Below are 288,358 nucleotides of genomic sequence, written 5' to 3'. Positions count from 1 at the left end.
CTCCTCCCTTCTTTCATTTCATTTCCTGTAGGATGACAAGCAACTTCCAGCTGCTCTCTGTTCTGCTGGCCTTTTTTATGTTGCTACAAATGGTCCCTTATTTTTCTTTTCCCCCTAACTTGTGTGCAAAAGCATAACACTGCTCAAACAAAGATTTGTATTTCAGATGTGAAAATACAAATAATCGCACTTCCAGTTTGTTGGTTTTTTAAAATGAAACCTATTGTAGCTAGTAGAACAAACTGAGCATGCTTGGTTGCCAAGTAACCAGAGGGAGTGGAAATGTTAAATTAGAGGGCATAGTCATTGGGAAGTTGAGCGATTGATCCTTCCCTTCAGTGTGAACAGAAAACACTGGGCATACCCACACAGGAGCATTGCTTTGTACTAAAGATGCTGTTTTTACCTCCATTTTCTATTTGCACTGTCCATAGTAAGGGCTCAATGCCAGCTGGAAACACGGTATTTTCACTGGTACAATACAGCTGAAATACAAATCTTTGTTTGAGCAGTGTTATGCTTGGTGTGATCGAACAAGACACTTCTTACTGGCTTATGCAGAGGTTAAGCACATTCACCACTCTCCTGCCCCCAAAGGTACTGAAAATATTATCTCCCTTGGCAGCAGAATGGAGAATCTGTGGCCTGCCAGATGTTATTGGACTGTAACTCCCATCAGCCCCAACAAGCATGGCCAATGGTCAGTGATGATGGGAGTTGTAGTTGAGCAACATCTGGAGGGCCACAGGTTCCCCATCCCTGCTTTATAGATTTCCTACTATTCCCCTCCTTTAATTTCCTTCTCTAGTGCCTTCCCGAAAACTCTCCCAAACATTAATTTCCCTCTTCATAGAATCATAGAGTTGGGAGGAGCCTATAAAGCCATCAAGTCCAACCCTCTGCTTCCTCCCCACCCCAATTTGTTCCCAATTTTCCAAATTACTTAATAATCAGTAATTATTCTCAGATGCTTCCCGCTGTCCTTAGATTCTCTTAAGAAGCCTGAAACATGGAATTATACTGTTGTCATGACTGTAAGCATTTTTATTGCTGTTGTTTTGAAAAGCCAGATAGCAGGGAGATAAATGGTAGAGGCCAGAGGCTCACAATTTCTAATCAGTTCTGTCAGATACAATTATTCTGATCATAAGTATGTTGTTTTCTCTGGGCCCAGCTAGCTTTTTGAGGGGAAGGGGTGGGTGCAAACATGACTTGGAGAAAAGCGTAAAGAGATACAGAAATCAGCCAGGGAGGATGTTGTGTATGTTGTCTGTCTGAAAATTTATGCAGTGTCTAAAGAGCAGTCTGACTGAATTGACAAGGCAGATAAGCGAGCTCCATATAGTGCCTATAGCCACAAGACAAAGTACTGTATTTCTTCCAGGGGGAATTAGGGGGCAAGGGTGCTATACTTGGCAGCTGTGCTTAAAGGAGTAGCATTCTGGGCTCTACAGGAGCAGGAATCTGGGGGTAATCCAACTGAACATAGGAAACTGCCTTTTGCTCAGTCAGACCATTGGTCCATCTAGCTTAGTATTGTCTGCACTGACTGGCAGCAGCTGTCAAGCATTTCAGGCAGGGGCCTCTCCCAATCCGACCTGGAAATGCCTGGAACTGAACTTGGGATGTTTCACTTGCAAAGCAGATGCTCTGCCACAGAGCTAGAGCAAGTAGATGTGTTCTCCACAAAATTCAGTGTGAGTTGTAGAGGCCCAAAGGCCTACTTAGGCCATATTCACACCATACATTTATCCTATTATTATTCCACTTTAAACAGGCATGGCTTCCCCCAAGGAATCCTGGGAAGAGTAATTTGGTAATGGTGCTGGGAGTTGTTAGGAGATCCCTATTCCCTTCACAGAGCTACAGTTCTCATAATGGTTTCATGGTCAGTCCCTCTTCCTGGAGAACTCTAGGAATTGTAGCTCTAACTAAGAGGGGAATTGGGGTCTCCTCTCACAAACTTCCCAGGATTCTTTGGGAAAGAAAGGCCTGTTTAAAGTGGAATAATGGAATAAATGTATGGTGTGAAATGTGGCCCCAATCCCCCATTTTAAGCCATCTAAATTGGTGGCCAATTATCAGCAAAATGTATGCTAGCATTTTTCTGTTAATGTCAGGGCAAGAACCTTGATGTATGTTCTCTCCATCAACTGCATGTTCTTTTCTAGTGTTTCTGTTTTCAAATTCAAACAGTGGAGCAGCACAAACATATTACGTGAGCATCTGGATTGTGGCAAATCTTGGGGTGGTGGATCCTCTTTTTATTTAAGGGTTCACACACAAATTACTACAGGGTGCCACAGACAGGGTGAACCTCTATGCTCTACGTAGGGCTGCCTTTGAAGACAGTCCGGAAGCTACAGCTAGTGCAAAACACGGCGGCCAGATTGATAATGTGGACCAAGCGGTCTGAACACATAACACCTGTTCTGGCTGGTCTGCACTGGCTACCAATACGCTTCCGGGCCAGATTCAAAGTGTTGGTTTTAACCTATAAAGCCTTATATGGCGCGGGACCACAATACCTGTTGGATCGCCTCTCCCGATATGAATCTGCCCGTACACTGCGCTCTACATCGAAGGCCCTCCTTCGAGTTCCGACTCATAGAGAGGCTCGGAGGTGGTAACAAGAACTAGGGCCTTCTCAGTGGTGGCCCCCGAACTGTGGAATAGTCTCCCCGATGAGGTGCGCTTGGCGCCGACATTGCTATCCTTTCGGCGCCAAGTTAAAACCTTCCTCTTTTCTATGGCATTTTAATCTAACTTTAAATTTGTTTTTAGTTTGCTGTAATTGATTTTAGTTTCCTTATTTTTATATGTTTTTGTTATATTATACTATGGAGTTTTATTGTATATATTTGTATTTTTGTTGTACACCGCCCAGAGAGCTATGCTAGTGGGGCGGTATAAAAATCTAACAAATAAATAAAATAAATAAACCTCCTGATGCACCCTAGGTCAGCTTTCCCCAACCTAGTGGCCTCTAGCTATTTTGGACTGCAATTGGTGGGAGTTGTAATCTGAAATATCTGGAGAGCATTACATTGGGGAAGGCTGTTCAGCTGCTTGGGAAGCTTCTGAGCTAAACTGACAGAGACTTCTCCCTTCATCCCAGCTCTTCAGAAAGCAGCTTTGGATTTTATTTCCCCCCCATGCCCACAGAACTTGCAAAATCTTGTGAAATATCCTTAGAACACAATAGGTAGTTTTAACAATAACTTTGTAACTATAGGAATTGGTGCCTGTGTGACACTGAAGTCTACTTAAATATAGATATTGCTTGGCTTGGGAATTGTAGCATCCCTCTGACAGTTAATTTGCTTGTGTGATAATCTGCTGACAAGTTAATTTACTTGTGTGTGTGTAAAGAGAAATGCTAATTTGCTGACTGGTATTGTTTGTATAAAGCTGTGTTTGCAAAATAGCTATAGCTGGGAAAATCAGGTCTTGTTGCAATATGCAGCTGTGTTTGTAGAAAAAGGTATCAGATATAAGTGAAACATCCAAGGTTGAAATGAGCAAAACAAGTTGTGAATAACAACTCCAAATATGGAACTAGGAAGAGAGGGGAAGGTACCAGTGGGCATGGTTAAAGTGATGTATGGAAAATGAAAGTGATGTAGTTATGTTGATATGATGCTAATGTAATTAACATAACAAAACTGATAAAAAGGCCAGCAATGCATAGCTTTGCCAGAACTGGCCTGGCCTCTTCTCCACGTGCACGTGTTAGCAATAAAGATACTCCTTCTCCATCATTGTTTCGTTCGTTTCTGAACTCTATTGGGTGAGTACTGGGAGCGAGCTCAAGCCATTAGGACCCCTAAAAGGGGCTAAGGCATTTTGTTTGTAACAATTTGGCGACATTCCGCCAGGACTCATCTTGCTGGCATTCCTCTTTGCCTCGGGCGTGGTCCACAGGGGGTTGGGAAAAGTGCACACCAGGCTATTTTCAGCCTGCCCAGGCCTGTGAGAGCGGATCGAGGAGAAGAGGCATTGCCATAATGACTCCCTTTTAAAATTGAAATGAATCATACTACATCCCATATCAAATTAATAAATCTATGTTTAACAAAGAAGCACTTCCGGCATTAAAAGGCCATTATTGGATTTGTGGATCTATAGCCTACTCAATTTTACCAATTAATTGGACAGGCATATGTTATATTGGGATTATACAACCCCAATATGCAATAAAAGGTGGAGGTTTGAATCCCTTAATCCCAGTGTTTGATGAAGAACAGTCTGAAAGAAAGAAAAGGGCACTTGATCTTTCTCTGACAAAGGGCCAAGGGAATGATTGGGAAGATGCTTGGCCTCCAGAACGTATCATTGCAACTTATGATCCTGCCTCATGGGCACATGATGGCACAGCGGGATACCGTGGCCCAATATATATTTTGAATCGCCTCATTAGACTTCAGGTGGTATTGGAGATAATAACCAATCAAACAGCTAAAGCCTTAACATTGCTTGCTGATCAATCAACACAAATGAGAGAGGCTATACTCCAAAACAGACTGGCCTTGGATTATTTATTAGCCAAAGAACGAGGGGTCTGCGGACTCCTAAATTTGACAGAGTGTTGTTTGAAAATTGATGACAATGGCGAAGTAGTAAAAGACATTGCTAACAAGATCAAAAAGCTTGCTTATACCCCAGTGCAAACCTGGAAAGGAATAAATCTTGGAAACTGGGGAAGTTGGTTCAACTGGTTTGGAGGAATGAAGACAATGATTGTATTGGTTGTTCTGATTTTATTGGGATGTATGCTTTTACCTTGCTTATTACCGATCATTATGAAAGGTATTCGCAGTATAGCAGATAATGCAGCAGCTAAAAGTAGTATGCAAATGTATGGCAGAATTATGTATCAACAAGTTATTCAGAATGAAGAAGCTATATGATATAAATATCAGAAAGCTTCTAAGGGGGGAATTGTGACACTGAAGTCTACTTAAATATAGATATTGCTTGGTTTGGGAATTGTAGCATCCCTCTGACAGTTAATTTGCTTGTGTGATAATCTGCTGACAAGTTAATTTACTTGTGTGTGTGTAAAGAGAAATGCTAATTTGCTGACTGGTATTGTTTGTATAAAGCTGCGTTTGCAAAATAGCTATAGCTGGGAAAATCAGGTCTTGTTGCAATATGCAGCTGTGTTTGTAGAAAAAGGTATCAGATATAAGTGAAACATCCAAGGTTAAAATGAGCAAAACAAGTTGTGAATAACAACTCCAAATATGGAACTAGGAAGAGAGGGGAAGGTACCAGTGGGCATGGTTAAAGTGATGTATGGAAAATGAAAGTGATGTAGTTATGATGATAATGATGCTAATGTAATTAACATAACAAAACTGATAAAAAGGCCAGCAATGCATAGTTTTGCCAGAACTGGCCTGGCCTCTTCTCCACGTGCACGTGTTAGCAATAAAGATACTCCTTCTCCATCATTGTTTCGTTCGTTTCTGAACTCTATTGGGTGAGTACTGGGCGTGAGCTCAAGCCATTAGGACCCCTAAAAGGGGCTAAGGCGTTTTGTTTGTAACACCTGGGTTTGCTTCTTTCCTTCTTCCCTCCTCATCCCTTTTTCCTTTTGTGCTGTGCATTTTAGAAGGTAAGCCTGCAGGTGGGGACTATCTGTCTTATTTATTACTGAGCTTGTGTAAGCTGTTCTGGAAGCCTTTTTGACTGAAGAGTGGGCTAAAAAAGCCCTTAAAATAAATTAAAACATAGAATAGTTTGACTACTCACTCGCACATACATTCAACAAGTGCGTGAACCAGCCCACAGAGGAGTGGTTTACTAAATATTCAGTCTAGATAATCTTATAACAAATAGTTCTTATTTATTAAATTTATATCCTGTTCTTCCTCTCGGAAAGAACCTCAAGCGCAAACAAAAAACATATTAAAACAAACATGCTTAAAAGCATCTTTTTAAAAAGTCTTTTGAAACATCTTAGCAAGCAATTAACAGATGCAGACTGGGATAATGTCTCTACTTAAAAGGAAAATAGATGGAAAATATGTCCAAAAATCTGGTTGTAGAATTTAAACCTGCTGGAGGAGTTTCATAAAAGCTCTATTTCTTGAGTGGTGGCTTTTCAATGAAATATATTTACCAGTGCAAATTTTGTCAGGTTGACTTTAAACGTATAAAGGCTTTGGGTATTTTCATGGTTGCATTTTGTTCGCAACCACCCTGCATAATGGGTTTTCTAGATTTAAGGCTGTGTAAATTATCAATCTCACACATATACCTCTCAGTTATGAGTATTTTGGTGCTATAGGGTTAAAGTATCCAAGTAATCCACATAGCCTGGTCCCTGCTAGCAGTTATTTTGCTCATTAAAAAAGATTGAACACAGTTCAGAATGAAATAAAATATTATTAGAATGCAAATATTGTGAGAGTATATAATACTAGCTCATGTGAGTATGATTATTTTAGCAAAGACATGGTAGATTAGGCATAGCTAGCAGAATTTTCAGATCACAGTTGACAGCATTGCCATATTATATCTAAATTCCATGTGTTTGTGTTTTGTAAAAAAAGATGGCGGTGGCATGTCTGCTATCAATCAGCCTTTACAAAAATTAGGCCAACCTCCCCTAACTTGGTGCCTTCCAGATGTTTGGATTTGTGCTAGCTAGAGCTGATGGGAGTTGCAGTCCAAAAAATCTGGAAGCCACCAGGTTAGGCCCACAGACAATGTCTGGCAAGCTCTTCCGACATGATAGCTTGGAATGGTGATAAAAGAGGCTTTTGCACAGCAGTGGATGGAGAATAGCAACTATTGGTGGGATTGTCCTCATTCGGGTCCCTGTCACGTCATTTTGAAGGAAACATCTCCCTGTACGCTATCTGATACTGCATCAGAGTCCCAGTTTTTAAACGCAGCATTCTTTGTCTTTTTTGCTGACTAATAAAATTTCCCCCACTCTGCTCCACAGTTGTTCCAATGAACACATGTCTGGATTGCAGCATGCCAAGGTAACTTTTATAAAGCAAGCCACCAAGGAAAACCACCACATCCTTTATGCGCTGGGATTTCTTGACTTAGTGCTGAAGTATGCAGTAATGATACTTTATTATGAAGAGCCTGCAAACTGAGACGAGTTTGTGGCATGGCAATTTAATGCATTTTCCCACAAGTAGGAAAACATTTAGGTTTCAAAAATTGTGAATGAATTATGTTGGGTGACGAGAATAAAGCAATTGGGTAGGGGTGAGGACTCTTGCGCCTGGGGCTGAATGTGGCCCTCCAGGTCTCTCTATTTGGCCCTCAGAACTCTGTCCAGGCCGCAGACCTCTCTCCCAATACCCGCACCCCTCCTTGGCCCTGTTGTGTATCCTGGGGGTTGTTGCCTGCCTGGAAGATGTCTGTGAACTCTGATCATGCCGCTTGCTTGTGTGGCTGCAGGACAGAGAGGCTGTGTGAGTATATGAAGAAACTAGACTAGGTAACATTCACCCAGAGTTGCTTTTGGCCCTGCCCACCAATGGCATGTGGCCCTTGGAAGGTGGTCCAGAAGGGGATGTGGTCCTCAGGCTGAAAAATGTGCCTCACCCCTGCAACTGAGGAAGAGCAGGAGAGGCGTCATTCCAGTTGGTGCTATCGTTGGTTGGTCCTTTTTTAAAAAACGTACTACTCACTCATTTTACTAAAATAATGTAATGCATGCCCCACTTCTCCGAGTGGCAAGAAGTTTCAGGACACAGTGCATACCTAATTTTGGTTCCCATTGGAAGGAGGTTGCTGCAGGCTTATTGGCATTTCCTAATATTTGCATTTGTTTCCAAACATACAGGTTGAGCATAGGTGGAGGCACAGATTAAACAAAGTCCAAAATCCACTGCTCCTACATCAGAGCTCCAGGAAGAAAGACAGCACCTTAAAATATTGTTAGCTCACAAAAACTCAGCTCTCTATGTCTCTTTCTCTCTCTGCCTTTTGGTCTGAGTCAAAACTAAAGGGGTAGAGAAATCTGGACAAGTTGCCTCTTCTACCATCAATGAGTATTCCTAGGCTATCTTAGCTCCGTGGAGAAACATCTCCTGAATATTTGAACATGGTCCAGAAACTCAAGCAAGAATTCTGTCTGGGATAAGGCATTATGACCATGTGACCCAGGGATGGAGAGCCCATGGTCCCACTGATGTTGTTGGACTTCCAACTCCTGACAGCCCATAGGTTTTGACCTATAAAGTCTTGCAAAGCCTGGTACCTTGGTATGTAAAAGATCACTTCTCATACGTATTTGTTCATACTCTAATCAATGCCCCCCCTCTCTCTAATGTTTAGAAGGTGGTTGTAAGGGAGAGGGACTTCTTTGTTGTGGCTCCTCACTTATGGAATGATCTCCCCCAGGAAATTTGCCTGGCACTTACGTTGATTTTTTTGTTTGTTAAGCAAATATTGTTCTGTTTGCCCAGCCTTTTAAAGCAGGTTAGGGATGTAGTTGCCTGGAGTCTCAGGGGTCCTAGACCCCTTACTGTTTGGGGAGCAGGGTCCCAGCAAGGTCCCTGTGTCTCCAGCATCCTACTTGTCAATCAGCACAAAAGGGGAGTGTCTTAGCCACCTAGAAGATCTTCTAACATGCTTCCTTGTCCATTCCTGCTGATTGGAGCCAATCAAAGAAAAAGGAGGTGTCAGCCACTGAGAAGATTGTTCTAGTAGCTAACACTCTCCCCTTTCATGCTTATTGGCTCTTGGGGACTTATGTTATTGTAGGAGAAGGCATTAAGGAGGATCTCATTCCAAACCCAGCAGCAAAAAAGGGAGGAGGGTCATGAATGTGACCCTGCATTTGTGAATTTGTCACTACACTACTGATCCTGGGACATTTTGTTGCTGGGGGTGAAGGACAAGATGGCAACTTCCCCTCCCCCAGTTCCATGTACAAAAGCTAATCAGATTGGCAGTTGAATCTTACTTCAACACTGATGATGGGATAGTGTCCTTTACTGCACCTGAGAGCTAGAAGGGAAGGTCAGATGGCACACGCAACTCTGTCTGCTCTGTGTCTCCCACCATCCTCCATCTAAGACAATAACCTCACTCTGTCTAATGGTAGGGCCAGCCCCATTTTAAAGGGTTTATTGCTTTCACTGGTGTAATATTATAAATTTAGTATCAAAAGAATTTTAGATCACATCCACACCATCCATTTAAAGCACATGGCTTCCCCCAAAGAATCCTGGAAACTGCTTTGTTAAGAGTGTAGCTCTGTGAGGGGTAAACTGTAGTTCCTAGAATGCGTTAGGGAAAAGCCGTGACTGTTAAAGTGGCAAAAATGTGCATTAAATGAATGGTGTGGATGTGACATTAGTCTCTGTCGGACAAATGTGTGCTTCAGTGTGATGAGATTGCTTAGAGCTGTTTTATACTGCGTCGGTTACTGCTTTTCAGTGTTCATTTGTTTGTATTTTATTATTTTGTTAAGCTGATTTTATTTAATATAATGTCATATATAATGTGATATGCTATTGTGCAGGAATTCACTCAGAGGCTTTTATAACTGAAACAGATTTCAAGTTTATTTATGTAGGGCTGGAGAGCTAAGCAGAAAACTGTAGCTGACTCTGACTCTCTAAATGTAAAGATTTTTAGCTGGTCCGCCCTTGCTGGGGGGGCCGGAAAAAAAATTCATCGGGGCCTGAACCCGCTCTTGGCAGCCCTGTCTCCAAGTAAGCCTGGGAATGTTCCCCACCCAAAACCCTGGAGAGCCACTGCCAGTCAGTGCAGACAACACTGAGCTAGGTGGACCAATGGTATAACTCATCATAAGGTGGCTTCCTATGTTCCTACGACCATTGGCTGCAGTGGCTCATGCAGCTGTAGTCGACATTTGGAAGTCACTTGGTTGGGGAAAGCTAGCTAGTTCTTCCTTTCTCTGCGCCTTTCCCTGAAACCAGTTTTTAAATTGAACTTCTCACAATTTGAAATGCTGTAATGTTGTGGTAGTTATTTATTTATTTATTTATTTATTTATTATACTTGTATACCGCCCCATAGCCGAAGCTCTCTGGGCAGTTTACAGTAACTAAAAACATTAAAACAAATACAATTTAAAATACATCTTTTAAAAAACCATTTAAAACAATATAAAACACATGCTAAAATGCCTGGGAGAAGAGGAAAGTCTTGACCCGGCGCCAAAAAGATAACAGTGTTGCTGCCAGGCACACCTCATCAAGATGATCATTCCATAATTTGGGGGCCACCACTTAGAAGGTCCTCTTGCTTGTTGCCATTCTCCGGGCTTCCCTTGGTGTAGGCACCTGGAGGAGGGCCTTTGATCTTGAATGTAGTGTACGGGTGGGTTTGTATTGGGAGAGGCATTCCATCAGGTATTGTGGTCCCAAGACGTGTAAGGCTTTATAGGTCAAAACCAGCCCCTTGAATCAAGCTCTGAAACATAAAGGCAGCCAGTGCAAGCGGGCCAGAATCAGTTTTATATGTTCGGACCATCTGGTCCCTGTTACCAATCTGGCCGCTGCATTTTGCACAAGGTGCAGTTTCTGAACCGTCTTCAAAGGCAGCCCCACGTAGAGTGCATTGCAGTAATCTAATTTAGAGGTTACCAGAGCATGGACAACTGAAGCCAGGTTATCCCTGTCCAGATAGGGACGTACTTGGGCCACCAACCAAAGTTGGTAGAAGGCACTCCGTGCCACTGAGGCTACCTGAGCCTCAAGTGACAGAGATGATTCTAGGAGAACCCCTAAGCTATGAACCTGCTCCTTCAGTGGGAGTACAGTCCCATCCAGGACAGGTTGGACATCCACCATCCGGTCAGAAGAACCACCCACTAGCAGCATCTCAGTCTTGTCTGGATTGAGCCTCAGTTGATTAGCCCTCATCCAGTCCATTGTCGCAGCCAGGCACCGGTTCAGCACATTGACAGCCTCACCTGAAGAAGATGAAAAGGAGAAATAGAGCTGCGTGTCATCAGCATACTGATGGCAACGTACTCCAAAGCTCCGTATGACCTCACCCAAAGGTTTCATGTATATGTTGAACAGCATGGGGGACAGAACTGACCCCTGCGGAACCCCATACTGGAGAGTCCAGGGTGCCAAGCAATGTTCCCCAAGCACCACCTTCTGGAGGTGACCTGCCAAGTAGGAGCGGAACCACTGCAATGCAGTACCTCCCACTCCCAACTCAGCCAGTCTCCCCAGAAGGATACCATGGTCGATGGTATCAAAAGCCGCTGAGAGATCAAGGAGAATCAACAGAGTCACACTCCCCCTGTCTCTCTCCCGACAAACGTTATCATACAGGGCAACCAAGGCTGTTTCTGTGCCAAAACCAGGCCTGAAACCCGACTGAAATGGATCCAGATAATCAGTCTCATCCAAGAGTGTCTGGAGCTGGCCCACAACCACTCGTTCAAGGACCTTGCCCAGGAATGGAACATTTGCTACCGGCCTATAGTTGTTAAGATTTTCTGGGTCCAGGGAGGGTTTCTTCAGGAGTGGTCTCACTACCACCTCTTTCAGGCAGCCAGGGACCACCCCCTCTCACAGAGAGGCATTAATCACCTCCCTGGCCCAGCCGGCTGTTCCATCCCTGCTAGCTTTTATTAGCCAAGAAGGTCAAGGATCCAGCACAGAAGTGGTTGCACGAACCTGTCCAAGCACCTTGTCAACGTCCTCAAGCTGCACCAACTGAAACTCATCCAAGAAATCGGGACAAGGCTGTGCTCTGGATACCTCTCTTGATTCACCTGCTATAACACTGGAGTCTAAGTCCTGGAGGATGCTAAAGATTTTATCCTGGAAGTGCCTAGCAAATTCATTACAGGGGGCCTCAGATGGTTCTACCATGACCCTGGGGCCAGAGTGTAATAGCCCCTGGACAATTCTGAAGAGCTCCGCTGAGCAGCAGATTGATGATTTGATAGTGGCAGCAAAATATTGTTTTTTCCTGCCCTTACTGCCCCTAAATACAGCTTACCATAGGCACTTACCAGTGTGTAATTGCATCCACTAGGAGTTCGTCTCCATCTGCACTCAAGCCGTAGTAGAGCCTTTTAGCCCTAAGAGGCTATTAGTAAGCAAGAGATCTTCCACAGAGAGGGGAGATTGTCACAACAATCCCATCAGGGTGCAAATCCTCTTCTGTGGGAATTTGAGCTCCTGTCGGCTCATGTCCAGACTGAAAACAAAGATATTCCAAACTTGGCAGCATCAATGCAAGGAGGACACTGACAGGAGACAGAGCTTTGCTTTCCAGACCTGACAACTCTTATCACCTTTCTGCAGCACTTAAATGCACACACAAAATAAATAAAATAGGGGCAGATTGGAGAAAATACCTCCTTTGCTGACTGCCATGGCCCTGGTGTGGCAACAAGCAGAGTGATGTCATAGTTTTCCTTCATAAATCAAAGGGATATATTTAATTTATTTAGACTTTCATCTCATTCCAAAAGTGGCTAAATGTCCCAAAGACTTTAGATAACGACAAAGGTCAAGAGCATCCTGTTGGAATAGGCAAATGTTGCATGTTCCCTTTAAGGGATATTTGGGGAAATATCCCATGTACCTGTTTTACCATGATGTAACTTCCTAATGGGTGGGGTTACTTACCTGATTTCCTCCTCCTTTGTCCTGGGGGATTTCTTGCATATTCTCCTTTGCTGATCTATCCACCATTGAGAGAGGCCGCATGGCACAGATGCTCTCTCTGAGAGCATCAATACTAAACCACTAAAATGAACTGAGACTCCTATTTTCTTTCTTCTAAGCTAGAGCCTATGTTCCTAACATATGAGGTCGTAAGTAAACATTATTTTCTTTCACCTAAAAGATTGTGTCTGTTGTTGTTTATATAGAGAAAGGTGGGGCTGGTTTATTCTCATTCTGCTGCTTGTATTTTTATATCTCTGCTAAGAAATAGGACCAACCAAATTAGTTCCTATTTCTCTCTGGTAGTTTTATAATACCGAATGCATCCAACTCATGTATACAGCAACCTGTGGAGAAAAAAAATCTAGAAAGGTTCCACCCTCTCACACCAGGCCTTGCTTAGCTCAGGGCTAGGCCCAGTGTGGTTGATGATGTCACCAACCCTTGTTGGTTCTGGATTTCAGACAAAGTCTGTCAAGGGCAGGGGAAATGGTCTCAGCTAGTTTAGAAATCTCCTTTGCTTACAACATTATTTCCAGACAGACACATAGGCAATTATTTCTGGACTGTAACAGCAGGAACTGCAGTACGTTCATGCTATAGTATTGTTTTGTTTTTTAATGTGTAGGTCAGGAGTGGCCAGGAGCCCATTTGGAATTTTAGGAGAGGGCAGTGGGTGCCAGTTACGAAATGGCTGCTGTGGGTACATGGCATGACACAAAATGGCTACCACATCAATGTGTGTGGTGGGGGCAGCACCTATATTAGCTACTGCCATGCTGGCTCAGGGAGAGAAAGCCTGTGCATATCTGGTAGCCAATGAAATTAGAGCCAGTGTGGTGTAGTGATTAGAGTGTTGGACCAGGACCCGAGTAGACCAGGGTTCAAATCCCCACTCAGCCATGAAGCTCACTGGGTGACACTGCCTTTCAGCCTAACCTACCTCACAGGGTTGTTGTGGGGATTAAATGAGGAAGGGAAGACTTATGTGCACCACCTTGAGCTCCTTGGAGAAAAAGGTGGCATATAAATGCAATAAATCAGTCAATCAATGGATGTATGTTTATGGGAATGTGCTCAATGTAGGAGACGGTTTGTGGAATTCTGAGGGGATATTTACTGAAACCTTTCATGAGCACAATAGGAGGTAGTGATAGGCACACTGGCAACTACAGAAGCCGCATTGGTGATCCCTGCTGTAATCAGTGGAGGCTGGTGGCCCAATGTCAGTGGGGCAGTGAATCATCTCCAGATTTTAGTTTGGACTAAAACTCAGAGTGGATTAACTGTCCCACTGACAGCTGAAGCACCTTGGAAAGCTCCTTGAAAGTTTGGACTAAAACCTGGAGCAGATTCACTGCCTCACTGACAGATTCACTGCCTCTCCATTGACTGTAACTGATTGGACTTCTTTTACTTCATATTTTGAATACAGTAATACCTCAGTTAAGGAATCTTTAAGGAACCAAGCTCCTTTTAACCAAGGCCTTTTTTAAGGTGAAACTGATGAGCTTTGCTTTGCTATGGACAAACTTTCAAGCCTTTCCCTTTCCTTTAAGGTGAAACTGACCGGCCTGTGTCTTTGATTTGCTATCAGTAAATTGACAGGCCTGTGCCTTTGCTTTGCTAGGGTGAAACTGACACGCCTGTGTGTTTGCTTTGCATTAAAGATATCTCTTGCTTTCTCCTAGGGCTGGGGAGGGAAGGATCCAATACGATTCAGAGGAGGAGGAGGAGGAGTGGGTGGGTGGGTGCCAGGTAGCCACCCTTTAAAGTCCCTGTTGAAGCTGCCCCCACTATCTATGAGCAGGTGTAGGAACCTATGCCTATTCTTTCCATGTTATTCCTACCTCTGGTATCAAAGTTTCTGTTAAAGAAGTAATATCCAGGAACACATCTACTTTGTTAACTGGGGTATTACTGTACTGCTGCCCCATGTTCCCGATTCTCCCTGTTGCAGCCCCTTTCTCTGCTGCGTAGAACATTGCCTTCTGCTGCTGAGGCCACTCATCCAGCCCCATCCCAACCCAAAGTACATCTGCCTTGATCCTTAATCTGCTGCTGCTTCCTCATGACATACCTTGGTAAAGTGGTGGCAAAGTGTTCAAGTGGTACAATGGCTCATCATCACCATGAGGATTAGGCAATTTGGTCTCTCAGCTGCACCAGTGACCATTGGTCCATCTAGCTCAGTATTGTCTACACGGACTGGCAGCAGCTCTCCAGGTTTCAGACTGGAGGGTCTCTCTTAGTCGTACTTAGAGATGTTGGAGATTAAGCCTAGGACCTTTTGCATACAAAGGAGATATTCTGTCACTGAGCTCCGGTTTTCCCCCTTCCTTAAGACCGTATCTCGGGATCTGGGAATAATCACACCAGCCCCAAAGAAAGACACGTTAATTCTATGGATGGATATTCTCCTTGATAAAATGTTTGGAAACCACTACTACAGAGACTGTAGCTGGTATTTACGTATATCTGCCTGAAATTGAGCTTCCCTGATGTTGTAATGTGGCTATGAGAAAGATTAGAATTCTTCCTCTTCTATAACCACTCTAGTCTTTCCTGTCTGGCTTTTAAAAATGTGGCACAGATAGCCCAGAGGCAAAAATGTTACTTTGCACATGTTCATTTGGCATGCGTAATATCTGATTTGTGGAACAGCTGTATGAAAGCCATTGGCCCTTTCTTATTCTCAGAATGACATTGATTTTTGAACAGCCCTGCAGATTTTTAAAGCTTGCATTTTCTTTCTTCAACAGAAATGAGTTCAACAGAGACCATCAACTCATCTGCTTTCTGCATTTATTTTTATTGTTTTCTTTAAAAAATTATGAACCTTCCCAGTCAATCAGCCAGTGTAGTGTAGTGGTTAGAGTGTTGGAGTCTGACAGAGGAGACCCACTCAGCCATGAAGCTCACTGACCTTGGGCAGCTACCCACCTTTCAACCTAATCTACCTCATAGAATTGTTGTGAGGAAGATCAAATGGATTGACTGACAGAGCTCCAGTGGCCGGAGTAGTTTAACAGTCAGCCCCTCTTCTTGTTATTGTAGCTTGTGAGGACAATAGGGTAGCTCCTAACAACTCTCAGCATCCTTCCAAACTACACTTCTCAGGATTCTTTGGGGGAAGCCATGACAGTCTAAAATAAAATAAAGGTCTGGTGTGGATGTGGCCAGGAACAGCTTTGGTTTAAATTTGGGTGGGAGACTGCAAGTGTCTGCAAGGGTGGGGAAACCCTGAAAAACACCGATACTGTTCACAGTGTTTTCCATTCACCATATGCTCAGAGGCACATGTTACTAAATTCCTCCAAGCGACACAGGAAGTGGATTGGACTGTGAAACATCAACCCAAATTGTCTTTGCATTTTTACAACTTTGTAGGGCAGTACAATATCTCAGAGAGGAGGTCAGGTCTCCTGCTCCCCTGGTGCATTCACTATAGGTGCACAATTTCCCTGCTTTTTAAAGTTTGATAGAAAGATCTGTTGGCTACAGGTACATTCTTAAATGCAAGGGTTTTTTTTGCCAATTAGTGAATAACAATACTGCCCTCATTTAAGTACTTGGGTACCAAGCTGTTTAGGACTTTGTACATGAGTATTAACACCTTGAATTGAGCCAGATACTGTGCAGCACTGTCAGGACCAGTGACATATGGTCCCATAAGGCTGCCCCACTCATCAAACTAGCTGCTGCATACTACACTAGCTGCAGCCTCCAAACCATCTTCAAGGGGAGTTTTATGCAGGATACTTTGCAGTAGTCCAGGCAGGAGGTCACTTAAAGGGCTGTTCAGTGGTGGTAACCAGAAGGTGGAATGTGGTGAGAAACATCCACTTGGTGATTGTAGTGAAGCTAACAAGAAGGAGGGTTTGATTCAGCTGATTTGTGTCCCTCACTTCCCTCTCATGTTGCAAATTAGAGCAGGTGAAATTACAGCGGGCAATATCACTGAGCTCTGTAGCCCATCCCTACTTACATGTTTTAAATTGTTTATTAAATGCCTGGTATGATGTGGGGTTATTTTTTAAAAATACCTGTACTGTGTGCATTGTCAACTTTTGATTTTTACCAAGGAGAGAGATGGCAAAGAATGCAGGTTCCGCTTCTGAGCGCAAGGATCTGATCACAGATTATATTATAGCCAAGTAAGAAACAAGCTGCCACCTGCCCAGGATCAAGACATCAGTGGCATTTAGTGAAATGCAAGAGATGCTATCACAGATTGTTGACAGGTCGGAATACAAGAAGAGCCCTCTGGGATTAGGCCAGTGGCCCATCATCTCACAGTGGCCAACCAAATACCTATGCAACGCCTGAAAGTAAGAATTGAGGGCAACAGCATTCTCCCAACTTGTGATTCCCAGCAACTGGTATTCAGAGGCAGACTGTGCTTCATCACTGAGCCCATCTCTCAAAGACAATTGTGGCTGAGAGAAGCTCATTTCTCAATACAGAGGAAGACTGGAATTCTCAAACTTTGTCGCTGATCTCCTTATCCTATGACAAAGAAAACGTCTCCCAAGTGTGGTCAAATTATGTCTCTGTTGGTGGTGTAGCAGATGTGAAATGCAGGGTGCAATCCTAACCACACTTCCTGGGGACTAAATCCCACTGAACCATGCAAGGCTTACTTCTGTGTAAACATAATTAGGAAAAAAATGCATTTACAGTTGATTTATTACATTCAGCAATAAATTCTGAAGTAGAGGTGTTCTTCAAGACAACTGCCACAGGCAACACCCTACTGAGATGACGGACAAGGAGAGATTAGGTTCAGCTCACATTTCAAGGCAAACTTACTTCATTTGCCCCTCCTGAAACAATATGCAAATAGAAACGCAGCTACCTTTCGAAATTCACACTTCTCCACAATTTGCTGTGCAGTTCTCCAGCCAGGTAATGCATATAAAAATGCATCTGGGTAAAATTTAAATAAGAATGCACATATTGGTGAAAATAGCATGCGAAAAAGCTTTAGAACAGGGAAAATAGCTTGCAAAAATGTGTATTAAAAATTAGAAGAAATTCACCCTAAAAGGCTGATGAATTTTCAAGAGGACTTTAAATAAATAAATAAATAAATAAATTGCACACTGATGAAGAAATGTGAATTGCAACTTAGGACTGGAAAGATGAGAGACCGAAATTGAAAGATTCGTCCTTCCATATATAGCAAAAATGAAACTTTTCCAGAGCTTGGAAAAGTTACTTTTTTAAACTACAACTCCCATCAGCCCCAGCCAGCATGGCCACTGGATTGGGCTGATGGGAGCTGTAGTTCAAAAAAGTAACTTTTCCAAGCTCTGCAGTTTTGACCAATACACATGTGGCTACCGTTCCCTGGGAAGACGGACTGATTGTTAAACCATGCTGGGAATTGTAGCTCTGTGAGGGGAGTAGGTGTCTCCCAATAACTTTCAGCATCTTTTACAAGCTACAGTTCCCAGACTTCTTCAGGGGGAAACCATGACTGTTTAAAGTGGTTTTTTGTTATGTGCCTCCAAGTTGACTACGACTTATGGCGACCCTACATTTCTTCTAGCATGGAACTCAAGTCTCAATCCCCAGCATCTCCACATAGGATTTAGGAGAGACCCCTGCCCGAAATCCTGTATAGACACTGCCAGTCAGTGTAGTCCCCAGGCAGCCTCTCAGCCAGACCCAGGCTGGCTTAGCTTCATGTTTATTTATACAAAAATTTATACCCTGCTACTTTACTTTATAAAATAAACTCAAAGAGGCTTATAAAAACTAAATTTTAAAATACAATAAGAATCATTAAATTACAGTAAGAAACAGTTCAAATATTGAAATAAAATTCACAGTAAAATCAATAGCATGGTTAAAACCATTCAACATAAAAACAGAGAAACAGACCTTTAAACCATACTGCAAGGTTCGGGGAAATAAAAATGACTTAAGTTGCCTGAAGCTTAAGGAAGATGGGGAGCCAACCAACTGTTGGTATACAGATTTTTTGTTCTCATGCAAATAATATTTAATCTTAGCCAACGCCACAAGGAAGAAGACTTCATGAGATGAAGATATAGACTATCCTGATTGTAGCTAAATGATGTATAAGCAAATTAATTGGCTGCTGTTCACAATATATGTCCTAAAAAAAGAGTTAACAACAAACACTGTCTTTTAAAATGCACACTTTTATTTGTAAATATGTCATTAATCTGCAGCAAACCTCCTTATGCCTTCATGTCATGCCTTAGGACAAGGAGATAACTGATGACCTCTGAAGACAGACAAACCAGTTTCTGCTTTGTTAAGCCTGTTTCAGACCTTTTATGGTTTTTCAGCCAAGGAAATCTGGAAATTTTAGTTGTCTGAAGGTGTTGCTGTCCGAAAACCTTTTCTTTTTTTTAAAGGATTTGTGGGAGCAGGTTAATTATGCATTTTTCTGTTGTTTCTGCAGCTGTGTTGAATTGGCTTTTAATTTTGTTGTATATCATCTTAAATACTTACGTTTTGTTTTTGTATGTCTGTATATGCATTTCATTTATATCCTGCCTCTATACTGAGCCTTTGGCCTGATTCAACAGGGCTCTTATGCCTTTCCTCCAAGGAGCTCAAGGCAGCATACATGGTTCTCCTCAATCCATTTAAACATGACTATCTGGAGTGGGTTAGCCAAGCCAAACCACTGTGGGTCTGGCTTTTAGAACACTGGCAGTTGGTTCTTACTGAGCATGCCTGCGCTATCATAGGCAGCAATGTTAAATTTCTTAAATTAATTAAAGATCAGCCATGCATTTTTTTTACCTTTAAACTGCAGAAGATGAAGGTCAGAGTATGGGGCAAGGTCTGTAATAGGATTACAGGTACTCTGTGAACATGGCTGATTTTCAATTAATTCCAACAAATTATGAGATCACTGACAGAAAAAAGTCCAACAGGGGTCTGGAGTTTTTGGTCTTGTTTTACACTTTGAACTCTCAATTCTCTCTGAGTGTTCTGTGTATTGCCCTGACAACTTAGGGGGTTGTTAAGCAAGTGTTTCTGAATTCAGGACTAGTTTTGTAAGATTTTGTTTTGGAATGAGTTTATGGGAAACAGCGGAATGCCATGAGGGTTATTTTCAATTTAACATGGCAGAATGTGAAAAATCTATGCTGGCTATAGTATACAGCCATTCTCATGGCTGTATAATACCCACTTTGCTGAAGTGACAAGGGAGATAGCGCAAGACAACAAATGTAATCCAGTTTGTTAACCTGGCACTTGGAGTTTTTGTGGGAGATGAATACAGTGAGGAGGGGGCTGACAAGTTTATTGCACCCAGAATGCTACTAATTAAAGGCTGGAGAACATAAGAAGAGCCCTGCTGAATCAGGCCAGTGGCCCATCTAGTCCAGTATCCTGCTCTTGCAGTGGCCAACCAGATGCCTATTGGAAGCCGGCAACCAGGATCTGAGCACAACCCCACTCTCCCCACTTGCAGTTCCCAGCAACTGGCATTCAGAGACATACTGCCTCCAACAGTGGAGGCAGAACATGGCCATCATGGCTAGTCGGAAGAGATGAAGGGAACCAGAGAAAGAACTACGGGTTTCAGTGGTGAGTGGAAAGATGCTGTCTAGATGCCAGGTCCACCCTTGGATGAACAGCAGGTCTAACCGTTGAGAACTAATGGAGGGGTAGATCTGGAATACAAATTTCTCAAATGCTAGGTATTGCTCAAGACACTAACTCTACCAGAAATGGTAACCTGTTCTCTGATGTTAGCTATGTATGATTAGTTATACATTTGGAGTATCTGCTGCGCCCAGCCCAAGGAAACATTTCTGCAGACACCCATGGCACGCACCCAAGCTAGCCTGCTGTCCTCAGGTAGGTAGAGGACTTTGTGCCATCACCAGTGTCAAAGTAAGCCAGCTGGTCAGCTTTTTCACATGGAATGGGAGGTGCCATCTTGTCCTTTGCCTGAAGCAGCAAAACATCTTTGTTTTTCTTATTACAGTCTATAATTAGCTATCTTGAAGGTGGAACATAAATCTAAACAAACCAACAGCTGGGGCAGATTCTTTCTTCCAAAACCTGGCACTCTATTTTTGCCACTGGAAATACATTTTAAAAAAATAACCAACCTCTAATGCAACCCAGATAATCCTACCAAGCAAATACAAGATCATTTGGAATATGCTGGGATCATTTGGTCCAGGCTATGGTCTGAAGGCACATGAGGTCAGTGCCTGGATGGGAGACTGCCTGGGAACCATATGTAAGCCGCCTTGGGTTTCTATCATGAAAAGGTGGGGTATAAATGTAATAAATAATAAATATGCTTCATGACATCTAAACAATGGTAGCTGGGCCCATTGAGACTGGTAGGGCTGAAGGCAGGGAGAGCCAACGGCAGGCAGAGCCACTCCCTTACTAGTGGTAAGAAAGAAGCCAGGCAGGTCAGGCATCTATCTGATGACACTGAGTTTATTGGGGCAATACTCCCATCAGTTTTAATGGACCAGCCTCCACTGGATGTGGCTGTGGCCCCACAGTTGTTCCCAGGTGGTAGGATGGAGATACAGGCAGTGAGGGCAATGGTCTGCTCTCTCCCCATGAAGGGCTTGCCAAGATCTGGTGTACGTGTCACCCCAAAAGTGTCTGGAACCTGTCTGAAGAGAGGCCAGCTGCAGAGTTACACGATCTTTGCAAGAGCTGCTGCAGCATATTTTCCACAGAGATATTTTGCAACCTCTCCCCTTATCTGAACTCAGTTGTCTGGGCTGGTGATTCCCGATATGAAGCCCGATACACATTCAGTGTGTATAATCTGCTGCTTTTGAGCATCCCTGCCCCTCTCCATAGTGGGATCAATTGGTTTTGTCTGCAGATACAGGCTAGACTGAAGGCCATCGGAGCAGATTTAGTGTTGGAGTAAAATTTTAACATTGTGTTGGAAGTCTGGTTACCAGAAAATATGAACATCCAACCCAAGTTCTGTTAAAATTCAAATTTCAGACCAGTCTGCAGCTACAGATTCTCAAACAAGATTCTGTGATTTGTCGCAAGCAAAAAGCACCGCAAGGCCTGACCTCTGAACCCCTCAATAAATGGGAGCATGATGATGTCACTGCTTTCAAAAGGAGGGGGCCCTTTTAACCGGATCAGAACCCCAGCACTTGCATAGGAAAGCAAGAATCTGCCTTATAGCAGGTCATACAATTTGTCCACCTAGCCCAGTATTGTCTGCTCTGGCTAGCAGCAGCTCTGCGGGGTCTCAAAGAGAGCTGTTTCACATCGCCTGCTATCTGATCCTTTTTACTAAAGCTGCCGGGGATTGAACCTGGAGCCTTCTGCATGCAAAACACAAGCGTTGACATTGAGCAGGCCTCTCCCCTCTGCTCCACTGCCTGACTACTAGCATAGCCCACATGACTTGAACCAGAGCTTGGAAAAGTTACTTTTTTGAACTACAGCTCCCATCAGCCTAATCCAGTGGCCATGTTGCCTAGGGCTGATGGGAGTTGTAGTTCAAAAAAGTAACTTTTCCAAGCTCTGAAGTCTTGAACCACCAAGGCGATACGATTACAAAGAAGCTGGCACGCAGCAGCACAGAGATTTGGGGAAGGGCCGTAGCTCAGGGGCAGAGCATCTACCTTGCATGCAGAAGTTCCCAGTTTCAGTTCCCCAAGCAGGGATGGGACAGCAAGATGGACCAATGGTCTGATGTGTTCCTATCTCATATTGCTGGACTTTGACTCAAGCACTTAAATCTAAATTATCCTAATAGCATGACTTCTGGGATAATATAGCATTTATGTTGCCTGAGCCAATGCATGCATACTCAGAAGTAAGTCTCATTTTGTTCCATGGCGCTTACTCAGATACCCCCGTACAGAACTGCAGCCTTTATGTTGACAGTACTTAATAACTTTCATCTTGGGGTTGCTCCAAACATTTTCCCCCTAGACATGAATAACACTGCCATGAATGTATTTCCTGTGGGTTTCTACCTACCAAAAAAAAAAAGGACAGGGACAGCTACCCACATGTCCTAGTTTATAGAGGGGTCTAGCAGAATGGCTGCTACAGGACACTTCTCTATTTGAAAAACTGGTCCAAGCTTCGTTTAAAGATAAAGAACCCGAAGCAGGGAGTTGCCCATCAGCTGTGATCACCTGGACAGCAGACAGTTCCCGTCACAGGCTTCCCCACTATGATGAGATCCATGCACTTCTATTTAAGTTATAGTAAATATTTCTAAGATGTTCACCTGTACATATAAATTAGTACATGCCAATTTGTGCAAATCTGTGTCCTCTTTTTTTTGGCAATGCATTTCTTCTTTTGAGGCAATGCACAAGCAGCTACTACCCTGAACAGCAGGCCTCCTTTTTGAGGAAACAAGGGATTGGCACTCGGACTTCACTGGTCCAAAACAGGCATGCTTCCTTAGTAAGAGAGGAAAGCGGAAAGAATTAATCCAGCCCCAGCATTATCAGCAAACAGATGGAGCGAAATGAAGGAGAGATCAGATGGCCGCCACAAATGAGCATGAGCTGCTGTGTTACTAGATGAAGCATCTATTTGTGTCGCTCTCCAGCACGTGCAAAGCCATTCTGCCAGCTTCTGCCCTTGGCAGCCTGGATGCCCCTGGAGAAATGTTGAATTTATGCTTGCTTGGGGGCGGGAGGACCTGCATTGGCTCTCGCTCTGCATATTAAACTCAGAGATTCAGGAAGCCATTCTGTAAAATTACACTAAAAATGACAAACTTTATAATAATAGCTCATAAAATCCAGACTCTCTGAGATTTTCTCCAGGCACCTGGACAAGGCAGCGAAGTAAAACACATCCGCATTTAAATGAAATGAAGAGTCACTCCTTTCACTTATGTCTGTCTCTGGACATTTGTTTCCTGGCAGAAGTGAAACTGTAGGTTACATTCAGGGCTGCTGTGTTTATTCTGCAATCAGCCATTGGTACAGAATGCAGAACTGAGTCATCCTCTTAACCCAAGCCATCTCTAAAAACAAAACCCACAAGTTTCTAGGCCTTTCTGTTGTGCAGCTCTAAAGTTGCTTATAAATTGTGCTATTATGTTGATTTTGCTGCTGCTGCTGTCATTATTGTTGCCATCAGAGCAGCTGGGAAGACAACCCTGGGAACGATCTATCATCCCCCTGATCAAAATGCTCAGGGAGACCTTGAGACCTAGAATTAGGAGTGAGCAGTGAAGTGGCCAAGTTTGCTGATGACACTAAATTGTTCAGGGTTGTTAAAACAAAAAGGGATTGCGAAGAGCTTCAAAAAGACCTCTCCAAACTGAGTGAATGGGCAGAAAAATGTCAAATGCAATTCAATATAAACAAGTGTAAAATTATGCATATTGGAGCAAAAAATCTGAATTTCACATATACGCTCATGGGGTCTGAACTGGCGGTGACCGACCAGGAGAGAGACCTCGGGGTTGTAGTGGACAGCACGATGAAACTGTCGACCCAGTGTGCGGCAGCTGTGAAAAAGGCAAATTCCATGCTAGCGATAATTAGGAAAGGTATTGAAAATAAAACAGCCGATATCATAATGCCGTTGTATAAATCGATGGTGCGGCCGCATTTGGAATACTGTGTACAGTTCTGGTCGCCTCATCTCAAAAAGGATATTCTAGAGTTGGAAAAGGTTCAGAAGAGGGCAACCAGAATGATCAAGGGGATGGAGCGACTCCCTTACGAGGAAAGGTTGCAGCATTTGGGGCTTTTTAGTTTAGAGAAAAGGCGGGTCAGAGGAGACATGATAGAAGTGTATAAAATTATGCATGGCATTGAGAAAGTGGATAGAGAAAAGTTCTTCTCCCTCTCTCATAATACTAGAACTCGTGGACATTCAAAGAAGCTGAATGTTGGAAGATTCAGGACAGACAAAAGGAAGTACTTCTTTACTCAGCACATAGTTAAACTATGGAATTTGCTTCCACAAGATGCAGTAATGGCCACCAGCTTGGATGGCTTTAAAAGAAGATTAGACAAATTCATGGAGGACAGGGCTATCAATGGCTACTAGCCGTGATGGCTGTGCTGTGCCACCCTAGTCAGAGGCAGCATGCTTCTGAAAACCAGTTGCCGGAAGCCTCAGGAGGGGAGAGTGTTCTTGCACTCGGGTCCTGCTTGCGGGCTTCCCCCAGGCACCTGGTTGGCCACTGTGAGAACAGGATGCTGGACTAGATGGGCCACTGGCCTGATCCAGCAGGCTCTTCTTATGTTCTTAACCCTGCATCTTCTATTCCGACTGTGAACCACCTTGGAAGACCTTGTAGGGCAACATGCAGATTGACCAATAAAATAAAAAGATAGGATTGAGAAGTGTGAGCAAAGCCTGGCAATGTTCCAAAGCGGGGTTCTCAGTGATTTGGGGACAAACTTTTGGCGACCTACATGGCTCTTTGCACAAGTAGCAAAACAACCAATGTGGTGCTACTCAAGCAATTGGAAAAAAAATATTACAAAATATCTCATCTTTCTTCTATTGAGTTCAAGGTGGCACACTTCGATGTGGGTTACGCCACAACAACCCTGTGTAGTTAGTTAGGCTGAGTGAGAGATTGATTAGGGAAAGATCACCTAGTGAGCTTCTCGATTCAACAGGTATTAGAACTCCGATTTGCCCAAATTCCAACACTTTTCACTACTGCAGCCACATTGCCTCTGAACGGCACACAGTGATTCCAAACTCACACTAAGGTTCAGTGGAGTTCCCGCTTCCTTTCTATTTCTGCTTCAGAATGAATGATGGGGGCAAAATCCATGTTGGGAGTGTGGCAAACCCCAGTTCAGATATTTGAGCTGCAGTAAAGTCCTTTCAGGGTAGCAAGTTGGGAGTGGGCTACTACAGCACATGTTAGATGGCATCTTGAGTGAGCCAGGCAAATTGTGTAGAGATCTGCTCAACCTGTACGATCCTTTTGCAAAGAATTGACCGGAGCTGTGACAATCACTATGGTCTAGCAGCTAGAACTTCAATCTAGGGCCTGGGAGATCAGAATTCAAATCCCAATTCAAGCATCAATTCAAGCAATTCAAGCACTATTTCTGTGTCTAACCTACCTCACAGTGTTGTTGCGAGGATAAAGTGAAAAGGAGAGAGCCATATATACTGCCTTGAGCTTCCTGGAGGAAAGGGGGGATATAAGTGTAATCATAAATAAAATATACCAAACGCACTGTCAAGCTCACACAAGATCTCTCTCTCTCTCTCATAAGGCTGGAAACCCATCATCTCAAGACCCACTGCTGCCCCTGAACAAATATGAAGGATGGCCCTACCCTCTGGATGTCTAGTTACTCAGTCTCCCTGCACTAAGTTCAATCAGGTGAGCCCAGGACCCTCCAGATGTTGGATTCCAGCGCCCATCAGCCCCAACCAGCATGGCCAATGGTCAGAGATGATGGGAGCTGTAGTCCAGCAACATCTCAAGGGCCACCCTCCCCTGATTTTACTTGTCTGGGCACAAAGCCTTCCTTGCAATACTGTACAGAGACTCAGGGGCACAGGCCTTTGTTTGTATTTTAGAATGAAAAAGTCCACCTTTTGATCCAGTTTCATAACATCCTCCAAGTGATTCACAGCAGACACCAAAGAGTAAGGCAAAAAGGTCAAAGCCAGAAAACTTATTAGCCTAGTCTGTTTCCCCAACGAGAAACGCAAACACTAAGAAAACTGTAGCAGAGGGCATAGCAAATACATACAGGCGTTGTACATGACACTTAGTTTGCACACTCTATGACTATATTGCCACGCGCCCACAGCTATTGTTGGTGCAGCCTGATCCTGTTGGTATTTACTCTAAAGTAAGTTCCACAGAGTCCAATGGAAGTAAGGGCCGAACTACACTAATCCCTTAATCCTGCACAAATCCCTCTCTGTCATTTTTAAAGGTTTTGCCCACTGGCATGCCTTCAAAGTTCTACAGAACTGTTGTTATAACTGTAAATTTAAGAACCTGTGCTTGACCTTGGTCTTCCCCCTCTTCCCTCCTCCTCCTCTTTTCCTCCCATGTCATGCCTTTTCAGATTTTCAGCCTGAGGGCAGAGACCCTCCTGCTACCGATTTTAGTAAACTGCTCTGGGAGCCTTGTTGGCTGAAGGATGAAATATAAATGCCTTAAACAAATAAGTAAGAATAAGTGAAACCTGCCTGGGGAAAACTCAGCTTTTAGAGAGAAGTGACAGGAGGCATGGAGGGGATAGGTACCTATATGCACCTACAAGGCCATTTCCCTGAAAGCTGGATTCTCTCGACAGATGTAGGTTTCAAAACGTGCAGTTCTACCCTGGCTCCCGTAAAAGCGTTCAGTCTTAAAACTTTGGGTGATTTAAAATAGCTTCTTTTTAAAAATACCTGACTTCAAACTCCACAGCGGCTTATTTGGTGCAATTGCCTCAAGACCGTCTGGAATGAAGCAGACGGCACCTGCACAAACAAAGCCAGTCAGGCACTTCATGTAGCAATAGGCTGCCTGCTTTTCCATGCAATGCTAGTAACAGGACGCTCACTCTTCTACAGTCTCTTTGCCTGCGCAGGAAAAGGAAAAAACTGCCTGCCACGAGTGTTTGCTGGGAAAGTATTTCTTTCACCCCAAAAGAGAATGAGTAAATGGAACAGCACTGAGCAGCAAATGGACAAACGAGGTTACAGCTGCATATATGAACGTAAGAAGGTACCCTATGCTGAGGCCGGCTGTTAGTCCATCTAGCTCAGTATTGTCTACACTGACTGGCAGCAGCTCTCCAGGGTTGCAGGCAGGAGCCTCTCCCAGCCCTATCTGTTGGGGATTGAACTTGGGGCAGGTGCTCTACCACTGAGCTACGGCCCTTCCCCAAATCCTGGGGGTGGGGTGTCTTGCATAAGGAGTGTCCAGTTACTGGATTAGGCCAATGGCCCACCTAGTCCAGCATCCTGTTCTCACAGTGGCCAACCAGATGCCTATGGGAAGCCTGTAAGTGGGACATGAGCAAAAAGCACTCTCCCCACTCGAGACTCCCAGTAATTGTTATCCAGAGGCAGACTGCCTCCCGCAGTGGAGGTGATATACGGCTATCAAGAGCAGCACCCATTGCTAGCCATATCCACCAGGCATTTGTCTAACCATCTTACAGAGCCATCCAAACTAGTGGCCATCGCCACATCTTGCAGGAGCAAATTGCATCATTTAACTATGCACTGTGTAAAGTAGTACATAGAAAGATGATTTATATTAAGGAAGGCTAGTGGTGACTTAGCATGTTATAGGGGGTCCATGCCCAGTTTTTGTTCTTGTGATTTTTCTGTTTTCTACTTCTTTGTTACATAAATAAAATATTAAACTGAAGAAAAAAAGCCAGAACCGGGGTTCATGGTTAAGCTCTCTCGTCAACCACTTGCTGTAACCAAGGTTTGTTCAACAGGATTGTTGGCACAAAAGCATCCAGTATTTCAAAGCCACCATTTTACACTGCAAAAACACAACTCACCCAAAGCTGTTCTTTCAACTGGGGTCCAGAGACCGTCAGTCAATTCCTAACATTTTGGCAACACTGATATAAACAATAAGCCTAACGTAGACAGAAGGATACAGAAATACATTAAGGAGCAAAACATAATAAAATAAATTTATTAACAAGCTTTTTAAAAAGTAGCAAAATATGTTTAAGCTTTTGCTGATCAGTTTTTAGCTTTCAGTTTTGAGAGAGGTGGTGGGGAGATGAATTTCACTGACCCTATTGATATTTGAAATAACACACTCCTCCTCCAAAAAAAAACAAGTTTGTTGTTTGTCTTAAATTTAAAACTCCTCTGCAAGGAGGTGATCATAGCTTAAAAAATTCCCAATCAGTCTGCCTCTTACACAAGTTTCGGAAGGCAACTAATTAATTGCGCCTAGCAAGTTGCAGGGCAAATGACATCCCAGTCATTTCTATAAGAGTTTGTTGTTTGTCTTAAGTTTAAAACTCCTCTGCAAGGAGATGATCCCAGCTTAATTAAAGATTCCCCAATCTATCTGCCTCTCACACAAGTTTTGGAAGGCAACTAATTAATTGTGCCTAGCAAGTTGCAGGGCAAATGACATCCCAGTCATTTCTACCCCAGGCCATTTCCACCCCAAACGGCATCTTGAATACTGTTATTGTTTCAGTGATGATTCCATTTACCAAACAACTAAATATACAAACTCTCCTCCATACAGAAATCTCCATTCTGGGATAGAGTGGGGAAGTTAAAAATGGGGTTGGGATTCTCTACCATTTGTCCTTTTGTTTACCCTTCAATACAAACACTCATAAGAGGCCGGAGTTGCCCTTATCAGCACCAGATAGGGCAAACAAATGGATTCTCCCAAGCCTGATCCTGAAGATCACTTGCTAATAAGGAAATAATGTAGTTTCCCAGTGATGGAACCCAAAGAGCTAAACTGGAATGAGTGGATGCATAAAGATCTCCCCATGAATTGAGCAATCTTCATGACCATTATAGAAGCATCTGTGTAGGATTTTTTTTTAAGATTAATTAAAATAAATAAAGTTGGGGACAACCCCTGCTCAACATGAATAAAGTGCACTCTCTCCCTCCTCCCCCAGTCCCACATTCAACTTGGAGACATGGCCCTTGGGAACCTCTTGCCTGCCTGTGACCCCATCACGGCAGCCCTTAGTCACTGTATTCTTCCTGTAACGGTGGGTACTTGTTTGCCATTTTCCATTTAATGTGCTGAGGCTTCAAGTATGCCGCCAAGGAAGATTTCCTGCTGATTTTCCTAGCCAGCTCTAGGCTTTTGCCTTTCCTGCCCAGAGAGGGGGAGCTTCTGCTTATAGGACAGGCCGGGAAGATGGTTTTGCCCCGAGGTGCCCCCAAAAGCTGCCACACTTCTCCCGAGGTGGCGCTGCTCAGGTATTGCCACGGCCTCTTCCCACTGCTGTCCCTCATCTGGATGCTGCAGTGCAGCTTCTGCACCAGCAGCTTGATGACCAGCTGGTGCCCGTGCATGGCAGCCAGGTGCAGCGGCGTGTAACCACAGCCCGACCTGACATTCACATCGAGGGCCATCCCAGCTTTCTTGGCGCCGGTGACAAAGTCCTGCAACACCTGCGCATTCCCATGCTTGGCCAGCCAGTGGAGCACTGTGTAGCCGAAGATGAAGTCCTTGCGGGTGGCCAGGTGCGGGTCTTCAAGGAACAGCGCCCGGGCCTGCATCCATGAGCCTGTGGCCACTTTAACCAGCCAGGCATGCTCCCGGGGATCCAGAGGCACCAAGGAAGACCTGTGCTCGCTTGACTCCTCTGCATCCAGGCCCAGACCTTCCACATCAGGAGTGCTGGCAGAGCGCCCTTGCCTCGGGACCAGCCGCGGACTTAAGGGGGCTTCCAGGTTTGAGGGAGACAGCCTGGCCACTTTCCTAGGGTTGAGCGATTCCCTGCTTGGCCTCTTGGAGTCTTTGTCCGATGGCTTGCCCAAGGCGGCAGCTCTGCCAACGACCTGGCTGAGCAAGGCAAGGTGCTCTGGGATCGGGCCATCCTCTTGGGCTGCATTCTCCTTGGCAGGGGGCCCCACCACCAGCAGCCCATTTTGGTGGGGTTTGTGGTTGAGCCCCGTCCAGGCTCTCTCTGCTAAGTGACCATTCTGCCTTCCAGGCAGGGGATAAGGGATGCCAGTTCCTCCTTCCCGCCGACAGGAGTCGCTGCCTCCGCTGACGCTGCTGCCATCTTCACTCGCCGAGCTCGCCTTCTCGATAAAATCCTCCAGATCCTGCAGGGAAAGCTGGCAACGGATACTCCGGAAGACGGGCACGTGGTCCCGCCGCGCATCCAACGCCAGTGGCTGTCCAAACTGGGAATCCTGGGGTGGAGAAGGGCAGGCGTTCCGTACTGTGCTTGGGGGCGAGTGCCGGGTTGGCCAGGACCCTTCTTCGCGCTGGTCGGAGATGGAGGAATGGTGGGTGACAGCGTGCGCCCTCTCCACCCACTCTAGAATCCTTTGCTGGGGATTGCCGACACTTGGAGGCGCTCCCAATTCCTCGACGGGTAAACACGGACCATTAGACTGCGGTGCCCCTCCGAGGAGGAGCAGCGGGTCCCCGGGGGGAGTCTGCCCGGGCTCCTCCACTCCAAGCGGGGCGCATCCTTCCGAGGGGCGCCCCTGGCAGCCTAGATCAGGGCTGGAAGGAAGCTGGGCCCCCGATCGCCCTCTGCGATCCCCGGGTGGGCACCTGCTGGACCCTGGGCAAGCCCTTAGTTCGTGGGCCGAGTCTCTGCAGGCACGCTCCTCTTCCACCTGGCGCCGGGGAGGTTCCCCGCGGCAACCACCGCCGTGCGCCCTGGGCGCGCGCTCCGATTCGGCCTGGCCTTGCAGCGCCCCCCGGGCGTCTTGAACTTCGAGAGGCGGCGACGGCTTGGCGGTTTGGATCTCGCCGGTTTCGGGGGCGGCGGCAGGTGGCTTCGGTTCTTCTCCCACCAGCTCTCGATACCGCTTCCTGAGCACCACGTACTTGGCCGCGCCCGGCCCCTCCTGCCTCACCGTAGCGACGGAGTTGACGAAGCCCTTGAAGAGCTCCCGCCGGCGCTGCAGCTCAGCCGGAGAGGCTTCGGGGTCCCGCAAGAAGCGCTTAAAGTGGCCCAGCAAGACGGCGTTAGCGACTCGCCCCCCAGCCTGACAGAGGAAGTCCAAGACCTCGGCTTGGCTCAGCTCCTGGGCCATGACCCCGGCCGGAGACCCCTCCAACTCCCGCGGCCCGAGCGCACCGATCACCTCCGCTGGCCCAGAGCACGCGCCTCCCTCTTCTTTTCCCTCCAAACAGCCGTGCTGCACCTGGCCAAGTTTATCCCTTCCCCGGCACGGCCCCGCGCTTCAGGCATTCCGGGACAGAAACCGCGCACAGGCGCCCGGGAGCCCGGCCGAGGCTCCGAGAATGAAAGTTCTGCGGGAGCCAGTTTCACCTGCCCTCCGTAGCTCCGCCCACGTTCCCACCTCATAGCGCCGCTCCTCCCCTGCCTTGACTCCTCCTCCTCGCTCTCCCAGTCATTGACAACTAAGCTCTTTCCCTTCTCTCTTGCCTTTTCTTTTTAATTAAATCAACCTGACCTGTTTTTCAAATATTTCCAAGCTGAGGTCAGTGACAGTGTGCCTGTGTGGGTGAGGCCCGGGAAGAGTTCAAAGAGAGAAATGTTAGTATCTTGCCTTCAGGCAGATAGAAGATTACCTTAAATATATATGTTTTGGGACTCCTCCCTCTTTGGCTGGGGATGTAAAAGGTTGTGTGTGTGCATGTGTGTGTGCATGTAAATGAAGTGTATGGTAAAGAGAGAGAGAGAAAGAACTACATGGTCTTAGAGAAGTGAATTTAAGAAAAAGGACTACTTAAATGCTGATCATCCCCTCCCAGTCTTTAAAGTTATCATGCAAGGTGAGTATGTTAGCCACTGAGAAGAGGCCTTGTCCTTTCATACTCATTGGAGCCAAAGTGAAAGGAGATGAGAGCCACTGAGATGACTCTTCTCAGTAGCTAACACAGAGGCTTCCCTTTCATCCTGATTGTATTCTAGGGACATCTGACATACCGGCATGTGGACTCCCAGACTACACAGAGAGCAATGAGAGAAAGTGGAAAGGGAGAGTGGCTGTGAGTGGGTGTGGCTTTGACTATGACTATCATGAAGGGACCCTGCTCTTCTGAATTTGCCACTATGCTACTGGGTAGTGGCAAAGTATTAGAGGACAGGTGTTTTTCTTATCTACTAGCCACGATGGCTATGTTATCCCCGCCCCCTGACGAAGGCAGTATGTCTCTGAGTACAGTTGCTGGGAAGAGCATTGTTGCACTCAGGTCCTTCTTGCGGGTCTCCATAGGCACCTGGTTGGCCACTGTGAGAACAGGATGTTGGATCAGATGGGCCTTTGGCCTGACCCAACAACCAGGCTCTTCTGTTTTTATGACAGAGCTGTGGGTGCTACACGGCGGTGCCATCAGGACAGAACTATTTTATTTCTTCTTGTTGTTATGTGCCTTCAAGTCGACCATGACTTATGGCAACCCTTTGAATCAGCGACCTCCAACAGCATCTGTCATGAACCACCCTGCTCAGATCTTGTAAGTTCAGGTCTGCGGCTTCCTTTATGGAATCAATTCATCTCTTGTTTAGCCTTCCTCTTTTTCTACTCCCTTCTGTTTTTCCCAGCATGATTGTCTTTTCCAGTGAATCAGGTCTTCTCATGATGTGTCCAAAGTATTTTATTTATAAATATATTTATATCATACTGCCAACTCATGTAAAATATCAAGGCGGTATACAACAATGTATACAACAAAACATAAAACAGCATAAAAACAATGCAAGATAATCATTAAAATGACTGGCTGACCCAATAAAGCTTTAAACGGCTGCGTAGGCCTCTCGGCATAAAAAAGGTCTTCAAGGGACACCGAAAAGTCAAAAGCAAGGATGCTTGCCGAATCTCTGCTGGAAGAGTGTCCCACAGCATGGGACTGACGATACTAAGTAAATGCCCAGCTTCTGCTTGAAGCCAGTCAGGCCTCTGTAACAGAGAGGACAACTTTTGGGCAGAACTCCAGGGCTCTGCTCAGCAGAATGACAGGAGAGCCCCCTAAGTTCAGCAGAGTGGGCTTGCTACATTTTGCAGTAAGTGACGTAATATACATGACCACCTAAAGAGCCGGCGGGGCCCTTCAGACCATTCAGTCTAAAATTACCTCCCTGACTGTATCGCTGGTGCAACACAGCTTGCCTTGTGTCCCCTGAGCTAGCCTGTTGCTGTCTGGAGTGGTGGAAACCACTGTCCCATCACCCATGTCGAAGTAAGGTTCAGCTGCCGGTCCAATTGCCTTCTGCACATGGAATGGGAATGCTGGTATCACCTTGCCCTTTGCCTCAGGCACAAAATACCTTGGGCCAACCCTGAGAACAGGAGAACTTAATTTCTTGCCTGGATCCCACTGAATGGTCTTTGAAGACCCTCTGCAGGTGTGTTCCTAGTCAGTGCTTAGATGGGAAGAGCTCCATGGAAGCTGCCACATATCCCAGTGTTTACCATGTCAGTGGCCTGCCCGTTCCTGGAGGAACTCGAGGTGACATCCATGGGGTTATCCTGTTTTATCCTAGCCTATCTCTCTGTCCACTGGACTTTGCTTTCTTGGCCACCTCTGTCTCGGAATGCCTGTATGCTGACTTTTAGATGTTTCAAGTGACAGCAAGACTGTCACGCACAACCAGGGCCATGTGCTAGGCAAAACTTTTGGCCTGCACATGACTCAAAGAGTCAAGCTGTGCATCCATTCTTGAGAAGAAGCCCCATTGGGACTAGCTTCTGTGTAAGCATGGTTAAGATTAGGCTGCGGGCATGATCCAGGCTGTGGACGTGGCCTCTGGTCTGCCAAGCCTTGCCCCAGTGCATGGTGGCAGATGCCATGACTGCTTTGCAGGAGGATTGCTAGGCAGGCCTACCTGCTCTGGTGGCGGAAGTAAAAAAAAGTAGGCCATAATGTTCCGGTGAACCATCTAGAGTTGAGATTTTTGCAAAACGTACAGAACTAGGAGCACATTTACTTTTTCTATAAAATGTTTCTTACGTTCTTAAGCACAAGTGCACACCCAGGAACACTTAAGCCAGGAGTGGCTAACCTGTGGACTTCCAGATGTCGTTAGGCTCTAACTCCCCATCAGCTCCGGCCAGCAGCACTAACGGTCAGAGATTATGGAAGTTGTAGTCCAACAACATCTAGGTGGCCACAGGTTCCCCATCCCTGCAATAAAGCGTGGGTTTTTCCTGAGATGGCTGTGTAAACAAATGCCTGCAAGAATGTCAGCATGATCTTACGCATGTCTAATCAGAAGTAAGCCCAACTGAACACAAGGGGACTTACTCAACTAGTCAACACGGATAGGGTTCTGCTGTTAGCCAGTATTTTACTACTGTCCAACTTTTGGAGCCCAGGGGTTTTTCAGGCTTAAAACGGGAGGCACGCCTCAAATCGGAAAGATACAGCAGTGGTGGCTGGTGCCCATTGTGGCTGGTGGGGCAGAAGGCAGAGAACCTGACAGCAGGAGGAGCTGGAGCCAATGGCAAGAAGAGCCAACTCATTCTGCTTTTGCCCCCATCCTCCCTGCTGAGTTCTACAAGGGCAACACTGAAACTAAAGAGGAGGAACCAATTACCTAGAGAGGTAGTGGGCTCTCCGACACTGGAGGCATTCAAGAGGCAGCTGGACAGCCACCTGTCAGGGATGCTTTGATTTAGATTTCTGCATTGAGCAGAGGGTTGGACTGGATGGCCTTATAGGCCCCTTCCAACTGTACTATTCTATGATTCTATGAAGTTGCCACGGGCAGTGTCACCCCCCCCACTGGTTTTAAATAAGGAGGAAGGCAACTGGAGGCTGGCTGAGAGCACTGAGGTTGGTGGAGCAGTGCCCCAGTAGCCTGAATGGACCATCCTCCACTGAGATGCATACCAACTTGATCAACTTCCAGAACTATGCCGTGTAGCCTGGCTCTTTGTGGGGAAAGGAGCTAAGCCCTGTGAGGAGAGACTGAAAGAACTGGGCATGTTTAGCCTGGAGAAGAGAAGACTGAGGGGATTGATAGCACTCTTCAAGTGCATGAGAGGTTGTCACATAGAGGAGGGCCGGGGTCTTTTCTCGATCGGTCCAGAGTGCAGGACACGGAATAATGGGCTCAAGTTGCAGGAAGCCATATTTCGACTGAACACATCAGGAAAAACTTCCTAACTGTTAGAGCCATACGACAATGGAACCAATGACCTAGAAAGGTAGTGGGCTCTCTGACACTGGAGGCCTTCAAGAGGCAGCTGGACAGCCACCTGTCAGGGATGCTTTGATCTGGATTCCTGCATTGAGCAGGGGTTGAACGTGATGGCCTTATAGGCCCCTTCCAACTCTACTATTCTATGACTAGATTAGACAGCTCTTGGCAAGCTTTAACGCCTGAGGATTGGGTTGGATTTTATTCGTTCCTTCTCCTCTTCCTTATCTCGTTCCTCCTTCCTTTTAAATTGAAAGCCATTCTGCCAAGAGTCCTGCCTATTTTATTTTCTTTACTTTTCTACTGAAAAGGTAAGCACTGAATAAATACCGATTGTTTGTTGTTATATGCCTTCAAGTCGATTACGACTTATGGTGACCCTATTAATATTTTTTTGGATATATTCATAGGGTTTTCATGATGAGGTATTCAGAGGTGGTTTACCATTGCCTTCCTCTAAGCCGATGGCACCCGCTATTCTCAGGCAGTCTCCCATCCAAGTACTAACCAGGCCTGACCTTGCTTAGCTGACGAGATCGGGCGTGTTAAGGGTAGTATAGCGGTAAGCATAAATACTGCTCATTCTCAATAAATATCCCTCACAATTGTAATACACGCTCACCATAGGTACTAAAGCTCCTACCGTCTGCAAGCCCCTGAAGCCAGTGTCCTTCGATTTAATGTCCAAATGCAGCAGCTGAAGTGGCATGTGGAGAAAGACCAGTGGCAGCAGCACATGCACAAACCCCAACACAGTCAAATGAAATACCTGGCATGCCTCCTTGGAAATGCTGCTTAATTCAGAAAGGCTGACTGTTGTCTAGTTTTCAAATCCTGCAATCGATGATGTGCTGTGGACAGCCTGCTCAGCTTTTGCAAAGGCACAGGAAGCAATTGATGCTCATCAGAAATGCAGTAAGGCGGCCAGGTAGGATGAACTGCAGGAGTGGGATGCAGAAGAGCGTTGCAAGCAAACAAAACCCACCGTCCTTTGGTGGAGACTGTTTGGGGCAGGGCCCCAGCTCTGTGACAAAGCCTCTGTTTGCATGCGGAAGGTCTGAGGCTTGGTTCCCAGCATCTCCAAGCAGGGATGTGAAAGCCTCTGGAGAGCCTTTGCCAGTCAGTGTAGACCAGCCTTTCCCAACCAGTGTGCCTCCAGATGTTGCTGGACCACAACTCCCATCAGCCTCAGCCAGCATTGCCAATGGTCAGGAAAGATGGGAACTGTGGTCCAACAATATCTGGAGGCACACTGGTTGGGAAATGCTGGTGTAGACAATACTGAGCTAGTTGGACTAATGGTCTGACTCGGCATAAGGCAGCTTCCTCTGTATGCCCTTGTTTCCAACAATGTTTCACCCCTGTTTGCTGCTGGAATTCCGACTGTGGGTTTCCTACCCCACCATCCACCTTGATAATTAAGGCAGCACACTCCGTCCTCTGCCATCAGCCGGGGGAGCTAGGGTCACTGGGAGGCTGCTTTCCTTGCCTCCCCAGAAGGGGGAGTTACAGGCCCAGCCTAAGATGGAGCAGTTGCAGGCAGCTTGCTTCTCCCTTTCTGTATTAAAGAATACTTGCAAGAACTTTGTAACTAAGAACTACTGTCTCAGTTCGCTTTTTTCCTCATCCTTCCCAAGCTCCTTTCCTTTTGTGTCATGTCCTTTAGATTATATGGCTAAAGGCAGAGACCATCTTGGTACTGACTGTGGTAAACTGAAGAGCAGGGTAAAAATACTTGCAAATAAACACACCTTTATACCCTGCCCCGCTGAACTCAATGGGATTGCTGGATAAACATGCAGTGGATTGCATGGCACACTTGACTTACACATTGTTTGGAAGTAAGTCCTGGTGGTTTCAGGGGAACTTATTTCTAAGTAATGTTGACTGCTGATGAAAGTTAAAGAGGAAGGCACAAAAGCAGGACTATAGCTGAACGTCAAGAAGACTAAAGTAATGACAACAGAAGATTTATGTAACTTTAAAGTTGACAACAAGGACACTGAATTTGTCAAGGATTATCAATACCTTGGCACAGTCATTAACCAAAATGGAGACAATAGTCAAGAAATTAGAAGAAGGCGAGGACTGGGGAAGGCAACTATGAGAGTACTAGAAAAGGTCCTCAAATGCAAAGATGTATCACTGAACACTAAAGTCAGAATCATTCAGACCATGGTATTCCCAATCTCTATGTATGGATTGGAAAGTTGGACCATGAATAAAGTGGATAAGAGAAAAATCAACTCATTGGAAATGTGATGTTGGAGGAGAGCTTTGAGCATACCATGGACTGCATAAAGACAAATAATTGGGTGTTAGAACAAATTAAACCAGAACTATCGTTAGAAGCGAAAATGATGAAACTGAGGTTATCATACTTTGGACACATCATGAGAAGACATGATTCACTAGAAAAGACAATAATGGTGGGAAAAACAGAAAAGAGTAGAAAAAGAGGAAGGCCAAACGAGAGATGGATTGATTCCATAAAGGAAGCCACAGAGCTGAACTTACAAGATCTGAACCGGGTGGTTTATAACAGATGCTCTTGGAGGTCACTGATTCATAGGGTCGCCATAAGTCAAAATAGACTTGAAGGCACATAACAACAACAAAATATTGACATTGTTGATTCAAAGCGGCAGTGGATCCAATAAGCTGGCAAATCCAGCTGAGAAAGGAAAGGACGTGACGTGTGAGTAATCAACCACCATCTTGCTTTACAACAGAAGTAGGCAGACTTTAGGCTCATTAGATCTACTTTAGGGTGTTTTACTACAAACTCAAGATCTACCAACCTAAGCCAGGTGCACAAAGACATAGATGAAAGATCAGGGTACTTAGTACATTCTGAGCCCAGGAATGTGTTGTCAGTACCAGGGCTGAACTGAGCTCACACAAAAGTCCACTTCTGAATACCCCAAGTTTTCTTTCTCTAGTAGGCCTCATTTAAAGAGGAAAATATGCCTTTTTGTTGTAAAATGTAAAACAATGGACAGTCAGAAACCCTTACTGATCTACAAACCACCTTCTGCCCACCCCTGCTTGAAGGCTGCACGCACACCAAAGTGTATGGTTTCCCTCAAGGAATCCTGGAAACTGTAGTTTACCCCTCTCAGAGCTATAGTTCCCAGCACCCTTAACAATCTACAGCACCCAGGATTCTTCAGGGAACATTATGTGCTCTAAATTTGTATTTGCAAAGATCCTCATTTCCACACAAACACACCTACATAGCCAAAACGTCCACCCTCCGCACTAGTTTTATTATCTTTTAATGTCAGGCCCCATCTGCACTATACATTTAAAGCAATATTAGGCCACTTTAAATGGTCATGGCATCCCCCACAGAATCTTGGAAACTATAGTTTGTTAAGGGTGTTTTATAGTGGTATAATACTGCTTTGAATGTACACTGCAAGTGAGGCCTCAGAACCAGCCTTTCCTAACCGGTGTGCCTCCAGATGTTGTTGGACCACAACTCCGATCAGCCTCAGCCATTGGCAATGCTGGCTAAGGCTGATGGGAGTTGTGGTCCAACATCATCTGGAGGCACACTGGTTGGGAAAGGCTGCCTCAGGCTGTTGTTCAACGAGCCCAAAATGGATCAAACACACACCTGTGAAGCATTATCTGGCAATCTATCTATTATTTGTTCATGTTATTTACTTGAAAACATTTATATACTACTTTATATTACAAATATTCAAAGAGCTTTAGTGCTAAAACCATATTGCAACTAATAATAATACAAAAAATCTGGAATAATGTCCATCGCGCTGATGTCATGAGCCAGACAAGTCTCACCTGGACAAAAATGTATGCCTATATAATATGAAACATATTAGGCTATATAATTCAAAATATAATTTTAAAGACTATTTCTGAAAGCAATAAAACCTACATGGAAGGCTATATAAGTTATACACGCCTAATATTTCCAAGTGGTATCAGTAAAGTCCCAAAAGGATTGGTGTTCCTCTAGTGTTGAGTGATAAAGTGCAGATTCTAAAACCACTCAGCTGAATCAGAGTCAATGCTGCTCATACTGAAACTCTTTGCAGCTGGCGCTGATCCTTGGCTCTCTTGAAATCAATGCTGCAAGGTGTCATTGATGTGAGCAGAAAATTTGAAATGACCACAAAGAAAAAACAAAGGAAAATATATTCTATTATCTCCTACTACAATAGCAAAAACTCTCAAGGGGAAGTTGGTCTAGTAGTATCCATTTTTAATAATGCTTTCATAATAGGGCCTTATCTGCATTATACATTTAAAGCATTGTTAGACCACCTTAACAGTAAAAGAATCCTGGGAACTGTAGTTTGTTAAGGGCGCTGAGAGCTGTTGGGAGATCCATATTCCCTTCACAGAGCTGCAGAGTTCCCTGGGAAGAGGGATTGACTGTTAAATCACTCTGAGAACTGTAGCTCTGTGAAGGGAACAGATATCACCTAAGAACTGTCAGCGTCCTTAACAAAGGATTATTTGGGAAACGCCATGACTGTTAAAGTAGTGTGGCACTGTTTTAAATGTCCAGTGCAGATGAGTCTTGAGTTAAAGTAGGAACATGAGAAGATGTCTTTACTGAGTCAGACCACTGGTCCATCTTGTTCAATATTGTGTACACTGACTGGCAGCACCTCCCCAGGGCTTCAGACAGTAGACATTCCCAGCCTTACCTGGAGATGCTGGGGATTGAACCTGGGACCTTCTACCTGCAAGGCAGATGCTCTACCAATGAGCTACAGCCCTTCCCAGTAAGTATGGATGCTGGAGCCCTAAAACAAGGATGGGAATCTGTTCCACAAGTAGCTTTACAAAGCTCCAAATGCCATTCTTTACACTAGCTTCCCCCCCCTTTCTGCTGGTGCTTCTGTGCCTTTAATAGCTATGTGCTAGGCAGATATTCAATTGGTGTAGCCTTCCCCATCAATGTACTTTGTTGGTGGACAGAGCTAGAATAGTTGAATATCTGCCTGGCCCACAGCTGTTGGTACAGGAACCTGCCAGGAGAAAAGGGGGAGGGTCAGGGTTGCCACCTTTTTTATTGGCCCCATTACTGTTCTTTAATGGCAGACAGGCAGAGACAAATGTAGGAGGTAAAGTTTTGCCTAGAGCTGAAATTAAGGGGAATGCTTCAGTGATCAATTTCTGTGTATCAAGCTGTTGTTGATAGCATAGGAGCAGGGCCAATAAAAAAATGTGGCACACCTACTTCTGGTCCTACCCACCTTGTTATAACAACATATAGAGTTGCCAAATGTTATCATCCTGGAAACTGTTATTATGAGTTTTTTTTACAGGTTGCTGATGTTGCTTAACTTTGTATTGTATCTGTATTTTGTTCTTTTATGTAGTGACTGTAACTGAACCTTTCATGTTTTCATCTTGTTCTGTTTGACCATAATATTAAACTGAGCTAAAGTTGGCAATTTTTCAACTGGCCTATGCTCCTGTGCTTTTAACAGATGCCTGAGCTGCATTATATTAGCAAGTGATGATGCTTATCTCAGTGCCCTATAAAACTTGAGTGCTGATTTTTTGCAGGCTATACCATTGTAAAAGGCACAGGCCAGGTCAATTTTTTCTGGTCATTTGCCAATCTTACAACACAGGTCTTTTCTGATGATCATGTTGTTAGATATTTCCACCTACAGCCAATAGTTTTTCATGTTTTTTCTTTCAATAAGCAACTCTGTGGCTTTGAATTATGTGACCAAGTTAATTCTGTCCCTCTCCTCCACTCAGTGCTGCTTTGCAGAGAAAAACTAAAGGCTCTAGGGTTAGGAAGTGCACTCTGGCCACATAAAGTGTTCTTCTGGCCAGTATGATAGGCCTGCATAGATTAAGTGGAGTACAGTACATTGTTCTTCGCAGGATGGTTGGGGCTGTGTGGTCTCTCTGCAGAGATGCAAACTTGCAGACTCATTCCGCCGCAGCCTCTTTGGAAAGGCACAGACTGTGGCAGGTACATCAAGGCACCTCAAAATAAGCTTGTGTTAATGGTGTCGAAGTTTGGCTTTTAAATAATATAAACTAGGTTTCAGTGCTCATATTATGGGGTGTGGGCAGGAAAGCCTATATGGCCCCTTAATAAAACCCACAAGCTTTACCCTCCTAATTCCCCCCAATTTTTGCAAATCATGCCACCCTTGTGGAAAAGGAAAGCATCACAACAGACACAGAGGATCTGGTCTCTTCTGACTCACTGCCTCTCTTTAATCTGAGCAGTCTTTGGTTTGACTGTTGGTGGATTTCCACAAATATTGTCTGCTGCATCAGTCATCAGGCTTTTGGGGTATGTGTTTCCAGTTTTTTATTTGCGTGGGGGGGGAATGAGAATCCAGAATTATTCTTCTGTTATCAAAAGGAGGAAATGGTCAGACAGACCCTGGGGTAGATTGTTCTAGTCTGGCTAAGAGCAGACTGAAAGGGCAAGCACGAATGGGTTTTACAGCAGGCTGAAGGTTATCTTCATAGCTGGGAGAGATAATTGCTTTGGTTTAACAATTAAAAAAAAACACAGCAAGAGATTCAGAGGGCCTTTCCCACCATGTTGCATTTTGCTGTTGCAAGGCCTTTTGTTCACATTTGTTTTTAGGATGCCATCCATTTGCTCTAGTTTTCATTTTACGCTTAAGGTCGCCAACTTTTCAGCCAGCTAGCATATTTATGACTTTAACAGCAGCTTGATGTGCAGCTGTTAGGTGGTGTAATGCTAATCTCTTCTTGTAAGAAAAGCTTCATTTGCTGTGAAAGGAGCAGGAACCACCCAGGCTGTTTTTTTTGGAGACTTGGCAATCCTGTTTATATGCCATTGTTTCCAGTGAACGTATGAAAATCACAGAATGTGTTGTTTGCTGTCATATGCCTCTGTCTGTAAAATCACCTTCCAAGGAGCCTTCTTCAGGGGTCTGAGTGTGGTTCAGTGGATATAATGTTGCCAACTTTTTTTTAAAAAAAAACTGCCTCTGCACCTGTATCTTCAACTGCAGCCTCATGCGCAGAAATTAAACAATTATGGTTTTCCTGGAGGGAAAATATTAACTTACTTAAGCTTCTGAATGTCATGCTGCTGTTAAAAGTATAGGGGCATGAACAACAGAAATGGTAATAACTGAGTATGCCAACTTACTAGGAAAAAACAGCCTAAGTGGCTCCTGAGCCTTTAGCAGCTTTAAAAAGTGAAGGTTTTGATGGCATGGAGATAAACATGATTACCCAAAGTCTGCAGATCAAAGTATTCTTAAAGAGGCAGAAGTAGGTTCTAGTAAGGAAATGGGCAAACCCTACATTCATCAGAGCCACAGAGCCTAGCACCTTTTAGTTCAGGCTCAGTCCTGCAATACAATTGCATATTTCAGTCAGACAAAAGCAAAAAGCTTGCAACTGATGCCAGTGTTTGTGCAAGCATCTCTCTCAACTGTCATGGTAGGTGATTCTGTCTTGCCGCAGTGGCCAGTTTGCATTGTGCTAAATATTTTATTTGCTGACCCAGCGAGTGTAACCAAGGAGCTATTAAACGCTAGTTTACCTTGAGACTTAGTTCAGCCGCATTGCCCTAATTTTTTTATTTATCCTGTGTTGTAAGGAAAGAAATACCAGAGTGGTTCATGCAACAGTAATATGTAACAATATTCAAATATTAAAAATAATCATCAGTAGAATCATCACATTGACCAAGGACATCATGAGCCAGTATTAATAATATTAATATTAAGGGAAAGCCTGGCAAAATGGGTAGGTCTTCAATAGCCACTAGCTTGCACTGAAGAAGATGATTTACAGCAGGGATGGGGAATCTCCTGCCCAGAGGTCAAATGTGGCCCTACAGGTCTGTCTGTCTGGCCCTCAGGACTCTCCAGGCCACACCCCTTCTTCCCAGGCCACACCCCACACTGGCCTTTCTCTGCATTCTCCTTAAGTGTTTTTGCCTGGCTAGAAAGTGTTCTTGAACGCTCTTGATGCTTGCCTGGATGGAGGATAGAGAGGGATGTTTGAGTATGTGTGGAAATGAGGCTGCTGTATGGAGGTAAAATTTATATTTATTGCTCCAACCACTTTTGCCTTTGGCTCCACCCACCACTGGCATGTGACCCCCAGATGGTTGCCCAGGAGAGAATGTGGCTCTTGAACTGAAAAAGCTTCCCCACCCGACTTACGGGCTGATTTCTGCAAAACAAAAAGCACAAAAGAACAGATGCAACTCTGTAAAGCAGACTATTTCAATGGCAACGTACTATTATGAATCTCTCTTGTTTTGTGTTTTCTTGTTGTTCTTATTTTCTGTCTCAGAAATCCAATATATATATATATATATATATATATATATATATATATATATATATATATATATGAACGTAATTGTGATTAACCAAACAGAGGTTTTTTATTGTATTAACAAAACGTTTCAGCTTCTGCCTTCATCAGCTGCTAACATACAAATGCTGTTACCAAGGTATATATATATATTAATATATATATATTAAAAAAGGGATTAGACAAATTAATGAAGGATGTCTTTTAACCAGGGTAGCTAAATGGAGCATCCAGATTCTGAAGCAGTATACCTCTGAATTCCAGATGCGGGGTCACATGACAGGGGATGTCCATTAATCACATGCCCTGCCTGTGAGCTTCTGGTGCCATGTAGCTGATCAGAGCTGGAAATGCAGTATTGGGAATGATTAGGAAAGGGACTGAACGTAAAACTGTCAATATCCCAGTGACTTTAATGTTAATCTATAGGGCAGCTGCATTTGGAATATTGGCCACTGTTCTGGGTGCCCCATCATCACACACGGAAAGGATAAAATATAGGAATAAGCAGCCAAAATGATCAGGGGCTAGAGTATGTTCCCCAGCAGGAAAGGCAGAATTGTTTGTGGCTTTGGAATTTAGGAAAAAGCTGAGTGAGGAGGCACAGAAAAGAAGTTTGCATGAACAGTATGGAAAAATGGATACAGAACGATTTTTCTCCCTGTCTCCTAATGCTAGAACTTATGAGTCACCCCATGAAACTGACTAGCAGGAGATTCAGAACAGATAAAAGGAAGCGACATTTCCTGATTCAAAACACATTGTTAACTTATGGAGCTCATTGCTGTAGGATGTTGTCATAGCTGTTCGCTTCGGTACCTTTTTAAAAGCATTAGGCAAAGCTGTCTATGGCTTTTTGCAATGACAGTGGAGCAGAAGAGGCAATATATCTCTGAATACCAATGCTGCAGATAGGACCTCTCCCCACCCCCGGCATTTTAATTGTAAACTTGATTTTGGATTTTTAGTTTTTATGCTGCTTTGCCATCGGTCATTTTTAAATGTCATAGTTAGTTTATTGTCTGGTTTTCTATATCTTATATTATTGTAGTTTTACTACACTGGGATCTTTTTCTTTACAGGTGGGGTATATGAATAGCTAAAACAAATCAGTGCAATGTAGCACAAAACAGTGCAACACACAGGGCTGTTGGCTTCCTGCCTGCATATTGGCTTTCCAGAGGCATCTGGCTGTCAGTTGTTAGTAGGAGGATGTTGAAATAGATCAGGGGTGAGAAACCTTTTCAGACCAAGGGCCAAATAATAATAATGTGAAGGTATACACACCTAAACATGTCTCCAGACGATCCCATTTCTATGAATAGTTTGATTATATAAAAACTGAAAAGAACCTGACAGTAACTTCTTGCATACCTCTCCATAATCTATTAGTACTGTAAATCAAATTTATATACCACTCTTTTCCATAAGTCACTGCTCAAAGCGTTGGCTCAAAAATCAAGATCTGAGTAACTCAGTGCTGTATATTGCGATCACACTAAAGTCGAGCTCCTTCAGAAGTAAGTCCTTTTGAATTCAGTGGGGCTTACTTCCAGGTACATGGGGTTAGAATTGTCACCTCAATGTATGATTCCCTGTTCCCTTAAGGAAGCTTATTTTTCTTAAAGTAGAATATCCATTAACTTGCCACTTTACACCACAATACTAAAGAAAATGTTGCTCTTCTCTTTCTAATCTACAACAACCATTGTAGCAATTGAAGTCCACCACTTTCAGAGTGGCTCAGAGAGAACACCACAAAGGCAACAGCGGTAGTTACATTTATTTTAAGTATCTCTCAACAGTGGCTGCATCCAGACTCAACAGCAATTGGCTGTCCCGTCGTTGATTTATTTCACAGGCATTGGCTTAAATCCTTCATGGATCCCAAAGTGATTCACATAACTTGTAAAGCAAGATGCCTCAGCAGCTTGGCAGTTTCAGGGCATGGTACACCTGGCCACATAGCAAAGTGGTCATCTGACTGGGCCATCGAAGGCCAGATCAGTTTGCAGCATGCAGGGAAGGTGACATTTTGCTTTGCACCTTTTCACAACTGATCTGACTGCAGAGGCCAGCAATCTGATAACAGCTTTGCCATGTGTGGGGATCAAAGGAGCACTGAACATCTGATATGGCCAGGGTTGGTTTTCATTTGTTTGTTTACTTTTAAAATATATACTCTGCATTCCTAGAACACAGACAGAGCATTGCTAGGCACTTAAAAGACTCAGTGCACAGGCCCGTGGCACAAAATTTGTATAAAAGTTGAATATAATAATTTTTGTGTATAGATGCAAATTTAGGCTGACTTTCAGAGGGGGTGGGAACAAACCCTGGCTGTCAGGGCTTTACTCTGAGCTATGGGATGCCAGCAGGATCTCCTGGGTGACCTTGGGCCAGTCACAGTCTCTTAGCCTAACCTACCTTAGAGGGTTGTTGTGAGAATAAAATATGGAGGGGGAGAACCATGTATAACACTTCGAGCTCCTTGGAGAAAGAGCAGCTGCTTATGTACATATTAAAACTAAAACAAGTGCCTCTGAGCATGTTAAGATAGCGGGTGGCTGGGGTTTCACCAGTACTGTGCCTTCAAGTGCACCCAATCACCCTGTAAAAAAGCAAGCAAATATATTTTAAATTTAAATAAAGGGACAGGAGATCTGGTGCTGCAGCATAAATGATGGGGGGGGGGCTCAGGTCCCCTGGTCACCCCTTAACAATGCCCCTACCCACAAAGCTATCAACAGTGATGGCCGGTGCCCATTGGGATAGAGAGTTGACCTATGACCTGGGAGACCTGGGTTCAAATCCCCACGAAGGTCACTGGGTGACTTTGGGCTAGTCACTGTCTCTAAGCCTAACCTACCTCACAGGGCTGATGTAAGGATAAAACAGGGAGAGAAGAACCATGTACAGCACTTGAGCTCCTGGGAGGAGCAGGTGGTATATACATTTAAGAAATAAAGAAGATAATAAAAAAATAGGGCAGAAGGCAGGGAGACTGAGAGCAGGTGAAGCCAGGGCTAGTGACAGGCAGAGCCACCCCCTGGCTGGCTGTATGGCTGTAAGTTAAAAAGCAGAGAGGTGAGGGTTGGCTGAGGGCAGGATGGGGTTGGTGCCACAGTGCCCCATACAGCCCTACAACACTGGCTGTATATTGTTGTTGTTGTTATTGATTTCTTACCTGCCCTTCACCATAAGGTCCCAGGGCAGGTTACAACATCAATATACATAAAAAAGATTTTAAAAAAATTTTTTAATTGTGAAAACAATTTACAGTCAGAAAGTGGGTCCTAAAATATGTATCTCAGTGCCAAAGGCCAGGGTAAAAAGATGCATCTTCAGCATATGACACAATCTATACAATGAAGATGCCAGGGTCAACTCTGTTGGGAGGGAATTGCACAGCTTAGAGAGACTACCACAGAGAATGCCCTTTCCTGGGCTACCACCCCCCAAAATTCTGAGGGTGGTGGAACCAGGAGTGTAATTGTCCGGGTTCGCAAGGAATCATAGATCTGGTACTTTTTTGAAGAGCAGGGTCTCAAACAGGTCCCTACATACGAGCCAATCAGCATGAAAAGGGAGTGTGTTATCCACTGAGAAGAGTGCTTGTCCTTTCGTGCTGACTGGAGCCAATTGGAGGTGAATCAGTCACTGTGAAGAGTCTTCTCTGTAGCTAACACACAGCCTTCTCTTTCATGCTGACTGCTCCTAGGGACATTTGTTCTAGTGGAGTGTGGGCTCGCAAGATGACAGGGAGAGCAAGGGAGATGAGGGAAAGTGGGAAAGGGGGTGTGGCTGTGAGGGGGTGTGGCATGACTATCATGAAGGGACTCTCCACTTCTGAATTTGCCGCTACGCTACTGGGTGGAAGTACGAGGTGCGCCTGGCACCAACACTATCATCTTTTCAGCGCCAGGTCAAGACTTTCCTCTTCTCCCAGGCATTTTAGCATGTGTTTTTAAATTGTTTTTATATTGTTTTGAATTTTAAAATTGTGTTTTAAGTTGCTTTTAAAATATGTGTTTTAAATTGTATATTTGTTTTAATGTTTTTGATTGCTGTAAACCGCCCAGAGAGCTTCGGCTATGGGGCGGTATACAAGTGCAATAAATAAATAAATACGAAGAGAGCTGCCTCCCCAGCTGATCTTAGCAGCCAACAGTGCCTGTAGGAAAGGAGGTGCTCTTTCTGTTATGTGTCTCTGCATCTCCCAGGCCCCAAACCAAAAGGGCTTCCAATTTTATCTGAATTCAGTTTAGGGCCAGCCAGAAATCCTTATGTGTGCATATAACTCTGACAGCTGGTGAGAACAAGCCCATCCTCTTGATGAGGCACAGTACCTGTTACTCTGCTACGTCACGTTACGTAGCTCCAATAATAGTTAGTAGTCATTGGGTGGCTCTGGCTTTGGAGTCATAATCCTGTATTTATAACATATGCGAGTTGCTATGGATGTTGCTGAGACGAAGTGAAGAGAGCATGTAATTACTTAACTGGAGGATCAAAGAGGAGATGACAAAACATGATGATAAATACAATATTTAGGTTAAATAGGAGAGTACAAGTGGCCACATTATTTCAGGTGTTAGCTGAATGGGTTTAGGGTTGAGCAGGATATATGTGTGTCAATAAGTGTTTTTAAAAAAAGGTAATGAACAAAGGAGATGCACACGTTGGTATACACATGTAGACACAAGCTGTTCACGTTGTTGTTGTTATATGCCTTCAAGTCAATTACGACTTATGGCGACCCTATGAATCTTTTTTGGATGTATTCATAGGGTTTTCAACAGCTGGTATAGCACAGTGGGGAGGAGAGCCTGGCTGGGAGTCCAGAGTCTGTGAGTTCAAATCCCCGCTTGCGTCTCCTGGGTGTCAAGGGCCAGCTAAAGATCACCCCCACAGGGAGTGGCTCAGGGGTTACGTGCCCTGCCAGCTGTGCAGCCATGGGCAAGCTGCATAGTCCCAAGGAGCCCAATTGCCCCCCAGGTGTCAGTTGTGGACAAGGAAGGGGCTGGCTTGTGCAGCTGTGGCAAGCTGAGCAGGCCCTAGCCAGGTGGGGAGGACTAGCCTCAGAGGGAGGCAATGGTAAAAACCCCTATTCATAGGGTTGCCATAAGTCAGGACTTGAAGGCAGTCCGTTTCCATTTTCATAGGGTTTTGATGGTAAGAGTTATTCAGAGGTGGCTTACCATTGCCTTCCTCTAAGCCTACTGCACCTGGTATTCCCAGGCAGTCTCCCATCCAAGTACTAATCAGGCCTGACCCTGCTTAGCTTCCGAAATCAGACGAGATTGGGTGTGTTCAGGGTAGCATGGCCGTAGCCTGATCTGTTCATTACCTTTTTTAAAAAAGACAACTATACAATTCATTGCCTTTTGGAATGGACTTTGCAAAGGGACTTTTTAAGAGAGAGCAGGGAAATCTCTCTGTCTGGCTTGCAGAAATGATTGAAGGAAGGTCCATCGTTCAGTGGCAGGGCACCTGCTTGGCATGCCAGAAGGTCCCAGGTTCAAACCATGGCATCTCTAGGTAGGGCTGGAATGCTCCCTGTCTGAAACCCTGGAGAGCCACTGCCAGTCAGAGTAGACAACACTGAGTTAGGGGGGAAATAATGGTCTGATTCCGTATATGGCACAGTGGAGGCTCCCATGTCAGTGAATTTGCTCCGAGTTTTAGTTCAAATTTTCAAGGCTCCTGTATCTTTCTTATACAGATCCCATCAGTTGTAGTTCAAAATGTTTGGAGGGCACCAGGTTGGCAAAGCTCCACCTGCTAAATATCTACCTGCCATAGAGCTCATAGACACATGAGCCCAGTGGCCACTGGAGATAGATCAGTTCCCTGTGGGAAGGAAATCTGAGAAGTTGGTTGGACTCTGAGAGAGATACAACGTGGACTTGAAAACAGGGTTGCTACCTTTTCTTCTGACAGGGCTCATGTGTCTATGAGCACTATGGCAGGTAGATATTTAGCAGGTGGAGCTTTTCCTAGCAGGAGATGTAATGCTGGTGAATCTTCTCCTGTTGCATTTCTGCCTGGTGTGCAGATATTGGATGTACAGGAGACCTGTCTGGAAAATGCAGGGGGGGGGGAATCCTAGTGGAAAGAAAAAGCATAGCAGCCTCAAGATTATAAACTGGGCTGCTCCAGACAACCTGCTTCTTGCACATTCATCTTGATTTGCTTACAAAAAGCTGAGCAGGAGTTTGGACTGTATTTGGTTTTTATTGAACATGTGTCTTGATTTCTTTGTGGGGGGGATATGACAATGAGCACTCATCCTGCCCAGTGCACCTTATATATATGTCTTCCCATTAATCTTTTGTTCACCACACACTTTTGAGTGCACCTCCCCTCATCACTTTCCTAACTGCAAAAAGTCCATGTTTTGAAAAAGTGGATTTGTAGTACCAGGACAACAGAGTGCTCTAATCCAATGTAATGGTGCATTCTGGTATGCACTTGAATAGGCATGGGGGGGAATTTTGATTCAGTTCGCACTTAAAGTTGAATCTACCAAATTTGCACTTTCTGAAACAATATGTGAACCAAAACACAGCTATGCTTTGGAATTCGTCCATATCTGAATTTTGCGATGCAGTTTTCCTGCCCATGTTTGCAAAAATTCACATAATCAGGGAAATGGGGCATAAAAATGAATATATTAGTGAAAATAACATGAACAAATGTGTTAGGGAGAATTGCTTACAAAAATGTGTATTTTGTATCAAAAATACAGTTTGCTCTAAAATGCTGATAAATTTTCATGAGGGTTTTTTTTTAAAGCCAATTGCTGTAGAAATGTTGAGAACCAAATTTAAGATTGGAAAAGTGAGAAGAGGAGAGAACTGAACCTGACTTGCCCTTCCATCCCTGCCCTTTAATCTGTTCTGCAGAATTCTGACAGCCTGGAGGTGCCCTTTGTCCACTCCTTCTTGAGCGTTTGTTCTGATTTATCCTGGAGGTGACTGCTGTCGTTGCTAGCAAATGTGGGAGAGCTGAGTGAGAACAGTTTGTTTGAATGGAGTTCAGACCCAATTACAGAATATTTTTGGAAACTGTACAGACAGGGTTGGCCCTGCTGAGACCTGGAAGCAACATGCAAACACAAAGCATTCAGAGGCATAACTATTTTGCAGGCTTAAATCCTGAGATAATAAATGTTTTTTGGCAGGGCTGCAATTAGTATTCTTTCCCCACATGTGCAATTTAAAAAATGTGATTTACTGTCCTGAAACCATTTCTGCATTCCAGTCAGAAATAGCAGTTTAACCTGTTCTGCCTTAAAATTTTGCTGAAGACGCTTAATGCACATAAGGTATTCTGTAAGCCATTTTTGTGAATGCATAATCAGGGTACCAAAAGCATTGTTCTCTCTCCCAACCCCCCTTCTCTTAATGTATGTGTTGTGTTTTTGTGGTGAATGAAATCTATATTAAAGATTTTTTGTTTGTTATGTGCCTTCAAGTCGATTACGACTTATGGCGACCCTATGAATCAGTGACCTCCAAGAGCATCTGTCATGAATCACCCTCTTCAGATCTTGTAAGTTCAGGTCTGTGGCTTCCTTTAGGGAATCAATCCATCTCTTGTTCAGCCTTCCTCTTTTTCTACTCGCTTCTGTTTTTCCCAGCATTATTGTATTTTCTAGTGAATCATGTCTTCTCATTATGAGTCCAAAATATGATAACCTCAGTTTCATCATTTTAGCTTCTAGTGACAGTTCTGGATTAATTTGTTCTAACACCCAATTATTTGTCTTTTTTGCAGTCCATGCTATGCGCAAAGCTCTCCTCCAACACCACATTTCAAATGAGTTTATTTTTCTCCTATCTGCTTTTTTCACTGTCCAACTTTCACGTTCATACATAGAGATTGGGAATACCACGGTCTGAATGATCCTGACTTTGGTGTTCAGTGATACATCTTGGCATTTGAGGACCTTTTCTAGTTCTCTCATAGCTGCCCTCACCAGTCCTAGCCTTCTTCTATTGTCTGCATTTTGGTTAATGATTGTGCCGAGGTATTGATAATCCTTGAGAAGTTCAATGTCCTCATTGTCATCTTTAAAGTTACATAAATCTTCTGTTGTGATTACTTTTGTATTTTTGACATTCAGCTGTAGTCCTGCTTTTGTGCTTTCCTCTTTAACTTTCATCAGCATTCTTTTCAAGTCATTACTGGTTTCTGCTAATAGTATGGTGTCGTCTGCATATCTTAAATTATTGATATTTCTCCCTCTAATTTTCACACCTCCTTCATCTTGGTCTAATCCCACTTTCTGTATGATATGTTCTGCATACAGATTAAACAAATAGGGTGATAAAATACAACCCTGTCTCACACCCTTTTCTATTGGGAACCAATCGGTTTCTCCATATTCTGTCCTTACAGTAGCCTCTTGTCCAGAGTATAGGTTGTGCATCAGGACAATCAGATGCTGTGGCACCCCCATTTCTTTTAAACATTCCATAGTTTTTCATGATCTACACAGTCAACAGCTTTGCTGTAATCTATAAAGCACAGGGTGATTTTCTTCTGAAATTCCGTGCTCCATTCCATTATCCAACGTATGTTTGCGATATGATCTCTGGTGCCTCTTCCCTTTCTAAATCCAGCTTGGACGTCTGGCACTTCTCGCTCCATATATGGGAAGAGCCTTTGTTGTAGAATCTTGAGCATTACTTTACTTGCATGGGATATTAAGGCAATAGTTTGATAATTACTGCATTCCCTGGGATCCCCTTTCTTTGGAATTGGGATATATATTGAATGCTTCCAGTCTGATTAAATTAAATTTTAAATTTTAAATTGAATTAAAGATTATGAACATAGATTTGGGGATCTGGTATTAGCTAATCCAGATGGGAAAAGTGTGATCTTTTGTTGGTCTGCTCCACATCAAGCAGCTTCATAAGAACATCATAAGAGCCTGCTGGATCAGGCCAGTGGCCCATCTAGTCCAGCATCCTGTTCACACAGGGATCAGCCAGATGCTTGTGGGAAGCCCACAAGCAGGACCTGAGTGCAAGAGCACTCTCCCCTCCTGTGGTTTCCAGCAACTGGTATTTGAAAGCATACCCCCACCAATTATGGAGGCAGAGCGTTGCCATTGTGGCTAGTAACCTTTGATAGCCTTATCCTCCATTAATTTAACTCTCTTTTAAAGCCATCCAAGTTAGTGGCCATCACAGGACTTATCCACATGGGAGCATAACTTTGTGCTAAAGACGCTGTTTTTTCCTCCATTTTCTGTTTGCTCCATCCACAGTAAGGGCTCAATGCCAGATGCAAACATAGTGTTTTCTATTCACACTGAGGGGAAGGATCCATCATGTAGTTTTCTAATGACCATGCCCTCTAATTTAATATTTCCACTCCCTCTGGTTACTTGGCAACTGAGCATGCTCGGTTTGTTCTACCAGTACGTTTCATTTTTAAAAACAACAACCCGGAAGTGTGATTATTTGTATTTTCACTGGTACAATACAGCTGAAATACAAATATTTGTTTGAGCTTGTGTTTGTGTTGAGTTTGTGTTATGCTTTTGTGCACAAGTTAGGGGAAAAATAAAAATAAGGCAGCATTTGTAGTGACATAAAAACATCTAGCAGAAATGGGGACAGCAGCTGGAAGTTGCTTTTCAGCCTATAAGAAATCGAATGAACAGAGGAAGGAGTGGGCGTGGAGAGGGGAATGATTGACACACCCACCTAAAAGCATTGGAGCAAAGTGTCTGCAAGCAGTAGAGATACAGAGTGAAGACTTTTTCCCTTTCCTTTTCGTATTATCAGAGGACTGGGTTAGTGTGGATTTACAGGGGGAAGACTGTATGATAGTTTGTGTTTGCCAGTAATGCCATGTGAACCATGCAAATTTAAAGGAGATGTGAGTAGCACCAAACATACACTAAACCACCATGTAGATGAGCCCACTGCCTCTTCTGGAAGCAAATTCCATAGTTTAATCTTCCAGCATTCAGCTTCATTGGATGTCCACGACTTCTAGTGTTATGAGAGAGGGAGAAGAACTTTTCTCTATCCACTTTCTCCATGCCATGCATAATTTTACACACTTCTATCATGTCGCCTCTGACTTTCCTTTTCTCTAAACCAAAAAGCCCCAAATGCTGCAAACTTTCCTAATAGGGGAGTTGCTCCATCCCCTTGATCATTCTGGTTGCCCTTGTCTAAACCTTTCCCAGTTCTACAGTATCCTTTTTGAGGTGAAGCGACCAGAACTGTATACAGTATTCCAAATGCGGCTGCACCACAGATCTGCACAATGGCATTATGATATCGGCAGTTTTATTTTCAATACCTTTCCTAATGATCCCTAGCAAGGAATTTGCCTTTTTCACAGCTGCCGCACACTGTGAAACTGCAAAAAGCATTTTGGGGCTTATTTATTGACATGATAGAAGTGTCTAAAATTATGCATGGAGAGAGTGGCTGGGGAGGCGCTTCTTATGTTCTTAGGCTGCAGCCTTTCCTCGTAGGGGAATCGCTCCATCCCCTTGATCATTTTGGTTGCCCTTTTCTGAACCTTTTCCAGAAATACACTATCCTGAGGTGAGGTGACCAGAACTGTGCACAGTATTTGACATGCGGCCGCACCATAGATTTGTATAATGGCATCATATAAAAAATTGTTGCCTTTATTTTCCTTGGCAGCATGTATATGAGGGAAAGCACTGGATGCTTTGCCATTTCTTCGGATGGATCATTTGAAAATCCGTATTTGCTTCAAAATACAGCAGGGACCATTGTTAGTTCCATCTTACAGGGGGAGATGGGACTGAGATTTAGTAGCATAGGAAGCGACGCTGACTTATACGACAGTCAGATGACTGGTCCACACAGCTCTGCATGGTCTGTGGCAGGGGAGGGAGAACCTTAGTCAATGTGGCCTTTCAGGTCTCTCTGTCTGATCCTCAGAACTCTCCCCAGGCTGCACACCCTCTCCCCAGGTCACACCCCTCACAGGCTGTCAAGCCCCAGGTGACCCAGTGGGGCCTGGATCAGGAGGTGGGGGACCCCCAGGGCCCCTTCCCAGTGCAGAGTGACTCTGAAAGTTCCATACTTTCTGCAAAAACAAGACCAGGAGCAGACTGCAGTACAGATTAACAGGTAATATTGAAAACCAGAGTAAAGCTAAAGAAGAACAATAAAGCAATCATAATGCCAAAATACAATTTAAATAACATCCCAGAAGAATATAAAGATCAAATAAGGAACAGATTTGAGGCTTTAAACTTAGCTGATAGAGAACCAGAAGAACTATGGATTGAAGTCAAAGCCATTATCAGAGAAGAATGCAAAAAGACAATACCTCTAGTTAAAGAGAGAAAGACCTCAATGGATGACTGACAAAACTCTTAAAATGGTTAAAGAGAGAAATAAAGCAAAAGCAAAAGGAGATAGCAAAAAAGATAGGACAAGAGCCTTATTTCAAAAGATTAGAGAAATTAAAGGGAAATTTAAACCAAGGGTAGTGTCGAGCCCAAGGTGACCCAGGGGGGCCTGGATCAGGAGGTAAGGGACCCCCAGGGCCCCTTCCCAGCACAGAGTGACTCTGGGGGGAGCTCTTCGAGGGTGCACTCCCAGCTCTGCAGATGGGAGAGTTGCCAGATGTGGAGGATGCTCCTGAAGATCTGGGGGGAGGAGACACGACCAACCACTCTCTGATTCCCACGGGAAATTTGCCCGCTCACGTGGAGACCCCTCCTTTGGTGAGCATCCCAGGAGAGCCGTTGGAGCAAAACCTCTCGTGCGTGCCAACTCCACCCCAAGATTCCTTGTGTGGCCCTTCAAATGCCTCCCTGCCAGAAACGTCTCCTCCCCCTTCAATGGAGCCGGCACCTGAGGAGTCTAGACTGTCCGATGAGCAGAGTTGTGAGCACCCTCTGTCACCTTGTGTGTGCCACCTAGAAAAGAGGCTTGGCCAAAGGGAGGTCCTGCGCAGGAGTCAGAGATTACGAGCGAAAACCTTTCCTACTTAAGCCCGCGCCCCCCTGATGAGGGTGCTGAGTCAACTCCCCTTACATGCTGCAGAGTAAGCCTGAGTAGTCTAGTTAGGGATTACAGTGAGCCAGTTAGTGACCTCTGTGAGACGCCTTGCCTTCGATGTTACTCTAATAAAACAGGAATTAATTCCAGTCTCGCTTCTGTTTCATGATTCTCACTCTGGGCAGGACACAGGCTCTCAAGTGTTTTTCTCTTGCTGGGATTTGTCCTAAAACTTGATAATGCTTCTTGGTTGTCTGGATGGAGGAAAGGGAAGGGCAGTGGCAGCTGGTAGCTCCATGTCAGTGGGGCAATGGAATCTGCTCTGGCTTTTCGTCCGAACTTTCAAGGAGCTGTCCAAGGTGTTTACACTGCCCCACTGAACACCAGCCACCACTGGAGGTGTGTGTGTGCATTTGTGCAGAAACTCGCCTACTGGACAAAAGTCAGTTCACACTTGTTGCTCTGCTCGCTTTTGCTTCTGGGCCCACCCGCCACTGGCATGTGGCCCTCAGGTGTTACTGAGAAGGGATTGTGGCGCTCGGGCTGAAAAAAAGTTTCCCTGCTCCTGATCTCCACGTAGTGGTGGCTGGTGCTCATTAGGACTAGTTGGGTGGAAGGCAGGGAGACTAACAGTAGATGGTGCCAGAGCTAATGACAGGCAGAGCCAACAAATTCTAGTTTTGTCCCCATCCTCCTCCCTGCTGAGTTGTACAAGGGTGACACTGAGACTAAGGAGGTGGAGGAAGGCTGACAGGCAGGTTGGAGTGACTGAAGGTAGACGGAGGTTGGCAGGGCAGTGCCCCATGTGCCCGAATGGACCATCTTCCACCATCAACACAGACTGGCAGCGGCTCTCCAGGATTTCAGACAGGGGACATTCCCAGCAGTCCCTGAGCAGGCAGGGATTGAACCTGGGGCTTTCTGCCTGCAACGCAGGTGCTCTACCACTGAGCTAAGGCCCTTCCACCACAGCCTTTCCCTAGGAAGTGGGGAAACAGCTTGGAAGGTAAAGTTGTTGGTGAAAAAAGCCAGGCCTGACTCATGACATTTTGCTGACTGAAGCAGAGGACAAGATTCCTGCCCACCTCCTATTCCATGTACAGAAGCCAGCTGGACCGAGGCGACAGCTTCTGCTCTTGCACCTAAGTGCAACAGGCTAGTTTAGGGGGCACAGGGCATCCCTGCCCTCCAACACCTCCTCACTGCTCTGCACCCATCAGCATCTGCTGTGTAACGATGGGGCCATCCAGAGGAGAGAGGGCTTCATTGCCTTTCGCCCATCTGCTGCACCTTCTACTTTAGGTTGCAGCCTCTGTGGCTAAATTTTGTCAAGAGTGAGGGAAATAGGAGGACTAACTACAATACAGATCTACACTAATGTTGCACACTCTTACAGAGCCCCAAACCCACACTTAATACTCACTTCTGTGCTCCCCTTCCCTTCTAGGTTCCTGTGTCTTTAACAATATAGACACTATACTGGGATAAGTCCCTTTCCCATGCTCCTAATAGCGAGGGGGTGGTGAGTGTTGTTGTAAAAGACCCTCCCCCTTGTCACAGGCTGTTTAAATTCCTACCAGATGATCTTAACTGACTTGGATAGAGAGAGAGAGAACTTCAAAGGGTACTGATGGAACAGAGGAATTTGGTGATTTTGTTTATTACATTTATATCCCCCCTTTCCTCCAAGGAGCTCAAGGGGGCTTGCAAACATGGTTCTCCCCTTCCTGGTCTTATCCTCACAACAACCCTGTGAGGTAGGTTAGGCTGAGAGACAGTGACTGGCCCAAGGTCACCCAGTGAGCTTCATGGCTGAGTGGGGATTTGAACCCTGGTCTACTCAGGTCCCAGTCTGACACTATAACCACTACACCACACTGATGGTGGTATGTTTGTAAGGTAGCCAGGATCTGTCAGTAGACTTGCCATTGGGCCCATGCAGTGTAAGAGAAGGTTAATGCTATCTTTTCAGCACCTTTTGAAGACTTTCCTCTTTCAACAAGCCTTTTAAGTTGAGACCTATCCCAGTCTGTGTCTGTGTTAGAATTGCTTGTTAATATGTGTTTTTTAAATGTTTTTAGCCCTTTTAAAAAAGATGCTTTTAAAGCTTTTTTTAAAAATGTTTTTAACGTTGTAATGTATTTTAAGGTCTGTTTTTATGATGTTTTAAAGTGTTTTTGGCGTTTCTGTTTGCCGCCCTGGGCTCCTGCTGGGAGGAAGGGCGAGATATAAATCAAATAATAAATAAATAAATAATGTGCTGAAATCAGCAGCCCAATGTATATGTAGTAGTCGGAGGCAGTATGCTTCTGAATACCGGTTGCTGGAAAATGCAGGAGGGGAGACTGCTCTTATGCTCAGATTCTGCTTGTGAGCTTCCCTTGGGCATCCGGTTGGCTTCTGTGAGAACAGGATGCTGGACTGGCCTGATCCAGCAGGGATCTTTTTATGTTCTTATGATGTGCAGAAACATAGGGAGACAGGAGGCTGGCTTACACCAAGTCAGACCACTGGCCCATCCTGCTTAATATTGTCTACCCTGACTGCCAGCGGTTTTCTAGAGTTTTGGACAGGGAGACTCTCCCAGCGCTGTCTAGAGATGCTGGGGACTGAATCTGACACCTTCTGCATGCAAAGCAGATGCTTTACTGTGGCCCTTCCCCTTCCTCACAGGAGAAAGGTAAACGTGCATCATCTCTTAATGTCTGCATATCAAGCTGCTGTTGGACACGCAAGAGCAGGCCAGACTGCATTTTCCTAGTCAGTTGGCAACCTTATAAGTCACTGGCTGATCCAGCTGTGGCCTGGATTTCTCGTGACATGCTTGCATCCTTCTGTCGTCTTCTGGGATCAATAGTTTCTATAAATAGCAGTAACAGGAGCAACAGGCTCCAGGCTGCCACTGAAGTCTCAGCGCCACTTTGGCAAAAATGCTCCATAAAACCATCACTATCAGCACGCCAGTCTGTCTCTCCTGGATGAGGGAGGCCAACATTTTTGTGTGAAACTACACAGGGGAAAATGCGGGTTGGAAAATGTTTATTTCCATTTTTCTCTTTCTGTGTCTTCAGATGAAACGCACTTTGGAATCCCAGCCCAGTAATAAATGCTCCGTTCCCTCTGCGCTGCCTTATTATGCAACATGAATCACAGTGAAACCTACATAAACCCTCACCCACGTTATGTAATCTCTACCAGACCTCATCACAGAGTCAGTGCAAAGGAATTCCACTCCACCTCAGTGAGCTTATCAAGGGAACGACTTTTGTGTTATTTCATCAGTTGATTTAATGGTTTTCTTTGCATTTGTAATAATATGCATAATGTGTGTTCATGCTACAAAGAAAGAGGGCTGGGGAGAGAGAGCCTGGTATCTTCCGCCCACACAAAAAAGGAAATCAGAATTTTTTAGCAGAATAACCCAAATGCTTTACTGAGAAAATCTGACTTTGTGTAAATTATGTAAAAGGAGCAGATTTGCATATATGAAATTTTAGTAACGCCGGAAGCTGCCTTAAACCAGGTCAGATTATTTATGTCTGGGCTGTACCACTTCAGATTGGAGGTGTGAGTGCACAATAACCAAGTCAAATTATTTATATCTGGGCTGTAAAACTTCAGACTGCAGTGCAACTACACATAATCCAGGTTATTTGTGCTTGGGCTATACCACTTCAGCCTGCAGATGCAAATGCACTCAGGAATATAAGGAAGCAACCTTAGACTAGATTAAGCTGTTTGTCTGTCTAGCCGGCTATCATCTCCTTAGACTAGCAGCAGCTCTCTATGGTCTCAGGGCGAGGTGTTGAATTAACACATTCAATTTCGACTAAATTCAGGGTAAAATCCAAGTTCAGGTTTCCCTTTTTCTCATTGCAAGTTTTTATGTAGCTTCTGATACCATTGCAGGAAGCTGCTTGGAAGTGGAGATGTAGAAAAGGAGAATCATGACGAATAGTCCGATGGTAGGTAAATGGGCAGGTACTGGAAATAGCTGTGCAGAAACACGCTTAACAGTAGCTATGGAAGCGAGGGGTTTATGCAGTGTTGGGGGAAAAATCCCTTGATTTGACCACTAGGTGGCTTCCTTATACCAACTTCCCCAGTGACTCCCAGAGTGGTTTAACAGTCAATCCCTTTTCCTGGGGAACTCTGGAAATTGTAGCTATGTGAGGGAAACAGAGCTCTCCTAACAACTCTCAGCACCCTTAACAAACTACAGCTCCCAGGATTCTTTGGCGGAAGCCACGACTGTTTAGAGTGGTGCAATGCTGCTTTAAATATATAGTATAGATGGGGCCAAATGTGCATACCGGCAAGTCAAATGCTGTATCAGCAGGTTGCTTCCGGGGAAAACCGACTCCGGCTGACTTCCAACCATGCCAGCTTATGGCAAGGAAATTGGGAGACTTCATGTACAAGCACAGGATGAACTCTGCAGGGCCAGCCCTACCAGGAGGCAAAGTGAGGCAGCTGCTTCAGGCAGCAGATGCTGGCGGGCTGGGAGAGGCATCGGATGGCAGGACTGTGTGGCACACAGCCTGCCCTGCATCGATCCCCTACACTGGCTTGCTGCCTTCAGTTGCAATGGAGCATGGGTGGTGAACCTTTTTTGGCCTGAGGGCCACATTGTCTTCTGGGCAACCTTCCAGGGGCCACATGCCAGTGGTGGATGGAGCCAAAGGGAAGAGTAGAGCAACGAATATATATATATTATCTTTGTACATAGAATCATAGAATAGTAGAGTTGGAAGGCCATCAAGCCGAATACATACAGTCTGCTAGTTTCTACACACACCCCTCTCTATTCTCCTTCCAAGCAAAGAGGCATTGTTGGAGCTCAAGGACACATTTCAGCCAGGCAAAAACATCCAAGGAGGGTGCGACTGAGGAGGATGCGTGGCCTGGGAAGAATCCCAGGGGCCAGCCAGAGTCCTGGAGGGCCACATTCAGCGGTGGAGGATGCTATCTTGTTGGCTGTGTTGAAGTAAGATTCAGTCGCCAGCTTAGTTGGCTTTTGGACACGGGAGTAGAGGAAGCATCATCTTTTTCTTTCGCCTCAGGAAACAAAATGCCTTGAGCTGGCCCTGGAGGCCTGAATTATGATTTTAGGTGTTACCAATACGTTTGCTGCAAGATCTTGGGCCTTTAGATGCTGCCTCAATCGCTTCGGCTTAGACGAGGGGCAAGGATATGCAACAGCTAGACATCTCCTCATTAACCAAGCTCCAGTTGCTATGTGTGGGCACACCAAACTGCTCACAACTGGAGACATCTTCAAAAAGACAACACAGGTGTCTGGTGGTGGCTGAAGATAGTTTGGGAGTGGGGAAGAGGAGGTATGATGTTCCTGTATGTGAATATAATGTATATATGGTAAGTGCAGGTTTATTATAGGAAATATGGTACGTGGAGTGAGTGAGAAGGGGGAGTACATGGGCTGTAGAATGTTGGATGATGGTTGGCTGTGTGTTTGGAATGGCTGAAGGTATAAAAGGGAGAATGACAGTTGAGTCTGGGTGCTTGAGGTGGTGGTGTTTTGGTGGATGTTGAAGGTGGTGGGTGTTGAAGGTTGCTGTAGAAAGATTGGATTAGGAGTTCTGAGGCAAATATTAAGAAGTAAGAACATAAGAGAATCATATATGAAACCATACGCTTGTGAACAAAACATATATAAGTAATCTTGTTATTCCTAGTGTGAACAATAAACATTTTCTTGGTGTACTTAAAGCCTGATTCCTTAGCTGGAGCGTACAGACCAGGGGGGAAGGCAGGGTAACCAAGGCTGGAGAAGAAATTGTATCTAATGGTGGTAGCGGTAAAGGAGGAGATATTGTATCAGCATTCAGTACCACAGAACAACCCAGAGCTGTGAGCTTCATAGGCAAGAGGCTTCAGGGGGGTTGGGAATTACCGATACACACAGACACAAGGTATCATATAGCCAGGAAGAGACTAAGGCACAGTCTGGAGGCTATATTGAGTACACAGAGTGTTGGGTAGTGTGGCCTAGCAGAGGGATCTTTTGAGATCTGTGCTAGAGCAGAGAGAGGTAAAAATAAACACGGCGATCCTGACTGCTGGTAGCCACGAGTGAGAGCGTCACAGGTGGTGCCAGGGGAAGGACGTCACAGAGGGCTTAGAAGGACGGTAACAAGTCATGGTTGAGGTGTGTGTGTGTGTGGCAAGAAAGTAATAAACACAATAGGCTTTTTACAATGCAGAGCGAGTGTGTATCTGAACTTTGCACATCTCTTCCTTCCTTCCTTCCTTGCCGTATCTTCCTTTTAGATGATAAGCCATACAGGCAGGGGCCATTTTATTTTCTTCTTTGTGCTGTTTAAAGCATTAACAATAGCATTAATACCATCAATGTTGCCATTATAATGGGTCAGGTAATAGTTTGACTGCGATAAATTGGGCCTTTACAAGGGGGTTGGACTTGATGGCCTTATAGGCCCCTTTCAACTCTACTATTGTATGATTCTAAGCTCTGGGTTTGAATCTCCTCCTGACTAATGTATATATTTGCCATATATTTTTGCCTGTGGGGGGAAAAACAGCCAGGAAAGTGATTATAAGTTGGAAAAATGGCCAGGAAGGGGAGAGGCGTAAGCTGCCCCTCCCCTCCCTGACATATTCATCCACTTGAAGTCCCAGATTCTCGTGGCCTCTTTTGGTTTTTAAAAAGTTGGGGATTAATACCCACTACATGTAACAACTCCATCTGATACAGAGGCTGCGCCCCTACCTTCCCAATCACCTGCTCCCATTGGTGGTACATGCCCTGATTTCCTCTCGCCTAGACTACTGTAATGCGCTCTACGTGGGGCTACCCTTGAAAATGGTCCGGAAGTTGTAACTGGTACAGAATGTGGTGGCACGCCTGATTAAAGGCAGCCGCTGGCGAGATCACATAACTCCAGTGCTAAAAGAGTTGCACTGGCTACCAGTTGCTTGCTGGGCCCAATTTATTTATTCAAGGTGTTGGTTTTGACCTTTAAATCCCTATACGGTTTCAGCCCAGTCTATCTGAAGGAGCGACTCCAGCATCATCAGCTATGCCGTCCAACAAAATCAGCCTCAAAAGACCTTCTCTCTATCCCATCAGTCAAAACAGCCAGACTGGTGAGGACCAGAGAGAGGGCTTGTTCAATTGTGGCCCCCACCTATGGAACTCTCTCTCAAATGATCTCCGCCATGCCCCCTCTATAATGAGTTTCCGCTGGGCCATGAAGACCTGGCTCTTCAGGCAGGCTTTTGGGGCAGGCTAGATTTTATTATCTTGTGTCCAGATTTTTAATGTTTATTGTATCTGTATGCTTATTTTGTACGTCACCCAGAGTGGCTGGATAGCCAGTCAGATGGGCAACTAAGAAATTCAATAAATAAATAAATTTAGATGTTAGTCTTCTGTCAATAAAAACTTGTTTCATGCACCATTTGTTTTTGCTCTTTTACAATCTGTCATCATAGTTATCATTTCACAGATGGGGAAACTGAGGCAGAGAGAGGGGGAGACTGCCTCCATGTCACTCAGGGAGTCAGTTTTTGATTGCAGGCATACCAGAGGTTTATTTATTTATTTATTAAAATATGTCTATATTGCCCACTCACATAAACTATCAAGGCAGTGCATAACATAAAAAAACATTAAAAAAAAACCCAATACAAAATGAACACAAGAATGACTGGCTTATCTAAAAAAAACCCCCACAGCTGAATTGATTCAAGCCCAACATGTACCAAGTGCACTGCACAGCAATGGCAAAAAGTGGTATAGCCACTTTTTTTTTTGCATCTTCTTGTATGCATCAAAGCAACTTGCATTAATATGACAATTTGAGAATTCACTGAGGTTGGCCATAGTCACATGTCTAATGTCACCGTGCAAAAAAGTCATCAGCTACACCAACAATATTTTTAGGGAGTGCCAATTAATTAAATTTATATCCCGCCTTTCCTCCCAGAAGGAGCCCAGGGCGGCAAACAAAACACTATAAACACTCAAACATCTGAAACAGATTTTAAAATATATTAAAACAAAACATCTTTAAAAACATTTTTTTAAAAGGCTTTAAAAACATCTTTAAAAGCAATTCCAACACAGACACAGACTGGGATAAGGTCTCTACTTAAAAGCCTTGTTAAAAGCAGAAGATCTTCAGCAGGCACTGAAAAGATAACACAGATGGCGCCTGTCTAATATTTAAGGGAAGGGAATTCCAAAGGGTAGATACCACAGCACTAAAGGTTCGCTTCCTATGTTGTGTGAAACAGACCTCTTGATAAAATGGCATCTGCAGGAGGCCCTCACAGTGATTGACTGAGTATATAAGGGGTAAGACGATCTTTCAGGTATCCTGGTCCAAAGCTGTATAGGGCTTTTTACACGAAAACCAGAACCTTGGTAGCTAATGGTAGAGACGCCTAGTCCAAGAGCTATACCCACATAGAGATGTCCCTGCCCTGAGGTAGGGTGATTTGGAACTGTGGAACATAGCAAGCTGCCTCATACCAAGTCAGACTATTGGTCCATGTAGCTCAGCAGTGTTTACACTGAATGGCAGCAGCTCTCCAGGATTTCAGGCAGGATTCTCTCCCAGCCATACATGGAGATCGCAGAGATTGAACCTGGGATCTTCTGCATGCAAAGGAGATGTTCAACTACTGAGCTATGGCCCTTTTCCTAGCCTCAGGCAGGAGGTTTTGGGTGACACAGCAGACAGACATTGCCACATGGGCATCTTCTGCCAGGGATTTGTCTTGGAATGTTGTAGCTACTGTTGTTGTTATTATGAGTGGGTTGCTTTTCTCGCCAAGGTGACCCAAAGTGACTTCCATTAATCAGTTAAAAACAACAGAATCAATAAAACCTAAAAACACTTCTGACAATTAAAAACCGGTTAAAACAAGCACAATCAATGCAAATAAATGCAAATGAGGGGCAGGTATAAAGGTCCCACCCTGCTAGAAGAGTCATCAATAGCCGAGATCCCACTCATGAAGGGCAAAAGGCCTGGGTAAAGAGAAAGGACTTTGCCTGGCACCTAAAGATAGTGCCAGGTGTCCCTTTTTAGGGAGGGTATTCCACAGTTGGGGGGCCACTACAGAAAAGACCCTTTCTTGTGTTGCCACTCTCCGAACCTCCGTGGAAGGAGCACACAAAGAAGGGTCTCCAATGATGATCGGAGGGTCCAGGCTGGTTCATATGGAGTCCTTGAGGAATCAGGGTTCTGAACCACAGAAAGCCTTATAGGTCAAAACCAGTCTGGAAACTAATTGGTAGCTAGTGCAGTCATGCCAGAATTGGTGTCATATGTTCAGACCGACTTAGGAAGGTCAACAATCTGGGTGCCAAATTCTGCACCAGCTGCACTTTCTGAACCATGGATAATGCATTGCAGGAGTCTAACCTACAGGTTAGCATAGACAACAGAAGTTAGGCTGTCCCTGTCCAGATAGGGGTGTAGCTTGGCCACCAGCTGAAGTTGATGGAGGGCACTCCGTGCCACCGAGGCCACTTGAGCTTCAAGCGACAGTAATGGATCCAGGAGTACCCCCAGGCTACGTCATTGCTCCTTCAGAGGAAGTGTGACCACATCCAGAGCAGGCCACATCCCATCCATCCAGTCGAGGGAATCACCCACTAACAGTGCTTCAGTCCTATCTGGATTAAGTTCCAGTTTATTGGCTCTCATCCAGTCCATTATGAAGGCAAGGCACCAATGTAGCACATCCACTGCCACACCTGCAGATGTAAAGGAGAAGTGTAGCTGTGTGTCATCAGCGTATCGCTGACAACATATTCCAAAACTCTGGATGACCCCACTCGACATTTTCATGTAGATGTTGAGTAGCATAGGGAACAAACCCTGCAGAACCCCACACTGAAGGTTCCACTGGGCTGAGCAAGAATCCTCAAACATCACCCTCTGAAAATGACTGGAACCACTGCAAAGCAGAACTGCCCACGCCCAACTCGGACAGCTGCTCCTGGAGAATGCCACGGACAATGGTACTGAAAGCCGCTGAGAGATCAAGGAGAGTTAAGAGGGATGCACTACCCCTGCCTCTCTCCTGACGTAGGTCAATTATACAGGGCGACCAAGGCCGTTTCTGTGCTGAAACCGGGCCTAAACCCAGAATTAAACGGATCTGGAACATCGGTTTCATCCAAGAGAACCTGTATCTTGCCTGCAACCATGCGCTCAAGAACCTTGTCCAAAAAGAGGACTGGCAAGATTTTCTGAATCCAGGGAGTTTCTTAAGGAGTGGTCTGTTGAAATGAATGGGAGTTGTGCATGAGGACAGTAGTGCTCTTGAGCATCATCCATGTATTCCAAGGAGGCTTCTGCATGAAACCTGCCTATGGTTTGTGCCCCACCGCTCTTACAGTTGTGTGCACGCTTCACAACTTCTTCAACCTCTAAAAAGGCTCTGGCAGGGATAGCTCCGTCGCACAGCGATGAAGAGGAAAACAGAGTCTGCTTGCTTTCGCTGCACATGGACGTCCTCATAAAACATGTTTGGCTGCACGTGTTTTTTGGAAAGCCCACCCCGCGCTGATCCTTTTTGGAAGTTGAAGGGCTCAGTGCAGGGCAGGCTCTCCAAGAATGTCCTGCCCATCAGCTGACATCACCAGTGAAGATGGCCTAAGGGGCCAAATTGGGCACCCTGGCAGGCCAAGATTCCCCACCTGACTTAAATGATTTTTTCCCTGCTGATTGCAGCAATTGTAATGCCCCGCACTAGGTTCATACAAATTATTATATAATTTATAATTATGATTTTTTATTGTTTCATTTCTTATACATTGTATTTTATTGTATTACAATTTGCATAACCCAGACTGAAACACAAGATAAGGAATAAGAGAAGCAATGAAATACAATTAAAAATAGATATGAAAATTTAACAGGGCATGCTGTAGACCACCTGAACGAAGCTGGTGGTCGGTCTACATTAACTCCCCAGGGTTTCAGGTAGGAGACATTCCCAGCCAGCCCTACCTAGAGATTCTGGGGATTGAACCCGGCCCCTTGTGCCTGCAAGACAGGCCCTCTCCCCTGACCAATTCCAACGGGCAGCCTCAGGGAGAAGAGGGCCCGATCTCTTCCAGGCCAGGCAGCCGCGTTCCGCCGGCCTCTCTTCCCGCCTGTCCCTCCACCGGGCGGCGGCTGATGCGAGAGAAAGAGCCAGCGCCGCTTTCGCTGTGCGCGGACTGGGACATCAGCCATCCGCGAAAGGGGTGGCCGGCGCGCCAACGCTCTCCGAGCCCCGTCGAGGGAGGGAAGCGCTTCGCCGCTCGCCTTTCTCCCGCGGGCGCCGTCCGTCCGTCCCCGGCAAGTCCTCCCCCACCCCGCCGCGCGCCCTCCGGGTAGGAGCTCCGTGCGCCCGAGCGTGACGAGGGAAGGAGCGCGTGCGCGCGCGGGGTGGGGAGGTGGGATACTCCTGGCGCCGCGCGAGCTCCCCCTCCCCGCGCCACACACACACACACGCGCGCGCGCGCGCGCACACACACACCCCTCTCGCGAGCGAATGGTCGCTTCCAGCCGGGTGGCCATGTTGCCGCTTATAATCGCGAGCGCAGGCGAAGGCAGAGTCTGCTTTTCATGTGAGCGGCAAGGACGCGCGGCGACGGAGGAGGAGGAGGAGCAGCGGCCAGAGCCTCGTTGCACTCGCAGACCCCAGCGCAAGCATGGCCGTGGCGGTGGGGAGACCCTCGGTGAGTCCGGAGCGGGAAGGCACGTTTGCTGTCGCGGGGGGGGGATGCTCTCCAGACGGGCGCGTAGCCCCCATGTGCCCGCCTGCAGGGCGAACATAACGGGGATGGGGATGAGCGGGCCGAAGGCTTTTTTCAGGCGGCAGCGAGAGGTCCCCGTTAGATTCACCGTTGGAGGTGAAGGCATCTCGCTGGTTCTCCATTCATTGCAAAGGGGGCCGTGAGGCGGGCGCGTGTGGAGTGGAATGGAGGGGCTGGGCGCGGGGCTGGCTCGGGGACACGTTCAGACGTGACTTGCCAGGAGGGGGGTCCGTACCCTAGGGTATTTTTTTTTTTACCTTGTGTACCAACCTGAAAAGGAAGGAAACCTGGGAAAGTTTTTTGTTTAAGCAGCAAAATATGGAGCTGGATGTTTATAGCTCGTGTTTTATAAAAATAGGGCACGTCAGAGGAAGGGGGGAGCGGCGACCAAACGAGCACCCACCCGGTTATTCTGAAATCTTCAAAATCAATAAATGCAATGAAGGTGTGACTTCATACTAAATAAATAAATGAAATGAAAGTGTCTGGGGTTGCAGATGGGGGCAGGGAGCAAAGTTTTCCTCTAGCTTTCGGGCACTTGTGGTGAGAACATGTGGAGAATAGAATCAGAGTTGGAAGGGGCCTATAAGGCCATGAAGCCCCCCCCCCGTTCAATGTAGGAATTCAAATTAAAGCAATTCCGACAGGTGGCAGAAAGGGATGAAGGTGTCTGAGCACGCGCATACACACCCGCACATCCGTAGTTGTGTGGTTTTGTTAGTGGACTGAACAGCTAGGTGATACATTTACAATGTCTGTGTATAAGTGTGCATCTCTTTCTTAGGCTACTGCTTCATTCATCTGATGAGTTGGATTCCAGTACATGAAAGCATACACCGCCAGCCTCTGCCAACCTTGTGCCCCCCTAGATGCTTGGGACTACAACTCCCATCAGCCTCAGGCAGTACTGCTGCTGCAGTCGGATGGAGTTGCAGTCCAAAACATCTGAGGAAGGGAACACACTAGGCTGGCATGCACCATAATAAATGTGTAAGAGTGCAATCCTAAACACCGTATACTGAGAAAGAATCCTTACTTAGTTCAAAGGACTTGCTCCCAAAGAACTGTGTAGGATTGCACTCTTAGTCTTCAAGGGACCACAAGACCCTCTTTGTTTTCTGTGATGCAGGAGGGGGTGTTTGAACTGCAGCTTTTCAATCTTTTCATACCAAAGACCCACCTAAAACAACAGGGCTCACTAAATGACTCTCCATCTTTCTCTTTGCGTTTTTCTCCAGCTGTTTTTCACTTGCTTCATTTTCCTTCTTTCTTTGGAGGGGATGATGATGATGATAATAATAATATTCAACCCCAAAACAAAAGAAAGTGAGATGTGAAGCTGGCAGTCCTGAGATAGAATCTTGCCTTCCTGCAGCCTCAGTGGTAAAGAGTTGCATGCAGAAAGCCCTTTGGCTGCAGCTAAGAGCATCTGCTTTGCATGGTCCTAGGTTCAACCCCTGGCATCTCCAGGTATGGCTGGATCCCTGCTTGAAACTCTGATGAGATGCTGCCAGTCAGGGTAGACAGTACTGAGCTAGATGGACCAATGATCTGGTTCTGTATAAGACAGCTTCCCATGTTTCATCTGCTGCACTAGGACAACAGTAGTGACCTGCCTTACAAATTTGTCGTAAGTGTGTAAAACAGCATAAAGTACAGCATAAATGTACACATAATTATTTTGGAGTGTGACTTCCCTTTGCGATCCTGACCCAGCTGTTGAAGAATAAAGTGTTATAAAGAATCTAACCTTGTCTTCAGACCTACACTTTTGGATGGATTTGCCTGCCCTTGTATTTACAAAGAAAGGGGGGGGGGAAATTACTTAACGGAGTTGAAATTGCAGGACAAAAACTGGAGATGAGAAACAGGCTCTATTTGTGTGTGGTTTCCAGCCTATTGCTTTTAGGGAACTTTATCTTTTAGCCAACATTCTCCAGTAATTTTGTGAAGGGAAACAGGCTGTAGGTATAGAGGACTCTATATATTGTATGCTGGTGGCCTGTTAACCACATTTCAAGCAGGGCAAGGCGAACTGTTGCATATAGTAGGAAGTCTGTCTTTCTGGACTGCATTCTTGGGAGGTTTTCAAACATCCTCTGTTCAAGCAGCAGTGATGGTAACAGTACCGGATGGAGACGCATTTAACCTCGCCTTCTTCTCCCTTTCCCTCCCCTAAAAAAACTTCAGTTGGGCAAAGCTGTAGGGTATCCTCTGGGGATCAGAGGCAAAGTTGCGTGGAAAAGCAGTAGAGGCGTATATATATAAAAGGTTGGTTTCAGTGTGAACTATAACTCCTATAACATTCTGTGTGCCTCCTCAGTTGAATAGAGACTGAAATGATGTTGGTGACTCAGTTTGTTTGTTTGATTCTTAATGGCTTCTTGGGCAGTTTCCCACACACTGAAACATCCAGCTGCTGCCCCTGCACTGTACAATTCTGATTTTGTTAAGGTGGGGAAAGAAAGAAGAAAGGGGAGGGGGGAGAGTTGAGAAACTTTGACTTGAGTAGCCCCATTGGCTAAGCATAGGAAACCCAAGAGGCTCCTGTAGCACCTTAGAGGCTTCTTGTACTTCTTGTGGCAAAAGCCTATTTGGCAGGCGTGCAAAGCACAGGGGAGAAGGTGTCTGCTTTTCTATACCTGTGTATGTCAATTAGGTTTGTGGGTGAATCTGTTACACAAATGGAAGCTAAAAAAGATTAAGGGGCATATCCTTTCAAGGTTGAGGTTTCAAGCTTGAGGATTTTAACTGTTGTTAAAAAGAAGAAGGGATTCCTTGGAGAAATGTTGGAATGAAATTAGATCTCTGAAGGAGTTCCCCTCCCCTCCTTTTTGTAGCTTTTTGAATAAATCAGTAACGTCTGAGAAACTTTTATTTTGCAGACGTGCCAGTCAGTTTTACATAAAGAGATACTTACAAAAAAAAAAGAGAGACAGAGATTCTTTCGATTACGTCTATAACTTAGAGAGATGTTGGTGAAAGTAAATGCTGACCATATGAAGACTGTCCCTGCATCATCAGGGGATGGGTAAGGGAAGAAAAGGGGGAGGGAGAAAGGGACTTGATTGACTTTTTCCTGTTCATTCTTTTAAAAAGTGCATGTCAGTAAAACAGATGTTGCGCCTGAGCAAATGACTTCAATGTGGCTAATTTCAGAATGTGAAAAATAGTGTCTGCATTCAAGATGTGACCTGGCTTCCTTGCTTACTTTCTGTTACCGTTTTATAATACAATTTGTGGTTCTAATGGGCTAATGCACTGCATTGTGTTTTGGCAATTGCATCATTCCCCCCCCTAAAAAAAGTATGCTGCTTTTTTTGTGAATGCAAGAGAGGGAAGTTACATTTTTTGTTTGAAATAAATACTGTAAAAATTTAACTCGTCCCACAATTTCCTCAGTGCAACTGGTAACAATGATTAAGAATTAGGATGTGGGATTTGTTACTTTCCAAAAGGTCCAGTGCAAAATGTTAGCCACACAGGAAAGGTAAATGATTCACAGGACCAGTTGAGATAATGTGAGCTAAGAGCAGGTGTGTAAAAAGCTACTTGCCTATGGTGAGTAGAAATAGTCTCCAGGCAATCGGCCAGGGAAGCTTTTGTGAGGTGGATGAGTTGGTGGGTTTTTTTCTCCTTCCTTTCACTGTGCCACACATTATGAGCATGTATTTGTGTAATATTTGTGTACTTCTTTGTGAAGCTGTTGGGGTCGGCAGCAACTAGAGTTTTTACACAATTTATACTTCCACACCAAACCATGGTTAAAGAAACGTAACTATCTTTGACATAATGGGCCAGTTTGCACATCATGGTAAACCATGTATAATGGTTAGGAATGTAGGCAGCTGCCTTATATCAAGTCTGACCATTAGTCAATCTAGTTCTGTTTAGCTTACACTGAATAGCACTAGATCTCTCTGGTGTTTCAAACAGGGCTCTCTCCCAGTCCTGAGTGGAGGTGCCAGAGATGAATCTCTTCATTTATTATTAGCTTCTCTCATTATTTTCTCTCTCTGCACATGTAGAATATCAAGGGGAGTAACTTCTGAGCATGTACAGGGTACCATGTCACTAGCTCATCTCAGCAGACCATCACATCTGTGGAATTAGGGACCATCCATAAAACATGTCAAACTTTTAAATACTCTGTTTAACACACACACCTATCACACTTTCTCTCTTTGTTAACCAATGCCAAATCCTTCCTTTCTCACAACTTTGCTGTTCTTCTCACAAAGTCTGACATACTTTATGGATGGTCTCTAGAGAATGTGACTCTTAGGCACAGAGACCATTTCCCCCCATTCTCTTTTTTGGCATGAACAAACTGCAGCCTTGTAGCCTCTGGGGGTAATTGTAAATACAGTATCCGAGTGCTTTTTATCTAACCCTTTCTTACCATATCTTTATAGGAATCTAGCTATTGTACTACTGGTCTGATGAGCAGGTTAATTGGGTTAATCATTAATAAAACTGCTGGAGTGAGCAGTCCCTTTTTCCCCCTTTGGCCTTACGTGTAGGCTGTGAGGAGGGAAAATCCAGGGAAAAAAACAAAGATCAGTTCGGCTTGATTTAACTGGACCAAGATAACATTCATGAGTCACAGAATTTGCCCGCTGAGATGCGCTGTCAAGATGTGACCACACTGATGATAAAAGAATGCATATAAAGTAAGTGGGACAAACGTTATCAAGCAAACCACTCTGTCTTGGATAATGTTTGCTCTAGCTACTTTTATGAGTAACATTATCTAAAGTATAACATTCTCCACATTTGTATCAGAACAGTTACTGTTTAGTCCCCGTCTGCAGCAGTGATCTGGCTATGAATTCTAGAAGAAAAAGTGACTTTTTAAAAAATATTTAAGCTTCAGTCTTCTACCTTTTCAGACCAGAGATCCACCTTTAACCCCTGCCTGCAACAGGGAACCCTCTAAATATTTTTGCCATAATGCCCATCTTTTTCTGTCCCAACCAGTGCCTGTCTTTTTCTTCCTTTCTGTTCTCCCCGTTTCCCACCTCTCTGCTTTCCCTCACTTTTCTTTAAACACACATACAAAAAATCTGTGTGGTGACATCTTTGATGGGATCCAGTTTTGGTCACAGGGTAGTCCAGTTGTAACGCCACAGTCCACCAGCTGAAGATTAACATCTTCAGAGGCTGTAACTTGGGTAATAAGAGCCAATAAGGATTTCTAAAATTCTTGCCCTTTCTCTGCATGTGTGTGGCCGATGAAGTGGGGAGGCTTTTTGAGGTTGAGTCCATTTCCAGTTGGAGCATGAATTTCTACTAGAATGCCCCACGGTGCATTTTGCCTGTTCCTAGGCATTCTCTGGTTTTGCATGACTGATCTTGAGAGCCTTGACTTCTAGAGAAGTTATAAATAAGTTTCTAGATCTCATGGCTCTGTTAATTACCTTGAGAATATGAGAGCAATAGGTTTGGAAGGCTCACTGTCCCCAGAAGGCAAGAGACGAGCTTCCCACATTAAATTTCAAATCTCATGATCTGAAAAATTTGGAATTGGCAATGGGATCTTGCTTACTACGATTGTTTGTTAAGGCTGAGTTGTTAGTACTAGATTTGCCTGTTGCCAATGGTTCCCCTTCAGAAATGTGTCAGTTACATGCAAACTGCTCATTGTGTAAAAATAAGCTGTGCAAATCAGCTACTTTAGCTGTGAGGTGCTTTGCAGCAGGCATCGTCCCAGTCTGATGCAGAAGAGCTTTTCTTATGTTCTTACACGTGGTGCTGTTCCAGACGTTAATGATGTGTTGTGTGAAAAAGGCAATTCATTTCATTTGTTTTGAAACTGCAGCCAATCGGCTTCATTGGATGACCCGGATTTGTAATATTACGGGAGAGGAGTACAATACCTTATTCAGCCACTCCTTTCTCCGTACTATTCATAACTTGTAAACCTCTATCTGGTCCCTGTCAGCTTTTTTTCTAAACTAAAAATCCATAAATGTCAGTCTTTTCCCTGTATGGAACTTACTCCAACCCTAACCTGATCATTTTGGTTTCTCTTTGCTGTACGTGCTACATTATCCTTTTCTGAGGTGGGGCTACCAGAATTCTACATGGTACTTCCAATGTGGTTGCAACACAGACTTGTGTAAAAACATTGTGGTACTAGCAGTTCTATTTACCAGCTGTTTCCTAATTTCCAACATTGAGTTTGACTTTTTAAAACTTGGTGTGCAACAGCAGCGGACTCTTTCATTGAGTGGTATAGTTCGAGGCCCCAGTGTTTCATTTCTAGGTAGGTGCAGCCTAGGATTTCATCAGCCTATGCGTGGTATTCCCGATCTCTATGTATGGATGTGAAAGTTGTACAGTGAAAAAAGCAGATAAGAGAAAAATAAATTCATTTGAAATGTGGTGTTGGAGGAGTGCTTTGTGCATACCATGGACTGAGAAAAAGACAAATAATTGGGTGCTAGAACAAATTAAACCAGAACTGTCATTAGAAGTGAAAATGATGAAACTGAGGTTATCATACTTTGGACACATAATGAGAAGACATGATTCATTAGAAAAGACCATAATGCTGGGAAAAACAGAAGGGAGTAGAAAAAAAGGAAGACCAAACAAGAGATGGGTTGATTCCATAAAGGAAGCCACAGACCTGAACTTACAAGATCTGACGAGGGTGGTTCATGACAGATGCTATTGGAGGTCACTGATTCATAGGGTTGCCATAAGTCGTAATCTACTTGAAGGCACATAACAACAAATGCGCGAAACTTAGATTCTTTGCCCCAAATGTGCATCTCACTTTACACTAAATTCATTTGCAGTTTTGTTGCTCATGCAACCCAGTGAGGACCATAGGATACCTTTTTCTGAATCAGACCATTGGATCTATCTGCCTCAGTACTTTCTACTCTGACTGGCAACAGTTCTCAGGGGTTTCAGGCAGGGGTACTTCCCAGTCCTACCTGGAGTCGCAGAGGAGTGAACCTAGGAACTTTTGCAGACACTCTACCGCCACTGAGCTACTCCCATCCCCTTACTGTTTGGAGAGACTCATCTGGAGTGGTTCAGCCTGCTTTGCATTTCATCATCCTGAGTAGCTTGTTGATTCATCATTTTATTTGTATGCCACCTTTCCACAAAAAGTTGTGCTCAAAGCAGCTTACAACAAGGTGAACAGAATTACATCTCAAAAACAATTGCAAAAACAATTTCATAATAACAAAAAATAATAAAACAGCAAATTTATTTATTAGATTTGTATATATAACAGCAAACAAAATCAACTTTTCAATATTTTGAACTTAGCAACATTATATCTCTTGGCAGGCAACGTTACACTTTCTGGCAATAGCAAAAATAAGAAGATAATTTTGACAGTATCACTTGGCTCCTAGAAACCCCCTTGATGAGAAGAGATTATTGGAAGGAAGTAATAGAGACTGTCACATGTCCAATATTGGCCTGAAATATTGTTGTTACCCTTCCTCCAGGAATCCCTCTCCCATTGCGCCATCAAAACAACCCTGTGAGGCAGGTTAGGCTCTGAGAGAGCTCAGGGTTACTCAGTGACCTCCCTGGCTGCGTGGGGATTTGTATCTGGCTTTTCTTGTGTGTGTATAATACTCTGGCTTTCTGTAGTTAAAGGCACAGAAAAAGAGATGGCAGCCCTTGTCATGACAAATTAGTAATGATGACAAAGTTGATTTCATAAAGAGAGAGTCTTAATTTTAGTAACTGTCTTCATCACACATGCTCTGAGCAATTCTAACAGCTGGTTCACACATGCATGGACATCTCTTGATTACTTGATGGCTTAGAGAGGAATGTGTAGACTGCCTTGAAAAACATTGTGTTTGAGGTGTCCTAAAGTTCTGCCTTTGAGAGCATATTCATACATGCTAGTGTTACTGGGTGGACATGCGTGTGTGAAACAGCAATAAAGGTGGTGGATCCAGATAAGAGCACCCAGTCTTAAGTCCAGTGCTTGTGAGATAGAATCTGAGTGAAGGAAGTAAAGTAGCTGCTTTTTAAAGGGTGAGGATTGGTCTTGCAGTGGCATTCAGAAACACTTGCTTTGTACATCTTGCAGTCCGGTTTGTCCCCCGAATAGCTGCTTATGCTGGTCTTATAGGATCTGGTGCAGGATGAGGAGAGGGAGATGCATACAGACTGATCATTCACCTTCTGCTCCCCTCAAAGTCCTGTTAGTATTGCCAAGAAAAACAATGGAGGGGAGCTGTTGGATTGTAGCCTTCATGCCCTCCTCTTGCACTTCCCGGAGCTATCAGGATGCTGAGCAAAGCTGGAGACTTTTATTCTGATCTTGCAGAGCTCTTCCTTGCACATAGTGCTTTTGAGTAGGGCTCTGCATTGATTAAATAAATTTTAATTGACAAAAACGCCTGGGCCCCATCTTTTAAAAAAATTGCATAGTGGTGAAAACAATATTTTTGAAGAATGTAAGTGTACTTTCTTTGTTCTTTAGGTGATGCACGCATGTGTTGTAGCGAGCACCTCTGTAGTCAAAAGTTCTTTTCATTGATGAATCTGTTAAGCATTGCAGCCTGACTTTTTTAGATAGAGAATTTGTTTGGATCTTGAGAATGTCCCTTGCTGCTACTATCAGGCAATATCTATTTGTATGGACAGGAATTACCAAAGTGCAGTTTGGGAATATGATACTTGTTGTTCTTACTTGCAGAAAGGCTCTAGTTCCGTAGCAGCTTTTACCAATCTGTGCTCAACTTTCAACATATAGTCTGTTGCCCAGTATCTGGTTTCTAGCAAGCCTGTGACTTTGCTGAGTTCTTTCAGTTGCTAACCCCAGAGAAGCTGTGTGTGTGTCAAGGAGCGTGGGAAGTTCCTGAACATCTTCCTTACCATTAGCTGGGGGAGATGCCAGATTCAGAGCCAGAATTAGCAGACCCTTTAAATGCTGACAGTTACTAAGCAGCTTGGCTCTTCACAAACAAACATGCCTTAGTTTTAACAATAACTGATCCTCTTACCTGGTATGTAACTTTTTCCTCTCCAGAGCAAGATTTTCCTGGCTCACTGCTGGCACCTGAAGGAATCTGATTATTGTTTGCTTGCTTGCTTTGCCTTCTTCACTGCGATTTCTTTTCCTTCCCCTTTTCAAAATTGCAGATTCAGGATGGCAACAAAGGGTCTTTTTCTGAAGGGGGGATCCTGGGAACTGTAGTTTGTTAAGGCTGCTGGGAATTGTAGCTCTGTGAGGGATAAAATACAGTTCCCAAGATTCTTTGGGGTAAGCCATATGCCTTAAATGTATGGCGTATATACAGCCACAGTCTGAGAATTGTTGGGAATGTGGAAGCCCACACCTTCTCTTGTGAATCTGTCCTGTAGATAACGTGGCAATACTATTTTTTTTTTTTTTAAAAAAGGAATGCCTTTGCAACTGTTAGCTTTTACTGCTTGGTCAGTTCATGTGCTTTCAAGAATTGAGCCCTCTTGAGTAGCTGAAGGTTGCCTCAGGCTTTCCAGTGCAGTAAGTCTGAGTTGTTTGGCCGCTGGCAGCTCTGCCCGACACTTCTACTAAACTCTTAGAATTTGAAACGCCCCTGGTTTCTTTCTCCACTCTCCTCGACTAACATGCTTTTATTTGAAAAAACAAAAGCAGACATTTTGGGGACTGAATCCAACTTATTCTGTGCTCCGCAGCACGTTCACAGCAGGGCCCTTTTTCACACCATCCTGGCCGTTGTGGTTTGAGCTGTGAAGTAGGTAGGGACTGAACTGACAATAGCACTGCGTTAGAAAAGGAAAAAAATGGATGAAAACGGGAGGGCAGTATGAAGCGCCTGTACGTTTTGGCTTTGTTACTTGCCAGCCATTCTTTGTGATTGCCACTGATCCATACTTCACCCCTGAGTCCTGTTGCATCTGCAAAGAGCTAGGTTGGAAGTGAGGGGTATTCTGTTTGCCCTTCCAGAGGGCTTTGCAGGCAGCACATTTGGTGCTCCGTGCGTGCAGCAGACTTGGGTGTGCATGTGTATGTTCTTCTTTGCCTTCCTCCAAGTTACTTATTTATTAAATTTCTATCCTGCCCCTCCTCCCAGACGGAGCCCAAGGAGGCACATAAAAAACACTAAAAACATTTTTAAAACATCTTAAAAAGAAAACATCTGTATGATTCATGAAAAGTTTTATTTATATTGTTATTTGTAAAAGTATTTATATACCACCCTCTCATTAATGTGTTGGGGTGGTGTGCAGCGGTTTGTTGTTAGGAAACACACCCACTCACACCCACACACAGAGTTACAATTCCCAGAGTGGTTTAACAATGAGGGAACTCTGGGAATTGTAGCTCTGTGAGGGGAATGGGGGATCTCCTAATAACTCTCAGCACCCTTAACACACCATAGTTCCCAGGATTCTTTGGGGGAAGCCATGGATGTTTAAAGTAGTATGATACTGCTTTAAATGTATGGTGTGGATGTGGCCATAGACTCTTGATCAAATTGATTGGGGATTTCCCACCAATTTCTGATCTGCAAACCATGTTCAAAATTCAACTATTTTAAAAGGGGGTGGTGGCGATAGCCAAAAGGCGACTGTTGTTGTTCCGTTGGGAGTGCACAATGCCCTGCTATGGGGCATCCTCAGTGGCTGGAGTTATTACAGGGAGATCTTAACTGAAAATCCAAACACAACTTCTCTTCCTGTAAAAGAAAATTGGTCATGGGGGGGGGGGATCTGACGTTGCAAGGGATTTTTCTGCGTGTGTAGGCTTTCAGTTCCCAAAGAGCAGTCAGGTAGGTGTGGAGAGAGAAACGAGACTGGCGTTTCTGGGACTGCCAGGTCACGAGGCTCAGGGGGTGGGTCTTAGGAGCCTATGGGTGGTGGCCTCTACTGGTAAAGATGGCATTAAAAAGCGGTTGAACAAACTAAACACAGGAAGCTGCCTTATACTGAGTCAGACCATTGGTTCATCTAGCTCTGTAGTGTCTACACTGACTGGCAGTGGCTCTCCAGAGTTTCAGGCAGGGAGCCTGTCCCAGTCCTACCTGGAGATGCCAGGGATTGAACGTGGGACCTTCTGCATGCGAGGCAGACACTCTGCCACTGAACTGTGGCTCTTCCCCTCGGTGGAGGATGAGGGTATTGATGGTACCCTGTGTCAACAGGCAGCATTCCACTGAATTCCAGTTGCGGGGAGTGGGATAAGAGCACATGAGGGCTGTTGCCTTTGTGTCCTCCTTCTAGGCTTGCTGAAGGCATCTGATTGGCCACAGTGTGCAGCAAGATACTGTACTGGATGAGCCACCATTCTTACCTAGCACATCTCTCCTCACTTGCTTATGTATATATTGTGTAGGAGATCTGCCAAGTACACCCTAGTTCATATGCCCCAGACTCTGACCAATTATGCGTCAGCCTAGGAGGGTGAGAGCATCAGTCAGACATCAAAAAGATTTCTGTGGTGGTTTTAGTTGGGGGGTGGGGGAGATTTGAGAGAACAGCTCCCAGCCACTGTGACTCCCTTCCACCCCTGCCAGTGACGAGCAGTCGCTTGGCATGGATGGCAGCGATGTTGTGTGCAAAAGCCAGTGTAATGGCACTATGGGGTGGGAAGAGATAATGTAGGATCCAGGTCCATCTCCAGGATTGTGGCAAGACTGGGGGAATATATAAAGTCTGTGGGATATTCCTTGCCTAGTTGTCCGCTTGAAACCTTAAACATGTTATATGGAAAGATGTTCCACTTGAATTGATGGGATTTGCTTCCCTGATCAGAAATGAGAGGAAACCAGTGGAGACTGCCCTGCAATAAAATGTTGCTGTGTGGAATACTGCTGTTCAGTGTTCCAGGTTGCCAGATAGTGCCCTTTTTTCCAGGGTCCCTATTTTGCAGCCCACCCCAAAAGCAGACACTTGGTATTCCGTGGCCACTGAAGAAAACTTGCTTTGCTGCCCCACCTTGCTTACCCTTAGGTCATTCCCCCATCCCATTTCTGTTAACCTTTGGGATCCCCAAGCCTGCTGATATCTCCACATTGTGTGTGGATGATGCCATTTTGGCTACAGAAGGACCTGCGCTCAGAGTAAACCTAGGAAGTTGCCCGATACTTATTCAGACCATTGGTCCATTCAGCTTAGTATCGTCCACACTGACTGGTAGCTGCTTTCTGATATTCCGGGAGAGGGGCTGTCCCTAGCCTACCTGGAGATGCCGTGGATTGAATCTGGGGACCTTCTGCATGCAAAGCAGATATTGAGTATGAGTTTGCTATGATGACAATTCCAGAACACTCCACTGAATCGCCCGGTATGATTGTTTTATATGTGTAAACCATCAAACCGCTGCTCTGAATTCTTGGTCTCTGCTTTCTGTGCTCATGTCCGTCGCTTGCTTGAAAATGGTGAGAAGTTTGAATCATGCCAGGAAGTTCAGCTGGGAATGGATCCAAGCCGATGACCTTTCATTAAAGCAACTTGAAGGCTAGTTCACTGTAGTCTTTCGGTTGGACAGAAGTTGGTTGTTCCTGAAGTTGGTTGTATTTGGTGAACTTGTTTCAGTGAAATGAAATGTTTGGGCTGCAGCAGTCCTGAAGCTTCTGTTGCACCAGCTGAAGCTCCATTAATTTCAGCAGAATACGTTGTTAGGCAGGTGTCTGGTTTTCTGTTCTATAGATTTCCATGTTTGGGGGTAGCTGTGTGCAAACGTTAAAAAATTTAATCATTATCTTATGGAACTGTTCGCCATAGGAATGTGTGACGGTCATCAACCCAGACGTCTTAAAAATGGAGGAGAATTCTTTGTAGCTGTGTTAGCCAGGGCTAGGTGGGACCTCAATGTTCAGACTGCAAGAGCAGATATCTCCCTTGTACCTTGCCTGTAATCTTTGCAGGGGCCTCTGGCTGGCCACTGTTACATCTTGGACTACAAAAATTTGTTCAAATCCAGTATGGCAATTATGATGTTTGATTTGGTTAGACATTTTATTTCAGTTGGCTATTTATTTATTTTTTTAAAAAACCCTTTTTTCGGGAGATGGAAAGTGAGATTTAAGAGCAGAGCTTCTCAACCTTGTGCCCCCTGAGATGTTGTTGGATTACAACTCTCATCATCCTAGATCAGCCTTCCCCAACCTTTGGGTCCCCAGATGTTGCTGGACTACAGTTCCCATCATTCCTGACTGTTGGCCATGGTGACTGGGGCTGATGGGAGTTGGGAGTCAAAAAAAAAAAATTCTGGAGGGCACCATATTTGGAAACAATGGTCAAGAGCATTAGTAGGAAGATGGTTGACAGAACGAATGGGGGCTCATTGAAAGGGACTTCTGGACTCCCTGCCCCAAAACTTTAAAAATCTTACCCCGAAGCCTCTTGGTTTCAAAGCATTTAGAGAGCTGCCTATTCGTCCATTGTTATCTACTCTGAGAGGAGGGTCTATTCCAGGGAGAGCTATTGTGGTGCCGTCCAGGTGTTACTGATTAGAACTTGCCATTGGAGCCAGACAGCATGACCAAAGGCCAGGGAGAACAAGACATGAAGTCCTACAACAACTGAAGGACATTTTGTTGGCCTCCCCCTGGTCTGTTCAGTTACTGGAGGGTGGGATGGTTGAAGTGGTTATTATGCAAAATTTGTGGTTATTATGCCTCCTGTTTGGGGGCTAGAGGTGGGATCCCAGTGTGTGTCGGTCTCATCTGGGACGAAGGTGGGGAACCCAAGTGGACACTTTGGATGAGTTTTGAATGTAGCAAGGATGGGGCAGCTCGGGCCTGGTGGCTGAATGCAACCCTCCAAGTCTGTCTGGCCCTCAGAACTCTTTCTAGGCCCTCTCTTTCCAGACCATGTCCCCTCCCTAGTCCTGCTTTGAACCCAGAATGTTTTTCCCTGGCTGGAATGTGCTCCTGAACTCTGGTAATGATCCTTGGGTGCCTGGATGGAGGATAGAAAGGTGTGTATGTAGAAACTAGCCTACTGTACGAAGGTAAAATTTACATTTGTCTCTGGCCGTGCTGACTTCTGGCATGTGGCCCTTGTAAGATTGTCCAGAAGGGAATGCGGCCCTCAAGCTGACAAAGGTTTTCCCCCCCTGGAATATAGGGTTATTGTGTGCATGGCGTGGGTTGAAGGCTGTTGCTATTGGTTTTATATTTGCCTCCTAATTTGATTTAGGCTAGGCATCTTTTATTGCTAGGCCTCTCAATCAATATGAACTGCTGAATGGATTATTTTACTGAGGATATTTCAAGGTTTATTTATTTATTTATTAAATTTATTAGTCGCCCATCTGGCTGGCTGTCCAGCCACTCTGGGCGACGTACAAAATAAAAACATACAAATACATTAAAACATCAAAAATCTCAACAATAATAATAAAACCTAACCCACCTCAAAAGCCTGCCTGAAGAGCCAGGTCTTCAAGGCCCGGCGGAAGCTCATCATAGAGGGGGCATGATGGAGATCATTTGGGAGGGAATTCCACAAAGTGGGGGCCACAATTGGAAAAGTCCTCTCCCTAGTTCTCACCAGTCTAGCTGTTTTAACTGGTGGGATAGAGAGAAGGCCTTTTGAGGCTGATCTTGTAGAGTGGCATCCCTGATGATGTTGGAGGCGCTCCTTCAGATAGACTGGGCCAAAACCGTATAGGGTTTTAAAGGTCAGAACCAACACCTTGAATTGGGCCCGGAAAACAACGGGTAACCAGTGCAACTCCTTCAGCACTGGAGTGATGTGATCTCGCTGGCGGCTGCCTTTAATCAGGCAAGCCGCCGCATTCTGTACCAGTTGCAGCTTCCAGACCGTGTTCAAGGGTAACCCTACGTAGAGCGCATTACAGTAGTCTAGACAAGAGGAGACCAGGGCATGTACCACAGACGGGAGCAGATGGTTGGGAAGGTAGGGGCGCAGCCTACGTATCAGATGGAGTTGATACAGCGTCGCCCGGCTCACAGCTGAGACCTGAGCCTCCATGGACAGCTGGGAGTCAAGAATGACCCCCAGGCTGCGGGTGGTATGTTTTATGCTCCTTTAAACTTTTCATGTGTTGATGAGTTGTGGAATTTTCAGTGTTAAGTCGTAGTGGTAGTATTACAATTTTTGTGTATAATGGCTGTTGGGCTGTTGTACGGACTTTCGGTGAACAACTCTGAACACAATGACTAGGATCCCAAGACAACTTTAGCAAGTTCATGGAAAGAAAGCTTGCCATTCTTTCCGCTTCCCTGCTGCATCCATCTTGACCCCAGAACAGCCACTCGGGAGGGTCAGGAGTCCTCCTGAGCAATGTGGAATGGGGTGGGCTGATGATGGAAGGACGGGTCAGAAATCCGTTTCTTCTGTGAACTTCCTTATGTTAATTTATCTTGGGATCCAAGCCATGACATTTGTGGAAAATGTGGTATATACATTTGTGTATTTTTTTTCTTTGCAACCTCAACATCCCAGAAGTTTCTTTAACAATGATAGCCTTGGGAGTCTCTATTCTAAAGCCCGTTGTTTCCCCCCAAACCTCTGACTGCTAAGGCACATTTCTCTCTTCTCTCCATCTCCCCCACCAAATTTAAAATTGGAGCCATCAAAAAGCTTTGTTTTCAGAGTGTATGAAAAGAGCCCAGCCCATTGCACTTCTGTTGTGAGTCATGGTTCCATGTATACCTCCAAGGACTGGTAGTTCTGCTGGATCATTGCCTTAAAAGCAATTGAATTATCCAATTACCAGGCAAATTCCTACCTAATCCTAGCAGAGGCTAAATGGAAGACCAGAACAGCAATTCATACAATGATGCTGCGAATAGCCTCTCTCTCTCTCTCTCTCTTGCTCTCTCGCGCTCGCTCGCTCTTGCTCTCTCGCTCTCGCTCTCTCGCTCGCTCGCTGTGGTGTGTGTAGCTCTTGGGGACTTTTAAATTTTTATTTTTAGCAGCGTGGTAACAGTTCTTCCACCCTGGCCCACAGTTCAGGCATTATTACTGGAGAGGGACTGTGTTTGTGGAAAGTCCCAGTCTGTTTTGTAGAAAACATGGGCTATTATGATCACGCCGCATCCTCTCCTTACTACAAAGTGTTATTACTGCATCAGAAACAATAGTTTTGAAGCAAGGTAGGGACTGTTGTTCATTCTTCAGCAACAAGCAGACCACATCCTGTGCTCATTTATAGTGGTCATTTGCTCTAACCTAGAGGTTTCCTTGCTTTGTCACAATGAGCCTCCTTTACATCAAGAACATTTTAAGCATCTCCAAGGGTAACTGACAACAAAATCAAGAGGAAATGACTTGTTAAAAAAATTATATTCCACTCCGTCTCCCAGATGGAGCCCAGGGCAGCTTTATTCAGGGCAGTGTCATGCCATGATTAGAACTGGGCCAACTTGGGCTGAAGCCCCTGCCTAGCTGTGGATTCACTGTTTGATCTTCGGTCAGTATTTCAGGCTAAATTCTACTCCACAGGATTGTTGTGAGGATGCAATGGGGAAAAAGCCCATGTATGCTTCCTTGAAATCCTTAGGGTCTTTTTTTTGTGAGAGCTTCATGGAGCTACTATACATACAGCAGTTGCTGATCAGTTTGCATAGAGCAGGGAAGGAGAGTCTGTGGCTCTCCAAGTGTTGCTGGACTACAACTCCCATCATCCTTGACCATTGCATGGCCATGTTAGCAATCTCACTCCCCCTGCCCCACTCCTGACTGTGCTGTGCTGAGGAGGAAGCAAAGCACAGGCTGGATTTGTGTTCCATGCAAACCAGTGCTCTTTATTTCTCTCCAGGCACTCTTAATGGAAGCCAAGGTTTGTTCTTGGCTTACCACTTGTGGTTTGTCTGGGGGAAATGAACCTCGAGCCCTGAGTCCATCATGCAGAGTTAGGCTGTGGCTTGCTTCCTCCCTGGTGCAGCGAAGTCAGGATTGGGGAGAAGAGCAAAATGGGACTTTTGAGCAGTGTGTTGCTCATTTGAATTAAATCATGGTTAATTTTTAACTATGGTTTAATATGTGTGAAGCAGCCCTTTGCTCTTGTCCATTTTTTAAAAAATAGAGGTTCATCTGTATGTCAGACAAAATAATGCACTGAAAAACCCAGTTGGCACTTCTCATGGGTTTCCCTGCTCATTTATTCTTTAAAACCTGGTGATGTGAGACCCATCAGACGTTTTTAGAGCTACCTTATAGTTGGAGTTGGGCCTGCCCATTACAAAATACATTATTTATCTATACTGCTCCTGAAATGCCTCAAATTGAGAACCTTACATTAACTACTCTATTACCTCCCCCCCCCAAAAAAATCAATTGCAATTTTGTAATTTGTCATTCTTCACAATTTTTTATCTGGTTATACATACTTCCAAGAGCATTTCCAAAATATTGTGGGCAATGCTAAATGTAGAGAAAACTGCCAGCATTTTGTGCATGTGAAAGGATGCCTTATTTTGCCACAGTATCTTCTATAAGACAAGACACCAGCTTACCTTCACTGTGCTTCAGCGGCCTCATTAATACTGAATACATGTCACATTTGTTGAAACGCAGGAGTTTTCTGCAAATATCTTAACAACTGTGGGTGTAGAATTACCCATCACTTTGAAGCAAGCATTTGCTGTATATAAAAATAATTGGCGTTTTCTTGGTAGCAGGTGCCCTGATTTTCTGTTACCTTTCTTCAACTCTGTGTGTATGTGTTTCTAAGAGCCTGGGTTATTTATTTATTTGTACATACATACATACTCCGCCTTTTTCCTGAAACCCATGGTTTACATATGGTTCCCAGGTGATCTCTCATCCAGGCACTGACCAGACCTGACCCTGCTTAGCCTTATAGGGCATAATACTTGCAGATTTTATTGTCTGATTTCTCAAAGAAGTCAAAAATCAACATATTCTAAATGTATTTTAAGTGTGTGTGCATAGGGTCACAGCCTTGGTTGCCGTTGGGCTTTTATGTGGGTACTGTCCAGGTCCACATCTGCATAACTCCAACCAGCAATTACACCCTTGCAATTTACTGCTTTCATTCAAACTGTGTGAAATCAATAGTGTATGGTGATCTGGAGGTAACAAGATGTATGTGCTACTTAATCAAGAAAAACTTGTAAGCAGGTTGCATAACAAATAATATAAAATATTCATAAAAATCAGACCTTAAAAACAAGTTGACATAAAATGTATCAAAATATAAATAAAATCGGCAGTTTTAAAATGAGCACACCCAATAAAATTACGTATGTGGATAGGCTGCGAAAAAGTTTTAGCAGGCGCCCAAAACAGTTTATCGATGGCACCTGCCTAATATCAATGGGCAGGGAATTCCAGAGAGTAGGTGCTACCACACTGAAGGGTTGATTCCTTGCAAGTCCGGAATGAACATTATGTGGTCCTTGTGACAGTACCAGTTCTGGAGATCACAGTGGTTGAGTGGGCACATATTAAGTAAACTAACCCCAAGCAGTTGAGGGCTTATAAATATATATTAATAGCAACACCTTGAATTTGGCCCATTAACACTCTGGCAGCTGGTGCAGATCTCTGAGCACAGATGTGGACTGATACAAAGTTTTCCCATTTCACATCCATCCTAAACAGTGGCTCCTGAGGCCAGGGGGTGCATGGTGCGCAAACTTCAGCTGCTGAGTGCCATTGAATCCCTGGTGCGCTTCCCAGAGGGTATCTGGTGGAGCCAGCACAAGCAGTGGTGCCTGCTTTTTTAAAACTGTATGGGTGGTAATACCACTGGGGGATATGTGTGGCAGGTGTCATGCTGCACATGTGCAGTGGAAAACCATGTCTGTCTCATGGTATCTGCTTTGCATAAGAATGTAAGAAAAGCCTACTGGAACAGGCCGAAGGCAAATCTAGTCCAGCATCCTGTCCTCGCTGTGGCTAACCAGATGTCTGTGGGAAGCTTGCAATCAGGACCTGAGTGCAACAGCAGCACTCTCCCCACTTGTGATGCACAGCAACTGGCATTCGGAGGCAGGCTGCCTTGGACAGTGGAAGTGGAAAACAGCCGGTGTGGCTTAAGAACATAAGAAGAGCCTGCTGGATCAGGCCAGTGGCCCATCTAGTCCAGCATCCTGTTCTCACAGTAGCCAACCAGGTGCCTGAGGGAAGCCCGCAAGCAGGAGCTGAGTGCAAGAACTCCCCTCCTGAGGCTTCCGGCAACTGGTTTTCAGAAACATACTGCCTCTGACTAGGGTGGCAGAGCACAGCCATCATAGCTAGTAGCCATTGATGGCCTTATCCTCCTTGAATTTGCCTAATCCTCCTTTAAAGCCATCCAAGCTGGAGACCATCACTGCCTCTTGTGGTATTGTGCGAATGCCATAGTTTAACTATGTGCTGGGTGCAGAAGTACTTTTTTTGGGGTCTGTTCTTTGATTATGAGTGCGAGGATTGCACAGGTAGTTCCATTCATCCAAAGGAGCTTCAGACTTCAGTTTTGTCCCACCTCTCTCTGAAGCCAGGTAACAAAATACACTGGAAATGGAAAGAAGTTCCAAAAGCAGTTTGTGACATGATGTGGTGGCCTGTTCTTCAAAGGGGAAAAAAAAGAAAGATTAAAAATTCTACTCGACATGCAGAAAGCAGCGTTTCAGCTCTTGGATATATGCCTGTTGAATCCTTGTGCTTTTGATTTTGGATCACTGCAGAAGTATAAACTCTGAAGCCTTTAAATTGAGTGTTTGTGTATTTTCCTAAATGGTGTAGCTCTGCTTGCACACTTGAAAGATTTGGGGATTGAGTTCAGCTCCCCCTGAACTTTCTCCCCTAAGTAACCTTCTACGTCTTTTAAAATGCAGTTCCTACAGCTTACGATCAGCCCTTGGTTTCCCTCCCCCCCAGCTGCTTCCACCCCCTCCCAGTCTGTTCTCATTGGGGGGAAAGTTTGCAGATCAGATGGTGTGGAGGCAGATCAGAGGTGTCTTTGAAAAACAGAGCTGTCTATGAGCTGCACCTTCCAGGAGCAGCTGCTTTATAACAGACAAAAGCCCTGTTAGGAACTGAGTTCCAGGTTCCCTGGTTTCACCTACTAGCCTTGGAAGTGTTAGTCGCTGGGAAAATTGCATTTGCCCAGCAACAGCAAATAAAGCTGTTCAAGCGTTGGGGGAAAATGCGGATCCACAGCAACTGATATGCTGACTAATGATAAATACATTTGGACCCCCACAACAGTTTACACATTCCCTACACACGTTGCTCCAGATTTTCTGGTCAGGTGTCTGTGTGAGCACTGTTATCCAAAACTATAAAAAGCAATCCAGTGGATGTATTCCTTGGCTGAGAGCTGTGTGCATACTCTGTGTTTAAAAACTGAGTGCCAAATTAACCCAGATTCCTCATCCTTTCCACTCTTAATCCTTTTGTTGAACTATATCAAATTTGTATGCATTGCATAATATATTTTGATTCCACTAGCATGGACAGGGTGGGAGAAGAGCAAGGGCTATGCAAAACACTGAAAATCTTGCTCAGCCTTAAAACATTTAAGAGCATAAGAAGAGCCTGCTGGGCCAATGGTCCAACTTCCTGTTTTCACAGTGGCCAATTAGTTATATTCCCCCCCCTTTTTTTTTAAAGAAGAGCTGAAGGTGACTAATAAGAAAGATAAAACCAGGCATCTTACCAGACTTTTTCATCACATTTTTGTCATCGCAGTCATAAGGGCTAGAAACTTGATTGTGAAAGAAAGAGCTCAGACTCCTAGGATATTTAATTCAACGCCAATACCAATTTCATAGTTCAGTGGTGATTTGCATTCAGCCCTGCCTTAGAAGGATCCCATGAGTAACTGAAGTTGCTACCACATTGGTATCTATAAGCCTAGTGGGGGCTTCCTTTTCTGGAAGCCAGTTCTCCACACGTAACACAAACAAACCTTTTGGGTTCATTCCCATCCCAAGGACAAAGACCCCTGAGATTCCTGAGTGTGCTTCCCCGCTGAACTTTGAGACAGTTCCAGTGAAGGTTTGAATCTTTGGCTGCAAGTGTACAGCAATTCAATACTGCAGCTGTTCTAAACCCAAAAGGAAGCATGAACTGAAGGATGAAATCAAACAATTTCCCTTCAAATAATCAGTTACCTTCCAGGACACATGCTGATGGCGCATAGAGACTGGAGATGAGTGAGTGAGGTTGTTTATTGTCATATACCTCAGCCCATCTCCAGGAATCCAGATCTTCTGTTTAAAATGGTTTTCCCCTTTGAGCTTCATGTTCATCTCAGTTGAAGTAACTCTGCTTACGGAGAGAATGCCAGCTCCAGAATGCAGTGGGAACCATTCCATGCATATATATATATATATATATATATATTGCTAGACAACACTCTTAATCCTTTTGTTGACTATATCATGAGTATTGGCTTATGAATTAAGCTCACACTAGTTATATTGAGCCAGTTAGGATTAAACTGTAACTTGGCCTTGCTTCTTTGTATGCACCGAAGTAGAAACAATGGGTTTCAAAACATTAAAAGGAAGATTTAGAATAAACATTGGTAGCCTGAGGGATGGGCGGACTTGCTAATTTTAAGGAGCAGATCAGCAACCGGAAGGCTGTGGAATCTTTGGAAGTTTTAATGAGCAGGGGCTGGGAGGCATCTCCAGTAGTGTGATTAGACAAGAGTGCTGTTGTCATGACCCCTGAATCTAGCAGGGAACTGGGCACGGAGTTGGAGGCTGCAGGGGCACCAGATGGGAAGAAGGGTCAGTGACAGGGCTCAGAGCTGAACATAGGGATACCATTGCCCCTGAGGCAATTGGGCAGGAGCCCCCAGAGGAACCCCCCAGACTACCAGGGCCTACACAGCCAGAGCCCAACCTCTTAAGAGCACCTGCCCCGAGCTGAAAAAAACAAGACGCCTCCCACTACACATCACCGGTCTGGTGGCGCAAGGAGGGATGCTCTGGAATGGAGGAGGACTACCCGTCTTCAGGCCAGAGAGTTGGCCCCTTTAAGGCCCTGCAGTGCTCCATGAGGGGTTGGAGCCTGGAGGAGGTAGTCTGGCTTCAAAGGCCCCAGTCTGCTCTCCCAACATGCGTTGGAGCAAGTTGCTCGCTTGGAGCTGTTCGTAGGCCAGCAGCCTTTGACTTGCCTCTAGCCTTGTAGCTTTGTCTGTGGGAACTGGGATCGGACCAGAACGCAACATCTTTTGTGGCAACACACCTCTTCTTAACCACAGGGGATTAAACACGGGGCCTTTGGCACACAAAGCAGATGTTCCGCTAGTGAACGGTGGCCCCACTTACATCTGGCTACCCTGTCCAATTCCCAGATGATTTTCACATGCATACACAAACAGCATTAGAGGGAGAGATGAAGAAGCAGTTCTAAGTATGGAGAGTCTGGTTTGTAAGGCTTTCGCTATTAGTTGCCAAGGTTTCCCTGGCATTAATTTCTGTCCACGCATGGTAAGAGTTCGTCTGTCCTCACCTGGAGGCAAGTGCCTGTACGCTTTCAATGCTATGGGGCATTTGGACAGCTTGCTACCTCTCTGTTCCCCAGTCTCCTCCTCTGCTAACTGCAGCCTCCAGACTATAATTTTGTCTTGCACCCAGCAGGCAAGAAGGTGGGCAAGCAGGCCAGTGGAAGAACCAGGTGAAAAGTGCAGCCAATGCCTTTGAGCAATCAAAGGCAGCAATCCTGGTCTCCAGTTAAGAATAAGATAAACTCTAAGTATGTTTGCTCAGTCTTTCTCAACCTGGTGCCTTCCAGATATTTTGGACTACAACTGTAGCTGTGCTGGTGGGAGTTGAAGTGCAAAACATCTGGAGATACCAGTTTGGGGAAGGTTTAGGAACAATTCCTAAATCCCTAACTAAAACTGTTTCAGGAGCACTATTTGGAGGAAGTAAACCTGCCAAATGAACTGTGATTTGTTATGGAATGAATTGTGAGCGTTTGATACAATATGCACATGTCTATCTTGCGTTTTGTGTTATGTAACTTTATTCCTAATCTAATTTAAAATAATATTTCTTTAAGCATGGACAAACCATATGCTTTATTCTAAATCAAGTTGGCCAGAAACTTGAAGGGTAAATCCAGGAGGACTAAATGTAATTCCCACTTAAAAAATTGGCTTGTGTGTACTTCTTTTTTTGGGAGAAAAAGTTCTTCTGTCTTGAACCACAATACAGAATGCAGTACCTAACAGCATGTTTTCTTTCACCCTTTTTAAAAAGCTTTATGAACTGAGGGTATAATTCTCTATGTATCTGTGGAGTAAAGATACAGAAGACCTCTTGGTTGCGGCCTCCAAGAGGTCTTCTGTATCATTAAAAGTTGTGCAGGGGGAAGGGAGAATTCCACCTTGTGGTTTTTCCCATTAGAGTGTTGCAAGAACACCTGCACTTGGCTGACTTTTTCTTCTCCTAAAGATACAGGATCAGTCTCAGGCCCTGAACCTGGCAACCCTACACATGAGGCCACCACTCTGTTGAAGCTAACCAGGTCTGGGTCTGGTCAGTGCCTGGATGAGAGACCATCAGGGAACCAAATTTATGTCGCCTTGGGTTCTATGATGAAAGAAAGGCTGGGTATAAACGTAATAAATAAGAAGTGTAGTTACAACAGGTGCCAGGCTGGTTGTCTTGCAGTCTGAACGTAAATGTGTTTTCTGACAAGTAAATTCATGGAGTTCTGTGGGATTTGTTTCCCAGTAAGTTTCCTGTAACCCTAGGGCGGTATCCAGTGGACTTGTTCTGTTAGCGCAAGGATGTATGTTTGTGCAATGGAAAGTTCCCTCCTCTCTCCTCCTCCGTGTATGTCCTGCACTCACACCAAATTTACTCTGAAGAGTAAAACCCCAGAACAGATTTAGGGGGCACACAGGAGGAGAGGGGGGAATTATTTACTTAGTGCTACATTGAATACAAGCCCTAGTGTTCTGTTGTACTAGATGTGAGCCAGTTTAATCTGCTATGTGCATCTGATTCCCAGCAGAGACAGTTCATAGCATTTGGCTCTTGTTGAGCAAGAATTAAGGTTATGACAAAGGCTTCAAATCATATACACACTAACTTAGGAGCAAGTCCCAGTGAAATGAGTGGAACAGGTTAGTCGTGACCAAGTCCCATTCCAGTGTTTTGAACAGGGGGTTGGGACTATACTCTCCAGCTCATATTCCCCATAGATGGTGTGGGCAGAGTTGGTGGGATGGACTAAAGATTAATATGGGATAGAGATGACATCTGCTGGCCAGGTTGGATCCTGGTAAACATATTGGTGGAGCTGATGGCAAGTTTCTCAACCAGAAAATGACTTGTCCTCTTGTTCTTCCCCAGCTCAGATTTTAATCCTTTCCCTAAATACCCATGGGGAGGAAGCTAAAACCTTGAAACCTGAGGCCAAACCTTGAGATTTGACCACACTATCCAATAATCTAGTCAGGGACCGTGAGGATTTTCTGCCAGGGATCATCTGGGTCTTGGCTGATGGAGGAACATGGCTCTATACCCACCCCAGGGCCCTATTAATCTCTGGAACTTTATCCCCTCTTTAGGATCTCCCAAGGGGCCCTGAGAACCAATGTCCTAACTGTATGATTGGTTTCTTTGGCTTGGAAGGTCTAAGCTGGTTCTTAGGTAATTTTTGCTGTCAACCATAGTGTAAAGGAATGTATTTTTGGCACAGGATATGAGTGCTTAAAACATAACCCCCTTACATACAAATTTGCCTTTAATTCTCCTTTGGAGAGGTCATGTACATGGGCCAAATCAGAGCAGAGCATGATGGCAAACAGCAGTCACTTGGTTGGTGGAGGGGTATATTTTAACCTGTGTTCTGCAGCAGCCTGTTGACAGCTGATGATGGAGGCCACAGCAGTCATGTGTGGCTGGGAATGATTTGATTTTGGAAAGCAGCCCTTGGATAAAGCACACCATGACTAATCATGGTCTGAACCCTCCCCCCCCTCAGTAAATGGTTTTGTATTGAGAATAGCAGCAAGAGTAACACCATTCTTTGGTGTACTTTGGCAGACCAGCCTAAAAGTTGGGGGTGGGGAAATAAAATTATGTAATACCTGGAAATTTTTTGTAAAAAAAAATTGGGACAGAAATTTTTTTGGGGGGGTGGCCCCCCCTGGCTATAGCCCTGTAGTTTGGGTGGGAAACCTCTAGTCTGCTGGTCTAATTAGGCCTGCCAGCCCCCCTTTGGCCATGTTGGCCAAGTCATGCCCACCTGCCCATATATACCATCAGGTGTGGGGCAGGTAAAGATGGAGCTGGGGCAAAAAGGGGTTTTCAGGCACAGTTGATTGGCAGATGTGAAAGCCCCTGCATGGCACTTTTCCGACCCCAATGACCAGTGCAAGGTTATGCATTTGCCTGCACAGTTTGATTTCAAACAGCGTGGACAAAGATGGTTTACCTGATGCCATTGTGATGTCAGGTGATTTGACAGGTGGGCAGCTCAAATGGCACCAAAGCACAGTTTGGTGTTTTTGTGTCTACTAGTCCAGTGATTTTGAACTCTTTCACTGAAATAAAATTTTTGAAGCAAACGTAACAGGAAGAAAACAAACAAGCCTTTTGAAGGAAAGACTTCAGATGAACTACATCTCAAATGACACCAGGAGCGTATCCAGCAATACTGCAATGAGGCAGTAATTTATTTAAAGCAATAGTGAATGTTTTAGGGATTAAAAAAAAAGAATCTGTGTGAGTTTTATGCTTGTGATATTAATGGAATCAGGATACAGATGTTCCTTGTTCTTTCATTTATAGGCCAAGTAGTTTCTCCCTTCATAACCCCAACACAGAAACATAGAAAGCTGCCTTATACTGTCTCTCCAGGCAGGGTTTCAGGCAGGAGTCTCTCCCAGCTCTGCTTGAAGATGCTGGGGGTTATTTGTTAATTAAATGTATATCCCGCGCTTCCTCCCAGAAGGACCCCAGGGTGGCAAACATACTAAAAACACTCTAAAAGCATCTTAAAAACAATCTTTAAAATATATTAAAACAAAACATCTTTAAAAAAATATTTTTAAAAAAGAACTTTAAAAACATCTTAAAAAGCAATTCCGACACAGACTGGGATAAGGTCTCTACTTAAAAGGCTTGTTGAAAGTGGAAGGTCTTCAATAGGGGCCGAAAAGATAACAGAGATGGCGCCTGTCTAATATTTAAGGGGAGGGAGTTCCACAGGGTAGGTGCCACCACACTAAAGGTCCGTTTCCTATATTGTGCAGAACGAGCCTCCTGATAGGTTGGTATGTGCAGGAGGCCCTCACCTGCAGAGCGCAGTGATTGATTGGGTATATAAAGGATAAGATGGTCTTTCAGGTATACTGGTCCCAAGCTGTATAGGGCTTTGTACACCAAAACTAGAACCTTGAACTTGGCCCGGTAGCTAATGGGCAGCCAGCGCTGGGGATTGAACCTCGGACCTCCTGGATGCAAAGCAGATACTCTACCACTGAGCTACAGCCCTTCCCCAATGCCGAGCAAAACATATGGCAGGGAAACCTCATCATAAGCAAGTACATATGTGTCAGGGTGGAGAGAGAAGAGCAGTAAGAGGAGATAAAGCTCCAGCTTTTACATTGGGGGCGGCAGCAAGGGATACTTGTACAGATGAAACATAGCAAGCATTCACAGATATTTTTAACAAATCCATATTAGGGCACTACCTTTATTAGGCCAACCAAAATATCACAAAATAGTGCGCAAACTTTTGAGTTTTCCATGATGCTTCCATCAGGCCAAATGGTAAGCAGAGCAATTGGTGGCAATTGTGGTGGGGGCGGCCAGGGGGGAATGCGGGGAAGAGGAAAAAATGGTCTGACTTTGAAGCATGGAGTCTGCAATTTGATCACTGTCTTAGAATGAGCAGTGGGAGGACGTAGCAGACATTCAAATAGAACCAGAGGAAGCTGGATCAAACCACTGGTCCATCTAGCTCAGTGCTGTCTGCACTAACTGGCAGTGGCTCTCTGTGGTTTCAGATGGGTCTTTCCCAGTCCTACCTGGAGATGCTGGGGATTGGACCTGGGGTCTTCGCCGTGCAAAGCAGTTGGTCTACCACTGAGCTACAAGTCCTTCCATGGACTCCTTTAAATGAGACTCTTTTAGGTGCTGTGCAGGTATCAAGCTGCACTGAGGCTTGCTGGGAAGGAGAAGCATAACAATGGTTGATTCCCCATCTCTAGAAACACAAGAACTGGCTGTTACCCAGACCTGTCTCTATCTTTAGGTGAAACACACAAGTTCATGGATAGGTTGAAAACAGCAATCAAGAAGTCCTGGGTAATTCTTACATTAGAAATGAATGGAAGTTAACTTGCATCCTGATACTTGCAACCTGATGCTGGGCTATGTGCTGGCTTTACATTGGCACATGCCACCTGGACCAGCACCATGGCAGGAAAGCACTGAGTATACTCTTGGCACAATCTAGATCTTTAAGGCATAGTTCAATTGCTGATTGTCCATTATTTTTGCTGCTCTGAACAGTTTCATTGAAGGACTAGAGCATATTGTCAGAGCATGTGCTCTGCATTCAGAGGGTCCCAGATTCTGCTTCTAGCATCTCTCAGCAGAAAAATCTTATGTACCAGAACTGGCAAATAATTCTGCTAGGGGAGCCCTTGCCATTCAAGAGTATTTATTATTTTGTTTATTTAAAAATGTACTGCCTTCAAGTCGATTCCAACTTCTGGCGGCCCTATGAATAGGGTTTTCATGAGGCTGAGAGGCAGTGACTGGCCCAAGGTCACCCAGGGAGCTTCATGGCTATGTGGGGATTCAAACCCTAGTCTCCCAGGTCGTAGTCCAACACCTTAACCACTACGCCACACTGGCTCTCCTTTTATATCTGCCTTTTGTTGTGGAACTCAGAGCATGTGGTTCCCAAGTGGTCTCCTCTCCAGGCACTGACTACACCCAGACTTGCTTAGCTTCACTAAAGTGACTGCATCATGTGCCCTCAGACCATAACCTCTTTTCGTGGAACAGATAGTACTGGGCTCCATGCATCAATGGTCCCCATTAGTATAAATCAGTTTTGTATGTTGATATAAAGTCTAGTTCTGGTAAGTATCCAGCATCTAAGGTCACATCCACACCATACATTTAAAGCACATATATACAACTTTAACAGTCATAGCTTCCTGCAAAGAATCCTGGGAACTGTAGTTTTAGGGTGCTGGGAGATGTTAGGAGACCCATATGCCCCTCACGGAGCTACAATTCCCGGAGTTCCCTGGGAAGAGGGACTAATTGTTAAACCACTCTGGGAACTGTATCTCTTTGAGAGAAATAGAGATCTGTTAACAACTCTCAGTACTCGTAACAAGCTACACTTGGATTCTTGCAGGGTAAAGCCTAGACTGTTTAAAGTGATATAAATGTGCTTTAAATGTATAGAGCGGATGTGGCCTGGAAAAAGAACTGATATGGCCAGGCACAGATTGATCTACTGGTGTTAACCTTGTCCATAGAGGTTTGTCCTGGCCCACTGGGTACTGGCTGTAGCCCTAACTCACCTCAGCTCTGCCTTGCCTCCTCTGAAGGCACCAATATTCTTAAAATCCAGTAAAGTGTTCATCTAAAAGGAACTGACCACCTTAAGCAGTATTCAGAGGGGGGTTTACCATTGCCTCCCTCTGAGGCTGAGAGGCAGTGACTCGCCCAAGGTCACCCAGTGAACTCCATGGTTGTGTTGGGATTTGAACCCTGGTCTCCCAGGTCGTAGTCCAGCACCTTAACCACTACACCACACTGGCTCTCATTTATTTCCTTTCAGTAGTACTAGTAAAACCTTCTGTAAAGCACATCCCCAAGTTGTGAGGTATCCTTGGGCAGGAGTGCTGGATTTTGTGGTCTTTGGATGAGAGAACCCTGAAGCCTCTCCAATATTTGTGTTGTTTACAAATACACAAGGAGAATGCAATGCAGGCAAAAAACATTCTTGCAAGCAGAGCACGCAGCTGCTGACCCTTCCCCTCCCATCAGGCCCCCCAAAAGCAGGGCCGGCCCTATCATTAGACAGAGTGGGGCAATAATAGCCACCATGAGTTCCAGTTAGCTGCCATGAGTTCCAGTTTTGGAAAAATGGTGGGGTATAAATAAAGATAATAATCGTCATCATCATAACCTCAGGTGGCAGATACTTGTGGGGTGGGTAACTCTGGGAACCCTCTGGCCATTCCCCATCAGTGCGTTGAAGTAAGATTCAGCTGCCAGTCCAGTCTGCTTCAGTACATGAAATGGAGAGGGGGTGCCATCTTGTCCTTGCCTCAGGCAGCAAAATGCTTTGGAAAAAACCTGTCCCCCAAAAGACCAGCTCTGCAAGCAGCTTCTGCTCTCTCTGACTCCCAGTTCATTGTGCAAACTGCCTTCTTTTTCCACTTTTCCACCCTCTTTTGTATAGCATTGGGCTCGATCCCCACCCCCTGCAAGTAGATTGCCTCCATATTGTGGGAAAACATCTGCTAAAACCATCACGCTCCCACTGAGGGAATATCAGTGCATCATCTCCGATTATTAGCTAGTACAGTAGGGCCCCACTCATACGGCGGGTTACGTTCCAGACCACTGCCTAAAAGTGAAACCCGCTGAAAAGCAGAACTCCTTCAATAAAATGGCACCTGACGCCTGAAACATGCCGTAGAAACGGAACAAGCGCTGTATGAGTGGGGCCTTACTCTAATTTTAGCCGCCATATTAGTGGAACGCCGAAAAGCAGGGCCCTAATAATCAATATTATCAATACAAGGCTGGCCACTCGTCACAACAATGCCTTTACCATGGCTAACAGCTGCTTTCAGGGGGACAAACTGGAATGTGACTGTCTGCCTGGATGTAACATGTTGACATCAGCAGCTTTTCTTTTCTTGTCTGTTTACCTGCAAAATGAGGTGAGGGTGATGAGCTTACGTGCAGTAGGAGAAATCTGCAATTTGAATTGTATCCTCTGGATCAGATTGATTGAATGTCTGGATTACATTTGGATATTCATCTCCTGGCCTTGCGATATGAACTTAATGGCATGATTTCACACTGATTGGATTTTCACATACTTGGAGCTTAAGTAGGTGGAGTTATAATTCTGTTTTACTGTATTTCATTGTATACAAACGCTGTGTGTGTATGTTTTTTTTAAAAATCCATTTGTACAGTCTGTCTGTAGAGGCACACCGGACTGTAATTTGTTAAGTGTAGCTGCCATCCAGGGATCAGTTGTTGGGTGTTTGAATGTCTGGACAGAGTTTGCTAAGCAGGGAAGGAACTCTGGGTGGGTAGGGTCCTAATTTTGTGGCCTGTTGAATGATTGCCCAGTGATGCAGATGCCCTCACCTTGTCAGATATGAAAATACTGTGAAATGTTTCAGGTAGAATGTTCATCAGTGCCTCTGAGCTCCACCCCCAAAGCTTTGTTTTGTTTTATTAGTCCCCCCCCCAAAAAAAAATGCATTTCAAGCACGTTTAGCTGCCGTTATAGCCAATGGGTGTTTTTACATTGCCTCTGTAATGCATTATACCCAGGATGCAGAATGCATAGGACTTGGTTTTCTCTATAAGGTATTGAAAAATTACATTGCACGCAGCTGTAGCTTGGGCATTTTATTGCCCTGTACAATGCCACATTAATTGCAGAACTATTGGGCAAAAGCCTCTGCTGTGTTTCTGATATTGGCAAAACAGTACAGCGAGCATCTGTTTTAAGGCGTCTCATTTTCCTGTCACTTGAGAGTATCTAGAAGGTAGCCTCTATCAGTGCTTCAGTGTGAAACAATTTTAAGCATGGTTGTTTGGGTCAACAAGCTTTTTTTAAAGAACCACAGTTCCAGGCTGGGTGTTTTGTCTTTGTTTTTAAGTTTTCAGGGCTGCTAGTCTTTAAGCCGTTCATTCCAGAATGCTCCCATTAAATTCAGTAGAGTTAGATGCATTGATAAGCTTTGTGGATTCAAAACAGTGCTTTTGAACTCTTAACAGGGGTGTGATAGAAAGGACAGACTGCCACTGTGCTAACAGCACTGTGCAGGTGTAGGTCAGTGATGAGTTAAAAAAAATGCGTTGGAAAAGTTTCTGGAAATATTTTCAGTGCACTAAACAGAGTGTAAACTGATTTAGCGTATTTGATATTTAGTAAACAGAACTTTTTCAAAAACTACTCAATATCTTTATGCTCCAGTAGCCACTTCAGGCATGCTTGGATGAAGCAGATTACCTGCACTCATTTCAATCTGACTTTGCTACTGGGTTTGGACTAAATTGGCCTTGGTCACCCTGGTTGATAGCCTGCATTGGGAGAGAGATGGGGAGTTTCAGTATCAAGGTCTGAAGTCAGATTGAAATGGGTATAGGTAATCCGTAGGTGACCTTGATGATTCTTCTGGATATCTTGGTGGCTTTGATTCCATCAGTCATGGTATCTTCTTGGAGTGGCTCTGTAAGGTAGGAGTTGGGGGCATGGTGACAGAGTGGTCCTGCTGCTACCTGCAGGACTGATCCAGAAAATAGCTTTAGAGGACATCTGTTTGGCTCCATGACATGTGTACCATAGGATTCCATCTTGTCCCTCATGCTCTATAACATCCATATGGAACTGATGGGAGAGGTCATTTGGAGTGAGGTACCACCAGTGTGTGGATGATGCTCAGCTCTTTCTCTCTGTTCCACCTGAATCAGGTGTGACTGTACAGATGCTGGGCCAGCACCTGGAAGCAGTGATGAGCTAAATGAGGCTCAATAAACTGAGACTGAATGCTGACCAGACAGAGGCACTGTTGGTAGGTGGTTCCTGTGCCTGGGAAGCGAAAGGGTAGCCTGTTCTGGATGGTGTCACACTCACCATGAAGGAGCTGGTGTGTAGCTTAGAGATGCTCCTGATCCAACTTTGTCATTGGAGGCCAAGGTGGCCATAGTGGCTAGCTGTTTCCAGCTCCAGCTGTTCACCATGTCCATCCATTCCAGGACCCAGGTAGCCTTGCCGCAGGGATTCATGTTCTGGTAATATCACATGTAGATTACTGTAACACACTCTGTGTGTGGCTGCCGTTGAAGATGGCGCAGCTGATGCGGAATGCTGATGCTCAGTTACTGAGTGCCATATCAAGGAGGAGGCATATTGCACCTATTCCCCATGATCTGCCCTTGGCTGCCTGTTCACTTCTGAGCCCAAGTTCAAGGTGCTAATCTTATTTTAGAAGGCCCTAAGTGGCTCGGGGCCCAAATACTTGAAAGGAGAGCCTTTCCCTGTATGCGCTAACCAGAGGAGGCATTAGGGAAAGTGGGGGACTGCCCCACCAACCCTAGCCAGCCCTCACCTGCCCTGCCTTCTTACTTACATACAGCCCAGGGGATGGCACTGGCTGTCAGCTGCCTCCTACTTAGTCTCAGTGTTGCCCTTGTAGGACTCAGTAGCGGGGATGATGGGGGCAGCCAAAACTACCATTAGTTGGCTCCGCTTGTCATTGGCTCTGACACCTGCTCCCATTGGCCTCTCTGCCTTCCTCTGACAGTCCCAATGGGGACCAGCCACCACTGGTGCCAGCCCAGGTGCTGAGATCTGCAGAGGGGGCCCTTTCCATTGTCTTTCCATTGGGTGATGCCCATTGGGTGGTGACTCAAGAGAGAACGGCCTTGTCTGCTGTGGCACCCTGTTTGTGCAGCCCCTTGCATCTGGTAGTGTGACAGGAATGATTAGTAGCTCAATTTCGTCATCTGCTTACATCTGTTCACCTCCTGAATGAAGTTTTCGGTTGAGCAGTCAAGACTACATCTGTGGTGTGTATGGAATGTGTATCCACTCACTGCTGTGTTGATTACGGGCTGTTTTATTTGGGTTTTAATGGATCCATTTTAAATTGTTCGGTCATTGTTGTATTTTACGGTTTAATGTGTAAATCACTCTGATTGTTAGCATAAAATGGTATATAAACAAATAACTTTGAAATTTCCCAGGCTTGCCTAATCTTGCATTGGCATCCATTCATTGTTCCCAATTATTTTTTTAAGAAACAGTGAATTGTCAGGAAATATAAAATTTTCCACGGAAAAAAATTAAGCTCTGGAAACCTTTTCCGACCAGAAAATGTTCAGCTCCACATCACTGCTATGGTGCATCGGGCAGGTGTCCAGATCTTGTAAGTGTGGATTTCATGGACAATTACTCAGGGTTAAAAACAGCGTTAGCTTATTTCAAGAGCAATGAAAACAAATTCACAGTAAAATGGTCTGGGATGAATGGGATTAGAACTAATAATCTTCACCTAAGCCTGTTCCCACCCAGCTCATCCCCTCTGCTCTCAGCTCTCTTCCAACTCTTATAGAGACCAAATTTCCACCCCCCATTGCCATTCCTTCAACCCCCCTTCTTTACTTGCACTTTAAGAACATAAGAACATAAGAAAAGCCTGCTGGATCAGGCCGGTGGCCCATCTAGTCCAGCATCCTGTTCTCACAGTGGCCAACCAGGTGCCCGGTGGAAGCCCGCAAGCAGGACCCGAGTGCTTTCCATACTCTGAACCTATCTCCCCGTTCCCCTCACCACACAAACCCCAAATATTGTTAATTACATAACCTCCGTGAACTCATAATGCATCCTATGTTTTGCTGGGGTTTTGAGGTCCATCAGATTAATTTCTGATTGAGGTCAACTTGAGTTCAGACTCCATACCAGCCATGAATTCACTGCCTCTGTGTAAAAAGGAGATAGCAGTGCTCATATATTTCTTGTCTTCGTGTTTGGCTTTCATATGTCTGGCAATGCAGGGTAGAAATAGTTTTAAATCCCTCCTTTTGACTTTACAAGGTGAGTTTATTTACTTTGTCGTGAAAAGGCCCTGTACTTTTTAAAAGCAGAAATTGTTAATGTAGTTTTTAATATATATTTTGAAGGCTTAAATAGGTTAGATGTCCAAATCACCTTGCTACTTGGGACCGGTGAAATTTGGAGCCACTTGTGTGTAGAAGAGGTTAGATGGGGGGGGGTGTTGAGGAGAGGGGAGTCTGCTTCCAGTTGTGACGTGTCACACAGAGATTCAGGGCCCTTTCGGACTGGTAGGTTTGTGTGTGTGTGTATTCTGCAACATGTCATTGACACAATAATAGTCCTTTAGAGGTGGATTCATACTGGACCATCCACACATCATTCCGCTTTATTGGTTGTTCTGCAATACCTCCCCAGTGCTACTGCACTGTTGACTTCTAGAGGGGTACTCTTGCACTCCATGCAACAGGATTTCAGCAGGGAGTTGGGGGGCATGTACTGATTAGAAATGAAGCAATATGACCACCCCAAAACACAGGAGAATAGGAAGCTGCCTTATACTCAGTCAGAACGTTGGTCCATTTAACTTAGTATTGTCTGCACTAACTGGTAGTGGCTGTCCAGGGTTTCAGGCAGGAGTGTCTCTCAGCTCTACCTGGAGATGCCAGGGATTGAATCTGGGACCTTCTGCATGCAAAATGGACCCTGTTCCACTTAGCTATGACCCTACTCCTAAAAGTTTTGCAGGTGCAAACTAACAGAAGCAGGATTGCTCATAACCACCCCAATACCATCATGAGCACAAATAATTGTGAGTGCACAACAGAAAGGATGTCTGGAGGAGGTTTCATTGCAAGTCATGGTTAAAGTCTGCTGGAGAATGAGTGAGACCATAATAGCTTCTATCAGCAAACGTTGTCCACAACAACAAACCTGGAGTTTGCTGATGTAACTTGGCGGAGCTGCCTCCCAATGTAGTCCAGCCTACTAACAGTGGGCTCCTGCCGGGAGGAAGGGCGGGATATAAATCAAATAATAAATAAAATGAACAGTGGCTATGTCCACAAAATGTGACTGCTTCATGGCCAGGGATGATGGGAGTTGTAGTCTAAAAGAGGTTGGGGAGAGTTGAGCTAGATCAGTCTTTCCCAATCAGTGTGCCTTCATATGTTGTTGGACCACAACTCCCATCTTTCCTGACCATTGGCAATGCTGGCTGAGGCTGATGGGAGTTGTGGTCCAACAACATCTGGAGGCACACCGGTTGGGAAAGGCTGGGCTAGATAGTCAACATAGAAGGCTCCATCTAGTGCTTTTGATTCTCTATATAAGAAGTTTGCTGTTTTATGATGCCCCCCCATTTGACTTTTCTCATTGTCCTTTCCTCAGATGTGCTCGTAATTGTTTTAATATATTTTAAAGTCTGTTTTTATGATGTTTTAAAGTGTTTTCAGTGCTTTTGTTTGCTGCCTTGGGCTCCTACTGGGAGGGTGGGATATAAATTAAACAAACAAACAAACATGTACGTAGGGACTGTTTTTCACTCAAGAAACAAGATTGCAATCTGAAATGATTACAGGCCTGGCTCAAGAGTCATGTGATTCATTAGTGCCACTCAGATGATCTCTAGTGAATGATCCAAGATCAGTGGCGATATACATTACAGCATAGGTAGGGAATTAGAAGATTGTTACAGCATTAAGGTGGGGACCAGCCATTAGATTCTGAAGACCCTGGGATACTTCACGATGAAAAGACAGGCCTTGGGAATCCTCTGCCACTGAACAGCTAACATGAAAAAAAATAGCAAGTGGACCTTTTCACATATGGGACCCAACTTCTTTCTGTGGCAGAATGAGTGGCGGAATGCTGAGATGGTGTGGTGGACTGTTAAAATCAGACTGCTTCCCATTGAAAGAGAAAAAACTCAATGCAAGAAGAAAGCTAGTATGTATGGGGAAGATATTCTATCACTGATTTCCTGCTGTGCTAACTTTCTACATGCTTTTTGTTATGTAGAGGAGCATAAAAATGTGAGATCCCCTCCTCCCTGCCACTTGCAGTCTGTATGGTTAATTTTATCATCTCATGTCTGCTGCATTTGTTGATTAGGCCAAAGTATTCATTTTACCACTGCTGCAGATGTTTAATTATCAGCCTCATTATAATGACTTTATGAGAATCTTTACACGCTAGAGTGTCTCATGGGCTTCTGTACAGCCGCTTTTGAAAACTTGTTTATGGTCTAAAATATCGATGTGATACTTAAGAGTAGTATAATTAAATGCAACCATGTTCTATTCCCCTGTGGGCACAGAATGTGAAGGAGCTGTGAGAAAATTCCTCTGTCTTTGCCTGTGTAAAGAATGTTTGGGTTTTATGGTGTTTGATATATATATATATATTTAAACTGATTCTGGTGGCATTCCAGGGTGCTTAGGCATCTATAGTTTTCTATTAATGCAGTAACAAGAGGGTGGGGAAGGAGTCGTATCAGATAGCCTTGTGGGTTGATACGTTCTCTCCACCTCTCCACAACTACTTAAGCATTTATTATGACTCTGCCTCACATTGAGCAAGATTAGCAGCTGGGAGAGCTCTCTGAGGCACTGCTAATATATTTTTCTCCCTGTCTGCAAAAAAGCGAAGAATTTTGGCTTCAAAAGCTTAAACACAATGTTGTGCCCAATCAAAGATTTCAGCAAAGGCTGACAGATTTCTTCAGCACTTGATAGCACTTTATATAAATCTCATTGTGATTATGGCAGGAGTTTTAAAATAGCCGCTCGCCCAGGATGAATGTGAGTGCCTGCAGGCGATCAAGCTGCCTTTGTAAACTGAAAGATTGCTGGAGTTCTTTATACATAGTGTGTGTCTCTAAATCACTAAAATAACACAAGAGTCTTATGGCACCTCAAAGACTAACGGATTTTTAAAAAATAAGATTAACTTAAAGTCACTAACATAGGCATGCAGGGGCACACAAGCTAGTAGAAATATTTGTGGACTAGTGACTTATTTTTGAAGTCTTTGTTATATTCCTTTTCAAAGCAAATACACACCATTCCATAGGTCAAGGTTATCCTGCTATGTTAAAGTACACATGTGCAACATTGCACAGTATAATTGTGGGAGTAAATCCCATTGGATTCAGTTGAACCTAAGTATGTTTAGGACTAGAAGGTAAAATGTTTAATATTGTAGTCTGCATATCAATTCACTCTGGAGTTCTGAAAGATGGCACTGCCAACAGCTTTTCAGCAAAGTCTTCTGGGTTTGGGAAATTGCCTTAATCTTTGTTAGTCAGCTTTTCATTCAATGGAATGTTAGTGAATGCTTTAGAATAAGGGTTCCCAAATTATGGGCCACCAGTAGTCTGCAAGCTTCATCCAGGTTGTTTGCTGCATGCCCATGTTAAATATTCATATTGATTTTTAAATGTATTTTATTGCTTATTTTATTGCATTAAATTTGAATTCTGTGGAAAGCAATGAAAGAATACAAATAACAATTGAAAAGTTTCTAGCACAGCACATTACGATTGCCACAACAGGTAGAAAAATCATTAAGTAGTCCGCCAAGACCCATCAGCAATTTTCAAGTGGTCAGTGGGGGGGGGAGTTTGGGGACCACTGCTTTAGAAAATGCCCAGAAGAGTTTCCCAGTTAGCTATTGTTATGACTTTGGGCCAGATGAGAAGCGCACTCAGTGTGGGCAGTTGCATTGCGTTCAGGGGTTGCAAGCTGGAGAACTTTGAGTTTTGAAAATGCATGATATGGGAGGTGAGGGCCTGCAGCTGTTTCTCCTCCTCCTGCCCCAGGGAGTTCAGCCCAACCCCTCCTCCCTCCTTGTCCATAGTAGTGTAAATTCCTACTACTACAGCAAACATGAAACCCTGCCTGTTACTGCAGTGGGAAAGGAATAAGCAGCCACCGGTACCATTTAAAGCAGGGATGGGGGACCGGTGGCCCTCTAGATATTGTCAGTATTCCCAACCTTCATCAGCCCCAGCCAGCATGGCCAGTTATCGGGGATGATGGCCGTTGTAGCCCAACAACATCTGGAGAGCCACAGGTTTCCCATCCCTGATTCAAAGGGCAAATTCTTGCTTTCTACATTACGTGCTGGCAACTTAGAAGAGAAGGGTGGCCTGCTTTGTCTGGTGTTGCTGCAATGTTTGTCTACACAAGCTACTGACACTATTGGATCATAGAATGATAGAACAGTAGAGTTGGAAGGGTCCTAGAAGGCCATCCAGTCCAACCCCCTGCTCAATACAGGAATCCAGCTTAAAGCATACCCGAGGTGGCTGTCCAGTGTTGGGATGGAGAGCCCCCAACTTCCATAAGTCATTGATCCCATTGTCGTAACGCTCTAACAGTTAGGAAGTTTTTCCTGATGTTCATTCGAAATCTGGCTTCCTGTAACTTGAGCCCATTGCATGGGATCATGCCCACGCAGGCTACTAGACATCTTTGTGCATGGAAAGAACACTGAAGTCCCTGCATGCAGTGCTGCCTGCTTTTGAACTGGGTCCTTTAGCTGTGCTTTCTAACAGCTGTGTTGGCTCTGCCGTTGAGAAGAGCAAGGTGGCTGTTTCACGCAGCAGTTGGTGGGCTGGGAGTGGAGGTGGCAGCTCCCCCCCCCCGAGCCCCACGGCAAACAGTGGGTGAGCATTGCATGCAAATCAGAACAGTGTGGCATGCACCCACTGAGCTACATCTGGAATAAATTGGCTGTGGGCATAATATCTACGCTACAGATCTTACACCATCTTCTAACCTGCTCAGTCGTGGCCCTTAATTGGGCAGCTAGAAGCTTGGGGACCTTTAACTATTTCCCAGCATCCTCAACACTCCACTTCATGCTTTTTTGAGCTTCCAAAGAGATGGTGAGTGGCCACAGGGGACCTCGCAGTGGCGTGCATCTGGTTCCCTAAGAAGGCTCACCAGAGTCGCGCTTGTTGGTTATGAGACATGGCTTTTTAAATGGACATTTGCTGCTCAGCTGTGCTGCTGAGGATGCTAAAGGAGTAGGCTTTTTGTTGTCTACTGGGCTCATGTGCATGCGTGCATGATTTAAATTCTTTCCTTTTATTTGTAAGCCACTTTGAGGACCTTCAGATGATAAAGTGGACTTTAAAGGTAGCTACGAGAGCCAGTGCGGCATAGTGGCTAGAGTGTTGGACTACGACCTGGGAGACCAGGATTCGAACCCCCACACAGCCATGAAGCTCACTGGGTGACCTTGGGCCAGTCACTGCCTCTCAGCCTCAGAGGAAGGCAAACCCCCTCTGAATACCGCTGACCATGAAAACCCTATTCATAGGGTCGCCATAAGTCTGAATCGACTTGAAGGCAGTCCATTTCCATTTTCCAAATGTAGCTACAGTTCTCAAGGCTTTTTTTCTTTTTAAGGGAGATGTCATGACAGTTAAAGGGCTTCCAAATAGCGCTTGAGAAGGCCCGTTAACTTCATCGATAGAACGCTGCCAATGAACATCCAAGTAACGGCATCCTTTGCCCTTGGAAAAACTTGGCTTGAATGTCCTTATTCCAAAGGCGGAGGGGGGGAAAGCAGGATGTCAGCAGGCCAGCGGGCCAAGAGTAATGCATCCATTTGACTCATGCTCTGGGCTTCCTCTTGTTCCCCCTGGCTCCTCGCATTGCTTTAGCTCTTTTTTTGTTTTAAGCTGTAGTAGTCGTAATGTGGCATTTCCACCAGAAGTCTTGAAAAAAGGCTGATTTACACTTTGCCTTATCGGCTTAAAAATGCAGCCGTTCAGATTGGCAGTTCAGGACTAGGCATGTGGAGGGGGACAGAACATCTGTTTTTGATTGGACTTTGCCTTTGGAAATTCTTCATATTTGTTTGTCACATTGTGTGTGAGCACTCTCTCCCTCTCCCTTTCCCCTCTTCCCTTTTCTAGCTTTACAAGACTCGCAGGAATGTCCACACATGGTTCTTATCTTCCCCCTCCCCACCAGGAAAGGGGAAAGAAAGGAGGGGTGAAAAGCCGCCCTTCAGCTTTTTCTGCCGGTTAGCAATTTGTGACATGAGAACTGGTATATGCATTAGTCACTTCTACTCCAAATAGAAATGTTAGCGGTTTGGAGAGAGAAAGAGAAAAAAAAACCCTAAGGAAGGGAAATGGCCTTTTATGTCGTTCCTTGGCAGAAATGGCGCTATTGCCGCTTGGAGTTTGAACTGACCTTTTTAGCCGAACATTTTGCCTTGAAGATCAATGTTTGTTCTCGCTGTAAAGAGAGCAAGTCTGGGTTGTCACATCTGAGTTGCGGCCGGGTACAAGCACCCCTCCCAAACAAGGAGCCCACCCCTTCCCACCTAGTATATTTTGCTCACTTAGAAATATACTTTGCCCCTTCTGTGCCGCCCCCCCCCGATATTTTTTTCTGGTACTGCTGCTGGTTGGGGCTCTTTTGTAAAATGAAGATACAACCACCATCACCCTGCAAAACATAACCCCCAAAGAGGGGGACAAAGGCGAAGTGGGGCAAAGGGCTGTTAATCTTCTCTTTAGGATTCCCCAGTGGAGGAAGGGGCTTTCAACATGTGGCTGTTGCCTGTTTTCTTCTTCAGAAAGTCACCAAGAGTGTTCTGGAGGACTAGATATGCGTAAGTGTCCCTTTCCTGCTCTGTGTAGAGATCAAAAGACCTGTTTATCTCACTTATGTCTGCCCTCTGAGTGCATCCAGTGCGTTACATAAATTTCTTCTGAACTGCGTGTCTGCTTTGCATTTGCCGTAGGGGACATCAGAGGTAGCTGCCTTGTGCTGTCAGACTCTTGGTCCATCTTGCTCAGTGTTGGATGCTACACTGACTGGCAGGAGCTTCTCCAGGGTTCAGGCAGGGGACACTCCTGGCCCCACGAGATGCTGTGGATTGAGCCTGGGACCTTTGGCATGCAAAGCAGGGGGGGGGGCTTTCCCACTAGGCTCATATTTTCAGTCTCAATGTGATGTGAAAAACCTGCCTGGTTTTTGTGGCGATTTCATTTTCATGTTGCATGTTCAGGGCACTGATCTGTGAAAGTAGACACGAGATGTTCCACAAAGTACACCCCAACAATTTTTGCACATTGCATGTGTATTATTATCCAAGATCACACCTTGTGTTCCCCTTTCTAGATCATAGGTAACACCAGAGATGTGAATCATTGGTGCACATTTTGTACAAATAATAAACTTAACTTTGCATCATAAATAAGCGCATAGCTATTCTAAGCCATTATTCTACATGCACAGTTGGCTTAACAGAGTGGCAGCTTACACCATTTAAGCTTCTTATGTGCGTGGGGTGGATCTGACAATTCACAAACACGTGAAGGGCCATAGCTCAGCAGCAGAGCATCAGCTTTGCATGCAGAAGGTCCCAGGTTCAATCCCTGGCATCCCACCAGTTAAAACAGCTAGACTGGTGAGAACTAGGGAGAGGGCTTTTTCAGTTGTGGCCCCCACTTTGTGGAATTCCCTCCCAAATGATCTCTGCCATGCCCCCTCTATGATGAGCTTCCGCTGGGCCTTGAAGACCTGGCTCTTCAGGCAGGCTTTTGGGGTGGATTAGGTTTTATTATTGTTGTTGAGATTTTTAATGTTTTAATGTATTTGTACGTTTTTATTTTGTACGTTGCCCAGAGTGGCTGGACAGCCAGCCAGATGAGCAACTAATAAATTTAATAAATAAATAAATAAATAAAATCTCCAGGTAAGGCTGGGAGAGACCCCAGTCTGAAGCCCTGGAGAGCCACTGCCAGTCAGAGTAGACAATACTGAGCTGGATGGATCCAAGGATCTGACTCAGTATAAGGCACCTTCCTATGTATTCTGAACAGTTGTCCACAACAAGATCCCTACTGAAAGTATAACTCCTTTACTGAAATCTTCTTTTTCAAAAGTGAGCACACCTCTCTGAATTCAGATGCATTAGGAGTAGCCAGAGTGGCTCCATCAATCACAGATTTGGGTGTTTGTGTGTATCTTTAATGCATTGTAGGATCCCCAGTTCCTTTCCCGGCAACTGCAGTTGGCTCACGACAACCTTTGCCATCAGCGAGTAAATTATTGTTAACGGGATTTCTTTAAGCTGCGAGTCTTAAGGAGAGGAACAAGCTTTCAACTTTTAAGATTTGTTTGGCAGGGAAAAGCTGTGGAGGAAGAATGGGTTCCTTGGAGGGAAGAACTTAAATCAAATCAAGAGCTTGCTCTGTTAGTTGTTTCTTATTGTGCTCACTGGCTGGCTTGGTAAACATTGTCTATGTGGCATCTTTTAAAATTAGTACAAGCTACAGAGGGATCCGGGAAAAGTTGTGTTGCTTGACAAGTATACAAACTCTGCATGGGGGTATTTCGGGTTGGGAATAAGAGTATACACAACGGCCTTCAAAATTTACTTCCTGGGTGACCAATCCTTCTGTCCACCTGCCGTGCCCGGCTCTGTGTCCCCTTTTGGCCTACTAACCAGGGCTATGCATAGCCCCCCAGTGTGGTTCAGGGCTTGAGATGGAACCTTGAATTAGGCCAGATTCAAGCCGGGAAGTCACGGGTCTGAACCAAATCAGGGCCTTGCACAGCCTTAATTGTTTAATTAGGGTTTTAAACCCTAATTAAGCATGCAGTCAGCGGCAAGGGGCGGGGGAGAAGGAGACAGGCAGGGACTTTTCACCTGCATCTTCTCCCACTCCCACCCCACCCACATGCTTAATCAGGGTTTTGAACCCTGATTACACATGTGGTTGGTGGCAAGGAAAGCTGGCAGAAAAAGGCAGGCTAGAGTCTCTGCTTGCATCTCCTTCCCCCCCCCCTTGCTGATGACCACATGCTTAGTCAGGGTTAGCCCCTCGCTGGATCGTCACCTTGTAGTGGTGAGTGGGCTTGCGTGTTCCAATGAACCATTGGGAGTCATGTACTCCTAGCAGAGTCACCCATGGCGGTAAGGTCAAGGGAGAGGAACCAGACAAAGAACGATCCAAGAAAGTCCTCAACGGCAGATGGAGGATAACAATGTGTATGTTACAACGACTGTGAAGGCGGATGAAGGCTGCAGCAGATAAAGGACTTCCAATCATCATGGTACCCATGCCATTGGATCAAAGCCTTTTTCTGTCAAGATTGTGTGTTGATCGTGGTGCACCGATCTCCCCACATAAAACAAATTCACGCACAGGTGTCTTCCATAACAAAAGTCCCATGGCGATTGGCAAATGGCGACGGGGGCAGGACTGTGAAATCCAGAAGCCCCTAGTCATGGTCTGGTACATTGGCGGTGGATACAGATTCAGAAGTCTCCATTGTTAAAGACTATATTTTGGAAGACAATCTTAGTCACGAGTGATTGCCAAGAAGAAGTCAGAGTTTAAAACCCTGATTAAACATGTGGTTGCCCAAATGCCCCTGCCTTTTTTTACAGTCCTGGCTCGCTCTGGATGGACCCAACCCTGGGGTGATCCGGGGATGCTTCGACCCGTTCCTGGCAAATCCTGAATCAACCTGAATCAGTTTGGGGTCGGGGATTTGTCCAAAGCTGGTGCACAGCTATTGGTTACCTTCCCTCTTATAAAACTGCTGCCTGCTTTCCTGCTTGCTACCATCGCTGATCCCCTTGTACTGTGCAGTTGTTCTGGATCTGAGATATGGAACCTGGTCATTGGATCACCTCATCTACATGTTTATGCGATACTAGTCCTCTTCAAGCATTCCTTTCTCCACGTGACTAACCTTATGGCGAGGGGAAAGGATGGAATGCATGCTCAGCCCCTGCCCTCTCTACATGTTCAAGGGTAACTGTCTGCAGAAAGGAGGCCTGCTCTACTTGTAGAGGGTTCCCATGTATTTAAGAACCATAGAAAATGAGGATTCTAAAATGTGCCTCCCCACTGCAGACAATCTTCCTCCAAGTCATGGAGGGTGACTCATTCCTGCCCCCTCCAACCTGTGATGTTAGCAAGGAATGCTTGAACAAGGCTACTCTCAAGAATTTCGAAGGAAGCTGGAGAAGTGAGGCTTCCCTGTACAGAAGCCATGTCGACCCTTCCTCAGCAAGGCTTATTCTTCTGTATCCCCTTAGCCATTAGAACCTTGAAATGTTTTCCACCACTGTACCTTGAGCAGAAGTGAATTCTTACAGAAAATCCTATTGTGCTTCCTGTTTGATCAAGGTTTGGGATTGGGAAATCCCTTGAGCTTCTTGGCTGTGGACCCAGTATACTTGAATGCATCAGAAATGGATAGATATTTCTTCTTATTTGAAACGTTGCATGCAATAAAAAGCTTATTGGAATCATTTAAATAGAAAATAAAATAAAACCTTATGTCAGCTCTGGAAGATACCCAGACTCTACTGGTATAGACAAGTCCACGGGAGAAAGGAATTTTCCAGGGACGGGGCAGTTGGCAAGAACACCCATCTGCAAGCCCTTGTTTTCCTGATTTGGTGCATAGGTGGTAAAGTAGCTTGTAAATAGCCACTAGCCTACTCATCTGTGGTGAGTAGGACTTTGCTTTAGTCGAGCAGAAGGGCTGATCCTGTAAATTGGAAGGCACATGATTCTTTACTTCCAGGCTGTTTAATTATCCCATGAATGGCTAATATATACGTAGTAAAAAATGGTTTGTGAGCTAGCAACTTGTGTGTGGACATATTTGTAAGGCAGACTAAGAATATCCTCCCAAGTCAGTCTTAACGGTCATGATGGAGCAAGTGGAGTTGAGACCAGAATGTTAGACGTGAAACGCAGCGTAACATTTATGACAGTTATTCACAAGATTGGAGTTTGCATCTGTTGCTCAGAATAAATGTATCTTGCTGGAGCCAAAAGTGGGAGTCAAGTGAATTGATTTTATCTTATACTGGAAATGGTCTTTCCTGTTGCTTGCCTTCGTGGTTTGAATGTAAGCTCTGGGGATCCTTGGGGCCATAGAAAGGAGGGCTCTCCTTGAGCTGGGAGAATTCTCTGCCCTCCTCCTTCAAGGACTGCTGAAGGACAGCAGATGACTGAGGGCAAAGTTGTGCCGTTTCAGTTTTATGAGCTTCGGTGAGCAGAGCCTGGTTTGGTTTATAAATAGTAGCCCAAACTGGAGATGGTAACTCCAGAAGTGGCTGCCAGTCACATGGCAAACCTTCCTTCTGTGCTTTTTGGGTGGTTGCAAGGGAAGCTTGTCTTCCCTGGACCTCTCACCTTTGTTCTCTTGTGCTGATGTTCTTTCTGTTGTGGTTTTCCCCCTGCCTCTTCTTCATTTCTCTCTAGTATAATATAAATGCCCAAACATATACACACTCACTCTTTGAATGGGAAAGGAATTCATCCATTTGACTATAGTTGCTTCTTGCCAGTACTTGAGGCTGCCCCCAAATTCCAACCTGGAAAGTATCAACCTCTGATGGTTTAAACCAGCCTTCATCAACCCAATGCCCTCTAGATGTCTTTGGACTAAAGCTCCCATCAGAAACAATGCTGGCTGGAGCTAATGGAAGCTGTAGTCCAAAACATCTGGAGGGCACCGGGTTGGCTAAGAATGGTTTAAGCAGTGAATTTGTTGAAGCAGCCAATTAGCAGTAGTTTTACCTGAGTGACTGTCTTCTCTCCCTCCCTCCCCAAGTCCTTTAGCTTAAAAGGTTAGTGTAACATATATTAAAAGTGCAGAACTTGCACTTATACATCATGTGGCACTTGTAGGTTCTGCATTTGCAAGGAGTTGATCTTTTATACTTTGGAACTCCCTGCCTATTGACATCAGGCAGGTACCCTTACTCTATTGTCTTAGACACCTGCTAAAAGCCTTTTTATTTCAGCAAGCCTATCCAGACATATAATTTTCTTATCTATAATTGTTTTACCGATAACTATTTTAGATATGTTTGTTTTGTACCAGTTTGTGGATTTTAGCTGGATGTTATTGATGATTTCATAATGTACACCGCTTGGAGAGTTTGGCGATTTAAGAGGTTTACAAATCTTTCTAAATAAATAAAATAAAAACAAATATGCTTGATGTGGCATAGCCATTTTGACCAAACTGGATGTTCATGTAATGTGTAGAATGCAGCTACAGGTTATGTTTCCCCACTCTTAAATAAATAAATACAGGTGGGAGGGTGATTTCTCACTGGAAAGGCAGCGTAATCAAAACAGAAATCTCCCACAGCTATGAGCCATAGAGCAAGGGTGGGGAACATTTTTGGCTCCAGGGGCCAGTTCTTTTTCTAGCCCCACCCTGTGGTCCAACTTTAACAAGTGGGCAGGGTAACATACCTGTCAATCACATGACACTGTTATGATGTCACACGATTGACAGGTACATTGTCCTATCCCTCCCCCCGGTCAATCTCTTGTGCAGGGTTCCAAAGCTTTGGAACCACAGCCAAAGGGGTGTTGCCAGCTTATGCTTTGGAAGCCTCCCCACGCTTCTTCTTTCCATCCGTGTCAGAGATGCAAAGGAGCATCGTGGGGCAGCTTCAAAAAGCAGCACTGGGAGGGAAAAGCAGTTTTCATTGAATAGAAACAGTCTCCCTCTCCCCCAGCAAGGCTCGCTCCTCCCACCCATCTGTCTCAATGGAGAACATACTTTGTGACGTTACCTAATGGTTCATGTTTGTTTTGCTACTTGGAGATAAATAAAATGAAAGCTAACTATATAAGATGTTTCTCTTTGGAATTCCAGAATGATGATCTCCGAAACTTGTCCCTTTCGGGCCATGTTGGTTTTGACAGCCTCCCTGATCAGCTGGTCAACAAGTCAACCTCGCAGGGTTTCTGCTTCAACATCCTTTGTGTTGGTAAGTAATGCTAATGGGCCTCTGAACAAAGGGATTTTCTGCATTCTTTCTGGATGCAACATGCAGGGTGGATGATGTAAAATTCCCCACCCCCCCAGGTGCTACCATGTGTAAGATGTGAAGCATCAGAGGGAATATTATAATAGGAAATGCTCAGCCATTTATACAGATTTTTAAAAAAAATGTTTTAAAATTAGCAAAGCTGTTTCTTCATTTTACAGTGCAGACATTTTGGACGTCACTGTTTCAAACCGAACTAAACTGGAAAAAGATTTTAGATCCTAAGCCAGTGGTTCCCAGACTTCTGGAAGTTGGGGCAAAAGTTTGTTTTTTACTGGATAAAAATTTGAAGTGTACTGGGGTTGGGGGAATTGCATGCATGCTTACCTACCTACATAGTCCCAGTCAAGACATTTGGGGAGGCTCAGCTTAGTTGCCACCATGCACCCCACCCTTCACATAAGAACATACAATATTGGCTTCTAGGTGCCAGCTTAAAACTCATCTGTTCGCCTAGGCTTCTTTTCCTGAACGGTGATGCCAAGTTTTGAGCCTTTCAGCAGGGCGTTGTAGTCTGTGTTAAAAGCAAAGAAAGAAAGAAAAGTCAAATTCAGCATCAAAAAAAGGCAAATACGATGACCTGTATAAATTACACAGAGTTGCATCATTTGTTTTCTTCAGCAGTTTTTGCTGTTTTGCATAATTTATTTTGGCCTATTTGTGGGACTGGCACAGACACCAAAGTCCCAGGTGCCAACCCCGGGAAGTCTCATTCAGCACTATCACTACCACCACCCAGCTTCTGAGATTTCAGGAGGCAGTGCCTTCATGCTCTGATCTTCATTGCTTTGAGAGCTAGAAACTTGCTTTTCTTTCTTTTTCCTTTTTTAAAGGAAGCCCTGCAAGCTGATTGCTGCACTTAGTATCACAATTTACACTTTCTCCATGATCAAGTGGGAACTGTGGCATCCGCACAACCTTCCCTCTGAAGCTACAGGGTGAGCAGTCTTGAAGGCTGTAGCCAAAGTCATCTGGAGTCCGAGTCAAATTTTATCTGTGGAATGCAAAAAGGCCACTGCCTTTTCTTTGCTCTCCCTGCAGGATTAGTATTTTCATATCCATCAAATAAAAAAAAAACCAGATGCAGCAAAAACCGCAGCAAGCTGTGTAACAAAGTGGTTTAAGCTTCTAAAAACTGAAGCAACCAACATTGTTTCCCCAAGATCTCTGCTTTTCGCATTTCTGCGTGTGTGAAAATGAAACAGTTGATCTCTGCACTTTGCTTGGCAGGGCCGAGCTATTCCCATTGCTGCCTGTTTATATGAAATCCGGTTTGTTTTTATAATGAAACTCTAGTATGCAGTTTCGTTGTTCCTTTTTAAAGAGAAAATATTGACTGGAGTTTTATTGCACTAAAAAAAAAAAAAAAAAGCCCACAGAGCATGACTTCCAGCTCGCTGACATCCACAGCTGGTTTACAAGACCTGGATTCCTTTTTGCAAGTGTACTCTGGAGAAGTATTTCAAAATTAGGGTTAGGGCGATGGCCAGTCACATGACTTTCCCCCTACCAGGAGGGAGCCATTTAAGGCTCAGCTGGAAACTTTTGAATGGATGGAGCAATCAAGCACTCTTGGAGCAAGAAGACATAAACTAGCTGTTGATTTTTCTCCTGCCATATTTGATGTAATTTCAATAATGTAGCAAGGGATAAGGGGCATAGCTCAGTGGCAGAGTGTTGGCATTTGGAAGGTTCTGTGTTCACTCTGTGGCATCTCCATCTTAAAAGATCTGAGTGGCAGGGCCAAAAAAGGCCTGAGGGCCTGGAGAGTCGCAGGCCACACTAGACCAGATAGATCAAGGGCCCAGCCTAGCACAATGTGGACTCTTCCCTAAACTAGTCTGCCTACCAATTTAAAACAAGTTAGTTAAAGCTGCAATTCTAAACACGCTTAAAAGGTAAAGGTGTCCCCGCACTTGTAGTGCGAGTCGTTTCCGACTTTTAGGGTGACGTCTTGCGATGTGATTGCCAGTTCCTTCCCTGGCCTTTCTTTACCCCCCCAGCATATGCCGGGTACTCATTTTACTGACCACGGATGGATGGAAGGCTGAGTGGATCTCGACCTCTTTTACCGGAGATTCGACTTCCTCCTGCTGTTGGAATCGAACTCCGGCCGTGAGCAGAGCTTTCGGCTGCGTTACTGCCGCTTACCACTCTTACCACTGGGGAATAAATCCTCTGATGTCCCAAGTCCAAAGCATTATCCCGTACACAAGGCTGGCTTTCAGTTTCAAGACTTTTTCACTTAAAATGATTTTTGTAGGTGCTGCAAAAAGAGCTTAGCTTAACTGCATGTCCTAATAGATTTCCAAAGTACGTTTTTAGTGCGTGTTTTCAGGATACTATTAATAATTGATTATCTCAGCAGCTAAAAGATGTCAAGTAATTCCACTTTAAACTGTTTGTTACCCCCACACACACACTTTCTAGTGTATTTTCCTCATCACTTTCCTTACCACAGAAAGTCCCATTTATTTTCTTTTTTAAGTGGGTTTGTTGCTCAAGAGTAGCAAATCCACTTTAACTGCACAACCTGAATTTGCCAGTCTACAATTGAAGCAGCCTGGGTCTGAAAGAATTCTGAATCTCAGCTGTTTTAACAATAGCAGCAACAAAATGACTGGGAGCTGTCTGTCACTTACTCAGAACAAACTCCTGGACACTGAATTCCTTAATTTGAGTGGGTGTCGTTTGCTCTTGGCTCCAGTTGGTCAGCTCTGGAGTTCTTATAAAAAATAAAGTAGCCTGAAGTTTGCCCTGCCCTGCCCATCTTGTGAAGTTGGGATTTGAACTATAAATTTAATTTAGCAGATCCTGGAGTCTCATTCCCAAGCAGTCCTTGCTGGGACCCATTCCTGTAGCTTTACAATTCTAACATCTTTAAAGAAATATCGTGCCATGAAAACCAGGGAGAAAGTCAGCAGGAGCCTGGCGTTGGGGATGGGTTTCTCAGACTCCTAATCTGAGTGTGTCTCCTCAGGGGAAACTGGCATTGGCAAATCAACGCTCATGGACACTCTGTTCAACACAAAGTTCGAAAGTGACCCCGCCACTCACAACGAGCCTGGTGTGCGGTTGAAAGCAAGGAGTTATGAACTTCAGGAGAGCAATGTCCGTCTGAAGCTGACAATCGTCGATACAGTGGGATTCGGAGACCAGATCAATAAAGACGACAGGTAAAATTAAATCTGTGCCATACAAGATATGCTTTGGTGATCCAAGCACCCTGCTGATTAGAGAGAAGTCTTATTATTATTATTATTATTATTATTATTATTATTATTATTATTTCATTTATTTATACCCCGCCTTTTGGCCAAAAGCCCACAAGGTGGCTTACAAAGAAAAATAAACACAAGTATAAAGTACATCAATAAAAGCAATACAATTTACAGAAATTAAACTAAATAACAAATAACATTATTAAAAAAAAATGTCCAAATGTCGCATGCTGGAAGTTTGATGGAAACTTTGATGGAAAGTTTACATATTTGATTTGTCTCTTATCTGCAGGATGAGATGTAGAATTCCTTTCAAATATGTGATTCCCCACATGGATTCTGAGGTGGCACAGTCCTCTGTGAAAACTATACCACAACAGAAACAGAACTTTAACTGACTCAGTTTTGTTGACATTTTCACCTCTGTGATCACATCATGCCTCTCTCCTTTCAGGTTCCTGTTGTACTCTACATCCCCTTCAAGATTCTAGTCCCTCCCCCTAAAGTAGGAGTACGGAACCTTTTTCAGCCAAAGGGCCACATTCCTTCATGGGCAGCCTTCTGGGGGCCTTACAGCATTGGTGGGTTGGGCCAGAATAAAGAGCAAGCAGAGCAATGAATTGGCTCTTACATTTGTATAGTAGGTTACATGCCAGTTATGCAAAAATCAGGTTTCTACACACACAGCACATGTCTTTGTCCCTCTTCTGGGCAAACTTCTAGGCTTCTGAAAACCATTTGCCACAAGTAATGGATCTTTAGTGTATTATTTCAACCACCAGTCTTACCAGAGTATTCGTGTCTGTCCTCTGTTGCTATATATACCAAACTCCAATATGAGCCACTTCACCGGCGGTGAGCCTTGCCAAAACAATTCTTGAAATATTTGTGTCAGTGTATGAATTTTATCTACAACCCAAAATATGTTGTTTGAATGGCTACCTCTGTATGACAGTCTTTTAAAAACCAGTTTAGCTAGCAGAACTGTTTCCACATAGGCACGTTCTCAGAAACCTAAGAATTTCTAACTTTGCTTCGAAACTGGTTTTGGAAAACGTATACAGTACTTGTACCTAAAAGCCTTCAGTTTGCTGACTGCAGCAGCAAAGCAATTTTAATTACTTCATCTGAATTTTCCTAAATAGGGAATGAGCTTTAGCCAGGAATTCTTGGGATGTGGGGAAGCATTCCAAGGATGCCTGCATTGTAACCCATTCTGAAACGGAAACTTTTTGGCTTCTGTAAAGTTAGGTGGGATACTATAGTGAGTACAAGGAGACTGGCCATGCTATAGCCCCATGCCTGGCAACGCCGCCACAGTTACGTTTTTAGCCTTCCATTCATCCAAGGAGCACATGGTTCCTTACCTTCACAACAATCCTGCGAGGTTGGTTAGACTGAAAAGATAGTGACTGGCCCAAGGTCATCCCTTGAGTGTCATAGTTGAGCGGGAGTTCGAACCCAGCTCACCCCACTCCTAGTCTGATGGGTTAGCGGCGGGGAACCTGAGCGCCAGGTGCAAAATGTCTCTCTGTCTGACCTGTGCGACTCTCTCTAGGGCACATCCCTCACCAGCCCTACCTTCCTTGGGTATTTTTGCCTGGTTGAAATATATCCTTGACCTCTGATCATGCTTCTTGCTTCCCTGAATGGAAGATAAAGAGGTATGTGTGTGTATGTAAAACTGGTCTACTAAAGGTGAGATTTGCATTCATTGCTCCAACCTCTTTTGCTTCTAGCCCCACCCACCGCTGGCAAGACCCCGCCCCCCAGAAGGTACCAAGGAGGGAATGTGGCTCTTGGTCTGAAAACCTTTCCCCAGTTTTGCTGCAGCCACTACACTATGCTCGGTCTCTCTCTTAAAAGGATATCTGGTTGCAGGGCCGGCAAAGGCACCCAGGAGAGCTGCTGCTGGTCAGAGTGGACGCTATTAAACTGTGGTCAAGACTGAGATTGTGCTGGGTTGGAGGAGAAGCTGGGAGAGCCGTTGCAGTCATGACTGCAGGACGTTTTAAGCGCTGTCTTTATGACCTAGGAGAGCCAGTGTGGTGTAGTGGTTGAGGTGCTGGACTACGACCTGGGAGACCAGGGTTCGAATCCCCACACAGCCATGAAGCGCACTGGGTGACCTTGGGCCAGTCACTGCCTCTCAGCCTCAGAGGGAGGCAATGGGAAACCCCCTCTGAATACCGCTGACCATGAAAACCCTATTCATAGGGTCGCCATAAGGTGGGATCTACTTGAAGGCAGTCCATTTAAAAATAAATAAATTATGCCCTAGAAACAAAACAACAGAATTATCTCCTTATGTGCGCAAAGGGGGTGGGGGGAGAGAGGAAAAAGAACTGAAGACTGTAAGAGCAAGCTGCACAGTTTCTACCAATTATGCACAACCAATTCAGTAGTGCAGTGGTGTCCTTTGGATGCAGTGATCTTGCAGGAAGCCTTTGTGCGAAGCGGGGTTCCTGTTGTCCTGCCACGTTAACTAAGAACATAAGAAGAGCCCTGCTGGATCAAGCCAAAGGCCCACCTAGTCCAGCACCTTGTCTTCATGGTGTCCAACCAGATATGTCTGCGAAGCCCACAATCGGGAACTGAGCACAAGAGCACTCTCCCCACTTGTGAATCCCAGCAACTGGCATTCAGAGACAGATTGCCCCCAACAATGGAGGTAGACACAGCTCTCTTGGCCACTAGCCACTGGATTTTCCATTGTTTGGCCCCAGAATCTTTGTTTGTCGCTCAACCCTCTCCGCAACATTATGCCACTCTGGGCTCCTTTGGGAAGAAGGGTGGGATATAAATTTAATAAACAAAATAAATTATGAGTGTTCAGACATGCTGTTTCTTCTCTGTGCCTGTCTCCCTGTAGTACTTTTGCTTCCCACCAGTTTCCTTCAACTGCCAGCTATTTGTTCATTCTTCCGTCCTTTTTCAGTATCCTCCATGCATTTCCATTTTGCTCCTTAGCTCAGCCTTCACATTCCACAGCTATGCACAAGACCACAAACACAGGGTGTCGGCATCCCCGTGCTTGAGGCTCTGTCCAAAAATTGACTGTGGGTCTTCTGCACAACTGCCCAGCACATAGTATGGAATCTGGAGCATAGTTTGGCCTCCTGAGAATCTCAGTTTATGTGGTAGGAAAGGTCAAATTCCTGAAGCTGCATATCAAAGCAGTCTCCCGCTTAAGTTCTAAAGGGAGTCCATTAACTCTCTTCCTCCCCCCCCCCGTTGCAGGTTTGCTGCATTCTGCCCAGTTACAGTTTATAGGCTGTTTGTGAGGGAGACTCTTTCTCATGTCCCACAGTTATTATTAAATCTTTTTAACTTTATGTTCCGCCCTCCAACCCAAAGGTTTCCTAGGCAGTATGCATAGCAGTATGTTAAAATACACAAATCAATACAAGAACCGTAAAACCAACAATATCATACACATAATCAAAACAAAGCATCAGAATGTCAAGAAACCAGCAGCAGTTTATCTCTTACATCAGCCAGATCTTTGGAGACCTTGGGGTAACAGGCAGCTAACAAGTCTAATAAATCATAATAATGTGGCAGGTGTTGTAGCACCTATCCTTTGCAAGTGACCTCGCTGTAGTCCTGTACCATCCCAGCGCCATTCAGGTAAGCGGTAGCAGCGCCACTGTTGGGAGGGTGGCAGTGCAGCACCATCCCACTGGGCCAGCTGAAGGATGATGGGTTGAGCTGGTAGATGTTCTGGCTTCTACCTTATGCCCCATGTAGGCCAGGCCTCTGACCCTGGACCTGAAGGATATCTTGTTTTGGACTGTGTGGGGGCCAGTGCCCTGAGGTTAGTTATTTATCCAGTCATGAGAGTTGTTAGCCGCAGTATTACCATGTTTGATCCAAAGTGTTTTCTGCACTTCATGCCTTAGGCACAAAACTGCAAAATGTAGGTACAAAACTTGAAGCCATCTTCCCTGAACGCAGCTAGTTGCCTCTGACAGGCTCATATTACACTCTGACAATGACTTTTGTGGCTCCAATAGCACTGTTCTTGTTTTCAATCACTGATCTTCTCTTTTTAAGGCAGAAATCCACTATAGGTTGTCATTCCCCTTCTGTTATACCTTTGCTTCTCATTTAAACCAAGGGACAGGACCTTGGGAACAGCTGTAGGGAGCATTAGAAGCTTTTTAATTTAGCTTCCAGCATACAAATGGGATGTCCTTGTAGACAGGCACTCGATCAAAGCAACTGCTAGCTCGTTATGAACTATTTTGACAAAGAGGGTTCATCTTTGTTGAAAAGCCAGCTGTGTCCAATCTCTCTCTAAAAGCACAGAATTCAAAATCCAGTTAGCGCGTAAGCATGTTCCCCTGCCCCAAACTGATCTAAAAGCCTGTTCAGGGGATGGCGGTGAGTGGGTGGGATGTTGGCACATAATTTAGACCCCCTTGTCTGTGGGTGAGCAATTATGCAGGATGGGTTGTGTTTTTCAAACATGGCACCTCGCATAGGGCTGATATTGCCAGCAGCCAACTGTGTGAAATTTGAGCAAACTCTGTCAACTTTCCACCAACTTGACCTGTGCTTGCTATAGCTTCACCAGAGACAGCTGATGGGTGAATAGTCAAAGGGTGCTTTCACACTGCACTTGATTCCGTTATTCTGACGATTTATTTCCTGTTAAATTGCGCATAAAATTTGAGCTTTCACACAACATAACGGGTAGCTCCGGAATTCTGGTGGAATGTAGTGGAAGTTTAGCGCTAATTTCCGCAATAAATGATACCACAAAAATTCCGATAGCAGGCTGGGAACCCGGAAGATTGCAGGAGTTTTGCACTAGCTGCCACTGCTCATGTAACAGCCATCCCAGCATGCAGTGCATTCCTGCCCTTACCAACAGCCGTCCCAGCATGCAGCCTTCGCGCACTGCCACCGCCGTGCCTCCCAGCTGCTCTTGAGAGCAGCCTGTGCTGCTGCTGCTGCTTGTGCTCAACCAGAGCCTCTGCTGCTGCGCTACCGTGCCTCTCAGCTAATCGCGATCACGCCTCTCAGCTGATTGCGATTGCGCCTCTTTCAGCCCCCCCCCACGCAGAAGGAACGAGCAGAGCTTTTGAACAGAAAAGGCGGGAAAAGAAGCAGTCTTCTAACGGCCGTGGTAGGTGAGAGTGCTGTGTGAAAGACCATTGCACAAAATGCCGCTAAATTGGTACTGCAGTGTGAAAGGGATTTTTGAAATCCGGAACGAAGCGCTAGATTTTTAACCCGTTAAGCTAGCGCTATTAGCCCCATGTGTGAAAGCAGCCAAGGAACCTGGAACAAACCCTAAACATCTCTCCTGCTGTTGCTATCTTGGCTTTTGTTTCGGTGTATTTGAGGGAAGGGGGTGTCATAAAGAACTGCTCTAAGGATTGTTTGACTGTAGTGGGGGGGTCACCTCAAAGAGAACCTTGTAAACAATGGCAATTACAACAGGTCCTGAAATGCAAATCTTCTGTTTTCAGCTACAAGCCAATTGTGGAGTACATAGATGCCCAGTTTGAGGCCTACCTGCAAGAGGAGCTGAAGATCAAGCGCTCCCTATTTAATTACCATGACACCAGGATCCATGCATGCTTGTATTTCATTGCACCTACTGGGCACTCGCTGAAATCTCTTGATCTGGTCACCATGAAGAAGCTCGATAGTAAGGTATACCACTACTCACCTTGATGAGGTCTTGCCTTGCTAGTCACATAATTATATACAGAAAGTAGATTTCTTATTGTGGAGTAAAATAAAAATGCCTTGCTAATTCATGAATGGCAAGGAGCTTTGGGGTCTTTGTGAATGAGAGCTGGGGTTTTGATGAAGGGGCAGGATTCTGAAACTGGCTGAGGCCACTCAGTGTGTAGTTTGGCCCTCGATGTTTTATGTTTCACAAATAGTGTGTTCATTCAAATTTATGCAGATTTAATTAAAACTCCTTCAATTAATTAACTAAGGCTTTGTTATCTGACTGATAATGTGCAAGATGGATGGAGGTGGCTGATGACCATGGGCAGGGCTTCAGTAGGAGCTCATCCCATTGCATTGCATCATGTAACTGTACCAGGAGGAATTCTGGGCAGAACTGCAGGGATGGGTTTGCTGTGTTAGGCCTAGTTCATGTGGAAAAACAGGTGAGAAATGGTAAACCTGTCTCTGGATTGCAGCACTTCAAACTGCAGGTGAGAAGTGACTGAATGCTGCTTTGTATATTCTTTTTAAATTTCTTAAATTGGATGTTGGGAAGAAGCATCTTCCTGATATGCTACTTTTGTATATTCAGGGAATTTGGTTTTGTGTCTTTTATTATATATTGAGTATACACGTGTACACACATATTCAGAAGTGATATTGGCTAGATGTTGCTGTGTGTGCACAGAGGAAGAGTTCAAATGTGTGATTGCTTCTTGCTTTCTGCATTAGTCTAGGGACAGTTTCACTATCTTATCTGTTTGTATGAGCTAGGCATTCCCCTCTCCTCTCCCCCCCTCCACACGCAAACACACACAATCATATCCTGCATGACTTATTTATTTGATGAGTAGGGTGTGGGTAAAATGTTCAGTTGCTGTTTTGAATGTTGTACACCCAGATTCACTTAGCTGTCTGCAAACAGAGGTCTAAAGAATGTTCTTCACGCAACACTTAATTTATGGAATTCAGTACTAGAAGATGTGATAATTGCTGTTATAAAAAAAGTAAACATATCCATGGAGGATAGATTTGTCAGCAGCTATTAGCCATGATAGCTAAATGGAACCTCCATATTCAGAGATAGTGTACCTCTGCTTATCAGGCTGGGGGAGGTAATGAGATAGTCATAACATCACTTTCGTGAACCATTTGAGTTTCCGTAGGCATCTGACTGGCTGCTGTTGGAACCAGGATGGATGGATTAGAGAGACTTCTGGCAATTCTTATATCTGATGTCAACCTAGATGCCAAATTGAACTTTCAGCATTGAAAATATTTGCTGAGCATATGTGTAAAGCTGGGTAGAAATGTCAGTTTCAAGAAAGAAGGTGTAGGGGAATATGACTAGTTCCTTTCCATCAGCTGACTATTCTAGCCAGTTGGGTTGCACAAAAGCCCTAGTATTGCTTGCCCCAAATTTATTCTGGGCAGAGTTTCAGGTAAATAATGGAAATCACAACAGGATCTGTTTAAAGCTACAATCCCATTTTGGAATACATATTTTGCAATTAGGAGAGTTGACACACACGCCCAAACCCAAATGCCGCAAGACACTCTTGCTTAATGTTCAGGTCTTTGCTGCAGTCCTGCAGCTTTCTGTTCTGTTCATTCAAGGATGGGGAGCCTGTGACCAGATATAGTTGGACTGCAGCTCCTATTGCTCCTGATCGGCTGGAGCAGGTGGGAGTTGGGAGTCTGACAATTTCTGGGGGGCCACAGCATCCTCATCCCTGCTTTATTTGTTAACTGAAAAATTCTGATTTTTTTTCACAGTTGTGGAGATGAGTTTGAAGCAGTATTTATACTGCCAGAAATGCTCCTTGAAAAAAAATTTTTTTTTAAATTGATTCTGGATTTTCTCTCCTCCCCCACCACCACCACCAAGAGTAGAGATTTGTTGAAAACAAGGTCTGTAATTTTGGCACAAGTTTTTGCTTTTCCTCCAAATACGGATTAGCAGTATCCACAGGAAGGGATGAGTTTATATAATATAAGAGGATTGTCAAGCACTGTCTGTAGTTTAAAAAAAAAAAGCCTCTTCATTTCTGGATCAGTGTTAACATCATCTTTACTTGCTGTTTTTTTAATATATAAATCCTCTGGTTTTACGGAAAGGAATTACACCTCAGCAGTCCTTAACTTGTGGTTTCTTCTTTCTTCCCTTCAAGTGATCAAACTAATAAAGCAATAGAGAAACCCAGTTCATAGGTGGTTTATAAAAAAAATTAACATGATTGATAAAACAGTTACAAACAAGTAACTGAAGGCATTTTAATTGTTTTTGACTGTTTTATGTTTAACTATGGTTTATTGTTACGGGAATGAGCCTGTGCAAGGCTTGGGCTCACATGCTTTACCCTCTCCTCCGGCACAGAGATTAAAAAAGCGTTGGCCTCCATTTTTAACTATCTTCAGCTTGATGTCTGAACACTGGTTTGCCTTAACTATGGTTTACTGAAGTGGGTCAGCTTCAAACCTTAGTTTATGAAGTAGGCTAATTTCAACAAACCATAGCTAAGATTTATTACAGTTCGGCTTCAGACGTAATGCTAAAGTGTAGCTAATCAAAACAGAAGTGAAAGGAAAGCTTTTGGTCTCCTCCTTGCAGTTGTGCCTTGGGAAGCAGGTAGGGAGTACAAGAGCTTGAAGCTTGCGCAGTCCTGTTCACTTCATTATGGCTGAACCAGGCTGCTGAGACTCTGGCAGATTTCAAACAGGTTTCCAGATGCAACTGAAACCATCTTTCTTCCATTCTCTCCCTTGCATTAAGAATTTTCATACATGTGCACCCAAAGGGCTCAAAGGCACTTGGAGTTTGCTTTCATCGGGATTCTTATCACCTTTGTTTGAAATGGTTGCTATAGCCCGGGTGACATGCAGCATTTCCTGTTCACCACCTGGGTAGAAAGGAGAGAGGAAGCCGTTACTTGTGTGTGGCTTCTATTTATGGCTAACTCCACTGCTCTGAAATGCAATTGGATGGGTCTTATCTATTTTACTGCCAGTATTACTAATTTAAAAAAAAAGAAAAAGGAGGAAATGAAAAGATGGCTCTAGAAAGGTTTACAATTCACATTCAAGGGTATTTGATAAGGTCTTTGTTTGCTGCAGTTTTATAACCTAAATTCCATCACTTGGAAAGCCAGACTTTGCACTGAACAAAATAGATTATTCACATGACAAAAATTAAGCATTGTTAGATCTGTCAGACTGGCAATTCTATCGACAAATGCTGTGTGTGGCGAATCGCTTAGGGCAGGCTTACATGCTACAGCCACAGTTGAAGGCAACCTTGCCATGAAGTCAGTTGAGGCAGACACCCTGTGGCAGATTTTAGGTACCATTGAGCAGGAGTGGGTATTCTCTGGCCTGTGAGTTTAATTAGGCCTGAGATGTCCTTTTCCCCCAAACCACACCTGCCTGCTCCACTCTTGACATCATGTCAGGTGAAGGCATGCCTACAAAAGAACAATTGGGAGCTTAAACTGAGCTCCTGATTGTTGCATTGCAAGCAGGGCTCACTGATGATGCCAATCAGCTGATTGGTGCTGATAGCAAGCCCCACTGGGATTGGCTGCAGTAACATTTAGGGCTCGCTGTTAGTGAGCCCCACTTTGTTTCCAGGTGCGGTTTGAATCTAAACTATGCCTGCAAACAGACTTCACAGGTTTGCTGCATGATGTCAGGTGATTGACAGGTGGGCAGCCCCACCCCCTACCAAAGTTGGTCCATGGGGGTGGGTGGAGAATTAAAGATGTGGTCTGCCAGCTGGATCCAGTTCCCCACCCCTGCCACAGAGAGTAGCAGAGTGGGATATGGCTCTGATTTGTGGGACATTATCCTACACTACCTTGTTGGAAGGAAACAACTGCAATTCTTCCTGGACCAATATCAGCGCATTGTTAAAGTATGAAGAGCCTCTATGCTGGGTGCTTCTTTCTTCTGACTCACCTGGAGCCGGAGTTGCTTTCAAATTCAATTAGTTATACTGGGTGAGATTTCAACATTCGTTAAGGGCTAATATTGCCCAGAAAAAGAAACCAAGTGGGGGAGTTGTGTATGAGTCACATCCCTCCTTTGTGAATTCATATGAAAAGGTCAGGCACCATTTTGATTTGCTACACTAGATTGACCAAACAGCCCCATCAGCGTGTGGAGCTATTGCATGTGTCCTCCCTTTGGATCAGGCAGCCTTCTTCAAGCTATCACACAACATTTTGTCTTTTGATGTTTGCAGCAGTGTGGAGGGAATCACTGGGTACAGGGATTCATAACGCTATCTTGTTTTCAGAGTAAAGTGACTCAGATTTCAACTTTCTTACAGATGCCGTCGAATCCGATTCCCCTTTCCCTTCAGCTACTGCACTATTTTGCAATCTTCGTAGGTTTGGTTTGTGTTTTATTTTTTTAACACCCTGTTCCAAGGGCTCAGGGTGAAGTTGTCCCTGGAGAAGTCATACCAGTTTTTTCCAGGGTGGATTCCTGATTGCTGGTGTAGCATGGGGGTTGACAGACTGAGTTTCAAACCAGGAGGTTCCCCCATTTCAGTCTTGCCTCTGCTATGTACTAGGGGCCTTAGGCAAGCCACACACACTCTCAATCTCAGTTTCCTCCACCCATGCAATTTGGGGGTGATAGTACTGACCTCCCTTACAGGATTGTTTGTATGCATGCATGCATATATGTATGTATATTCACTAATAGGCAAAAAACCTTGCAGTTTAAGAATGTACCTATAGCCCATAGATATTTCTATCAAACTTTTAAAAGCAGGGAAATTGGGCAGCTATAGTGAATGCACCAGGGGAGCAGGAGACCCGACCTCCTCTCTGAGATATTGGACTGCCCTACAAATTTGTCAGAATGCAAACACAATTTGGGTTGGTCTTTCACAGTCCAATCCACTTGCTGTGTAGCTTGGAAGAATTTGGTAACATGTGCCTTTAACATTGCGGAATGTGAAAAACCCACACTGGCTATAGTATACAGCCACTCTCGTGGCTGTATAATATTTATGTATTTATTTATTTATTGTATTTGTATACCACCCCATAGCCGAAGCTCTCTGGGCGGTTTACAGTAACTAAAAACATTAAAAACAAATCTACAAATTTAAAACACATCTTTTAAAAACAATTTAAAACACAATTTAAATTTTTTTTAAAAAAATTTGAAAACACATGCCAAATTTTGCAGATTTATAAACTGCTTGACAGCCAGAAGCTATCAAAGCAGTACGCGATAAGATAAAATGGAATAAAGTACCAAAAGATAACAGACTCAAAAAAATAAAATAAAACCATTTCTTTTTTTAAAAAAATCAGTTAATATTCTGTAAATTACTGGGTCACACTTCAGGGAAAGCCTTCTTAAACAAAAATGTCTCAAGTATCCACCTAAATATCGCTAGTTGCCTGTCTAATTTCAGATGGTAGTTGATTCCAGAAGGTTGGAGTTGCAGCAATAAAAGTGCGGTTTCTAGCACAAGCTTAGCACACCTCCCGGGCATGCGGTACTCTCAGCAGTGCCCCATCTGAGGAGCAGTTTCTTGGGCAGCATTGTTTTTATTTGTTTGTTGTTTAAGGCATTTATGTACCATTAAATCACTAGCATTTCTAAGTGGTGTACATAAAAATAAACCATGCAGGGAGTAAAACAATAAATATTCATGATAAAACCGAGTGCTACCTTAAAAATGCCTGCTGAAATAAGAATGTATTTGTCACGCTCCTGAAGTTCAGCAAGGAGGGTGCACGTATCATCTCAGTCAGGACGGTGTTCCACAGGCTTGGGCCCACAACACTGCATGCACAGCTAGTTGTCTATGGCTCCCAAGATTATACAGATCTAGTGCTTTGAACGCTCTTAAAGGACAGTATTAAGTGTGAAGTATTATCCCGCTTGCGGCTTACAGTGCCTACTCAGAGGTGTAGTTGGCTGCGGTCTTGGGGGATCTTAGAACCCTTACTTTTTTGGGAGCTGGGTCCCAACCAGGTCCATATGTCTCCAGTGTCCTATGAGCCAATCAACATGAAAAGGGAATGTGTGGGCCACTGAGACAAATCTTCTAATGTGCTTTATTGTCCTTTCCTGCGGATTAAAGCCAATTGGAATGAAATGAGATGAGCTGGCCACTGAGAAGACTCTTCTCAGTAGCTAACACACTCCCCTTTCATGCCGATTGGCTCCTAGTTCTGTTGTTGTGGGAAAAGATGCACAGGGGAAGGACTGAGGAGTGTGGAGATGAGGACCAAAAGCAAGCAAGCGAGTGAGGGTGTGCAGCTGTGAGGGGGTGTGGTATGATTGTCATGAAGGGATGTAATGCCTAATATTGCGTGGAGCATCGGGGGGGAGGTAGGAGACTTTCTGCCGTGTGCCCTGCCGATTCCCAAGAAGTGCTCTCTAAACTTCCCACTTCTCCTCCTCTTTGCCCTTGGAGCCTTCCCCATCAGGTATGACTGACTGTGCTCTGTTTGCATTTCAGGTGAACATTATCCCCATAATAGCCAAAGCTGACACCATTGCGAAAAATGAGCTGCATAAATTCAAGAGCAAAATCATGAGTGAGCTGGTCAGCAACGGGGTCCAGATCTATCAGTTCCCGACGGACGAAGAGACAGTGGCTGAGATTAATGCTACAATGAGTGTAAGCCTTGTTTCCCTTGGGTCATCCATCCATGCCTTTGAAAGACAGGCTGCATTGTGTCAGTCTTTGGCTTTCTAAGCCAACTACACCTTGAAAGCAGCCTAGTGCAACCAGACCAGCTTATCCAAAGCCGTCTGTAAGGGTGGCACTTCCTGTACCCCCTCAGTTACCTTTCCTTTTCATGTGTCCCAAGAGCATACAACAGTGCAGAGCTGTTTGTTCGCAAGTAACCACTTATGGCAGGGTTTTCCAAACTGTGGTTCGTGAACCGGCAGCGGTCCACAAACTTCATTCAGGTGGTCCATGGCATGTCTATGAGACGGCTTGCATTTTTATTCCATAGATTTCTGCAGAATTCAAGTTGCTGCTGTTGTTGTTATGTGCCTTCAAGTCAATTTCGACTTATGGCGACCCTATGAATCAGCAACCTCCAATAGCATTGTATAACAATAAAATACAATATAAGAAATTAAAGAAGCAATAAAAGTCCAATTAAACCCAGACAGGACCTTGTACAGTGCATTACAGTTGCTACAACAGGCAGAAAAAGCCCCTCAGTGATTTTGAAGTGGTCCATGGGAAAAAAGGTTGAGAACCATTGCCTTATGGGATATCAGGCACAGTTTGTCTTTGCTTATGTGAAGCCAATCTTTGAAAATCCTGCTTCAAGGAACCAATAGTGGGCTTGGCCTGTCTCCAAGAAAACAATGCCATCAACAATAACAAAGTGTAGAGCCCTGTGGTAGCTTCAAGAGTAATGCTTCTACTGCAGGATATGTGAGCTTTCATAGGCAAGGGGCTACTTCATCAGATACCTGTGGTAGAAAATGAAGGTGGTGCTTCCTTATCCATCGCTCTCTGTGTGTATTCGTGTGTGGACAGTGAACTTGTTGGGGATGGGGGTGGCATTTGTTTTTGTAAGTTGAGATTCTTCTTGGTGATTGCCTTCACTAAGCAGTGGAGGATGCTGGAGGGAGTGATCCTGAGGTGGCAGTCTCTTACCATTCCCCTTAGCTGCTGCTCTCAGGTGCAAAGGAAGGAAATGACCCATTGCTAGTGTTAAACCAAGATTCATTAACCAGTCTGGTTAGATTCTGTAGGTCGACCTCACCTTGGGACAGCCCTGCTTCTACGTACACAAGATCAGCTCCTTTTTACTCTGGTGAGCTAATCTAGAATAGCTGTGGCCTCCCCAGTTTTATATTTCCAATGAACCCAGACAAATGACCACACCTCTGTGCATCCGATATGCAGGAAAAACCCTTTTTTCCACTTAGCAAAATGATAAAGATGTTATTCTGGGGTGAGACGAGGGGGGTGGTTTGGCCACCTCTGTGAGCTAGCTAATTAACAAGCATTGGGACATAAGCAGAGCCGTGCTGGATCAGGCCAGAGGCCCACCTAGTCCTGCATCCAGTTCTCACGGTGGTCAGCCAGATGCCTTTGGGAAGTCTGCAAGCAGGACTGGAGTGCAACAGCGCTCTCTCCTCACCTGGGATTCCCAGCAACTGGTATCCGGAGGCTCATTACCTCCAGCAGTGGAGGTAGAACTTAACCCTCGTGGCTAGTAGCCCTTGATAGCTGTATCCCCCTTAAATTAGAATCACTGAGCTGAAGGTGAAAGGGAAACGCCACCTTTTCCTGGCCTTTCAGCCTTGCTGATTGCGAGAGTGGCTGAGGAGCCCAATTGTGCAAAGAGAAGCAGGCAGGATTTGAGGCTGCTCCAGGCTGCTCCTGCTCGGTCATTGCCACAGCGTGGAGTAGAAGCTGAGCCGTTGTTGGCACTTGCAAAAAGGGAAAGGGAGCAGGGAGGAGAGACAGCTATTTCAGTCACAGAAATGCCATAGCTGCAGCTGTCCCACACAGCCTGTAACTGAGAGCCTCTCCCCACCCATCTGCCCAGTTCTTGCCAAGCTGGGCATGGCCGCTGGCCTTTCCCCCAAACTGCAAACCAGCCCTTCAGAATTGCATACGGTGTAATGAAAACACCACCTGGCGGGGTCCCGGGAGACCGAAAACACAGGCCAAGCTTCCTCTTGTCTTTGGCTCTCCCTTCTAAATGCACAATATCCTGGATGGGGGAAAATCCTAAGGGCATCTTTTATGGCTAAGTAGACTGGGTTGGGCACGTCTTTTTTTTTTTTTTAGGCAGAAGCTCAGCTACTGTTTACTGGTAAATTCCAAAAGCTTCAATGCAGTTTTGAGGTTTTGGTTTGAAGCTCAGGAAACGCAGGAGGAAATGAAGTGCTCTGTTCTGACCAGGCCTTGGCGTGTGTGTGTGTGGGGGTGTTAATGCATTGTACGGTTAAAAGCCCACTAAAGAATTAATTCTATGCAGAAATGCTCAAAACTTAGTGGCCCTTAGGCCAAACCCAGCTTTCTGAAGGTGCCATCTACACTGCCAGTTGCAAACTCCAATAGTGGGGAGGGTGGATGAGCAGTAGCTGTAGCAATGGGATGTGATAGCAGGCCGCAGTGGAGGTGTGGGGGGAAGTTTGTTGGTTTGACCATGACTTTTTCCATTTTCCAAAGTGGTCTTCTAGCAAAATAAACTGCTGGCCAGGGACATGGAACTTCCAGCTTGTGTATCTGAAATGTTGAACCTGTGGTTTGGTTCAGACATCACCCCAGACCATGGTTTCTCCAACCATAATTGGAAGCTGAATCACAACTGGAGCTTCCAACCATTCGAGACATGCACCCCTGTTTCTCTCTTGCAGTCGCCTCTTCAGGCAGGACTACAACTTTACTGTGGCTTGTCAAGTCAGACACGGAGTACTAACCACAGAATGCTATTATGGGCGTGTTTTGCTTGCAAGTTTCTCGTGAGCATCTGGTTGACCGCTTTGAGAACAGAATGCTGGACTAGATGGGCCTTTGACCTGATCCAGCAGTCTCTTCTTATGTTCTTAGTGTGTTTTACGGTTGGGAGAATACAAGTGTTGGTAGGTGTATATGTGCAGGCATGATTCTCCAATTACCATTAAGCACTGCTGCTTTATTCTCTCACGTACCTTTTGCTGACCCTTTTGAAAGGTGTGTCTATGAATTCTCCCTCCAAGGTTTGCATTGGCTGGCTGGCTTAGACACCTTGGAACGCAGCCAGCCTTCCTGCCTCTCTTTATTATGTCCCCTTTTCCTTCCTCCTTTAGTGAAAGCTAATAAAATGGGGTGGGGAGTTGGTAGAATTTTGACTTCCTTCCATTCACCCTGCCCCACTCCCTAGGAAATGTCAGCACTGACTTTTGCTGTGGGCCATCTGTATGTAAACTGCAGAAGAGCATCCAAATAGAACAAGGAGGACACAGGCCATGAGCGTGGAGTGGCGTCTGAGTCATAATGCTCTCTAGTGGCCACTCCTTTCTTTCCCAGGGCAATTTGTGGTGTCGTCAGCCCATTCATTACTGCCATGCCTTGTAGATGCTGCTCAGCTGTCCAAGAAGGAAAGTACACCCAGCTGCTGTGTATTTGGGAGGGTGTGGGTGTTCTCAGGCCCCATTTAATATTTTTATTATTATTATTATTATTACCCACCAGAAAAAAAATGTAGTGAGTGGATTGATAGTGCAGGACTCTCATCCAAAATCAGATCCGTGTGTTCTGTAGCAATAATTCCAGTACACGGATCTGGCTGTGGGAGACAACCATGGCTTGAACTGCATATGTGAAGTTCCAGGAAGGGCCCTCACTCAGTGGTAGAACATCTAATTTGCATGCAGAAGATCCTAGGTTCAATCCCCGGCATCTCCAGGTAAGGCTGAGAAAGGCTCCCATTCTAAAACCCTGGAGAGTTTCTGCCACTCAGTGTAAACTGTGCTGTGTCAGATGGACCAATAATCTAGCTCTTCTTTAGGAAGGCGATGTATATGCCACAGTTCTGCAGGAGCATGGAAGGAAGTGTGGCATGTAGTACTGAGCTCAAGATTCAACTTCTTGAGAGTGTCGACTTTCATTTTTTAAAAAGCAAGCAGAGTTATGCTTGAAAGTGTGTGTGTAATACTGGTTAATCTCAGAAGAGAGAGGAGAGGCTAAATAAAGTTCCCAGTGGTTAGGGACATACTTTCAGTGCATTGCATAGCTCTTTACTTCTCCCTGTGTGAAACCTATGGAATACCCATAAGTATTTGCTGCTGAAATATGAGAGTCTCCATCAGTATAGGCATTCCGTTGGCTCCTGAAGACACCGCTGCTCTTGAACTTCTGGTTTTATTAACTGGTGTGTTTGCTTTTAACCGTTTTAAGTGTCATGTTTTTAACTGGTTGATATTTTAATGTTCTGATTCAATTGTCATTGTGTATATTACATATGTATTTTATAAGTGATTTTATTGTTATAAACTGCTTGGAAGCCATTTTGGCATGTAAAAGGTATGTAAATCAATTAATAATCATAATGAACCATAATGAACTGCCTCCAAATATTGCAAAATGTGTATGCTAAGGTTGTAACGAATTCCTGGGGAAGGAGGCTATTTTGATCTGTCTCTTGCTGCCTTTGATTCCCTCCCCTCCCCCTTCAAAGAGTTGGGCTGTATTCCAGAGACACTTAAATAACCTTTGAATCAGGGCCGGTTCTAAAGGGTGGCCAGGTGGGGCACTAGCCGAGGGCTCCTGGGGCTACAAGGGCCCCTGTGGGGCCCCTGCGCTCCCCTTCCACAATCTGTGGCAGGATTGCTGCCGCAGATAGCAGGGCAGGAGCTTCAGAGCTGCCCACCATTCCCCCGCTTCACCTACCTTTCTCTCTGGTGTTTTTTGCACCTGCATGCACTGCGCGCGCAGGTTTGTCATTAATCAAGATGACGGCCGAGGTTTCCCTAAGGGGCTGAAGCCTCTGCCGCCATCTTGGTTGATGGCAGCAATGCTCGCGTGTAGCATGCATGCATGCCATCAACCAAGATGGCGGCAGAGGCTTCAGCCCGTTAGGGAAACCTTGGCCGCCATCTTGATTGATGGCAAACCTGTGCATGCAGCCGCAAAAAAACAGCAGAGAAAGGTAGGGAGAATGGTGGGCGGCTTGTGATCTCCCGACCTGCGATCTGCGGTACCAATCCTGCAGCAAATCGCAGAAGGGGAGTGCTCAAGGAGTGCTCAAGAGCTGGTGCTCAAGGGCCCCAGGGTGCCTGGGGCCGGCCCTGCTTTGAATTGTCAAAAGCCAGCACAGTTATCATTAAAGTGTGTCCTTCCCCCCCTTTTTTTTTCAAAAGGAAAATATGTCTAACAAAACAACTGAGGACACTCAGGGTCTTTCTCTGTCTCTTGCCTTGTAGGTCCACCTGCCTTTTGCCGTTGTTGGCAGCACCGAAGAGGTGAAGATCGGCAACAAGATGGCCAAGGCCAGGCAATACCCATGGGGAGTTGTGCAGGGTATGTCAGTAGGGGGGACGACAACAAATCTGCTTGCTCAGCTTCAGTTGAGTGAAATGGGGGTGATGCATGGATGCTATAAAACCCCAGTTTCTTGAAGCAGCAGCAAAAAAGAAAGGGTCGGGGGAATGAAAAGCATTAAGATGGTGGCTGAGAGGGACCCAAAGAGCTACGTCAGGCGCACCAAGGGCTTGTGTGCACTGTGTGGTGTCTTGCATGGTTTCTCTTCCACTGCCTCCCCATGATGTTTTGCAAACTCAGCTCAGCTTTCAAGAGTGCTTAGCTGTGCTGTGCATACACTTGCTGTTCAAAGGAAGATGCATCTGACCCTGCCTGACTGCACCTTTCTGATGACTTGGTCCTTAAGATCCTGGCCTCTGGAACGCTGCTGGAAAGCTCCATGTGTGGTCCAATGAGCACATGGAGGTTGTGCATGTGCAGGCTGGTCCATGCGCTTCAGTGGCAGCGGACTGCTCTATGTGCACAGAGAAGCATAGCCCAGAACTGTTCCCTAAGAAGTGAACAAGCAAAGACTGGAACTTTGGGTGCCTCCTGGATCTCTCCTGTGTGCACAAGGGAGTTCTTGCCCTGGGTATCTGGGTAGAGTTTCTGATCTGGAGGACCAAGTTCTGATCCATACTTATAGATTCACCCAGATTAAAGTGCACACTGAACTAAGCTATTTACAGTTGTATTATATTGAAGACTCCACATATTATTGAGCACTAAAATATTAGCAAGCCCAGCATTGCTGGCTAGGAATCCATTTGGGAGCCATTGCTGAAGCATGGAGGCTGAATCTCCTCCCTCCATAAGTTATAACCATGAGCTATAGAAAGGAGTATTGACTGGGGGTACAGAGGGGGATTTTAAAAACATTTGGTTGGGAAGTTGGGGAGACTTCAGGAATATAAAAGTGACAATTGTTCCTAGAAATGATGGCTGGGAACACCTGACATTTTGGAAGTGATTGAGTGTTGCACTATATATGCTCCATTTCTTGTGTCTCTTGCAAAGAAATATATACACTTGTTCCCTTGTGGCTTTCACTGAGAAGCTAGAAGGGATTGTCCCATTTCACACACAGAAGAAAGAGAGCTGCTGTACTGTAATGCTTAAAGAGCGTCATTCATGAAATCTCATCTCACCCATGAGCTAACTGGAGCAGGCCATTAACTCTCCACCTCTGCTACCCATCTGTAAAGTAGGAACACTGGCCTACCTCACAGGATTGTTGTAACAATTGTTGAAATAATGTACGTAAAGTGCATTAAGCTCTTGGGAAAATCTGTTGGAGTGATGGAACTAGTTTTATGACTAGTATTCTTCCAGGGAAAATCTGGAGCTTTCATTTTGGGGGGTTGGATGATGTAAAACTAAATTTTAGATAGTTGAGGAGCTCTTTCTTCCTTATGAAACCTTGCCTCCTGTTTATTTTGTAGTTGAAAATGAAAACCACTGTGACTTTGTGAAGCTGCGTGAAATGCTGATAAGAGTGAACATGGAAGACCTGAGGGAGCAGACTCACAGCCGACATTATGAGCTCTATCGCCGCTGCAAGCTTGAAGAGATGGGATTCAAAGACACAGACCCTGACAGCAAGCCATTCAGGTAAGGAAGGGGCAGGAAAGCTGCAAAACCAGCAGGAAAGGAAAGCTCAGTGTATTTCCAGAGCAGATGCATAAGACGTTCTCCTGTAAGAATTTCAGAACTGATGTAGTAGAGTAGCTAACAGATTGAGCTACAAACCAGCAACACCTTGTTTTGAATGTTGCCTCTTCCACAGGTTCATTAGATGGCCTTTAGGCAGGCCGTTCCCATACAGAATTTTGGGATAACATTGACCTACCTTCCAAGGCTGTTGTGAGGATTAGAACAAGCGCACAAAACACTTTGAACACTTCAAAGCACTTTTAAGTAGTCTTCCAGCAGAAACATGCTCCCTGTTCTGCCGATTCCAGGGTGTCTCCACCTCTCTTCTGAAAACGGGGGCACGCAATGCTAGTCAAACCCCACCCCTTTTTACTATAAAACCTGGTAGGAGCAGTCTGAGTACGTTGTGTTTTTTTTTATTCAGCTCCAAAGAGACTTCACAATTGATCAGCAGATCAGCCCGTTCCTCCTCCAGGTGTGGCTAATGGAAACTCTTTGCCCTGGCTACTAGTGTGTTCACAGCCTGTGTCTTCTTAACATTTCACACCCTAGCTGTGTGTGCTAACAGAGAAACAGAGTGAGACACTATCCAAGGAGTGCTCTTTAGGGAGGCTGAAGACTGGTACAGCTAGATCAACTACAGCTGTGCTGAATGTCTGTAGTGCACGGTGTGTGCTGACCAGGAATGGGAGCCTTTGTCCGGTGCAGGTTCGAAAACATCCCATCAGCCTCAGGCTGGCACCGATTGGAGTTCGTTCTGTATCTGCTGACTGCTGTTTTTCCTGATCTGTGTTTTTTTCACTTTGAAAAAATATCAATATTAATATTGGTATTTTAAAAGAAAATACTGATTTTTAAAAGGAATTATTGATAAATTATCATTCTTACAATGGATTTTTTTTTAAAGTCCATTTTCAAAAATAGCTGTGGAAATTGGCTACATTAAAATCTGATCCTCAGCAATTGAGAATAAGTGATTTAATGGGGAAATCGGTTCCAAATCCGAATTGGGCGGAATTCTAGCAGTTCCCTAGTGCTGACCCAGATTCTGTAAAGAGAATAAATGGTGCACATTTCATGCTTATAATGTAGCATGCTGCTTCTAAGACTGAAGTTTTAAACTTGTTGACTGCAGTGACTGAGAGAGAGGATTCAGGGAATCCTCTGAATATTATAGTATGAATATTATAGATAGATCTTCATAAATGACATTTATTCTATTCATACCCTGTGTTTCTCAGGCAAGATTGGCTCCTATAGCAGCTTCTAATCAATCCACATCGAGGCACAGTATAATTATGTAGTGTGTGTGTGAGAGTGAGTGAGTGTCAGTCCTCCCTTAGCAATTAGCCATAACAATTCAGGTTCCAGGCTCTTCCCTCCATGGGAGAGGGATGGAAGTGGCTACTGGTGGCTGGTCCCCATTGTGACAGGTAGGGCAGAAGGCAGGGAGCTAAGAGTAGGCAGAGCCAGAGTGAATGCCAGGCAGCGTCACTCCCTTCGTAACTAAGGAGGCAGACAGATGGTGGACGGCTGAGGGCAGATTGAGGATGGTGGGGCAGTGCTCCATTTGCCCTAACACACTGTTCTTCAACCTTGGTTCCCCAGATGTTCTCGGACTACAACTCCCTTCCTCCCCAGCCACCTTAGCTATATTGGTCAAGGGATCATGGGAGTTGTAGTCCACAACATCTGGGTACCCAAAGCTGACGAACACTGCCCTAACACACCAGCCTCCACTGGAAGGGGCTGCACATGGATCAGCCTTCCCATTGATCTATCAAGGCTGAGGACATTATCATATAGCTGGGTTTTTCTTTTAAACTACTAAAGTAATAAGTAACATTTTCCTGACCACTGGAAACAATTCCCCATCTCTTACAGCTTTTGAGATGATACCTCATCATGTATTCCCCGTATGCAAATTTATCTACTCGGCTGTAAGGGAAAGACAAGCTGAGATATGCAAGATGGTGGACTCTGTACTAGAGGTCAAATTCTATGCTTCCATAGCAATCCCAGTGATGGCAAGGAATGCATACAGCCCTGGATATATTAATAATGTGGGTATGTGAGCACTGCAAAATCTACAAAAGTTACTAGGTCACAAAGTGTTTTTTTTAATAAGTCTGCCTGTTTGCACGTAGCTGGGTAGTCCATTAGTGCCATATCAGTGACCGAAAAGACAGAAAAGATCCATACAATTTACAAAAGCTTTCCTGTAGTCACTTAAAGACAATCCTTTCTCTTCACTGGGTGGCAGGGTGAGTGGCTGTTAGAGTCAGTTTCTCTTCTTTCAAAGTATAAAGTAGTCCTGGTTGGTCAGCTTTACCTATTAATAAAAACAGCTATTCTGTTGATTTACGCAAGTGGAGGAAAGCAGCCTGTAGTGGCTGGTGGCTCCATGTCAGTGAGACAGTGGAATTCACACCTTGGACAGCTTTTTCACTGACTAAAACCCGGAGCGGATTCCACTGCCCCACTGAGCAGGGTCCACCAGCCACCACTGAAAGCAGCTGTGGGTTCCATCACTTTCAGAGCACTGCTTTTCTTGGTTTATCTGCCAAAGCCAAGCTTGGCTTCCTTTGCCGGTGTTGTGCACTAGAGAGTGACAGATGATGTTGGGTTTTCATTCCCCACCTACCTTCTCCTGTTTTTCCTCCCCATCCATGTGGCTAAGCAGGTTCTCTCCAAAGCCTGCCAGGCTTTTGTCTGGTCTGGAGCCAAACTGGGGTTCCAGTTTTACTGCTGCTGCCTCAGCCTGCTTCTTAATCAGTTTCTTAGAGGCATGGTATATTTCAACATTTCTCCCTTCATGAAGATGGTTATTCTCTAATTGGGGTAAGGAGCATCCATCCACACTGTTTCCTGGGAATTCAAATAGATTCATTTGCTGGCATACAGAGTAGAGACGGATATGCATCTATAATCATGAGTGCGTGCCCACACAGTGTTTTGGTTTCCTTTCTGGGGGCTTACCTTTGTTCCCTTCTCAGTTTTTGTGGGGTTACTTCAACAGTGAGGGCACATTAAGACCCACAACGTTGGGGAAAAGGTTACCTGTGGTAACTCCTCTCACATTAACCTATGTTGCTGTGTTAGATGTTCTCTGGAGGCAATGCCTCTAAACATTGCTTTGTGTGCCTGTCATGAACCCCAATACTTTATGGGGGGAGGAGAAAGAGGAATAGTATTTGCAGCTTATTCATTCTCTTTGGCATCCATGCCTTTTAGTTTAAGCGGAACTGTTGCTCAACCAGGAGCATTGCACTGTTTGGCTGTACTGTGGTTGGGACCAGCACTGACCTGAGTCTGTCATTGTTTTGCTCCTGGGCTTCCTACAGCCAATTGCCAGTTTCAGTTATTCCATGGCTTACTCTAAACGTAAAGACTGAGTTTCTTCAACGTGCCCCAGAAGTCCAACTCAAGAAGTCTACAGTACTGTAGAGGAAAATGGGCCAGTCCTTCTGCAAATGAATGGCTTGTCTATTTTACTTATCAGATTGTATCCTGTCCCAAGGAACTCAGGATGGCACAAGTGGGGATAAAGTGGGGACAGCCTCATAACAATCCTGTGAGATACAGTGGCTTGTCCGCTGTGAGCTTCACATCTAAGAAGGGGTTTGAATCCAAGTCTTCCTGATGAATCCAACACTGTAACTCAGGAGTCGCCAGCCTGATACCTGTGGGTTCAGTGGTGCCCACGAAGCCTTCCCCTGGCCTGTTGCCTTCTTGGTCATGAGGTGAGGAGTGTGGTTACTTTTTTCTTCCTTGAAGAGTACATAGAGCTGATGGAGGAAACAGGAAAAGCGACACTCTTTCCCATGTCCTCTTTCAACTCTTATGTGCATATCAAGGCTCAGATTAACACTGCTGGATCTGACTTTTACCCAGATCCCTTGGAAAAATGAAGCGTCAAGGGCACTTTATTTTTTATTTTTTGCTTCTTTGTGGGTGGGTGGGGCTGATCTAGGGGAAGGAGAGACATGGCCAGAGGGAATGGCACCCAGGGCACTCGCTCAAAAATCCAAATGTGCCCACAGGCCTAAAAATGTTGCCGACCCTTGCTGTAGCTGCTACATCACAGTGTATCTTGTTAATGGTTTGTCTGTTACGTGCCTTCAAGTCGATTACGACTTATGGCGACCTTATGAATCAGCAACCTTCAATAGCATCTGTTGTAAACCACCCTGTTCAGATCTTGTAAGTTCAGGTCTGTGGCTTCCTTTGTGGAATCAATCCATCTCTTGTTTGGCCTTCCTCGTTTTCTACTTCCTTCTGTTTTTCCCAGCATTGTTGTCTTTTCTAGTGACTTGTTAATGGTAACAATTGCCATATGGATTCAAAATGGCCTCCACTTGGTGGCTCTCATGAGAAGATTATGAAGGAGTTCTAGGACAGAGCCAAAAGCAAGGTTTATTTTATTTTTTTGCCAGTTTAGATAGCAGTTTCCAGAGCAAGAAAAGAGAGGAAATACAAGAAACCATAGATAAGGGTTCTTTCTTTGTTTTTTTTCCATTGAACAAGTCAGCAATAGATATGTTTCCCCCAAATGAAGTGTAGGAGCTTTTAATCTTTTCAAACCAGCCTGGAATTTTTAGCAGGCTGGTGTTGCTTTCTGCAAAGGATCCATAAGCATTCTATAAACTCTTGGAAACCAGGCTGGATAAGAGATGGTGGCAAACCATTTTCTTTACAAAGGCAGATAAGGGGTGATGGGCTAGATGCTTCCTCAGTATCCGGAAAACATCATCAAACTCCTTGGCACATCTGGCATTCAGCTGTGAGAAATTAGCAACTGCTTTGTGATGCCTCAGTGTAGTTCAAAGAAAAGCAAAAACGGAGGCAATGTCTATGTCCAGCATAGAAGGAGTGTCTTGTTTTGCTCTGTTGAGGGTGAAATGAAGTGTTTTTCATCACACAGAAATTTTGATAGCTGTTTCTTCATGTGCCTCCTCTGTGTGCCTCATCCAAGGGAAGTGCTGATACCCACAAGAATGGGCTTTTTCAGTAGTGGCCCCTTTGTGGAATGCACTCCCTAGGGAAACAAGCCTGGCACCATCATTGCCAGCTTTTAGGCACCAGGCTAAGACAGTTTTATTTACCCAGGCTTGTGGTGGTTAAGTTAGCCTCTGCTGTGGTGGTCATCTTTTAGTGATGTGAGCAAGGACTTGTCCTTCTTTTTATATTTTGAGGTGAGCATTTTAGGAATTTTGTATTCTACGTTTTTTAGTTTGGCTTTTAAATTTGTTTTACTTGTTTGTATTTTATCTGGGTGTTAAGTCTCTTTTAGTCATTTTTTGTATACAGTGACTAACAAATGCAACAAATAAATGATAATAATTTATAATTGGGCCTTGTTTGCTTTCCACTCAGTTTTGTGCTCCTTTTTAAAAAAGCTTTTGTACTGCGGAGAACTTGTTGGTGTTTTCATGTTGTAGCAATCCTGATTGGAAGCAAATATAGCTGGGATGGACAGCCATTGTTTTATCACATTTTTGTCCTGTTGTTCCTCCAAGGAGCTAAAAACTGTGCATTTGGTGGTAGGGCTTCTCCCCTTTTTATTTTTGTCCACGGGGTGCAATGTGTCTAGATTCAATATCTCCTTTAGCAGTGACACGGGGGGAGGGGGAGGAATCTTGCCTGGAGCCTTGGAGAGTTGCTCCTGCCAGACTGGGTAGACAGTACTGGGGTAGATGAACTCATAGGATTATTCAGTGCCAGGCAGGTAATCTAATTTACTTTTTATTCATTATTCAATTTATATCCTGCTCTTCCTCCCAAAGGAGCAATAAAATAATAAACTGTTTAAACTGTTGTAAAATGATTCCAATACAGATGCAGTTTCCCTTGTTCATGTCACATTTTATCCTCACAATAACCCTGTGAGGTAGGTCACTGTTAGGTTGAAAGAGTGAGCTCTATGAGCAAATGGGGATTTGATTCCTGACACAGTGTGGTACTCCAGGGTGCCTTTTATGTATTGGGCTCTGATAAACATGTGTGTACCAGAGTGCAAGAAAGTGTGTACTGAAGCACCCGTGTTGGATTTTCCCCCATCATCTTTTTTTTTAAAAGGTTTTTCTCTCTTTTTAAATTGACATTTATAATAATAATAATAATAATAATAATATTAAGAACAAAGTAAATTCAAGTGGAATCTATGGAACTTACTTCCTTGTAATCATGTGAATGACCAAGATGGCTAAACACTGACTTCTATGTAACTCAGATCATCCCAGTGTTCAAATCGTCACTTTCTCCAGAGCAAAATAAAAAGGTCCTTATTATGAAGGGGTTCTTTTCCATACTTCCAACTGCTTATGAAAAAAACAACACAGTTTGCAATCAGCATAATTGTTTTATCTAGATATGAGAGCTCTTCAGAGAGTCCCTGGCGCTTGGAGTGCCACTGACAATGCTTATACAAAGGCCAAAATGAATGTTGCACAACAGCGACAGCAAACAGCACTTTCAACAATTACTAGGAAACAGTTGATAGAATGTTTTAATTTTACACATATATAAAATTCCTGCAGAATTCCAGATACACAGCCTCTTTCTTGAAGGCTGTTCATAAATTACAAATGTAAAATCACGAAAGTAGCTATCAAACACCAATCAAACACCAATTTGGTGGTCTGAAGGCTTAGGCCTTGTTGGGATGTTATGCTAAAGCACAGTTTAATGTTGTACGCATGGGCCTACTGCCTTCTCCCCTCTTCTCCTCCAGCGTGGTGTGAGGAAAAGATTGGAAGTGTCAGCTTCCTTTTTCAACTAACCACTGTTTGTCAGTTGTCTGCACCAGGAACCGCAGTTAGTTTTAATCATGGTTTAGCTCAACAAACCAAGCTCATAAACTATAGTTTGAAGTTGACAAACGGTTTGACAAACCGTCGTTTTGATTGAAGGACAAACTGTGGTTAATTGAAAACAAATGCTTCTGATATCCTTACAGAAATGTGGAGAGGTGGGGTGGGGGAGCAGACAAGCCTGAGGCTTGTTTGCATAGTACTAAACTATAGTTTAATGTTGCATCTGAAAGCTGCCTTAGTTGATTTACCAGGAGCTGTTTCCTTTTCTGTTTTGTTGTTCTTCTGCTGATATTCTTCATCCTTGATATTAATGAGGTTTGGCTCTCTTTCCCTCCACCCACTTTTTTTGTGGGGTGCTTCGATAACAAGTCTGCAAGAGACCTATGAAGCCAAGAGGAATGAATTCCTGGGCGAGCTCCAGAAAAAGGAAGAAGAGATGAGGCAAATGTTTGTCATGCGGGTGAAGGAGAAAGAAGCCGAGCTGAAAGAAGCAGAAAAGGATGTAAGTGTGTTCCTCTCTCCCCCCCCCTTCCTCCAAATGCAATTGAAGGATTTAGCTTGGGGTCATCAGTGGGTCCATCCATATGGGAGCACCTGTGTGATTTGGAAAGCACAAAACAGATTTATTATCTGCTTGATCATGCATGGCCCCTTCCCCCTGGACCAGTGGTTTTGTGTGTGTATTCTGCAACATATCATTGACGCAATCGTTGTAAATTAGTGGTGGATTTCTCCTGCACCGCCTCCACATTCTTCCGCTTCATTACTTTTTCCCCAGTGCTACTGCATTATTGCCATCTGGAGGGGCACTCTTGCACTGTAGTGGAACAAAAGCCAGACAACATACACACACACACCCTTGTGGATGCCTGTGCTATGAAAGGTTTCAGGACTTCAGCAGGAGGTTATGGGACATGCAAGGTCGCTTGTTGGAGCTGAAGCTGTAGAAAGAGCAGGGGCAAGGTGGGCCTGAGGCCTGGGTTTTAATGCTCAGCAGCTAAAAGGTACTGATCTGCTGAACAGCCACCGCCTGGCTCCTGGTATTTATGTCAGGGCTGGCAAATCCACAGGCTGTAACATGTTCAACAAGTGGAAGGTACCAAGGCCAGGCTCCTGCTATTTCCATTCCACCGGCTTTATACTGCTTGCCAATCCAGAGCAGAGCTTGGAAAAGTTACTTTTTTGAACTACAACTCCCATCAGCCCAATCCAGTGGCCATGCTGGCTGGGGCTGATGGGAGTTGTAGTTCAAAAAAGTAACTTTTCCAAGCTCTGATCCAGAGGGCTGTTGCACACCCCTTATGCCCATCTGTGCTTGAAGTGGGCGCTGAGGCTTAAGCGCACACAGTTCCCACTGGCCTAGGTTATGGCAAGAGGCCACGAGGTTCCTAGGTCAAGCCCCAAGAGTCCCTTCCCTCCTTTGAGCCCCCTGCGCTGGTTTTGCCTTACTAGAGCTTTTCTGCCTCTGCGGATTTTTCTCCTCCCCTCTCCTTTCTCTGTTCATGAATGCCTTCTCCCAACTTTCTGTCTGATGGGCAGCTTCACGAGAAGTTCGACCACCTAAAGCGGACTCACCAGGAAGAGAAGAAGAAAGTGGAGGACAAGAAGAAGGAGCTGGAGGAGGAGCTGGGCAACTTCCAGAAGAAGAAAGCGGCAGCCCAGCTCTTGCAGGCGCAGGGTCAACAGGCTGGCGCTCAACAAAAGAAAGACAAGGACAAGAAAAAGTAAGCCGTCGTCCCAGGCTGAGCTCTGTGGCTTCTGTTCCAGTGTGCCGCCTTCTGTTGCATGTCCGTATTTGCTTCTTCCCATTATCAGACTGGAAACTGAGCTTCCCCCCCTCCCTTCCCACCACTTTTTTTTAACAATACACATACGCAGGTTTGTTTGTTTTTTCCCCTATGAGACAAGAGGGTGGAGGGAATATGAATTTGACTTTTATTTTTTTAAAACAGAGGGTACCTAAAATAATATTTTGTAAAAAGCTGACTTGCTTGATCAAAGAAGCGAGAGAGCGATTGGAGAGCAGAGAGCAAAAGCGAAGGCCGTCCAGGAATCTGCTGAACTGACTTTGCAGTAGTCTTGGGTTTCTGTTGCTGAAGCGAGACGCATAGCGGTCAAGCTCTTCCTCTCTTTCCTGTGCTTATTCATTGTGCAGAAATCCAAGCCGTGGTTGGCCAGTACAGAAGCAAAGTTCTCTCGAGGGTTAACTGTACGGTTACAGGATGGGTGTTGGGCTGTAGGATCATGCTACTAGGTTCCCAAAGGCAGGTCAGGAGCAGCTCCAAATTTGCTTCATTTAAAGGGGGAAAGAAGCAAGCTGCAGCTGGCAGAGAGGAACAAGGGATGGAGGACGTGATCCTGTGGCCCACTCCCCTTAGTTGTATGCAGTGACTGGGCTCGTATTGCATTCATACCAGCCAGCCGGAGGTATTTTCGGCATGGATTGTCTTGGTGCCAAAGGTGGATATTTGGAAGAGTGAGTGTTAGAGCGTGCAGCACCTCTAGTTATGTTATGAACTGACTTACCTGCTGCCAGTTTTGCTAGCCAAATAACAGAGTGTTGGATATGCTACTGTTGCACTACAATACCTATTGTGTAGAAAAGAAAAAATCAACCGACTGGCATCAGTGGAACAAGTCAGACCCACACATTTGCAGTCAGGCTTTTAGGCACTGCTGGTTGTGGAAGTAAAGAAAACTCTTACCAAGCACATCAGAGTAATCGCCATCACCAGCAGGCACACATGGGGCACTGGAGTGCCACATGGATCTTCCAAGTACTTCGTAAAGGAGCAATAGAGTGTGCTAGGACAACGTATTTCATTTTTCAATAGCTGTCTTTCAGGGAACATTTGAAGCATTGTTGCAATGTTTGTCTCTGAGAAGGAAACCTATTAGGCATGACCCTGCTCTCTTAAGTAGACTACAGCAGGACTGCTAAGGCCTATCTGCTCCATCTTCCTTGTTTTCCACACCTTTCTGTCTGCTAATTCTGGTGGCTGCCAGGACTCAGGGCCGGTTCTAAAGGGCGGCCAGGTGGGGCACTGGCCTGACAGCCCCTGGAGCTACAGGGGGGCCCTCAGCCACCCCTCTGCACCCCTTCCACAATCCGTGGCCCCCCCACCTACCTGTCTGCTGTCTTTTACCATTGCCCTTAACGAAGATGGCAGCCCTAAGGTACTGAAGCCCCTGCCGCCATCTTAGTTGATAGCAGAGATGCGTGCGCGTGCCATCAACAAACCGCGCCCGCCATCTTCATTAAGGGCAATGGTAAAAGACAGCAGACAGGTAGGTGGGGGGCTGCGCACATGCGCATGCACGCACACACACACGCTGGGAGCCAGGGCAAGCTGATGCCCAAGGGCCCTGGCATTCCTGGAGCCGGCCCTGCCAGGACTCCAGTCGGTTTCCTTTTGATTCTGCACGTGCATGTATGGTTCTGCATGCATAGCACCCTAAGGAGACATGATTGGGGTACAAGTGGCCCCTGGAATCAGCAGGTATGTGGAAGGGGTAATGGCCTTGGACAGCCTTGCTTGCCACCTACGTAACATCCCTGGGTATGTTTTCATAACATGGGAATGCTCCTTCTAGCCACTTTCAAGGTCGCAATGCATTGAAAAGGTCAAAGTGCAAAAGATGAGTCAATTTATCTTATTCAGGATTATGTACTGCTATGTAATACATACAGTAATATCTCAGTTAACAAAGTAGATGCGTTCCTGGACATTATTTCTTTAACAGAAACTGAGGTAGGAGGTAGGAATAACATGGAAAGAATAGGGATAGGTTCCTACATCTGCTCATAGATGGTGGGGGCAGCTTCAAAAAGGGCTTTAAAAGGTGCCTATCAGTTTATTGATAGCAGAGCAAAGACACAGGCTAGTCAGTTTGACCTTAAAGCAAAGGCACAGCCTTGAAAGTTTATTCATAGCATAGCAATGCAAAGCTGGTCAGTTTCACCTTTAAAATTGCCTTCCTTGAAAGGAGCTTGGTTCCTGGAGGATTGGTTAACTGAGGCATTACTGTATTTACCTTTTTCATGTTCCCTTCTTAAAGGCCTTGTGACTGTGGAAGCAGGAACAGTCTCGTATGATAAGAAAATAATCTGGGATGTGGCCCCTAAAAAGATCATGCCTTACCTTCTTTGTAGCTGGCGTATCGCTCTGTTGAACAGTGGTAGCTGGCAAACAGGAAGTGCAACAGGAAGCACCTAGTTGAAGAGGTTCTCCTTGTTGCAGAGTTCAGAGCTACAGTTACCAGCTCTGTCTTCCAAGATGCTGCTGCAAGTCCATCTGGGCTAGCAGCAATCAGGACAGGGATCCGATCCCTACCTTGAACGTGCCTGTCAGCGAGAGACCAGCGCTCTGCTTCAGAGAGCCAATTACCCACAAAAACGTTGGTGTGGAAACTCCTTTTAGTTGCACTTCTGCCAATGGAAGTTGATGCACTGAAGAGTGTCTTCATATTCATTCTGTCTGGCTGAGCTTAGTTTCTGCTGTAACTGAAACAACAGTTGTGTGACACCTTCATGATTTTTTTTTGGTGGCATAAGCTTTCATCCTCCAGAGCTCAGTTTGTCAGATGCATAATCCCTTTTCACAAATGCGACCTGCAACAAAATATTGCAGCCTGTGGTGCTGCTGTTTAGAATTTCCAGCCACTCCATTCCTCCCCACCCAACAATCATTCAGCATTCCATGGCCATCGACCATGCCAGTCTTCAGTGAAAACTGTTTTTGGATTTCTCCCCTTTAGCATCTTTTTTGGAGATTTATTTTTTGTTACTTCTACAAACTTTGGGTTTCCCTCCAAGCTTGCTGATATCTTCCCTGTTGTGCATGGATGATGCCATTTTGACTGCATAATCAACAATAGTTACATTACAGAGATATATAGAGGGGGAGAAAAACAAGATTATAAATGCTGTGGCCTAATGCCAGAGATGCAAGGGACTTCAGCAGATCTGTCAAGTTTCTGTGCAATATATCTACTTGCCAACTTCGAATAACACTTCCTGCCTCTGATGAAGTGGACTCTTGTGCATGAGAACTCATGCCACAATATAATTAAGTGTTGGTCTTAAAGTGTCACGAGATTTTTTTGTTGCTTTTGCTACAACAGACTCAACAGGGCTACCTCTCTGCTACAACTGAAGTTCTAATTTGCATTTTGTAAAATGAGCAGAATCAGGTCCATGTTGACTGCTTTAGCTTCTAACTGTTTCCCTCAAGGAGGGGGAAATGAATATGTAGGATATATTTTTTTAAAAAATGAAGGCTTCTTTGACGGAGAGATTATTTTTGAAGATGTCTTTATGTGGAAGAAACTATTTTTTTATATATCTTACTATAATCTGCTATGGTGATGGCTTGACCTAGTTAAGGAGGTCTGTCTCTAGACTTGATTGAATTGGCAGGTAAAAATTTCAATACTGAAGGCTGTTCAACCTGAAAAACTCCAACACACACTAACTAATTTTGTCTTGTGTCCTTTTGCCTTTGTTCACAAAGCCCCTTGTTCATTTTTGTTGTTATGTGCCTTCAAGTCTATTCCGACTTACGGCAACCCTATGAATCAGTGACCTCCAAGAGCATCTGTCGTGAACCACCCAGTTCAGATCTTGTAAGTTCACCCTGGTTCATAATGACCCTTTATTGTGGGACTGTTAAGGAGCTTGGACTCCAGCCAGCCAGGCACTCAGCTGTGTAAGACCCACTGAAAATGTGTGGGAGCTGGGCAGGTGTGTTCTCCCAGTCATTTCAGGCAAACGCCCTGCTGGGTTTAGATCAGGAATGGGGAGCTGAGCTGACACAGAGTATGGGGCTAAACCAGGTTTGGATGAGGAACCTGTGGTCCTCCAGATACTGTTGGACTGCGGATCCCATCATCCTGGAGCATCGCCCATGCTGGCCTGGGACTGATGGGAGTTGGAGTCTCTCAACATCTCTACAGGGCTGCAGGTTCACATCCATCCCTGATTTAGTCCCACGTATTTAGCTCTTTGTCCAGGCTCAGTTTCTAAACGGTGAGGAGTCAGAACTCAGCTCCGCTTGAGATCATTTTCTCGAACTTGGATATCCTGATTTCCTAACCCCAGATACAGGGGGCAGGCTGTGTTTCTTCATTGGCGAAGGGAAGGCAGGCTGTGTTAAGTGGCATTTCTCTACTATTATATCATATCTTCCAGGGCTGAGCCCTGGCATTGGAAGGCTTCTGGTACTGATCCCTAGCTCAGATACAGCTGTGGTTTCTACACATTGCTGTTTATGTAAGCATGATCTGACATATTACGGGACAGCACTTTCTATCTGTCAAAGTCGTTCTCCTTTTGGCTGTAAGTTAGATTTGTATTTTTACTTTGTTGTCTGAGCATGCATGTGAGATGTGCCAGTGAATTAAAAAGGGGTGCAGTAAAATCTGACCAGGTTTTCAAATTTGCAACCCCAAGCGGGCCCTAATCCTTTGCTTGCCATGAAGAGGGCTCCGCAGATACAGAATTAATGAACCGTTTTTGGGGCAGAGCTGCAGGCATGGAGGTGCACCCATCTTCTCAGAGATGTAATGCTCAGAGCTGGGGGAGGTTGAAACCTGAAAAGGACAACTCTCTGCATAAGTTAAGCTTTTCAGAAGCATCCCAAAAAGTTTTCCAGGAGACGAAACCAGAGACACACAGCAAAAAACACCAGGATCATGACTGCCAAATGGGGGCCGCAACAGCCTATGATTTTTATGAGGCCTGTTAACAGATTCCATTTTTAAAAATTTTTGCTACAATAATGGTCAGAATAATTATTCTTATAAAAGGAGGAGGGAAGGAAATATGACATTCTCAAGTTTATTTTTGTAGGTTTTGTAGTGGGTTCATAAAACCTGACATATGCATGTTTGTTACCTCTTTTTATATGTCTGGAGTTCCCCCATGTGGCTGTAGGCTGTCATTGCAGTTATAAAACTGGAGAAACGGACAGGATTTATAGATATATTAAGGGTTGCTTCGAACATGGCCAAGTTGTTTATGCTATCATGTTACAATCATAATGGGTGTCTTGCTGCATATACATGCACTGCAAAGCTGTGATTAGGCATAGCTCTCTAGTGCATGTGTACTATTCAGACGTGCAACAAAACATACGTTCCTGTTAGGACCAGGACAGGGTTGCAGGCAACTATGTCCAAATCCTGTCCTGTGATAGGTATTTTCCTACCCAGAGTTCCCACTGTCCTTTGCTGTCACTAAGTTGGTGGGTCTGGAGCTGAAATGCAGCAGCCAGAAGGCAGAGTTATGTTGAGTGTGGGCCAGCCTCCTGATGTTTATAACTGGCCTGGCCTGTCCAGAGGCTTCATTCTGCCAGCCATTTATAGGGACTAGTGCCCTTTGTGCCTCACGAGAGCTCACAGCTTTGGCAAACAAGATTCTGATGCAGATATAAATCCCCGACACTGTGTGGCCGTATTAGCACATAATGCTAAGCCAGGAACTCAAACTAGAGAAACTTGTGAGTCATCATGCACACATGCGCGCACACATAGCAACCACACACTCATGCGCCACGCACACATTCACTTATTCTCAACCCACTGTCAGCAGTTAGGCTTGAAAAAAGTGTTTTCACTTTCTCTCCCCCCCCCCCCAAAAAAAACCTGATGAGGTGATCTTCCTGGAAATCCCATCTTGGAGGACAGAAGGCTTAACTAGTGCTTCTTTCAAGATTAATACCAATGGGAAGAGAGGTGGGCAGATAGGACCCTGCAGGCACCAGGGGAGGTCTCTGCAAATGCATTTGCCCCTGCAGGCTCTATGTTGGCGACCCGTGTGCTAAGCCATAGAGTGTGGTTTATTAATACAGCCCATGCTCCTGTTTACTGTTCCCTTCCACAAGTGAGTAAACAACCATGGCCAAGCTAGCTTAGCATTGCATCTGAACCTGGGATCGTGGTTTGTTTTGTCCAAACAAACCACAATCACAGAACTGAACTGAGACCATGGTTTGTTGGCTTAGCTATTATGACTGGTTTATGTGAAACAAACCATGACTAAGCTTGTCTGTACATGGTCGTTTACCCACATGCAGAAGAGAGGAGCGACGTTGAAGGGTTCGAACTGCATGCCAGGTACGCTTTAATGAACCATGCTTTGTGGGTTGGCATTACATGTGAATGCAGCCTGTATCTGACAGCCACATGGAATGATTCACAGATGGGTTGCATGCTCTGGCCTGCAGAGAATCACTTTCTGTGCAGGTAGCCCTTTTGTGGGTGTCTCCACTCTACTTTAGGAGCTGTTGGGTGCTCAGATGTCCCTTTTTTAGGTTTTCACTTGCTGTTGAATACTTTGAAAGTAAAAGTAAGAAAGTGATTATATATATATATATATATATTTATATATATGTATGCATCTCTCACTCACTCACACTCTCACTCACTCACACACACACAAGTTGTAACATAGCCTGGATACCTGCTTTTTAAATGTTTTCTTTGGCGCTTGGATTAAATGCCCCCGTTTGCGTAGGCAAGGGTTTGGATTTCTCTTAGTAACAAAATCCAAGGTGACATGATTGCAGTGTTGTGAAAGTCCATTGACTGGAGGCAGACTAACCCTCACACTGCTGTCAGCATGACTTCCCTTTGAAACCCAGCACATTGGAATGCTCCTTTTTAATCCACATCAGGAAGTAGGCAGCTGAGGTTGCTACATGGTATGTTTGTAGGAAGGCAGAATATTTATTAACTAGCACAGGGGCAGGGATACCTGTGGCCCTCCATATGTTGAACTACAACTCCCATCATCTCTGGCCTTTGCCCATGCTTCCTGGGGCTCATGGGAACTTTAGTTCAGCAACCACTGGAGGGCCAAAGGTCTAGCATTGTCCAGGACACAACACGCTTTGCATTTTTGGGGAGGAGCAGCAATGCTTCGTGGAAGAACACACATGTTGCATGCAGAGCTTCCAGATTCAGTCTCTGTTTCAGTTCCCATCAGCCACTGTGCTGTCTGGGGCTGATGGGAGCTGAAGACCAAAACATCTGGAGAGTGCCAGGTTGGGAAAGGCTCACGTAAGACCTTGGAGACTGACTGCCGCTTGGTGTAGGGTAGGTCTATACTGGCCTAGATGAACTAGTGAATTTAGTATGCTTCATAAAACGATATATTTTCATGACAGCTCTGAGGTTGGCGCATGCAACAGCTCCCAGCAAGGAGCCGCAAACCTGGGGTGCCCCACTAAGAACATAAGAAGACCCTGCTGGGTCAGCTCAAAGACCCATCTGGTCCAGCGTCTTGTTCTCACAGTGCCAACCAGATTCCTGTGGAAAGCCCAGAAGCAGGACTTAAGCACAACAGCAATCTCCCCACTTGTGATTCCCAGCAAAACTTAGTCTGCCCCTTTCAGTTGAGGTAGAGCATGGCCGTTGCGGCTAGTCGCCATTAATAGCCTCACCCTCCATCTTTTTTCCATCTTAATCTTTTTTTAAATTGGTCCAAGTTGATGGCGACCACCACTCCATCTTGTGGGAGTGAATTCCATCGTTTGACTGTGTAAGGAAGCTCTTCCTTTCGCCTGTCCTGAGTCTTCCCGCTATACCAGGACAGGTGTGACCCTTTGGCTCCCGCTGCAGAGAAGCAAGAAATAGGAGGTTCAGGCAGGAGAGGTAGGGGGCACGCCAAAGCATCAAGAGCGCACAGATCATATCTTTAGTAGTTGACACAACTCAGTTTGTGCTTCTTGGTTTTAGTTGGCGTATGGCTTAGGAAATGCTTTTGTATGGCAGCTAAAAAACGTGTCGGCTTTACAGTAGCTACAGAATTTGACTTGGGAGAGGGAGATGTCATCAAAGGATTTGGTTCCTTAATTTTGATAGGAATTGGGTAAGAAATGGCCTGTTTCTCCTTGCAGTGTTAGAATAGTCAGTGGCTGTAGCTCAGTGGCAGAGCATCTGCCTTGCACACAGAAGGTCCCAAGTTCAATCCCCGGCATCTCCAGGTAGGGCTGGGAGAGGCTCCCTGCCTGAAACTCTGGAGAGCTGCTGCCAGTCAGTGTAGACAGTACTGAACTAGATGGACCAATGGTCTGACTCAGTATAAGACACCTCCCTAGGTTCCTGCTTTTTATTTTCCTGAAGTCATTTGGCTAGCCATTTTTGGAACAGGATGCTGGAGCAGGTGGACTGTTTGTTCTGATCCATTGGGGTTTCTACTGTTTTCTATAGGGACGAAACAGGTTAGGGACTAGGATTGGGAGCTAAGGGAGAAGAACTGAGTCTTGGGCTGATTCCTGAACTAAAAGGTGCTTAAATAACTTAAACACCAGCTTCTGTTCCTAGCAGTTCAAGTATAGTGGATCATATAACTTGAAATATTATTCCTTCCTTATAGATTTCTCATTCTTAACAAAAATCCAGAAAACTGTTGACATCAAGAATTTTTAAAAATGTGATTATTCATAAGCCGTTCTGAAATATTTTCAGAATATATCCAGACATTTATCAATAATGAAATTATTTCTGTTAGCACATAGAATTTTAATCCTGAAGTGGAGAAATTCACAAGTAAACCTGACTGCTTGATTTCTTTTATTACACCTTTGATCAGATTTGCTTTGGTGCTCAATTAATGTCCACCTACCCATCCCATATGTTTGCTTTCATAGCAATCCACCCATCAGTCATTGTTTCTCTGATATAATGATTAAATTAGAATACATTCATAGGTACTTTTGTGTGTCCACTCTTAGCCGCTCTTAGCTCCTTATGATGAATTGGCCCAAATACCCCCTTGGTTGCCATCTTGCAAAACACCCACAAGGCTTTCAGGATCACAAGCAGACATTTTTGCCCTCCACTTGCAGATGGGTGATGTTCCATGATTTGCAGTCTTCCCAAACATCACTGGAATTGGACATCTTCTGCCTGGCTGTTCTGTTGTTGTTATTAGATATGTTGGGAGGCTCCCATTCCTTTAAAAAAAACTTTCACTTAGGCCAGCCTTCCTCAGTCTGGTGCCCTACAGATGTTTTGGACTACAGGAATACCCCGCTGTACGGACCTTCACTTTAAGGACACTCGCGAGTACGGACATACTTACAGTAGCACCATTCCCCTGTTTGCGTACGCTCGCTTTGCAAGAACGGACACTTAACCTTTGGTTGTGCCCTGTTCTTTCGGTGCGTGGGGGTGGTGGAAAGAGACGCGACCGCGAATCAGCTGGGAGGCGTAATCGCAATCAGCTGGGAGGCGTAATCGCAATCAGCTGGGAGGCGCCGCGGCGCAGCAGCAGAGGCTCTAGCGCGGGGCTTTGAGGCTCCGCGTGAAGGAGAGGTGGCACAGTGGTTGCGCAAGTGAAAAAAGGTAGCGCTTCACTTTAAGTACATTTTCGGTTTAAGTACTCACTCTTGACCCATTGCGTACATTAATGCAGGGTATTTCTGTACAACAGACACCAGCCCCTTCATGTGCTGACTTAGGCTTAATGTCTTGCATTTCTTTTTTTATGTTACCAGGGTGGGTGGGAATCCTTGCACTTAGAAAACAAGCAGATCAGGGAGAAGGGTTCTGTAGGTTATCTTTCTCCCTAATGTGCTAGTTTTTCATGTGGAGAGAGTTTGCACCTCAAGCATTCAGACGAGAGATCTTCCTGGTGAAGTCCAATAAAAGTTACACCCTCTGACTGCTGCATGTGACATGGACTCTTGCAGCATGTATTCTTTTAGCTATGATTTTCAAATATGCTAGGTTTTTAATTCTGGGAGTTGTGTAGTATGTTCCTTTGATCAACATTACAAAGACCTTTTCCAAGGCACTCAGTTTCCCAATGTTTTGTGGTAGTTGTTTGTTCCTTTGCTCAAATAAGGTATTTTTTGTGCCAAATACTGTACAGTGTGCTACCCAAGGACAGCAATTTGCCAATTAACTGATATGTGCTTTCTAAATCTGCAATTAAATTGTTACACTCCAATCTGTCCAAGACGTGCATGGGCTTCCGCTGCTTGCAAAATCCTTTGCATTCATTCCAATAGAGAGAGACAATCTGCACATGCATTTCTTTGCACATGAGGCTCTGTTCAATTTTGTTTGAATGCATGGTGCATCCCATGCACAAAGGAACCATGTGCACATCTAAGGAGGGCCTGTTGCTTATTGGTGGAGCGTGTGCTTTGCATGGAGAGTGTTCCAGGTTCAAGCCCTCCTGGCATCCCCAGTTAAAACACAGTTAAAAAGCTGTGGAAAACCCTCTCCTTGAGCACTTAGCCTTGTACTCAGACCATTAGTCCATCCAGCTATTGTCTACACTGACTGGCAGCAGCTCTCCTGGGTTTCAGACAGGAGTCTCTCCTAGCCCTACCTGGAGATGCCGAGAATTAAACCTGGGGACCTTTTGCATGCAAAGCAGATACTCTGCCACTGAGTTGCAGCTATTCCCCAAGCAAATCAGCAGAGATTAGCCTTCCCCAACCTGGTGCTCTCCAGATGTTGGTGGACTCCTGATTCCCATCAGCCCCAGCCAGCATGGCCCATGGGCAGGAGTGATGGGAGTTGCCATGCATCGACATCTGGAGAGCACCAGATTGGAAGAGGCTGTGTAGACAGGTAGGCGAGCCAACGGTCTGGCAGAGGCAGCTTTTTGTGTCACTCCATGGAATCGAGCGTTAATTGGGGAAATTGATTAACTGACCAATCAAACCATGCAGTTCTGAACCTACAGGTCATCCCATTTTGTCGAAGTCCTAAATTTAAAAACGCTGTGTAGCTTTTGCTTTGTGTTTTGTGTCTTTGCTACTAAGCTTTCATGCTTTAGCACAATAAAGATCGGCATGGATTTTAAATGTTAAGGGATGATGTTCATTCCTGCTCATCCCATAACAATCCCTTTTGCACAAGCCTCTGCCACAAAACAAAAAGCTGTTACCAGCTTCTTGTTCCTCCCTGTTGTTTTAATTTTTCCCCTTTTTGAGTTGCTATCATTTCTAACATTTCTGTTCTCATTTTTGTTTTTTAATTTGCAGTTCAAGCTTCACATAAAGCCTGCCAAGTCAAAGGATGTTCCTGCATTCACCTGCTTTTGCAGTAATGAGTTTCAGCCATCTTTATTTTTTGTTTCCCTTTTAAACACAAATCCTTGCTATTAATTCATTAATAATGGGGCTGGGGGGCTGGTGTGTGTGAAGGCGGGGTCATCTGGCCTTGGGCTTTTTGTGGATATTCCTTGTTCTTCAAGAGAACGGGCATGGTCATATGGGCTCCTGCTGGGAGGAAGGGCGGGATATAAATCAAATAATAACTGAATAAAAATAAATAAAAGTATTCTTTGGAACGGGAGCCAGAACTAGATTGTAACAGTTTTAACTTGAGGCTTGTTCATGCATTACACTTGGATTCACCATTGGGCTGTGATCCAGAGATCTTCTTGAGGTATCTGAAACTTGGATTGCTTACACACAGTGGGATTTCTGCTGAACCTTTTTTTTTCTTTTTGAATGGCAAACTCCCTGCCCACCTCTGCATCAGTGCACTTCATAGTCAGGCCACCATCCAGCCACCATTAAACTTTTTACAGTCCCAGTGATTTTAATGGAACTTTTAAGCACATATCTGAGTTTTTCTCCCTTTGTAATCAATGGGATTTTTAAAAGTGTAAAGGTCATGCCTTGATTTTCCTCCAGAATACGTTTAGTGCTATTTAACTTAAAATATTAATAATAATTAAAGTCACACTGCACATGTGGATGGCTGTGTGGTTTTCTGGATTAGGGCTAAGATCTTTTTTTTAAAAACTGCATCATTTGTAGGGATGGGGGAGGGTTCTAACCACCATGATTGGGAATTTTAACTATGTACAGTACATTCCATTTATACTGAACTAGCTTACAGTGGCTATCTTTTTGTACAATCCCTCCCCACCCCATAACAGATTTCTAGAGCTAGCAATAATGGAGGCAATTCCAGTCCAGTAGTGGACAGGAATGCACAGCTGTATGAATGATACGATAAAAATGATGACGGTGAGGAGCCAGCAGAGGACTATAGGATTTCTCTGGAGATATCCATGAATAGTTCTATCCAAGTGGTAGCCAACATTGTACTTGAACACTGGCCATAAAGGCTGGGGCTGATGGGAATTGTAGTCCAAAGCATGGTGTTGCTATTCCTGCTTTATCACAAGCATAACCTTATTGTAGCTGCAGAGAAGGTTGGGTCAGACTGGGATTCAGTTAGGGTTGCCAGATCCTGACCTGCTGTGTCTGCCTGTCACTTTAAGAGCCCTGGAGGCAGGCTGTTGTAAGCAGGGATCCTATTTGGGTCCTACAGTGGGCAGAATAAATGCTGCGCAAAGGACCATTGGAGCACCATTGCCTCATGCTCTTTTGTTGCTTCCAGACTCCAAGAAAGAGAAAGGCCACCCTGAATATTATTTTTACGTGACCTGCTACCAGGGGGAGTGCCAGAGGGTTGATGGAATTTGGCATCTGCCAGGGCCCAGATCTTTTAAAAGGCACTCCCAGTGAGAGTCTGTGCTACCATCTTGGGTTTTGCTTGCTGCATGCCCTGGCCTGGCCACTGGAGGCAGTGCACACTGTCTCTGGACCTTGCAGAGTTCCGTGTGAGAATCCTATGTAGTCACAAAGGCTTGTCAGGTGTTTGATATAAATTTAAATGAATAAATAAATGCCTACCCCATTCCAAGACACCACTGGAGCCCACGGAAATGCCTGGAGATTTGCCCCCCCCCAAAAAAGGAGGGGGAGTCAGCTCAGCTTACTCTCAAAGGGTTTGATTGCCCTACCCTTATCCCATCTTACAGCAGCAGTGTAAGATATCCTGTGGGGCCACCTGTGTAGCAAACAGCTACTGTCAAGTAAGGCTCTCCCATCCTGACACAAAAGGATCCCTGTTGTCTTCTAAACCCACAGGTTCCACTTGGTCTAGGGATTCTTCCAGAAATAATTTGCAAGCTCCTGGAAGCCCTGCAGCCCGAGGAGATGTTGCATCCCATTTACTGGCCTTGCATGGCTCTCCATGTGCATGATGGCTTTTGTATCTTCCTGGGCACTGTTAACTTTGCCCTGCCCTTTTTAACGTGCCCCCAAGAGGTTTTGATCTCTCTTTTAACCAATCTTCTCTGCAAACGTGATGTAGCTAACATATTCGGCATGTGTCCAAACCAGAGCTGCACATTTTTGATTGATGGAGGATATTCTACCACAAATGTCTGGACAGAGAGAAGCCACAGAGGCACCAGATAGCACACGAGAAACATCCATGGAATGTTAATAAGCTTCCCAACGTCAAGGAATTGCTGAAGGAGAAATGGCAAAATTAAATCTATTCCTTTACAGCTCAACCTTATGAATGAGGAATTGTTCTTGCAACTTGTTAAATTAATAGTACTGTGTATCTTCCTACATTCATGCAAGAGTAGGAGCTTGGCATAAAAGATTCAGCTTTCATTTATCAGTTCCTAGAAGTGTATAGTAACTCCAGATAACCTAAGGGTCTTAGCATCCCATGCTCCCACATGGTCTTCTATTTTAAAATTACTGAAGTGGAGCGAGGTGCCACCATGGGGGGGGGGAGGCTACCATGTTGATCCTATAACGTAAGAACCAGCCCTCAGACTCTGCCCCATTTGTCCAACCACGGTTAACTGCTGACCATTGGAAAAGTTCTGATCGGGGGCAGGACTTGAGGATTGCTGCTGCAACGGCTGGCTTTGTCTGACTCCTAGCTGAGCAACTCAAACATCTGGGAAACGAGTTAGGCCGAGTGAGGGAGGCACTGTCAGGCTACGATCATAGGTGCCTGCCTGAGAGCCTTTTCACACAATTTTAGGTGTATGCCTGATTTTTGTTAGTTCACTTTGAAGTGTACACCTAAATATGTAAATTGTGATGTTGAAAAATGGGCATTTGGAAGCACACACATATCATCAAACTCATTGGGATGCCAAAAATGGGCGCAGCTCCCTGCTGAATGTGCACATGAGTAGGCTTGTTCACGGCTATCAGGATCTACAAAACAAAAGCGTACAAGTAGAAAGTAAATGTAGTGGGAATATGTGAGGGTTTAGTATTGTGCACAATTTAGAGCAGCCTTTGCAATCCTGGTACCCTGCAGATGTTTTGGACTCCAACTCCTATCAGTCCCAGCCAGCACATGATAAGGCTGATGGGAGTTAAAGTCCAAAACATCTGGAGAGCACTTGGTTGGCAAAGGCTGGCCTAGAGAAAAGTTAGATGGTTCCTACATCCTGATGTTCTGTGAAGAGAAGGTGTTAAAACAAGATTTCTGATAAGTTTCAATAACATCTCACCTGCCAGGGAAAAGGTAAAGGTGACAAGTGATGTGCAGTCCATCCAATCTTATGTGACTAAGGCCGAGCAGGGGGCAGAAGAAAGGTGCCTTTCAATTCCCAGGGACTTTCAGATAAATTCTTATCTCAATGGCGCATCTCCATGAAACTGGCCTAGCCATCGTGGCCTCCCTCACCTCCAGGGAACTTTGGAAGATGTTGCTTGTAGTGTCAGCACCCTTGTTAAAAATACATTTCCTACATCTCTTGGACAGCAAGTGGAGCCCTGACAGTTAAATAAGTTTTAAACTTGTAGTGCAGATGTCGGGGAAGACAACCTTTCTCGTTAAGATTATGTTTACTTTTAACACTTTAAAATGGTATGTGCCAGCCAGGACAGATGTTTGAATGAAATCTCACCTGTTATGGATCTCCTCTTCCTTCTCTCTCCCTCCCTCCCGAAACTGACTGAAGTATTTGTTTGTATTTTTCTGTGCTGGACAGAATCTTTTCCTTTGTGATACATTCCAAGAGATGGCGAGCCCTGTTTACCTTCTGCCTCCCGGATCTCTTTCTCTTCTGCTGATGTACAGTACTACCAATTTCCCTTCTGCTCCTGGCTAGGTAGTCTCTGTTTCTTACCTTTTTTCAAAAAAAGCACTCTTTGAAATGACACTCGTCACTAAAGTCTCTGTCCTTTCACTTTCCAACCCTGCCTGCTTCTGCTAAACCACCAAGTTTTTCCCCCCTGTTCCTTTACCCCTCTCCTTTGCTCTTAATTAACAAAAACAGCTATTATCTGTGAGGGGAATTGACCCTTCACTGTCTAAGCATGGTTCTTAGCAATGCAGGAAGCATGTTCACACATTGCATTGTACACCTGTACAAGCTGTCTCCACCCACATTCAAGTGTTTGTGTGAAAGAATGTACACTTGTTGATTTGTTCAGCTCAGCCATTGTGTACACGGACTGTGTACTCGTTGAACATTACATGTAATTGTACGACTGTACAGCTCAGCTGTGTGTGTACACAGGTTGTATACTTGTTGAATGTGATGTGTGAGCACCCCTAGCAGGGTGGCTTAAACCTGCCCAAATGGAGAGAAATCAGCAAAAGATCGAATTGGTTTTGCGCTATGCAGTAATGCAAATATGGCAGCTGATGGAAGGGGCCCCAGCTAAGCAAGCCAGATAAAAAATAGCAAATCCATGCAGTTAACCTTCAATCTCTCTTGGCCTTAAACAGAAGGAGCCAGTTTCCTAACCATACGCTGCCGCAGCTTAATTGTGCAAGTATATGTTCAAGTTTTCCGAAGCTTGAATGCTTGTGTGGTGTGCTTGCACCAGCCATGTCTCTGTGTCCTATTTTTAATTGGCTTTTGTCCCTGGTTCATTTGTTAAGGTTTTTATTTGTTCCCCCTACTTTGTTTAAGAAAACCCCTCTGAGAAATAACTCAGGATGTTTTCCTAGTTTACACCCAATCCCCTCAGAGATGTGGGCAACTGTCTGCCAAATGTTAACTATTGCGTGCGTGCATGCGTGTGTGTGTGTAAAACGTTTTGGCCTACCAGTCATCTGTGATGACCTGTCAAGGAGGAAAGAGAACTTGACTACACTTCTACATCTTACCAGAAATCAAAACAGGGTAATAAAGTTCTTCTTCCAGGTTGGTAAGGAGACAATGCAGACAACTGACTTGCCAAGCTCTTGACAGCCTTGCAGATAAGCCAACATGCCCATGCTGTCAATGTTGGGCATTGTGGCACATCGGCTGCCTGACCCCCCTCCCCCCCCAAATTCCCCACCTGATTGACTTTCCAAAAGCCTCCCTATCTGATCGCCTGGAGGCAGTTCTTAGTCACTGCAGGTGAGTAGGCATCTGGCTAATGTGCCAAACCTGGTAAGTTAAATGTTAGTCAAGAATCTTGTCAATTTCCAGTGGTCAATATAGTTCTATTCAGATATTTCGTGGGCTAGTGTTGCAATTTAAGCGGCAGAGGAACAGGTGAAGCTCTTCCCACCCTCCATGCCCCTAAAGCTAGGGGTGTTGAACATTTTTCAGCCCAAGGTCCACTTTCCCTTCTGGGCAGCCTTCCAAGGGCCACATGCCAGTGGTGAGTGGGACCAGAGGCAAAAGCGGGCAAAGCAACCAATGTAAATTTTACCTTTGTCCAGTAGTCTGGTTTCTACACACTCACACCCCTCTGTCCTCATCCAGACAAGCAAGAGGCATTATCAAGAGTTCAAAGACACATTCTAGCTAAGCAAAAACACTCGAGGTGTAAAGCAAGGGCCAGTGAGAGGCCAGTGAGAGGCAGCATCTGGTTGGCCACTGTGAGAACAGGATGCTGAACTAGATGAACCACTGGCCTGATCCAGAAGGCTCTTCTTATGTTCTTATGAGTAAAGTTCACCAACCCCCAGTCATCATAAAATCAGCCCAGTTCAACTTTGCGCTTACTAGTGCAGGCTGAATTTGGATAATCTGCAACATCCATCAAGTAGGATGTAGGGTTCTTTCTCTGGAGAATGTGTGTGCCCCCAGTGCTTGTGGGTTTCAACAGAACAAACTGGGAGTGGTTTAAAGAAAGTGCCTGAGAGCTATGAGGGCAAAAATGAAAGACAGTGCCCAGGTGCATGCATGGAGCTCCCCAAAGGCTAAGCTATTTGCAGCCTAGGTCTAGATGTTGCTACCGATCTCTGATGGAAACCTCTTTGCCAGATGCATTCTGTCTTTAGCATTCCTTTCCTTTTAAATACTTTTTTTCCTCCCTAGCCCATTATTCTGGGGGTGGGGTGGGGAATAACATCTGTTCTTGGAAAAATTTAAGATCTCCCCCCCCCGTTACTCTGCTCTCCCCTCCCCCTCTAGAAAACCCCATAAATATTTGTTGATGTGCACTCTGATTTGACTCTTTGCACCTTTTTTAAAATACACCCTTTCAGTGTCTTAAAGCAAAGAGTCTTTATGGCACCTTATAGACTAACAAGTTTTATTCAGGCATATGCTTTTGTGGACTCTAAGTTCACTTCATTAGTTACTTGTAGATACTGGTTGTATGTGAACGTGGATGCACATTTGAATGCATGTCCAAGTTCAGTACAATACAGTAGACAACATCCACATCCGATGCACATTCCATTGTATATTTGGATGCACGTAGGATTTGTGTTTTGGCTCCTGATCCAGCAAGAGATGCCTGCATGGCAGCCAGGTTACCTGCATGGATCCCCTTAGCTCAGGGATGGGGCTCTTCTGACTTTCCAGACATTGCTGGACTCCCAACTCCCATCAGCCCCAGCCAGAGTGTCCAGTGGTCAGGGATGATGGGAGTTGTAGTCCAAGAACATCTGGAAGGCCTCAGATTCCTCTTCCCTGCCTCAAGGAGCTAATTAATTGCCAGAGAGCCAGGATCTCGCCCTACTTTAGCCACTCCCTGGACCATGTTTAACTTGCTGTCTGTTGCACTTGCTTTTCCTTTCTGTATCTATGCCTTTCTTCACAGTAATCCTTGGCTCTGCACGGAATAATGCCTCTCCTCAAAGCTTTTTGGATGTGCTTTCACCTTTGCATGTAAGTATAGCTGCGCAAGACCATTCTGCCTACCTTTTGGAGTCAACTGAGAGGGCTTGTTTTGCAAACGGGTGTGCTTGTGGTAAGCAGGGGTGCAGAGAAGTTCACATACTCTGTTAGCTAAATAGCAATTGGGCCGTGCAGTCAAAAGGGATTAACAAGCAGATCCTAAACACACTCACTCCAGTCCAGCAACGGTTAGTAGAACTTAGCTTTCTTTTTGATCAACGGCACAGTTTAGTTACAAATAACTTTCCAAGGGGAATTAATTGCTTTGCTGCTGGAGTCTCTGTGTGTTGAGTCAGAAATTCTGTTCAGTTCATCTGAAGTTACTTCCAAGTAAGTGTACATAGGCTTGCAGCCTAAGGTGGTAGTACTGTACATGTTTGTGAGGTAATCATTGGAGGATGGACTTCTAAGTAAAGATGTTTAGGATTGTTCTATGAATCTGATTTCCAGAATGTTTCATTAAGAGACCATTGGAACATACTGCCAAGTAAAAAATGTTTAGGATTCCAGGGGTGAACGCTTCGTTCACTGTCAGTGGGGATGGTTATCCAGGAATGCGCTAATCCTCCGACTTGGTTTGGAGGTGGGGCTGTGCAAACCTTATTTTTATATTTTCCTCCAGTGGGAGGAGGGCCCTGCAAAACCTGCCCCCCCCCCGCTTCAAAGCAACAGGGCTTTCTTGTTGCTTCCAGCTCTGAACTTTTTTGTTGTTGCTGTGCTAGCAAGAGCCCCCCTTCGACATTGTATGTATCTATCAGCTTAAGCAATTCAAACACCTCTGTTTTATTGGTAGATTCTGAACTCCCTCTAGAAAAATCACATTTTAAAGATGAAAGCCTCATTTTTAATATGCATGTTTATCTATTTTCTACTTTATCTGTGTTTTAATAATGTATTAATAACCTGCCTAGAAACAGTTGGGCTATTGTTTCCAGACAATTTACTGGAGCAGTGCAACTGTCCACTTAGCTTAGTATTCTGTCTTTGAAATTAATGGCTGGAGAAGTAATGACGAACCCTTGTGTAAGCCCTAAATCTTGTATTTGGCCAGTTCTAATAGGGTTTAGGCAGAAAAGTTCAAATTGCTGAGAAATTCGCCATTCACTTATTTTTGTCAGAAGTGTTTGGTATAAAAAAGGAGCAGGAAAATAAGACTCAAACGTCTATCCAACTTTTTTTTGGCTAAACACATGAAATGTCATTGATGTGTTATTCCAAGTTCTGAGCGTTGTACCTGAGGTTTTTGTTTTGTTTTTTTACGAAACTGACATATAGAGAAAGAGACTGGAGGCAGGTCGGTAGTATCCTCTAAAATCTTCATGTTGCTTCATAGAAAGGCAAGCTTGAAAAGTGTGATTGGTATTAATGAAGAGTAAGGTTTTGAAAAGCACTCCGCGTTGCCCTGTCTGCTTCTGTTGCAGCTAGTGGGGAAATGCCAGTTGGATAAATCGTGCCTTCAGAATCATGAATATTAAAAAGTTAGAATAACATGTGCCCCACCCATTGCAAGTTCATCTTGCTGGCTTGCTTGCTTCATTCTCGTGGGTGGTTTCAGATCGCAGGCACCACATGGTGGCTGCTTCCATTGGGAAGGTTGGTTGCCTGTCACGGTCTATCACACCTCACGTTGGGGTTGACCAAAAATGTGGGGTAAGGTCAGCTTTCTATTGGCAATCATGACAGGCAATCAGTTTCTGATGTAAAAATATGCTATTTGATGGTGAGATTATAGGTTGGCAACCTGCCATTTCAAAATGCCCCCATGGTTCCCCTGTTAAGCATGAGTATAAGCAAGTGAAGGCCCAGTTACTGCCTTCCTCCTAAATCCCCTTCTCAAAAGGTATTAGCGCATCATCTCAGTCCCCCCAGGTGCTAGAATGTGGAATGAATGCCATTCTCCAAGCATGGAGGTATCCAGGGAGGGCAACTCCTGAAGATCACATCATCTTTTTAAATGTGACGGAAGTGGCTTGCACACAGATTAGCTGCTTTCAAAGGAATTTGTTTCTAGGGCAGTGAATACATGTTCAGATTGCTCCCATTACACTTTTGAAAAGTTCAGTCTGCAGTCATCCTCAAGAAGGAACTGGACCTGTGGAAGGTAGGAAAAGAATAAAGGGGGGGCGGAAGCTAGTGCCAAATATAAGGGAGCAAAGGCAGAGCCTTAACCTAGTGCTGAATCTGGAATTCTACAAAATATGTTGTGGGTCTTGTGCTGACCTTGAATGTGATCTGTGCAACAATCACTCAACTGCAAAGGCTAGTTATGAACTCCGAGACATTTCCATATTAATGGGATCCCATAAACACCCTCCAGGAGGCATGAACTTTAGCTACTTTGGTGATCTCAAAATTAGGTTCATGGGCAAATAAGCAGTGGGGGCTGGGGGCTCCATGTCAGTGGGGCAGTGGAATCTGCTCTGGGTTTTTGGTGGGACACTTTGAAAGCTCAGCCAAAATGCTGGAGTGGACTCCATTGCTCCCACTGACATGGAGCTACTAGCCACCACTGCAAATAAGCACTTGGAACAAGCTATACAAGGCACATTTCGAGCAAGAATGCCAGTGTTAGGGTGATAGTACATGGTTGTTTCAGACAGATGCACCTACGCTGGTTCACACTTTCACCTTAATGTGCATGGTACACTGTGTATTGCACTGCTAAAGCCACAACATTACCTTTTGACTGCCTAGAATGCTTGCTTGCTTAGCTTGTTATGGGGTAGATGCTTATTTTTCTTATAATGCAAAGTGAGTCCTATTTAACAGGCAGCCACACACGTAAATAAAGCCAAAGCTTGCAAACTGGAGCCATTTCATCCCAGACACCTCAGTTCAGTGATTTTCTGTGTGTGCAGGAGCTCCAGTATGCTCATGGAGCCCCCCCCTTCCAAGAGATGCCCTATTTGTTTCAATAGGAAAGATACATCCCATTAAAAGGTCTTTTCTCCACTGCCATAAACAGGGAAACGCACATGGGTAAGAGCTCACTGTGGGGCTCTAAACAAGGGCAAGTGTGTTCACTAAGGCTAAAAATCAAGTATCTGTCTTAGTTGGGTTGTCAATCAGCTTATAAATGTTTTGTGTTGCTATGTGACAAACTGACATACATGTTGTGAGCATTTATTATACCTTATCCTTATGAGTTGTGTCTTTCTGACTTGCATTTCATTGAAGTCAGGCTGTAATCTTTCACCGTATCTTGCATCAAAAGGAGATGAAAAAAACAGGGTTGTGTTTACAGTAATGTCATATCTACAGCTGTCTGGCTAGAGGCTGACAGTGTCATCTTGAAGCATAGATGAAGCGTTCTGTGTTTATCTCTCCCTGTCCCCCTTTAATTGATAATGAACTGTGAACAGCTGTAGGAATATGTTGATTGTATACGTCTGTTTTGTGGGATTTTGTGTATTTTTTTTTTTAATTGCTGACTGCCTTAAAACTTTTTAGGTGTAGCTTCTTCTATTACCTTCCTGTTTTGAAAGTATCTTATGTTTTTACCAGAATGACTTTGTAACCGACTTACAGTGTTAATATAGCATTATATATGTTGTGTATCCACCCATTAGACTTTTGTTAACACTTTTCAAATGTCAAAAAATTGTTTCATTTTTTTCCACGTACACCACTAATGGGTATCTTTGTGCATTTGACAGACATGATTTTTGTTTTGTTTTGTATATGTTCTTGAATGTTCACTTCCTGAGAGTCTGAACACACAAAAATGGGAAGGAGAAAATACATTTTTTTAAAAAACAACCACCCCCAAACATATTTTTGTGGCCTCCATTTTTTATCTATTTTGGTTTGTCACTTGATGTTTCTGTAAGCTGGGAGGAAGGGAGGGCCATTTGAGTCCTGTGAGTTTGCAGCATTTAGGGTTGTTTTTTCCTCCCATAGTCGCTTTGTAACATACACCCTTCCCTTGTTTTGTTTTGCTCTCCAGTTTTTGAGGCCATCCACAGATCATTGAACACAGTCGCAGCCATGTTAAAAATGTTCATTCTCTGCTCTCTTACTCCGCTAATAGCATCTTGGCAAGGTCCAAACCTCTTTGTGCTTCACTCTCGCATGTTTCTGCCTCTATATACTCAGATCTGCATTTGGCATTTCTGCATTCAGCACAAAAGGGGAAATAGGTACCTGGCACAGACGTACCATTCTGTGGTACGTTCTGGACTTTAGCTTAGAACGTGATAGGTTTCCCTGCCTGTATAGCAGTGGGAGGGTGCTTGAAGGCAGGTGGTGCCTGGTGAAATTTTGGCAGCCTGGGGTGGGGCTCCAGGGCTGTAAATAGCAAAGTAGTTCACAAGGACTTGTGACTGTCCAACCGAACCTCCCCTCCCTCTCCTCTCCCTGTCTGCTCCCTAAATCTGTTCTGGGGGTTCTCCCAACTCTCTGGAGGGGAAGGAGAAGTTCTGTTGCACAAACGGCGCTACTTGGTTGGATACCACCGTCACTATTGAGAATAGCTGTTTCTCCCTCCCCCTAGAGGAGCGGAATAAATTGTTTATAAAACATGCTCATCATCATCATCATCATAAGATTCCAAGTGGATTCTTTGGGTGGAGAATTTTGATTTGGCAAAAGATGCAGATGCCAATCAGCCCCCTTCCTTTTTCACCTTTCCCTCACAGTTTACTTTTTTAACAGACAGTTGTTGTTGTTGTGTGTTTTTTCTTTTTTCCCCCTTTTTGGATTCTGAACCTTTCTCTCTCTCTCTCTTCTCTGTAGCTTCTTCTTTATGTAGCTGTCAGTCACCTTGCCAAGTTCCACTTCCCTCTCTCCTAATGGACAGTAGCGCCTTAGAAGAGCCGGCAGGGCATGCCACACACACCCCATGGGGAGACGAGTTACCTCATTCTTCCACCACCTCCGCCTTTCTGTCTTTTTTGAAAACTGTGACTCGCTGCAATGCGCGCGTGTGTGTGTGTGTTTGTGTGTCTTTTTCGAGTGTCAGTCCACTTACTGCTGGCAACCGTTCTTGACTTTTCACACTGCCTAGGCACAAGGTGGCAGAGAGAACTTGGATGATATCCAAGATGTTGCACTGGGAATTTTCTTCTTCCTTTCCTTTTGGCATGAGAACAAGGAACTCATGGACTGCAAAAGTGTATGTGTGTCTGAGAGAGAGAAGTGTGTTTGTGTGTGTGTATGCAAAATCCAGAGATGGTTGCTCAAGTGTTGAAACCCTACACAGACCTAGCACTGAATTTAACTCTCTCCAGGAGATACCGTAAAATGGTTACTCTGAAAGCCATATGAACTCACAAGAGTTCCCAGTATTTGTCTCTATAATACTCCGTAAATTTAGGGTGGGGGCAAAAACCCTGTCCAAGCATATCCAAACTTAAGGAAGGAACCATCTGTTTTGTTTCAGATCATAACCTGCTTTTAAGCAAGTTTGATCAGCATGGGCTCCCTCCCGTAGAATTGTGGCTACTGTAGCTTTGGAAAGGTATTGGGAACACTTGTTTATTTGCTAGCCTCCTCTTGGCACATTCCACAGCAGCAGACTCAGGTTTGGCAGTGCAGGTGCACTTGGCAAGGAACTGCCACTCATCCTGGCTCTTGGGAGGGTGTACCTTGTGTATGACGACACATTTGTCTCATGCACACATTATATTTTTAGGTGTATGCTTGATGCTTTTTTAAAGTGTAACACTTAAAATGTAATGAATAAAAGTGGTCTGAGAATAAAAATTCCCAGAGATTTCTTCTGGGACAGTTCAACCATATTCCTTTATTTTCAAACTGGCCCAGCATTTAAAAAATAAAATGGGAAGGTCATCAAGTGCTGTTTGCAATCTTCCCAGTTCAAGAGATGGACAGGCTACAGACTTGTCTGTACAGTAGCTCTCAAACACCTGTGGTTTTGGTTCAGAGGACTCTGAACTTCCATTGGATCTTGTAGCCTCCTCTATTAAGGCCATTGCTAGGTTAGAATGGAACAAAACTCTGGGTACTATTGTGAGATCAAGCCCAATTATGTCTACGATTGTGTGTACTCTTATGATTCTATGTGAAGCACAGGAAAAACACTGGTTTTGGTACTGGGAGCAGAATTCAGCGTCCTGAGACACTTTTTGAAAAAAAGGAAATTAAACAGGTTTCTTGTCCTTACGGCTACAACTAGGACAGACTTGAAAGCATATGTAAAATCTTGAAAGACAGAGGAATGCTAAGGAGAGTTTCTACTGCAAAGGTGTTTGCCCTTCCCAATGACTAATAAAGGTGGTATAAGATAACTTGCACCAGTTGCAGGATTTTGATTTTTGTGAATTGAAGTTCAGAGTACACAAAACTCTGCTTAAGTCCCATTTAAATAAGAGCTTTGACATTTAGTAGACTAACCAATTCTAAAGGTGTTAAATAATTAAAAATGGGCCCATGATTGATTGGGCACTAGATTCTTAAATTTACATTTATTTATTTGAAAATGTTATTGATTCACATTTGAAACAAAGAGTTTTACAAAATCAAAACATAAGATGATAAAAATAATACAAAATACTATTCTGCTGTTTCACAAAACTGACAGTAGGCCTGGATAGGATTATCCCTCTAGGAAGGCTGTCTGAACAACAATACCTTCAGTAGGTGTTGTATCCAGCTCCCAATCTCTTAAGGGCCCTATATACTAACACCAAACCCTTCCGCTTGGCCTGTTAGCATTCTGGTAGCCAATGCAGATCCATTAATGCAGGTGTTACCCGGTGGTGTCAGGTTGTTCCAGTTCACTGCCACATCCTGCACCAGATTCAGCTTCCAGGCCATCTTGCAGGCGACCCCACATGGAGTGCACTGCAGTAGAGGGCAGCTGAACTTCAAGTGACAAAGATGGATCCTGGAGTACCCCCAGACTACGTACCTGCTCCTTGAAGGGAGTGCAACACCATTTACAACAGAACAGTTAACTGATGGGAACCACCCACCTGCATCACCTGCCAGGATTCAGACTCAGTTTATTGGCCCACGTTAGCTAACATCCCCCCCCCATCACCACCATTTGATACTATCTCATTTTGAGGTGGCCTTTTCACACTAGGCAGTGGTAAATGGGCTTGCCACTGTGTAAATATACTCCATAAGGGGGCTGGAGCCACAGCTAATCCTGATGTCTTAACCGGTTTGTGTTTGTGATGCACCTATCTGTAGAGACAAGTTGTTCCCATTTTGACATCTTGCAAGTGTCCACTTAACATCTTTAGTAAGGATCTTTTTTTAAAATAAATAAATGAAAAACACCTGCAGACATTGGCCCTTATTTTCCAGGCGATCTTGGAATAAGCTGGATTTCATTTGCAAACTCTTTTATATGTGTTGTCATTGGGAGAGTTCTTTCTCACCGGCCTTGTTTAACTTGTGCCGAGAACCCTTGTAGCCTTTCCATGTTTTATGTTTGCTTAATGGTTTCCTGCCAGCTCTGTAGGGGACATACGCAAAAAACAATTCAACCTTATGAGTGGATGGACTAAAGTCTGGAACGTGCCAAACTCTTGCTAGCAAGGTAAGCATGGAGCAATGATGTATTAACGTTGTTTGGTGGGTCTGTTAAGCGTGATCTGCTTTCTGTGTTTGTGTTAGAGGAATTTCATATGGGATGCCATATGGTGGTGATCACCTTATCACAAATCTCTGCCTAATATATAAAACACACTGCTGTGTTCCTACAACTTGTATTGCCCTCTCTAAGGGCCAATTCACGCATTACACTTTTAGGTGTATGTGTGCAAACACCATGCATCACACAGGTATATTTGTTGGGGGCCTCTCATTGACAGCAGCCCCCTGCTCAATGTACACTGACCGTTCCCAGATTTCCTTCTGTGTAATGTGTGAAATGGCCCTAACCCCTTTCTCTTTTTAGACTACATGTCGACACAGCTATCTTTTGAATGTACTGTTAGTGGAATATTCAAGCACACGTTTTGGGGGAAAGAGTGGCTTAATTACTTGTGCTTCTCAAGGGATACATCTTCCAAGAATTCCTAAACTGATCTATTGAGTTTGTGCAAGTTTTTGTGCAAGTTGTATGCAAATAAAACACAAACTGGCCTTGCAAATTCGTGCTGGAACCATGTGGATCCCATTTCATTTGTTTCCTTGTTCAATCGTTGCCATTCACAGTGTTTACAGAAGCATTGACACTGCCAGAACTGGATAAAGTCCTTCTCCAAGGTAGTTGAGAGAGGTTTTATCAAAACGAGAGCATCTGTCTTCCACAGTAAGAGAATGGCCTCTGGTGGTTGGACTGTGAACTGCTTTTCCATTTCATGTCAAAGAAGGGGTGATGTTCAGAGGGCAATTTTAAATGCCTAATATAAGCCACTAAGACACAAGGCCACATCCACACCATAATTTAAAGCACATTTATACCACTGTGACAGTCACGGCTGCCCTAAAAAAATCCTGGGGACAATTCATTACGGGTGCAGGGAGCTGGAGCTGTGTGAGGGGTCTCCTAACCATTCCCAGTACCTTTAACAAACTACAGTTCCCAGGATTCTTTGGGGCGGGGAGCCATATTGGGTAAAGTGATATAAATGTGCTTTAAACATATGGTGTGGATGTGGCCTATGGTTGGTTTCCCCCTCACTGGCAATGCTTACTTTGCAAGAAGTACATGCATAGTTATCAGTGCCTATATTGCTGAGTCGGGAAATGTCTTCAGAGAACCACGTTCCTTTCTGGACAACATTTTTTATGCCAGTGGTGGATGGGTCCAGAGGCAAAAGTGGGTGGAGTAACAAATGTGAATTTTAAAAATGTAAGAGGAGCCTGCTGGATCTGGGGCCCAACTGGTCCAGCATCCTGTTTTCACAGTGGCCAAAGCTGATGCCCAGGGGAAGCCCGCAAGCAGGACCTGAGTGCAAAGAGCGCTCTCCCCTCATGTGTTTTCCAGCAACTGGTATTTGGAAGCATCCCGCCTCTGACTACCTTTCTAAACTGGCCTTGTCCAGAGCTTGGAAAAAGTTACTTTCTTTGAACTACAACTCCCATCAGCCCCAGCCAGCATGGCCACTGGATTGGGCTGATGATGGGAGTTGTAGTTCAAAAATAACTTTTCCAAGCTCTGCTTGTTCCACAGACTTACACACCCTTCACCATCCTCCATCCAGACAAGGAAGAGGCATGATCGGAATTCTAGGACGCATCCCAGCCAGGCAAAAACACTCAAGGGGGAGTGCAAAGCAGGGCTACTGAAGGGTATGATCTGGGGAGATAGAATGCGGTTCCTTGTAGTCTGGGTAGAGGCCTGGAGGGCAACATTTGGCCCCCGGCCCTGAGGTTGCTAAGCCATGACTTGCATATGAGAAGGCTGTCAGGACCCTTCCTGTCAGGATCCCACCTCAGGCACCACCTGCTAGTATCCCGCCTGTGGTCACCGCCTTGTTACGGTCCCACCTCAGGATCCTGCTCTCAAAATGGTTCTGTCACCGGCTCTAGCAAAGATCTCTCAAGATCCCACTGCTAGGCAGCACCACCAGACACTCCCTATAAACCATATTGCCTTGAGACTGTGCCTTAGTCTCCTCCTTGCTTATTGCTACTTTGTGTCTGGGTGCACTTGCAGGCCACAACCCCCCTGTATCTTTGTGCCTATAAAGAATACAGCCCTGGGTTGCTCTGGATACCTGATGATGTTACACTATCTCTTCACCGCTGCCACCATTCATACTGTTTCCCAACCTTGGTATATGCCCTGCCCACCCTTCTGGTCTGTGTAACCCAGTCAAGGATCAGACGTTAGGTAAACCAAGAAATATTTATTTATATACACAGGAATAACAAGATTACTTAAAGATATAGTTTAATAAGCGTATGGTTTCATCAGATGCGTTACTCTTTATGTTTCTAGCTGTCAATAACCTGCCTCACTACCAGCCTAATCCAATCCAACCCACAAAACCAACTTCAACCTCCCTCAGAACTCCCAACAGCACTCTCAATTGTCATCCTCTCATTTACACCTTCAGACACTCAAATGCTCAGCCAATCATAATACATTCTCCAGCCTTCCAGCCCATGTACTCCGCCCTCTCACTCAGTCTACTTACCACATATACTCTAATAAACCCGCACTTACCATATTTACAGTAATATATATATACAGGGACATCACAAAGGCCTCAAGAAAGACCCGCCACCACGGCCAACCTTGCATTAGCCAAGACTATGTTGTGTGGAAGCATGGGTGCCCACAGGTGTGGCAGGGGCTGCTCTTGTCTGCAATCCACCCACCCATCGCTGCATGTTCATGGAAATGGACTGCCTTCAATCCTGACATATGGCGACCCTGTGAATAGGGATTTCATGGTAAGCAGTATTCAGAGGGGGTTTACCATTGCCTCCCTCTGGCTAGGGCCTGCTCCGCTTGCCACAGCTGCACAAGCCAGCCCCTTCCTTGTCCGCAACTGCCAGCTGGGCTCCTTGGGACTCTGCAGCTTGCCCACGGCTGCACAGGTGGCAGGGCACGTCACCCCTGAGCCACTCCCTGTGGGTGATCTTTAGCTGGCCCTTGACACCCAGGAGACATGAGTGGGGATTTGAACTCACAGACTCTGGACTCCCAGCCAGGCTCTCCTCCACACTGTGTTATACCAGCTGTTACTGCATGTGCATATCCCAGGTCCAAAACATCCGCTTCCACATTAGCTGGTGCTGATGAGCCACCCAGGAGGGGAGCCGGGAGCTTTGGCTTTGGCTTTGGCCCAAGGGCTCCTCCTCCTGCAGCCTTTATTGCTACAGGTGGTTCAGGGACAGAACAGTTGCAGTTACTTGTGTCTCCACCTTTCAGGATGCAAAAGCTTCCAAAGCAGCCTGCACAAGTAACAGCAATGCACTTTTTGGGGGAGGGGGGGAAACAACACAGCAAGCAACGTCAGCTTAAGAAAGGCATAAGGATTCTGCCTGCAGACTCAAACAAGAGAAAACTCCTGGTGCTTCCTTCATCTGACTCCCTTCCTTACCTGGGAAGCAGAAGGGGCAGTCCTGCTGGACCAGGCTGTGGTGACTCCGTCTTCAGCTGCCTTTCTCGCCCTCCTTCCCACAAAGCGGTTGCTGTCATGCAAGGACATGGGAAGCTGCCTTTTTCCTGAGCCAGACTATAGGTCCATTTAGCTCAGTACTGTCGACACTGACTAGCAGCAGCTCTCCAGGGTTTTAGGCAGAGTCTTTCCCAGCTCTACCTGGAAATGCTGCTGGGGATTGAACCTGGGACCTTCTGCATGCAAGGCAGATGCTTTGCCCCTGAGTTACAGCTCTTTCTCCAGTGTAACGTTGGTCCAGGTCTGCTAGCATCATCATCATCATTTATTTATATATATCCCGCCCTTTCTCCCAGCAGGAGCCCATTTTCTGTTCACTACTTTTACTGCCCCGTGGAGTTTGCACTCTTGTCCAACGTTTCCGTAATCATCGCTTTTAACAGCAAGGGCGACTAACCTGTGGCCCTCCAGCCAACCCTCATCAGCCTGTCAGTTGTAGTTCAGCAACATCTGGAAGGCCACAGGTTAGCCACAAATGCAGCACTGGCAGTGCTCCAGCCCATAGGAGGCTCTTGGGCATAATGCCAACTCTGTCCCCCCATGCATGTGTGCCTGCCCAGTTTGCTTACCTTCTCCTCCTGGGCCCAATCCACACTATCGACCAGCAGAAGAAGGTAAGTGGAGGCAGCCCACAAAGGCAGCAGCGGGGGGGGGGGAGGCTCTGGGCTTCCTGTTTGGACCTGGACCTTGGCATACGCCTAACAAGGCCAACTCCTAATGTCAGGACATAAAGAGTCCAGCATCCTGTTCCAAGTGGCCAACCGGATGCTTTTGGGAAGTTTGCAAGGCAGGACCAGAGAGCACCACTGCTCTCCCTGCTAGTGATACCCAGCAACTGGCATTCAGAGGCATACCAGCCTCTGACAGCAGAGGGAGAACATACGTAGCTACTGGGAGCCTCATTCTCCATGAAAAGCAAAGCCCTGGCACTAGAGATGTGTACGCTTGGAGCTGGGCTGCACTCCTCCTGTTTGCTTAGTGTACACACACATGGGAGAACACCTTCAAGAGTCCATCTTCGTTCACAGTTCTGGAAGACAGGGTGTCATCCCAGCAAGGCCAGCATAGCACTAGGTGGTTCTTCTGCTTAGAAGAGCTGCATTGTAATAACAGGCCTAGCATCGTTTTCCCCACCAGCACTGCAGCATTATACTATACAACTAGATCTATGGACACATGGGTAGCAAGGATTCCGGTGGATGCTTAAAGCAGGGATAGGGAAACTTGGGCCGGGGGGGGCAGATGTGGCCCTTTAGACTTCTCTTGGCCCTCAGGACTCTTCCTCAGGCTGAGCCTCCTCCATAGGCTGCACCTCTCTAGGCCACACCCTTCAGTGGTCCTTCCTCCTGAGCTGTGCGATGATGCCTCTTGCTTCCTTGTCTGTATTGCAGCTCTCGAGTTGTCTTTGGCTGGGATGTAGCCTGCTGAGCAAAGGGAAGCATCACGTTCATTGCCCCTCCCACTTTTGCATCAGGCCCCACCCAACCCTGACAGGCATCCCTCCTGAAGGTTGCCCACGGCACAACGAAGACCACAGGCTGATAAGATATCCAGTGCCACCCTGTTTAAAAGCATTCATGAGGCCACAGGGCCACACAGGCTGACCCCATTGCCCACGCATCCACTGGCCACATTTGGTTTGGATTCTCCTTCGTACGGAGGTGCTCTTCATGCGCCTGCCCATTCACGTTTGCTGCATGCATTGCAGGTGGTGGGGGGAGGTGGCCAGGTGGCACACTGACCACCTCACTGGAATACCCTATTAAAAACAGAGAGAGCCTTTTAAAAAGAAAATTGTGCTCAGTATTAATTTTGGCTGCACTTGATACTTTTTAAAGGCACACAATGGTGAGGCTTTGGGGGGGCTGTTCCATCCTTGCTTTCAGAAAGGGAGTTTCAGAGTGAGAGGGAGAGAGAATCATATGCAGGTTCACAATCATGAATGGAACGGCCCCTAAAACATGCAATTTTTTTTTTTTAAAAAAACTAAGCTAACACTCTCTCTGTCTTGTCCCCTAGCAGATGACATGCAAAAAACCGTGCACATTTGCAAGGCCTTTAACATACTTCTCCATAAGGTGTGTAGATCAGGTCATGTGGAAAGAGAAGGGAAAGCAAGGCCCTGCATCTCTTGAACCAGAGTACTGATGTACTGAACAATTATGCAGGCCATCCCATTTCAAGCCATGCCCTCTTTCTCGACCTGTCACAAGATGCCAGGAAGTTTGTCTTCCCTCACCCTTAATGCGCAGCAGACTAATGTAAAGCCTGATACCGGGTAGCTGCATTCAGACATTGAGTCAAAGGCTTGTGTAACACCAGTTTAAATGCTTGTTGCAAAACTTTGTGAGGTTACCCACATCCCATATTCATTTCTCAAAACTATTGCAACGGATCTCTTGCTTTTCTTTTTTGCTGCTGTAATGTAAAAGCAGAATTTTAAACACTATTTTCTTGTATTTCTGATAGTTGTTATGTGAGATGCTATGCATGACTGGTTTCCTACAGCTAAATCATTCTATGTATTAACTTCCTTGAGGTGAATTAGAAGATGCAGTGGTCTTGCAGGCCTCAAAAAGTATGGTCGAAATTACACAGACAGCTTTTCCCGAGGTCATTTTGCTGGTGTGCAGTTAGCTTCTTCTGCCCCTTTGCTAGGCCTAGGGGAATTTGAGAAAGAGATAGTAAGGCTGGGATTCTAATTTGAGTTGGTGTCTCCCCCCCCCCCCCAAAAAAAAACAAGGGGCAGTTACACTTGGTAAATTTAATATGGTATACAATCGCGTCAGCTTGTATGCGTAGCATGTGAACTGATCTCCAAGCTAGGACACAGAAACCTAGCCTTGTCATTCCAGACATTGCCATTTGTTCCATCTCGATCCCCTCTTCACTCCCTTCATCTATTCCATTGCAAAGTCAAATTCCGGGCACAGCTGCCTCCCTTTCTAAGTCTCAACTGTTTCTCCTTAACAGTAAGAGATCAGCCACCCTTTGCATTCTTGAGTAGCTGAGTGCATGGCAAAAGAATCCCAGCTCCCAAGATTAAAAATACAAGCATTTCTTTGACGAATCTGACCAAATTCTCTATAAACAATCCTTTGCCAACCTAGTGCCATCCAGCTGTTGACTGGCTGATTGTGTTTGTACCCCATTCTTCAGCCCCAAAAGGCTCCCAGAGTGGCTTATGGCTTACAATCTAAAAAACACAACACACAAGGGGCAAAGGGCAGGGAGGGAAGAGGAAAAAGATAAACTCAGGCACCATGCTTAGATAGTACATCAACAATGGGAGTTGCAGTCCAAAACAGCTGAAGGGCACCAGGTTGGCAAAAGGTGATCTAAACCAGCACTCTCATTTCTATCAGCATGCAGCCAGCCTTCTGGGGGTTCATACGTAGATCACAAAAGCAATTGCCTCTTTCCATCGTTTGTCTCCCACATTTGGTATCCAGAGGCATACCAACTCTTTTATTATTCCTGATATTTGAATGTCACTGTTAGGGCCTTTTTCCAGCTTTAAACAAATGCCGCTTCTCAACTCACAAAGATTCTGTTTCATGAATAGCTAGTGATTGTAAATTAAAAAATAATTCTCTGCAAGTTTGTCAATTCTAAACTAGTGGCTTTCACTCAATCTTCTGATCATTTAGGGGGGCAGTGGGGGATGAGCAGTTTGTAAATGATCTGATATATCCAAACTTGAAAATACAAAGTTGAAATAGCATTGTTTCTGCCTACTCTACTATTGATTATGCTAGGTTTTACCTTTGTCTTTCCCTCACTCGCTTTTTAAATTGATTTCTCAACCTGAAATAATCTGGAAGATGAGTGGGGCCATAGGAGGGGGCTAGAGGCTACCCTTCCAGCACCAGGAGGACCTTGGGGTGCACACCTGCAGTCTCTAAGTGTCCTCCTGTTCTTGTGTCCATTAACTTCAATGGGTCTACTGAGTAGGAATTAGTTGAATATGACCCTTATGCGGCAGTCCTCTGCCCGTTCAGCTGCGAGTAAACCCCACTGAAGTCAATGACTTACTTTGTCATTGACTTACTTGCTGACTTTTAAGTAGGCATATATAGGGTTATGCTGTAAAAGAGGCCACATAACACCTGCTGAATTGACACATATCACCAAAGGATTTAGGCTCTGAAACATTTCACATTCAAAACTGTAACATCTCTGTGAACTAGGAATTAAGCAGGTTCAGGTTTTTTTCACCAGGCTGGGATCTGAAAGCTTCATGGGGGAAGAAATGAGCCACAGCTCAGTGATAGAGTGTTTAAGGTTCCACGGTCAATCTGTGGCATCTCCAGCTAAAGCGTGTCAGTGCTTCTTATTATTTTATGCCGGGAGTAGGAAACTGTTTGCAGTCTGAAGGCCACATTCACTTCTCGGCAACGTGCCAGGGGCCGTATGTCAGTGGTAGGCCGGGTCAGAGGCAAAAGTGGGTGCAACAACAAATGTAAATTTCACCTCTGTACAGTAGGCGACTTTCTACATGCAAACACCCCTCTGTCCTCCCATTCAGAAAAAACTGGATACATATCAGAGTTCAAAGACACATTCCACCCAGGCAAACACACTCAAGGCGGACGCAAAGCAGGGTCAATGATGGGTGTGGCCTGAGATTCCCCACCCTTTCTATATCATAAATGATTATGCTGATGAGGTAAACAAATCTGGAAATATCTCTATCTGCATCCATGATGAGCCTCTGGTAAACGATGGGGTCATCTAACCCACTGACCAGTTCGTTTTAAGGCACATTCATCTGCTCGTAACTGGTAGTAAATGAAAGAACAAGAAATAATAGGAAACCTTGGATGAGAGGATAAAGGGCATTGTGGAGTGGGAGTACTTCCTTAATTGGCGGCCTTGGCAAACAAGGAGGACAGGAGTTGAATTGCAAAAAGTGCAGGGCTGCCGCATGGGGGAGCTCCTTCATTCCATTCAATCTCCCTTTTGCCCAGTGCTCTAAAATAAATACAAGACTCACAAGCTGATGGACAACATGTTTTTTTTATTGCTACCGGTAGGCTTTTCTCAGTATGACCGCTGAATGCAATACCTTCCAAGAGGCTGTGAAGAGAGCTTTAAAATCAAGGAGCTGCTATTCCAAGAAGCAGAGAGTTGTAACGCGGAAGTACAAGCTCTTTAAAGGCCTCCTTTGCCCCTCCGTCAAGGTTAAAAAGTTACACGAACATAAGAGTTGGAGGAGGGGAGTGTGGGAGACATCTGTGCTGATCATTTACAAATTAAAGTGAAAACTCACTATTACAAAACTGCCCCGGGAACACGGTAGTGTCAACATCAGCTAAGTTTTTTTCTTTAATTACATTTTGCATTTGATGCACATTTCTTTAAAGCATGTGTGTTTCTGTGTGCTTGTGTAAAAAGCACATTAAACAAAATGTTTGCTTTGGTCAATCTAACAGCAGTCGCAAACTTTGCTTCCACTTTTGTATAAAATTAAAAATGCTCATTCTTTTGCCTGCAGATTAAACTATCCAAAGAAAACACAACTGTCCTCACGCATCTTCAGGGCTCTATTTGCAAAGCAATAGGCTTTATTTTGTTTTGTTTTTTGATGGACAGTTCACAAGCATCCTTTTCTCTTTTTCATTTTCAACCCCCTAATTTTAAATGCAGATCTAATTTTAGAAATCACATTTAAAACACCAAAGTGCTAAATGATTTAAAAAAAAACAAGAGACGGATGAGGAGGAGTTCCTGTCTTGTTTGCAAAGGAAATAAAAAGGAACGTTACCCAAGTAAAAGTGCAAAAATACAGGAAGTCACACACAAGACATCCGAAAAGCTAAGAAGGAAGAATTAGAGAAGAGGGAGTTCTCAGAAGGAGAGAGAATGTAGCTAGAACTCTGGAAAGGATTTTGCACACTCAAGTGTGAACTCTCCAACACAGCAGATGGAGTTACAACACACAACAGCAGATTAAAACAGTGGAACAGACAACGCTAGAAAGAAACATTTTTTGCTACTTTTTTTGTTCGGTTTTTGGGTCTTTTTTAAAAGGTTTTTTATGCTTTTTTTGTTTTTTAAAATACTTAAATCATAGTTGAACTATAATTAGCCGCACAAGGAAAGGAGAGGGGTGGGAACCTTTTAAAAGGATTAACTTAGCTCCCTTCCACTTAGCCCTGCAAGGTACAGCCTTCACTCTGTCAGCCAAAGAGGCCAATTGTTGCCCGTGTTGCCTGCACATGACGTAGCAACTACATGACAGAAACAGGCTGCAAGGGAGGGCAGGGGGACACGTTTCCTCCTTGCCGTGACACATCAGCGCTGCAGGCGGAGGGAGGCTTGCCCTCCAGGACCACCCCCTCCGGAGCGTTCTCCTCGTTGTAGAGCCGCTTGATCCCGTCGTAGAAGTCGTCCACCTCCATCTCTTCCACTTTGCGCTTGGCCGTCGCTTGTTTGCACCTGCCGGGAGCTGCCCGTCGCTGGGAGAGCACAGTGGATCTTCTGGTTGGCCCTTCTGGCTTGCTGTTGTCCTTGGAGTCTGGGCCTGGGACAAGGGAGGGCTGTAATCGGAAAGCTCCCGCATGACAGGTCACCAGGTTGTGCTTGAGGGGACTGTAGAGGTACACGGAATTGGGTGGCAGAGAAGGCTGCAGAGGGGAAAGGTGCTGTGCCACAAGCTCCCGGCAGTGGATCAGCTGGGAGCTGTCCATCTGGATTCGGGGGGGGGAAAGAAGCAGAGACGAGAGCATGGTGAAGGAGTTGCCACTTGCCAACTCACATCGGGGGAACGAGCCACTGCCGTGCTGCCATTGCAGAATTGGGCCAGCCAACACGCCAATAGCTTTATTACCAACAAACCACAAATGTGTGACGTAGGAGGGCTGTGTTCACACATAACATTCAACGCCCGTATAATCTGTGCTCCTGCACGCACATATAGAGGAGCTCTGCACTTGTGCAGGTATTCACATGTAAGGTTCAACAAGTGCACAGCCCGTGCATTCAACCGCCGAGCTATACGGATCAACAAAGGTACGCTCTTTCCCATATGCGGAGACAGCTTGTACATGGGTTCAGCGTAACCTGTGAACAAAGCTCAATTCAGCCTGTATTAAGCACCAACACTTCCAGTGAGAGGATGAAGGAGAGAAAAAATGTTGTTGCTTAACAGAGGCAGAATCTATATCACACGTTTGTTTTTCAGAAGGGATGGGAAGGCCTGTGGCCCATCAGATGTTTATTTATTTATTTTATTGGTGTTGTGCCTTTCCTTCCAGAAGGAGCCCAGGACACAAGCAATAAAACACTCAAAACATATTTAAAACAAAATTATCCTTAAAACATTTTTTAAAAAAATCTTTTAAAAACATCTTAAAAACAATTCCAATACAGGTGCAGAATGGGATAACATCTGTTACAACTCCAACTCTCATCAGCTTCAGCCAGCATGGCCAATGATCAACAATTATGGGAGTTGGACTCTGATAACGTCAGGAGGGCTGCAGGTTTCCTATCCCTTGATTTAAGACATTTAGTATTCAGCCCTTCAGGTTTAAGAGAAAACTCCCAGGACGAGCTCAAAATTATAGCTCAAACAATGGAAAATGCAAGCACATAACCAGACATAGGAAGCAAAGGAACAGCAGCAGTCAATAAAGGAAGGATAAAAAAAGATGAAAAGTCCTGGCCAAATGGAAAATCCCTGTGGTTGGTGCCAGAAAAACAAAAAGATTCAGCATTAGGCAAGAGAAGTACACTGGGTGGAGCAGTCACCACAGAAAAGGCCCTTTCCCCAGTCACACTGCCAGCCTCACCTCAGAGATGAGGGCCCTAGAGAAAACAACCTTCTAGTGGGAACAGGCGATCCCAAAAATCTGCAATCCCAAAAATCAGCAATATGAACATTTCATGCAGCCTTTTCCCAACCTGATGCTCCCCAGATGTTTCAGGCTACAACTCTTATAAGCCCCAGTCGGCATGGCTCCTTGTTGGCCTGGGCTGATGGGCGCTATCGTTCAAAACATCTGCAGGGCATCAGGCTGATGTAATGTTTAGCACCTGCATCTGAAAGGGTGATGGGGAGGCAACAAGGTAGGGAGGATGGTGAGGTCTTTGACGGAGACAGAGTAGGAGGGGACTTGGGCCAGGTCTAGGTGTTTTTGGGATTCAGTCACACTACAGTCAGAAAGAGCTAAGCCCACAAAGAGTCCCATTCTCTCTCTCACTGGCAGGCCAAGAGAGTGCCCCTCATCCCCAGGGCTCCCTAACAACAACACACACTTCCCAGTTTGTGCTAAATTCAAGATGGTGCCTCCAATGAAAGGTGCCTCTAATTAGAGGATGATGTCTCTAAATATTAGACAGGCATCATCTCTGTTATTTTTTCGGCACCTACAAGAACACCTTCCTCTTTCAACAAGCCTTTTAAGTAGAGACCTTATCCCAGTCTGTGTCTGCGTTAGAACTGCTTTTTAATGCTTTTAAATCTTTTTTAAAACAATGTTTTTAAAAATGTTTTGTTTTAACGTATTTTAAAGCCTGTTTTATGATGTTTTGGAGTGTTTTTGTTTGCCGCCTTGGGCTCCTACTGGGAGGAAGGGCAGGATACAAACCTAATAAACAAATAATAAATAAATATAAGGCTTTCTCATTCTCAACCAAGCCTCCAGTAGCCTTAGGCGGTTCAATGTACCACAGCAGCCCTACCTGTGCCTTCTGGAGCAGTTCGATGATGAGGGCCAGCCAATCAGGGATAAGCTTCTCCACTTCCAGGCTGACAATGGCCAACGCCAGCATGGAGCCCTTGAACTGGAGGAGCTGGTAGGAAGTCAGGCAGTGGAGCAGCTGCTTGGTGAGCAGAGCCATGTGCTGGGACGGGTTCTTCTTAGGTAAGGTGGTCAGCAACTGAGGCCTGGTTGACAAGGCGACTGCATGGAACTGCACGGGGGAGAGCAACAGACCTACGTTGGCTTTATTATTGTTATTATGTGCCTCCAAGTTGACTGTGACTTATTGCGACCCCATGAATCAGCGACCTCCAAGAGCATCTGTCATGAACCACCCTGTTCAGATCTTAAGTTCAGGTCTGTGGCTTCCTTTATGGAATCAATCCATCTCTTGTTTGGTCTTCCTCTTTTTCTACTCCCTTCTGTTTTTCCCAGCATTATTATCTTTTCTAATGAATCATGTCTTCTCATTGTGTCCAAAGTATGATAACCTCAGTTGTTTTGGGAATGTGATGCCAGTTCTCTGCTACAGATTACTAGTCCCTTCACTCACTCTCTCTCACACCCACCCACCCACTCCTATAAATTCTCAAGGCTCCTTGCTTGGATACAAGCGACAGTTAAAGGAGCACACAGGAAGCTGCCTTGTATCGAATCAGACCATTGGTCCATCCAGCTCCATACTGTCTGCACTGACTGGCAGCAGCTCTCCAGGGTTCCTGGCAAGAGTCTCTCAGCCCTCCCTGGAGATTCTGGGCTATGGGCTGAAGGCACGAGGCCAGTTCCCTGCTGAAGCTAAGCAGGGTCAGGTCTGGTCAGTGCCTGGATGGGAGACCGCCTGGGAACCATATGTAAGCCGCCTTGGATTTCATGAAAAGAAAGGTGGGGTATAAATGTAATAAATAAATCTGGGACCTTCTGCATGCAAGGCAGATGCTCTGTCTCTGAGCTAAGGCCCTCCCAAAGAGTCTGAAGTACAATCTCCTGGCTTGGCTGTAGGGTTACCCCTTCTCCAGTCTTGGTGCTCAGCACCGTGGATGGAGTTGTCCCATTCCTCTCCTGCCCCCCCTACCCCTCTCCCTCCTCCAGCCACCTGAGTACATCCCCATTTTTTCCTCCCTCCCTCGCCTGCTCCAGCAAAGAACCACACAAGAATGGTTTTCGATGGGTGGATTTACAATGTGAAGGAAATCCAGTGGCGTGGCCATGTGAAGATCCCAGTTCAGTTTATCCAGAATGATCTTCTCCATTCTGCGAATTTCAGCTGGAGAACAGCCGCAAAAGCTGTCTCTGGCCAACACTTTCAGCACTGGAATCCTCTGTAAAAGCCAAGACAGAAAAAACAAGTAGAGGCAAGAAAACAAGGAGCCCTTAAAAGCACATTACCGCAGGAGTAGGACCCTCCATGGCACAAGGACCCTTCGTGGCGCAGAGTGGTAAGCGGCAGTAACGCAGCTGAAGCTCTGCTCACGGCCAGAGTTCGATTCCAATGGAAGGAGGAAGTTGAATCTCCGGTAAAAGGGGCCGAGGTCCACTCAGCCTTCCATCCATCCGTGGTTGGTAAAATGAGTACCCGGCATATGCTGGGGGGTAAAGAAAGGCCGGGGAAGGAACTGGCAATCCCACCCCATATATACAGTCTGCCTTGTAAACGTTGCAAGACGTCACCCTAAGAGTCGGAAACGACTCGCACTACAAGTGCGGGGACACCTTTACCTTTTACTGCAGGGGTAGCCAACATGGTGCCCTCCAGATGTTGCTGGACTCCAACTCTCATCAGCCCCAGGCAGCAGGGCCAACAGCCAGGGATGATGGGAGCTGTAAACCACCCAGAGAGCTTCGGCTATGGGGCAGTATTTAAGTACAATAAATAAATAAAATAAATGAATAAACTGGAGTCCAACAACAACTAGACAGCACCACACTGGCTACACTTGTCCTAGGGACCTGAGACATCGATGTCCTCTGTAGACTCGCACCAACAGTTCCCCCAGCCCGGGGTTTTACTCCTTTGTATTTATTCTCATGAGCCTCGGGCAGTAAGGCTCTTTTGGCATCCTGCTAGAAGGAAATAGATCCTGGTTCCTCACAATCACAAGCCTGTCCTGTCTTACATAGGAGCAAAACTCAGCCCTAGCGGTGGCCGTGAAAGTTGGATGCGCTAAAGGCTTCTATTTGGCCCTTGAGACTGCACTACTCATCAGCAGCCTGAAGAAAAGCTGGTTGTTAAATTGTTACTATTCCCAGCAAATTTCAATTCTTCCTTTTTCATCAGGAAGACGAGAAAAGAGCAAATGCGCAATGTGAGAGAGGTGATTGTTATACAGGGTAGCAAAAGGGAAACATCTAAAATCTTGAAGGTAATCAAGAATACATGGTGTATGTGCATGTGTGCACAGATTACACATCACTGTGGCAAAAAAAAAACCCCTCTTGCCTTGACTCCTCCATTCTCCTCTTCCACTGTCTCCCCTCAGTCCCCTTGCCTCTCTACACAGCAGTCATGCTTTGACATTCACCTCTCCATGCCTCCCTGCACCGGCGCCCTGCCGACTCCCAGATCCTGCAAACGCTCCTCATCCTTACATTCAAAGCCTGCTCCCCCCATCTCTCTGCTCTTATATCCCAATAAATCTCTACTCACAACCTTTGGTTCCACCACCTTCTGCTTGCCAAAGGTCTCTTCCTCTTTTAAAAGCTGCTCTTGCTATTTGTCACTTCCTTCTGCCTGGAATTGCATCCCCTTAAAAAAACACCTGTCTGGTGCCTCCTCTCTTACTTACACTAACCTTGCACCAAAAACTACCATTTCCACAAGGCCTTTCCACAACTTCCTAATGCCCACTCCCAGCCTCTAACCATGCCTAAGTGCAACTGTGATAATGCATTATTTCTCTGTTTAGTCCTTCCTCTACTCTTTCCCCGTGTGGGATTTTAGACTGTACTATCCTCGGGGCAGGAATCTGCCCTCCGAACTCTGCCAACAGCCACGCACACTGATGCTCCTCTATACATAAATAGCAGCAGCAGGAGGAGGAGAAAATGCAGCTGGCATTTGCAAGGTACAATTCCAGCTGCTTATTTCCCTTCCCTCAAACTGAGGCTGCTTCAAGTGGGTGGAAAAGGCCATGGCGCTTCCCCCAGCCCAGTCTTCTGTCCCCGTCTGTGCCTTTGGCTTGCTCTGTGCTGGCCATCTGTTACGAGGCAGGCTGTAAGCCCCAAGGTAACAATGTAGCATCCCTTGGCGCAGAGCTAAGAAGCACACTGGATGGTTTGGGGAAAACAATTACTTCTCAGCCTCCAGAGAGCTGTTGCAAGGATCGCTGGGGACATCCCAAGAAAACTTTTCCACATTTTGCTGGCAGCTTTTGCTGCTCTAAAACTATTGTTACTAGGTGTTGGAAGGAAAAAAAATCCTTCTTTTGTTTTATCGAGAGGAGCAGGGGAGGTAATGGGTGTTGCTATATCAGGCTGCCAGCTGGCTCAGAGGGTCAACCACACGTAAGACTGGGCTCCAAACCAACAGGGTGCAAGTAGGAGAGGTATCCGTCACCCTAGCCGTGCCATTCTGCAGCCCATGGCATGCACAGCAGCCGACGCCAAGGCGCTCTCACTCCTGCCTTGGCAAAGCAGCAGTGACCACAAGCGTGTCACAGCAGATTCCCAAGGCTCGTGCATCCTTCGGGGAGAGCGCTTACCTCATCTTCCTCAATGGTCTTGGCGGCGAGGAAGAAGCAGCTGATCGCAATACAGTTCAAGTACTTTGGACGGGCCTGGAATAGAGAAAAAGAGAAATGAGTTGTGGGGTTGGTGTGGCAACCCAACGGCTGGCATCCAAGATTAACAGTCAGGCTAAATGGGGAGGCCTGTTGGGCCTAGCTTAGGCTGGCAGGATGGAGGTCCCTCACTGCTGGCTTCAGTCCATGAGCCACTCGTGCACTCGCCCTGTGACAGCTGGATGCCAAATGCTGACTATCGGGATCCATTAACTGCTCCCTTCCTTCACTGGCAGAAAGCCACGGCAAAGGGAAGGAGCAGAGAGGGAATCAATATTCCATTAGGAAAGGCAAACCTGAAATCCACCAAGGCAATCATCATAATTGGCATGCAGTGAGGCTGGAAGGAGTACAATGGTGAGGTGGTGGTGGGAATGGCTTAATGCTAACAATGAAGGACCACAGAGATGAATCAGTGGAGAGAGGCCAAACAAGAGAAGCACTACATCCAGGGCTGGGGGGAATTTGATCCTTGAGACATTGCTGAACTACAACTCCCATCAGCCCCAGCAAGCTTGGCCAATGGCCAGGGATGATGGGAGTTGCAGTTCAGCAACATCTGGAGGGCCACAGGTTCCCCAGCCCTGCTGCCATCTTGGTTCATGGCAGGGATGCACATGCGCAGCATGCATGCGTGCCATCAGCCAAGATGGCAGCAGAGGCTTCAGCCCCTTAGGGAAACCTCAGCTGCCATCTTTGTTAAGGGCAGCACTGCATGCACAACCACAAAACAAGGTAGGTTAAGCAAGGGAATGGGGGAGCTCCAAAGCTCTCGCCATGCGATCCGCAGCAGCAATCCTGCCGCAAATTGTGGAAGGGGAGCAGAGGGGCCCCTCTAGCCCCAGGGGCCCTCGGGCCAGTGCCCCACCTGGCCGCCCTTTGGAACCACCCCTGTTCAGAGACATACAGCCTCCGATACAAGAGGCATTATGTAGCCTTCGTGGCTAGTGCTTGACCACACGAAAGGCAAGCAGACTGAGATTCTGCTGGCCTTTCTCACTTCTCACTGTTAAAGATGGAGGAAGGTGTGCAGGAAAAGGGCCTCTTTGGCCTGGAGGTTGACACATGACACACGTACCTCTTCACGAGAAATCCACTAACAACGGGTCTGCCGCTATCCAAGAAAGAACCTATGCGGCTGCTAACTCAATGATGCTTGCTCTGACTTGCATGGTTTGGAGCTGAGGGTCTTTCTTATTCCTTGTATCGGGACAGCCTTACCTAACCTGGTGCCTTTCGGATGTTTTGGACTGCAACTCCCATCGTCCCTGATCATTGGCAGCACCATCTGGGGCTGATGGGAGTTGTAGTCCTAACCGTCTGAAGGGTGCTGCTAGGTCGGGGAAGGTTGGTGTAAGTGATATTCTGACCTTCCTTTTGAATGGATGCTTCTATACACTGGAATAAAGTTTATTCAATTTATATTGGTTTAAGAGGCCCCCTCTCACCCACCCCAAGAAAAAAACAGAGATAAGTTAACAGCAAAATCCTGTGCACGTTCACCCAGGAGTAAGCCCCCGTGTCCAAATAAGGCTTATTCCCAGGACAGCAGGCAATGGATCATATCCTCAGATTTCCACTTGGATGCTTCATTCATCTTGGCAAATGATGTAAGAATCATCCTCACTCTTCCAATCACGTCAGCATTCAAACAAGGTCAATGGAGGACACACAGCCTCAATCTAGCTTGTTTTTAAAGAGGCAGAGAATGTATTCTTCTAAGTGGACATCAATTTTTAGAACAAATTTCATCCATTACTGAAACAGTAATCAAAACTGTCTTGGTATCCGATTCTAATGGGCTAACTCCTTTATGCTGCCTACTGTTTGACCAAGCCAAGTGTCACCAGGAATATACATTTGAGTTTTATGTTTAAAAACCAAAAATGGCCATAATAGACTTTCTTACACTCTCAACTTTAATCTCAATTTCATATGTTTTTATACTACTGTTTTACAGGTTTTATATTGTATTTTATCTTAATAATGTTGATTGTTTTTATGTTGTAAATAGCTTAGAGAGATTTTTAAAGTATTAAGTAGTATGTCAATGCTTTAAATAAATAAAATAAAATAATTAACCATCTTTCTTGACTACCCCACTCGTCTTTTGCAACTGTCTACGGGGCACAGTAGGGTAAAATCCAAGGTTCAATGTGGGCAGTAAAAGAAAAAAGCTGCATGAAAACACTCTGCAGGGACCCAATCCAAGGAAGAAAACAACTTTGTTTTGAAAATAATTGAATTAGCTTTGTAAATCATTCCCAAGATCCCGAGGGTCCAAGGCTTACCTTCACTGCAGCTAAAAACCTGTCCAAGAGGCTGACGGCCAGGGCCAGAGTTTCTGGGTAAAGGTGGAACTGGCACTTGAGTTTGGCCAGCCACTGAATCACTTCATCCCGCTGGGTTGGAGAAATGCCTACATCCTGTGAAGGGTGGAAAAAACACAACACAAACACCAGTAAGAAGACCAGATCCCTGCACACATGGAAAGGAAAAAAACCACCATAACAGAATTTGAAGACAGCTGGGCAGAGCAATCCAAACTATAGGAAGCCAACATAATTTATGCTAGGGTAAATTATGCCAGTGTAACTCACCCCTACGCCAAACTCCATTCAGGAGTGGGGCCTGAGCCTGGCAAAGGGGAATCAATAATAAGAAAATCAATCAATCAATAATTGAAAATAAGAGTTTGACTTACACCACTCTTTTTGCCAGGGCAAATTCTCCTGGGTTGCAAAGTCATCTCGCTGAGCTAAACAAAGTTTGGAAGAGGGGTGCGTCTCCCCCTGCCCTGTCCAGCCGCTCACCCGGAATGCCCCCTTTTTGGGACTTACCTTGGCCTTGGCTCAGCCGGCTGAGCCAGGATGCGAGACTTTCGCTGGCTGAACCCTGGCTGAGCCGCACATCCACCTATTCCAAACTCTGCTCATCCCAGCAGATCCTGGGTTTGGACTGCTCCCTAAGAGGCCATTTCAAACATTAAAGAAGTCCTACGCAGAAAGCACTTCCATGGAAGAATTGCGAAGATTCTCACAAGATTCACACATGCCTATATTTCAATCACACACGCATCCCCACCTCTCTAACTGAAGCTCTTGAGGTGGTTAAGAGTTATGGAGGGCGGGGGGAGTGCATACATGTTTTCCCTCCTGGTCCTCAGATGTCCCAGCTGCGACCCTGCTTCTAATATTGGATGTAGTTTAATTTCATTTTAATGTAGATTCTGTATGTTTTAATTATATGTGCTTCTATCTGGAAGCCACCGCGAGTGCCAGTATTAGAAAGATAGCGGGATATAAATAAAGAATAACTAACTAACTAACTAAAGATTTTGGGCGGTCTCAAAGGAAATGACCCTGGCCTGGAAATGAATGGTGGAACAGACAATCCAGAGGCGAGGAGTCTTTTTCAGGACCACATTCCCTTCTGGGCAGCCTTCCAGGGCCCAACTTCCAGAGAGGTGGGTAGAGCCATAGGCAAACGCAGGTGGAGCAATGAATGCGAATTTTATCTCTGTAGAGTAGGCACAGCAGAACTAGCAGAAACCAGTAATGATTTAAAATGAATGCTGATGAAAGTTCAAGAGGAAAGCACAAAAGAAGGACTACAGCTGAATGTCAAAAAGACTAAAATAATGACAACAGAAGATCAATTTAACTTTAAAGTTGACAGTGAGGACATTGAATTTGTCAAGGATTATCAATACCTCGGCACAGTCATAAAACAAAATGGAGACAATAGTCAAGAAATCAGAAGAAGGCAAGGACTGGGGAGGGCAGCTATGAGAGAACTAGAAAAGATTCTCAAATGTCAAGATGTATCACTGAACACCAAAGTCAGGATCATTCAGACCATGGTATTTCTGATCTCTATGTATGGATGTGAAAGTTGGACAGTAAAAAAAGAGGATAAGAGAAATATGAACTCATTTGAAATGTGGTGCTGGAGGAGAGCTTTGCACATACCATGGACTGCGAAAAAGACAAATAATTGGGTGTTAGAACAAATTAAACCAGAACTGTCACTAGAAGCTGAAATGATGAAACTGAAGTTATCATACTTTGGACACATAATGAGAAGACATGATTCATTAGAAAACACAATAATGCTGGGAAAAACAGCAGGGAGTAGAAAAAGAGGAAGGCCAAACAAGAGATGGATTGATTCCATAAAGGAAGCCACAGACCTGAACTTACAAGATCTGAACAGGGTGGTTCATGACAGATGCTCTTGGAGGACACTGATTCACAGGGTCACCTTAAGTCGCAGTTGACTTGAAGGCACATAACGACAGAGTAGACACCCCCCCTTCCCTTTCCTCCATCCAGGCAAGCAAGCAAGAAGCACGATCAGAGTTCAAGGCCAGGTTCAAGCCAGGCCAAAGGGATTTAAACTCTTTTAAAGTTAGTCTATTGTTAGTATGAGGTATATTCATCCTGTTTAACATCTGTAATAAATATGCAAATTCCCTTTTTGATGCAGTCAACATTTACGTTTGGTTTCTCTTTGCTGTCTTTGTTAACACTTTCAAATGCTGGAGTGCATTCAAGTCTCAATGTCAAAGGGTGCCAGGGTTGCAAGTGAGAACATGAGGCTTGCATGTAAATTGCACAGCCCATTAACAGTGTGATAACCTCTGTCCCACTTCCCAGCTGTCCTCTGCGAGTGGGAGGGGAATGTTTGAACTGGGGAGCCTCTTTCTTAGAACCACACTACAGGAACACCCCACTATAAGGACCTTCACTTTACAGACACTCGCGAGTACGGACATACTTACAATAGCACCATTCCCATTTACATACGCTCGCTTCGCAAGAACGGCCACTTAACCTTTGGTTGTGGCCTGTTCTTTCGGTGCGTGGGGTGTGTGGAAAGAGACACGATCGCGTGACTGCGAATCAGCTGGGAGGCGCGGCGGCGCAGCAGCAGAGGCTTTAACGCGGGGCTTTGAGGCTCCGCGTGAAGGAGAGGTGGCACAGTGGCTGCACAAGTGAAAAAAGGTAGTGCTTCACTTTAAATACATTTTCGGTTTACGTACTCACTCTTGAACCATTGCGTACGTTAATGCAGGGTATTCCTGTATTCAGAACCATGGAAGATCAGAGTTCTAAACTGTACAGGACATCTCCTCCCAAGTACAGGAGGCCCCATATGGTGGAGGGCAACGGGCTGTAATATGCTCAATTCCACCTGCACGCTGCTGTTGCAAGTAGAATGTCTGAAAAGGGTAGAAGTCTGGTTCTTTTCACCACCGCTGATTTCAACTGGGAGGAAGTTATGCTCATGGCTTAATTTTCCTTACAAAATCAAATGGATTTAAATGTGCTTTGTTTTGGCTGGATCGTGCCCACCAAGGCAGCGATGGCCACCAACCTGGATAGCTTTAAAAGAGGCTTAGACAAGATAAGGCTATCAGTGGTTACTAGCCATGATGGCTATTCTCTGCCTCCATAGTGGGACACAACATGTGTCTGAATACCAGTTGCTGGAAACCACAGGACGGGGAGAACGCTCTTGCACTCAGGTCCTGCTTGCAAGCTTCCCATGGGCATCTGGTTGGCCACTGTGAGAACAGGATGCTCGACTAGATAGGCCACTGGCCTGATCCAACAGGGCTCTTCTTATGTTTAAGAGAAGACTTCAGTCTTTTTTATCTGGCCAGGCTTTTGGACCATGAACAAGTATTGTTTTCTGGGCATTTTATTGGTATTATGTCCTCATTATAATTTTGTGATTTTGTCTGAATCTTGTATGGCTCTTTTATTTATTCTATTTAGCCACCCCAGGCACCCTAAGATATGAAAGGTTTTGATTGACTGATTGATTGATTGACTGATTGATTAAGAAAGAAAGAAGGAAAGAAAGAAAGAAACTTCCCAAAGTACTTAATTGTAGTTCCGCTGAAATCAAAATTATTTTATTTAGAAATATTTATAGGCTGCTTCATCATAAAGCACTCCAAGCTAGTGGTTCCCAGATTCCCTCCTCCCAATTGACCGCTTGGAAATTGCTGGTTTTTCTGCCTGTTGTAGCAATGGTAATTCACTGTGCTAGATGCTGTATGACTTTTAACTCCATTGTTGTTGTCGTTGATTACATTTTTATACCGCTCCATAGCCGAAGCTCTCTGTATGTTACTGCTGCTTTTATTTCTTATACTGTATTTTATAAAAGTCTTACAATTTGAATTAGATAGAGAGTAATACAATAAACTACAATATAAGTAATAAAAGAAGCAATGAAAATACAATTAAAAATCAATATGAGTATTTAATGTGGACATGCTGTGGATCACCTGAATAAAGCTGGATTTCCACTAGTGGTCCACTGACCACAGTTTGGGAACCCCTGCTCTAAGCAGTGTACATAATAAAAATAACAATACATAATAAAAATATTGATAAAACACAGCTACTCACAAGACTGTTAAAAAAAGTAAAAATATATAAAAACACAGTTAAAATCAACAAAACTTTTAAAACATAAGTCCCAGTAGGCTTGCTGACACGGGTGTTCATGTAAACCTATTAAAGACAGGTGTAGTCAATCGTGCGCAATTGTGCGCAAATGCTCTTCAGGTACAGTAACAGTTTTTAAAAAGAAACAGTGTTTCTGTGAAAGCCGCAGTAAGCCTCAACAGTCAACCTGCTTTTCCATAAATCTCATCTGATGGCAAGGCCGTGACCCCTGGCTTGCATTAATCTCACTCAAAAGCTTTCATCATTGCTATTTATCTGGGGTAACTGGAGATCTTCTCTTTTGAGTTGGGGCTGAGAAAAGATCTGGCTGTGCTGACAGAACAAAGGAAAAGAAAATCAGAGCTTGGATCAACGTCAGGCGTCCCAAAGAAATCGCAATAGGCAGCAGGTAATTTATATGGTTGGGCTTTTCTTTGAAGGAATTACCATTTTTGTTACAAAAGGAATTCCTTGGCACGACTCTTAAGAACTCCTTGTCTCAGTGCATGATGCCCTTTCGAGACATGCCCAGTTTGGCAACCTCCTCTAAACCAGGTATGGCGAGAGTTCCTGCCTCTTATTACTACGGTCCCTCAAACTTTTGTGCATCAGTATTTTTTTCTTAAATGGAAATGGACTGCCTTCAAATCGATCCCGACTGATGGCTACCCTATGAATAGGGTTTTCATGGTAAGTGGTATTCAGAGGGGGTTTACCATTCTTCCCTCTGAGGCTAGTCCTCCCCAGCTGGCTAGGGCCTGCTCAGCTTGCCACAGCTGCACAAGCCAGCCCCTTCCTTGTCCGCAACTGCCAGCTGAGGGGCAACTGGGCTCCTTGGGACTATGCAGCTTGCCCACGGCTGCACAGGTGGCAGGGCCCGTAACCCCTGAGCCACTCCCTGTGGGGTGATCTTTAGCTGGCCCTTGACACCCAGGAGACACGAGCAGAGATTTGAACTCACAGACTCTGGACTCCCAGCCAGGCTCTCCTCCCCACTGGGCTATACCTGATTTCTACAACTTCCTGAATTGCAAAAGGAATCCACCGTGAGAACAGGATGCTAGACTAGATGGGCCATTGGCCTGACCCAGCAGGGTTCTTCTTATGCTCTTTATCCTGTCATCCAACTGACTATATTGTGGGAAGGATGGAGAGGGCAGGGAAAGAGCTCCCAGAGAACTGTGTAGTGGTTCTGGGAATGCTTATCAAGGGCTTCTCAGGAAGAAGACCTGCAACAAAATGTTACAGTGTGCAGCCAGGCACTCCATTCCTATCCACCCCTTTCTTTTTTTCCACCCAGAAGTTAGTCAGGATTCTGTGCACACTGGACATGCTCATTCTGCACTTGGTAATTTTTGAAGTTCCCTCTCCCCTAGGGTTTCTTTCCAAAGATTATTTTGATTTCTGCAAATTTTGGGGCTTCCCCAAGCCTGCTCATATCCCTTGTACATACGTGATGCCATTTTGGCTAGATAAGGAATAGCACTCGCACCCAGAATTAAAAAGAAATTACTAGTAATGGTGGACAAATGCTTACCAGTATCAATCTTGCCCTGCAATGTGTAGCCACAGAGGAGTGTGGAGCAAATTATAAGACAGTGATTCCCAAACTTTATTCCCCACGAACCACTTGAAAAACTGCTGTGCAAAATGCTGTATGATTTTTTAATTGTATTTTTATTGTTGCTTTTAATTCTTATATTGTATTCCAAACTGAATTCCGTAAGATTCCATAAACTTACAAATTGTAAGTATTCTACACAAACATTCCATGATGCACCTGAATAAAGCTCGTGGATCACAGTTTGGGAACCTGTGTTATAAGACAAATACTTAGCTCATATAGGGCAACAGCAAAGCCCAGCACAGACTTGGCCAATGACAAGAGTGTGTGCACCCCAAGAATTATGTCCCAGAATCCCCTGTAATGCACAGGAGTTCTTTGGCATGCAAATCAATGTGGAAACAGTTAAAGCAACATAGAAAATTTGAAACAAAAAAATCACCAGAATAAAGTTGCCCCGTTAAGGGGGATGAAGTGAATCACACAAATAAACCAACTCATTTTAGACCAAATTCTTTTGGCCAGGACGTATGCCTGACTTTTGTCAGGCAAAAGAGGGGGAAAAAAAGGGGGGGGAATCTTCTTCAGCGTAACAGAAAGCAAGATTAGTTACAAGGACAAATACTCTGCAACCACTGCAGACTGATTAGTTGCAATGTTAAACCTCTAGTTTTTCATTATCTGGAACGCCTACTTACATAAACGCAAATTACACTGAAATATAAAAATATTTAACTCCATGCAATGAGCTTTGGAAGGAGATAGGGATACAGCGTGAGGTTATACATTACTTTAGTGACCCAAGATCTCGTTGCCCTTTGTATTCTGCACAGCAACTAATAATTACCCCTTGCTCTTCATTTCAAGGTATTATACAGGTCCCTTTTTAGGACAAGAAATCAGTGGTCAGAGAGGGAATGGTTGTCTCTTCCCTGCCTCACCATAACTCTGTTTTAGCATTCTGTGTATTCCGCAAAGCTTTGAACGGTTGGCTGTGTCTCTTGGCTCTAAATGAGTGAAAGCATCAATCTCCTTGGTCACCAGCCATGTACAGTTCATTATGTTCAAACTGAAAACCAGCAAGTTCTGCCTCGGCAAACAATGTTAACCCATAAACCTCTGGTCCTGCCTTAAACAACATCTAATTCATTAAATTTCCCTTTTCCATCATGTGAAGCATCATCCAACTGTTGCTTCAGACTTCTTGTAAAGACGCATCTTTTTGCCCAGGCTTTTCATGACCCCTAAGATTGGTCCCTGTTATTAATGATTTTCTGTTTTTATCATATTATTTTACTGGCTTTTATGTTGTATCTCTGTTTATCTGATCCTATTTTATTGTTTTTATGTTGTTTTTCCATACCACTTGGAGATTTTGAAATATTAAGCAGGTTAGACATGCTTTTAAATAAAATAATATATAGGGGCCCTTATCTCCATGCCTTCCCTAGCCCAGACCTGAGGACAATCCTCTACAGCCATTTAAACATGTCACCTTAGTCATGCTTGGAAGTATTTATCAATACTCCATAGTAGGGATGTGCTAGAATTCCACTCAATTCGGATTTGGTACCGAATTTTCCATTAATTCACTTATTGTCTATCGTTGCAGACTGGATTTTTATGTAGCAATTTTCCACAACTATTTTTGAACACTCATTTAAAAAAACAAGCCTCAAAAAATTGAAATAAAGAATTATAATTTCATCATTCTTCCCTTTCATTTATTGGTATTTTCTTTCAAAATATTGACATTTCCTTTAAATTATATTTCCTTTCAAAATGTTGATATTAATTGATAACAGTATTTTTTTTTGCAAAGGAAAAAACCAGATCGGTAAAAGCAATGGCTTGTGGACAACGAATGAACTCGAATCAATGCTGGCCTGTCAGGTTGACGGAATGCTTTTGAACCGGCACCACCAAAGGATCCCATCCCTACTTCATAAATGCCTGAAACTATTTAATTCCACCTTAGTTATTCCACCCAAGCATAGTGAGTCACATTTACGCCAGTCTCGCCAGTCTCTGCACCTGAACTCAGGAGTGGGGAATCTCAGGGCCAGGGCAGAATGCAGTCCAACAGGCCTCCCTCTCTGGCCTTGGGGAATCTGACTGAGCCACACTCCCTCTGCCTAGGCCACACCTCTTACTGGCCCTTATTTGCCCCCTTCTTGAGTGCTTTTGCCAGAATGGGATGTGGCCTTGACCTGTGATAATGCCTCTTGCTTGCTTGAACGGAGAAAGGCATTGGGTGGGGGGAGAACTTTGCGTAGAAACCTCTGACCTTTGCATGGCTGGAATATAGCCTCTGTACAATATGGGAAGGGCCATAGCTCCATGGTGGAACAGATACAAAAGGCCTGGAAGAGAACCTTGCGAAAACTGGGAGAACAGCTGTCAGCCAGGATAGACAATACACTGAGCTGGGTGGGCCAAAGTTTGACTTGGTGCAAGGCAGCTTTTTATGTGCGTACCAGTTACCCTGCGCACATTTACCTCTGGCTGTAACCACCCGACAAGCAGCTCCCAGAAGGTTGCTCATGAGAGAATGCAGCCCTCGGACTGAAAAGGGTTCCCCTATCCCTGCCTCGACTAAAGGACATGGGGCCTGGGTTTTTCACACAGGCTCAAAAAACCATGGGCCATTTCACACATCACCATTTCTCTACATGTGTATCCCACGGGGTAAATGAACATGAAAGCTAGCACCGCATAGCAGCCAAGAGACTGAGGTGTGAACCAGGAAACCCCAGATTCTAATGTCACCTCTGCCACTGAGTCTGGTAAGCCTCAGACAAGCTACTACCTCAGCCGCCCATCTGGAATATGAGAATAACAACCATGACCCACCTCACAGGCCTGTTTTCAGGACTATTAAAGCACTCTCTGAACACTCAGGAAGTATAAATGCTAAGGATTGTTTTCATTACCCACGATGAAATGCAGGAATGTGCATTCATTGCATGGGACGGTGTGCATATGGTGCATACGCTGTTTTCTACTGAGGACAGACAGGGTGCCAGCATCAGTACCAGGAACTGTTGGGCACCTGTCAAGGCCCAAGGCCCTTGCAGGGGGGAGACACTCCTTTTCCTCCTTGCTGCCTGTGCTCACCTCCTGTCTCTAGGCATGCAAGCAATGACCCCCCCCGCCTGCAGAGCTTAGAACAGCACTGTCCATTTGCCTTGTGGCCTCTATCTGGATAGTTGTATGGACTGGGTCCAGAGGGAGAAGGCGAGTGAGTGGGCAGCATTGCCTTAGAGAGAAGAACGGGGCGCCATAAGAGAGGGGGGCTCACTGTGTGCACCATGCTCAAGATCACCCTCCCCACAAAAAGCCTTCTATTAAAGCATGCTGTGGACACACAGGAAGCAATGTATAAATATATATGCTCTACCAGGCGCCTTCACTGACATCTTTTCAGCACCAGGTAAAGATCTGCCTTTCCCCCCTGGCTTTTGATGATGCTTTGTTACTAGTAGCTGCTATGGGGTTTGTGTGGTTTTTATGGTACAATGTATTTTTATTTTTCAACAACAGCAATCTTTATTTGCAGTTTTTATTTGTAGTCGAATGTGTTTATATTTATGTTTTAAATATGTTGTAAGTTGCTGGGACACTTTTGGGAAACAAGCAACTAACAAATAACAACAACAACTGTTCTGAAGGAATGTGCTGGCTGGGGCTGATGGGAGTTGTAGTCAAAAACATCTACAGGCCATCACTTTGGGGAAGACTGGCCACACAATGGGGCCCATCCGCACAGTACTTTTAAAGAAGTATTATTATTATTATTATTATTATTATTATTATTATTATTATTATTATTAATAATAATAATAATAATAATAATAATAATAATAATAATAATAATAATAATAATAAATTTAATTTATGTGTCGCCTATCTGGCCAGTGGCCACTCTAGGCGACGTACATACAATAAATATGGCGAAATACAATACAAAAATACAGTGAAATAATATAAATTATAAGAGCAAACAATACATAATAATAGGAGGCATTTAAAACAGAAGAATATTAAGCCTCCTCAGAAATCCCGAAAGCCTGTTGAAAAAGCCACCTTGCAGAACATATTCAGGGAAGAGATGTGCCGAAGATCTTGTGGGAGGGAGTTCCAGAGGGTGGGGGCCGCCACTGAAAAGGCCCTCTCTCTAGTGCTCGCCAACCTAGCTGCTTTGGTTGGCGGGACTGAGAGAAGGCCTTGTGTGGCCGATCTTGTCAGGCGGCATGATTGGTGGCGTTGTAGGCGCTCCTTTAGATAAACTGGGCCGAGACCGTGTAGGGATTTAAAGGTTAATACCAAAACCTTGAATTGGGCCCGGAAAACAACTGGAAGCCAGTGTAGATCGAACAACACTGGCGTGATGTGGTCCCGGCGACGACTGTTTGTGAGTAATCGAGCCACCGCATTTTGAATAAGTTGTAGTTTCCGGACCGTTTTCAAGGGTAACCCCACATAGAGCGCATTACAGTAATCTAATCAAGAGGTGACCAGGGCATGTACTACCAGTGGGAGCTGATGAACAGGAAGGTAGCGTTGCAGCCTACGTATAAGGTGTAGTTGGTACCAAGCTGCCCGGCTCACAGCCGAAATCTGAGCCTCCATGGACAGCTTGGAATCAATTACAACCCCGAGGCTGCGGACCTGGTCCTTTAGGGGTAAACTCACCCCATTGAACTTCAGGTCAACGGTTCCCAACCTTCTCTTGTCCCCCACGAGCAGTACCTCGGTCTTGTCGGGGTTCAGTTTCAGCCTATTCCTTCCCATCCATCCACTCACGGACTCCAGGCACTTGGACAAGGTCTCCACAGCCAGCTCTGGTGAAGATTTAAACGAGAGATAGAGCTGTGTGTCATCCGCATATTGGTGACACTGCAGCCCAAATCTCCTGATGATTGCCCCCAGTGGCTTCATATAGATGTTAAATAGCATGGGAGAGAGGATAGAACCCTGTGGCACACCACAATTGAGAGGCCAAGGGTCTGAAACCTCCTCCCCCAATGCCACCTGTTGGGACCTATCAGAGAGAAAGGAGCGGAACCACCGTAATACAGTGCCTCCTATTCCCAATCCCTCTAGGCGATATAAAAGGATACTGTGGTCGACAGTATCAAAAGCCGCTGAGAGATCAAGGAGGACAAGGAAGGTAAATTCTCCCCTATCTAATGCCCTCCTCATATCATCTACCAGAGCGACCAAGGCTGTTTCAGTTCCGTGACCAGTCCTGAAGCCCGACTGGTATGGATCTAAGTAATCCGTTTCATCCAAGTGTGTCGACAACTGATTGGCCACCACTCGCTCAATGACCTTGCCCAAGAATGGTAAATTCGAAATTGGGCGGAAGTTATTAAAAACTTGGGGATCCAAGGAGGGCTTCTTTAAGATGGGCTTTACAATTGCCTCCTTGAGGGCTGATGGCATCACACCCTCTTTCAAGGATGCGTTTACCAAAGCCTTGATCCCCTCACCCAACTCTAAGAGTCTTGGCTTCCCCCAAAGAATCCTGGGAACTGTAGTTTGTTAAGAGTGCTGAGAGTCGTTAGGAGAACCCTCTTCCCCTCACAGAGCTACAGTTCTCAGAGTGTTTTTATAATCTATCCCTCTTCCCCAGGGAACTCTGGGAACTGCAGCTCTATGAGGAAAAGGGGGTCACCTAACAACTTTTAGCATCTCTTGCACACGACAGTTCCCAGGATTCTTTGGGGAAAGCCATGACTGTTTAAAGTGGTATAACAGTGTTTTAAATGTACTGTGCAGATGGGCCGTATGAGAAGGCACTTGTCCTGCCTGACCTCTAACCCATAAGAAAGGTCTGTCTCTATCCTATCATCCGAGCCACAACTGGTACGAGGCAAATACAGTAGAATCTGGTTTTGTTTTACCACTGAAATGTTTCACTGGAAAGTTACAAAACAAAAAACTCTCAGGGTTTCTGATGATGAGAAGAGTGGAAAATTTCCACCCCCACCCTCCTCCCTGAAATTACGTGCCCCAGGGGGAAGGAACAAAACTGCAGATCTAAATACAGCAGCTTCCGCCATGGCTGTTAAATTGGTCCCGCTCTACTTGTACCCAAAGACTTGGTCTCTTGAAATATTCACATCCAGCTGCCTGGCATTGCAGAGAAGTACTTCCCCTCAGGTGATTTTTTAAAACCTGCCAAGCCAGAGCATAAGCTGGAACAGCAAGATACCAGTCAAATGTGTTTTACTTAACCAGCTGTGACCAGAGCTCTTGGTATACTTAGCAGGAGCCCAAACACTGCTTCCAAAAGGAGAAGGAAACCAGCAATTGGGCTCTGCAGGTTCTGGATTTCAGGGAGCAGAATTTGCTTGCAGGGTTACTCGCAAAACGCAAACGGAGTCCAGAGGGGAAAGTCCTGTTAACACTGTACTGAGCAAAATGAACAAAAACAGTGTACAATTTGAGAAGAAAAGAACAGAGGTTTTGTCTTTCATAGGTCGGGCCTTGTACAGAGCAGGAAGATAGCCAATTTAAAGAGTACTGTCTTGAACTCTCCCCACTCTTGAAAGTATCTAAAGGAACAAAGAAGTAAGCCTTGGTTAAAAAAAAAAACCCACAAAATTCTCTCTCTCTCTCTCTCACTCTCTCTCTCTCACACACACACACACACACTCACTCTCTCTCTCTCACACACACACCACCAGGGATGTAGTGGAGGGGAAGCACAGCTGCACACCTTTTATTTTGCAGAGGAGGAACAGTGATGTTATCTGCTGGAATGCCAGGCTAAGCAATGGACTCTCCTTGCTCTGGCAAATGAATGTAGGGATGCTAAACATGTCAAGCTTTTCCCTTGTTTGTGGCCAATTAGCACAGAGGAAGAACAAAAGACAAGGAAACCAATCAGGCAGAGGCTGGATACTTCTGTCCTTTTCTTTAGTAAGGTTCCTACTTCATGCTAACAGTTTAAATGGTAGCTGAAAGGTCACATTTTAGGTTAAACAATAGCACTTCTTTGCAAAACTGTTTACATTTCTAATTAAAAGCTAAAAGGGCGCATTTCAGATGACTAAGTACAGTTTGTTAAATCTCCATGGGTTTTACAAGCTGAATGTATGCTATAAACATCTGTTCTATGACTGTCAATTGATCCTAATAAATTGGATCCTAGACTCTTTGGCGAAGGTGCATACAATATATGGATCAACACAGCTGCCTGCTTTTTTGGAGTCTCCTTGGGACACACAGCGACAGAGAAATCATCATGATGAGCTCCTGCACTTCAACATTTATTACTAACCACCCATGCAGCTTTAAATGCAATAGAGGCAGACTCATGGTTAATAGATAGGTCTGTCACTATCTTGTCTACATTTGACCCGGTAAGAAAGTGTCCTATCCAAAGCCACCCTGCTTAGCTTCATGGCTGTACAGAAGATTGAATCTATGGAGGACAGGGCTATCAATGGCTACTAGCCATGATGGCTGTTTTGTGCCACCCTAGTCAGAGGCAGCATGCTTCTGAAAACCAGTTGCCGGAAGCCTCAGGAGGGGAGAGTGTTCTTGCACTCAGGTCCTGCTTGTGGGCTTCCCCCAGGCACCTGGTTGGCCACTGTGAGAACAGGATGCTGGACTAGATGGGCCACTGGCCTGATCCAGCAGGCTCTTCTTATGTTCTTATGTTCCAATCCGAACACTCTTTTAAACACTGCTCCCCCTCTTCTATAAGGACTGCTGCCAGCTCCTGGTAACTTCTGCACTCCCCCCAAGGAACAGATTCGTAGTATGGGAAGATTCCTTGATTTCAATCCATCAGCAGAGGCCAAGTGGCCTCTATGGCTAGGAATGCTCATGCCCAGCTTAGGCTGGTCCATCAGCTATGGCTTTTCCTGGGCCAGAACAGCGTGGCCTCAGTAGTCTGTGCTCTAGTGACCTCCCAACTGGAGTACTGTAATGTGCTCTACGCTGAACTGCCCTTGAGAAGCTGCATCTAGCACAGAACACAGCTGCAAGACGGGTAAGGGAGGCAGCCTGACTGGCGTGTGTCGCTGGTCCTGAAAGTACCGCAATGACTGGCAGTGAGCTACTGGAACCAATTCAAGCCGTTACTGGGCCCAATTCAAGGTATAACAAAGCCCAAATGGCCTGGGGCCCAAGTACCTAAAGATTGCACATGGGATAACCCCACTGAACATCTCTCTCCCTCCCTCCCGTTCTCACACATGCACACACACACACACACTATCTCATTCAAAATCCTCTCGGATTCAAAAGTAACTCGTTGTCTGGCATGTCCAAAAACCACTTCGGGCAAACAGAACTAGTTGCACAGAGTTATATACAATGCTGCACGCACAGAGTTCCACTTGCACAATAGGAGCAACCCTTCCTCTTCTCATGCACCCTCAAAATATGCTCTGGGGGACCTCCAACCCTCTTGAGTTTTTCTCCCTCTCCCATAACACTAGAACCTGTTGACACACAAGAAAGCCAAATGTCGGAAGATTCAGGACAGACAAAAGAAATGTCTTCATCACACAGTGCCTATTTAAAACATGGAATTAGCTCCCACAGAAGGCAATAGCCAACTCGGATGGCTTTAAAAGAGGGTTAGATAAATTCATGGATCGGGTTGGTCACTGTGAGAACAGGATGCTGGACTAGATGGGCCACTGGCCTGATCCAGCGGGCTCTTCTTATATTCTTATGAAGCAGATTTTGAGGGTGCGCCGAGGTGGGGGAGTTCCATTGCAGAAGCAGAAATCCACAGTTCCAGGGGAACAGCAGCACTGGATACAGCCAGTAGCTCTGTGGATTCTGGTGTTGACTGCTCGCAGTCAGGGACTGTGGCTAACACAAGGTGCACTGCACAGCTCTTAGCACATGAATTGAGGCAAATTAATGTTAGATAACAATGCAGAAGTGTGTAACACTTCTCTCCAAGTGCAACTTCCAGCAATGCCCAGCTTATATAAGCCTGGCCCAAAATAAGCGCTCAGGACAGGGTGTACTGACAACTCCATAACCCCCACAAACCATGAGATAATGCCCCGGAGAACTATGGTCAGCACACCCTGTCCTTACAGTACTTATTATCAGGCTGTGAGCAGATACTATCCGTGTAAACATGCAAACAGATTTCATTAATGTAAACATTTGAGATGCTAGCATTGCTTTAGCCACACATTTTGAGTTGTGTCCTCCCTGGCTACAGGCAATGATAAAAGGACTCGGACAGGACTAGGAAATTGTTCCCCAGATGACAGGTTTCCCTGGGGAGGATCAGTGGGGAGGGGGAAGGAACCTCAAGGAAGCTGCTTCAGCTAATATGGGGACTTGCACTACAGCCTTTGCTTTCAACTGTACAATCCACACAGATCCTCAGAAAAGGCTGTTAGGTCAGGGATAAAACATCTGCTTTGGAGGCAGAAGGTCCCAGGTTCAATCACTGGCATCTCCAGGTCGGACTGAGAGATTCCTGCCTGGAACCCTGAAGAGCCACTGCCAATTAGTGTAGACAATACAGCACTAGATGGAATCAATGATGTGACCCGGTATACGGCAGCTCCCTATGTTCCTGGAAAATGGAAATAGACTGCCTTCAAGTCGATTTCGACTTATGGCGACCCTATGAGTAGGGTTTTCATGGTAAATGGAATTCAGAGGTCAGCACAGCTAAGACAAAAAGAGAGATGTTCTTAGCAGCTGCCTGAGGACTCCCACTTTCCTCTCCTGTGCTAACATCCCTCTGCACTAATTCCACCCTGCCTTTTTAAAATGAGCAGCTGGAACCTCTGCAAGTATTCTGCACCTCAAGGATTGTGCTTTAACAGCATCCTTGAAGGCGCCCAGCCCTACCTGCCATCTAGTCTCCTTAGATCTGCACTGGGGAGGGAGCAGGAAATCTAGGATAGTCACCAGGATTTGTGTGATACTGGCAGTGATTCCTGCATGCTGTTGATGGCACAGGAAACCTGTCTGGGCCTTGAGCCAAAGCAAGAGCTTCTTCAAGAATAGCTATAGAAAAACTGAGATTAAGTGGTTGGCTGACTGGTTCCTGGGCATCCATATTCATTCTATAGTATCTAATGCAGACTTGTTAAATGCACGCACGCATGTGCGCGCACACACCTGGTTACTAATGGCGAGACAGAATCTCTTCCAAGCAGCCAGTTAGAGCAACAACGGTTGTCTCTCTTTTTCTTGTTTAGGCCTTTGCTGTGCCACACAAGAGTGCATGCAAGCAGGCGCCTTTTACAGCTATATATGCAGGACTGATGTAAAGGCAGGTCCAATACAGGGTATCTAAATGCTGCAGCCTAGAACTGAGGAGGGGAGGCTCCGAACAGCCTAAGCTTGCAAGACCCTCCCCGGTTTTCTCCAAGGGCACTGAAGGTGTGCTGTTCACTCCCTCAAACTCAGTGGTGCTGCTGCCAGCCCTGTAGCTTCACTGGTTCCAAACACGTTCCAAAACAAATGTAAAAGGGGGGGGAAACACCTACGCACAAGTTGCCTGGCAATGACACAAACTCCACATAGCTGTACAATATAACCAAAAGCAGCACATCTCGTTCATGGGAGGAACAAGGTGGCTTTGATGCCATATTGTAACATGGTGCAATTAGCCTTCGTCAACCTGGTGCCCCCCAGATGTCTTTGGACTACAACTCCCATCAGTCCCAGCCAGCTGTTGTTGGACTACATCTGGAGGACACCAGGTTGGCAATGGGCAATAAAAACCAAAAGGACAGGAGTGGATTTCATAGCCAAACACCATTTTTGAAAATCACCAATATATGACAGGATTCACAAAGCTAGATCACATCTGTCACTAACTCAGCAACCAGTTAAGAATGTTAGAAGACAATTCTCACTGAGGGAGTAACCTGTGCCTCGGCTGAACTACTTAAGACATAAGGTGAGCGCTCACACGGTGGAGCTTTTCTTTGTAACAAAATTATTCTCCCCACACAGAAAATTAAATGTCAGAGAAAAGCCTACTTTTCTCCCTGAAATGCTAGATTACTTTGTGTGGGGATTGTTTTACTGAGCTGTTACATCCCAATGCAACTCTTCCGATTTGGTCCTTAAACACCTGGATGCCTCTTGCTGCTGTCAATCTGACAGCGGCATAACAGGAACCATTTTATATGATAGAATTAAGGCAGTTACCCCTGAGGAGTAACCACCGCTCCATGGTATGGCAGCATGCTTTGCATGCAAAAAATCCCCAGTTCTCCTGCTGCCTAAGGCTTTGGGGAGCCCTTGCCAGTCAGGCCACGGGCAGCCAACATAGTGCCCTCCAGATGTTGTTGGACTACAACTCCCATCATTCCTGATTATTGGCCACACTGGCTGGGGCTGATGGGAGTTGTAGTCCAACAGCATCTGAAGGACACTACGTTGACTGCCCCGATGTAGGCTACTTCTATTCCCCTCACAGAGCTACAATTCCCAGGATCCCCTGGAAAGAGAAGCAGATTGTTGAACCACTCTGGAAACTGTAGCTCTGTGAGGGGAAGAGGGGTCTCCTAGCTGCTCTCAGCACCTTTAACAAACTACAGTTTCCACAATTCTTTGGTGGAGGCCATGACAGTTTAAAGTGATATGATACTGCTTTCAGTTTAAGGAGCAGATGTGGCCACAGACAGTGGCAGGATAGGTAGACCTATGCTGACTTAGCATAAGGCAGCTTCAGAGTTTCTTACACAGGATTTCTCAAAACGGCAGCTTGTTTCAACAACAATGTTTCTTTGCACCCGCTGAGTCCATCTCCCCTGCAATTCCTTTGACTCGCTGATGCTTCCTGCCTCCATTTCTTTCTTTGTTGTATTGCTAGAGGCCTCCTCCTCAGTTGCAGCTGATATTCCCAGGGGCCCTTTTGACTAGGGTTGCCAGGTTCATGGCCTGAGACTGATCCTGTATCTTTAGAAGAGAAAGTCAGCCAAAGTGCAGGTGTTCTTGCAACACTGTAATGAGAAAAACCACAAGGTGGACTTCTCCCTTCCCCCTGCACAGCTTTTAAAGATACAGAAGACCTCTTGGAGGCCGGGCCTGGCAACCAAGGTCTTCTGTATCTTTAAAAGTTGTGCTGGGGGAAGGGAGAAGTCCACCTTGTGGTTTTTCTCATTATAGTGTTGAAAGAACACCAACACTTGGCTGACTTTCTCTTCTCCTAAAGAGACAGGATCAGTATCAGGCCATGAACCCGGCAACCCTACTTTTGACTACATTTCTTCAATTAACAGTTTGCCAAGATGGAGGGGAAAGAGTCAAAGCTAGAAGCACCTCCTGATTATATTCCAGCAGCTTCCCAAGTCCGGCATTTCCATATTTAAAAAAATTAGTATCACACATTGAAATTGATGGAAAAGATATGTGCATAATAACATATCTGGGGAAGTAATAGTTAAAAACAATGAACAAAAATAAAATAGGACCAATGTTGCTTACAGCCCTAAGTAAACAGATTTTAAACACAGCACAGCAGCTGTTATTCCTGGCTGTCTACAGCAGCTTTTGCCAACCCTCCAGATGTTCTGGACTTCAAAAGGCCAACTTCAAAATCGTGCTGGCTGGGCCTGACGGGAGTGGTAGTCCAAAAAATCTGGCAGGCACCAGGTTGGCAAACACTGGCCTACAGCGAGTCATATCCTCCCCAAAGGAAGTAGTAAAATGCACCACCGCCCTCCCCCCTCTCCACACTCCCTGCCTCAATGACCTCTCCGCAAAACTTCCACCTACATCTCCAGCTGCGGGAACCAAGACCCAAGCAAAGCCTAGCGGAGAAGGAAAAGCAACCCCCCGCTGAAGAACTGCATTATTATTATCTGAACTTACTGCTCACTTGCTGCACAAAAAAGGGCTCCAAATGGCTTGCAAAACAAATTTTAAGAGCATGAAGCATAAATAAAAGAATATGCTATAAAAAAAAGTTCATAAAAGATTCACAGACAACCCCCAACAAAATAGAAGCAAAAGCTTCTCCACAGAGAGCCATACTCCATTTCTCCAACTCAAAAAAGCAGTGGCAATAGAGAGAGTGATACGGTAAAGGCAGGCCAACATGGCAGGCAGCTTCTCCAAAGTTACTGACAAGGGGAAGGGATGTAGCTCAGTGGCAGAGCATCTGCTTTGCATGTCGAAGGTCCCTAGTTCAATCCCCGGTACCATCTCCAAGCAGGGCTAGGAAAGATTCCCTGTCTGAAACCCTGGAGAGATGCTGCCGGTCAGTGCAGACAATACTGACCTAGATGGACCAATTCAATATAAGGCTGCTTGAAATGAATGAATGAAACTTTATTTTTACCCTGCCCTTTTTCCAAACTGGAACTCAGGGCGGCTTACAAATAAAACTACATGTAGTTAAAAACATAGAAAAACATAGAATTTAAAATACAATTAAACAATGCACAACCTTAAAACCTTAAAAGGCACTTAAAAATCTAAAAACAAACAAACAAGCTTCCTAGGTTCCTAATGTCTGTGGGGAATGTAGGGCCACGTGTGTGCCCTAATTACAATATAATGAAACACAGTAATGTGGTACTATATTGAGAGAACGTGAACTCTCACTGAAATTTTTATTTTTTAAAAAATCAAGTTTCTAGCCCTTATGTTTGTACAGATACACTGGGGAAGGGCAATAGCTCAATAGCAGAGCACATGCCTGGCATACAGAAGTTCCTAAGTTCAACCCCTGGCACCTCCAGGAAGAGCTGCAATGGCCCTTGTCTGAAACTCTGGACAGCTGCTGCCAGTCAGTGTAGATGATATGGAGGTAGAAGGACCAATAGTCTAGCACAAATGACCTTTAATTCAAAAAAGAAGAACAGAAGAGGCCATACGCAACAGACTCTAGTGAAAGAAAGTGGACAGGTTTTTACTTCGCCTTCTCAGCGGTCTTCCATATGTACAATTCCTTCCCCTCAAAGACATCCTAAAAGTTCCATCACATGGGAGAAAATGAGATACCTCACAGAGGAAGAGAATGGTTTGCTTGAGAAGTCTATTCCACCTAGAAACACATCCAGGAATACAGTAGTAACTTCCCACACTCAACCCCTGATTGAGGCTAAAGCACTTCTGCCAGTAGGTGATAAAAGGTCTGAAAATACAGCAGTACAGACACGACCCTATTCTTCAACCCCTGCAATTAATGGCTGCATATATACCTCCACTGAAGCTGAAATGATTCTCCCAGCCTGACAACTATCTATTCTATCTTGGAATATCATGGGCTGGGAGAACAAACTTCAAGATACGGATTTTGTCGCCTATTTACAAAAAATTAAGATTGTATGTCTCCAGGAAACTTGGACAGTAGCTAGAAAATCTCCATATCTCCATGGCTACAATGCCTTTTCTATACCTGCGGTGAAAAATAGTTCCAAAGGAAGGGCCAGTGGAGGTTTAACAACTTTCATAGCCGCGGATTACACAGCGGATATCCAACACCTAGATGATAAGAGCTCACAGTGTATACAGATTTTAAAGATGAAGAGTAAAACTATGGACCTTTTCATCTGTGTAAATATATATTTCCCACCGCCCCTGGCTAAGAAGCTGGGTCCTAATAGTATTTGGGAAAGGATGTCGGAAGTCCTTTCACAATTGGAACTCCAATTCCCAGGCTCCAGATTATTACTGTGTGGACACTTTAATGCCAGGCTCGGGGTCTTATGGTCTAATTGTGAAGCTGCCACAATAGTCTGACTTGGCATTAAGGAAGCTTAAGTGTTCCTACTTAAAAGTGCTTCTGGGCATGACTGTTACGACCTCAGGAACCTGAAAAGTACCGTATATTCCGGCATATAAGACGACTTTTTAACCCTGGAAAATCTTCTCCAAAGTCGGGGGTCGTCTTATACGCCGGGTGTCGTCTTATTAGGGTTGCCATATTGCCCGGATAGCCAGGTTTTACCCGGATTCTAAGCATGCCACCCAGTGCCCGGCTAGCCCCTTAGGTGGCCCGGATTCTCAGCTTTCATTTTAAAAAAAAATTAAGTTTCTAGGTGGTGCGGTTCTCGAGATATATATAAAAACGTCAGGCACCCCCCCCCCCGGTTAAATCTTTTTTTAAACTACTGTATAGCACTTCGTAGCTTTAACCCCGCCCGTTCAGGATTTCAGCCAATCAGTGAAGTGTCTGTTTGGTGGCAGTGTCTGCAAAACTTCGTTGCGAGGCCAGAAAATGGTGGTGTCCCCTCCTGTTTATCTGAAAATCTCATAAATTGGGTAGGTATATACATTTCAGTTTTCCCCCCTGTTGTGTGTAGGAGTCAGATCCTGGGCAGTGTTTTGAAAACCTTCCCAATAGTTGCTTTTGGGGGTAAAAACAGTGCTAATCCCATATGTCCAGAGTAAATCCTATTGAATTCAGTAGGAATTACTTTTGAGTAGACATGATTATGAATGTGCTGAAAATCAATGGGACTTTGGAGTGAATGTAAAAAAGAATTGTGTTTGTGTTCTCTTTCTGCCCACCCCCCCAGTCCTATTTTAAAGCAAGTAGGCAGGGCTTACTTAGGTATTGCAGTTTTTATTCTGTAGGAAACTAATACTGATTTTTAAAAAACTAATACTGATTTTTCTGCAATGACCAATTGGTTTGACAATAAACTATTATATGGGCTGTATGTATTTATACATCTGCAGTGTGTGCGTGCGTGTATGGAGTCTTTCCAACACCCCTGTGAGGTACGGTTGGAAACCAAGGCAGCTCACAACAAGAAATGAAGCCATTTAAAATCCAATAACCATAAAAACAAGTATAAACAGTTGCAAAACAGTGTAAAGTGGCATGATTTGGAATTTTGGGTTGTGTGAATGAAGTTGCTTATCACTTGAGGTTGCATTTCTGTCCCTGTTTGAGTAAGCCCCATTGAATACGCTGGGACTTGCTTCTGAATAAATAAATTTAGGATTGCACTATAAATATCTTTACAGTTTGTGTAAATAATAAATATATTTGATAGTTATGCTTATATAAATATTTCTTCATTTATCATATTTTTGGTTTTTGGTTAGGAATCCTGACTGGTTGTGAGATGCTTAGTTTTTTGCCTTATAGGAATCTTGTTGTGGTTGGTATGGTGTTACATTTAGGAAAGTGTTACTGCCTTCTGTATTTTTTTTTCCTATTTGCATTTCACTTATCTTTAACCTCACTCCGTTACAGCCATAGAAGCAACAGCAGCATATGCAAGATAATTAACTCCCATTAGTGATAAGAACAAGAATTTATAATTATTATTTCAATTAAAACAAGAGGCTTATCAATACTTTGAAGAGGACCAGATATTTATTTTCTTTCTGAGCCCAGGACTGGGTCTTTCATGATGCCCGGTGTGTGTGTGTGTGTGGGGGGGGAAGCAGGAGAGTAGTCGATAAGACAGACATCCTGGCATTGATAATCGAATTAGCAAGGTATGTGTGGGGTTGTTGTACACTTCCAGGCTCAGTTTCATTTTGAGTATGGAGGTGGAACCTGTGTAGATGTGGTTATCAAAGGGAGAAGAAATTTTGAGTTAAGCAAAGCTCTGCTTTTATAAAACCTAAGAAACATACAGTACTTTGAATGTCTGAGTGCCTGCACCAGTGGAATACTGGAGGAACTTGTAAAACTTGCTGCAACAGTATTTAGAACTGAGCATGTGGTGTGAAAGACTCCTTTTCCTAACATTTTGGCTTGTTTTTCTCTGTTTGTGTATTTTTATTGTTTTTACTATATTTGTAAGCTGTGCTGAGCTCTGTTTTTAACAGCAAAAGGGCAGGATATAAATTCTCTTAATCAATCAATAAATACTCCATAGTGTTGGAAACTAGAGTCTAGGCATTTAATGTTGCTTTTAAAAAAAAGATTTCTCACATCTTTCCCCAGTTTTTGGTGGTAATTCCTAGGCACAAAAACAAAACAACTGGACAATCCAAATATTACGTAATATTTGTAAGTTTATAAGTGACAGTTTTCCTGCTAAGTACCTGCATGTCATAAGCAGGGGTAGTCTTATACGGCGAGTATATCCCAAACTCTATATTTTAACTGGAAAAGTTGGGGGTCGCCTTATACGCCCAGTCGTCTTATACGCCGGAATATACGGTAGCTACATATGTTTTCTGACAGTGAGGAGGTCACAGCCTTACACTGCCTTTTAGCAACGTTGGATGAAACTATGCAAGACAGTGAGCAAAGAACAGCTCGTGAGCAGTTTCATGAGTCAGCTTTTTTTATTACAGAATTTTAAAGTCACCTTGGCACAGAATTTGTTTTTAAAGCAGACAAAGCCTTGAGAATGCCCTGTTGATGAAGGAGGACACAACTGTGGTTTGAGCGTCTGCAGTGGTGTCGTGTTAAAGTGATGCATACTCCTAGTGCAATGAACTGATTAGGGTGTTAATAAACATCTCTCAGATAAAGGAGCTGGCTGACCTTTGGCTGAAAAAAAAATCGCAATAACTAATGCTAAGCTTAAGTGTCTTGTTTCAATAGAAAAGTCCAGAGTCCCTTGCAATATATTTTGCATGCATACCAGTAAACTATTTTATATCCAGGGCTGTGGAGTCGGAGTCGTGGAGTCAGAGCTGGGAGCAATTTTGGGTGGAATCGGAGGAAATGTACCGACTCCGACTTCTTCATAAATGGCAAATGTATATTAACTAGTAATAAATTCACTGTAGTAAAATGGTAGCACAAGGCATTTCATCACCACCATGTGAATCCAGAGCTTGGAAAAGTTACTTTTTTAAGCTACAACTCCCATCAGCCCCAGGGATTGGGCTCGTGGGAGTTATAGTTTTAAAAAGTAACTTTTCCAAGCTCTGGATTCACGTGGTGGTGATGAAATGCCTTGTGCTACCATTTTACTACAGTAAATTTGTTATTACTAGTTAATATACATTTGCCATTTATGAAGGAGTCGGAGTCAGACAGTAGAAAAATAGAGGAGTCGGAGTCGAAGGTCTGGCATACCGACTCCACAGCCCTGTTTATATCACAATAATAAATCCAGAATTGACAAGTACTCAAAGACAAATATATTTCTCTATTGTGACACATTTGGCATTTGTATTTCCTCCGTTCTAATTGCTTGCCCCCCACCCCCCTGGGATGCACTCAGAAATTTCAACCTCCGACTCATAGAGAAGCTTGGAGGGTGGTAACAAGAACTAGGGCCTTCTCAGTGGTGGCCCCCAAACTGTGGAACAGTTTCCCCGATGAGGTGCGCTTGGCGCCGACGTTACTATCTTTTCGGCACCAAGTCAAAACCTTCCTCTTTTCCAAGGCATTTTAATCTAACTTAATCTAGTTTTAACATGCGCTGTAACTGTTTTTAGTTTTCTTACTCTCTTATATTGTTGTTGTATTTTATTATGGAATTTTATTGTATATATTTGTATTTCTTTGTTGTACACCGCCCAGAGAGCTATGCTAGTGGGGCGGTATAAAAATTTAACAAATAAATAATAAATAATAAATAATAAACCTCCTTAAAACAGCCTGTACTAAAAAACAAAACAAAACTGCCTTACATTTCATATTGGGTCAAAGGAATTTACGAGAATTGCAGCTTCTAAGAATCACATCTGAATCAATACCGGACAACGTAATGTTAAAAACGGAAAGAGCTTGATAATCCACCATAAACCCTGTGCTAAAACTAAATACAAGTTGCTTGCAAACACAGATGTTGACCAAGTGAGGGGGAGGAAGCAAACATAAACTTGAATGGAAACTTTCGGATCCTGAATTGACACCCTGTTAAAAATTTAATAGGAAGCTTGGGTTGTTGTTTTTTTTAAGAGGGACTATGATCTACACACCTCTATCAGGGATAACGTTCAAATCCTTGCACATCCATGTAGTGGGAGGTCTAAGAAAGTCCTATGCCTTAGATCCTGGAGAGCTGTTGTCAATTATGCCTGTTGCAAACAAAGGCTACAAAACCCTTGGCACTATTTAAGAGGTAAGAGGTGGACTCACATTTCTCCCTCCTCCTCTTCAAATTCATTCCTCCCTTCTCTTGTTAAGGTCAATCATGTACTGGCCCTAACCATGGTGAACATTAACCAAAGTTAGCAATCTAGATGCAAATGCTGCTTAAAGTGCAGCATGGTTAGTTCCAGCGTACTCTTAAATCAGGGGTAGTGAATCTTTAGCCTTCCAGATTTTGCTGAACCAGAAGTCCCATCAACCACAGCAAGCATGGTCAGTGTCCAGGGATGATGGGAGTTGTAGTTCAGCAACATCTGGAGGGCCAAAGGCTACCCACAGCTATCTTAAATGTTACACAATAGCAAACGCTCTCAGTTTGGGATAGATGGATCTGTAAATTTCAGTTCTCTCAGTTTCTTATTTTTCCAGTCTAAGATTCAGTTCTCCATATTTCTGTAGCAATTTGCTATTTTTTTTAAAAAAAGAAAAATCCTCATGAAAATGTATCAGCATTTTAGCATGACTGTCTCTTAATAAACACATTTTTGTACATATTTTTGCAAGCAACTGTCCCTAATATAAAGCATTTTTGCATGTTATTTTCACTAATATATTTATTTTATGCACACATTCTGCTTATGTAATGCATTTTTGTAAACATTGGTTGGAAAAGTGCATTGCAAAATTCAGAGAGGTGTGAATCTCAAAGAATGGCTGTATTTTGATCCTCTTGTTATGTAGGTTCACCTGCAAATGCAACCTGAATTGAATTTCTCCTCCATCCCTAATCACAGTATAAGAAAAAGAAGAATTTGTACAGGAAAGGGGAGGGGGAGAAAGCCTGCAAATCTCCTCTGAATCTCTTAACCATATGGCAGTGGTACTTCTGCAACAGGCCCAAGAACAGAAAGTCCTGGACTATTGGTCAGGCTCCGTGAAAGTCCTTACAGAAAGTATTTCTATTAGACCAGATGGGTTCATAAGAGTAGTGCAATAAAAGTGTAAGTGGCACACAGCTCTATAGCAAGCCAGCAGAGTTCTGTGTAAATCAAAAGCTTGCTGTTTTACCAACCAATGAAAAGACACTGCATGTCTTACTTTGAACCCTCTGCTAACAAACAAAATTCCTTTTCCACACGTTAACTTATGTGAAGGCTCACCGCAGCTCGGCACACAAGCCAGCCCCAATTCTAAATGTTAAATGGAAATGCAAGGGGAAACCTTGCATGGGTTCTATGGATGCGACAGGCATTTGCAAGGCTGTTTCCATGGTTCTGAAGCACTCTCTGCTTGGGAAGCCAAGATATTCACACCCACTTTTTTTGTGTGCTCGACAGCTAGGCAACTGCAATCCCAAACGTAATGCAAATATGAAAGCACAAAGGATTCAGTCCTGCAAAAAGTGGCAATGGACAACCTTGACACCCTTCAAAAGATTATTCTGCACCTTGGCAAAGGCTGCCGCCAGCTTGACAGAATTTTCAAAAGAAAAATCAGAACAATCAACTACAGTGCCTTGCAAAAGTAATCACACCTCTGACCAATGCTCTCATATTGAAAAATGGACTGCCGTCAAGTCGATCCCAACTTATGGCTACCCTATGAATAGGGTTTTCATGGTAAGCTGTATTCAGAGGGGGTTTACCATTGCCTCCCTCTGAGGCTAGTCCTCCCCAGCTGGCTAGGGCCTGCTCAGCTTGCCACAGCTGCACAAGCCAGCCCCTTCCTTGTCCGCAACTGCCAGCTGGGGGGCAACTGGGCTCCTTGGGACTATGCAGCTTGCCCACGGCTGCACGGGTGGCAGGGCACGCAACTCCTGAGCCACTCCCTGTGGGGTGATCTTTAGCTGGCTCTTGACACCCAGGAGACACGAGCGGGGATTTGAACTCACGGACTCTGGACTCCCAGCCAGGCTCTCCTCCCCACTGTGCTATACCAGGTGTGCTCTCTTATTACTGAATTACAAATAGTACCTTGTAATTTCGTTCTGTATATTTTATTTTGAAACGCTGAAACTCAAAATCAATTATTGTAAGGTGACACTGGTTTTATGTTGGGCAATGTTTGTAATATTACAATGTAATATGAGAGTACTGGTCAAGGGTCTGATTACTTTTGCAAGGCACTGTATTTAAAGCAGGTGACATGGAACCAAGGTCTGCAGAATACCTGTAGGTTGAGCTACAAGACCATAAAAATTTAACACCATTGGAACACATGTGAAAGCATCCCTTGGTTACAGCAGATACCTTGTCAGTTAATTAAAGCATGCTTCTCCCTTTATAAATAACTGAGCACTCATATAATGTAGTGGTTAAATGACTAAGCTGCATAAGCCAGGAAGCCCTTCGGTTACGAACTAGGTAGGCATGAGGGAAGCCACTTTCAAGTCTTTTTCATGGACCCTCAGGTCGGCATACATAGAAACTGAGAAGGGGAGAGGAGAAACAGTTTGCACAGGTGCCATTCACTTCACTGGGATTTGTACAGGCGAACTTCACTGGAGACTAGTACACTCTAATATAGCACTCTAATATATTGTGCCTCTAGGCCAGAGCTTGGAAAAGTTACTTTTTTGAACTACAACTCCCATCAGCCCCAGCCAGCATAGCACTGGCTGGGGCTGATGGGAGTTGTAGTTCAAAAAAAAGTAACTTTTCCAAGCTTTGATCTAGGCAACCTGTTTATTGAGCATTCATCCTGACTGCTTGCACAAAACTTCCATGGAGGTTATACGGCATTCAGTCTTTATTGAGCATTATTTATTTATTTATTATTTCGATTTATATACCGCCCTTAGCAAAAGTAGCTCTCAGGGTGGTGAACAAACAAAGTAAAATACAATATATCATAATAAAAGCCACAAAAACATATACAAACAAACAACAAAAAACACAATAAAAACGAAATACAGCACAAATTAAAGAAAATACAGATTAAAATATTCATCCATTTCATCCTAGGGCAATTATACAATTAACATTCATCCTGATTTGCTTGTACGGTGTTTATACATCTTCCCATTAATCCAACGATAGGGAACCTTTGGCTTTCCAGATATTGCTGAACTATAACTCCCATCAGCCCCAGCAGCATGGCCAATGGCCAGGGATGATGGCAGTTGTAGTTCAGCAACACCTGAGGACCAAAGGTTCTGTCTCCTACACTTGCATTAATTATTCATTCATTCCACACTTTTCAGCGCATTTCCTCATCACTTTCCAAGCAGCAAAAAGTTAATTAAAAAAACAAACCTGATTTGTTGCACTAGGGTAACAGAGTGCTTTAATCCTCTTTAATTGCCAAACCCAAATTTCCAGTATGTGCTTTAATCCCTTTCTGAGATTCTTCAGGCAACCATACAAATTAGATGTCAGGCACTTCCCAAAAGAGCTGCCCAACAGCTGTCAACCCCTTAAGTGTACATTTTAGCAATACACGAAAGATGGAGTTGATTTCAGTTTTAAGCTCCTGTGCATAAATGCTTCTAACAGCAGCGTTTTAACAACTGTGGCTGTATGGCACAGTCCGTTCTTCAGGCTGTGCGCATGTGCTCCCCAAAACAAAGTGTTACTCACTCAAATGAAGTCCCACCTCAGTATAAATTATTGAAACTCTTATTTGTTTGTTTATTAAATTTATATCCTGCCCTTCCTCCCAGTAAATGACTAAATGGGTCCAGCTGTTTCCAAAGAAGCGATGTTGAAAGCCATCACTCCAGTTTCTTGGAAAGACTGTTGCAAATAGACAAATCAACCAACTGAACCAACAAGCCCACTTTACCTGACTGGGCTGTATTTTGGGCAGGTGCATTTTCCACATCTGAGCTTCCCTAGAGATTGCTGTCTCCAGAAGGAGACACAACCTCTGGCTCTCCAGGGGTCCTGAAAACTTCATGGTATCCCTTGGGTCTGCCTGCCACCCAACTGGATACAGCTACCTGCAAAGACAAAAGAAAATAACAGAATGTTAGTGATTCAGCTATGCCAAACACATACTGTAAAGCAGTGGTGGACACAAAGTAGATCTGGATCTACTGGTAGATCTCTAGGTGATTTCCAGTAGGTCGGCAAGGATGTCTGGCTCCCAACTGCTTAACAATAGCAGCAACAAACTGATTCCCCTCACCCTAAATTATACTGCTGAAATAAAAGATAGTCGGGGTAACCAGAAGTGGATCTTAGGATTATGAACTCCATTCAGTTCTGGCACTCAAAACAAATTCCTAGGCGCAGAATACCTAATATTTCCCCATTTGTACTGCTCAAAGTCACATCTCCAGATAGTTGGTTTATTTATTTTGAGCATTTCACATTACGAGGCGGTGTACAAGCAAATACAGAAAACACTAAACAAGTTAAAATATGAATAAAATAATAAATCATAATGCATCAGATGACCCAAGCAATGTAAAACCGTAGCACTGATTTCTGCAACTAAGCATAAGAAATTTCCTGGATACATATATAGGCTTATCTTTAACAGAAGTACTGAAATATCAATACCGTTTGCACCTGTCTGAGCTCGAGGGGAAGGTGATTCCACGGGGGGGGGGCACTGCAGAGCTTTCTCTGTTGTGCCTCCCCACCCCCACCCCCACTGTATGGAACTTGCTCCCAAGCAACATCAGCCAAGCCTTGTTAGTTTCCCTCTACTAAAATAATTTATATGGCTGGCTGGCTGGGTTTTATGTCTGGAGTTATTTTGCTTTTTAACTGCTACTTTAGTCATTACTGATTTTGAGCTGCAATTGTTTTGTTTTATCTTTTAGGTACATAGGAAGCTGCTTTATAGTGAGTCAGACCATTGTTCCATCTAGCTCAGTACTGTCTACACTGACTGGCAGTGGCTCTCCACAGTCCCAGCCCTACCTGGATATCCCATTTATTGATCCGTGGAATTTCTGCCCGCAAAGCAGATGCTCTGCCACTGAGTTACAGCCTTTCCCCAAGTTTCCATGGAGCTTTTACAACTGTTGTGCTATATATACTTTAATGTTAATTGTAGAGCATGCTACTTGAGGTGCTTTTAAGCAGAAAATCTGCTTATGAATATGTTGTTGTTATATGCCTTCAAGTCTATTACGACTTATGGCGACCCTATGAATCAGTGACCTCCAAGAGCATCTGTCATGAACCACCCTGTTCAGATATTGTAAATTCAGGTCTGTGGCTTCCTTTATGGAATCAATCCATCTCTTGTTTGGCCTTCCTCTTTTTCTACTCCCTTCTGTTTTTCCCAGCATTATTATATTATATTATATTAATTATATTATATTATATTATATTATATTATATTATATTATATTATATTATATTATATTATAAAAAGAAAAAATCCAAGGGATGCAACCACTCAGTAAATGCAAAAGGATACATAAGCAACAGTATCACATCCTCCTAAGACTAGAGTAATGACAACAGAAGATTTATGTAACTTTAAAGTTGACAATGAGGACATTGAACTTGTCAAGGATTATCAATACCTCGGCACAGTCATTAACCAAAATGGAGACAATGGTCAAGAAATCAGAAGAAGGCTAGGACTGGGGAGGGCAGCTATGAGAGAACTAGAAAAGGTCCTCAAATGCAAAGATGGATCACTGAACACTAAAGTCAGGATCATTCAGAACATGGTGTTCCCAATCTCTATGTATGGATGTGAAAGATGGACAGTGAAAAAAGCGGGTAAGAGAAAAATCAGCTCATTTGAAATGTGGTGTTGGAGGAGAGCTTTGCGCATACCATGGACTGCGAAAAAGACAAATAATTGGGTGTTAGAACAAATTAAACCAGAACTGTCACTAGAAGCTAAAATGATGAAACTGAAGTTATCATACTTTGGACACATAATGAGAAGACATGATTCACTAGAAAAGACAATAACGCTGGGAAAACTAGAAGGGAGTAGAAAAAGAGGAAGGCCAAACAAGAGATGGACTGATTCCATAAAGGAAGCCACAGACCTGAACTTACAAGATCTGAACAGAGTGGTTCATGACAGATGCTATTGGAGGTTACTGATTCATAGGGTTGCCATAAGTCAATCGACTTGAAGGCACATAACAACAACAACAATTACTTCCTCCATTGAAATGAATGAGGAAGCCCCAGCTTGCAAGACTCTGTGTACAGAGCTGAATTGTCGTTCACAAAAAAAGCTTAAGCATCATTTTTGCCACTGCTTTTCTGCATTTGTTAGTGGTAAGACCTGATAGAAAACATTAAAAAGTCAGTCAACTGAAATTATGACACTTGAGCACACGGTTTGCCATGCCCAACTTCAGATTCTGCCTTGTAGCTTGCAGACTGGTCCAACACATGCAATGTTATACTGCTGTGCCACTGATACTTTGTGTGCATTTAGGAGCCCAGTCACACCTCCCTGAAAATCTGAAATTGCTATGAGCAGCCAGCTGGAAAGCAGCCGCAACTGTCAGCACATGGAATATTCCATGAGATGAGCGCTTCTGGAGTTCTAGTCCGAAGTGAGTTGAGCTCTAAGTCTGCTGAAAAGCAAGATTCAGAAAGGGCAACAAAATGAGATGGAAACTGTTTTTCCAGCATTTTAAGATTGCTCCAGCTGAATAGAATTTCTGCTTTTAAATCCCTATTATGCTTTTCAAGAGAGAAAAGAATTATCTCATTCTCTACTTACAAGGAAGCTCAATTCAGTCCTCCTGCCAAACCATAGCTTGCAAACCTACAACCAAAGCTTGAGCTTCCAAACGTGCAACTTGCAAATTAGGTGTTGCAGATGCTGGTTTGCTTTCATCTGCTGTTCTCTTTCTACAGTCTTTCTACATCTACTCCCATCTCCTTCACCATTCATCAGCTTCTGGAGGTGGAACAATGGCCACTAACTATGGTTTGTCAAATCAGACATTGGGGGAAAAAACACAAAACACCACCCAGAACAAACCATGGTTTGCAAACCCACTTCAAGTTATGGTTTTCTATTTTACCTTGCAAGCCAGTCATAAACCCTGGAATTTGCCAGCATCACACCAGCCAAACCTCCTTAACAAGGGTTTGGGGTCTGATTTCAGCCCACATCTCCACAAGAAACCTATAAGGGTGAATGCTACTGCTGATCCCATCCATCTTTTATACAGGACCACACATCTCATAGCTCACCCCCACCCCACCGTCCACTACTGCTTGCTCCTTGCCATACGATGTACATCCTGTAACCGTTGTTCATCAGATACACTGCCTCCCTCATCCTACTATCATAAATACTTTGGTTAAAAGGAATCCATGCTACAGGCCCAGGTCCGTGGGAACGCATTTTCAGCTTGAAAGAACTTCTTCCAGATTGTGAAATCTGAAATCTGATCCCCCTCAGATGCTGGCCAGCTCCTTGGTCAAGCTGTTGACAAAGCTCGCGATTGTGAGATTTATGAGTAGCCTATGAGCAACTTGTGGAATTTAAACTGCAAGCACGATAGCTTTCTTTCTGCCTGTTTACAGGCAAACACAGCATCAGAAAAGCTGGCACTGGAAGCAAACTAGGCTCAACAATTAAAAACAAACCACAACACACACAACAAAATTTCTAACCTTCACCAAGTTCTTTCAAAGACAGCTAATTTCATTTTTATCAACCAAAGTAAAATAATCTTGTAGACACAAGAGAGTTTTAAAAATAGCCCTAGGCAGGGTGGCCCTCTGGATGTTGCTGGACTACAAATGAACCCATCTGCACACAAGCCGGCTTGCATATACATGAGCATGTGAATTACCCCCACTGTCAGGGGTAGCATATCTCTGAATACCAGTTGCTGGGAGTCACAAGTAGAGAGTGCCCTGGTTGCACTCAGATCCTGTTTGAGGGCTTCCAGAGGCATCTGGCTGGCTGCTGTGGGAACAGGATATTGTACTAGATGTGACTTTTGGCCTGATCCAGCAGCCAGCCTCTTCTGTTGGCTCCCTACAGGATGTATACCCTCCATTTGTGCAAGGCAGGATCACATTGTAGGCTTCTCTGCAAACAGGATCTTGAACATCTGGAAGTTGGGGTGGAGTCAGCGGGCGCAGCCCTAATCCTCCCCAACGTCCATATGTTTAAATGTACATACGCAGAGGGCAACCAGTGGCTAAGCAGGGAGCTATTGCCAGGTGGGTTTGGACTTACTGAAAATTCCCCCTTAGACATTGGCAATTTTGCAAGATTCCCCTTGAAAGCTGCTTACCGAAACAGCAAACCCAATGCATGGCATGGAAAACACCTTGAGCCTGGTCGCTAAAGAGGTTGCTTGGGAGGAAGGAGTACTGTAAAACCGCAAATGAGAACAGGAAATAAACTGATTACGCTTCCCTGTTTTATAAAAAGGCTCATTCCCTGGCATGACTTTGGTTGCAAATGAACGGTACTTTCCAACCTTCAGTGTTTGTTTCCCAGGACAAACAAAAAAACCCTGAATTGGTTTTGCTTTTGCACAAGCCAGAGTCAATCTGAGTGATTCTTTTAGAGCTGACAAAACTGAATGAAATCAGAACAGTCATCTACATGAAGTCAAAACTCCCCACCGCCTTCAGCATGCACAAGGCGGAGAGAGTGCTGGTCTCCAAAGAGATCTGCTAAATGATCTAAGGCACTGTTCTTCAACCTTGAGTCTCTAGATGTTCTCAGACTACAATTCCTATAACCCCCAGCCATCTCAGCCACTAGTCAAGGGATTATGGGAGCTGTAGTCCAACATCTGGGGACTCAACGTTGAAGGACACTGATGTAAGGCAGGGTGGCCTTCTTTCCTTGGAATCAATGTAGGAAGAGTTGGCAGCCTGAGGACTTCCAGATATTGCTCCCATCACCCCGATCACTTCCCTTCATGGCTGCTGGGAGCTCAGGTCCAACAACATCTGGAGGGCCACAGGCACTACAGGTTATTTTTCACATGCTCGTTTAGGGAGATTTAATCTATTATTGAATCAGACAAAGCTCACATGGTGAATCAACTGTGATTTCTTAAACCAGGTTAGAGTCCTATAAATTAAATGTTAAAATTAAAGTCTGATGGTCCATTTCTATTCTCATCAATGTACCACTTGTAGAGAGGGACGAGGCAAGGCCTGTCATACATCATCTAGTAAAAGATATAGCCTCGGTCAACAGCTATTGTTTCCGGGCCTTCCATCTTCATTCCGGCGGTGACCCCTATACGCACTTACATATCTGGGAGTGAGCCCTATAGAACTCAGTGGTGCTTATTCCGAGCAGGCAAGTCCAGGGTTGCACTGTTAGTTCAGTGAGCATATCAGTAGTCTCTAATCCTAAATTTATACAGTGACAGTCACATGTTATTGTTATGTGCCTTCAAGTCGATCACGAGTTATGGCGACCCTATGAATCAGTGACCTCCAAGAGCATCTGTCGTGAACCACCCTGTTCAGATCTTGTTAGTTCAGGTCTGTGGCTTCCTTTATGGAATCAATCCATCTCTTGTTTGGCCTTCCTCTTCTTCTATTCAGCATCCCTGGCCAGCTCCATCTAGTTAACAAGGATCTCAGGTAACAGCTGGAAAGACCTTTTCCTGAGAACCTGGAGTACTCCAACCAGTTAAGAGTAAACAGCACTAGTCTTGATGAAACAAGGTTTACCTATTCGAATCATTGTTGCATGTATCTCCCCTCCTTTCCTCCAAGGAGCTCAAGGTGGTATACACGGTTCTCTCTCTCCTTGGGGCATCCTCACAGCCCTATGAAGTAGACCAGCCTGAGAGAGAGAGTGACTGTCCCAAGGTCACCCACTAAGCTTCATGGCTCAGTAAGGATTTGAACTCTGGTCTCCCACGTCCTAGTCCATTAATCTACCCTCTACACCACACTAAAGACTTGCATCATTGGTGGCTTCACCTGTTCATCTGTGTTTCGCCACTCACCTCTGCTTCCTGTGAATTGCTGTGGTCCACATCTCCCTTCCTGGCAACCTGCTACAGACACATACAGCCGTAGCCATGCTTTCACTGCTTTTGGCACTCTGTTGCATGTGCTCCTGCCATTTTTCAAGCCAGAAGTAATCTGGCATTTTACGTAGGAGGGGAGAAAGAGGAAGTGGCTTTCGGTGATGCAAGCTAAAGCAATAGTGACTCACAGGAGGAGGAGGAAAGGGTCCTGTGTCATATTGCCATTCTCCACCTTGGTCATTTCCTTGCATGATGCAAAAGGCCTTGTCTCTTGCCTGCATACGTCTTGCAAAAGGAGACAGTAGCTGGCCCAATCAACAGAGACTCAGGACTGTTTAGAGACATTACATGGCGGCCACATCTGCAGCTTACATTTAAAGCAGCATTATACCACTTTAAACAGTCATGGCATTCCCCAAAGAATCTTGCGAATGGCTATTTCTTAAGGGTGCTGAGAGTTCTTTGGAGATCCCTATTCCCTTCACAGAGCTACAATTCCCAGAGTGGTTAATCAATCAATCCCTCTTCTCAGGGACCTCTGGGAATTGTAGCTCTGTAAGGTGAATGGGGTCTCCTAATGTAAGAACATTAAGAAGAGCCTGCTAGATCAGGCCAATAGCAACATCCTGGTCTCACCGTGGTCAACCAGATGCCTATGGGAAACCCACAAGCAGGCCCTAAGCACCAGAGAACAACTCTCAGCACCATTAACTACAGTTCCCAGGATAAGCCATGGCCATTAAAAAGTGGTATAACAGTGATTTAAATGGACAGCGCAGGTAAGGCCTAAAAATTGTATTTTAAAGCGCTCTCTCTCTCTCTCTCTCTCTCTCTCTCTCTCACACACACACACATACTAGCCAGTCACTTTAATTATTACCTGCATTGTTTTTATGTTTTAATGTTGTACACTGCCCTGATGCTTTTATGATACGGTGGTATAGAAGTATTATTATAAACCAATAAAATATTAGCAAACACACCTGTCGTACATGCAGATCCCATCGAGCAGGTGCGCTTGGTAGTAAACGTGGGTTTTACAGCAGCGTAATGTGCGAAATGGCCTTCAAAGGGCGGTAGCAGAGGCAATGACTGGGGCAACCAGTGTTCGGGATGAGACGGTAGAAACAAAGTGAATCCAGACGCTCCCATCATAAATGGGAAGCCTCAGTTCAGAGAGCCAGTTCAAAGTAGGCGGCACCAAGTCAATTTGTCCTTTACTATATAAACATGTATAACCAAACACATAGTTCATTCATGATACAGGAAAGTAGGAGAACGGCCAGAAACTCTCCACAGTGGTGGAACCTAAGGACACACTGAGAGAGGTGATGGAATTGTGTTGATGCAAAAACAGAAAACAACGCTATAAAAAACAAGACAAGAAGTTATTAAATAAGCAGATAAAATTGTTAATGTTTAATAAGAAATGAGAAATTGCTTGCAAAATGTATACAGTAGTCAAAACTGCCTACAAAAATGTGTTTATTAGGAGAAATTTGCTCCAAAATGCTGGAGGATTTTCATGAGGATTTTTTAAATCGCATATCGCTGCAGAAATGTGGAGAACTGAATGTAAAATTAGGAAAATGAGGAACTGAGAGAACTGAAACTGACAGATCTTTCCATCCCTAATGTGTTTGCGCATGCACACCTGCCATTTAGAAATATTTCAATAAATAAATCTAATAAGCCCTAGCTTCCATTCATTGCCATGAGGCTTGGACAGAGCCTCCTGTTAATGAGTGGAGAGAGTGTTGCCCTTTAGATTTTCAGCCTGATGCTGGACTGGGAAATTGGCTCTTGGGATGCAGGGATTAGAGACTGATCCAAAGACCATCTGCTGAGGTGTTTTTCTCCCAGAGATGGGGACCAAGACCTCAGCAGGTGCTCAGAGAGAGCAGATGTGACAGCCACAGCAGGCAGCTGAGGGGCACTTTCCCACACAGCCCTTCGTAAACAATCCCAGGCTCCCTGCAAGAAAAAAAAAAGAGTTGGGGGTGTGCACATTATCCAGCCTGCCCCTCTCAATCTAAAAATGTTAATCTTGGAGCCACCACCGGTTTTTAAATTGAACATCTGCCAAATGTGAGACACAGAGAAGGATTCATCTCCGTATTAAGAAAGTCAATCAGCAAGGAGGGGAGGGGGTATGAGAGCGAGGGCGGGGGGGCATAAATGTGCAAGCACTTAAAAAGGGAGACTTTCAAGTCAATGCAAAACACAGGCTCTGCAAAGCCAAGTGTCATCTTGGCTGCTTGCCAACCTGCCCAAAGGCTGTAACCAATTTTTTGCATGTATCACAGATTTTAATCAGATATGTGCATTTAAAAAAAATAATGACAACACTGAAAGTATTTCTAGCAGTTTACGCATGCAAGAGGACACATCAAGAACAGCAGAGGGGTTTACAGTAGTGGTAAGCATATTTCAATTTGCTTGCAATCCTAAGGGGCTATATAGCAATTGCAAGGCTCAAATTCCTATATCACTCGCAGCGCCAGTCAAAAGTGAGTCCTGAGCTGTACAACCTGCTCTTTAAGAATGAGCAGCTGTAACTCAGGAGCAGAGCACCTGATCTGCCTGCAAAAGGCCCCAGGTTCAAGCCCCAGGAGCTCCAGGTTGGGCTGGGAGGAGGCCCCTGCCTGAAATCCTTGAGAGCCTCTACCAGTCAGCGAAGACAATGCAGACTTAATAGAAGGCAACTTTCAACATTCCATCCCTTATAATGGCTACTTCTTTGGAGGTACATTACAGTGGTGTGGTTTATTTATTTTATTTATTTGTTTCATTTATAAACCGCCCATAGCGAGTAGCTCTCTGGGCGGTGTACAAAAAGTTAAAAGGTATATAAAGGTTATAAAGGTAGCTAGTTTCATGCCACACCATCTCTTTGCCTTCTGGCCTCTTGGAGTTCACTTATGTGCCAACTCAGATTTGGCCCTCCCCTTCTCCAGACTGACCCTAATTCTGTGTCCATAGTGGCTGTTAGCTGGAATAGGATCAAAAAAAGGAATTCCTAGCAGGGAGACAGAGGCTCGGAAATCAGAAAGACATGCTTCACCCTCTTCCGTTTCCCTGCAGTGTTTCCCTCTTTCTCAGCCTGTTTTATTTTTGTTACTTATCTGCCACTTGATACCAAAATTGTGCAAAATGCAGCTTATCCTTAAAAAGCACAACCCAACAATAAAACCCCTTAAAACAGAAACATGCAAGAGGTAAAAAAAAAGAGGAAGAAAAGCCCGAACCAAAAATTAAACCAGCACAGAACAGGCTCACACATAGCCACTTACTTGTATATGGCAAGTAAGAATTGCTCCAGGAAATAAAGTTTTTTAAAAGTTTTTTTTGGGGGGGGGGAGAGAGAAAGAGATAAAGAGCTGCCTCTTATTTTTTCAGGCTGTGGTGCTACAAGAATGACTAAAATAAATATTTGTGGACTGGTAAAAAGGCAAAACCAAGAAAAATAGGCCAATTGCTTAATCATTTAAGGAAGTGTCTAAATTAAGTATGTTACACTTAAGTGTGTGTAGGATTGCAGGCATGAAGAAATACAGTAAAGTAAATAAATACTTTTCATGCACTGATTGAGTAAATTACCCATTTTAAACATTTGCATTTTCCCCATCCCCCAATTTTATATTCCAATATATGGAACAATGACAAGTGTTTCTTATATGCTTGAAGAAAAAAGAAGTGCTGTTCCACCGTTTGTAAGCTGAAAATGCAGCCAGTGTCTTAACGGAATATTATCTAGGTTCATGAAACAGGAAGCAATTATTCAGATTGGCATGTAAAATGTATGCTCTTGCCATTTTTTCGGATGACTCATCCTCCACTGGTCTGGCTCTCAAGAACACCTTTAAAAGATTTTGGCAATACCTCACAACTAGTAAGCACATACATCATGCCACTTGAGCTTCCCCGACACCACAAGGCGATCTGGTGCAGCTGATATTTCAACGGAGAATCCCCAGATTTAAAATCTCCTGTCAGAGAGGTATAGCTGCACAGCTGCAGCTGGAGCTTCTATAGCAGGGGTGGGAAATATTTTTCAGCCCAAGGGCCACAATTCCTTCTGGGCAGCCTTGCAGGGGCCAAATTCCAATGGTGGGCAGGGCCAGAGGCAAAAGTAGGCAGGGCCAGAGGCAAAAGTGGGCGGAGCAATGAATGCACATTTTTACCTTTGTACAGTAGGCTTGTTTCTACACACATTCCTCTTTACCCTCCATCCAGACATGCAAGAGGTGCTATACATGTTCAAAGAAACAATCCAGCCAGGCAAAAACACTGAGCATTCAAAGCAGGGCCACAGCTGGAACAGCTATTTAAGCACCTGCAAACAGGCAAAATCTAGAGCCCGCCTAACGCTTTGAAAGATGAACTCAACTCTTCTCATTGGAAACATACAGAGTTAATTAATTGCAGAGTCGATTTCTTTGTACTGTCCGGGGACCCAAACTAACGAGCTAGTGCAAAGCAAAGAGCGTCAAACATCAGCTGGGAAATCCCAAGTTCAAATCCCGCATCAGCCATGAATTCAATAACGCAAACTGTTTGCCATCATTATCTCAGCCTCACATCTGTGATATGAAAGATAATACTACTGGCTTAGTTTATTAGGTTCTTGTAAGGATTGCTAAGAAGCCAAATGTGGAGCATGGTAAAAATTCTCGTCTGTGATATCAATGCCAGATATTAGAGAAGATCATCACAGGAAGATCCCTGCAGGATCAAATCAAAGGCCCATCTAGACCAGCATTCCATTCTTAAGGGGCAACCACCTACCAGGACATGAATACAACGGTCCTCCTCTGCTTGCCATCTTTGGCAACTGGTATTCAGAGGGACATTAGCCACTATGGAGGTAGTATATAGCCATAGTGCTCAGTAGCGAACAATAGCCTTATCCTCCATGGATGGATGTAATCTCCTTTTAAACCTGTCCAACTTGGTGGCCATCATTGCATCTTGCAGTAGCCAATTTCATAGTTTAACCATGTGCTGTATGAAGAAGTGCTTCATTTTGTCTGTCCTGAATCCCCTACCCTTCAGCTTCAATGGATGATCCCAGGATTATTGGCGGGAGAATTCTCACTACCTACTTCCTCCACACAATGCATAACTTCATACACCTCTGTCACATCCCCTCGTTACTTGCCTTTTTTAAAAAAACAGAGACGGTAAGGACTGTCCAGGCCACGGGTAGAGCATCTCAGGCCCTCGGGCCAAATGTGGTCCCCCAACCCTCTCTATCCAGCCCTTGGGACTCCCCCTACACCACACACCCCTCCCCAGGCTACACCTCTCACCAGTCCTGCTTCATACCATCTTTCAGTGGTTTTGCCTGGCTGTACTCCTTGCACTTTGACTATACGTCTTGCGTGCCTGGATGGAGGATAGAGCAAGATGTGTGAGGGTGCGTGGAACTAGCCTACTGGACAAAGGTAAAATGTGTTGCCTACATTTAACTGGGGCCCCGCCCCAAACTGGCATGTGGCCCCTGGAAGGTTGCTCAGAAGGGAAGCTGGCCCTGGGGCTAAAAAAGGTTCCTCACTCCTTATCCAGGGGTTTAGGATGGAACCGTAGCTCTGTAGTAGAGGGAGCACATGCACTGAATGTAGAAGGACCTAAATTCAAAATCCAGCATCTCCAGGTGAAATTAAGGCTGGGGGAGACCTCTTCCTGAGATCTTAGAAGGTTGCTGCCAGACAGAGTAGATGACACTGATCAAAACAAACCACAGGTCTTACTCAACAGAAGGCAGCTATTTATCTGATTTCATGAGTAAATATGTAAGAACAGATAAAGTGGTGTCAAGTAGTGCGGAATTTTGCACTGGTGTTAAAGAGACAGAGTGGTTCTCACATCTTGGTGGACAGAGTACAAAAGGAAATGGCTTAGGGATGCCAGGTTCAATCCCTGAGACTGATCCTGTGTCTTTAGGAGAAGACAAAGTCAGCCAAGTGCAGGCGTGCTTGCAACCCTGTAATGGGAAAAACCACAAGGTGGAATTCTCCCTCCCCCCTGCATGACTTTCAAAGATACAGAAGACCTCTTGGAGGCTGGGCCTGGCAACCAAGAGGTCTTCTGTATCTTTAAAAGTTGTGCAGGGGGAAGGGAGAATTCCACCTTGTGGTTTTTCCTATTACAGGGTTGCAAGAACACCTGCACTTGGCTGACTTTCTTTTCTCCTAAAAATACAGGATCAGTCTCAGGGATTGAACCTGGCAACCCTAAAATGGCTGAAATGATGATGTGACCCAGTCCCCCAACCAAAGGTAAGTTCTGTATGCACTCCAGACAGCATAATAACACTTAGCATTTATACAGCATATGTCCCTTTTGCATGTTTTAAACTAGGCTTTGTGTATGTGTGTGTTTATTTAAATATTTTTAAATTTTCCAAAAGTAACAACAAAGAATACAAAGCAAGATTAAGTAGGTAGGTAATTAGGGAAGAGAACTGCAAAGGGGAGAGTGTATGAATATAGCTGATGGGATCTCTAGACTGGGGACTGTGAAAGTTCTAATGTGGATTGGGGTTTCATAAAGTTTGCCATAGCAAACTGAACATAGGGGAAAGCAGGTGTTTTCCAGATACACACTCTTTAAAAACTCTTTTGACTTTTAAATGGCCCAAGGACGCTTTGGCACAAACTCTGCTGCCGTGAAATTGGCACTGAACAGAGGAGAAGGGAAGAGATGGGTATATATTCAGAGGAGACCACGGAAGCCAGCTTTGTATGCATGCAGATGTCCTGCCCCTCTACAAAGAAGTGTGTTTTTACTTCTGCTTCTCAAAAATACTGACATGCATTTGAGACGTTCATCTGTTGTTTACTCCGCTTCAAGTATCCCCCAAATAGAGTCGGTTTGTCCCAAGAAAAAGTCACACTTTTAAGGCATTTTTCTCCATTTGTGCACAATTCCTGCCAGCAATAAAACTATTCCTGACACTAATCGACATCTGCTGCTGGGTCTTGCATTAAAACTGGCTGAAAAATGCAATCAAAGGGATGGTTGAAATATTTAAATCCTTTTTTTCTTGTGGTTTAACACTCACAACGTCTTTATTTTCAGGCACATGAATAGATAACACCCTATTCACAACAATTGTTATTAATAATAACTCACTTTTTACCCAAAAGTGTCTTAAAGTGACTTATAACGAAAGAAGAGAAATAACAAGAAACACTAAAACCGAGTAAGAAGAGCAGGAATAAAACAAGAAGCTAAAATGATCATCCGTAAATATTTACCCCAAAAAATGAGCAAAAAAAGATGACAGACACAGTAAGCTGCCTTATACTGAGTCAGACCATTGATCCATCTAGCTCAGTATTATATACACTGCAGTGGCTCTCCAGGGTTCCAGAGAAGGGACATTCCCAGCCCTACCTGGAAATGTCAGGGATTGAACCGTGGACCTTTTGACCGCAAAGCAGATGCTCTGCCACTGAGCTGCAGCCTTTCTCCAAGTTTCCATGGAGTTTTTACAGTTGAAAAATGGAAATGGACTGCCTTCAAGTCAATCCCAACTTATGGCGACCCTATGAATAGGGTTTTCATGGTAAGCGGTGTTCAGGGGGGGCTTACCATTGCCTCCCTCTGAGGCTAGTCCTCCCCAGCTGGCTAGGGCCTGCTCAGCTTGCCACAGCTGCACAAGCCAGCCCCTTCCTTGTCCGCAACTGCCAGCTGGGGGGCAACTGGGCTCTTTAGGACTCTGCAGCTTGCCCACGGCTGCACAGGTGGCAGGGCCCGTAACCCCTGAGCCACTCCCTGTGGGGGTGATCTTTAGCTGGCCCTTGACACCCAGAAGACACGAGCGGGGATTTGAACTCACAGACTCTGGACTCCCAGCCAGGCTCTCCTCCCCACTGTGCTATATTGTGCTGTATGTACCTTAATGTTAATTATAGAGCATGCAGCCTGAGCTGCTTTTATGCAGAAAATCAGCTTATAGATATAATAAAGAAAAAAAATCCAAGGGATGTGACCACTCAGTCAATGCAGAAGAATACATAAGCAGCAGTATCACATCCTCCATTGAAATGAATGAGGAAGTCCCGGCTTGCAAGACTCTGTGTACAGAGCTCTGTATTGTTGCGCACAAAAAAAGCTTAAGCATCATTTTTGCCACTGCTTTTCTGCTCTCCAGGATTTCAGTCAGGGGACGTTGCCAGCACTACTTGGAAATGTCAGGGATTGAACCTGGGACCTTCTGCTTGCAAAGCAGATGCCATATTACTGAGCTGCAGCCCTTGCTCAACCAAAGAGAGTTTAGTTTCACAGACTGCCTAGCGCAAGGGCTCGGATTGTGTTACATAAACACTCACATTTTAAACGCTGTATTCGAAGCATCTGAAAAAGGAAGTCAATATTGGAACACAGGAAGCTGCTTTGTACAGAGTCAGACCATTTGTCTAGCTGGCTCAATACTGTCTACTCTGACTGGCAGCAGGTATCCAGGGTTTCAGACACGGGACACCCCCGCACTGGCCTGGAGATGCCAGGGATTGAACCTGGCCTGGTACAAAATTAAGGGCCAAAAGCCTAGGCAATTAAAAATGATTTTGCCTAGCGCCTAGAAACAGACAGCGATTGTGCCAGGCGTGACTCCTGCGGACAGCAGTCCACGGACACAGAGCAACCACTGAAAAGGCCCGCTTTTGCATTGCCACCCTCCACACCTCCCTTGGAGGCGGCATGTGGAGAAGAGCCTCTGATGATGAACGCAGGGTCTGGGTTGGTTCATTCGCAAGATGCCTGTCATTGGGATAGGTGGGGTGTATATGTTGGGAGGGCTTATATATTATTTATTTATTATTTAATTTATATCCCGCCCTTCCTCCCAGGAGGTGCCCAGGGCAGCAAACAAAGCGCTAAAAACATTTTAAAACATCATAAAAACAGATCTTAAAATACATTAAAACAAAACAGCATTAAAAACATTTAAAAACCACCTTTAAAAAGGGTTAAAAACATTATTAAAAAACATATTAAGCAATTCTAACACAGACGCAGACTGGGATAGGTCTCAACCTAAAAGGCTTGTTGAAAGAGGAAAGTCTTCAAAAGGTGCCAAAAAGATAGCAGAGATGGCACCTGCCTAATATTCAAAGGGAGGGAATTCCACAGGGTAGGTGCTGCCACACTATTACAAAGAAGGATGCACGCTGTATGTATCTCTTTTCCCTGCCAACCAAATCAGGAAGGAAAGACAGCCTTTGCCCCACTGGAGACCCCAGACATTAAGAATCAAGGCTGATTCCAACTGCATAACCCCTGCATCTTTTCATTTTGTTTCATGGTCACATGAGACTGGGAGGAAATGTCAGGAACAGGCCCACACAGAGACATATACTTCAACAATTAGCATCCGGACTCACGAAAGGAGGCCATTTATGGAAGGGGCCTTAAGCAACAATAGCACCCGCTTAGATGGCTTTAAAATTGGATGCATTCATGAAGAGGGGGAGGAGCCGTAACTCAATGGTTAGAACACATGCTTTGCATGCAAAAGGTCCAAATTTTAATACCTGGCATCTCCAGTTCAGGAAGCAGGTAATGGAAAGCCTGAGACTCTGCAGAGCTGCCGCAAGTCAGAATAAAATGGACCAATGATCTGACTGTAAGGCAACCTCACAACTATAAACAGCAGTTTCATGAGATCTAGAAACAGAACCTCCATATCTATAGGTAGTATTCCTGTGAAGGTTATGGCAACCCCAACAGTAACTAGTACAACTAGAAGAAGGAAAAGAGGTGGTTGAAACTGATCTTCTGCCACTGCCTGCCCTAGTTACAAGGCAAACCTTGCCCCATGAGCACCACTACCCATCCCCACTCTGGAGGCAATTCCCAACATTCCCCTTCAAGTGCATGGACCAGTCCACACCTCTTCCAGTCTGGCTGCAGAGAAAAGGCAGTGAGCTGTTTGTCCAATGATATTTGGGACATACTGTTGCTAGATTTACAGCAGGGGTTATGAGAGGAGTGAAACCGCGCACGTCCTGCAGTAAAGCGCCCCTAGAGCATTTTATAGAACTGTCATTCTGACGATAGTTTTTTTACAATGCTCCAAATTTACTGCAGAGCACATGGAGGGGGGGATGTGGAGAAGCAAGCAGAAACAACGGCACCTCCCTCAATAAAACAACAATACAAACTCAGTCCATCCAAGCCGAAAACTAGAGATTCAGAGGACTTGCTTCCAAATGTGCAAAGCAAAAGCATTTTCAAGGGAGATACTGCAGAAGGGAGAATGCCTAACCCTTGCCCTCTCACCACCACATGCTCCCCACACAGCCCCTTCCCCTCTTGACAGGGAAAGGCAGTCTTAGGGTCAGGTTGAAAGAAAAGGATTGCAGGTGGAAGCAGTGTCAGGAAAAGGGTCAAGCACTCCTGCAAATGCCCATATCTTGTGCTGATGCTGGACGCAAACACAGGATTGGGATCCTGTTGATGTGCTGTCCAACACATTCCTCTCCCTGAGTGAATATTCAGATTTTTGAGGATTTTTACTTTTTTAAAAAAGGTACGTGCAGACATTTTGTTTTAATCCTAATGTTATCTACTTCAAAGCCTCTATTCCAGGGGTTCCCAAATTGTGGTCCATGGACCATCAGAGGTCTGCAAGCTTATTCAGGTGGTCCGTGGCATGATATTAAATAGCTATATTGATTTTAATTGTATCTGTACAATTCTAGAATTCAATTAATTTTTTGCAGATGCAAATTGTAAGACAATAAATTAAAAATCATACAATATGTAGTGCAGTGGATTGCAATGGCTACACAGCCAGAAAAAAAATCATTAAGGGGTCCACCAAGGTCCTCAGCAATTTTCAAGTGGCCTGTGGGGAAGACAGTTTAAGGAACCACTGATCTATTCCATCCACTATTGACTAAGATCATAAAAGGAAGGAAATGGCTGAGACAAGACAGGGCATGTAAGTATCAAATTAAAAGAAAATTGCTTGTCCCTCCAACCTTGCCTCAACTCCAAAGTTTGAACAAGGAGAATATCTGTTATTTCAATAGTTTTGGAAATCGCGTTGTTTGGCCTGGAGAGAGATTCTTAACTAACAATCAGATTTCAACAAAGGAAAGAGAGATTCTGCATTGCCTGGTTTAGGATACAGCCTCTGCAAGGTAAAGAGGGGAACAGATTTTACAGCAAGGGTCCCCGTCCAAACCACACATATATACACACACACATCTTTTTGCAACACAACAAAGGCCAGTCCAGTTTGTCTCCCAAGGAGGACAGGTCATTGTTTAAAATACTGTTTACCTTTACAAGATGCCACAGAAAATAAATTCTGCACACAGGAAAAAAAACAATAAAATAATGGTATAACAAAAAAATCTATAAGCTATAAAAAAAATCCAAGCAGCACAAAGGCAGAGTTCACATGCAACACTAACTAGCCAATATATGCCCACAGGGCCATGCCAAGACGTGTTGGTGCTCCAGATAGAAAATTCAAATGGTGCGCCCCTCATGCTAATTAGTATGGGAATAATCAATCAGGATGTTCTTCTGCTCAATGCCTAGAGAAATGAACAGTTGCACGAATACACTGGTCAGATACAGGTGTCTTCAAACCCACTTTTCTGTGCACCATTGTAGGGCTGCCCCAGACCAGGGTTGATATAAATAAATGGTTTTTTTTAAAAAAAAAAAGTTAAAAGTTGGATTTTTTAAATTTAAAACAGATTTCAGAATTTTCTTAAAACAATTAGTAAAAAAAGAGCCTAGGTCAAAGATATCATCATGAATACTAATTATACAACTTTGAATTATAGTCTATGAATATGTTAACAGCAGTTTATGGAGATGGGGATAACCTGATCAGTCCTATTCTGCAGGTGGTGCACATGAAGTACATGTGCTCTCACTCTTGCTCGCTCTCTTGCCTCTCTCAAAGTGCAAAGATTAAAGAAGGTCAATGACTACAGAACTTGGGGAGATGGAGTAGATCTGAACAAGGACAAGACCACTGAAGTGGCAATCTAGCTGAACAGCGGTAGCATCTTCCGCAGCTGTAGAAAGAATATTTTCTTTCTTTGGACTAATTCATTTTAAATTGAGAAATAAGTTGGGAACTGAAAAAGCAGGAAAGCTTGTATTTCTTTTCCAAATAATGAACAAGAAAGGCAAAAGTGAAGAAAGAGAAGACTGAGAACTATACCACCCAATACTTTACATTTCTCATGTTGACTTGGTTGAAATATGGCCTAAATTTTATTTTTGAAGAACTTTACATTTATCTAAAGGCTGAAATAGTTAACCATTCAAAAATCCATGTGTGTGTTTTGTTAATGTTATTGTTTAATGAAGAAGAAAACTAACCAGAAGAATAAACAATCTTATTCATAAAATTTCTAAAGCCTGTTTGGTGGTGGTGATTCTGGTACATCAGGACAAAAATATCATGATTAATTGAACAGTTGGAGCTGTTTCATCTCTGAATTACTTCACAAATTCATTCTGCTTTAGTATTAAAATGACCACATTAGCATCCCCCTTTTTTTTATGAAAACTAATCCGAAAACAATTTACAACAATTACTTAATGTGTACCTGTCTTCTAATGAAACCTGCTTCTTTGAATATGGATTAAGGTTATATTAAACAACAATGTACTTCTACTAAATAATGATGATTAAATAGAACCTTCCTCACTCGTGATTTAAAATGTGATGTGAATCACTAAAATTGAGTTCTTGAGAGAAGTGATTTAAATCAAATCAATCCTGCCCTAGATGCCAATTAAGCTTGCACAATCATAATGTATACATCCCTATGTAATTGACAGCAATGAAAGTTGTACATATGGCTGGGGAAGGGTTGGCGCAAAAAAACCCCACACACAACTTTTTTCAGCAGCGATACTTTGCTTGTATGAGTGCTGGTAAAGGTTACCTTGAAAGAAAGACACTTGGATTACTCACCATCCACCAAGAACTGCATGACTGGCTGTACCTTTTTTATATATAAACTAATAGATACCAGCAATTGTCTGGGAAAGTTCCCAAATACAATACACCTTGTATTTTCCCTCTGAAAGCTGCAAACCTCGAGGCAAAATATCCTTCAGCAGGAAACATCAGAGTGACAACTACTTTTATCTGATAAAGCGTTGATTACTTTGTTTTTAATTTTTATATACTCTACCGGAGAAGCCTTGGGATGCTTTCCTGAAATGCAGGGCTTCAGTCAGATCATCCCAGGGTGCAACCAGACTCAATGCTGGGCATAGCAGCTGCAATCAAAACCAGTTTCCTCTCCCCCAACCCAAAATAATATTTACTCAGAAATGAGCACATCATTACCCTGCCAGCCAATGATGTGGAGCGGGGGAAGACCTGGGCAGATCTGCATAAACATCACTGGGGGGGCAAGGCTTGACATAGGCAGGAGTGGCACATGTAGTGGGGTGGAGCTCTCCTGCCAACACTGGCTCTGCTGCTTATCTGGGCAGGACTAGGGCAGCAGGGTCACCACTGCCAATCTAGCAGGGCTGGGGTCACCATCGCCATTCCCAATGGTGTAACCATGTGGCCCCACCCCATCCAGGTAAGCAGCCGTGATGCCAGTGTTGGGAAGGCGATTCCATTCCACCACCGCTCCTGGACAAAGCACTGCTATTTTGGGCACCACATCGACATCCAAGGCCACACCTAATTCTAACGTTCCTTACTCAACTGTGAGGCATCACATTCTCCCACCTCCGTCTTCCATTGCATCCTCCTCTTTCTTTGAAGACCATGTTAACACTATTGTAAACCAGCCTCCTACTTAACACACCTGGTAGCCAAAGGCGACAAGGAATTCCATCACAGGAGAGCGAGCACATTGGCAGAAATCCATCTCTTCGCCATTTGTCCACCTGGCCCTAGCCTGCTGTGAAGTCAGTTTGCTGCAATTCCATGCTGATGGTGTGATGGTAATGATCGCAGCTTATATTAAGCCTTTCCCACCCACTGAGGGTTGATTCAGGCATTACTCCTAAAACAAAATCTTTTTTTATTTTTAACCTTGTTTTCATTTTTTATTGTTTAATTTTTTTATTGTTTAAACCAAAAAACTAAACAAACAGAAGAACATCCCCTACCACTACAGGAGTGCCAAAGACATGACATACAGGAAATAAAGAAAACAGTTCATCACTTGATGAGATGCATCATCAAGTGACAGGTGTCATGTATGTGTGGGAATGAGCCACTAGAGCTCAAATCCTTCAGACAAGCCAGAACTTCTGTATCACCTCAAAGATAAATTCACAGGATCCGTTTTATACCTGGGTCTTTATGATCTTCTGCAGAAGCTCTTTTCTGTGTTTCCCTGCCACGGGTGGCGGAACTGGTGACCAGAGTCAGAGCTTTTGTGATACCCAGTGCCCTAGCTGCAGATTGCTGACCCCGGAGAGATTTACTGGGCACCAATTATTTTCTTCTTTTCAGCACAGGGGGAGAAACATTTTATTTACTCAGGCCTTTTGGATTTGGTTTTAACACTGTTTTTTGTTTTGCTGAATTATTTTAATGCAGCTTTTAAATTCTGCCTTTTAGAACTTAACTGATTTTTATATAAGCAACTACAGCAACCTTGTTGACTGAAGAACAGGAGGCAGAAAACGTGTCCAAAATAAAATAAACAAAATGCATTAAGCTGCAAGGTGTGCTGAGCTAAGTTGATATGTACACGTCCATCAGCTGAGGGCTGCAACATCAAGTGAGTGCTTGCATATATGAAAGAATTGTCACAAACCTAGGAGCACAGATCCATAACACCTCAAACGCAATATTCAGTTGCCAGTCTTCTAATACACAACAACCAACCGTGGAGAAATCAAATGATGGAGGTATGTATGCATGTGGGAATCAGGCTGGCTCTGACGTACCACTCATGCCTATGTATGAAATTAAAGAGAGGAGGCTGTTCCATTAGGGCGAATCAAGCACTGCCCCACGAACCTCAGTCTGCCTTCAACCAGCCACCACCTGCCTGCCTTCTTACTTGCAACCAATCAGGCAGTGGCTCTGCCTGTCATTGGCTCTAGCTTTACCTACTGTTGGTCTCTTTGTCTTCCGCCCTACCAGTCCCAAATGGGGACCCAGCCACCACTGGAAAAAGGCACCATTGCTTTTGATTTTCAGGTGTCTCTTGAAGACCTTTTTATGTAATGCAGTTGTGCTATCCCATCTGTAGAACTGTCTCTCTCTAATGCTACTTGGCTCCCTCCTTACTGAGTTTCAAGCATGTTATGAAAGCACACCACTTTAATCAAGCTTTTAAACCAGAGTGATGTTGTTTGGTTTTCTATTAGAATGCCTGCTGCAGTTTTGTTTAATAGCAGGACTTTTAACTTGAGTTTTAGTTTATATTTTAATGTTTTATTGTGTATTTTGCTGCTTTGACTGGACAGATGTATAAACTGCCCTGAGATCTTCATTCATGAAGGGTGATTTTAAAAACAATCAGATGTAGACAGGCCTCCGTGACTGTTTAATTTTTTTTTATTAGCCAGTCATTTTAATTATTTTTTATTGTTTGCATGGGATTTTATATTGTATTTGTATAAATTGTTTATTTAGTATTTAGTATTTATTAAATTTATATCCTGCCCTTCCTCTCAGAAGGAGCCCAGAGCAGCTGTTGTGCACCCCTGTGTTATATCGTATGAATTGGCTATATATACATACTTCTATAAATAAACAGAATTAAGCATTGATATCCTAGAGCTTAACTACGCCTAAAACTCTCTCATTTTGCACCATCAACAATGCTTAATGGCATCTTTTGGGCAAACATGTCACAAGGTATTTGGAGTTGTTTCTTCAACCTACAAAGGTAAAGGTACACATTCCATTCATGCAAGAGTGTCAAAGGTAGGTTCTCTCTTCCCACCCCCCACCCAGTTTTCTGTAGACCTCAGTATGGGATGAAAGGAGGCAAGAGACATGCATGTAATTAATGTTTAAATTGGGGCTGGGAAAATCCCAATCATTTGACCCAGAAATGTGGTGCTCACATCTAAGAACTATTTTCTAGACTCTGTTTATAACTTTCTGTCAAATAAACAAACGACCATCTTTTTTAGGACAAACATCATACCTGACAGTGTGACTCACAGGCAGGGTGGGTGGGGGTTTAAGGTAACTTGTTAAATCCACCCATTTTTAAAAAAGATTGAAGTAAAATGTTACCCAAGGTCTAAAAGGAAATCCTTCAAGACAACAATTAATTCTCTTTAGCAGTTCTGTGAGTGATGCTTTGAACCAGGCTCACACAACAAAAATATGAACCCACAAAATCCTGGAGCCCACAAGGATCATTTCCCCCTCCAAGGAGATTATAAACAAAAGTGCTGTAATCAGCTGTATCCTAGAGGTCACAAACTCTGGAACAACCAAGGCATCGCCACAGAACAGCTGGGGAAAACAAGAAAGAAAACAGCCTGAGAAAAAGAGCGCTTCAAAGAAGGACTCCTACAAAGCCAACCTTTGAATGGGGAGTTGAAAGGAAAAGGAGTCCCTACTGCCTAAACCATGGATTGCACATTGTTGTACCAAACCACAGCACACAGATCATACAGCCACAAGTCACTGTGCATACACTTTCCTCATGGTTGTGGGGGCACCTTTGTAGTCGTTTTTTCATCCTTGTAAGAGCTGACATGGTATAGTGCAATGGTTTCCAAACTTTTTTTTCCTATGGACTACTTGAAAATTGTTGATGGTCTTTGCAGCCCACTTAATGATTTTCTGCTTGTTTTAGCAATTGTGCTGTGCTACGGGCTGTATGAATCTTGTACTGTATTGTATTTTGACAGCTTCTTGTATTTCTTATATTGTACTTTACTGTATTTCAATTTGCATTCCATATAACACAAATTGTAATGCAATACAACATAATACAATACAGAAAAGCAGAAGAAGAAATAAATATACAATAAAAAAATCAATACGAATATATAACGTCGGCATGCTGTGGACCATCTGAATGAAGCTCACAGAGCACCGGTGGTCCACAGACCACAATTTGGGAACCTCTGGTATAGTGGATAACAGTGGAATCCTATACATGTCTACTCAGAAGTATGATCCATTGAATTTAATGGGACTTACTTCCAGATAAAGCAAACCTTGCCTCTGCCATGAACACACCAATCTCAGTTTCAGGCTCACCCTACCTCCCCCCCCCCAAAATGATACTGACCTACCTTACAGGGCTGGTGTATGAAATACAACAAGCTACTATATGAGAAACACTGATCATTCAGAAAGCACTGTATGTGATTAAAAGCAACTCAATCAACTTTGCAATTAGTGCACATTGCTTTTTTAAAATCTGACGGGTTTTTTAAAAGACATGATTCACCAGTAATGGAGGGTTTTTCATTAAAATATTTCATGTGTCATTTATGAAAAATAACCCAAAGACATGGCAGTTTGATCCATCCTAAAAAAAGGTTTAACAACCTGTGCCAAAGAAAGCTGAATCCTTTGAGTCAATTTCAATGAAGCAAATTGAGACAAATTGCATAGTTTCAAGGAACATAGGACACTGCCTTAAACCAAGTCAGACCAATGCCCCATCTAGCTAAATATAGAAAGATGGGCAGCGGTTCTCCAAACAATCCTCCTCAGCCCTACCTCAAGAGAGCAGAGACTGACCTTCTGTACGGAAAGTAGGTGCTCTACCACTGAGGCACATCTTTTTGGCTTCCCTAGTCACAGTGAGTGGTAAGGAATTTTGGCAGAAACATTTTTTTTTTACACAGAAAGTATACCCAGTAGCACGTTCTGTGCTTCACTGACACATATATGAGATGTGTTACAGATGCAAACAACCTTGAACAGGTGCAAACTAGACACCTCTATTGAAGAACGTAAGGTCCCCACAGGGCTGGGATCCATTTCCTTTTCATTCCATAATGTGCCACACAAATAAGAAATAAATTGTAATAAATCATTATTTGGCACCAGACAATCTGTTTTGGCTACAGGTCTTGACCCTCTGGGCTTTCTTTTTTTAGTTTATGCTTGCATTAAGTGATTGCAACACGACACCAGTGCAAAGGGAGCTCTAGTCCCGTTGGCAAGGGCAGGAGTCCGCTAAGCTCGGCCACTCCCTCCTCCAGCCCCTGGCACACCTCTCCCCCTGCCCACAACTGACATGCAAAGCCTTAGGCAGCTGCACCGTCCCAACTTGCTGCACAAGGGCAACATCTTGGTCCTTTTTTTAATTGCAACATTGCACTAGTGCAAGGGTCCCTTGTGCCTGGCTCTCAACAGCTGACCAAAGGCTTACTCCTTTAAAGATACCAGTTTGGTTGGAAGGATTCTCATTACCTCCACAGGGAGGGATGCAACCCACCACCGCAAAGGACTTATTCGGAATTCTGGGGAAGGGGGAAAGGCATTTTAGCATGTGTTTTTTAAATTGTTTTTTTTAAAATGTGTTTTTCAATTTGTGTATTTGTTTTTAATTGCTGTAAACCGCCCAGAGACCGTTGGCTATGGGGCGGTATATAAATGTAATAAATAAAATAAGGGTGGGCAGAAAAGCATTTCCAGCAGTCACCCGCTACTCCCTGGGCAATCGCTACAACCCAGTTGGAACAGGGGACCGAAATCGCATTTCAAACGCAGCTTCCATATTCTGCAACGCTTCTCTCAGCCACAATGACGTCACCAGGAGGCAGAGCTGCGCGGACTGCTCGGATGTAAACAAGCCGCCTAAAACAGAAACGGAAAATATGGGCACGATCGGGGGGGGGGGCACTTTTCAAAAATAGTCCCTCGCCAAACACTGCAGAATTGGCACAACTGAAGGCGGCCTTCGCAGCTAAATGCGTGACGTTTGAAGGATTTCAAGAGACGACACGACGCAAGGGCCGAGGCCTACCACTAGGTGCTTTCTGCAAAACGGACATTTTTGGCGTTGCCAACAGCCCAATGGTTTCAGCTCCCAGAGACTCAAACTGAGCATGCACCACTGCACTTGGTCGAAAGGCATCCAAAAAGAATAGGGCAAAGCCTGCACTAAGCAGCCCGATCCTACCCACGCATAGGTGCATGAGAAAGCAAGCCCCACTGAGTTCAACGGTCCTGCCTCCCAAGCCAGCATGCATAGGGCTGCAGCCTTGGCTGTTCGCCGCCTTTTTTCCTGGCATTTCTTTTCGCATGCAAGCCGCCACCGTTCGCACCCTGTGCACGGAAATCTTCTGCCCCGTGTGGCAAAGGCATTGTGCTCGCGGTCGAACTGGGAGAGCACCCAGTGTTGGAGCCCCGAAAAGACCACGCTTCTGCACACCACAGCCCGGCTGCTGAAGGGTCCCCGCATGCATTATGTAAACAACAACACGGGAAACGGTTTAAGCGCCACCACAAAGCGCACACAGGACCCAAAATGTAGATATTTAACAATGGGAGGACAAGATACCTTGGGGGAGGGGGAGGTATCTGCGAAAAAAACATTCGTAGAGAAATTTAATTCGGCTGCCAGAGCAGGCAATAACCGCTTTAAAGCCAACGATATATTCTTGGAACGTGTTTAAGTCCTCCTGTGGCCGACTGCACGCAAACGGTTTGGGGGAGGTATTGTTTGTGCGGATCAAGGATGCAAACGGAGGGCTGTAACAAGAATATATTAACTATATGTGCGCGCACGCGCGCCGAGGGGACGCTAGGATTAATGACTGGTTTGCATAGGAGCCTTGCTTGGATTTCAGCCTCTATCACTGATGTCAACAAAGAAGCTTGCAACCTGATCTGTCCCAGGTAGCCACCACAGAAAAGGACAGAGGCAAAGGGAACAACTTTTTTAAAAAAGCCTACCGTGCAACCTGGATCATAGAAAAAATAGGCAATATGGACACGCAAACAAGTTGCAAAAAGGGTCCCACCAGAAACAAAGCATCAGTCCATTAAGTTATTTTTTGCTCACCTCCCCTGCAAAGCTGTACAAATCCCCGTTGCAACTGGCCAGCATCCGCTCCATTAAAACCCCATGGTGGCGGCTCCAACCGGGCAAGAGAGAGAAAGCGATGGTTTGCTTTTTCGATCTTCGTTAGTTTCCGGCTCGTTCCATGTTAGATGGAGAAGCGGCGGCGGCGCGGCGGCTGCCCGCGGTGTTCATGCCTCCATGGTTGGTAGCTTGTTTGGGGCTCTCTTAGCGGCGCTTTGGGGCTGGAGGGGGGAGGAGGAGGAGGAGGGGAGACGTCCCTCTGAGCGTTCAACCTGGCCCTATTGTTGTGGTTGCTGCTGCCACTACCGCCTCCCCCGGGGCAAAGAAAAGCGCCTTGCTAGCTTGGGAAGGGGAGGCAAAAATGGAAGGGGAAAAAAAGGAGGGAAGGGAAAGGGGGGTGGGAAATAAAATAAAAAAACAAGAAAAAAAGAGAGAGAGCGAAGCAGAGAGCGAGCCGCTTCCCGGGGGGGAGCAGGGGAGGGAAAAAAGAGCCGACAGCGGGCGGCCGCGCCTCTTCCCCCGCCCTCTCCCCCGCCCTCGCCGCTCCTCCTCCAGCGCGCAAAGGGAGAACTCGGCGCGCCAAGGAGAGGTAGGAGAGGAGGAAGGGCGATTCGCGCGCCTTCTGGAGCGCGCACGGGAACCCGAGCTGATGGTCAGGACTTTTTGATTTTTGGCAAAAAATGAAGTGCCGGTACTACTGTTGCCACTTGAGTAATTTCCCCACCAAATTTAGTGTTTTAGGGCACATCTGGTGGCGAATTTTCCTGTCTAGTGGGAACTCTAGTGGATGTCAAACATTTTATGGCCAGAATCTGGTGGTTTTTACCAATTCTTCAATTTCGGTGTTTTTTTCCATTGTGTATTTCATGAAACTGTACAGCCAAAATCTAGCTTTTTTTAAAAAAAAACAACTTTCTACTTTCGGACATTTTCTTGTATCTTTAGTTGTTTGCATTTCTCTTCCCGTAAGCTGTGGCTAATTGGCTACCCCTTTGATTGAAAGGCTATCAGAGTAATGTACCCAATGCCACACAGTGAGCCAGTGATGGAGAGGAAGATTATTAAATCTCTAGATCTTCTGCTGTGCTTCTTTTAAAGGTATAAAGACAAGGAGGTTCTTGCTAGTTGGCTTTGTTGTTGTTATATGCCTTCAAATCAATTACGATGTATGGCGATGCTGTAAAAAAAATTTTTTATATATTCATAGGGTTTTCATGGTAAGAGGTATTCAGAGGTGGTTTTTACCATTGCCTTCCTCTAATTGTATTCCCAGGTGGAATCCTATCCAAGTACTAACCAGGCCTGACCCTGCTTGGCTTCCGAGATCAGACGAGATCTGGCATGTTTAGGATAGTATGGCCATAGGCGCCAATTGGCTTACTGAGAAGGAAAATGTGCCGGCAATACTCTACCCAACCAAGGTGTGATGCAGCCAGAGCACCATCAATGCCTTCTCGTAAACCACAGCTAGCTCCCACAGACTTGAGCAGAGGAGGCATGCTGATTAGGAACTATAAGCCTCAGAAATAAATGGCATGAGCATGCACAGAATGCACCTGCCTCGCCAATGAGGAACTTCTGTTTGTATTTAACAAGGTGATTCCACAACAGGTATCTTTTGTATAAACAGTACATTGGATCATCATCATAGGAAGAGCCTACTGGATCAAGCCAAAGGCCCATCTAGTCCAGCATCCTGTCCTCAGAGTAGCCAACCAAATACACACACACACATAGTGTTTTTTAAGCCTAAAACACCAGGAATGCAAAACCATACTTCTCTCAGATCTAAAAGACATGCACACACATTTTTATATCTGCAGTTCCAAGCTTAAATACAACATACAAGCAGATAGAACATTTTTGAACCTTTTGAATTATTTTATTCTAAGCAATTCCTCATAACAGTGTTTTACAATAACACAAAAGCATTGTCAAACACGGTGTCTAGAGGGTTAAGGTCAGATTTTGGTGGATTTTTAGCATGGATCTGATGAGAAAAAAATCTCATTGGCAACACTGCCTGCTACTCACATATTGATAAGAGTGCTATGGGTGCCAGCACAAAATGGGTGCTCTGGGCAGCAAAAAAAAAAAAAGCCGCTGGTGCTCTGTACTGCTGCAAAAAAAAAGCCCTGGGGATGATGCCTCCCCCGCTTCTCCTGAAGCCGGCTTCTGGCGAAACTGCCTTATATTCAGAGTTTTGATCAGGGTAGCTCAGTATTGTCAACACTGACTGGTAGCAGCTTTCAAGCGTATCAGACAGAGGACATTCCCAGCCGTAATCTAGAGATGGATTTGGACCTGAGATCTTCTGCATGGAAAAAAGATGCTCTACCACTGAGCTGTGGCCTTTCCAGCTGCCAATACAAGGTCAGGCCATTGGTCCATCGAGTGCAATGTCATCCACTACGCTGATTGGTAGTGTCTCTCTGGGGTTTTTAGATAGGAATCTCTCTCAGCCCTACCTAGAGATGCCAGGGATAAAACTTGAGACCACCGAGCTATGGCCCTTCCCACTGGGGGTCAGTCAGACCACTGGGGTCTTGACTGGCTGTGCATTTCCAGGTTTTCAGACAAGGATCCTTTCCAGACCTACTTCTAGGTGAACCTGAGATGTGCCGCATGCAAAGCGTATGCTCTACCGCTGAGCTATTTGCTCATTAACTCACAGCATTTATAGCCTCTTCTTCAGTCAGGAGCAGCTCCCAGAGCAGCTTACGGATTAATTAAAAATAAATAAATCAACACAATCTGTGTCCTCAGGCTTGCAATCAGAAAAAGACATGACAACAAAGGAAAAAGTAGTTGGGAGGAAAGAGGAAAACAAGCAAACTCAGGAACCACATTGTTTTACATTACACAGTTCATATCCAAGTTGGTCATGATATAAAAATGAGCCAGTCAACAGTTCAAAAAACAGGTCTCAGCAGAACGATAATGCAGAAATCCTCCCTCACCTTTGCCTGGGATTTGATATTATCATGTGTTGTTATATATGTGTATATGTATCAACTCATTTTAAATGTGGTGCTGGAGGAGAGCTTTGCACACACCATGGACTGCGAAAAAGACAAATAATTGGGTGTTAAAACAAATTAAACTACTAGAAGCTAAAATTATGAGACTGAGGTTATCATACTTTGGACACATCACGAGAAGACATGATTCACTAGAAAAGACCATAATGCTGGGAAAAACAGAAGGGAGTAGAAAAAGAGGAAGGCCAAACAAGAGATGGATTGATTCCATAAAGGAAGCCGCAGACCTGACCTTACAAGATCTGAACAGGGTGGTTCATGACAGATGCTCTTGGAGGTCACTGATTTATAGGGTCACCATAAGTCGTAATCGACTTGAAGGCACATAACAACAACAAATGTTTATGCTGTATATGTTATTTTGGAATATAATTTGTTTCTTAGAACAATTAAAAAAAAAAAACGGGTCTTGGTGGTTCCTGAGAAAAGCCTGTTGACCCAACCTTCCTGGAGGTGGCTGTAATACATGCAGACATTGTTGACCTTAGAGAGTGGGGCCTGGCTGAAATCTGCCGGTGTCTGGTCATTTCCCTCACAGCTGGTAGGCTCATGGAGGCCGAGTCGATGCTGGCAGTGATGGGATTCACAGTCCAACAACCCCTGGAGCCCTATCCCTGCTCTGGGCCCCCCCTCTCCAAAAGGAAACGGCAGAGCCGAGAAAGATGCAGAAAACTGTGGCCTGAATTATTCCAGAGGCCAGAGAACTTTCCCAAGGACAAAAGGCTAAGTTGGAGGGGGTTTTGCTTTTGGGAAAAAACATGTGGGGCGGGGGAAGGTAGATAAAAATTATGCATGGTATGGAGCAAGTGGCAAGAGAGAGAAAGAGAGAATTTTCCCTCAGACTAATTCAGGGTCAGTTGGCGAGGAAAGTGATTGGCAGGCGATTGCGAACAGGCAAAGTGGAGTGATTTCTGCACACAGGGTGTCATTAATTTGCTGAACGTGTAATGCTGAATGAATACCGAAAGCGACAGATGCACACACCTCTGAACACAATAGGGATTGAACACACTATAAAAGCAATAAGCAGAGGCTCATGTATTTTAATCACAGACTAAACAGGTTAGAATAAATAAGATAATTGTGTCAATACATTGCTACATGATACAGAAATGATAAATAATTTGTTTCACACAATAGATATCCCAAATCTCATGAAAGCAATTGAACTCAAACAATTGCTCGCTACTTTATTATTTATTTATGTATGTAGTGCCATCAATGCACAATTTTATTTATTTATTACATTTCTGTCCCGCCCTTCCCCCAAAGGAGCCCAGGACAGCAAACACTTCTGTAATAAAAATATATTTAAAAATAAAATAAATTCATATTTTTGACATACAAGAACTGTTTAAAACATCTCAAAACAATAAAACATATAAATCAAATTTAAAAACAGATGCAACCAAATCATCATATGTCTGGATGGGCTCGCCAAAACAGAAAAGTTTTCAGCAGGTGTCTAAAAGAGTACAGTGATGGAACCTGCCTAATGTCAATTGTGTGACATTTTCGTTGGTTCTAATTAATAAAAGCTGTGTATATTTATGAATGAATAAAAATGTAGCTTGGCATGGTTGGATGGACGAGCAGAATGCTGCAGCACTGATGTTATATTACAATAGACCAACAATGCCTGATTTGCTGTTTACATAAGTTACATCCATTTAACTGATTAAAGCGATGCCAAATTTTGAGAGTCCTGCTTTTTATTCTGTTCCACTCAAATCTCTTTGTGTGCGCTGTTGAGAAGGGACTTGTTTGTTCATTCATGCCTGAGCGGAAGGATTGAGTAGGTAGCAGCTGTGTGCAATGACATGTTCCCTTCCAACCCTTCTTCTGCCTTCATGCTCCCAGTTCAAAGGAGAACTGAGTGTGCGCGTTCAGACCAGTGAAGCAGCTGCTGTTGGCAGAGATGGAGAAAGAATATGACTGAGATGCAAAGCTGTCATAAGCATGTGTTATATGTGTGTGGTACAACACTGGATGTATTGAATGTATTCATGCAAGACATTTTGATGGGCCAATTGAACTGTGAATTCTATTCTGGGAATGGGCAAAACTGTCAATTGTGATCTCTTTCATGTTCTCACTTAAACAATCTTGAGTTCAGTTCTTCACATTTCTACATCATCTTGTGATTATTATTATGTAAAACCTGAAAATTCATCAGTATTTTAATGCAAATTTCTCCCAGGACACACATTTGTATACAATTTTGCCTAATATACATATTTTCTCAAGCAATATTTCACAATATTTTTTTCTTTTCACTAATATATGCATTTTTATGCACACTTTGAAGAAGTGTGAATTTCAAAGGGTGGCTAAATTTCAGTGTTATTATTCCAGAAAGTGCAAATTTAGTAGCTTTTAAATGAAAACTGAATCAAATTTCTTCCTCATCCCTGTGCAATGCTTATTTAACATTTTGCAGATATGATTCTGATGTATTTTTAAAATGTTATTGTTAAGTTTCATTATGTATTTGTGTGAGCCACTTTGGGTTTGGTTTCCCACGAAAAGGCAGCATACAAATAAATTGATGATGTGTGTGTGCACTTGTCTTTGCATTTTACAAAGAAGGAGACTCTTAACAGTTGTTATATGGAATGCTTTGCAGCTGCAGCTTTCTAGAATATGCCATGTAGGAGCTCTGGTACACATAAGAATACGTTTGTTGTATAGATTTTAAAATCTAAAGGGCCTGTTGTGATGTTCCTGCTTGTAGGGTAAATATGGTAAGTGCTGTTTATATAGAAGACATATGGTAAGTGGAGTGAAAGAGGAGGGGGGAGTACATGAGCAGTAGAATGCTGGATGATTGGCTGAGCGTTTGAGTGGCTGGGAGTATAAATGGAAGAATGACAGTTGAATCTGGGTGGATGTTAGTAGGGTGGAGAAGAAGGTGTTTGAGGGTGGATGTTGGGAGTGGAGAAAGAGGTGTTTGAGGGTGAAGGTCAGGAGTGTGGAGAAAGAGGGAGTTGGAGTTCTGATTAATAATAAGTCAAGTACAAAACAGGAATAGATGAAATCATACGCTTGTGAAACATTCTAAAACTAATCTTGTTATTTCTGATATTTAATAAATACTTATTTGGTTTACCAAAGGCCTGATCCTTGGCTGGGGGATATACATACCAGAAGGGAGGGCAAGGTAATTACCAAGGCTGAAGAGAAACAGTATCTAATGGTGACAGCGGTGAAGGGAGGAATAATAACAATTCAAGCATCCAGAGCAACCCAGAGTTGTATGCGTTATCTATAAAGATACAAGGGGGTTGGGAACAGCATAAGCACGCAGTCACAAAAGTAACCAGCTAGAGAGAGACTCAGGCAAAGTCTCTGGGAGTATTGGTTATAGGACGTGACTGGTGGTGCTGCCTAGCAGGGGGATCTAGTGAGATCTGTGCTAGAGCGGAGTGAGAAACCATAAAAAGGACAGTCCGGACTGGTGGTATCCCTGGTGGTGCCTAGTGAAAGGCAGTAGCCACAAGCAGGTGGGAACCTGACAGGGAGAACCAGGGGAGGGCGCCACACCTGTTCATTTTAATTTTGCTTTGTACAAAACTATAATCTTATTTACTAATAGCAAACACATTTTCTGACTCCGGTTCCTTGTGGAGGCAAAATAGCACCATCCACGCATAAGGAAGGGGTTGTCAGCAGGCTTGGGAGAACTCTGAGGTTTGCAGAAATACAAAAAATCTTTAGGGGGAGGAAACTAAAGGGGGAGAACCCTCAAAACAGGTCATTGAGGACTGAACATGCTCATCAGGCATGGAATGCTGAGAGACCTGAAGGGAGAGGGACAGAAGACTGGGGATGTTGAATGGAGTATCCCAGAAGAGAGCATGGCATCCTGGCTGGAACCCAGAACAGGAGCATTCCCCGATGCAACATTTTGTTGCAGATCCAATTTGTAACAATAATTACAACAGTTATTACGAGTGAGGAACTTCTCTTCAAATGAAGAACAACACACAATTTGAATAGGGGTGTGAGAGAAGAGGATGCTGTATTAGGACATGGTGCCTTCCAGATATTGTTGGACTCCAACTCTCATCAGCCCAGCCTGCATGGCCAATAATGAGGGATGATGGGAGTTGGAGTCTAATAACATCTGGAGGGCATCATCTTGGCTATTCCTGCTTTAGCCGTGCCACTGATAACCTTGGGATATCATTAACTGTGCACAGCAGTTGTTTCTATAGATATTCCAGATGCTATTCCATTATCTCTTTCAGTGGGTAAGGAACTGTGGAGGATGGATAAAGAATGATGCATCCAACAAAGAGTCAGATCCTTCCCACCCCATCCCATTACTTCATCTATTTGAGGGATGGTTAGCAGGGTGCCCTCCATATGTCGTTGGACTCCAACTCCCATTGGCCCCATGAAGCGTGACCAGTGGTGGGGAACGATGGGAACTGTAGTCCAACAATATATGCAGGGCACCAGCTTGGCAATCCCTGGCTGGTCCGCTTGAGAACCCCACGCACACTCTCTTGAGTTTCATTAATGAACAAAGCAGGATATGACTGTGATTAATTTTTAAAAAGTGCAATGCAAAATAATAAATGGAGACGGCTGTAATTACCGTCAGAATATTGGAGTTGCTGCAGTGTCAGAAGCCCACAGCAGCGCTGCCCCGGTTTTTAGATGGGGTGACACCAAGTGGGAAGGAGCAGCATCCTCATGGGCAGAGGTGGGGAACCTGTGGCCCTCCAGATGTTGTTGGACTCCCAGCCCCCATCATCCTCAGCTAGCAAGGCCAATGGTCAGGGGTGATGGGGGCTGCAGTTCAGCAAACATCTGGAGGTCCACTCTTTCACATACCTGCTCATGGGCCTGTGGGCTTCTGACATTGTTGAAGCAGCAGAGGAGGGAGTACTGCAATGCATGACGAGAGTAACATGGGGAAGGTCTATAACTCACTGGCAGAGCAGCTGCCCCAATGGCATCTCCAGGTAGGGCTGGGAATGTCCCCTACCTGAACACCTCGAGAGCTGCTGCCATTCATAAGAACATAAGAAGAGCCTGCTGGATCAGGCCAGTGGCCCATCTAGTCCAGCATCCTGTTCTCACAGTGGCCAACCAGGTGCCTGGGGGAAGCCCGCAAGTAGGACCCGAGTGCAAGAACACTCTCCCCTCCTGAGGCTTCTGGCAACTGGTTTTCAGAAGCATGCTGCCTCTGACTAGGGTGGCACAGCACAGCCATCACGGCTAGTAGCCATTGATAGCCCTGTCCTCCATGAATTTATCTAATCTTCTTTTAAAGCCATCCAAGCTGGTGGCCATTACTGCATCTTGTGGGAGCAAATTCCATAGTTTAACTATGCACTGAGTAAAGAAGTACTTCCTTTTGTCTGTCCTGAATCTTCCAACATTCAGCTTCTTTGAATGTCCACGAGTTCTAGTATTATGAGAGAGGGAGAAGAACTTTTCTTTATCCACTTTCTCAATGCCATGCATAATTTTATACACTTCTATCATGTCTCCTCTGACCCGCCTTTTCTCTAAACTAAAAAGCCCCAAATGCTGCAACCTTTCCTCGTAAGGGAGTCGCTCCATCCTCTTGATCATTCTGGTTGCCCTCTTCTGAACCTTTTCCAACTCGATTATATCCTTTTTGAGATGAGGCGACCAGAACTGTACACAGTATTCCAAATGCGGCCGCACCATAGATTTATACAATGGCATTATGATATCGGCTGTTTTATTTTCAATACCTTTCCTAATTATCGCTAGCATGGAATTTGCCTTTTTCACAGCTGCTGCACACTGGGTCGACATTTTCATCGTGCTGTCCACTACAACCCTGAGGTCTCTCTCCTGGTCGGTCACCGCCAGTTCAGACCCCATGAGCGTATATGTGAAATTAAGATTTTTTGCTCCAATATGCATAATTTTACACTTGTTTATATTGAATTGCATTTGCCATTTTTCCGCCCATTCACTCAGTTTGGAGAGGTCTTTTTGGAGCTCTTCGCAATCCCTTTTTGTTTTAACAACCCTGAACAATTTAGTGTCGTCAGCAAACTTGGCCACTTCACTGCTCACTCCTAATTCTAGGTCATTAATGAACAAGTTGAAAAGTACAGGTCCCAATACCGATCCTTGAGGGACTCCACTTTCTACAGCCCTCCATTGGGAGAACTGTCCGTTTATTCCTACTCTCTGCTTTCTGCTTCTTAACCAATTCCTTATCCACAAGAGGACCTCTCCTCTTATTCCATGACTGCTAAGCTTCCTCAGAAGCCTTTGGTGAGGTACCTTGTCAAACGCTTTTTGAAAGTCTAAGTACACTATGTCCACTGGATCACCTCTATCTATATGCTTGTTGACACTCTCAAAGAATTCTAATAGGTTACTGAGACAGGACTTTCCCTTGCAGAAGCCATGCTGGCTCTGCTTCAGCAAGGCTTGTTCTTCTATGTGCTTAGTTAATCTAGCTTTAATCATACTTTCTACCAGTTTTCCAGGGACAGAAGTTAAGCTAACTGGCCTGTAATTTCCGGGATCCCCTCTGGATCCCTTTTTGAAGATTGGCGTTACATTTGCCACTTTCCAGTCCTCAGGCACGGAGGAGGACCCGAGGGACAAGTTACATATTTTAGTTAGCAGATCAGCAATTTCACATTTGAGTTCTTTGAGAACTCTCGGGTGGATGCCATCCGGGCCCGGTGATTTGTCAGTTTTTATATTGTCCATTAAGCTTAGAACTTCCTCTCTCGTTACCACTATTTGTCTCAGTTCCTCAGAATCCCTTCCTGCAAATGTTAGTTCAGGTTCAGGGATCTGCCCTATATCTTCCACTGTGAAGACAGATGCAAAGAATTCATTTAGCTTCTCTGCAATCTCCTTATCGTTCTTTAGTACACCTTTGACTCCCTTATCATCCAATGAATTATCATTCATTGTGAGCCAGATGACCAATGGTCTAAATCAGTATAAAGCAGCTGCCTGTGTTCCTATATCTAAACCAGCCTTTCCCAACCAGTGTGCTTCCAGATGTTGTTGGACCACAACTCCCATCAGCCTCAGCCAGCATTGCCAATGGTCAGGAAAGATGGGAGTTGTGGTCCAACAACATCTGGAGGCACACTGGTTGGGAAAGGCTGACTAAACAGACAAACAAAAAATGGCAAACACACCTGTGTTTATGGTGGCTCAGATGTTTGTGTTGTTCCCAGAGCTGTTTCTTCTTAGAGACTCTTCATGTGATATTTGAGGCCTGCCCAGTTCCTCTTCTGATTATAATGCTGCTTATTACACAGAAGTCTTTGCAGAAGGACCACCTCTCAGCTCTAGTACCTCGGGAGTAGTCGCTCAGAATTGTCCAGCATCCTTTGCTGTTTGTTCAAGCCCATGGACATAGCAGCGACTCTGCAGAAGTCTGCATTGAGTTCATATTTCATCCCATTAGCATTAGGAAATCATTATGAATGATAATTGAAACATGACTCATGCTTTCCCGACCAGCCTTGGTAATGGACGTGAAGAGAAGCCAGATGCAACCAAAATATGGGTAGAAATGCTTATATTTTCCCAAGTAGTAACTAAGACAAAAGATATATAGCTGCAAGCAAAGCACATTTCATCTCCAATGAATAAAAACCCCAATTCTGCTTTCAATGTCAGGCATGTAACCTTTCCATTAACAGTAAACAACAACCTTGTGAGGTAGGTTTGGGTGTGTGAGAGAGTGACTGATTGAATTTTGCCTACTGAGCTGCAGAAATGAGCAGGGATTTGAACCCATGTCTCCTTGCTCCCAATCCACAGTGTGGCTTTCAGATCTTTCACTTCACCATAGTGGCTCTCAGATCTTTCAGATGGCTAGCTTGCCATGGCCTGGAGACTACCATGCTAACGCTGTTTCTGTGGCTACCATTCATCCAGATTATCATGTAAACAGGCCCTGAGAAATTATATTTATTTCAAATAATTGTTAAGAGCATTGAAATCCTTGGAGGTGTGGGTTCCATTGTGGACTGATTTGGTGAAGGAGATGGTATATTGCAGGGATATCCAATGCGCTGCCCTCTAGATGTTGATAGACTCCAACTCCCATCAGCTCCAGCCAGCATAGCCAATGATCAGTGGTGATGGGGGCTGAAGTTCAGCAACATCTGGAAGGCCACAGATTCTCCATCCCTGATATTTTGCCTGGCAAGATCAAACTTAATTTCAGTGCTTTGATGTGACGCATGCAAAAAACATGATTACATTGGAGCTTTTAGGAACATAGGAAGCTGTCTTGCACTGAGTCAGTGCATTGGTCCATCTTCACTTAGTATCGTTTACACTGACAGGCAGTGGCTGTCCAAGATTTCAGACAGGGGTCTCTCCTAGCCCAAGCTGGAGATGTTGTGGATTGAACCTGGGAACTTCTGCATGCAAACCAGATGCTCTACCACTGAGCTACAGCCCTTCTCCACAACCATTGGTCCATCTTAGCTAAGCACTGTCTGATTGGCAGCAGCTCTCCAAGACTTCAGACAGTGGCCATTCCCAACCCTACCTGGAGACGAATGTCTTTAAAATATAATGTCTTGAAATGTAAGGTGAGCATGCAACAAGAACTTCAGAAAGGCCTGCAGAACTTGTGGTCTATCAAGCAAGATGGAGTTCTCCACCCACGTATCAGGACTCAATAAACCTCTCTTCCCTGAATACGTTCCGCAAGGCCTTAAAGACCTGGCTCTTTCAACAGGCTTTTGGGATTTCTGGGGAAGCTTAATATGTTTGTTTACATGCCTCCTATTATGTATTGTTTGTTTTATAATTTATACTTTTATACTGTATTTTTGTATTGTATTTTGCTATATTTATTGTATGTACGTCGCCTGGAGTGGCCACCGGCCAGATAGGCGACATAAATTAAATTTATTATTATTATTATTATTATTATTATTATTATTATTATTATTATTATTATTATTATTATTATTATTATTATTCCTGTTCTTGCAGTCCCAGGCAAGTGACAAAACCAGGAAGTTTATCAAACCGCACACGTAGCCACTGTTCATAACTGTCGGGCTGCAATTGGCTTCTTGGGCATATGCTGTTCAAGCCAAACCAAGGACATTTAAGAATACCCACGCAAAGTATTACAGAATCTATTGCTTTCTAGCACTTCACTGATTTGATTGTAAGGTCAAATGTGTATTGTTTGATCAGTTTGATTATTACAACACTTCATTAGCATTGCAAGCAGATAAATTCAGGAGTAAAATAAAACTGTACCCAAGGTTAAAATATCCAAGCAAGCAAACAAACAGGGTTCATGGAAGGGCATATATCTAAAGGCTCACTTTGATAGTTTACAGCATTTACTGCAATCAGTTTGGTCCTTGGTTTCTGGGCCGCTTCAGCAAATCCTGCAGCTCAGAATGTAATGTATTTCTCTTGGTTACACAGAAGGTAAATTATTTTAACTAAGTCATCAGAATTGGCAAAAACATCCAACATATTTAATTATTTCTAATCACTGTTTGTCTACTTTTAGTTGCTCATGTAGTGCTACAGAGACTGCAAGTGGAAGCCAAGTACTAGGTGCGTCAAAAGCAGTTTAGTCTCACCTTAAAGACAGGCAGAATCATGCCCAACTTTCCCTACAGGCTATAGTTAAGATTGCGTATGTTCAGGGTCTGTACAATTCATGACAAAGTGTAAAAGGTACAATGCTGATGATGCACCTAGCATGTGGATCTCTGATGTTCTCAGTTTTAAAAGAGCTATCATGTGGCAAAAAGACCCACTCTTTTTTTTATTTATTTACACTATATCAGAACTGTTTTACTGGTCACAGCCGCTATGTGGGGATCCCTTTAAAGCACTCCTTGTGAAGGTTACTACCATTGTATAAGTCTTTCTTGTGCAACTGTTCACCATCACTTGGGTGCTTTGCACCAGGCCACATCAAAGCTTTCAGAACCCTTCCAGATGTCCTTTTTATTGTACATTCATGATGATTTGTGCCCATGATGGTATCAGGGCGGTTATACGCAATCCCACTTTCAATATTGTTTGCAAAAGTTTTGGGGTGGACCTACTGCTTCTTTTCTAATTGGTGCCATGTCCTGCAACTTCCTGTTAAAATCCTGTCACTTTTCATACCCCAAATGTTCTGAGGTTTTTAGTTTTGGTCCCGCTTTTGTTGCGTTATAGTGCAAGTGCCCCTCCAGACGGAAACATAACAACAAAAAAATAATGTGCGGATGATCCAGTATAAATCCATCACTAATGCACTACTACTGCATCAATGGCATGTTGCAAAATACACCTGCCCAAAAAAAAACAGCACTAGTCTGGAGAGACCCCTTAATTCAGATGTTCACAATGGCCTCTGTATCAAGAGTAGCAAACAAAGGATCAATATTGTTGTTATAGTGCCCAACTCATTCTAAAGGTAGGACTCTTGTCCTAACATTTTCTACTTGGGGAAAGCAACTCACAGCGAAACATAGCCTCCCCATCGCCTACAGGCAGAGATTTAAGGTTGTGATCATTCGTGGATCTTTCCTTGTTGAGAATATTTCAGGTCTTGGCTTAGACCCAAGATATGCAACCGTGGTCCATCCCTTCAGATGTGAGTGGATGAGGATCAGAGAGTAAGAGGCTATGGTCTGAAGGCACATAAGGGCAGCTCTCTGCTGAAGCTAAGCAGGGTCAGGTCTGGTCAGTGCCTGGGTGGGAGACCGCGTGGGAACCATATGTAAGCTGCCTTGGGTTTCTTTCATGGAAAGAATGGCGGGGTGGAAATGTATTAAATAAATACCAAAGCAGGCAGGCAAAGCACCAGAAGACTATTTGGCTACAAGGGTTATATAGGACCTACCTTGTCCTGATTGGCTCGTAGAATCAGCTGCCAGAATTAAAACTGGGAGGGGAGCTAACTTCAGGTTCTCTAAGAGTCTAAGCCCATCATCAACTCAAGCATAATTATGAAGGGATTTCTTGGGATAATTTCTAACGTCTTTACAGATTTATAGAAGAAATATATTTGAAATTGTAATTCTTTACTTGACGTTTGAAAAACAACACTTGAGAATATGCTTTTTATGTTTATATGTTCCGTATCTCTTCTCTTTTTATTGATTTATTAAGCATTCCTTTCTTTTATGCTTTACCCTTTTCTTCTTCAAATGATTTGTATGCTTTTAGTTATTATAAAACTGCAGTAAAGACAAGAAAACATATTTTGTAATAGCTGATCACCTGTGATTTTGAATTTTTTTATGCTTTTTACAGTGCGTGTAACATGTAAACCACTTTGATATGTTTTATGAAATTGTGGTATACAAGTATTTTTTTATAAATAAATCATAAATAATTTTTTTAAAAAACTTCTGATTCTCTTCATGCTAGAATTGCAGCCTAGAGAGCACTCTTTTCCCTGAGGCAAGGACAGCCAACATGGTTCCCTCGAGATGTCATTGAACTACAACTCCCATCAGCCTCAGCCAGCATGGCCAAGTTCAGGCATGATGGGAGTTGTAGTCCAGCAACATTTGGAGGGAACCATGTTGGTTATAATCCTGCCCTAAGGCAAGAGCGGAGAATCTGTGGCCCTCCAGATGTTGCTGGACTCTTGCAGGGTGGAGTGCAGTCAACCACCTGGCCATGCCCTCTTCCAAAATCTACCGTCCTTTTTCTCCTCCCACCCAACTCCAGCAGTCAGTCAGCATTCCTTGTCCACTGAGGACTCCTGGTTCTTATGGAGCTGTTTCTGGATGGGTGTTCCCAGGATTTTTTGTACCTTTTTTTATGTATTAAATTTGAACATCAAGCTGAAAATCAAGAAGACTAAAGTAGTGACAACAGAAGATTTATGTAACTTTAAAGTTGACAACGAGGACATTGAACTTGTCAAGGATTATCAATACATCATCACAGTCATAAACCAAAATGGAGACAATAGTCAAGAAATCAGAAGAAGGCTAGGACTGGGGATCGCAGCTATGAGAGAACTAGAAAAGGTCCTCAAATGCAAAGATGTATCACTGAACACTAAAGTCAGCATCATTCATACTATGGTATTCCCAATCTCTATGCATGGATGTGAAACTGGCTGCCCATTTGCTACCAAGCCAAGTTCAAGGTTCTAGTTTTGATGTACGAAGCCCTATACAGCTCGGGACCAGGATACCTGAAGGACCGTCTTACCCCTTATATACCCAGTTGATCACTGCGCTCTGCAGGTGAGGGCCTCCTGCAGATACCATCTTATCAGGAGGTTCGCTCTGCACAATATAGGAAACTGACCTTTAGTGTGGCAGCACCTACCCTGTGGAATTCCCTCCCCTTAAATATTAGGCAGGCACCATCTCTGCTATCTTTTCGGCGCCTTTTGAAGACTTTCCTCTTTCAACAAGCATTTTAAGTTGAGACCTATCCCAGTCTGCGTCTGTGTTAGAATTGCTTTTAATATGTTTTCTTTAATAATACGTTTTTAACCCTTTTTTTAAAGATGTTTTTAAAGTTTTTTTAAAAATGTTTTTGTTTTAATGTATTTTAAGGTCTTTTTATGATGTTTTAAAGTGTTTTTAGCATTTCTGTTTGCCGCCCTGGGCTCCTGCTGGGAGGAAGGGCAGGATATAAATCAAATAATAAATAAATAAATAATAAAGTTGGATTGTGAAAAAAGCGGATAAGAGAAAAATCAACTCATTTGAAATGTGGTGCTGGAGGAGAGCTTTGTGGATACTATGGACCGCAAGAAAAGACAAATAATTGGGGGTTAGAACAAATAAAACCAGAACTATCACCAGAAGCTAAAATGATGAAACTGAGGTTATAATACTTTGGACACATAATGAGAAGACATGATTCACTAGAAAAGGCAATAATGCTGGGGAAAACAGAAGGGAATAGAAAAAGAGGAAGACCAAGAGATGGATTGATTCCATAAAGGAAGCCACAGACCTGAACTTACAAGATCTGAACAGGGTGGTTCATGTCAGATGCTATTGGAGGTCACTGATTCATAGGGTCGCCATAAGTCGTAATCGACTTGAAGGCACATAACAAAATTTGTATCCCACCTTTCTTCCCAAAGGAAGCATCTGCAACCCTCAAAGGCTGAACATTGGAAATAGAGAGGATTAATATAATATCTGCACACACAACCAGTGTGACATGTTCCATGAGCTGTAGTGCTGGGAGATTTGCCAACCTGGGCCTCTCCAATCTCTATCAACCCTGTGAACTTCAGTCTAATTTCTGGAGAGTCAGAGTTCAGGGGATTGCTAGTGAACAGACGGAATTATTTGCAGCCTTAATACACCACAGCCAATAGTGCCTACAGAGAAGGGCCACAGCTCAGTGGCAGAACATCGGCTTGGAATACAAAAGGTCCCAGGTTCAATCCCTGGCATTTCCTGGTAGTGCTGGGAAGGAACCCAGTCTGGAATCCTGGAGAGCTGCTGCTTGCCAGTGTAGACTATACTGAGCTAGATGGACCCATGGTCTGACTCAATATAAGAAAGTTTCCTATGTTGTCACAGGAAGTATATTAAGATCACATAGGTGGGATGATAAAAGTGTTGTATGAATGCATTCATTCCGTACATAAATATTTCTGGATCATGTTTTTTTTTTTGTTCCTGAAAAGAAGGAATTGTGTAAACATAGCAGTGGTGTAGGGATAGGCAGGGGCAAAACACAACTACGCATTTCACAGCAGAGAATATGATATAATCTCTTGGAGCGTTACTTGCCACTCCTCTACTTATCAAATAAATAAGCTTTTATCAGACAGAAATCCACCAAATAAACAAAGCCAGGGGTTGCCAACCTTTTTAGGCCCATGGGCTCATCTGGATTTTTAATGAGTGCTGTGGGGACTGCCTCCAATCCCTTTTCTCTCTCCCCCCCCCCAGATCAGCCCCTCTGCATGCTCACACTTTTGTTTTCCAAGAGAGATGGATAAAATTTGGATCCAATAGAATTAATCTGAGTCTTGAAAAGCACATAGAGCTGAAAGGGGAAGTGAGAAAGTGTGTCATTCTTCCAACTTCCTCCTTCAGCTCTATGGACTTTTCAAGGATAAAAGAGGCAACCACCCTCACCGCCTCATAGGGTTGCCAGGTTCAGGTCCTGAGACTGATCCTGTGTCTTTAGGAGAAAAGAAAGTCAGCCAAGTGCAGGTGTTCTTGCAACACCATAATGGGAAAAACCACAAGGTGGAATTCTCCCTTCCCCCTGCACAACTTTTAAAGATACAGAAGACCTCTTGGAGGCTGGGCTTGGCAACCAAGAGGTCTTCTGTATCTTTAAAAGTTGTGCATGGGGAAGGGAGAATTCCACCTTGTGGTTTTTCCCATTACAATGTTGCAAGAACACCTGCACTTGGCTGACTTTCTCTTCTCCTAAAGATACAGGATCAGTCTCAGGCCCTGAGCCTGGTAACCCTGCCGCCTCATGACCAAGAAAGCAGCGAATGGGAGGCACAGAGGATTCATGGGAGCCAGAGGGAAACTTCAAGGGTGCCACTGCACCCACAGGGGCCACACTGGCAACCCCTGAGGTAAGCAGAAGAAAGAGGTAGCTTCTAATTCTTCTGTAAGAGGTAGCTTATATCAGCATGCATGACTAGGGGTTAAATTGCTACTTTTAGTTTTAAATCTTCCAAATTCTCTTTATTATAACCATCCAAAGCACCACAAACTAGCGAGCAAACATTTGAATCCACCAAAACTCTTCATTGGGCTGGAAGTTGAGCAAAGTGGGAGGGAGGACGAGAAAAAAAACCCTGGCTTGGTATTAGAGCCATTAAGCCTTTGCTGGTCAAAGATTTGTCTTTCTTGTATAAGAAGGGGTGTTGCTATGGGGCCATGGCTATAGGCTTCGGCTATGGGGCGGTATACAAATGAAATAAATAAATAATAGGGAATTGTTTTGAAGAGTGCCGGAACTTTGGAATTTTACCACTACGCATGTCTGATCAGGCTCTTCACTTAATATTCCATCATTTGAACATTTAACCTCCCTCGTCCATGATTTAATTGTGGATGAGGCAGCCGATCTGGCATGTATAACCGAGACCTGGGTGGGTGAACAGGGAGGAGTTGGCCTTTCCCAGCTTTGCCCACCGGGGTACTTGGTTCAGCATCATGGTAGATCTGAGGGTCGGGGACGTGGGGTCGCTGTGGTCTATAAGAGTTCCATCTCACTCATCAAGCACCATGTCCATGTAGTTACTGGTCTGGAGTGTCTGCACCTTGTGTTGGGTCAGAGGGACAGACTGGGAATCTTGTTGGTGTACCGCCCACCTTGCTGCCCAACGGCCTCCCTAACTGAGCTGACGGAAGTGGTCTCGGAGGTATTGCTGAGATCCCCTAGACTATTGGTACTGGGGAATGTCAACATCCATGCCGAGGCTACTTTATCCGGGGCGGCTCAGGACTTCATGGATTCCATGACAACCATGGGGCTGTCTCAATATGTTAATGGCCCAACACATATGTCAGGGCATACTCTAGATCTTATTTTTGATACTGGACATGGAGATGGTGATCTGGAGGTGGGGAGTTTTACATCTCTTCCTTTGTCATGGACAGATCACCACTTGCTGAAGTTTAGACTTTCAGTGGCTTTTCCCCTCTGCAAGGGTGGGGGACCTATTAAATTGGTCTGCCCCCGGAGACTAATGGATCCTGAAGGTTTTCAAAGGGCTCTGGGGGATTTTCCGGCTGATAAGACTGGCGCTCCTGTTGAAGCCCTGGTCGAACTGTGGAATGCGGAGATGACCAGGGCTGTTGACACGATTGCTCCTGCGCGCTCTCTTCTGTGTAGAGTTCATACAGCTCCATGGTATACTCCGGAGCTGAGATCGATGAAACAAGATAGGAGGCGGCTTGAGCGGATGTGGAGGCGAACTCCCGATGGATGCAACTATGAGCTGGTGAGTGCTTCCACTAAACTGTATTTAGGAGTGGTGAAGGTGGCAAAAAAACAACATTTCGCCGCCACTATTAAGTCATCTCTTTGCCGCCCAGTGGAGCTTTTTAGAGTTGTCCGAGGGCTACTTCATTCTGGCCCTCAGGACATGATAGAGTCATCGGTGGCCCGCTGTGATGAGTTTGCTGGACGCTTCCAGAATAAGATCTCATGCATCTGTCGGGACTTAGACTCCCAGTTTATAGCAGCCGACCCTAATGAGGTGTCCGGAGCACAGTCTTGTCAGGTTTTATTGGATGAGTTTCAGTTGGTTCAGCTCGAGGACGTGGACAAGGTGCTTGGACAGGTACGTGCAACTAGTTCGGTACTGGATCCTTGCCCCTCTTGGCTAATAAAAACTAGCAGGGATGGAACAGCTGGTTGGGCCAGGGAAGTGATAAACGCCTCTTTACGAGAGGGAGTGGTCCCTGGCCATCTGAAAGAGGCAGCAGTGCAACCACTTCTGAAAAAACCTTCCCTGGACCCAGAAAATCTCAACAGCTACAGACCAGTAGCGAATGTTCCATTCCTGGGCAAGATCTTGGAACGAGTGGTTGCTGGCCAGCTCCAGGGGCTCTTGGATGAAACCGATTATCTAGACCCATTTCAATCGGGTTTTAGGCCTGGTTTCGGCACTGAGACAGCCTTGGTCGCCCTGTATGATGACCTATGTCGGGAGAGGGACGGAGGGAGTGTAACTCTGTTGATTCTCCTTGATCTCTCAGCGGCTTTTGATACCATCGACTATGGTATCCTTCTGGAGAGGCTCACGGAGTTGGGAGTTGGTGGTACTGCTTGGCAGTGGTTCCGCTCCTACTTGGCGGGTCGTCTCCAGAAGGTAGTGCTTGGGGAACATTGCTTGACTCCGTGGGTTCTCCAATGTGGAGTCCCGCAGGGGTCGGTTCTGTCTCCCATGCTTTTTAACATCTACATGAAGCCATTGGGTGCGGTCATCAGGAGATTTGGAGTGCACTGCCATCAGTATGCTGATGACACATAGCTCTACTTCTCCTTTTCATCTTCTTCAGGTGAGGCCGTCAATGTGCTGAACCGTTGCCTGGCCGCGATAATGGACTGGATGAGAGCTAACAAACTGAGGCTCAGTCCAGACAAGACTGAGATGCTATTGGTGCGGGGTTTCTCTGATCAGATGGTGGATATATACCCTGTCCTGGATGGGGTTACACTCCCCCTAAAGGAGCGGGTTCGTAGTCTGGGAGTTCTTTTAGATCCTTCCCTGTCACTGGAGGCTCAAGTAGCCTCGGTGGCACGGAATGTGTTCTACCATCTTCAGTTGGTAGCCCAGCTACGTCCCTATCTGAGCAGGGAGGACCTCACATCAGTTGTACATGCTCTGGTAACCTCGCGACTGGATTACTGCAATGCGCTCTACGTAGGGCTGCCTCTGAAGACAGTTCGGAAGCTACAGCTTGTGCAAAACGCGGCGGCCAGATTGATAACGAGGACCAAGCGGTCCGAACATATAACACCTGTTCTGGCTCGCCTGCACTGGCTTCCAATTTGCTTCCGGGCCAGATTCAAAGTGCTGGTTTTGACCTATAAAGCCTTATACGGCGCAGGACCACAATATCTGTTGGAACGCCTCTCCCGATACGAACCTGCCCATACACTGCGTTCTACATCGAAGGCCCTCCTCCGAGTTCCGACTCATAGAGAAGCTTGGAGGGTGGTAACAAGAACTAGTGCCTTCTCAGTGGTGGCCCCCGAACTGTGGAACAGTCTCCCCGATGAGGTGCGCTTGGCGCCGACATTGTTATCCTTTCAGCGCCAAGTTAAAACCTTCCTCTTTTCTGAGGCTTTTTAATCTAACTTAATTCAGTTTTAAAATGTGTTGTAATTGTTTTTAGCTTTTTGTATTTTTTGTATTTTTGTTGTATGTTATTATTGGATTTTATTGTATATATTTGTATTGCTTTGTTGTACACCGCCCAGAGAGCTACGCTAGTGGGGCGGTATAAAAATGTAACAAATAAATAAATAAATAAAATAATAGCCGTAATGATGCCATGACCACAATCCATGGTTATATTTTATAACATTTGTGCTAGGTGCATATTTTGCATTCTGTGCTGATATTTGCAATACTGTAACTAGAAAAATCCAGTAAAAATAATGTAAACAAAAGAGTACTACTACACCACTGAGTCACTGACGCTAACTGTGGCTGCAGCCAATACGAAGCAAAGCAAATAGATCTCTCTGCCTCATTGTTGGCAAAGGAAGCCAAATAAAATCCAGAGTCATCATGATTCAGTGATTCCCCAACCTTCACCCCAGCATTTTGGAGGATATCACTGGGTATGTGAGTAAGGCTGGTATTTTTGCTCCATTGGCGTACAATAGTTGTTAATCAATGTGCTGGCGAAACTGCACTTCTAAACTAACTGCTCAGGCAATCATTCTTTCTTCCGCCTGTTCCGTCTATAGCAGCTTGTTTACATCCATTTGTACATCCTGATAAGAATGAGAAGTATGTGACCTGCAGCGACTTTTTTTTTTTTCTGCAATTGCCAAGAATGTACTTGTTGTCGCTATATTAAACACGGAGAGGCCCTGCATCCCCCATGGAAACAGAGCTAGCTGGATTTAGCATGTTGGAGCCTTGGGATGGTTCAGGCAGAAAGGCTAAGGAGGTACATTCCTCCCGCCACACACACATTGTGTCTCTTGCATATTGTGTGTGATTTCTTTACATCAGGGATGAGCAGTCTGTGCAACTTATTTTCATGCAGGTGGCAAGGAAGGAGGAAAGGGGGAGAGGGCATTTTTGGCTTTGGCTCCACCCACTGTTGACTTCAGCCCCACCTACCGCCAGCATTCACCCCGAGGAAATATGGCCCTTGACAGAAAAAAAGGTTCTTCAACCCTGCTTTACATAATTAGAGAGTAATTGCAGGTCCATATAGATTGACAAGCCCTGGCTAGTTCATTTGGGAGGTAAGCCAAAGACCTTGATTCAGGTGGTGAATTCAGAGCACAATTTAGGGATTTTGTCCAAACTTTGCAGCCACTGGGCCTTTCCTTCGCTGGCATTAGTGTCTCTTGTACCTGGAAACTGTCTCCAAGATGGCAGCCAGCATGTTTCTGGAGTATCATCTATTAGGTGATCTACATACACTCTTGTTGCCATTTTGGTGGTCATCTGAACCAGCACCAGTGTGGAACTTGATGTCTGTGTATACATGCATAAAAATGGACAATAAAACCAGCTCTGGTTGTTAATGGAAATACTGACCAAGATTATAAAGAAGTAGCAAGGGATGACCTCGTGACAAAAAGAACAGGATCCATGGCAGCAGGGCTGGTTCTAAAGGGCGGCCAGGTTGGGCACTGGCCTGAGGGCCCCAGAGCTACAGGAGCCCCTGAGGGGCCTGTGAGGCGTCCTTCTCTGGCTCTCCCTGTCAGGTTCCTACCTGCTCGTGGTTACTGCCTGTCTCTAGGCACCACCAGGGACTCCACCAGTCCGGACCGCTCTCTCTTATGATTTCTCTCTCCGCTCTAGCACAGATCTCAACAGATCCCCCTGCTAGGCAACCACCAGTAACGTCCCAATACTAGTATTCCCAGAGACTCTGAATACTGGTATTGTTATTCTCTTCACCGCTGCCACCATTTGTTACAGTTCCCCTTCAGCCTTGGTCATTACCTTACCCTCCCTTCTGGTCTGTGAAACCCCAGCCAAGGATCAGGCCTTTGGTAAACCAAATTAAGTATTTATCACAGATAACAAAGCTAACAAGATTAACAAGATTTCTTCTTAAGGCACATAAGCATATGGTTTTACTCAATAGTAATCCGAACTCCACCTCCCTCCTGGCAAACAACTCTCTCAAACCCCACCAAGCAATCCACTCTTTCTCTTCTCCCCCCCAGATTCCACAATTCACCACCTCACATTCACCCAGATTTACCTGTCATCCTTTCATTTATACTGTCAGCCATTTTAAACATTCAGCCAATCATCAAGCATTCTATTGCCCATTCACTCCCCCTCCTCTTTCACTACTTACCATGTATACTCTAAACAACCAGCACTTACCATATATACACTAATATATAGGAACATCACATTTCCCCCCCCCTTAAACAACTGCAGAGTATTATTCCTGTTCCAGGATTTATACGTCGCGTTAACAAATAAAAGTCTCTATGGGGAAAATGTCTTTCTTTGTTCCTCTGTCTGGTCACGTCACTGCAGTCCCAGCCACTTGCCTGGAAAGTCCATCGGCCAGTACATTGTCCTTGCCTTTGATGAACTGGAAGTCCACTTGATAGTCCTGTAGGGCCCAGGACCACCTCTGCAGCATAGTGTTATGGTTTTTCATAGTCTGCAACCATAACAAGGCCCGATGATCCGTAGTCACTGTGAATCTTCGTCCCCACACGTATGGGCGCAACTTGTTCAGTCCCCACACGACCGCTAGGCACTCCTTCTGGACCGACGAATAGTTTTTCTCCCTCGGTATCAGCTTGCGACTCAGATACGCCACTGGATGTCTGGTGCCTTCTCTCTCCTGCAGCAAGACGACTCCCAGCGCGAGGTCTGACGCATCTGTAGCCACGATGAATGGTTGCTCATAGTCTGGTGCTATTAATATGGGTCCTTAGCACAAGGCTTGCTTCAGCAGATCAAAAGCCTTCTGACATTCATCCGTCCATACCACACGCTCAGAACACTTCTTCTTGGTCAATTCATGCAAGGGGGTTGCTATTTCCCCAAAATTTCTCACAAACTTCCTATAAAATCCAGCCACACCCAAAAATGCCCTTACTTGTTTTTTGGTTAAGGGGATCGGCCACGCTTGTATTGCCTCCACCTTGCTCCATAAGGGGGTGATTTTCCCACTCCCCACCTTATGTCCTAAATAGATTACTTCCTTTAGTCCAAACTGGCATTTCTTAGCTTTTATTGTGAGGCCTGCTTTTCTTAAGGCCTCCAATACTGTTGTCAGGTGTTGGACATGCTCAGGCACCGACTTGCTAAAAATGGCCACGTCATCGATATAGGCCACTGCAAAATCTGACATGCCTCGCAACACAGTATTGATTAGCCTCTGAAATGAACTTGGTGAGTTCCTTAGTCCCATGGGTAAGGTCACAAACTCATATAACCCATCTGGTGTACTGAAGGCAGTTTTGGCTCTGGATTGCTCGTCTAGTTCCATTTGCCAAAATCCTTTACAGAGATCTAGTGTAGAGATAATGGTTGCTGCCCCCAATAACTCTAACATAGCGTCTACCCTAGGCATAGGATACGCATCTGGGACAGTAATTTTATTGATTAGCCGATAATCAATGCAAAACCTTGTTGTTCCATCTTTTTTCGGAACCATATATACACTACTTACCATATATACACTAATATATAGGAACATCACAGGGCCCTCCGCTCCCCTTCTGTGATCTGCCCCCCCGCCCCCCACCTACCTGTCAGCCAGCTTTTTAGCATTGCCCTTAATGAAGATGGCGGCCACAGCTTCCCTAAAGTACTGAAGCCGCTGCTGCCATCTTAGTTGATGGCAGGGATGTGCGCACGTAGCACACACGTGTGCCATCAACAAAGATGGCGGCGGAGGCTTCATTCCCCTTAGGGAAACTGCGGCCGCATTCTTCATTAAGGGCAATGGTAAAGACTAGACAGGTAGGGGGGCCGTGGGGGGGTGCATGCATACGCATATGCGCGTGTGCGCACACCCACCAGGGGGCCAGGGCAAGCTGATGCCCAAGGGCCCTGGCATGCCTGGAGCCGGCCCTGCATGGCAGAAAGGCCAGTGAAGGGCTTATACCAAACCTTCTTGTCTTCCTCATGCTGAGGCCCTCTCAGAGGTCCAGAGAGGCCAAGGCCACTTGCAGCTTTTGAAGCCCATAGCCACGTATAATAATAAAATACTGTATGACACGTGAAAACAAAATAAGACACTCCCCAAAAAAGAGAATTTAGATAATCAGCTGATCTGAGAAGACGCTCTAATCACAGTCTAACCTTGTGCCATCAGAACCGATATATTTGTATTAACATTTATGGACATGTTTAACTCTTTCACATAACAAAATCTGTTTGAGTTAACAACAAAGGAGTTAACAACTCACACCTCTTATTTGCTTAAAATTGCAGCTGAGAGAGTGTGTCACATTTTGACCTGATGTGCATAAAAACAAGTTGCAAAACTTAGCAAATGCCAATAAATTAATAAGTGTGTAAATCAGAGGCCCCATTTTAACTTGAGGCCCTCCTGCCCCCCCCTTGGTTGACCCTGCTCATGTTCTTTATATTAGATCCTACTTTTGCCCGGGGGGGGGAACCCGAACCCACTATCAGAGGTTGCCTGCATCTCTTTCTCATGTTGGGGAACACTAAGGTAGTGTGTGTGTGTATCTACCTATAAAAGGAAGGGCTGTAGTTTAGCCGTCAAGCAGAATATCTCAGATCCAATCCCTGGTATTTTCAGGTACAGCTGGGAAATCCCTGGTCTGAAATCCCGTAGAAGAGATGCTTCTAGTCAGTGTAGACCTGGAATGAGGAGCCTGTGGTCCTTCAGAGGTTTTTGGACTACAACTCCCATCAGTCCCATACTGCTTGCTCAGAGGTGATGGGAGTTGTAGCCCAGCAAGATCTGGAGGGCCATAGGTTCCCCATCACTGGTGTAGACAGTAGCGAGCTAGACAGACCAATGGTCTGACCCAGTATAAGATAGCTTCCTATGATCCTGTGCTAAATAATTCCATCCCTTTTCCTGCCCAGTTTGAGGATTTCTAAAAACGTAAATGTTTCCCAAGCTGAAGCGCAAAAGAGTATTGCAGGGACACAAACCAAGAATCTCATAGCCTGGAGTGGAGATCTAGCCTGATTTATTTTTAGTTATGTATTTAAGAGAGCCAGTGTGGTGTAGTGGTTAAGGTGTTGGACTACGACCTGGGAGACCAGGGTTCGAATCCCCACACAGCAATGAAGCTCACTGGGTGACCTTGGGCCAGTCACTGCCTCTCAGCCTCAGAGGAAGGGAATAGTAAACCACCTCTGAATACCGCTTACCATGAAAACCCAATTCATAGGGTCGCCCATAAGTCGGAATCGAATTGAAGGCAGTCCCTTTCCATGTATTGAAAGTATTCTCATCCTACCTTTCAGTGGAAAAGGCACTCGGAGTGGTTTACAGTATAAATTTTAAGACAGTCTCCATCCTCAGGCTGACGATCTCAAAGACTTGACACAAAAGGAAAAAAGACTGGGAGGGAAGAAAAAAAGCAAACTCGGTCATTAGTTCTTAGCTGCTGCATATTATGAATATTCTTTCTAGCAGGGAGGGGGGATGCAAGTTCCTTGTAGCTGCTCCTTCTCTGACTGATGGATGGGGCCAAACTGATCTCCCCCTTTCCGTGATGTTCTTCGTAGATTCATTGGATGTCCGTGAGTTCTAGTGTTTGAGAGAGGGAGAACACAGGTGATTTGAGGGTCAAGTAATCAATGGCCTGCTTCTTCTGCGACACAAATAAGGTCCTGCTGGATTCATGCATGTCCGTTGTAATGGATGCAGCCCCCTGTTGTCTATATCAGGCCAAAGGGCCATATCTAGTCCAGCGTCCTGTATTTACAGTGGCTTATCCTATGAGAATCCCACAAGATGGACCTGAGAACAACAGCACTGAAGTTCCTAGCACCTGGTATTCAGAGGCATACTTCCTCTGTAATTCGGGCTAGAACATAAGTGTTGACAGCCTTATCCTCCAGGAATTTGTCTAATCCACTCCTGGGCCTCCTCAAGCCAAGTCTTCTCTGCTGTGAGTGACAATAAAGAAAGGGGGTGGGCCAGGATGCGTGCGTGTGTGTTGGTTTTTGCACGGAACAAAGGGAGAGGCAGTGAACATGCGAAGCATCTGGGCAAGAAGGTGGCGCCCAGTGGGGAGTGCAAAGTTTGCACTGTTCGCCCACAGGATGATGAAAGATGATGGCTGTGAATCTGACATATTTTTGGCTGACAGATCCTGTAACGCTTACTACGCCACCACCCCTTTCACATTAATTCAGTTATTTTTGAGAGGAGAAAATAAATAAAGAAGCCTTTTTTGGGCCTGATGAGATGAGAATTCATGCTTTTATCATCTTGTGGGCACACCGGAAGCAAATATAGGAAGCTCAAGGTTATACCTTTAGTATACATGCAAAGCAAAAAAGGTAAATTAATACTGAAGGGTCTTTTGTCACAATATATTTTTTAATTCTCTCTTGATCCCGTGTAGGGGTTCCAAATCCTTAATGGCTCATTATCTGTCAGTGAGAGAACGGCTGAATGGATGTTCAGTGTTACAAAGTATACACATAAAAAGCCAATTTGTCTCTCGGCCAGCCTGAGCTTCCAAGAGCCCACGCAGACTGAAAGCACAGCATGGAAGCTGCCAGTGATCCCACTGAAAGGCCGCTACAACAGCCAGGTATGTGGGCCATGTCCTTGCACTGTGTGGCTCGGGCCTTGCCCTGCTGATCTTTTGTCCAGAGTGGCCAGCAGCCACTGATCCCTGAACAAAACTGGGCAGAAAAAAATCAGTGCATGCAGTCTGGGCCCCACTCAGGCCTTCGGGTGTCAGGATTAGAGATGGGCAAATCTATCAAAGTTGGTTTATTTCCATTTCTAATTTTTCCAGTCTTAAATCTAGTCCTTCACATTTCCACATCAGCTTTTGTTAAATAACATTCTCATGAAAATACATCAGATATTAGCGAATTTCTCCCAATACACACATTTTAATGCAGTTTTGCCAAATATACACAGTTGTGTATGCTTTTTCACTAATATATGCATTTTTATGCACACTTTACCCTCGTGTAGGCATTTTTCTAGACATTATTTGGCTGGATAATTTTACTGCAAAATTCGGAGAAGTGTGAATTTCAAAAGATGACTGCATTTCGATTTGTGTATTGTTTCAGAAAGTGTCAGTTAGGTCAGTTTGCCTTAAAGCAGACTGAATTGATGTTCTCCCCTATTCCTAGTTAAGATCTGCACTGTAGTTCCATCACCCTTCAGAGTGCAGGGAATGGTGTTATGGGGCAGGGCTTTCTCTGTGGCTACCCCCCAAATTGTGGAACTCCCTCCTCACAGAGGTCTGTTTAGCATCTTCATTGTACAGCTTTTGCCTTATGCTGAAGAAGATGAACCTCTTTACCCTGGCCTTGAAGGTATTTTGTTTTGTGAGACCCAGCTCTTTTGTTGAATTTATACTGACTGTCCTGTTCCATTTGGAACAGTTTCGCATGTTACAATTTTATTTGTTGTTATAATTGTAGATGTTATTGTTGTTACCTGCCCTGGGCTACATTATGGTGAAAGGCATATAAGAAATCTGATAAATAAATAAATAAAATGCATCCATGCAAGGAGGGATTGTTCTTGCATTGTGAAATCGAGGCCCAGCCCTGCATTTTCTTTCCGTTAATGGGCTGGTCACTGCCATCAAAACCCTGGAACTTTAGTATCAGCAGCCTATGAGTACAGTGTGTGCATTGGCTGAAAGCTAGACACCAAAAATATTATGAATTATTTATTTACTTATTTCATTTATTAATTGCTCCCTGTGAAGCATCTCTAAAGGATTTCACAATGCAATGAAAACATACAGTGCCTTGTGAAAGTAATCAGACTTCTGACCAATGCTCTCATATTACTGAATTAAAATGGTACATTCTAATTTTGTTCTATATGATATTTTATTTTGAAACACTGAAACTCAAAATCAATTCTTGTAAGGTGACATTGGTTGGGAAATGTTTGTAAGAAACAAAAAAAAACTGAAACATATTGCTTGCATAAGTATTCAGCTCTTGTGCTGTGGAAGCTCCCAGTTTTCACAGGTGAAAGAAATTGCCCTGTCGAGGACACAGTTACCTTACCATTGTCCTCCACCTGTGAACCATTAAAGTTGCTGTCACATTGTCAGGATAAAACCCCCACTGTTGATGGATCATTGGTCAGGCTGTGGATCTGAAGGAAAATTAAGACCAAAGAGCATTCTACAGAAGTGAGAGATAATGTAATACAAATGCATAGATTAGGAAAAGGGTACAAATAATATCCAAGTGTTTGTATCCCAGTGAGCACAGTTGGATAAATAATCAGGAAGTGGAAGCTGCATCACACCACCCCGGCATTGCCAAGAAAAGGCCGCCCCTCAAAACTCAGCACTCAAACAAGACTTGTGAAAGAAGCCACAGAGAGGCCAACAATCATTCTGAAGGAGCTACACAGTGGCTGGGAGTGGAGTAATGGTGCACCATTCAACCATATCAAGAGCTCTGCATGACACTGGCCTGTATGGGAAGGTGGCAAGAAATAAGTGGTTACTCAAAAAGTACCATCTGAAAGCACGTCTGGAGTTTGCCAGAAAGCATGAGAGTGCCCCAGCTGCAATGTGGGAAAAGGTTTTGTGGTCAGATGAGACCAAGATAGAGCTTTTTGGCCAAAACTCAAAGCGCTATGTGTGGCGCAAACCTAACACTGCCCATGCCTCAAGACACACCATCCCTACAGTGAAGTATGGTGGTGGCAACATCATGCTGTGGGGATGCTGCTCATCAGCAGGGACTGGGCATCTTGTTAAAATTGAAGGAAGAAAGGATGGAGCAAAATACAGGGAAATACTGCAAGAGAACTAAAGCTTGGGAGAAAATTCACTTTTCAGCAGGACAATGATCCCAAGCACAAGATCCAGCCGCCCTGGGCTCCAGCGGGGAGGAAGGGCAGGATATAAATAAAATAACAAAATAAAATAAAATAAAGGTCAAAGCAACATTGGAGTGGCTCAAGAACAAAAAGGTGAATGTCCTACAGTAGCCCAGTCAAAGTTCTGATCTCAATCCCACTGAGAATCTGTGGTGCTCTTTGAAAATTGCGGTCTACAAGCAATGTCCAACTGGCCTGAATGACCTGGAGAGAATCTGCCAAGACGAATGGGCCAAAATCCCTCCGACACTGTGTGCAAAGCTATTACATACCTACCCCAAAAGACTTAAAGCTGTTATTGCAGCGAAAGGTGGCTCTACCAAATATTAATATGTGAGGGTTGAATATTTATGCAAGCAACATGTTTAATGTTTTTATGTTTCTTACAAACATTTCCGAACATAAAACCAATGTCACCTTACAATAATTTATTTTGAGTTTCAGTGTCTCAAAATAAAGTATCATACAGAACAAAATTACAGTAATTCAGTAATATGAGAGCATTGGTCAGGGGTCTGATTATTTTTGCAAGGTGCTGTATATAGAGCTATTGCATATATGAAAACCGTTACATTCTATAAAAACTATTTCAAATCCAATACAGATAACCACTGTATTGTATTATGATAGATATTTATAGGTTTACTCCTATATGTCTGACATTACCTTGTCAATTATAAGAGCCATTTGAAGCATATTTCAAAAATCGCCAAGCAGCAGACCCTATATTATTTAAAACAAGGGGAGGCTTTATGCAAACTGCTAGTTAAGAGGCCTGCTTAGACAAGTTCCAGGGGTTAGTGAAACATTCAGCTCACTGGCATACAATTTAACATGCACAAAAGACAATCACAAGAAAAGTAAAAAAGCAGATTGTTCTGGCATCTGCATTGCTGTGATTTTGTTGACAAGAACAGAAATTAGATGAACGGTCATTTGCATCTTAATTTCCGAGAGGAGAACTAGGCTTTTTGAATTTGTTCTGGTGGTGTTAGTGGGGAATGATAGTCCAATCCTATGCAGATTTACTCAGAAGTCAGTCCTATTGTATTAAATTGGACTTACTTTTAGGTACAGTGTGCATAGGACCTCAAGTATCCCTCATTTACAAATTTAGCTCGCTAGAGACTTTAAAAACAACTTATAAACAACATGCAAATAAATAAAGTATTGTTCAGTTAAATCTAAGAGAATGTCTGACATCATATTTAAATACATCATTCCCAAACATGGTAAACAGTGACTATTTTTATATAACACCCTGTTCTTTTTCAGCCTGAACAAAATAATCTAATTTCAACAGGCTTGCTGTATCCTATGAGTCATTCTGAAATTTACAAGGCAAGACAGTGTATGTATGGGGACACCAGTGGATCCTGCAAGGGGAGAAGCTGGAAAAATATGGAAACTGCTTTAAATCTGGTTTGCAGCTGATGATTAACCATGAATAAGGCAAACCATGGCTTCACATGCTAGTTTGTAAACCCTTGAATCCAGAGCTTGGAAAAGTTACTTTTTTTGAACTACAACTCCCATCAGCCCCAGCCAGGATGACCAGTGGATTGGGCTGATGGGAGTTGTAGTTCAAAAAAGTAACTTTTCCAAGCTCTGCTTAAATCATATTTTAGATATTAAGGTGTAATTCTTAACCATGGTCAGGGAAAAATAAAACCATAGTTAAATGTTAGGTTGGTAGAGGGAGTCTTTGGCTACATTCACACTACGGATTGGTGAGAAATTTGATTCAGTTCACATTTCAAGCTGAATTTATCAAATTTGCACTTTCCAAAACAATATGAGAACTGAAACACAGCCATCCTTCGAAATTCACACTTATTTGAATTTTACAATGCAATTCACCAAGCAAACAATGTTAACAAAAAATCATATATTAGGGGAAAGTGTGCATAAAAATGAATATATGAGTTTCAAAATGCAGTATATTATGAGAAATTCCTTGCAAAATGTGTACATCAGTCAAAACTGCATACAAAAATATGTTTATTAGGAGAAATTCACACTAAAATGTTGGAGAATTTTCAGGAGGATTTTTTAAAACAAATCGCATTGCTGCAGAAATGTACTGGATTTAAGACTGGAAAAACTAGAAACTGAGAGAACTGAAATTGGCAGATACTTCCATCCCTAATTCACACCATACATTTATTCCACTATTATTCCACTTTAAACAGTCATAGCTTCCCCCAAAGTATCCTGGGAAACGTAGTTTGTGAAGAGTGCTGAGAGTTCTTAGGAAACTCCCTATTCCCCTCACAGAGCTACAATTCCTGGACTTCTCTGGGAAGAGGGACTGACTGTTAAACCACTCAGGGATCTGTCACTCTGTGAGGGTTCAAGGGGTCTCCTAACAACTCTTAGCATCTTTCACAAGCTACACTTCCCAGGATTCTTTGGGGGAAGCCATGCGTGTTTAAAGTGGAATAATCATACAATAAATGGATGGTGTCAATGTGGTCTGACTCATAACCCAAGTGTCCAGCAGGGATCAAGACACAGAACCGGATACTGTAGAGTCAGCAGCTGAGGAGTCAGCTGACTCTGACCCTGAGGCTGGTGGGCTGGAGACCCCTGGACCAGAGCCTGAGCCTGGACATTCACAGACAATAGCAGCTGGTGGGCAGCATGGAAACAGCTCCATTGCTCTCCTGGCTTCCCACCACTGTGTGTTGCTGCTGCTGACGGAGAGCATCAGATTGGCCAGAGCCCCACCCGTGCTCATAGCAGCTGCCTCTGGGCCTGAGGAACTGAGTGCTCCCAACCTATCAACAGCACCGGGAGTGCAGCAGTTGGGAGGGCAGGGAGCACAGAAGAACTGCCTGTCAGCAGGCCAGAAGGTTGCCCCTTTAAGGACTACAGTTCTTACAAAGGAGGTGGAGCCTAGGAGAGGCAGGCCGCAGGCAGAGGCTCAAAAGGCCGCCTTTGTTGGACCTAGATGCTCATTTTGATCTCTCTGTGGTGCTGCAACATCTGCCTTGCCTCCTGGACCAGACCATCTTATACATCATGGCACCTGAGAGTTGCCACAAGCATAGCAATAAATGCTGGTTCCTAACAAAAGATGGAATAACAGAGAAATAAAGCAAAAGAGAATTGCAGCAAATGGACAGTTTCCTATATATTGTGGTTATTGCCCACTTTAAAGAGCTTTATGTTGCACACAACCACATGCTAGAAGGCAGGACTTGCTCGGTTTTTCCTCTCGCATAGAATTAACCTGACAGCTGTACTTACCAGTAGTTCAAATGCTGATGTGTAGTGCGATGCTATGCATGTCTACTCAAAAAGACCTAGTGCATTGAGTCGGGCCTAATCCCAGGTAGACGTGTATAGGGTTTAAAAATAAATTGACATTCCCAAGGTCTGTCAGTTTTTAGGAGACTTCTAAAATAAGGTCTTGAATGTGGGTCAGCAGTGAAAGAATGTCCAGCAGGGGTTAGCATAGCCAAGAGGCAGGTATCTGAATAGAACAAATGTGGGGAACTTTTGGCCCTCAATCATTCCTAGCCATTGGCCATGCGTGCTCGGGCTGATGGGAGTTGTACTTCAGCAACATCTGGAGGGCCAAAAGTTCCCGACACCTAGAACAGAACATAAGAAGATCCTGCTGGATCAGGCCAGTGACCCATCCAGTCCAGTATCCTCTCACAGCAGCCAAGCAGACACCCATGGGAAGTCCACAAGCAGAACCTGAGCACAAAAGCACCCCGCTCCTGCATGCAGTTTCTGGCAACAGGTATTCCAAAGCATACTCCCTGTTTGAAGCGCAGTTAGGATCCAAAGTATAGACCCAAGGAAGTCAGCCGCAGCTGTAGCTTATTTTGTCCGTTGCCTCCTTCATGTAATATGGAGACATTTCCAGCTAGCATACCACAATCATTGGTGATAGGCACTTGGAAGAAAATTAATATCTAGACCTTGTTTGCTATCTTTACCAAAATATGTAGAGTTTGTGTACAGTTGCACTTCCTAGAAAGTCATCCGCTGAAGGGAGCGTGAGACACACGGCACTAGCATTTTTCTCAGCATGTCCAGATGAGTAACTAAAGAATTATGATTCTATTCTCTGGTTTTCATAGTAAACACAATTCCCATTTAAACAACAGCAACAAGAAATACCCACTTAACTATATCTATTGCTACTTTATTTTTATTTAGTACATTTAGATTTCACCTTTCTTCCACGATGGAACTCAAAGTGATATACACAGGATGCCCAGGCAGTCTCCCATCCTAACACTGATCAGACTCAGGCTGTGTATACACTGTTTGTCGCACAAAAATGTAGTTTTTCTCAATCCAAAATTGTTCGTGCTTGTTCTCAACATGCTGCTTTCAATCTAGAGACACATTTACTTTTCTGCCGGTTCCAGTGCATCTCCATTTCTCTTTTCTGAAAACGGGGGCACACAACGCTAGTCAATCCCTGCCCCTTGTTATTGTAAAATCTGGTGGGATCAGCTCCAGTGCATTTTTTCTCAATTCACTTCAAAGACATTTCACAACTGATCGGCAGATCAATCCGTTCCCCTCCAGATGTAGTGGAAACGCTTTGCTGTAGGCAACTAGTGTGCACACAGCCAAGAGTTATTGTAGATGCTGCTGTCCAAACGGGTGAGTGTGGTTACTTAATATGTGTTTGAAAATCCTCCCCTTGATTAGATTATGCATTTTGAAAACCATAACCTTGCAGTCTTAGTATGTGCCCACGCACAACATCTTTGGGCAGATATACCCCCCATTGCTGGGCACGTCTACATCTGCTTGAGGGATAACGCAGAATCAATCTGCGGTGAGCTTTTATTTTCAGAATGAAACCATTTTGTCAACAAGCACTTTTCAGGGGCAAAAAATATGCAGTAGGACTCTAGAGTGCATGTGGACTAGGAGAAAAAACAAGAACTGAAGTCTCCATCGATTCTAGAACAATGAACTGTTGTCTGTATGCCGCCTCAGACCAGCTTAGTTTCAATAAGGTGGCTGAATCATATGCTCTCAGACCATACACTCATGGTTTTGCTTGCTTGATTTGTATGTCCCAAGGAAGCGTGGGAAAAGGCCCCAGGAAAAGGAAGTAAACACAGACATGATTTCTGTGTTCTATCAGGTGAACTGGGAAAATGTACTTAGAAAGTGAGTTTTGTCCCATTGCCAGACACAGGCGCATTTGTATCTTGCCTGCCTCCAAGGAGCTCAGAACAGTATAATTCTGTGAATTTATGCTAAGAGAAGGTGACTTGCTCATAGCCATCCAGCAGTTTCATTACTGAGTGTGGATTTGAACCCAGGCCATTCCAGGACATAGCCAATAATCTGACAAATCTTGGAATGAAAATGTTCCAGGAGGATCTCTTGCATCTTGTCCAGTCCCAGTCATGTGTACAGGTCCCCAACTGATTTTACAACCTGCCTGCCAAGACTTTGATTCTATAACTTCTACAGTGCTGGCCAAAAATGAAGGCACAAAACAACCAGAAGAGATCCATTCTGTGCACAAAATATTAGAGGAAACAAGATGCAAGTGATGCAAAACTGAGGGTGCAAAATGTATTTAATAAGTTTAGGGGAAGATAATTTTTTCTTACACAAAAACTTTTTTATAACTGTGTAAACTTTGTCCAATAAAATTGTCCCCATTAAGCTCTAATAATCACTTGAACCTGAGGATCAAAATCCCAAACTAGGCATGCCGCATGATAAACACAATTTTAAAACAGTGTGCTTAACAGTGTGCATTTTTATTTTGAAGAAAAAGCAGCCACAGGGCCCCATTCTGGAATGTTATGTTATGTTATGTTATGTTATATGTTATGTTATGTTAATGTTTATTTATACTCCGCCTTTCAGCCAAAAGGCCCTCAAGGCGGCTTACAGAAAAAGTAAACACAAATATAAAAATACATCAACAAGGCAATACATTGTACAAAAAATTAAATTAAATAGCAAATAACATTATATCAAGAAAAAATATCCAGAAAGGCATTCTGTCTTGCCTGAACTTACAACTATTTCAAGGGCGGTACACCAGTCCGAAACAGCAATGTGTTTTTGATCCCAATTGAGACCTGCCCTGTGCTAACATTCTGCCAAAGCTCACTGAACTCAGTGCTATTTACTCCAGAAAGTTCTGTGTTTATTGCAAACAGCACCTTTTTGAACTAAGTAGCTGGGGAAGGATCTTCAACAGAAAATCGGCAGTGGGTCCCCAAGTTTGTTCCAGATTGGAGCTCTGCAAGTGCTCTCTCTTCAAAATAAAGTCAGTCAGTTAAGGGCATGCTTACCTTGACCTGTAACTTTGGCCCTGAAACATAAAACCATTGGGAGAAAAATTCCCAGACTGGAATGCCAGATGAGGCTGAGCAATAGGCTCATATATGCAAAACAAGTTTGAGATATTAATTTAAATACAAAATTGAAGGGGGAACATTTCTTCAATCCCATCTTAGGAAAAAGAAAAAGAAACCAGTACAAGTAGGTATTGGAGATAAAATAAAATAAAGGTAGTCTCTGTGCATATGGAAATACAAACATGTTGAGATTTTCCAGAAATATATTGTTAAATATTGTAAAAAATATGCATTTATTTATAAAAATATGTGTACACAATTGCATAAAAATATCATTGTCCCCATTAAGTTATCATTGGACATGAAATTCCATTAGGGATCATTGCAATCCATGGAGAATTACAATTGTTATATGTGTTCTCATTATTTTATTGTTAAATTTAAATTAAGTCTAAATTGAAAAAAATGAGTCATTTTTCTCCCTAATCTTGCATTGAATTCTATATTAATCTCCCCAATGGAAAGATTATGTACTTTGTCATACTTGTTTTTCAGCACATGTGCATAATTCAAGAAGTCACACACATTAGGTTCTCAAATCCATTTATTCATAACAATATAGCATTCAAAACATTGACCTATAAACTAAGGGAAGTGCGTGGCGCTCTTAAGCAGACAAGTTTATTTCAGTGTGGTTTCCATTTATCCACTATGCCAGTATTGAGAATGATTAATATTGTTTGTATTTGGCCTCATTGTTGTCAACTGATGATGAAAAATTTTCCGTATGAATTTACACAACCATTACCAATATAGGAATGCCCATTTTTCCTTTTCCTGTACCATCTTGTTGGCAGAAGGTCTATTGTTGTTGGGGTTTCCCCCCACCTTTTGGGGGAGGGGGCTTACAGTTGTTTTCAATTAATACTGAATATGTTGGACAAGATGTACCTTTATGTCAGAAAATATTAGTTAATTTTTATGTTTTATCATTTTATATTTATTATTTTAAAAGTTAATAAAATTAGTTGCCTAAAAGTATATAGTATTCACACCGTCTTGTGAAAAAGTACAGTGAGAAAAGTCTCTCTGAGGCAAAGAAAGCAATGTGTAAAGCATGTTTAAAGGTCACTTCAGTGTTACATAGGAAATATTTTATATAGGAAAAGCATGCAATCCATGCAAACATTATCACATGTGATAACTGTATATTGTCTGTTGTAGTGCATGTACACACTTTGAGAAGTTGAAATAACACTGTGTGTACCTAAAATAATTTAGACATGCACAACATTGTCATATATGAGGTCTGCATGCTTTTTCCTATACAGAAGTGCCTTCTTCTAAAAAAAACTAAAACTGTCATAGCTCAGCCAATTATTAGACAGTCCTTCACACATTTTTAGATCTGTCCTTGATTTCTAGCAAAATTATTAATTGCACAAATGAGTTCCAATTATTTCTTTTGTTTTCAGTTAATGGTCATTTAACCGTCTTGAATTGTCCCATTCTGGGTTATGCCCTCAGGTAATTTGCCTGTCTGTTAAAGCATATTTGGAGACCAAACTGTTCAACAAGAACGACTGTTTTGTGATCATAACTAACCTTTACCACAGTTTTTCTTGGAATGCTTGGTTTATTCTGTGGACAAGTGTGGCAATACAGGCACTTACATCACACATTTATGGACATGCCTTTTATTCAGAAAAAAAGTTCCATCCAGTAGGAAATTTTTGCTAATTTACATTTCCTTGGTGGTCTGTGACTCTCTCAGTGTACACTGAATTAAGTTTGTGAAACCATATCCTTTCCTTGCAACAACAAGCGTGGTTTCTTTCTGAATCATCCCACATTAATTTTTAAAAAATGCTGGGAGGATAAACCCATACAAGCCTCATCATAGTTTAAATCTTAATCTAAGATCACGTGTAGAGCTGGTTTTGTTCCAGGTGAACCTAACATTATTTCTGCCACCTCCCTAAACATACTTGTCTTTCCTCACAACAAGTCTTTGTGTTGCTCAGTCAAGTTTCTCTGACTTGAGGGAGAGTTTAATATTAAACTATTTATTTTGCTCAGTTGAGGAGTGTCCTCAACTGTTGTTGTTATCCTCTGTTATCCTTGTGTCAAAGGTGATAATCTTCCTACGTTGTGCTGGGTAAAGTCATAACATTGTTTATACTGAAGGAGACATATGTTAGGCTTTACTAGCGTAGCATAGTGGCTAAGAAATCCCAGTTCCCTTTGCTAGAAATTATAATAGTTTTTCAAATATGGCAGTTGCAATGCTGGAACCATTGTCTGGATCATGGCAATAATGGATCACAGCCGGTGTTAGTCTAACTCTACTCCCCCAACTTGTCCCAACTTTGGGACAATGTTCCAACAGAAAAGGCACCTGCCCATGGACTAAGAAGCAACACTTCACATACTGGTTTGTGCCCGTTAGTTTCACTCTCCTTGGCTCAGTGCTGGCCAGGTCCAAAGAAGGGTATGAAGCTTCACAGTGAATTATCCTCTAAACAAGCAATGAGAGGTTGGTTGGCCCTTCCTGGTATACATGCATTCCTCTGCTCATTCCATTTCCATTGCTGGTTTCCATCAGTACCTTTGAGCACCAAGTTAGTTTTCATACACCACCGCTCTGATTTCCATAGCTAAAAATTGCTTTGATGCTTTGGGTTGCAAATGCCCCTGGTAAACAAAAGTTATAACCTGGCAGGTATGTTGCGATGACTTAATTAGCCCTTTAAATGCCCTGATATCCCTGTACTGGACTTGCGTAATTGTAAAATAATCATGCTTTACAACTATTGCTGGTTTGAGTGTTATGTAAACAAACCGGCTTGGTGACCATTGAGAAGATGATAGTTCTGTGAGGGGATTTGTAATAATCCATATAATAACCAGCCTACATCTGAGCAGCTAAAAAACAACAACCAACGAAGACAAGAATTACAACAATCTGTAGCCACAATATTCTATGTAAATACTGTATTGCTTTGTAAAAATACATATTGTTTATTCCAAAACCACACCACAGCCCAGAAAAACCTGCAGAAACTCATATTGCTAAATAGTTTCCATGAATCATGTTTCCAAAACATTTACCTTTAGAACTAAACTTTTCCAGCAAGGCCGTTGTTTAAAAGCATGAAGTTGTACTTGGAATTTTTCAATTGCAACTGTCTTGTCCAAAACTTGCCAGTTGCCCTAATTAAAATTTGGTGGCTAGCTAGGATAGCTAATATTATTTCAAAAATACCAGCCACAAGATTAGGTCAGGGACAAAGCTAGTTTAGCAGAATCTGAACTTTTCCACTGTCACTCCTACTTACCTGACAATTTTGTCACACAAACAAAATTCTGACTATTTGGCGACCCAGCCTAAATTAAGCACTTTTAAGTCCCATTGACTTCAGTTTAAGAGTTAAAATCAATGGGAAGGACAGTGCAGTCCTATACATGTCTACTCAGTCTTACTGAGGATTGTCTTAGGCGGCAAGCCTTTATGCATTTTCCTGGAAGTAAGCCGCATTGAATTCATCAGAACTTACTGAGTGGATATGTATAGGATTGTCCTTACGACATGCTTAATTTGAGCTGGGCTGTGTCTGATGTTTATTAAAATGCAATTGTTTCCATTTATGAATTGCTTCCCATAAAATATCTCAAAGGTATTTCCCAGTAACAACATCAGCAATAAAACCAATTAAAAACAAGTCCATTATATTTAAATAAAAGTAAGGGCTAATATTAAAATTAAAGACAGAAAATATATACATCACTGAAGCATAACCTAGGGAAAAGCTTATTTTACCTAGAAGATACTTCGTTAAAATAAAAAATTTAAAGTCTGAATTCCCAGATTTCAGCAGGGTTGTCCAGTTCAGGGTTGCTCCAGTATCTTTAAGGATGCAATCCTATACACACTTTCTGAGAAATTGTTGTTGTTGTTGTTATGTGCCTCCAATTTGTCAGACCGTATCTCCCTATATGAGCCTGCCCGGGCCCTGAGATCTTCAGGAGAGGCCCTTCTCTCAGTCCCAACACCTTCGCAAGCGAGATTGGTGGGGATGCAAGATAGGGCCTTCTCGGTGGCTGCTCCTAGGTTCTGGAACTCCCTTCCTAGGGAGGCATGAATGGCCCCCTCCTTGCCATCCTTCCTTTGGCAAGTAAATACTTTTTTATTCTGACAGGCTTTTGGGATAGAAGGTTTTTAGGATTGGGGTCTACAAGGTTTGTTTTATTGTTTTATGCTGTTATTTGTATTATTTTAAATTGTTTTTAGTATTTTAAGTGCCTGTTTCATGGTTTTAAGGTTGCGTATAGTTTAATTGTATTTTAATTGTATGTTTTTGTATGCTTTTAACTACATGTAGTTTTATTTGTAAGCCACCCTGAGTTCCAGTTTGGAAAAAGGGCGGGGTAAAAATAAAGTTTCATTCATTCATTCATTCCAAGTTGATTACGACTTATGCCGACCCTATGAATCAGTGACCTCCAAGAGCATCTTTTGGATACTCTGTTCATAGGGTTTCCGTTGTAAGAGGTATTCAGAGGTGGTTTACCATTGCCTTCCTCGGAGTTCTGAGAAATGAGTTCCACTAATCTTGATGGGATGGATCTCGAACATGGGTGTAATTCATAAATAATTATTTTAAACTGGAAAATCTTAACGACTGGCACTCCTCATAATATCACAACTTAATCACCAGGTAACTATTAGCCAGCCATAATTAATCAACACCTGAGTTGACTTGCCTGGGTAAGTTTACTCACAGTGGTAATGGGACTGGGGATTGAATACTATTGTTCAGTCCTTTTTTATAGGAAGAAATGCACCTCCAGAATTACTACCTATCAGCAACATCAGAAGAGACCTGCTGCATGATAACAAACCAAAGGCCTATCCAGTCTAGCATTCCGTTCCCACAGTTCCCAACCAGGTGCCCGTGGGAGGCCCATACAGGACAATAGGCCTTTCCTGCAAACTTCTTCAACAGCCTTTTCTATATGGATACCGTTAATAACATAATAACTGTCTGTACATTTCTCCATTTCATTTCCTTATTTATGGTCACATTTACATGCCACCTTTCCTCCGAGGAGCTCAAGGTGGCATATATGGCTCTCCCCTTCTCCTTATTATCCTCACAATCTCTGTGAAGTAGTTTAGGCTAAGAGAGGGTAACTGGCCCCAGGTCACCAGAGAGTTTCATGGCTGAGTAGGGATTTGAATCCTGGTCTCCCAGGTCTGAGTCCGATACTCTGACCACTGCACCACACTGTTTAAAATTCCCGCCATGAAAGTTCATGTCGTAATAAACTTCTTGTTGTTGTTATGCACCTTCAAGTCGATTACAACTTATGGTGACCCTATGAATCAGTGACCTCCAAGAGCATCTGTCATGAACCACCCTGTTCAGATCTTGTGAGGTCAGGTCTGTGGCTTCCTTTATGGAATCAATCCATCTCTTGTTTGGCCTTCCCCTTTTCCTACTCCCTTCTGTTTTTCCCAGCATTATTGTATTTTCTAGTGAATCATGTCCCCCTTTAGGATGCACACGTGATGAGGGGGTTTGAGAGTGTTGAAGAAGCTGAGAGCGATGCCGTCAGGAGTCTAGACCAAGAGAATAGACTCCTAGCAGGGGCACCCATGGCGGAATGGTCAAAGCCGAGACACCAGACTAAGATGCATCCAAACTCAGAGGAAGGCAATGGTAAACCACCTCTGAATATCTCTTACCACGAAAACCCTATGAACAGAGTATCCAAAATGCAACACAAGATAGTGCTGGAAGATGAGATCCCCCAGGTCAGAAGTCACTCACCGAGCTACTGGGGAAGAACAAAGGACAAGTACGAGTAGCTCTGTGACTAATGACACAGCTGGGTCAAAGCCGAAAGGAAGCCCAGAGGCTGATGCGCACAGATGCGAAAGGAGAGTCCGGAGTTGTACGACGCACACAATAGGAACATGGAATGTGAGAAGCATGAACCAGGGAGAGTTAGAAATTGTTAAGCAAGAAATGGAGCGTATCAACATTACAATACTTGGCGTGAGTGAATTAAAATGGACTGGAATGGGACATTTTCAATCAGGCAACTACAAAATATTTTATGCAGGAAATGAGAAATCAAGAATAAACGGGGTTGCTTTAATAGTGAGAAGTGATGTAGCAAAAGCAATTAGGAGCTACAACGCAAGGTCTGAGTGAGTGATATCAATGAGATTAAACAGGAAACCTATTAGCACAACCATCATCCAAGTCTACGCTCCAACATCAAACGCAGAAGAAGAATTGGAGAGATTTTATGCAGAAGTACAGGAGGAAATTGATCACACACCAAAACAAGATATGATGATAATCATGGGGGACTGGAATGCAAAAGTAGGAAACAGAGAAGAACTAGGAATTGTGGGGAAATGGGGCTTAGGTGACAAAAATGAAGCGGAGAAAGACTTATTGAATTCTGTGAAGCCAATGATTTGTTTCTTGCCAACATATTTTTTGAGCAACCAAAAAGACGACTGTACACATGGACATCACCAGATGGTCAATATAGGAATCAAATTGATTATATAATTGGAAACAAAAGATGGAGAAGTTCCATACTTTCTGCAAAAACAAGACCAGGCAGACTGCGGTACAGATCATGAACTGATCGTATTGAAAATCAGACTAAAGCTAAGAAGACCAACAAAGCAATCAGAATGCCAAAATACAATTTAAATAACATCCCAGAAGAATATAAAGATCAAATAAGGAACAGGTTTGAGGCTTTAAACTTAGTTAACAGAGAACCAGAAGAACTATGCAATGAAGTCAGGGACATTATCAGGGAAGAATGCAAAAAGACAATACCTCTTGTTAAAAAGAGAGAAAGACCTCAATGGATGACTGAAGAAACTCTTCAAATGGTTAAAGAGAGAAGGAAAGCAAAAGCAAAAGGAGATAGACACATGGTCAGAACCCTAAATGCAACTATACAATGACCAGTACGTAGGGACAAAGAGAACTATTACAATAGTTATTGTATAGAAATAGAAGAGGACAACAAAAAGGGAAGAACAAGAGCCCTATTCCAAAAGATTAGAGAAATGAAAGGGAAATTAAACCACGAGTAGGGATGTTGACACTGACTGACCGAGATGAAATAAAAAGAAGATGGAAGCAATACACTGAAGAACTCTATAAAAGAGATGCCAGGATGACAGATTCATTCATGGAGGAACAATATGATGAAGAACCAGAAATTTAGAATGTGAGGTGAAAGCTGCTCTTAAAATTCTTGGAAGAAACAAATCACCAGGAATAGACGGCATACCAATAGAGTTGCTACAAGCTACTGAGACTGAATCTGTCCAAATTTTGACAAAAATTTGTCAAGAAATATGGAAAACTAAACAATGGCCCACATACTGGAAGCGTTCAATATATATCCCACTTCCAAAGAAAGGGGATCCCAGAGAATGCAGTAATTACCGAACTATTGCCTTAATATCCCATGCATGTAAAGTAATGCTCAAGATTCTACAACAAAGGCTCTTACCATATATGGACCGAGAAATGCCAGATGTCCAAGCTGGATTTAGAAAGGGAAGAGGCACCAGATATCATATTGCAAACATACGTTGGATAATGGAACGGAGCAAAGAATTTCAGAAGAAAATCACCATGTTCTTTATAGACTACAGCAAAGCCTTTGACTGTGTAGATCATGAAAAACTATGGAATGCTTTAAAAGAAATGGGGGTGCCACAGCATCTAATTGTCCTGATGCGCAACCTATTATTTATTTATTTATTTATTTTATTTTATTTATATACCGCCCTAAGCCCGAAGGCTCTCTATACTCTGGACAAGAAGCTACTGTAAGGACAGAATATGGAGAAACCGATTGGTTCCCCATCAGAAAGGGTGTGAGACAGGGTTGTATTTTATCACCCTATTTGTTTAATCTGTACACAGAACATATCATACAGAAAGCGGGATTGGACCAAGATGAAGGAGGTGTGAAAATTGGAGGGAGAAACATCAATAATTTAAGATATGCAGATAATACCATACTCTTAGCAGAAACCAGTAATGATTTGAAATGAATGTTGATGAAAGTTAAAGAGGGAAGCACAAAAGCAGGACTACAGCTGAACGGCAAGAAGACTAAAGTAATGACAACAGAAGATTTGTGTAACTTTACAGTTGACAATGAGGACATTGCACTTGTCAAGGATTATCAATACCTCGGCACAGTCAATAACCAAAATGGAGACAATAGTCAAGAAATCAGAAGAAGGCTAGGACTGGGCAGGGCAGCTGTGAGAGAACTAGAAAAGGTCCTGAAATGCAAAGATGTATCACTGAACACTAAAGTCAGGATCATTCAGACCATGGTATTCTCAATCTCTATGTATGGATGTGAAAGTTGGACAGTGAAAAAGGCGGATAAGAGAAAAATCAACTCATTTGAAATGTGGTGCTGGAGAAGAACTTTGCGGATACCATGGACTGTGAAAAAGACAAATAATTGGGTGTTAGAACAAATTAAACCAGAACTGTCACTAGAAGCTAAAATGA

The 288,358-nt window shown here is 44.3% G+C and overlaps 3 protein-coding genes, 1 long non-coding RNA gene and 1 pseudogene across 14 annotated transcripts; 2 read left to right on the top strand and 3 right to left on the bottom strand.

Annotated features, from left to right (window-relative positions):
• The first annotated feature begins 5,407 nt into the window (after positions 1–5,407).
• LOC133363819 (uncharacterized) lies at positions 5,408–19,126 on the top strand. The gene is made up of 3 exons (XR_009757775.1): positions 5,408–5,485; positions 7,817–8,237; positions 15,407–19,126. It is a non-coding gene; the product is annotated as an uncharacterized LOC133363819 (long non-coding RNA).
• Positions 19,127–28,231: 9,105 nt separating this feature from the next.
• Positions 28,232–31,645, bottom strand: SOWAHB (sosondowah ankyrin repeat domain family member B). Its single transcript, XM_061583336.1, has one exon. It carries the CDS (start codon positions 31,335–31,337, stop codon positions 29,295–29,297), a length of 2,043 nt encoding a protein of 680 aa, XP_061439320.1. The 5' UTR covers positions 31,338–31,645; the 3' UTR covers positions 28,232–29,294.
• Positions 31,646–48,957: 17,312 nt separating this feature from the next.
• Positions 48,958–49,076, bottom strand: LOC133364731 (5S ribosomal RNA; annotated as a pseudogene).
• Positions 49,077–67,260: 18,184 nt separating this feature from the next.
• Positions 67,261–171,427, top strand: SEPTIN11 (septin 11). Of its 11 annotated transcripts, none has more exons than XM_061583324.1 (11): positions 67,261–67,489; positions 113,917–114,031; positions 117,072–117,267; positions 122,793–122,979; positions 129,494–129,655; positions 134,923–135,019; positions 136,462–136,630; positions 143,857–143,989; positions 145,027–145,211; positions 160,280–160,399; positions 163,284–168,087. In XM_061583324.1, exons 1-10 carry the CDS (start codon positions 67,463–67,465, stop codon positions 160,359–160,361), a joined length of 1,353 nt encoding a protein of 450 aa, XP_061439308.1. In that variant the 5' UTR covers positions 67,261–67,462; the 3' UTR covers positions 160,362–160,399; positions 163,284–168,087. The 11 variants fall into 11 exon arrangements, with proteins under 11 accessions (XP_061439308.1, XP_061439309.1, XP_061439310.1 ...); XM_061583325.1 differs by lacking the exon at positions 163,284–168,087 and adding an exon at positions 168,095–171,427 and having other exon boundaries at positions 67,262–67,489; XM_061583329.1 differs by lacking the exon at positions 160,280–160,399 and adding an exon at positions 168,095–171,427 and having other exon boundaries at positions 67,271–67,489; positions 163,284–163,351.
• Positions 171,428–179,411: 7,984 nt separating this feature from the next.
• On the bottom strand, positions 179,412–244,256 carry CCNI (cyclin I). The gene is made up of 7 exons (XM_061583335.1): positions 243,720–244,256; positions 217,632–217,788; positions 189,187–189,321; positions 186,818–186,892; positions 184,298–184,438; positions 183,100–183,330; positions 179,412–181,103 (listed from the first exon to the last, which is right to left on the bottom strand). The coding sequence occupies exons 2-7, from the start codon at positions 217,743–217,745 to the stop codon at positions 180,645–180,647; spliced, it is 1,155 nt and encodes a 384-aa protein (XP_061439319.1). The 5' UTR covers positions 217,746–217,788; positions 243,720–244,256; the 3' UTR covers positions 179,412–180,644.
• Between the last annotated feature and the right edge of the window lie 44,102 nt (positions 244,257–288,358).

The sequence above is a fragment of the Rhineura floridana genome, chromosome 9 (assembly GCF_030035675.1).
Source record: "Rhineura floridana isolate rRhiFlo1 chromosome 9, rRhiFlo1.hap2, whole genome shotgun sequence".
Lineage (NCBI taxonomy): Eukaryota > Metazoa > Chordata > Lepidosauria > Squamata > Rhineuridae > Rhineura > Rhineura floridana.
The sequence above is the reverse complement of the archived record's forward strand: the minus strand, read 5'-3'. Positions and strand labels throughout refer to the sequence as shown.

Coding starts and splice junctions, on each gene's coding strand:
- SOWAHB (XM_061583336.1), bottom strand. CDS start 31,337: ATGGCCCAGGAGCTGAGCCAAGCCGAGGTCTTGGACTTCCTCTGTCAG.
- SEPTIN11 (XM_061583325.1), top strand. CDS start 67,463: ATGGCCGTGGCGGTGGGGAGACCCTCG. Junction 122,980..129,493: donor TGAAGAAGCTCGATAGTAAG/GTATACCACTAC, acceptor TTTGCATTTCAG/GTGAACATTATCCCCATAAT. Junction 129,656..134,922: donor AGATTAATGCTACAATGAGT/GTAAGCCTTGTT, acceptor CTTGCCTTGTAG/GTCCACCTGCCTTTTGCCGT.
- CCNI (XM_061583335.1), bottom strand. CDS start 217,745: ATGAAGTTTTCAGGACCCCTGGAGAGCCAGAGGTTGTGTCTCCTTCTG. Junction 189,322..217,631: donor CCAAAATACAGCCCAGTCAG/GTAAAGTGGGCT, acceptor CACCCTTCACAG/GATGTAGGCATTTCTCCAAC. Junction 181,104..183,099: donor AACTGCTCCAGAAGGCACAG/GTAGGGCTGCTG, acceptor CCCCGAATCCAG/ATGGACAGCTCCCAGCTGAT.